General features: G+C 35.3%; 5 protein-coding genes and 1 non-coding gene across 12 annotated transcripts; 5 read left to right on the top strand and 1 right to left on the bottom strand.

Annotated features, from left to right (window-relative positions):
• Positions 1-1,073: 1,073 nt before the first annotated feature.
• On the top strand, positions 1,074-1,413 carry LOC136043584 (neurotrophin 1-like; the record flags this gene model as incomplete). The annotated part of the gene is made up of 1 exon (XM_065728494.1): positions 1,074-1,413. A coding segment is annotated over one exon (340 nt), but the record flags the coding sequence as incomplete, so codon positions are not given.
• Positions 1,414-3,477: 2,064 nt separating this feature from the next.
• Trnad-guc (transfer RNA aspartic acid (anticodon GUC)) lies at positions 3,478-3,549 on the top strand. The gene has a single exon. It is a non-coding gene; the product is annotated as a tRNA-Asp (tRNA).
• An 8,869-nt stretch (positions 3,550-12,418) lies between these two features.
• On the top strand, positions 12,419-19,513 carry LOC136043581 (neurotrophin 1-like). Its single transcript, XM_065728489.1, has 3 exons — positions 12,419-12,517; positions 15,814-16,064; positions 18,926-19,513. The coding sequence occupies exons 1-3, from the start codon at positions 12,500-12,502 to the stop codon at positions 19,263-19,265; spliced, it is 609 nt and encodes a 202-aa protein (XP_065584561.1). The 5' UTR covers positions 12,419-12,499; the 3' UTR covers positions 19,266-19,513.
• A 33,739-nt stretch (positions 19,514-53,252) lies between these two features.
• On the top strand, positions 53,253-59,298 carry LOC136043587 (neurotrophin 1-like). Its single transcript, XM_065728501.1, has 3 exons — positions 53,253-53,376; positions 55,960-56,334; positions 58,615-59,298. Exons 1-3 carry the CDS (start codon positions 53,362-53,364, stop codon positions 59,077-59,079), a joined length of 855 nt encoding a protein of 284 aa, XP_065584573.1. The 5' UTR covers positions 53,253-53,361; the 3' UTR covers positions 59,080-59,298.
• An 8,134-nt stretch (positions 59,299-67,432) lies between these two features.
• LOC136043582 (cell division cycle and apoptosis regulator protein 1-like) lies at positions 67,433-135,045 on the bottom strand. 2 transcript variants are annotated; one of them, XM_065728490.1, is made up of 18 exons: positions 134,936-135,045; positions 129,197-129,279; positions 127,468-127,556; positions 124,076-124,265; positions 118,659-118,831; positions 116,951-117,176; positions 109,928-110,199; positions 97,339-97,570; positions 96,783-96,920; positions 93,736-93,993; positions 89,608-89,787; positions 85,983-86,105; positions 82,907-83,062; positions 77,490-77,792; positions 75,423-75,552; positions 73,264-73,433; positions 70,167-70,298; positions 67,433-67,622 (listed from the first exon to the last, which is right to left on the bottom strand). In XM_065728490.1, the coding sequence occupies exons 1-18, from the start codon at positions 134,958-134,960 to the stop codon at positions 67,521-67,523; spliced, it is 2,982 nt and encodes a 993-aa protein (XP_065584562.1). In that variant the 5' UTR covers positions 134,961-135,045; the 3' UTR covers positions 67,433-67,520. The 2 variants fall into 2 exon arrangements, with proteins under 2 accessions (XP_065584562.1, XP_065584563.1); XM_065728491.1 differs by lacking the exons at positions 124,076-124,265; positions 127,468-127,556.
• A 7,051-nt stretch (positions 135,046-142,096) lies between these two features.
• On the top strand, positions 142,097-206,537 carry LOC136043586 (acylphosphatase-1-like). 6 transcript variants are annotated; one of them, XM_065728500.1, is made up of 4 exons: positions 142,097-142,303; positions 162,509-162,525; positions 168,635-168,744; positions 201,911-206,537. In XM_065728500.1, exons 1-4 carry the CDS (start codon positions 142,252-142,254, stop codon positions 202,008-202,010), a joined length of 279 nt encoding a protein of 92 aa, XP_065584572.1. In that variant the 5' UTR covers positions 142,097-142,251; the 3' UTR covers positions 202,011-206,537. The 6 variants fall into 6 exon arrangements, with proteins under 6 accessions (XP_065584572.1, XP_065584571.1, XP_065584569.1 ...); XM_065728499.1 differs by lacking the exon at positions 201,911-206,537 and adding an exon at positions 177,653-178,978 and having other exon boundaries at positions 142,100-142,303; XM_065728495.1 differs by lacking the exons at positions 142,097-142,303; positions 201,911-206,537 and adding exons at positions 142,324-142,403; positions 177,653-178,978.
• The last annotated feature ends 14,829 nt before the right edge of the window (positions 206,538-221,366 follow it).

Raw genomic sequence — 221,366 nt, 5'->3', positions numbered from 1 at the left:
TACTGAGATGCTCAATCTGTGAAAGATTAGAAAAGAAGTCAACTCCAAGTAGGCATAGCGTATCAACTCGTGCTGTAAGGAACAGATCTTTCTTTAATCTCCCCAGAACATGTAGAGATTTTAAAAAATGTAGTAGAATTGGTGTTTCATCCTTTTTGCATTGTATAGCTGGTTCAAAGTAAAATTAACGTTAAAAAGAACCTTAGCATCTTCATGTGGAGCAAATGTGGAGTAAATGAAAAATAATGGTTAAAATTGCTCCTCTGGCTTTTCTCTTTTTTCTTAACGTCGTGTAAATTTAATAAAAGTGAAAAGTGACTTATCTCACCCTTGTCAGTACTAATGCCTCTTCTTTTCTGCCAAAACCCGGAGAAAAATATTGCATAAAAAAGCTTTCTTTACCTCTCATGTCATATGATTTGCAATAAAACAACTAGAAAGTGTGCTCAATGTCCCCTTAATCTAGCCCAAAGTATCATAGTCTACACATATATTATAAAATTATCCAGCTGTTTATACTAGTCTCGAGTAACGTGACCTCTTTTAATTGAACTGAACTTATCCATACGTAAAAAGAAGTACATGGGAAACGAGTTTCGCTCGGTGAAACGAAGGATATTTTTTCTAACCTCTTTTTCAAAAATAACTTTTGTTTTTATATTTTATTCGGCAAAACTTTTTGTATAATAATGTTGACAAATTATTCTATATTTTCAACAATGAAATTATATTGTAATGTGCTTTTCAAAATATTTAGGACAAACACTCGTCTTTAGCAAAATTCATCATAACTACTTCAAGTATTTCTGTCATTCACATAAAAAATCTTATTCACAAAATTAAGACCTTAAATGAATTTACGTCGTGACCTATTTAAATTTTTTTTTCTCACCTGAACATGGTAGTATGCCAATTTCAAGAAAATTCACAGATAAATTAGAGTACAAGGAAGTGCATAAAATGAAGCCTGGCTTACTTAGAATCAACGAATCTATTACTTCTATGCACAATAACAGACTATTTAAATAAATGTCTCCAATTATTCAGTTTTAGTAAAAAGAAATTTCTTATAGATTGAAGAGCGTTGAAGAAGAGACCTACCTCTGTCCCTCTGCCACCGCTTACGTCCTACCTCTTCGTGCCATTAACACCGAAGGCAAATGGAGAGTCATTGTCAACAAAGTTGAAGCTCGCTATTACAAGTTTGACCAGAATGTCCGTGTTGAAGAATGCACTGCTGAGGGTGAAAACTGCCCCCTAGTGCCACCCTGCTATGGCTCAAGGTGCCTTCAGAAGAATATCTACCACCGTTTTCTCGTCTACGATCCATATGATCAATACTTCCCATTTGCTATTGAGTCTTTCAAGCTTCCTGCTTCTTGCTCTTGCCTGCTCGAAGCTTTCCTGCATTAAACTCAGACATAGCCCCTAATTCTACGTATACTTTATTTTTTTATTAAAATCGTGTAAATTATGATCTCTGTGATAGACTAAATTCTCAATGGGATATCATTTCTCTGCTATCCCCTTGGGATTTTGGTTAATTGGCGGTATTTCAAGAAAGCAGTGCTTAAAGTGTATATTTTTATATGTCTAATTTTTGTGAACCTCAATCAATCTCGCAGTCGATTAAAAATAGTGAATATCAATTTCTTATATAGCGTTTAGTTTTGAATTCATTTAGGTCTCACCAAGTACTTCTAATCTTTGATAGCTGTTTTTTTTTCTTTTTATGGCACTTGCCCGTCGGCCAAGTGCCATATAGCAATCGCAATTTCTGTCCGTCCGTCGGTCGGTCGGTCTGTCGGTCCCGGTATTGCTAGTTCGACTAATTCCAGATAAGCTAGGACGATGAAAGTTGGCAGGCATATCGGGGATTAGACCGGATTAAAGTAGAAATAGTTTCTTCCCCTATTCGACCATCTAGGGTGGAGGGATGGTTAATTAAAAAATTAGAAAAAATTTGGGATTTTTAACTTACGAACGGGTGATTGGATCGTATTGAAATTTGATATTTAGAAGGACCTCGTGTCTAAGAACTTTTATTTGAAATCCCAATCAGATCTAGCAACATTGGTGGGAGATGGAGGGGGAAACAGGAAATCTCGGAAAATGTTTATAGTGGAGATATCGGAATGAAACTTGGTGGGAAGAAAAAGAACAAGTCCTAGATACGTTTTTCAGATAACCTGACCGGATCCACTCTCTTTGGGGGAGTTGGGGGATTTCCAGTGTTTTGGCGAGTTCGGTGCTTCTGGACGTGCTAGGACCATGAAAATTGGTAGGTGTGTCAGGGATCCGCACAAATTGAATTGATAACAGTCTTTTTCCAGGTTTAACCATCTGGGGGGGCTGGAGGGAAGGAAAATTTAAAAAATGAGGTATATTTATCTTACGAATAGGAGATCGGATTTTTATGAAACTTGATATATAGAAAGATCTCTTGTCTCAGATGCTTCATTTTCAATTTGGATCTGATTAGGGAACATTGGAGGGCGGAGTGGGGAAACAGAAATCTTGAAAACTCGGAAATCTTGAGAGCAGGTAATTTACGCCTCCTCCATATTTTAGAAATAATCTCTTCTTTTGGGCATTTTTGTTAAAAAAAAGCCCCAACTCTAGGCTTCGAGAAAATATATTTATTTTTGTATCTTCATTAAAGAAAGAATCGAAAAATTTCGATTCCCTTCTATATATATATTTTTTTTTTGTAAAATTCTAATTAATTGACTTCTTGCTATCTCAGAAAGGGTTTAGGTTTGAAAGGGTTAGGAAACTTTTAATGTATGTCCCGGGAAGGTATTTTGAGGCAACTACCTCTAACTCTTCTCCCTCTAGAGGGCCCTGACCTTTGATGACCTTTTAAAACTTGTGTGTTATAAAAGTGGAGCCTTGCAAAATAGATCTTCTGCTTAATTGAAGTACAACAAAATTGTTTTCAGCTTCATAACAATTGCTCAATTCCATTTTATAAGATTTTAAAGATATGCAAATACATTTTCTAAATTTTGAAAAAAAAACAACATTGATATGGCTCAAAATTCTATTCAAATAACAGGAATTGCATCTTCAGAAAAAGGCAGAGAAAAATCAACTAGTAACTGAAATTTCAGGTGAAATGTGGCTTTGTCAAAATTTCGATAGGTAAAAGATCTGTCATGTAGGCAAATTTTAGGGCCCTCAAGAGGGATAAGGATTGGAGGTGGGTAATTTAAAACACCTTCCCAGGACATACTTTAGCCTGTAGACCCATCCCTTAAAGTTTCATTTTCCTAACTTAAACCCTTTCCAAGATAGTAAGAAGTCAATTAACTAGAATTTTACCATTTTTTCTTCTTTTTTTTGTATATCCTTGAGTGCTGCCACTGAATGTTGTATACGGATAAGAAATTTTCGTCAGTCTTGTCGCTTGAGTTCACTTAAAATACCTATAGATAAGAATTCGTTATTAATTATAATATGCGTTTCACAATCATGTCCTCGGTAGTATAGTGGTCAGTATCCCCGCCTGTCACGCGGGAGACCGGGGTTCGATTCCCCGCCGGGGAGGACTTTTTGAGTTAAATTTAAATGAAGAATTCCGTTTTATACAGTTATTGGGATAAGATCTTGGAAACGGTAGTGAGGGATGCTCTTTGGACATTTTAAAATCCAAAATTAAATAAGAAGAAACAAGATTTTTTAACTGAAAATAAGGAGTGACATTAAAACTTAAAACGAACATAAATTATTCTGTATATGGAAGTTTGATACGCTAAAGTTTGACTTTGTCACAACTCTACTTTTTAAAACAATAAAACTTTAACGTAAAGGGCGAAATGTTAAGGAGGGGAAAGCCCTTTTCATATACGGAATGATTTCTGTTCGGTTAAGTTTTAATGTCGCTCCTTACTTTCAGTTAAAAAGGACTGTTTTTTCAATCTAATTTCTGAAAGTTTTTCATCACTTTTCCAAATGTGCTAAAAAAGATAAAACATCAAAGAGAAAAATTCGACAAGAATACAACAATGAAACAATAAAAAAAGAATAGACTACAGGAACACTGTATTTGCAAGTTTATCTTTTTAATAATTGCCAATAAACAAAGAACAGCAAAATCGATAACTCTAGTACCGAGTCTAATTTTAGGTTCCAACCCCGTCACAAGTGCCATATGAGCTCTTGCCTCTTCCGACTTCGTTAAAAGTGCCATAATAGCTCCTAGCTCTTGGCTCTTCCGACCTCGTCACAAGTACCATATCAGCTCTTGGCTTTTGTCTTTTAATAGCTATAACCTGAGTGAAATGTATCTGGTAGATGAAAAGGTCGAGTCTGGTGGGCTCTGGCTTATGAAGGATTTTATTAGAAAATAATCTAAAAAAGATAAAATCTAAAGCTGGACAAAAAACCTTATCTTTTGAACAAAATTTGATAAGCATACAAATACGCATGGCTTCCAAGGAGGGGTGGTGAACTACTTTGAAAAAAGGAGAAAGGAAAATGGATGAACTGAGTGAAAATCAGTGAACTTCCATGTGAAAATTATTGAGAAATTGATAAAACCAAAGAATTTGGAAATATCCCTCTTGACGTGCTAGGTTCTCGACGTGCTGGTACGATCAAATCGATAACTCTTGTACTGAGTCTAATCTTAGGCTCCGACCTCGTCACAAGTGCCACGTGAGCTCCTGGCTCTTTCTTTAAGCTTGCATACAGAAAAAGTATTGTAATAGCATTTAAACTTATATAGTTAAGTTCGAATATAAAGGAAAGAGCATTTAAAGAATTCTTTGAATTCTTTTTTCCTAAGATATTTGTAGAAACTACTTAAAACTTTTTCGAGCATTAAATTTAGTTTCAGTTAATGGAAATCCCGTCTACAAAAACAAGCAAAAGGACCGGGCATAAAAAAGAGATAAAAGAAAGCAAAAACAATTTCACTTTTAGCAGCTACAGCAACACTAATAAATTAATATTGAACAAGAAAAAAAAGTTAACAAATTATAGATAAAATAACTAAGGGTTCTAAACCATGGGGGTCTTGGCATTTTTCTTTTTACGGTCATTTGCTGCATATTACAAATTATGCAACTCAAAAAGGTATTTAAACTTTTAAAATGAGGTTCTCTGATAGTTTTTTAGTTAGGGAGGGATGAAGATACCTCAAACAATGCATTGTAATGCCAAAATATCCCAGCTCTCATTGAACCATCGGATAAATCCAAAATTTGTTCTAAGGGAGAGACGAGGGGAGGGTGAAGGTAGAAATTGATGTACAATTCCCAGGGCCGTAACCAGGATTTTTTTGGGGGGGAGACTTTACAAAAGAAACTTTAAAATACTTTAAAAATTATATCTACTTCCTGATTATTTCTGGGAATTACAGCATACGTTGTTATTATGAAAGTAAAGAGTAACCTTAAACCCCAAAATGAGCAGAATTTATTTCCTATAGGATGGAAACTGCCCCTTACTCATCCACGCTTACAGTTCATGGTCACATAAACTTCTGAGGATGCTCATCAGATCGAAAATTGAGATTTCTAATCCTTTTTATTAGTCAGAAGTGACTGGAGGCCAGCCTGCTGCAGTGCGGGGGTATTTTCTGAGGGAAGGGGATGTCCAAATACGAATCTTCCAGGGGGACTTTTTCCGGGGTATTTTCCAGGGGGGGGAGTATTGTCCAGGATGGTATTTTCTTTGGGGGGATTTTCCGTGGGGTAAACGCCTAGAATCAAAAAATGTGAAGCAGATATTTGGCAAAACGGAAGAAGAAGGAACGGATTATCTTCCAGAAAGGTCCAACAAACAAAAAGATGGGGCAGCGTGACAATGTTACCAAGACTGGCGACGTAAAAACGGTAGAAATGAAGTTTATTTGGAAAAATCAAAGATAAGGAGGCAAATTTTCGTATAGAAAAATGAGGGATCAGAAGACTGTGAGTGTGGCGAATAGAGGTGCCAATCCGAGTATGAGATACGGTTTAAGGGTCTTAATGACCAAAGTAGCAAGGGAAACAGGATGTGATGAGTAATCACCATAACAATTAAAAAAAAAAAAAACCTTCTTAGTTTTCTATGACTTGAATTCTAGGCCAAGATTGTAGTGTACATCAAATAAATGGAAAATGATTCTAGAGATCAGCTCAACCGAGTTGAGAATATCATTAGCATATAAGACAAACAATATGTGGATTCGGTGAAAATTACATGAAGAAAGGCGTTTCCCCTGTCCGTCCAAAATTAATAAACAGAGTAGGAGAAGTGACAGGCCCTGCCTGGCTCTTTTATGAACATAACTGTGTCTCTTATAGGTAACAGAGGTACTATAACAGGTATAAGGAGTCTTGATACGAGTATTAAGGTTCAAGTGCATATCTTTTCCTTGTCTTTATTCTTTATTGGTGCAATTTACCACCTTAGATGTTAAAAATCTAGGCCCCCTGCATTTGAAAAATATCTTGTTTTAGTATTTTCATTGAAAAAAAAATCATAAACACCAACATTGCCATACACACTTGCCCAAGATACTGAAAAATATATTCGCTTCTCCCCTATATTTTCAAAAATACATTTTGCCCCAACCCCAATCTGACTTGTTTTGGAAAATTGCCGCCACTGATTGGTTGGCTAAATACAACAGTGCACAATGCTACACTTTTAGTTTTTTAAACCTAAATGAAACTTGTAGTGGAATTAAAAACGTTTGAAATCAGCTTCTAAAATAAGCTTTAATGCTAGAATAGTTCGAGTGTTACAAAATATTCGGTAATACTAAGAGCAATTACGTAATTAGTAATCAGTAGCTACATAATTACTAATTTTTTCCCGAAAGGGAACTTCCTTAGGGAGATTATCAAAATGCTTCAACTGCTACAATTGGTTTGTTTTTACTAAGAAATTATTTATCTAAATCTTACTTCTAGATCAAAACTTTTCTATAGAAAAAGAAAATTTTATGGTATATGAGACTATCATTATAAGTAAAGTAAAGCGCAAATTAAAGTCAACAAGTGTGGACTGTTTTCTATGAAAAGCTTATTAATATGTTTTTAAAATTAATTCATTCCTTATTCCGAAACTATATTTTGTTGCTGGTATGCTAACTTTCCCCTATTGTACATAAACATATATAACGTAAAATTCCGAATAGAGCTCAAGTCGACCTGACATTGCCTGCGTAACCGACAAACTTCGGTCCGTATGATTTCATAACCTAACGCAATCTTAAGTTATACTAGTGTAAAAGGTTCTATGAGCCAGAGCCAAAGGTTCTAGTGGGAATTCTGGCTCTGTAGTAGCCTACAGCAGAGTCAGATATTAGGCTAAAAAAAGTGTTGACTTTTCAAAAAATTTCTAAGAAGCCAATAGACACCAGCAGTGTCAGTACATAAAGAGGCATTGAGGGATGGAGGCAAAAATGCATTTTTAATTTAGGGGGGTCTTTTTAAATTTTCTTCATCTATTCAATGAAAATACCAAAACAAACTTTTCAACAAAGATACCAAAAAGTAGCTCTCAAAATCTGGGGGAGGGGAAAACATCTTGGAGGGAGAATGACCCCCCCCCCCCCCCAATTAATGCTACAAACAGAACAGTTGGTTTTAACTGATATGGTTGCTGTCAAGCGACTAACTCTACGGACAACACAGATTGACAACACAGTCTCTAATTTCAAAAAAAACCTCATTGCGTTCAACGCGTATTTTGGTCTCTAGGCTTTTGAAGCAAAATAATATGTTTCTTCTGAAAAAGCTCTAAAGCATACGAAACAAGGTGATAGGCCCGACATATTTGATCAATCACCCAAAAATGTGAAACATGTCTTAGGCGGATATTAAACGACAGGGGAAATTATTCCGCTTGAGGCAGGCTCCGATTTATCAAGATTCGGCCTTAACATGAAATTGACAAATAGCCTTAATCACCAAGATTTCAATTTTATGCAGTGAATTTATATGTAAATATCTCAATGGATCATTAAATAAAATAAAATATATCCCCAACTTAAATTTTTTACTAAAATTTTTAACTCTGATCCGATAGATTTAGGAATCGAATATTTTCCAGACATTAAGGGCTCTATGATTTTCATTTGGTGATATAAAATTTGACTGTCGGACTGAAATTAAACTCCCCTCAGAATTTGCCTTTGAAAACCTCATTGTTACTCAGTTAAACAATAATGAAAAAAAAAAAATCATGTTCTCTTATTAGGGTCAAAGGTACGTAGTTAAAATCATAGTTTGTTTTCCAACTACTAACTTGCCTACAAAAAAGAAAGCCCTTAAAAAGACTTTCCTCGCAGAATAGCAATTATTTGGCAGAACCAGCTAGTTAAGGCACCCTTTCATACCTGAGTCTAACAGTTCGTGGTAACGAACTGTAGTAAGGAGCGACCCGGCTCAATAGTAACCAAAACTCTAAAAAATTGAATTTTGATACCAATAGCTACATCAAAAGAATCACATTTTAATGCTAATTTTAAATATATATAAGTTTCATCAAGTTTAGTCTTACCCATCAAAAGTTACGAGCCTGAGAAAATTTGCCTTATTTAAGAAAATAGGGAGAAACACCCCCTAAAAGTCATAGAATCTTAACGAAAATGACAACATCAGATTCAGCGTATCAGACAACCCTACTGTAGAAGTTTCAAGCTCCTATCTACAAAAATGTGGAATTTTGTGTTTTTTGCCAGAAGACAAATCACGGGTGAGTGTTTGTTTGTTTGTTTTTTGTTTTTTTTTCCCAGGGGTCATCGTATCGACCAAGTGGTCCTAGAATGTCGCAAGAGGGCTCATTCTAACGGAAATGAGAAGTTCTAGTGCCCTTTTTAAGTGACCAGAAAAATTGGAGGGCATCTAGGCCCCCTCCCACGCTCATTTTTTCCCAAAGTCAACAAATCAAAATTTTGAGATAGCCATTTTATTGAGCATAGTCGAAAACCATAATAACTATGTCTTTGGGGATGACTTACTCCCCCACAATCCCTGGGGGAGGGGCTGCAAGTTACAAACTTTGACCAGTGTTTACACATAGTAATGGTTATTGGGAAGTGTACAGACATTTTCAGGAGGATTTTATTTTGCTTGGGGGTGGGGCTGAGGGGAGGGAGCTACGTTGGAGGATCTTTCCTTGGAGGAATCTGTCATGGGGAAAGAAAAATTCAATGAAAAGGGCGCAGGATTTTCTAGCATTACTATAAGAAAACAATGAAAAATAAACATGAAAACGTTTTTTCAAATGAAAGGAAGGAGTAGCATTGAAACTTAAAACGAACAGAGATTATTACGCATATGAGGGGTTCTAAAAATACTTTAGCATAAAGAGTGAGGTATTTAGGAGGAGAACGATTAGTGTAACGATTTAGTGTAAAGAGCGAGGTATTAACGAGGGTACAAACCCCCTTGTATACATAATAAAAATATAAGATTATGAAAGTTTGTTACGTAAGTTAATTCTTAAGTTACGTATATTTTTTACTAATAAAAACGTTCGTTAAAAATTAAAAGTTCCCGTTGCCTTTTTAAGTAACCGGAAAATTGGAGGGCAACTAGGCCTCCTTCTCCACCCCTTATTTCTCAAAATCGTCTGATCAAAACTAAGAGAAAGCCATTTAGCCAAAAAAAGAATTAATATACAAATTTCATTTTAATAATTTATGTGCTGAGAGCCAAACCAAACATGCATTAATTCAAAAACGTTCAGAAATTAAATAAAAAAAACTATTTTTTTTAGCTGAAAGTAAGGAGCGACATTAAAACTTAAAACGAACAGAAATTACTCCGTATATGAAATGGGTTGTCCCCTCCGCAATCCCTCGCTCTTTACGCTAAAGTTTGACTCTTTGCCACACTTCTACTTTTTAAAACAATTAAAAGCTTTAGCGTAAAGAGCGAGGGATTGCGGAGGGAACAACCCATTTCATATACGGAGTAATTTCTGTTCGTTTTAAGTTTTAATATCGCTCCTTACTTTCAGCTAAAAAAAATAGTTTTTTTTATTTAATTATAAAATGGAGCTGATAAAAATCATAAAATAATTAAAACAAATTTTATATAATTAAAATAAGATAAAACCACGAAGGAAAAAAATTATTTGACTTCAGGAATGAAATAGCACTGTTGGGCCGTGAGGAACCGGTTCCGTATAGCACACGTTCCGAACCGTATACGGCAGTAAAGCTCAATCCTTTTCCATGCCAACTTATGAAGTTTTGAGATGTAAAGAAATACCGCGATGTCAAATTTTGTGCATTTCACCGTTTTTAACTTTAATCCCCCTCATAGTAAAATGCTATGTCAAATGTACAAACATAAATGTTCCATATGTCAAATGTGTTAAATGTGCTTAGTTTCTGTTTAAACCTCTACACATGCAAAGTCCTAAACATATTGGAGAAAGTTGGCTTTCGTCCGTCCCACAAACCTTTACGCTAAACTGAGTTCCAATGGCTCTTCTACTGAAGGGTCGGAGAGGGAAAAGAAGGTACTTGAGGAGGGACAACCCCTTTCATATACGAAATAATTTCTGTTGGTTTCAAGTTTTAATGTCGCTTCTTACTTGCAGTTAAAAAAAACTTGTTTTTTGATTTAATACTATATAAGACAGTGAAAACAACATAGGATGCCCACGCACGAATGCAATTGAATTATGTTTGCAGTAACAGGTACATCCTGTTGTACAAACATATACAGAACATACAGATACAGAACAATACAAATGCAGAACATACCTCGGTCATAAGAGGTCATTTTAAACCTAATGCTCAAATTTACTTTTTTTTTGTAATTTCACGGGACAACGCTGTCATAAAATACCATATGGCACCAAAATGGGATTTTAGTATCAGAGTGAAAATGGCTCGAAACCAAAAACAGTCTACCACTGACAACTTCTTGATCGAAAACCCTTGTTTGGCCTTTACAATTTCCATCTTGTATATTCCACCTTCAAGCCGCTTTGCAAGTGGAAAAAAGAAGCTTTAGAAAAACTGCCAAGTGAATCATTAATGATACATTCTATTTATTTTCATCTTAACAGTAAAATTAATTATGAAGCTGAATTTTAGCAATTTCGACAAAGAGATTGAAACCCAGATTTGTCTTCTTTTTCTTTTGTTTCCAGCACTAGCTGGTCACTGGATCTCAGAATTACAAGGAAATTATCCAAGGTTCTCAGAACTATCCAAGGTTCTCAGAATTAGGGTTTTGTTCGCCCCACCAAAAAAGATGTCCATTAACTGGTCCTTCAGTTGGTCCTAATTAAATGAGATTTTGACAAATTTTCCGTCATAACTTTACCAAAATACCTTAGAAGGCTTGATTCGCTTAAAGCCTAAATCCTGTAAAATTATTCAAGCATTGGGCCCGTTTTTATGTTTAAGGCATCGCAGAATGTTTTTTTTTCTTTTTAATTTATTTGTAATTTTCTTATTAGTTTTGTTATGTTTATGTTCTATTTTGTTTGTTTGTTTTATTTTTCCTATGGCCTGATGGCTTTTTTTGAAAATATATACCTACATGCATAAATAGGTTGGAAACAGCAAGCGAAGTGAGAAGCAAATTTGGAGCTTCTACTTGGCGCTGCTCAGGCCAGTTTGAATAAGTGATGAAATAAACAGGGGTTGAATAAAAATGGGGGCTGAATTGCATTGGGCTTGAGTTAAAAGGGCTGAGTAAAATGATGGGTGTGTTACTTGGCAGTCTAACTAAATGGGTTTGAGTTTAGTGGGCATTCATTTCTGCCGGGGTTTCAGCTGAATTGGGTTGAGGTGACTGATGGTTGAATTATAAGGGGTTTGAATTATACAGGATTGAGTTAGATCTGAATTGAATTGAGTGATGGTTGGTTTGAACGGGTTTTGAGTCGAACGAAGGTTGAGTTAAATGGGCTGAATAGAACAAAACTGAGTTAACGGTGGTTTGAGTCACACGCACAGACACCATCATTTCTCTAAAAACTATATGGGAGATGATAATCCTGTGGTAGCACAGTGGATTTAAGCTCTCCTTGGCAATGTAGATGCGGGAAAAATCCAAACTTGAGAAGTATATTTATCCTCTTCAACTAACTTTATCCTCTTCAAACATACGTCATTTTTAATGAGGAGTGTGATTAGCTGTTTTTTGAGTTTTGGAAGGGTTGAAAATGAAAATTACACTTCTTGCCAACTCCCCAGTCATTCATCTTAATTTCTACGAATTTCCAATTAAAATAGTTATTGTTGATAAAGATTTTAGTCCATCAGTGGAATAAGCCCCGTCGGAGTTTCACGAAGTGCCACTGATAAAACATTCTCTTTTTTTAGTATCTGCTGAACTCCAGGCCAAGGTCAGCCACCCTGACCAGCTCAACATGAATGTTCATTGTGCCCAAATACATAACCCATATATTTTTAATAAAGTGTTCCTTAGATCTGTAATGGGTGTAACTATTTTCATGGTCAACTAAGAATAGAAATGTATATATAAATTTTGACCTGCACCACAGAATCATTCTCTGGGCTTGGAGTAACATGGCTTTCAAATTTCTTGTAAGTCAAAATTTATTTTAATGCACAATCAGACTTTAACGATTTTCTCTATAAAAAAGGCTATAAAAGAGCCCCCCAATAGACCATATGTTTTCTTGGTCAACTAAGAATGCAAATACATATATCATATACCATGTATTTTGATCTGCGCTACAAATTCATCCTCCTTGATTGGAGTAACCTGGCATTCATATTTCATGTAAACCATTTTTTTTTAACGCATCATCATAGTTTAATCGCGTTTTACTATCCAATTTGAATCGTTTTTTACCAAGGACAGTGAAAATAGGATCTGATTATTTGAATTAGTTAAGAGCAAATACAACTGCATATCCCGAAAAACTAGGGAAAAATCGGAAATTCTAATTCTAATGAAAAGACCTCAATATTCTATGTAGTTTCTGGTATTAGAGGGTACCAAATTGAAAAATGGAACTTGGATGAAAATCAGCAAAGAGTAGCTAAAAATATATGACACCAAGCAGCTTACAAGAGTACTGCTTTCCAGAGATGGTGTAGTTGTCTACGGGAAGCAGTATATTCCTGTTGATTGAATCTTTATAGACAAAACCGTTTCCATACTTAACTTATCAGTTTTTTTTATTTGTTTTCGTAATTCAAAGTGGCAACACAGACAAATATTTAGTACTAGCTGTTGGTGTGTTGGTGTACCAACAACTAGTTGGTAGGGGCGCTTCGTGTTTTTCCAAGCCCCCCCACGCGCTAAGTCATTACGCGCCGTATTAGTTACGCACCATTGTAGTTGTGTAATAGATTGTCAGGTTAACCGACTCTTGAACATACAACATATAATTTTCCATGGGAAAAACAATCCGCATTCAGATCCATACAGCATTTTTCTAATGATTGCCCTAGAGCTTTGTTGATGGCGATTGTTGATCGACTATTCCCTGTGTCCCCGTCGTCATTTATATATCCCCCCTGTGCTCTTCCGACGTCCCCGTTGTAGTTGTGTCCCTGTGTCCCGGTCGTCATTTATATTTCCTCTGTCCCGGTCGTCATTTGTGTCCAGGTGTCCCTGTCTGTAATTTCTCTTTGAGTGTCCCGGTCGTCATTTATATTCCCTGTGTCCCGGTCTGTAACGTCATCTTATAATGAGGTCATATACAAAGCCTTATATACTTATAATGACGTCATATGCAAACCCTCTTTTTACAAAGAAAAAAAAAACATGCATACAACTTATTTTTACATATATAGTTTGCCGTTTAAATTTATAATTTGAAACATAAAAATAAGATTTTCAGGAAATCCTGTTTTCAACCGTAAGTAGACCAAAGAAGCATCAGAGGGCAAAAATGTTTTTGTTTTGAAGTCCTTGGTACTTTCAAAAAGAAACTGAATTTCAGAGAAATGACATTTTTTTTTCAAAGCAAAGAGAACTAAACCAACAAATATATTTTAACTACATTATCGTCTGTTTCAGCTGCTCGGCTGGGACAAAGCATCAAATTTAAGTATTTTGTTGTTACTAGATATAACAATAACAATCTTAACATTTTGTTCCCGAAAGGAGACTGAATTGATTCGAGCAGTAGATGCGCATTTGCGCTCTAGCAGAAATTTGCAGGTAAAATTGTCTACGTAAAACTGCCAACAGAAAAAACTGGAAATTTTTAGTAAATTTTAGGTGCCATGTTTAAAAAAAGGAAGTAAGGGGTGAAAAACTAATATATTTCCTGACTTTAAATCAAGGATGGCTTTCCCATTCCTCCTTCATTGTCTTTGGTGTTTTAAGTCTTACTTTATTTATAGCCTCCCATAAGAAGTACTGAGGAAATGGACAATACAGTGTGGAGTAGTTGAAAACTGAAAACCAAAGAACAAAGATAGAGAGACATAAGGAAATAACAAACCAACAACAACAAAACAAATTAACCATTTTCAAAGCAGAAATACGAAAACGTAGGCTAACTAGAATTTGCTGCTTGAAATTTGTAATGGTAACCCAGGTGTTCCATTTGTCAAATAACACCTTTTCATGTATTTCAACCGGGAAATTTGTAGTCAACAGTGTTTCCACATACAAGCATAAAATGATAATAGCCTAAAATCACTAGCGATCAATCATAGTAGAAAAGGCTTTTTAAAAAATTAAATGAAAAATTTTAGAACATATAGAATAGACGACAAGGTTCTTGAATGTTTCAGTCCACTTTCCAGGGAAAAGCTCCTTCTCTGGGCTTTAATTTTACTCACTAATAACCAAAAAGGTGTCGGTCAGTCTTATTTTACCAAGTTCATTAAATAGCTACTGCAAGGTATGTGCGTATAAATTGTATACTATTATACCGTAAATGTAAGTTCTGACGGAAGACGGTAAATCCCACCTAGCGAAATGTCGGTATCATGCGTGGTTCGGCCAGTATATTTGATTGAAAGTGAAGTTCTCAGAATCGAAAGTTAGAATTTTAGTAGCCCGATATTCAATTGATAGGCATGTTCCTTAAGCTAATAAAAAAACAGGTCAGTAACCTTATTCCAGTGACATAGAAGGCAATATCAGATGATCTTTGTCACTCCTTAGGATTTAAAAAAAGGTACATCTTTTACTACAGCATTTTGCTGTTTAAAATATGTAAAGCAATTTCTAAAAATTTCAAAAGAACTAAATATTAAATTTTAATATCTAGCATAAATAAAGCCTTTGAGGAGTACAGGTAACAAAAATAGAAAAAAAAATTAACGTACAATTAGTATAAGAATCAAGATCACAAAATTGTGTCATTTTCAATCTTAAGAACTCATGTAACAAAATAAATTTTAGGCGATAAAAACCTAAATAACCCAGGGTTTTCGAATTTGTATTTTTTCTAATATCCTATATACCAATTCAAAGTAATTAGTGCGTTTCGCATTAATAAACTTGAAGAGTAAATTTTGATATTTAACATAAATAAAGCCTTTGAGGAATAAGTGAAACCAAGTAAAAAAGAAAAAATACAAAAAGGTATAAAATTAAAAAGCACAAAATTGTGTCATTTTCAATCTTCAGAACTCATGAAACAAATAATCTAAGGTACCAAATAACACAAATTACAAAAGGTTCTTGAATTTATAATTTGTTCTAATATCATCTATATCATTTCAAAGTAAATAATACGTAATAATACGTCAAAGTAATAATAAGTAGATATTTGGGGCATTTCGCTTAGAAAGAAACCAATTCATAGTAAAAGGTGCTAAGCCCAACAATTATTGATCAGCCTTTTTAGAAGCCTTCATTTCATAGGCGTCTTCATATTTTAGCACCATTACATCATACATTTTTTCAGGCAATCTTCTGTGTGGCAGCTGCCGCTTTGGCAGAACCAGAGCCAAACCGTCCTTATGGCTACCACCCTCAACCATACGAAAAAAAATATGACGATATTCCAGCATGCTCAAAGAACACAACAAAACCTTGGTGCCTTGAAGATTCTGAATATCCAACTTACGATTTGGAGTATGCACTTGATTACCACTATGACGCAGTTTTGGCCCTGTACAAGGATCAAGCAGTCAATACTGAGAACTCAGTTGAAACGTAAGTAATTCCTATAAAATTTGAGTTAATTTTGAGTTTGTGATAATTTTTTCCCCAATGCCCTTAGGCAATTTCATTGGAAATGCATATTTAGTGTATTTAAAATTTTCAAACATGTCCAAAATTTTAACTGCTCATGGTTGTTAACGTTTATGTCAAGCAGGACGTGCGTGGACGTAGTTCTCCTCTGAATTCTATAGTTCATACAACTGCACTAATATACTACAAACAAAATCCACAAACTACAAACTGCTAACTAAATCCACTAAATCTACAAACTAAATCCATACTGCAAACTAAATCCACACTACACTAAATCCTACAGTTCATACAACTACACTAACATACTACACTAACATACAAGTGTACCAATTATTACAGCCTCTTAGTGATGTGTAATATTGCCACCAGTTCACAAAAATATAGGGGGGTTAGGGATTTCTTAGTATTGCTTGATGTATTTTGTCTTTTTTGGCTTTGTTTTAACTTAAAATGTCAAAAGAAAGTCTCTTTTAAAATTCAGAAGGCAAGCGATTCATTCTCAGTCCCCTCCTCTTACGATCCCTGATTTTAATATTTCTGTAACAGCCTACCATTCATTTAAAATTTTGTAATTCTTAGCATTTAAGTTAAAAAATTCAGTTCCTTAAAAAAAAAATAAAAAATTTGCAAAATTGTCTTGCATAAAAAATTATAAAATGTCTTAAGCCACTAATTTTAGGACAAAATCGGAATATGGTTGTTGAAATTGTCAAATTTTCATAATTATTAATTTTTTGTCACATACCCCAAGCTACCTTACCACGTACTTCCGGCAAATAAGTACCAAAAACTTGTGACCGTAATATATAATCTCAAGAAATGTCTTTAAAGAATTTATTTGCAGCAGCTTTCTGCAGCAACTTTGAATTTTTAAGTGTATTATAAATTTTAAGTATATTGAATAAAGTTATTATTAAGTTATAATAAAAATAAAATGATAATAATAATAATAATAAAAATAATAATAATAATAATAATAATAATAATTCACTTTATGAAAGTAGTGGTCTCTGAGGAAAAGAAAAGTCTACCCCATAACTTAACTAGTAACCATTGCTGCAACAAAAAACACTTGCAATTTGGTAACGATGGCAGCCTCAACAGTAGCATGGTTGAGCAAAGAAGGAGCGGGTTGAAGAGAATTGCTACCATTAGGGTCCCAACTGGGATGACCTGTTCCAAATTTAATAAAAAAAAGAGGTACTAATAAAAAAAATAAGTAAAGGGTTAGATATTTGGAACCTTTTTAGTATGTGATAGTTGCTTCAGGGATACCATGGCCTTGTTTTTTCTTTTCAAGATGGAGATGACGCTTAACTCTCACTTGGTAGTCTCCTAGTGATGACGTAAAGAAAATTGGAAGAGACCACGCTTCTCCCTCCTTTGAAACCAAATATTGCTATACCAACCAATATTGATATTGATATTGCCAATATATATATATATATATATATATATACTACTACTACTACTACTACTAATAACTCACTGCAGCACCAAGCCGCCTGAGGCCAACACAGCTACGCACGCTCCTCCTCCAACCTAATCTATTTAAAGCCTCCCTCTTTACACCCTCCCAGGAAGTTCCCATTTCCTTTAAATCCTTATTTATGACATCCTCCCAACCCAGACAAGGACGACCTGCTTTCCGTGTAGCCCCAGACGGTTGGCCAAAAAGGACAATCTTCGGTAATCTGTCATCCTTCATCCGTAGAACGTGGCCTAGCCATCTCAACCTTTCTTTCATTATAGCCCCAGAAAGCGGGATTGAACCACACTTTTCGTACAACCTACTGTTTGAAATACGGTCAGTCAGCCGGGTACCCAGAACAATCCGTAGGCAATTTCTCTGGAAAACATCTAGTAAATTTTCATCTGCTTTTCGGAGTGTCCATGCTTCAGAGCCATATTTGACCACTGTCATCACTGTAGCTTCCAATATTCTAATCTTGGTTTGTAGGCTTATCTTTCTATTCTTCCAAACTTTTTTATATATATATATATATATATATATATATATATATATATATATATATATATATATATATATATATATATATATATATATATATATATTATATATATACAACCCATATAGATATGATATACCAACCAATACAGATACTGGAATACCAATGAAGGTATTACTTTAGTACTAAGATGAATGACAAAAATAAGCCGTGTTCTACTATAGCATAGTTAAGGCTATTATTTTTATTCCTGTTTCCCCTCCAAAGTAAACAGTTATTTTACCCGCATTTTCAAATTAAAACAAACTCTCCAGCTCACAAGCCGCCTCGCGGATTTAAACGGAGCCTTACAGTAAGTCATTTTCTTAGCAAGAACATAGTAAGAATAAACAACTTTGTCGATATTGCATAGGCACTAAAAAAATATACGCTTTATGTCAGAAATCGTATCTTGTTTTAGTGCTATCTCTTTGCTAATAAAATTCATGTGACAAATAGGTTGTAAACACCTTTCGAACATTTCGAAAACACTTAAAATACAAAAAACAAGAAGGAAATAAATCAAATAAAACGCAATTATAAGTTTGGTCTTTGGACTAAAAATACGAGACACAATTTAGCTTTAAAAAAAAAGATAGACTACAAACAGAAATCTCAAAATTTACAAAACAATCATTAAAGGATTTTAAGGCGAAAAAAGAGCAGGGAGGGACAGGGGCTTCACGTCTTTAACATCGCAAATATATACGGGACTAAATTTCTTTGAAATCTTTCAGTGAAATTTTATTGGTGTTAAAAGGGTATTTCTGTTGAAGCCAAATCTGATTTTTTTTTTAACCTTATTTCTAGGCTAAAAAAGATTGAAGAAGAAACCTACCTGTGTCCCTCTTCAACTGCTTATGTTCAGCCTCTAAGAGCCAAGAATACCGATGGAAAATGGAGAGTCGTCGTCAACAAAGTTGAAGCTCGCTATTACAAATTCGACCAGAATGTCCGCGTTGAAGAGTGCACCGCTGAAGGTGAAAACTGTCCTCTTGTCCCAGAGTGCTATGGCTCAAAATGCATCCAGAAAAATATCTACCACCGCTTCCTCGTCTACGACCCATATGACTATTACTTCCCATTTGCCATTGAATCTTTTAAGCTCCCCGCCTCCTGCTCATGCTTCCTCGATGCTTTCTTGCACTAAGATGTAGTCCAGGATGATGTAGTCCCAATGTAATCCCAAATTCTATGAATGCTTTATTTTTATATTATAATCGTTGATCTCTGTGATAAACTAAATTCTCAATGGGATATCGTTGCTCTGCTATCCCCTTGGGATTTTGGCTAATAGGCGGTATTTCAAGAAAGCAGTGCTTGAAGTGTATATTTTTACATGTCCAATTTCTGTAAACTCAATTAAGCTCGCAGTTGAATTAAACATATTGTAAATCAACTTCTGATATACAATTTAGTTTTAGATTAATTTAGGTGTTAACAGGTGTTTGTGACTGCCAAGAGATTTTCGCTTGTTTTTTTCGTTCCTTTCTTAGAGAAAGAGAATTTCCTTTGATAATGGTGTAAATTGTCTCTTCCTTCCAGATAGCTATGGCTCAAACTAAATCCAAGAAACAGTGCTGTATGTGTATCTAAATTCCAGCATTTAAACACGTATTGAAGCACTTTTTAAAGCATTTGAAAATGTCTTTGAATACTTTTTTCTTAGATATTTTTCATAAGTCATTTAAATACATTTCGAAATTTTTATGTATAGAAATAGAAAACTTGTCAAATAACCATTAAATTAAATTAAAAGCTTGTTGAGTCAAGTTGAACTTTTTTTGGCTCAGCACCATGGATTCTTCATCTCAAAATCAAGTCTTGTTCTGAAAAGTCAGAACTTCTTAAATAAGTTAGATTCGAAAGAAGAACTTTTCTCATGTTCCTATACGACAAAGTTGCCAATTGGACCCGTTTTATGCCCAAAAGGCATATTCTCAGGTGCCGGGAGACAATGACATAAAAAGGCTAAAAATAATCATATTTTAGAAGCTTGGGATACAAAAGGGCAAAATAGGACACATTTTGTAAGTTAATGTTAGAAAACGAAACATTTCCATGCTGGATATATGCTTTGGTAAAATAATGTCATTTATTACAAGATTTTTCTTCTTTTTTTTGTATTCGGATTTTTCGATTGATTTCGTAAGTAAACGATTTTCTCCAAAGTAAGGAATTTACATGTTTATATGAGTTTCGTCCTTTCGCACTCTAGTCACTTTATATGAATGGTTTATGTGGATTTTTTTTCGTTTTTCATTATGTTTGATGTTACCGGCCGCTATGAAAGGGGGTTTACAAAGGGTGTTTCGGTCAATAATGCAACTGGCAAAAAAAATCTCTAGTTTTTGACACATTAAATGACAAAAAAAACACATTTTCGGATACTCAGGGGACACATTCATGAACCAAGAAGTCGACAACCCTGCTTTTTAATGGAATTAGTATTGTGGATGCTAATGATGCTTAGGCATCTCTGTGTTACGTAGAAAAATTGCTAGCAATATATAAAAAAAAGAATAAATGAATAAGAGCAAAACAGTACAGACTACAGTAAAAACAAAATATAATTGACTAATATTGAAACTCTTATTTTCTTCCTTTACTTATAGGCGACATTGTTGAGTTTTATGTCTGAATAGGAAATAGTTAATTAGTTTAAATTATATACAACATGAAACACAAATCTGCATAAAGATTTTTAGCCCCCAAAACGCCCACAAAATTCAGTCCCAAGTATACAACCTTGGGATCACAGTTGTCCCCTTTATCCCTTTTATCCCTAAAACTGATTGTATATTTTTAATATAGCATTTTGTATAGGCAGCCACCCAAAAATTTGGATCTGCCACCACAATAGGCTTGCGCAGATTGTAAAAGAGTTTATCAAACAGTTCGTGGTAACGAACTGTTAGTCTTACCCATCAAAAGTTACGAGCCTGAGAAAATTTTAGAAAATAGGAGAAAACACCCCTTAAAAGTCATAGAATCTTAACGACAATTACACCATCAGATTCAGCGTATCAGAGAACCCTAGTGTAGAAGTTTCAAGCTCCTATCTACAAAAATGTGGAATTTTGTATTTTTTCCCAGAAGGCTTAGTTTGTTGTTTTTTTTCCCAGGGGTGATCGTATCGACCTAGTTGTCGTAGAATGTTGCGATAGGGCTCATTCTAACAGAAATGAAAAGTTCTAGTGCCCTTTTCAAGTGACCAAAAAAATTGGAGGGCACCTAGGCCCCCTCCCACGCCAATTATTTTCCCAAAGTCAACGGATCAAAATTCTGAGATATCTATTTATTCAGCATAATCTAGTGCTAAATCTAGTGCTCATTTTACGAGACCAAAAAATTGGAGGGCACCTAGGCCCCCTCCCCGCTCATTATTTTCGCAAAGTCATCGGATCAAAATTTTGTGATAGCCATTTTATTCAGCGTAGTCGAAAAACCTTATAACTATGTCTTTGGGGACGACTTACTTCCCCACAGTCCCTGTGGGAGGGGCTACAAGTTACAAACTTTGACCAGTGCTTACATATAGTAATGGTTATTTGGAATTGTTCAGGCGTTTTCAGGAGGATTTTTTGGTTGGAGGGAGGGGTTGAGAAGAAGGGGATATGCTGGGGGAGCTTTCCATCGAGGAATTTGTCATGGGGGAAGAAAATTTCCATGAAGGGAGCACAAGATTTACTGGCATTACTTAAAAAAAAACAATGAAAAAGTATATATGAAAAAGTTTTTTTTCAGCTGGAAGTAAGGAGCAGCATTAAAAATTAAAACGAACAGAAATTATTACTCATATGAGGGGCTCACCTCCTCCTAATACCTCGATCTTTACGCTAAAGTATTTTTTGTAATGTCAACTATTTATTCTACGGCTTTTGCGATTCAGGGGTCAATCTTAATGAATTGGGACAAAATTATATCTTTTACTAATAAAAAGATTCGTAAAAAATTAAAAGTTCTATTTGCCTTTTTAATTAACCAAAAAATTGGAGGGCAACTAGGGTTCCTCTCCTGCTCTTTTTTTATCAAAATCATTCGATCAAAATTACGAGAAAGCCATTTAGCCAAATAAAAAATAAAAAAAATATGCAAATTTCTTTTAATTATTCCTCTGCGGAGAGCCAAAATCAAAACATGCATTGATTCAAAAACGTTCAGAAATTAAATAAAAAAACAAGTTTTTTCAATGGAAAGTAAGGAGCGACATTAAAACTTAAAACGAACAGAAATTACTTCGTATATGAAAGGGGCTGCTTCCTCATCAACGCCCCGCTCTTTACGCTGAAGTTTGTTACTGTTTTAAAAAGAAGAGTTGAGAGAAAGAGTCAAACTTTAGCGTAAAGAGTAAAGAGTAAAGCGTAAGTTTAGCGTAAAGAGTAGCGTAAAGATAATCCTATTTTAGCGAAAAATCCCCCCGAAAATTTTTTGCTGGCGATTCTGGCTGGAATTTGTTCTTAGCACACTTTAATTTGAAAATTGACTTTAGTTTCTTATAGTTTTTATAATCTTTCTAGAAATCCCCCTCCTTGGAAAATTCCTCCCGAAAATATCCCCCCCCCCCGTAGAAAGTTGATCCCACAGAAAGCTCCCTCTAGAGAATTTATCCCGTAGAAAACTTTCTTATCGAGAATGTCTCCGGTGGAACCCCCCTTCCTACGGAAAGATACTCTAGACAATTAAAACCGGTAAAATTTCTTCCCCCTGGACATTTCCCTTTAACATCTCCAAATGTCAAATTGAGTTGGCAAAGAGAAATCAAGATAAATAAAGAGAATTTCGTAAAGGAATTTTGTCAAATTCCCCCAGTGTAAAAGTTTTCCTATATAATTCCCCCCCCCCAAAAAAAAACAAATTGTATGCTTAGCAATAACAAGCGCACAACCTAGAGACCTTTCCCCAGGGCCTTGGGGGGTCATGCTACCTCCAAAAGGTCTAGTTACTGGGCTTTTCAACTATGTTGAACAATATAGCTATCTCAACACTTTGATCAGACAATTTTAAGGAAAAAGAGGGAAGAGGAATCTTGTTGCCCTCCAATCTTTTTGGTAACTTAACAAGGTCCCTAGAACTTTTAATTCCTGTTCGAATGGGTCCTTTCCCAATATTCTAGGACTATCGGTTCGATGCAATCACCCCTGGGGAAAACAAATAGGCAAACAAAAAATAGAAAAATAAAATAAAGACGTCCATTGCCTTCCTTCTGGCAAAATATACAAAAACTCACATTTTTGCATATTTGAAATTGAAACTTTTGCAATAGGGTTCTCGGAAACACTGAATTTGATGTTGTGATTTTCATTCTAATGCCTTGACTTTTAAGGGACTTTTTCTACCCTTTTTCGAAAATCAGGCAAATTTTCTCAGGCGCGTAGCTTTTGACGGGTAAACAGTTCGTGAACACGAACTGTTTGATGGAGGACAAAGGGAAGGGGTTGTGATAGATAGAAAGAGAGTTAGGGGAAAATGTAGAGGTGTAACAACGGACAAGTTGAGGGACTAGAATTTTGAAAAAGAATAAGTCAACAAACTTACAACTTTTTTAGATAGAATTAGAAGATAAATTCAAATTAATATTGGGAAATACTAAATTCCAGAGTGAAATAGCAAACATTGGGACTGACCTTTAAGCCATAGTAACGAGAGTAACGACATAGTAATAGTAATAATATAGTAATAGTAATAACCATAGTAACGACACGCTGAAAAAGTGGAAACGATAGATTATCGTTATGAAACAAAGGTTAATTAAAACTGAATAAAAGAAAAAAATACTGTTACACAATTTGTTCCTAAAAATACATGCAACGAACTATTATCTGTCTAAAGTATCAAAGAAGTGTTTTTGCCCCATGTTTCGAACTTTCTTGTAGCTCCTTACTCTCAGTTAAAGAAACTTGTTTTTTTTTGTTTTTTTTTTATGTAAAGAGTTGGGTTTAAGAAGGCTGTAGTTCTTTTTATATTTTGAGAAACCTTCGATATGAAATTCAAACCAACAGATACAAAATTAGTAAAACTTGTTTATTCAAATGAAAGTATAAGAGCAATATTAAAACTTAATCTGAAGAGAAACTACATATGAGAGTCTGCTTCTCCTCAATCCCCTTCCTTATACTAAAGTTAGACTTTTTGCACACAGCGATTTAAGAACATCTGCTGAAATACAAGGGCAATTAGTAATTGGAAATTTGGCAATTGGCAATTGGCAATTCGAGAGTTCTGGAAGATTTTGCACAAATTCGACAAGCAAACCCATCGATGAGCACATTTTTTTGAAGCAGTGTATTCTGAAAAGGCTTTTGCCAAATTTGCCTCTCACTCAGACTATCTGCCTTGGCTTTTTCTTCAATTAGCCCTGGCTCTTAACTTCTTCATCATAGTTCATCAACACTTGTTTTTGATTTAAAATCAACGAAAAAATTTATACTTTTAAGCAAAGAGTGGAGACCGAGAGGGCAGTGGCCCTCTCAATGTTTAGGGTTACCCTCGATATGGTGTCAAAACAATCTTAAGTTAAAAAAAAAGCATTTTCAAATGAAAGTAAAGAGCTTATAAAAAATGTTTACTTTTCCGATTTCTACCACCTTGTAGAAAAGTTGTAAGCTTGCTACCACCTGGTGTGCATTTCACAACGCTACGGGCTCCACAAAGTCCCGCCACGCTTGGCCCTGTTTCCGTCAAGCTTGACACAGTTTCCAAAACGCTTGGCACGCGCCACATGGTAAACAAGATTCCTGAAATTGGACACCCCCGTCGGATGCATAATTTCCAATATATTAACTTGTTACTTTCAGCAACGGGCACCATGTATGAAACACAAATCAAGCTAAGTGGCTTTGTCATTAGAACCGAAATATGAGTCAGTAATATTCTTTTATTGGCATTTGTAGATTATAATTAATATCTTATTCTCGTAGTTGATGCTAATGATAGTTCAGAACAAAAAAGTAATTATTTTTCGCTGTTTAGGCTAGATATGACTGAAGGGCAAAGCATGTCTATGGAGGAAGATATAGGTTGAAGGACATTATGAACCTTAGATAAGGAGACACACCCTAACCCCGACCCTTGTGCTGGAATGTTCTTTCGTCGACTGCTTAATATGGTATACTTACGTTTTCTTTAATTTTAGAACACTTATCTGGATACACACCAGACAAACACACAAAGAGAGTCTTGCCCTAGTATTCCCCGGAAAGAAATCTTTTTTTTTAGTGCACCATATTTCTAATCTGATTCACACGTCTTTTTCTAGTTTAATGACCTGATATCCGTCCCCCCTTGCCCTCCTATGAGACACAATCTTGAGTTGGTATGTGAATCGTACAGTTCAAATCTATAGAACACCAGACCAGTTCTTGGGGAGAGGCAGCTTCGATGGTTTTAATACAAAAATACGTCTTAGGTCCACAAAACTTGTATTTGTGGTTTTTCAAACAGTTCGTGGTAACGAACTGTAGTAAGGAGCGACCCAACTCAATAGTAACGGAAACTCTAAAAACCTGAATTTTTATAACAATAAATACATCAAAAGAATTTCATTTTAATGGTGATTTTAAATATATAAGATTCATTAAGTTTAGAATTACCTATCAAAAGTTACAAGCCTGAGAAAATTTGCCTTATTTAAGAAAATAGGGGAAAACACTCCTTAAAAGTCATAAAATTTTAACAAAAATCAAAACATCAGATTTAGTGTATCAGAGAACCCTACAGTAGAAGTTTCAAGCTCCTATCTACAAAATTGTGGAATTTGGTACTTTTTCCACAATACAGATTACGGGTGCATATTTATTTGTTTATTTGTTTTTTCCCTGGGGTGATCGTATGGACCCCCTCCTCAACGCCTCGCTCTTTACGCTAAAGTATTTTACTGTTTTAAAATGTAGAGTTGAGAGAGAGAGTCGAACTTTAGCGTAAAGAGTGGGGCGTTGAGGAGGGAACAGCCCCTTTCATAGACGGAATAATTTCTGTTCGTTTCAAGTTTCAATGTCGCCCCTTCTCTATACATTTATCTCTATATACTCTATACCCCTCCCTCCATACCCTAAAATTCTCTATACCCACCCATTGCTCCAGTTTTTCATTTTAATTTAAAAGAACTGGTCTTTTGCCAGAGTTCTGAACTTACAAGAAGAAAGCCACTGACAGACATGCTGTGAATTTTGATTAAGATCAAAAAGATTTCTTTTTTTTGCTCTCAGGAGAGCTCAGCCTTAGAACAATAAGGATACAATTCTTGTTCTAAGTTTTGTGCTAAAAAGTTTGACTGAATCTAGATGTACATAAAACTATACCCGGAAAAACGTTCCCCTCTATTAGGAATCGAATGATTTTTCGCACTGTCCAATCCCTATGCATTGCATCTTATTTTCTTGTTGGTCATTTACCCTGTTGCTTTTATCTTGGGAAGGGGTTATGATCCGGTACACAATGGGCTACTATCTGTTCTAAAAAATTAAACGCTCAGACACGAAAGTACCTTTCATTTGGTGATCAATTGATTTCGGTCATACGTACGTACAAGTGTACTCACTAAAACAACAAAAACTTAGAAAAATAAGTTACTTTGTCTTTAATAATGTAAGTCATAATCAGACAAAAACTGAATTTAATTTTTATAGGATTCATCAGGTAAACAGCTGTTTAATAAAGTGAGGGAGGGGCCTGACACTTTACCTATTCTTTTTAGGTATTTGATTCTTAGATGTCGATTAATAAGGAATTAAGTCACATTATTTTCAAAACTAATTGTTTTTGAAATACTACTACTACTAACAACTCACTGCGGCACCAAGCAGCCTGAGGCTAGCACAGCTACACACGATTTTCTTCCATCCCAATCTATTCAAAGCCTCTTTCTTTACACCCTCCCAGGAAGCACAATTACCCTTAATCTTTTCTTACGACATCCTCCTACCCCTACCGAGGAAAAACTGCTTTCCGTTTAGCCCTAGACGGTTGGCCGAAAAGGTTTGGTAATAGCCATCCCTCAACTGCAGAATAGGCACTAGCCATCTCAACCTGTTTCTCATTATAGCCCAAGAAAGCGGGATTGAACCAAACTTTTCGTACAGCCAATTGTTTGAAATACGGTCAGTCAGTCAGGTAACCAAAGCAATCCGTTGGCAATTTGTCTGGGAAATATCATAGCAAATCTTCCTGGTTTCTTTGGAGCGCACATCCTTCAGAACCATACTTGACCACTATCGTAACTGAAGATTCCAATATTCTAAGCCTGGTTCGCAGGCTTATCTTCCTATTCTTCTAAACCGTTTTCAACTGTAAAAAATACCCTTTGCCTTGGCTATTCTACTTTTAACATCCTTACTGCACCCACCGTCCTTACCAATAATACTACCAGGGTATGTGAAGCTGTCCACTTGATCGATCTTTTCGTTATCCAATGTCAACTTTTCATCTTCACTTATTCCTAGCCTTACCGACTTACTCTTCTTAATATTAATTTTCAAACCTATTCTCAGGCCCTGAACTCGCAAAACCTATATTTTTGAAATACAAACGAAATCCAAAAGGTTTCCCTTGGGATGGATATTGTTAAACAAAAATCAAATGATTATTAAGAGTAATTTCAAAAATAAAGATAACCAAAATTAGAGAGTTTCAAACAGTTCGTGGTAACAGACTGTAGTAAGGAGCAACCCGGCTCAATAGTTACCAAAACTCTAAAAAACAGAATTTTGATACCAATATATACATCAAAAGAATCGCATTTTTATTTTTATTTTAAATATATAAGTTGCATCAAGTTTAGTCTTACCCATCAAAAGTTACGAGCCTGAGAAAATTTGCCTTATTATCAAAAAAAGGAGGAAACACCCCTTGAAAAGTCATAGAATCTTAATGAACATTACACCATCAGATTCAGTGTATCAGAGAACCCTACTGTAGAGGTTTCAAGCTCCTATCTGCTTAAAAAGTGTAATTTTGCATTGTTCGACAGAAGAAAGATCACGGATGCGTGTTATTTTTTCCCCGTTGTCCTAGAATGTCTCGAGAGGCTCATTCTAACGGAAATTAAAAGTTCTAGTGCCCTTTATCAGTGACCAAAAGTTGGAGGGCAACTAGGCCCCCTCTCACACTCATTTTTTCCAAAGTCATCGGATCAAAATTTCGAGATAGCCATTTTGTTAAGCATAGTTGAAAATCAAAGAAATATGTCTTTGAGGACGACTTAATCCCCCGCATTCCTTGGGGGAATCGTCCGATCAAAACTTTGAGAAACGTATTAAGCCAAAAAAAAGTAAAATTAATATACAAATTTCGTTTTAATTATTCATGCACGGTGAGCCAAAATCAAATCTTCAATAATTAAAAACGTTCTGAAATTAAATAAAAAAAAACAAGTTTTTTCAACTGAAAATAAGAAGCAACATTAGAAGCTAAAATAAACAGAGATTATTACGTATATGAGGAGGTTCGTCCCCTCCTCAATACCTCACTCTTTACGCTAAGGTATTTTTAGTAATTTCAAAAGAACTTTTTATTCTAATTAAACAGGCTTTGTGGTTCAGGGGTCATTCTAAAAGAATTGGAACAAAATTCAAAGTGTAGTGTAGACAGCGAGGTATTGACATGGGGATGAACCCCCCCCCCCATATACGTAATAAAAATATACAATATAGAGCTTCGTTACGTAATTTAATTTGTATGTTACGTATATTTATTACTAATAAAAACGTTCGTAAATAAACTTAAAAGTTCTAGTGGCCTCTTTAAGTAACCCAAGAAATTGGAGGGCAACTAGGCCCCCTCCCCCACCCCCTTTTCCACAAAATCATCCGATCAAAACTTTGAGAAAGCCATTTAGCCAAAAAAAGAAAGTTAATATCCGAATTTCGTTTTAATTATTCATGTACGGTGATCCTGCATTAATTCACGTTCAGAAAATAAAGAAAAAAACAAGTTTTTTTTTAAACAAGGGACGTTTTAAATAGTTGTAATTTATCTCTGTGTTCTTCTCTTCATCTACAAAGTATTTTGCCACCTTTAAAAGAAACCCTTTTCCAATTCAAAAAAGCTTAAATCTCTGAAACTTATCAAAAACTCGGTAAACTGCAAGGGCTGAAACCATACGAGCAGTAGCTACTTAGTTTGAAACAATAGTTTCAGTCATTAACGAAACAAAACAGATAAAGAACACCAATGTGAAGTCGAAGGCACAAGTTTAAATTGACCAAACTTCGCAATTAAATTGACCAAACTTCGCACTTGCATAGTCAAAAGACTGGAAAGCTAGTTTATCCAGAGGAATGCATTTCCTTGACAATGTTCCTATTATACTTTCTGCCATGCCCTGCCTGGTTTGTTATTAGCCTCACTGACTTCTAATAGTTTCTTTCTAGGTGTCCCTTCCTAGCTGGTATTGCGGATTACGCCCACAAGCTGACCAGAATGTGAAGAATCCGGTATCATATTCCATGATAAAATTCTGAATAAAAGACGTTGCCGAGGATCTTTTCCGTGACTTCTTTTGAAAGAAAGTCAATGAACTCGTTCTGATAGATTGTTGGTACATAGGAAAATTTGTATGGTCTATATAACGCACTAAGAACAGCCACATATCTCGCTAGAAATTGAACAGTTTGAACAAAGTTGTCGTTTGTTCTCTAGTTATCCTAGGGCCAACGCCCTGTCTCGTTAGGGTGCCTGCACTGTCTAAAAAACTTCACAATTTTTCTGTTTGTCTCTCCACGTTGAATAAAGTTGTTGTTTGTTCTTTAATTATCCTAAGGCCAACACCCTGTCTTGTTAGGGTCCCTGCAGCTTCTAAGAAACTGCAGTGTCTAAATTTTTGTTTGTCTCTCCACGTTATGCTTGCTGCAAAATCTTAGTTCGAGCGCTTTTATTAAGCAAGAAATCCCCATGACTGTTGCTATTGACGAAATGACCAAAACAGAACAAAGCTGCTTTTCGTGACTCGGAACAGAAATGACGTGCCAGTTTTCCTTTCTTCGCCTTTTCTTTGTTGTTTATTTTGTGCCATTGCCGCACCGGCTTCCACTCAAGTTTTTTTGAGCCAGATTATAATAAAATTAGCCAAGATTTATGCCAGCGAGTAAATTCAAGAATTTTCTGGCCAGTGTCCATCAAAACAAGAAGGTCTGGTGGGAAATAACCCCATATAGTAACACTGAGATGAGCGTCAATACTATAAAATCCCGTATTTAAATATTTAAGTTTAGAATCTCTCGCGACCCAGATTTTCGTTACACGACCCCCTTTGGGTCGCGACCCATAGTTAAACCATAGTTAACTCTTTGCATAACTCAAACACATAAGATGATGTGCTTTATATTTCCAAAAAGACATCTCTTGCATTCAACATAAAAGGTTCAAAGACAGCCTTAACAATTTCATTGGAACCAACAACTAATGATATTGTGTATTCGAACTCGTAAAACATGCAAACATACCTTTTTGGGTCTTTGATCGGAAACATTTTGCCCTACATCTAACTCCTTCTCGTAATCCACGTTGAGCTATCTATGGATAGCTATTATAAATCGAAACTTGAAGCAACAAAAGGAGATTCAGAAGGAACATGGAAGGTTTTGAGAGAAGTGTTGGGTAACGATAAACAGAAAAATACACCAACTTCACTAATTGTGGATGGAAAAGTCTACAAAGACAAACAGAGCATAGTGAATCACTGGATCAAACACTGATATGACCAACTGGAGACCGATTTCTCTTCTGTCGGTTTTCTCGAAGTTATACGGAAAAGTTATGCATAAAAGGCTTTATTCACAGTTAACAAAACATGGTTTTTTAAGTGATAGTCAGTTCGGAATCAGGAAAGGCCACTCTACTGTTCATGCTATGCAGCATTTTTTTGATTTTCTGAATGCATTTATGGAAAATAGTAAATGATTTTATCAGTTTTTTAAAAAAGCATTTGACATGGTTGATTTTGAAATTTTAATTGATAGGCTAAGGTTACTTGGAGTCAAAGGTAGTATTTTAAATTGGTTTGAATCTTATTTGATTGCGAGGTCGATACGTATATGTTTTGATGATGTTATATCTAATAAATTTTTTATAAATTGCGGTGTTCCGCAACATTCTGTTTTGGGTCTTTTGTTATGTCTTGTATATGTAGATACTATGCAGTTTTATGTTCTGGGTGCTGTTAATACTTCTTTTGCTGATGACACGATATTGTCAGTTGCAGCAAGACATGCTGATGATCTTGTGGAGAAAATTAATCAAGCTTTAAGTCGTCTTTTAATTTTTACAAGGATTAGCCGTTTATCAGTGAATGTTTTAAATACTTACTTTATATTATTTAGTAGGAAAGGAAGTCCAGGAGATTTAAGTGGAAAAATATTTCTTTGGATTTTATACAAATTTTAAACGTGTTCGGGTTTTACAAAACAAAGTTATTAGATTATTAGGAAATTATGTCCTTGGTGAAAATGATACATTTAATTATTGTAGGAAACTCATGATTCGTAATATTAGCCATCTTCATGATTATCAACTTGCTATTTTTGTATTTCAGAGTATTTATTTCTAATCCATTGAAATTTTTCGTCAAATGTTTACAAGGAATTCTTCATACCACAGTTATGAGATTAGAATTATGGATGATTTCGTATATGAGTGTCGCAGCTCTCAGAGGGTAAGTTTTAGTCCCAGGTTTGTTGGACTAGTAGTATGGAATTGTTTACCAACGAGTATGAGGTTATCTGCAAGTGTTATCCAGTTTAAGAGTAGACTGAGGAACCACCTTCTGGGAAGAGATTAAGTAAATAAATTAAGTGGGATGGCTTATTGCTTTGCTTTTTGAGTTAGTATTTTTTCTCTGTTTCTCTTACTCTCTCTTCTTCTTCTTCTTTATTTTCATTTTTTTGCCACTTTTTTGTTTCATTTCATTTCATTTTTGTTTTGTTAATGTTGTCGGTATTGTTGTTCATTGAATGCTTATCAGCCACTACTAACAAGTCTTTGACTTTCTAAAGTGGCTGATGTGGTTCTTTTGTATATTGATGATATGTATAATAAAAGAAAATTGTGTGTCTCTTATCAATCTATATATCTATGTATTTATTGAGCTATTTGTTTATAAGCTATTATCGCTTAAATGACAGTATAGCCATAGCAACCACAATCCATTGTGGTTATATTTCTCGAAATGAACGACAATTCGAGTTCCTGAATGACAATCGAATAAATGAATGACAATTCATTTGGTTATATTTCTCGAAACGAAATGACAATATAGCCATAGCAACCACAATCCATTGTGGTTATTTTTCTCGAAACGAAACATTTTTGACAGTTGCTTTAGTTCATACTTCAAAAAGCCTTATTTGTGTCACTTTTTCATTCATTTCAAATTCTATAACTCAAACATATAGAAAAAATAATTGGCTGAACACAATTATCAATTAAGCAATCTATTTAGTTTAGTGAAATAAAACTAGCACATTAGCTTTTTGGAAACTTTTAGGGAAGGCTACCCCCTTTTTTGATTTGTGGAATAGTGTCTCTTTTTCAGTTCAAACACCTATAATATCTCTTTATTTTGTACAAAAAGCATTTATGTTTGGAATCATTATTCCAACGCGGCATTGTGGCTTCTGGAACTGGACGCTAATGTAAATAGCTTTTCAATAGCTTTAAATAGATTGGCTATCTCAGGATTTTTCTTATTGTTTTGCCGTCCGATATATGGGAAACAAGCACTTTGATCTGGTGCAATCTCTTATTTTAATTTCCAAACTTTGTCGAAATGAGCCCTCTCCTGATTTGCACAATCACCGGTTCAACACGATCGCCCATGGCAAAAGAACAAACAAGAGAACACGCATCTATGATCATCCATCTCGGGAAGAACACAAAGTTTAATATTTCGATTGATAATATCTCGATCCTTCCACTGAAGGAATTTACAATATGTTGAGTTTGCTGGTGTAATGTCCATCAAGAACACACCTAATTTTGGGAGATACCCCCCTGGAAAATACACCCCTGAAAATACCCCCAAAAATATAACCCCCGCAGATAACACCCCCCCTGCGGAAAAAGTCCTCAAAAGTGCCTCCCACCGAAAATTCCGTCCGAAAAATTTCCCCTGATAATTCCACCTAATAGAAAATTCCCCCGCATGGAAAATTAAGCAGGCAAAAAGAAAGTACAAAATAGATAACTCTTTTGATTCGGTTTAATGCCCAACGCCTTTTTTAGTTAGACTTCATGTTCTTTAAATTATATTAACAAGAAAAAAAGCATGGCACTTAGTGTAGATAGTTCTTTCTTTTTCGTATAATACCCAATATTTTTTTTTTATTTATACTACATGTTCTTTAAATTACGTGATATAAAAGAAGCAAGTCCCTTAAAGTAGATAGTTTTTTTATTTGGGCATAATACCCTTTTTTATTTTTTAGTTACAATATATGTTCTTTAAACTTTTGGATCAAAACTTGCTGTCGCAGCTTAAAAAATAAATAAATATTATTATACTGAACAGCTATGGCTCTTTACTTTAGTAAATGCTGAAGGATTACTTCTGACTCTTTAACGTGTGAGCAGAACTTCCCGTTTCCATTCTAATGAACATCCTGAACTATCCAAGGGAATATGGGGGGATTTATCCGGGAGGAATTTCACGGCGGGAATTTGCCGGGGGAAGGGAGTAATTTCCATAGGTGTATTTTCGGGGGAGAGGTACATTTTATGTGGGGGTATTTTCCAGGGTGAGGGGGTAAACGCCAAGGCTTGGGAAAAAACAAACGAGTAGACACGCATCCATGATCATTCGTTCGAAAAGAATACAAAATTTAGTATTTCTATTGACCCTTCCGCTAAAAAAAAATACATTATGTTGACTTTGCTGGTTCCATCAGGAACACACCTCATTTTTGGGAAGCTTTTCTTTTTCTTTTTTTTATAGTTCAATTAATCTAACACTAATAAGTTTTAATGCGTTAATTCAAAATTAACAAATTCGAAATATATGGAATTGATAGTTTGAGATGGCTAGGGTATGTTTTGCGGAAGATAGATTGCCAAAGATCGTCCTTTTCGGCCATCTATCTATGGCCAAAAGAAAGCATGTATCTTCAAATGGGGTGGGAGGAGGTCGTAAGGAAGGATTTAAGAGAAAATGTAAGTTCTTGGGAGGGTGTAAAAATAGAGGCTTGGGTGGATTGGGATGGAGAAGGATCGTAAGGAGTTGTGTTGGCCTCGGCGGTTCGGTGCTGCACGGAGTAGTTGGCAGCAATAGCAGTTTCTTTTGAAACTGCAGTTCTTTTGTTGCAGTTAGCAGCAATTCTTTCGATGTGTAAGCTATATTATTTTCAAATTACATTTTTTTAGAGATTTGGCTTCTAGTGATAAGAGAGGAACGTCAGGTTTTCAGTTGACCAAAACCAATAATCTAGCCTATGCTCAAACCAAAACAGACCCTTGACGCTATTTTGGATAATACTATGTTAGTAGGTTGTTTAAAACCAAGGGATGTTTTAAGAAAAGGTAAACCTAAGGGTGATCATTGTGTTGTTCTGGGGGTGTGATAATACAGGTGGCCATTGCACCCGTGACTCATCTCTGCTCCTCCCCAATTGATCCCTCTGCTTAATGCACTCGATAGCTTACCAATCTTTTGACAGAAACAAGAGCTAAGAGATCATATGGTACGAGTTCTAACAAAATTCTATGAATCAATAGATTGATTTGGAAAGGAAAATAAGAGGCTTAATGCCGGTCAGGATTTAAAATAAGAGCTCCGAGTTACGATGTCCTTCTAAATATCAAATTCATCAAGATCCGATCACCCACTCGTAAGTTATAAATACCTAATTTTTTCTAATTTTTCCTCTCCCTTTAGCCCCCCAGATGGTCGAATCTGGGAAAACGACTTTATCAAGTCAAATTGTGCAGCTCCCTGACACGCCTACCAATTTTCATCGTCCTAGCACGTCCAGAAGCACCAAACTCGCCAAATCACTGAACCCCTCCCCCCAACTCCCCCAAAGAGAGCGAATCCAGTACGATTCTGTCAATCACGTATCAAGGACATTTGTTTATTCTATCCACCTAGCTTCATCCCGATTCCTCCACTCAAAGTATTTTCCAAGATTTCCCCCTCCAACTCCCCCCAATGTCAAAAGATCTGGTCGGGATTTGAAATAAGAGCTCTGAGACATGAATTCCTTCTAAAAATCAAATTTCATTAAGATCCGATCATCTATACGTAAGATAAAAATACCCCAATTTTCACGTTTTCCAAGAATTCCGGTTTCCCCCTCCAACTCCCCCCAATGTCACAGGATCTGGTCGGAATTTAAAATTAGAACTTTAAAGCACAAGATCCTTCTAAATATCAAATTTCATTAAGATCTGGTCAACCTTTCGTAAGTTACAAATACCTCAATTTTCAAAATTACCCCCCCCCCAATTCCACCAAAGAGAGCAGATCCGGTCCGGTTATGTCAGTCACGTATCTTAGACAGGTTTCTATTCTTCCCATCCAGTTTCATCCTGACCTCACCGCTTTAAGTATTTTCTAAGATTTCCGGTCCCCCCAAATGCCCCCCCACAATTACGCTTGATCCGGTTGAGATTTAAAATAAGAGATCTGAGTTACGAGGTCCTTCTAAATATGAAGTTTTATGAAGATCCGATCACTCCTTCGTAAGTTAAAAATACGTCATTTTTTCTTATTTTTCAGAATTAACCCCCCCCCCCCCAATAGAACGGATCCGTTCCAATTATGTAAATCACGTATGTAAGGCTTCTGCTTATTTTTCCCACCAAGTTTCATCCCGATCCCTCCAATCAAAGCGTTTTCCATGATTTTAGGTTCCCCCTCCAACTCCCCCCCCCAATGTCATCAGATCCGGTCGGGATTTAAAATAAGAGCTCGGAAACACAATATCATTCCAAACATCAAATTTCATTAAGATCCCATCACCCGCTCATAAGTTAAAAATACTTCATTTCTTCAATTTTTTCCGAATTAACCGGCCCCACACTCCCCCCAGATGGTCAAATCGGGAAAACGACTATTTCTAATTTAATCTGGTCCGGTCCTTGATACGCTTGCCAAATTTCATCGTCCTAGCTTACCTGGAAGTGCCTAAAGTAGCAAAATCGGAACCGACAGACAGACAGACCGACAGAATTTGCGATTTGTATATGTCGCTTGGTTAATACCAAGTGCCATAAAAAAACCATTAATTTGACTTTGGTAAACAGAAAAATAATAATGGAAACCCCTCGCTCCATAATTGTACCTTACTTAGGATACCCGATACCTTCCTTAAGTATGTCAGTTACTGGCCGATAATTCTATCATTACCTGCTTTTTTGAATATCTAATGACCATAGCACGTTCAAAACATTGCTTCATTCCATTTTTTTTTATACGGCCGAAAGTAAGCAAGTTATCTTAACAGGTTCCGGAAAACGCCCTTTGATTTGATTTTTTCTTTTTTTTGCAAAATCGTGATTAGGGTATTAGCACGGCAGAAGAGTTTATCAATCAATGGATCAATGAATCAATTATCAATCAATCAGAAAAATTATTTCGTTAATTTACTATAGCATGTGAGCAGGCACGTACGTGGCAAATATTTTTGGGACTAATAATTAAAAAACAACATGTAAACAGGCAAACTATATGAAAAATCAGAAGAAATATCTAAAAATTGTAAAACCCCGAGAATGCTGGATAGCTAATTCGCAAAGAATACCCCCACACCCCGTGAGCAAACAAGCCTGCTAGTATGACTTCAAGCCATCATGTTATGATTATATTATGATTTCGTCCTTCAATAAAAAAAATTAGGCCTATGTATTTACGCTTGGCTATTCTAAAGTTTTCCTTTACAATGCATACATATAAACTCTTTTTTTAATGCATATTGACACTATATGTCTAGGAGAGGTTGGTTTAAGGATCCCCAGTAGGAGCTCATCACCGCCACTATTAAGCAAATGTCCACTTAAATTCACTGATTCATTCCAATGTATTTAATCGGTAAGTACCAGGGGACAACGCTCGATGAAAAGAAAGGCAGTTTTTATTTTAAAAGCTTTAATTTTTTCTGCAACCCTTGTATTTTTATATGCTTTTTAGAATATTTAGTACATATATTCATCTTTAGAAAATTATTATATCTATTGCAAGCATTCGTGATACCATACGTATGAAAGATGTTGAAAAAATTAGACTCTGGGAAAAAACGACATTCCAGTGAAAAAAATTTGACTGCTGCAGGACACGAATCTATGATCTTCGATTTATAAATCCGATACACTCTTCCCCGCGTAAGCAGGCTTTTCAGTTCACTAAGGTGCTGCAAGGAAGTTCAATAAGATGTAAACCATACACTAATAAAGGAAATATAATGACAAAAACGTATATAAATGTGACATCATTATTATAAAAATGTTTTTTCCCCAAAATTAAGGCCCCAAACAAATCTTCCCAGAGTTAGAGTCCATCTAAATCGTTTATTCACACTGAAAAATAAACATTGTGAAGTTCCAATTGTCCTAAAAAAATGTCGTTGAAACAATCCAATGTTTGTATCATCTTGTACACAAACTCGCTGCATACATTTTATTAACCCTGTTCGGCAAGTTTAAGAATAATAATGACGTCATCGCTTTTGTGTGAACTGTCAATCTTCAAGTTGAAATTTGTTTCTAATTTCAGTCAGCAGATAATTTAATAAAAATATACTAAGGATGCTGTAACGGGAAAACGAATTTTCCCAAAGTCGCAATCTTTCTATATTGTTTTTCACACCGGAAAATGCTGGTACATCAATTTTTAGAGAAAATTAAGTGCTATTTTTCGAGACAAATATGTATTCATATACACAGTTATTGTTCGTTTAATAATATAGGTTTAACTTAAAACAATGCTCTTCACTAAAAACTCTATAATATTTTTATACAAAAACTAAATTTATGAATGACTGAACCATTGAGGTTTTAAAAATGATACGGGTTTCTTCATGATTTTAAAGTTATGATTTTCTATTTAAAGTTTCGCTGTTTCAGAAGCGAAAAGGTAAGCTGGCAAGATATTGGTCTGAAAAGCTTCTATCAATGCTAATTTGCTCCCAGCCTTGTCTACTTGTACTATGGAGAAATTACGGACGGAACAATTCATTGGCGCTGTAATCGTCTGTAATTTGATTCTATTGGTAAGTGAGACTCTAATGGGATCCAGACTCAAACTGCAAGGTCTAGGCACTTCAGGCAGTCATATTCCCCTTCCAAACTCAAGTTTGCCCCTTCCCAAGCTAAAATACAGTTTCTGCAAAAAATCTGGTCAAAACTAAGATAAGCCTGCATAATTCAAGTATCCAGAGAAACAGGTCAGTTTTCTTTTGTATATCTTTGCCTTTATGTTAATATATGGATCTTTTTCAGTTTTGCCTGTCGTTTAATCATGGGTTGGGAAAATTATCTCCAACTTCACCCCCCCCCCCATGATCTTGACAAAATTACGCCACTGCAGGCTGGCCTCAAGTCCCTCCCTCCAGTGCAAGTATCTGAAGCAATTTTAGGCATTGAAACAATTCTGAAGCAATTTCGCGAAGGTTTTGCACACATTTTGAATCAGAAAACTTTTCAAAAGAAAGTTTAAAAAGAAAAAGTTCTCCGGTCAAAAACCCTGGGATTTATTTTACTTAATGAGAATACTCGGGCTTTTATCCTATGGCCCTCCATTTGAATATGACCTTTCCTTAAAATACTTTAAACTAGGAGTTACGTATTAGACTGATGATTATCGGTTAACCTTCAGCCCTAAGGAAACAATATTTTGCTAATTGCTGGTTTTCGTATTTACATTTTTTCTAAAAATCTCGTTAAATCGATCAAATTGATCTGGCACTTTGATATACGTTCAAACAAATGGAGGTGAGGCACATACAAGGACAAACCTAAGAATTAGATCAGAGGAGGAAGGCTAGCACTAAAAATTTTACTCTGGTATGGGAGGCTGCCATGCATTGTTCAGAAGCTTGTCAAGCAAAATAAAAGTCACAATTCCGCCCTTTGAAGTAATAATGGCAATATCTTTCAACCCTCTTTACAGAAGATGGATACACTTAGAGGAATATCAGAAAGAAAAATGAAAGCACTAACAAAAAAAATCAAGAAAAATAATATCTCAACTACGTAGACAACACATCTAAACTAAAAAGTTTAAAAGGAAAGTTGAAAATACTTTCGCGACGCTTAGAGAGTCTGTACCCAAGCTGGTCCATTTTGAAGAGATTAAATTAAAAAAGAACATATTTTTCAACTGATAGTAAGCAACAAGATTAAAATCTAAGATAAACAGAAATTATTCCGTATATGATCTCGCCAAAAGCTTTGACTTATTGTCCCAATTCTTTAAGAACAATTCTTGAAGTACAAGGGTTATTGAATTGGAATAAAAAGCTTTCTTAAGTATTAAAAACTTTAGCGCAATGAGCGAGAAATTGAGAAGAGGACAGCCCCAACCACTACTGAATAACTCTCATTAATTTCAAGTTTTAATGTCGCTCCTTACTTTAATAAAATTCCCCACCCCCAGGATAAATTATTCCCGCAGGAAATATCCCCTTCCGAAGCACATATCCCTTTCCCATTGAGTTTGGAGACCTAATATCGCCCTCTGATGCATAACTATTCGGAACCAAATAGTGATCTCAAAATTTAGATAGGATGTCTTTGGGGGAAAAAGGACGTGAAAGGGGGCCTAGTTACCCTCCAATCTTTTTGGTAGGCTAAAGAGGGCACTAGCACGTGCAACTTTTTCCAAAAATCAATTGTGATCGTTTAAATTAGCCCTCTTCCGGTCTCCTAGGACTATTGGTTCGTTACGATTACCCATGTAAAAAAAAATAAACATGCATCCCTGATCTTTCGTCTTGCATAGAATACACAATTTCATGTTTTTACAGATAGGAACTTGAAACCTCTGCAGTAGGATTCTCTGATATGCTGAATCCGACGGACAGATTTTATTAAGGTTGCCTGACTTTTGAGGGGTTTCAGGCTCGTAACTTTTAATGGATAACACTAAACTAAATTCAGCATAAAAAGCAAATTCTTTTGATATATATTAGTTGTTAATTAAAATTCATTTTTCTAGAGTTTGGGTTACTATTGAGCTAAGTTGCTCCTTACTTGCAGTTAGTTAACACGAACTGTTTGATATCTATGTACATTTTTGCGCTTCGACTGCAAAAAGACATAATAGAATATTTGACTAATCACTAGTCAGTAATCATCTATGATAAAGATTGTAGGTAGGAATAAAATAAGAAGGGTCAAAGGCAAAATGATCTTCAAAATCTCTGTTCAAATTCGGTGGATGGAAGGAATTTTAAAAGAGGAGGGTAAGCCTGGAATATCGTGATTTTTTTTTAATGATCTTATCGTATTATCAGAGAATTTTCCGGGAGAGGTCTTCTACTTATCAATGTTAGAAAGGGGCCTACCGATTTTCTTTCTTTTCAAGTCAGACTGCAGTAGGGATTAGGAAATGTTTCTCAGAGCGAAGGGGTTGTAGTTGGAAATCAATGCTACAAAAAAAATGAAGCTTTGGACCAACTTAAAGAAGAATATTTCTGTCTCACAATATATAGGCATGATTATAAACACTTTTGTGAGCAGTAATGGAAGTTTCCCTATTAAGAATATTTCTCACCAACGTATTACTTTATTTAGAATCTATTTTTGAGGCATATTTTTAGTTTGGGGTTTCAAGTAAACAATATATTCATTTGCATCACACGGAATTCACAATAATATAGCCCCCTCCAAAAACAAGGAGAAAATTTAATGATTAAATATTAAGTTATTTAGGTTAGATGGTCCACACAAGTCTGACCCTTGAGGGTAGGGGGAACATAATATCTTTCATTGTGGGGGAAGGCTGTGAAAATCCTATCAAAGTTAGGTAGAATAATTTTATCTATTTTTTGCAGGAGGGGGAAGGGAGTCTATCTCAAAGAAGAGGAGAACTCACATTTCTGTAACCTTTCTTCACAATCACTTTGCCATTTATACAAATCAGAGTTCAAGGTCGTTGTCAATTTGTTAAAGTGCAATAAAAGAACCGTGTTTCCTTGAAATATTTATGATGCTCATGATACTTATGATGCTCTACAATTGAAGCTTCTTCTGTAAAGCTGAAAGTTTATTGCCCTTCCTCTAACCACAGAGATCAACAGTTTTTACTAAAATGGTTAATAGTCTTAAAGCAATTCCAAAAATCAACAAAGCGAAGAAGTAATTGTAGGTTACGGATTGTTCTGGGTACCCGGCTGACTGACCGTATTTCAAACAGTAGGTTGTACGAAAAGTGTGGTTCAATCCCGCTTTCTGGGGCTATAATGAAAGAAAGGTTGGGATGGCTAGGCCACGTTCTACGGATGAAGGATGACAGATTACCGAAGATTGTCCTTTTTGGCCAACCGTCTGGGGCTACACGGAAAGCAGGTCGTCCTTGTCTGGGTTGGGAGGATGTCATAAATAAAGATTTAAAGGAAATGGGAACTTCCTGGGAGGGTGTAAAGAGGGAGGCTTTAAATAAATTAGGTTGGAGGAGGAGCGTGCGTAGCAGTGTTGGCCTCAGGCGGCTTGGTGCTGCAGTGAGTTATTAGTAGTAGTAGTAGTAGTAGTTATATTTGCATTAACATATGATAAAGAATATTTACAGGCGGTTGATATAAAGTGAAGCAGTGGTGAGATTTCATGAAAACGTAGGGGGGAGGGGTTTCTGATTTTTCAACGGATATACTAAAGAGGTATTGGTACTTGTGCATTGTTTGGTACAAACTCGAGAATTGAAGCTGGGTCAATTGTAACGAAATATGATGAAAACACAATACTTTAGTTACAGAATCATTAAAACTACAGCAAAAAATCATGGTTGGGGAGGCACATAGAACACACTATATTAAATACCAAACCTAATCTACCCTAACTCAATCAAAATACCATCTCTATATGTTAAATTAAATAAAAAAACAAGTTTTTTTAACTGCAAGTAAGGAGCGACATTAAGACTTAAGACGAACAGAAATTATTCCGTATATCAAAGGGGTTGTCCCCTCCTCAACACCCCGCTCTTTACGCAAAAGCTTTTCATTGTTTAAAAAGTAGAGTTGTGAGGAAGAGTAAAACTTTAGCTTAAAGAGTGGGGCGTTGAGGAGGGAGCAATCCCTTTCATATACGGAATAATTTCTGTTCGTCTTAAGTCTTAATGTCGCTCCTTACTTGCAGTTAAAACAACTTGTTTTTTATTTAATTTCTGAACGTTTTTGAATTGATGCATGTTTCGATTTTGGCTCATCGCACATGAATAATTAAAACGAAATTTGCATAATAATTTTGTTCGGCTAAGTGGCTTTCTCATAGTTTCGATCGGATGATTTTTGTAAAAAAGGGATGGGGGAGGAGGCCTAGTTGCCCTCCAGTTTTTTGTTACTTAAAAGGCAACTAGAACTTTTAATTTTTTTACGAACGTTTTTATTAGTAATAAATAAACGTAACTTCCGAATTAACTTACATAACAAACTTCTACATTTGTATATATTTATTACGTAAATGAGGGGGTTTGCCTCCTCGTCAATACCTCGCTCTTTACACTAAAGCTTAAATTTTGTCCCAATTCTTTAAGAATGACCCCTGAATCACAAAGATCGTAGAATAAATAGTTGAAATTACACTAAAAATACTTTAGCGTGAAGAGTGAGATATTGTGGAGGAGGCGAACCCCCTTATATAGGTAATAATTTCTGTTCGTTTTAGGTTGTAATGCTGCTACTTACTTCCAGCTGGAAAAAACTTTTTTTTTCTTTTTTTAAATAATGCAAGAAAATCCTGCAGACCGTTCATGGAAATCCTCTTCCCTCATGGTTAATTATGAAATATCCATGAAAATATCCTCCACCCTACCCTCACCCCCCCCCCCTAAACGCGAAAAAGTCCCCTGGAAACGTCTGTACACTTCCCAATAACCATTACTATACTTAAACAATGGTCAAGGTTTGTAACTTGAGCCCCTGCCCCGGAGATTGTGGGGGATTAAGTCGTCCCGAAAGACATAATTATTAGATTTTTTGGCTATGCTGAACAAAATGGCTATCTAAAAATTTTGATCCGGTGACTTTGGGAAGAAAGTGAGCGTGGGATGGGCTTAGGTGCCCTCCAATTTTTTGGTCACTTAAAAAAGGCGCTAGAACTTTTAATTTCCGTTAGAATGACCCCTCTCGTGATTATAGGACAACTGGGTCGATATAATCACCCCTGGGAAAAAAACAAATAAACACGTATCCGTGATCTGTCTTATGGCAATAATACATAATTTCACATTTTTGTAGATAGGAGCTTGAAACTTCTGTTGTAGGGTTCTCTGATACGCTGAATCTGATGGTGTGATTTTGTTAAGATTCTATGACTTTTAAGGGGAGTTTTTTCTTATTTTCTAAAACAAAGCAAATTTTCTCAGGCTCGTAACTTTTGATGGGTAACACTAAACTTGATGAAAATTATATATTTAAAATCAACATAAAAATGCGATTCTTTTGATGTAACTATTGGCATTAAAATTCCATTTTCTGGAGTTTTGGTTACTGTTGAGCCGGGTCGCTCTTTACTACAGCTCGTTACCACGACTTGTTTGATATTTAATAAAAATATACCTACAACGTAGATTTCAACTTAACCTAAGCTAATATTCTCTGGATACTGACAGGTAAAAACCGGTTATTGCCTTATCTGTAGATCCACAATCTCGAATATGTACCATATAGTGCACAAGTACCAAGGTATTTTTTTAAAATCTATGATTTTTTTTCTGATAAACAACTAACAAGTGTGTTTTTCAAGATTTAGCAGGGCATTTGCCACTCCCTCCTACCCGTCCCATAATTTACACCCCTAGAATAAATAAAAGATTTAATGCTAAACATACAACCAGCAGAAAAAAGTCGGAAAATAAGAAAAGAATAACTAAGAAACAGTTTTGGGCCCAAGGAATTTTAAAGAAGAAGAATATGCAATGAAGATTGTCTTCACGTAGCAACAATACTTCTTAGCGCAAGTGAAATTTTGTGTTAGCTGTGCCACGCCCAAGTATTTCTTAATTTGGCCAACATTTTCTGTTTGGTGATGCAATAATACATCTTAGAAAGTCAATGAATTAAACAATAATTTGTCTCTAATTTACCCTTTATTTCTTAATCAAACAGTTCTGGGTAACGAACTGGAAGTAAAAGCTATTCCCTTTCTTTTAAATTCGGCTCAATAGTATCCAAAACTCTATAAAACGGAATTTTAATACCAACAGGTATATAAAAAAATTGGCTTATTATGCTGATTCCAAATATATAACTTTCATTAGGTTTAGTGTCCCCCATCAAAGATTACAAGCCGGAGAAAGTGTGCCTTAATGGATCTTAATGAAAATCAAAGTACCAGATTAAGCGTACATATCCGTAAACACTACTGTAAAGGTTCCAAGCTCCTACGTGCTAAAATGTGGATTTTTGTATTTTTTTTACCAGCAGAAGGATCACGGATGCCGGCTTATTTGACATTTTTTTTTCAGGGATGATCCTATCAAACCAGTGGTCCTAGAATATTGTAAGGGGGATGATTCAAACGGAAATTAAAAGTTTTAGTGCCCTTTCTATCTAACCAAAAATTGGAGGGCAACTAGCTCCCCTCCCACGCCTTTTTTCCAAAAATTCGTCTGGTCAAAATTTTGAGATAGCCGTTTTGTTCAGTATAGCTGAAAGGTATAGTAATTATGTCTTTGGAAGTGACATGACCCTCCAGAACTACTGGAAGAAGGGCTACAAGTTATGAAATTTGCCCATTGCTTACACATGGTATTTGTTATAAGGAAGTATACCGACATTTTTCAAGATGGGGATTTTCTGAAGATGGATTTTCTACATGAAGAATTTCCCATTGGTATGGAACTTTCCGGGGGCGAACTTTCCAGGGGAAATTTTACACGGGGGATTTTTCCAGAATTCGTGTGAGAATTTGTTTTATTTGTTTTACTTTCTCGTTGGCGAAGGTATTTTACATGTGGGGATGCTTTAAGGGAATTGTCCTTTAGACATCTTAAGCGGGGTTGGAATTCTCTGGGGGGATTTTTTAGAGGGAGGATTTCTGCGAAGTATTTTCTCACATAACCACAGCCCATGCTAGGGGGGATTTCACCAAGACTTTAAAAAGGATTAGAAATTAAATAAAGGCAAGTCTTTCTTCAAATGAAAGTATGCTAAGGAGTGTTTTTCAGGCGAAATTCGCATAAGGAGGCGGATAAGGAGTTATATTTCTGAGGAGAATTCGCAGCGAGGATGGAATTGTCTGGGGGTACTTACCAGGTGGAAGGAATTTCTTATGCAGGAATTTACCGGGGGAGGATTTTCCGCAGAGGGGTGTGTATGTCCCTAAATTATTTGAAAAACGATAAATAATTACATTAAAAAACAAAGTTTTTCTACTGGTAGCAACATTAAGACTTAAAATGAACAGAAATTATTCCTTATATGAGGGGGCTGTTCCTTCCTCACTGTCCCACTCTTTACACTAAAGCTCAACGTTTTTGACTCAATCCCTTAAGAACGATTCCTGAAACGCAAAGACCTTGTAATTAGAATTGGAACCTTTTTAAAAAGTCCTTAAAAGACATTAACGTGAAGAGAGGGGTATTAAGGAGAGGGTAGCCCTCCTCACTAGCCCCTCCTTTTATACGGAATAATTTATGTTTGTTTTAAATTTTAGTTTTGCTCTTTACTCTCAGCGAAAAAACTTACTTTTTCAGTTAATTTAAAATTAAAATAGGGAGTTTATATGCCTGTGCTTCAAAATTTAGTTTACTAAACCATGCACCTTAGGAAGGTTTGAAAAATATTTTCGATTCAATTTTAAACATCAGCTTTAATAGCAAAAGTATTGCTCATTCTCGTATAAGGATGAAAAGGGTTTTTGGAGTCATGTCAATGAAAATGGGTCAACTTCCAGATGCGAATTTCTGCCACCCTCCGTCTTTGTCCAGCCACATCCATAAGCTGGATCTTAATTACATCAGGGAAGGGAGCGATAAAAGTTTTTCGCTATATGTGCTACTCCACTCCCCTGGAATAGCCTTTTTGAGCAGAAAATTCATGTAGAAGACCTCAAAACATTCATGGCATGGGCTCAAAAGGATTAGTTAAAATCTAAAAGGAGACTGAAATTCCATTAAAATGTTATGAGAACACAACACTAACCAAAAATCTCTCCAACCTCATCTCACTGGTAAGTTAGTGACAGTTAGTGTAGAGATGGTAAGAGTTGCCGTGGCATGAACAATAGTAGATGTCATGCTAAAAGTATTTTTGGAAAGAATATTCGTGTCAGGAGTAGTTTTGGCATGAGTAACTGTGGAATGATTGCTAGTAGTAGAACTGGTCATGGTAGCCACAGTCGTGTTGGGCGTAGTTGTAGTCGGAGCAATGATGATAGAAGTAGTCGCAACATGAATTGCCGTGGTAAATCCTGATAGAAGCAGCCATGGTAGTATAAGTAGTACTAGGTATAGTTGTGGTAAAATTTACAGCAAAAGTAAAAGCTGTCATAGAATCAGTAGTTTTAGGAGTTTCCGTGACATAAGTGGTCAAGGTGGGAATGGTTAGGCTGAGAGTAGTCAAGGTAGAAATTACCTTCGCAAAAACTGTGTCGGTAGGATTGGCCGTGGTGGTATATTCCTTTATAATCAAGAACCAACAGAAGTGTAAAATTTATTCGTTGTTGGGGGGAGGCTAAGACCAAATGTTATCAATTGGGTCCCTCCAATTCTACTGACTAAAAGTCCTTATATTATTTTATTTACAACAGAAAATAAATGCACCCCCCTCTACACACGAAATTGCTGAGCTATAAGGATACAAACCATTTGTTACTTATTTATGCTTTTCAATTCCGAGGGAAACAAGGGGGCTTGGACTTAAACCCCTAATTTGATTTCTTCAGTTACTCAGACCAAATATTATCCAGATTCGTTAATACAAACTAGCACAGACTATGGAATTTTTTTTGTTAAACGCGTAGCTTACATGAAATATTTTCTTTTTAAGACACTGGTATTGTAATATTAGCCTAATTGGTAGGTGAGAGGAAAATTAGACCCAAGGGCCCCCCCAGTTATGCAAGCTTAAAATTATACAGACGAAAGAATTCTACCTTACAAGCTCAATTAGAAGTTGAAAGTTGATTGTTAAAAAGATAGATTTAACGTTTTAATTAACAACGCCCATGTTGAAACTTTAGTTTAATACTTTTAACTAATGATATTATTCCCTATTGAGAATATTGCTCAGAGGTTGATAACGAACCCTGAGCAATCACAATTTTAAGGAGTTCCAATATGTCTATGGTTATGAAGTTCGGCAACAAAAGAGGGGAGGGGAAGGAATTGATCCGCAAGACCCTGTTTGGGCCACAATACAATGCAGATCAAAATGCTATGCATGATCAAATTTTGACAAGGTGTAAAATAACAATTGCTCTGCTAAAATTTGTTTACAAAACTTCTGTTTTAATATAGGCTATTTTAATGATTTGGAATCCTTCTCTGAGACACCAAAGACAATTATTGTTCTAAAATTACAACTTTAGTCGGATGTTTGTGATCAGTGACTCCAAAAATGATTAATTACTGACTTCGATCGAATTTAACCACCATTTATGAAATACGTATTTATAGTGGTTTGATTTAGAACTGTAATCAGGAAAGTTCTAACCCTGTAATCCAGGGGGTTTAGGCAGTTTGGCCCCTGTAATCCAGGGGATTTAGGGAGTTTGGCCCCCCACTGCAAAATTTCTGTCCAACTCGTAAGAACTTAACAAAAATGAACATAAACAAATTTTTGATACGTTTTTCGTTTTTGTACCCCCCCCCCCCGAAAAACATTCCTGGATGCGTTCTTAGTAGTCGGATTATACAAGACGACTCCTTGAATGATCCCCGAGCAATTATAGCTCGAGAAGGAGCAACAATAGGGAAGAATAAAAAGAAGAGGAAATCGGTCCCAGGATCGGGCAACTGTGCAGATTGGGATCTTTACGCGATCCAAAAGTTTCTGATACCTTGGATGTGAAGGAAGATTTCCTTTGTGAAGAGGAATTTGCGACAGTTGTAAAAGGATTAAAATATATGAGATTATGAATATGATTTTTGAAAAAGAGGAAGTGCCTAACGATTTCAGACAAACCTCAATTAAACCACTGTATGAGAAAAGGTGATAAGAGTGAGTGTCGTAATTTTCAAGGCATTAGCCTGTTCTCTGTAGGTAGGAAATTACTTAGTAAGATAATACATTTGAGACTGAGAGATGCTGTAGACAAAGTTTGAAGAGAAGAACAGTCCAATTTTAGAAAAGGTAAAGGATGTTCTGACCAAATTTTCACTCTAAGGTTAACAATTGAGAAGTACCTTAGCTGTCAAACACTTTCGGTCCTCAGCTTTATAGATTATGAGCAAGCCCTCTATTCTTTTGATAGAAATGTTTTAACAAAAAGGTCTTATCCTTATATGGTATACCAGACAAATACATTAAAGTGATTAGTGCAATGTACGAGAATAACACTGACGTGGTTAAGGTACGAAATGAGGTTAGCAACTGATTTCCTATTAAATCAGGAGTTAAGCAGGATTGTGTTCTATACCCCTTTATAAGGATCATTTTGATGGACTTTATCTTAAGGAGTACAGGCAAAGGCAATGGGAGACCACGGAATCAAATGGGGAGGAAAAACTCTCCTGGGCTTAGATTATGCTGATGGTTTGAGCATCCTAGATGAAAGTGTGAACAAAATGAATGAACTTTTAGAGGTTTGGTGAGTTCAGGGTGCTAGAATAGGTTTAAAACTTAATATTAAGAAGACTAAGTAACTAAGGCTAAGAATAAGTGAAGGTGAAAAGGTGACGTTGGGTAACGAAAAGATTGATCAGATGGACAGCTTCCCTTGTCTTGGTAGTATTATTGGTACAGACGGTGGGAGCAATGAAGATGTTAAAAGTAGAATGGCCAAGGCTCAGGGTGTGCTTTCACAGTTGAAAAAAGTTTGGAAGAATAGGAAGATAAGTCTGCAAACCAAGGTTAGAATATTAAAAGGTACAGTGATGACAATGGTCAAATCCTCATTCGCTCCGAAAAGCGGATGAAGATATACTAGATGTTTTCCAGTGAAATTGCCTACGGATTGTTCTGGGTGCCCGGCTGACTAACCGTATTTCAAACATTAGGCTGTACGAGGAATGTAAATTCAATCCTCTTTCAATGGCTATAATGAAAGAAAGGCTGAGATGGCTAGGGCATGTTCTGTGGCTGAAGGATGACAGATTGCTGAAAATTGTTCTTTTCGGCTAGCTGTCTAGGACTGAACAGAAAGCAGGTCGTCCTCATCTGAGGTGGGAGGATGTCATAAAAAAAGATTTAAAGGAAATGAGAACTTCCTAGGAGGATGTAAAGAGAGAGGCTTTGAATGGATTGGGATGGAGGAGGAGCGTGCGCAGCTTTAGTGGCCTCAGGCAGCTTGGTGCTGCGGTGATTTGTTAGTAGCAGTAGTAGATTTTAACAAAAGGTAAAGTGCCCACCCTTTTCTACAGTTTAGCTATGAAGTCTTCATTTCACAATAGGCTGTTAACAGAAATGTAAGCCCTCGACATAGAAGCTGAACCTGTCGTGTTAAATTCAGAGGCGTATTTTTGTACCTATTGACAGATCTGATTGAAATGAGTGTCTCAAAATCTTCCCTTGTTACCATATTGGGCATTAAGCCCCCATAAAAGTGACTATTCAGCATGAATATACTTCAAAAAGGGCACCAGTGGGGAAGAGTATTTGTCCTCCCCCCAATATTTAAATTACATTCTCTGTATTTTGATTAGAAATAAAAACAATATACCCTCCCACCTAGACACTGAAAATATCCTTTTTGTGTCTTTATTTTTCAAAATCAAAATAATTCCTCAACCCGACCCCCTCCACATTTTTGTGAATTGGTGCCACTGCCTCTCAATAGATTTTTTTTAACATGTACCTTTCTGATAACCAGGAAGCTTCTAGCAATTCCAATTGGGAGGAGTGTTGAAAAAATAATGCAGATTTTGGCACTTGTGTGTAATTAAAAAACTGAATTAAAAGTCGGCATTGGTTTCTTGACAAACATTCGCCTTGCAAAGTCTTTTTCTGGATTTGGCAAAGAAATTGTGCTTTCATCAATTAATGAAAAAAGGGAAAGAAAAAAACAGATTTCATCCAATATATAAAATAAGTAGCCAAGTTCTATTAGATCATGCAAAAACGTTTTTTGAAATGTGAAAAAAAAAAACGTTTTTGCTGCGCGTATATCAGATTTTTCTGACAAATCATAAGAATCAAACAGTTCGTGGTAACGAACTGTAGTAAGGAGCGACCCGGCTCAATAGTAAACGAAACTCTAAAAAACTGAATTTGATGCTAAAAGATACATCAAAAGAATAGGATTTTCATGCTGATATATAAGTTTCATCAAATTTATTCTTTGTCATCAAAAGTTACGAGCCTGAAAAAATTCGCCTTATTTTGGAATATAGGGGAAAAAACCCCTTAAAAGTCACAGAATCTTAGTCATAAGACTCTAAGTCGCGAAAATCACACCATCGCATTCAGCGTGTCAGAGAACCCTATAGCAAAAATTTCAAGCTCCTATCTACAAAAATGTGGAATTTCGTATTTTTTGCCAGAAGACAGATCACGAGTGCGTGTTTATTTGTTTTTTTTTGTTTTTTTTTCCAGGGGTCATTGTATTGACCAAGTGGTCCTAGAATGTCGCAAGAGGGCTCATTCTAACGAAAATGAAAAGTTCTAGTGCCCTTTTTAAGTGACAAAAAAATTGGAGGGCACCTAGGCCCCCTCCCATGCTCATTTTTTCCCCAAATTCAACGGATCAAAATTTGAGATATCCATTTTGTTCCGCATAGTCGAAAACCATAATAACTATGTCTTTGGGGATGACTTACTCCCCCACGGTCCCTGGGGGAGAGGCTGCAAGTTACAAACTTTGACCAGTGTTTACATACAGTAATTGTTATTGGGAAGTGTACAGACGTTTTCAGGGGGATTTTTTGGTTTGGGGTGGGGTTGAGGGGAGAGGGCTATGTGGGAAAATCTTTCCTTGGAGGAATATGTCATGGGGGAATAGAATTTCAATGAAAAGGGCGCGGGATTTTCTAGCATTACCATAAAAAAACAATGAAAAAATAAACATGAAAAAGTTTCTTCAATTGAAAGTAATGAGCAGCATTAAAACTAAACAAACAGAGATTATTACGCATATGAGGGGTTCTAAAAATACTTTGGCATAAGGAGCTAGGTATTTAGGAGGAGATAAATACCTCGCTCTTTATGCTAAAGTATTTTTAGCAATTTCAACTATTTATTCTACGGCCTTTCTGATTCAGGGGTCATTCTTAAAGAATTGGGACAAAACTTAAGATTTAGTGTAAAAAGCGAGGTATTAAGAAGAGGACAAACCCCCTCATATACATAATAAAGATATAAGAATATAAAAGTTTGTTACGTAAGTTAATTCTTAAGCTACGTATATTTTTTACTAATAAAAATGTTCATTAAAATTAAAAGTTCTATTTGCCTTTTTAAGTAACCGAAAAATTGGAGGGCAACTAGGCCTCCTTCCCCACACCTTATTTCCCAAAATCGTCTGATAAAACTAAGAGAAAGCCATTTAGCCAAAAAAAGAATTAATACGAAAATTTCATTTTAATAATTAATGTGCGGAGAGCCAAAATCAAACATGCATTAATTCAAAAATGTTTAGAAATTAAATAAAAAAAAACTAGTTTTTTTAACCAAAAGTAAAGCAACATTGAAACTTAAAACGAGCAGAAATTACTCCGTATATGAAATGGGTTGTTCCCTCCGCAATCCCTCGGTCTTTACGCTAAAGTTTGACTCCTTGCCACAATTCTACTTTTTAAAACAATTAAAAACTTTAGCGCAAAGAGCGAGGCGTTGAGGAGGGGACAACCCATTTCATATACAGAGTAATTTCTGTTCGTTTTAAGCTTTAATGTCACTACTTGCTTTCAGTTAAAAAAACTAGTTTTTTTTTATTTAATAAACAAGTAGAGTTTGGCTCTGCATTGGTATAGCGAATGAAAGTGTTTTTTACATATTTTTACTTATTGAATTACGCAGTCACCAAAAACCCTAGAACTGACAAATGAAAAAAAAAACTAGCAAATAGGAAGTCATGTTATCAATAGAGAATCTTAACCCTTTTGTTATTTCTCAAATATGAGCGTAATGCTCCCAGCCAATCAATCTCAAAAATATCCCTGTTGCTTTATCCTTCAACCAATAAGAGGAGTATAGTGATGTTCTTGTCAAACTTGTTCATTTTTGTCATCATTATTTCATTACATATTTTCGTTATAATTTTTGTTACATATTTCGTTATCGTTATCATTTTCGCTATCGTACTTCATTATGTTATCAATAGAAAATTTTAAACCTTTTCTTTTTTCACGAAACTGATAAAACCTTTGAGCAACGCTCTGTTTGAGCAGTAAAACTTGATCCTATGTTAGGCTCAGTCCTTTTTTACGTAAATAATATGACATTTTTATATAATATTTTTTGTTTTATATATAATATCTTTTATATTTTTTGTATTTTTTTTAAATCTTAGCTCTTCACTCCTTAGCTATGAAGGAGGATAACTATCCATGCCAATAATTTACTAACTCCAAAAATTAGCTCTTAAGAAAAGACGTAACATTTTTTTTTTTTTTTTACTATTCACAAGGTTAAAAGTACATTTAATAACTTTTTCAGAAACGTCAATCCAATATCTCTTTACATAATATAGCAATTATCAGCTTCCTTATTCTTGTTTTAATTCGTCATGCGAAATTTGCAGATAATTGCAGAAAATAATAGCATAAAACAAGTGTGTTAACTGACATGTATGTAGACCATCAATCAAACAAATTGTTAGGTTGAAATTTAGAGCAAGCGCACATTACTACAAGACCTTGACAGTTTCTCTGCCGTAACACCCCACCCATATTACCAGCCAATGAGAGAACGACGAATGGGTACTTGCCCATCTCTTCAGTATGGTATATATAGTTTATCAACAAGATACTGGCTAAGAACTATCAGTTTCTCGCAGCAGTGTGTATCATGGCCTTTTTTCTGGTAAGCTTCCTAGCTTTTATTTCTCTTCTTTATTTTTAATATCATGTTATTCAGCTCTTTAAAAGAAATAAAACCTTATATTTTACAAATTTTCGACTCAGTGGCATCAATTGGGGACAATCGCCCCCCCCCTTTATATTTTCAAAAATACGTTTTTGACAATTTTCATTTAATTTTTAGAACGAAAAAAAATGCCCCGCCCTAGATCGTGGAGACACTTTTTCGTATCTTTAAAAAAAGAATGTCGAAAAGAAAATTCTTACCCTGCATCTACGTAGTGAGGGATATTTTAATGGCAAAGAGGGGAGGGGCATAAATTTACCGTCTTCTTGGAGAACTAAGCATTACAGTCGCATCTCATTATTTTTTTGAGGGGGTACTACCTGCTTCTTATGCCCATGTCAACAAATTTCCAAAAAATATTTCAGTCTTAGTTCCAGCTTTGGGGATGTCTTGGACACAAGGTTAGAGAGAAAGGGGTGGGAAAAACAAAAATTCTGGGATCTAAGGTGCAAAGGGAATGGGCACAAATCAATTAGTTTCATCTTTTTTCAGTTTCTTGTATGCTAAATTTAAACGTGCTATCAAATGCGATTTCTTGTTTAGAAAAATGAATCTCTGTCCTCTTTGTGACAAACTAGCAATTTAAGACATTAGTTTAATGATTCAAAAAAATACTGGTAACATAAAAATCAGCACAATGAGCATAAATAAAATTGAAAATTATTAAGGAATCCATTTTGCCCACTATTTTTTAATTCCCATGAATCGAAACCACTGTTGACAGACAAAACTATTGAGTATTTATCCCTGGACTCATGCTTGGTTCTCACCAGCCCTTCTCCACCAATCCCTATAGGTAATTTCTTCAAAAAGTGTTTTTATATTTTGGGTTACTATGGGCCATGGTTCATTCTTTACTAGGTTGCAGCTATCACTGCACCCATGATGGTGGATCTAAATGAAGAAGAACATTAAATCTAGAAGAAGAACATTAAATAAAGAAGAACATTAAATGAAGAAGAACATTTAGATTAAATCTAAATGAAGAAGACATTTCCAGTAATGGGAAACCCAAGGACTGGGGATCACCCTTATCTATATTCCCCTTTACCCCATGTGCATAGGTAAGGGCAGGGTTGCCAACCATGGTATTAATGTGTATTTTGTGGAATTTCCATTGGACCGTTAAGTCTTTTTTTTTAATGCATCCTGGTAGGCTACTCTTTGACCAAAATGCAGTACTTCTGAGCTTGTGGTACTAGCTACCATCAATCTAGAAATTTAATTTTACATGAGTATAGACGTTTCTAGATCCACCCCCATCCCCCCAATTATCTTCTTGTGTCATACATACCAATAATACCAAAAGAGCTTGATAGGTCTTTTCATATTAAATGAATAGATTTTGAGGTTAGTCCCCTCTCAACCTATCTTGAAATTTTATATGACCATAGGTCATTATTTTTAATTAAATTTGAAAATTTTAGCTCCTAATTGTAGACGGCGGGGATTATGACAATTTCATTAGTCTTAATAATTGCAGTCTAAATATTGTAACCACTGTTGATTCTATGTTGGAGACAGGAACACGTATCTTGCTCAAGTCAAGTTTGACGAAGATTCAAGTTCCAGTTCACTACGTATAATTTTTCATGTAAACCTAACGCATTTTATCTGTTCTGGTAGGAGCAAATTATTCCACCAAAAAAAGTAATATATTTTGTATATCATATATACATTTTGTATATTATAACAGATATCTGTATATTTAGCAACATTTTGTAATTTTTATATGATACATTATATGCATGCATAGTGTATATTATCATACATATTTGTATATTACTTTATAAATATCCAAAGCCAAACAGGCCTGCCATGACAAAACCAAAGAAAAAAATCTTGAAAAATAAGAAGAAAAACAACGAGCAAAAACACCAGTTGCTTCTGTGTCATCAGGGTTCCCATCTGAAAAAAGAAATCATTAGATTTTACTGATTTTTGGTTAGTTTAGTGATTTTCTTCAATAATCTAGTGATTTGTGTACTGACTTAGCGACTTTTGTCTTTGGGCAATATTAAAATTACTAGAAATAGTGATAAATCACTAGAGGCTGGGAATCCTGTGTGTTATTGAAGTGCCTTATTAAATTTCAATAAATTCTACTTCCAAAGTTTGTTCTTCGGATAGCAATTGTATGCTCAGTTTGATCTTTATTTTTTATCTCTTCCATTTTTTAAAGTTATTATGTATCCTTTATTTTTCGATGCTGGCGAAGCCTTGTCGCATACAGGCGAATTATCCGTATGGTTACTCCTCTTTTTACTGCCTACTGATCATAGACCTGTCGTTTTTACAAGACTTTCTTCTTTGGTTTTATAGTATGCTATAATGTGTACATTTTGTATATTCTTTTATTAGCTCACATATCTACTATACAGGTAGTAACTATAACAAATAGATTCCTATTGATTTAATTCAATGTATATAGAAGTAAAATCTATAAGATTTCACACTGTAAGGTTCACTATTATGTTTTTTGGTGCACCTACAATAAGTGATTCATCTATCTCTTTCCAGTCGCTTGTCGTTCTGTCGGTAGCCTCTTCAGGCTTGGTCTCAGCAGAGGCTGAAGCTCAGTACCAAAAACATGGCTATGGCAAGCCATCTTACCATGCCCAACACAGCCCTAGCTACAAGCAAGACTACCATGCACCAGCCTATAAGCAGGAGTACCCACAGCCAAGTTACAAGCACGACTACCCAGCACCCTCTCATGGTTATGAACACAAACCATCCTATGGTTATGAACACAAACCTTCTTATGGCTACGAAAAGCCATCTTATGGACATGACTACCACTATTGCGACCCAAAGGCTGCCCCAAAATGCGCTCAGAACTCAACTTTGAATTTCTGCTTAGATGATGCTGAATATCCTGAATATGAAATCAAGGTAAAACATTGAACGTTAAAGTTGATCTCAGACTGGTACATATAATATCACACAAGGAAGAAGCTAAAATGCCCTTAGAATAAAAAAAAAGAAAAAAAGAAATCCATTTAGTCAACATTATAGCCTGTTGTACAAAGCAAACTGTTCAAAAGGTATAATATAAAAGAAGATAAGAATAGTAGTACTAAAATCTATTTGCGCAGACGATACTGATAACTTTTCAATAGTTCTGATGAATGCGAAACATTGGTGAGGGAGTTACAACGGTACTGTCACCTTTTTTTTTACTAAACCAAAATAAATTTTAGATACAAAATGAACAGTTTTAGCCGTCATAAATGCGAATAAGAAGGATTAATGATCGTTTTATGATTTCAACTCGTCAAAACGAGCTTGGAGGGCAATAAAATATTGATAAGAAATACATGTGGTTCCATCCCACTTTCTATGGCTTTAAGGAAAGACGGGTTAAGATAGCAAGGCCACCAACGGATGAAGGATTACAGATTGCTAAAAATTGTCCTTCTTGGCCATCCATCTAGGGCCAGACGAAGTGGGTCGCTTCCAAACAGGGTGGGGAGAGGTCACAAGAACGGATTTAACAGAAATTAGAACTTCATGGGAGGAGGTAAAGAGTGAAGCTTTGAATATATTGGGGTGGAGGAAAAGCGTTGGTTCTTTAGTGATGCAGTGAATTGTTAGTGGTGGTAGTAGCGGGGATATATTCAAAGCAAAACTTCAGTATTTATCAGGCGAAAACTACTTTGATAAATGCATACACTAAAAAAAATATACAAAACACATACTAACTTTAACATATTAATTCATACTAATCAATTTCAGTCTATATCGAGGGAAAGTTTGCAATACTTCACTTTATAGGATTCACTATTATCTTACCGGGGTAAATTTTAGACTGAATTCTCCAAGTTTCGTAAAACGACTTTCCGACATCAGTACCTAATTAAGTACATATTATTACAGTAAAAGTAAAAATTTTAATATTATAGTATAAAGTATCTATTAAGTAAAAATCTATAATACATTACACATAACCTCAAAAAGCTCAAATTTGTGAAAGAGCTAAAGCGATAAAATTTTTCCGTGTGACAAGGGTACCAATGAGCAAAATCTTAGGGGGGGGGGGGGCAATGCGAAAAAGGTGCCAATATTTGACCAAATTGACAAATATATTCTAAATAAAGACTGAAAAAAAGAAAAAACAGGGAAAGAGGGCACCACAAAACATCTTGGGGGTCTTACGCCCTCCCCCTGGATCCGCCAGTGCTAGGATAAAAGATCCAATACTCTGTTTTAAACCAATTGTTTTAAATAAAACAAACGAAACATTATTTTATACTTCTAATGTAAAATTATATACAATTTTCAATATCTTATAGAAACAGCACTTTGTGTTGAACCCTTCAAGTGCTAATTAAAGAATGAAAATTTGAGAAATTTGGGATTTTAGCCTCAGCAACTTATTTTTTATGCTCACAGGGGAATAAAATGAGGGCGAATACCCCCACCCCCCGGACCACAAAAAAAACATATAATCCAGACTGAGATTTTGGAAATTACTACTACTACTACTAACCTCTCACTGCAGCACCAAGCCGTATGAGGCCACAACAGCAACGCACACTCCTCCATCACAATATATTCAAAGCCTCACTTTTTACACCCTCTAAGGAAATTCCCGTTTCGCTTAAATCTTTTCTTGCTACATACTCCCACCCAGCCGGGGCTACAATAAGTAAATAGCCTATTTAGAAACCAGTAAGATTGGGTCCATCCTAAAATGCGTTACAAAAAATCTCCATACGTACGTATAGGTAAACGATAAAAAACAGCAACAATTAGATGAATTTTCAGAACAATTGTGCGTTGTAATCAAACCCAGCCATAACACTTTGCTATTAGCTTTTGCTGTGCTTTCAGTAAATATTGATTTAGTAACTGAGCCAATCGTTCAGACCTAATTCAGTCTTATTTGGGCCTACAGATAGACTGTAATACATGAAGTGTATGTAAATTATTTAAAGAAATCTTTTTAGAATAAGTAGATTATTTCAAAGTACATGTTTTCAATAAGAAACTGACCTGAGTCTGTAATTGTGTGTGTACATAAATCCAGAGGAGAGACAGAGAAAAAGAGAAAGAAATAGACAACGCTGTGTCCTTCTGAAGATGTACGCATCTTTTGGGACTGGTAACATGACATGACATATATGTACATATACACTTGAAAAAGTATTTAAGTTTATTTTTCTCTTTCAGAATGCCATCTATGCTGATTATCACGCAGCGAAGAAATACAGCGACATTGCTGACCAATCTGCCGATGATCTTGTTGACGGTTTGACCAAGGCTGAAGAAAGCGCATTTGATTACTCTTTCTATACTGGCGCATTCACCTTCGACAAAACCCACTGGATTGGACCAGCTGGATACATCTGTCCATCCAACGTCCAATACGCACGCCCTCGTCGTGCCCAGAACACCAAAGGAGAATGGAGAGTCATCGTTCAAGATGTAGCTTACTACACCCAAACTCAGCGCATGGAAACTTGTCTTTTTGCTGGTGCTGCTTGCCGTACATTGGCCCCATGCTACAAAAGCCAATGTCTGCAGAAATATGTTTACCACCGTATGTTGTCTTTCGACCCATGTGACCCATACAAAGGTCTCTTTATTGACATCTACAAGCTTCCATCTGCTTGCTCTTGTCACATCCCTGCTTAAATGCTTTGCTGACAGACGAATATTTTTATAGTATAGGCACAACCGTTGGAGAATGCCCAAAATAACCAAGTACTGCTTTCTTGAAATACCGCCTTCGTCACAGAGATTATTTTTGGTATTTTCCAGATTTGTGTATTTTACTTTCAAAATTTTATTTTATTTTTACATCACCGACTGCGAGCTGCTGAGAGTTCTTGAAATATATTTTTCCGTAGAGAATCATTTGAGTTTATCACACTATATAGGCGATAGATAAACCAATTTATGTCAACATTATTAACCTGACATGAATTATTTAAAGAGAATCAGACTACGAAAAACCAATACGGTATACAAATAATAAGCAAAGTTCATAGCTTGCAGACCTTCCTCTGGGGGCTGTGGGGAGTCAATCATCCTCAAAGAATAGTTATTTACATCTATGTCGAACAAAATGGCTATCTCAAAATTTTTATCGGACAAATTTGGGAAAAAAGGGACGTGGGAGGGGAGCTAGATGTCCTCCAATATTTTTGGTCACTTAAAAAGGGCGCTAGAATTATTGATTTCCGATCACTGTTTTAGAGTTTCGGTTACTATTGAGCCGCGTCGCTCCTTACTTGCAGTTCGTTATCACGAACTGTTTGATAAGCGATAGATAAACTACTTTATGTCAACTTTAATAACCTAACATGAATTATATAATAGTCAGAGCGCCAGATTCTGTATCGTGCACCCACCCATGCCGGAAGGTACAAAAATACTGAGGACGGATCCTAGGATAGTCGACCATGCCGAAAACGAATATCGTAGGGCGCATGTTCGCCGTTGGGGCGTTTCTGAGATATAGGCCAAAAACGCCAAATTTAGCCTATAACTAAGTGTGACGATTCAGGTTTTTTTTTGCGACTTATTGGGATGAGGAATCTGGCGTAATGTTATATCAATCAAAAGAACAGATCTAGATCTACAAGAATATGATTTTTAAATTGAAAAAAAAACACTATTTTTTTCTCTATTTACTGCAGTTTCAAAATAAGTGCTGTAAAATTCAACAAATATCTCAAAGAAAAGCTAAAAACTCGAAATTTCTTCAAGGTAACAAATTTTTTTTGCATATTCGAAAAAAAAGTGCATTCAATTCCGTACAATTTGAGCTAAAAACATATAAACTAATTGTATTTTTAAAAGGTCTGCGATTTTTTTTTGTAGTCTCACTGAAATGATCACTAGCCGTATTGTGAAAAGCGACATAGGCTAATATTTTTTTTTCTTCAAAGGGTAGGAATACTTCAAACTTCCTAACTGTTTAAAGTTTTTAACTTTTACTTAAAAATAAAAAAAAAGGTTTGAAAAAATGTTGACTAAATTTTTTTTTTTTTTTTTTTTTTTTTTTTTTTTTTTTTTTAGAATGGACGAAAATGTTTTCTGGTGTACTAAGACGTCTGCAATTATCTTTTTGGGACCTGATTTGCCAGTAATACGACTGAGCTATTTACTACATAAAAGAATTCTGCTTCACAGATGGATTCAGTCGGCGCATTGGAGTTGTCTTACTCGGCCTGCCCGTAAAATTGGGTAATAGTAACTGACTGAATTTTCACAAATATTCCTCATTTTCTTCTTCCGAGAATTCAGATGGGGCAAGGTCACACTCCCTGCATGCCCTCCTCGTTCCGCAGCAGGAGCATAAGCTGCAGCATCTTTTCATTTTTGAGCAGCTACGGTCTTTCTTGCATCTTCCACTTTTGCATCTGCAGTAAGATTCCAGGCTTGATGCTTCTTTACAGTTTGAGACGACCGCATCTACTCCCTTTTCAGCCATCTTCCATCCAAGGAGAAGTGGATCTGGAATGCTCGGCCGAGCCTGTACTGACGACAAGATTATCCATGTAGCGAATATGGCTCTTCGTATGCATGGCTCGAAGGTGTTGTCAAAAGGTGGAAGTCTTTTTACATCTTGTTTCTGGCACCGAATGTAAGCCCTTACACTGGCCAGTGAATTGAATCCGGCCTGTTTACCGTATTGTTTACGACCAGGAATTTTGATTGGTCATAAAATCCTCTAAACGCGTCGACTGAAAGCTTCCCTTCTGCATCCTTGATCTGCTCCGTCACAGACAACATTTTTGAGGCAAAAGTTGGGGACACCGCGGTGTTTAAGAAAGAAGCTTTCTCGGCGCCGAAGAAAAAATTCGTTGTGTCACAACCTGGCAGACAGTGCACGAACGGTAACATAATCTGCTCCTCTTTGGACAAGTGGACTCCATCCGCTGGCTCGTGTACTGGGATAATGTAAGACGGGAACTTCAAGAAAAGTTCGCTCAGTCCTTCATCTTGAAGCTCTTCAAAAAAAATGAACACAGGCTAATGCCACGTCTGTGTAGTTGGCGTGCACAACGATGCTACGATGCTACAAGCGTAACGGCTAGCGTACTTGACATGTGTCATAAGGTGTTGGTCAGCCTCTTCGTTGCTGGAGGTCAAGCATTCCTCGTAGTAACAGTGTTCTGGTAAAGTTGGACAGCAGCCACGCTTGACCAGAGACACTTTGAATCTCTCCTTGAACCCACCTGAAAGAAAAATGTTGAGTGCGTTCGGAAGCTGATCACTCATTTGCTCCCAGGTTTCATACAAAATTTTGAGGAGCCGGCTTTTAGACGCTGAGCTTGCAAGTACGGCATCCCATTCTTCAATTGTGCTAAGAGCGGAAATCTGGAGGTATTTCCCTTTCCCTCGTCGGAGTCAGCATGCTGATTTCAAGGAGATCAACTCTCCGGTGTCCGCGAGCTTCCCAAACAGCCCGTCGTACCGATGTGCGACAATGTGGACTTCAGGAATACCCACTAGAAGATAATTCAGCAATGATAGAAGCAATTTTTCAGCGAAGGATTTGACTGTTTCATACCTAGCAGGCCGATATGACCTTATCTTGGACATTAGGTCAATGATGTGTACTGTAGCTGATGTTGTTTCTTTGGATTTCACAGTGGCCGGCCAAGATGAAAGTCCTCCTTTTTTTTCTTAGCCAGTTCAACAGCACAGCTTTGTTCCCCACCCTCATTTTTCAGCCAGAGGATGTCTTGGTTGATTGTTGCGGAAGATGTTCAAAAATGGATGGAGGGAAAAGAACAATTTCTTTTGTGAGGATCTTTGCAACGGCTTTCTCCTTTTCTTTGCCGTAGCTCAACTGAGCAGTAATGATTCTGTTCAAGGCTGTTACTTCAGAGCTCAGAAGATCGGTTTTAGGGACACCATTCACTTTCTGAGTTTTTTTCTCTGAAGGGAAAGTTCGGAGTACAGGAGTTAAGTTCGGAGTACGGAGTTCACATCGTCTTTCCTGTTGCACAGAAAGTCCTCAACCACCTCTTTTCCTTTTGTGGCTACGCAAGTAATATCAGAAACAATCTTCTAATCGTCCACAACTTCTGAGGTCACAATATCCTCTAGGTCGAAGTCCACTCTGCTGAACAGATTGCCACATGGAGTGAAAATGTCTCGAACTCTATCTAGTGAAAGTTGTAATCGCGTCGTCGTCGACTGATTGTCTTCGTGATATTTCAATGTCTCTGTGGATACGTCGACTACTTGCAGGAAACCATTGCTGATGGCAGCGGAAATCGGTAAGGTAAGAATCCAAGCTTCAGTCTGTCTCTCATCCATTTGTTCTCCTATTATTCCGGCCGTCGTCTTTGCATCCTTGTTCACTGTACATTCCAGTATCTGATCGGAACAGGTGGCCGTAAACCTGGTGTGCGTTCTCTTCACTGCAGAGTATCCTTTCATGAGCCTTCTGTGTACATCGGGAAAGGTTTGTGGTAAACTTCGCATGTCATATAGGTACTGTATGAGACATCTTGTATACTGAGGATGGTCAGCCACCACCAAGTATGGCAACATCCAAGCAGTTGCTGTCAAATGAGACTCCCAGTCACAGACTCGTCCAGCATGAATGAATTGCATCGCTATTTCAAGTATTCCTAATAACTACCACCAGAAAGCAAACGTGGGTGACTCATTTCGAACGGTTTCGAAGGCATTCATTATGCGAGCCAAAGTGATTAAGGTATCGTTTGCATTCTGAAGTGCAATTCGCGCGTTGGCACCGTTTGCCAATGACGTCCTGAATAACTCAATGGCACTACCCAGCTGGTCAAGACGGGATAAGTCTTCTTGTGCTTTGGAGTAATACTCTTCCAAGGACTCCCAGTAGAGGGCTAGCAAGACCTCGTACAGTATGCAGTAGGCATTGATATCTTGGTTGTAGCCTTTCCCTTGAAATACCTTTTCGCATGTACAAGGTAGCAGCGGCTTTGCCTGCACTATAATCTCTTTGAGTCCGGAGCTGTCCATTATCTTACCAACTGCCTTGAGTTAGTTGAGCAGGAGGTGGAAGCCTCCCATCCGTAGGATTACGTTTTTGAAGTCATCCGGGTATTTACTTTTCACTCCCTGTGCTAGCTGATAAATGAAGAGATCTTGCGTGACCACCGTATCGTCAAATCCGACAGCTTTACTTATCGCCGTGAACGTTCGCAGAGATTTTTCGACTGTTGCATGGTTGTTTGGTGCTTCATGAAGGAAAAGCAAGATATTAGATTAAATATTGGCAAATCAATTTCAAATCACAGATGTTCCATTTGACAAGCGTTTTCACTAGAACTTGAAGTTCCAATACTAAATCTGATTGATCAATGTAACATGCCTTTTTATCAGTCCTTATAAATCTAAATTAGTCAGTATCACCTAGTTTCTTGTGATATTTAATTTTGTAAATTATTTTCATTAAGTCTCTTACTTCTGCAAAAAAAATTACACTCATTTTTCCAGCCAACTTTACAACACCAAAAGTTCTTTTAAAAATTCCATTTCTTTAAAAATTGTTTTTTTATCTTCCAAATTTGTGTCATATTCTTCATTATCATCCATCAGCAAATCAGTATTTGCGTCAGAATCACATGTTGAATCAACCTGAAGTAACTGTTTTTTTTTATCTAGGCCTACCTGACTCACTTTTCTTTTTCATCATCTGCTTACCAATTTCTTCTGCTTAGCTTATCAATCAACTCCCCGCTAGGTAGCAGGTTACTAAACAAAATTCATATTATTGGGTACACTCGCTAAAAAAGTTGCAGACCCCCCAGATATATTAATTTAAACTTTTGTTCTTAGCTGAATGTGTTCGAAGTTAAACGGGCTTTCTTTTTTAATATAAAAAAATACTTTATCTTAACAAAATTTCGGGTTTTTAGCTTTTCTGTTACAAATTTGTTGACAAAAATCTCACTTTTTTTAAAACTGCAGTAATTAAAAAGTGTACTATTGTCTATTTCTTTTCACAAACAAAAGTCATATTCGTGTAGCCCCAAGTCACTTCTTTCTATTGATGTAAGGGTACACTGGATTCGACCAATCTTATCTGTAAAAAAAAAAAAAATGAATCATCGAACCCCATTATAGGCCAAATTTGGTGTTTTTGGCCTATATCTCAGAAACGCCCCAACGGCGAACATGTGCCCTACGATATTCGTTTTCAGCATGGTCGACTACCATGGGATCCACCCTTAATATTTTTGTACCTTCCGGCATGGGTACTATTCGAAATAAGCGAGATACAGAATCTGGCGCTCTGACTATAAAGAAGAATCGGTCCTTACTACGGAAAACTAGTCATGTTGGTTTTCAAAATAGACGATTTATGCAAATAAATGGTTTAAGTCTTAAAAGAAGATTGGACTAACATTCGGAAAAATTCCGAAGAGGGTATGATTTTTTCAATACATCTGGCACATCAATCAAATGTGCCGAAATATGACATTTTTTTCTAGAATTACAAAACGATTCTAAAAGTGGCACAATTTGAAAACCTGGTCTCGTGCCACTTAAGACATTTTACCTCTTTATCTTTTTGGATCTTGTATACGCCAATACACTAATACTGTCCATTAACTGCCTACCCTCCTACAACCACAAATTCATGTATCTCCCCTAAACATGGCTTTGGAATTCTTTCAAATCATTGTATCCTTTTTGTCAAGGCTACATCATAGAAGGATTGTTACCATAGAACTGAAAGAAAAGTAATTACTTCTTTTCGTTAGAAATGAATTGTCTTCAACAGCCCAGTTTTCCAAAGCATAAAACACTTTATTCTTTCAGTAAAGCTAAATACTTCCTGAACAAAGATCAGACGTGAACGAAAGTTAAAACACTGATACTTTGAGGGGGCCCAACAGCAACAACAACAAAATCTAGTTTACTCTTATGTGCCACGTTTTTCTAACCTATACCAAGGACGCGGGACATCCTACAGCCAAACTACATTTAAATTGGATTATACATTTAAATTTAAATAAATAAAAAAAAAAATTATCCCCAGAAAAACTTCCAACAAAATTAAACAGGATACTGTATCTAAAATCTATCAAAACTGTGGGTCCTACAGTCTAAGTATGTTCTAAGTTTTTGTATGCCAAAAAAAAAAAAAAAAAAAAAAAAAAAAAAAAAAAAAAAAAAAAAAAAAAAAAAAAAAAAAAAAAAAAAAATTACTATTCCCAAAAACAGAGCAACTTCGACTCCATTTTGGGGTTTCAAGTTGACGAATCAGATAAGCAATATTTCTGCCTCTTTGCTCTTTCAGGCCCAATCAAGAACGATAACAGAAATAACAGTTAGATTACTCCCACCATATACTTTTTCATGATGTTTTGACGACTTATCCCCCTGCCCCTGAAAAAATTCCAGTATAGGATAAATACAGTAAACGTTGGAAGGTAGTTGCAAGAAAAAGTGAACATTTACTTGCAAATCGATTTTTCATTAATAAGTAAACTGACATATATATATATATATATATATATATATATATATATATATATATATATATATATATATATATATATATATATATATATATATATATATATATATATATATATATATATATATATAAAGTCCCGAAACCCTATAGGCAAGTGTATTCTCCTGATGAGCCCTTGTGTTGGGTTGTTGCCTCTGAATTATTTGTATTTACTGTCTTTATTGTTTGGTAAATGACGACTTATACTTATTGACAACATGACTGCCTGTCCATGGATTATTCTTTATGGTTCATTGTGTATCGCTATGCTGTTTGACCTATGTGATTGTATGGATGAGTAGAATTAAGGCCTCATTCAAGTGCTGGTCTATATTAATCACTAATTTAGGAAAATAGTCCTCCTTTTCTCCTTCTGTCTCTTTTTTTTTTTAATGTGTTTGTGCTGTTGCATATGTGATTTCTCTTTTCGTTATATATATATATATATATATATATATATATATATATATATATATATATATATATATTTATTTGTTCTTGCAACTTTCTTCGAACGCTTACACATTCTTATATATATATATATATATATATATATATATATATATATATATATATATATATATATATATATATATATATATATATATATATATATATATATATATATATATATATATATATATATATATTTTTCATTAGTAAGAAAACTGACATAATCCTCTTTTTAAGGAATGTCCAGTTCTTAAATCTAGACAATCCTACCAAATTTCATAGTTGTAAACCACTTTGACATCTTCTCAGGTATTAAGCAGCATTCACACTGCGTACGTAATTTTCTATGCTAAGTCTGTAGCAACTTGTCATGAGAAATCACGTACGTAGTGTGAAAGTTGCTGTTACGTTTACGTTGCGTGAATTGAATCACAACCTTTCTCAGTTACACGAGTCCTTTTATGCTAGGCTATTTTAGAAACCCACAAACCATCAGAATCATCATCTAAAATCATCCCAATCATCATAAGTATACTAAGAAAATTATAAACAGAGATTAGGATTCAAGCCCTGATCATGCTTTCACGCTATGAAGCTTGCTAGAAAATGTATATTAACTTATTAACTGCACATCCAGACACTCTATTTTGTTGCTGATACGCTGAATTCTTCATAGCGTAACATAAACTTACACAACATAAAATTCCAAGAAGAAATCGAGTCTCCTTAGACTTGCCTAAGTTACGGAAAGAAATTGCTTCGTAACACAACGTTACGTAAAGTCTAAACTAATGCGAATGATTCTACAACACAGTGTGAAAGAACCATTAGTCTCCCTGTGTAACCTCAAGTTCTCTCCTGTCCCTAAACCCATTCTCTTCCTATTAATTTACACTTATTGCAAGATTAGTGACTATTAAACAAATATTAATGTAACAAAGGGACTAGGGGTAGCAATTCATTGGGACTAGGGGGAGCAATTCATTGGGTACTGTCTTCTAGAGATAAGGGAGAGGTTGACAACCACCACTAGACCATAATAACAACTGAATTTGCTGCAAATCCAAGAAAGAAAAGAATTACTTGTAATAGAATGGACCATTATAAAAAAGGAAAGAATGTATAAGCCAACTTCCTTCACGAAAAATTATTATATCCCCTCCTCTACTGTTCCACTCTTCTTTTCTTCAACAAAAGGAGCTGCATGATGATAAATAAGTTTGAGTGCGGATTCAAACTTCTCGCATGTAATCTGAAAAAATAATAGGAATACAATTAGTTTCCTATTTTCTACGTTAAACCTTCAATTAGGTATTTCAATTATGACGAACAAATAAATATTAAAACGGGGATAAGTCCGATTATTAGACATTGAAAACAGACACAAATTTCTGGATATTTCGACCAAATACACAGCAGTCGTCACCAGCAGAAACACTAAAGTATTAAAACTAAAAATAACATATTTATAAAAAACAAAATAATAGCTTCTGGTTCATTAACTAGATTTGTCTGAGAGTTCAAAAACTGGGTTTATCCAAAGTCTTGAGTTGTAAACTTTTTCTTTGACTTTGCCTAAATGTAAGCTTAATTTTTAATGAAGGGAGCAAAATCTTCTTCTTCTAATTGCAAAATGAATGTTTTTGCCCTTATAGTTATATACTTGATTGGTCACATCTCCCCATATATTTTCAACGCAATACCTTATATATATATATATATATATATATATATATATATATATATATATATATATATATATATAAAGCCATATATTACCATATATTTTCAACGTAATACCAACGTAAACGTAATACGGATTTTCAACGTAATACCTTCATTTAGTGAATGAACCGGAAGTTATTACTTCGTTCTGTATAACTGTGTTTTAATTTTAATACTTTAGTGTTTTGGCTGATGACAACCGCTTTATATGTGGTCGAAATATCCGAAAAATGACACTTCTGAATATGCCTGGTTATTTCTTTTTAACAACTCAATCAGGCTCTGATAGGGGAGGAAAGTCTTGCTCTTTATGTATAAGATAACTTTATATGTTCTCTTTGCAGAGATTTATTGGTTCCATTTGGGTTTGCTCCATTTTCTAAAAAGAAACCAACAACATCTAAACCCCTTGTGCACCTGTTAATTTATAATTAATGTTACAATAATGTATACAATAAGTAATATACAATAATGTGTCTTCGTAGAAAAAAAAATAAAAAAAAAATAACAAACTCCGATGTAATTGTTAATTTATCATTTTATACTTTGACGGATTAAAATTAATTGATCGAATACACATTGTCTGTGTAAGTCAAAGATAAAAAAAAAATTCGTTCATTTGAAATCCAACTACTAGGCTTAGTACCTAAAAAAAGAGGTGAAAAGGGCATATCCAAATAAAATATTCCTCCCTTCAACAATTTGACCAGGAGTGGTCAATAAAGAAAGTCTCATCCCGAAGGGGGAGGTTGACTTTTGTGTAGTTCAAACGACATTTCATGTGCAACTTTCAAAAGCGACATCACTTACAACATGTCTCTTTTAAAGCACAACAAAGTATGAAGTCAACACGTTTTACCTCCCTTAAAAATGCCAAAACCCGAGTTTTTTACGTACCAAGGACAGTGAAAACCAAATCTGACTGCTCTAAAAAAAAAAATCTTTTGGATGGTTACATCATTATCATCGTTAGTATGTATCACGAATGGTACGTTGACGCATTGTACCACGAAAAATCAAGTTATTCAGTAGTTTACAATAAAACTAGCGTGTTTGTACACACTTTTAGCAAAGATTTGAGGATAGTTTTTGTCGGTCAGGAATGGAAGTATAAGAAAAAAAAAAAAAAAAAAAAACACTCAAGTTTAAGCTGGTTCAGAGTTCTGAACAAACATAAATGCCCAGATGGAATAACAGGGGTATTAATCCCCGGAGGTTGGTTCTAAAACCTCCTTAAAATAGACTATTTTGCGTTTTGGTCCCAAAAAGACATATTTTTCTGTTGCCTCCTTGATTTTTTTTTTTTTTTTTTGCTCTCAAAAATCCCCAAAATAAATTTTCAAGGAGATAATACCAACAACCTTAGGTACCGATCTGGTACCATTTTAGCTACCAGATACTTCTATTTTTCATTGCAACTGGAAACCACGCTAGCAGAAACTGTGTCAGATACTTTTTGAAGTCATTTTTGTAAAAATTTCCTATACAATTATCCTTTTAATGAAATTAAAAATTGTTCTTCCGATGAAATTTTGATACTAAATTCAAAAAACGAAATTTGGTTTATTCTAGAGCTTAATTTTCGCGCAATAAATCTTTTTTCATTTGAAATGCAAAAAAGCACACAAATACTTTCGATTTCGTTCTTGAATTTAGACTAAAAATAATCTGTATAGCAGGAGATTCCTCAAATAGCAAAGCACTTTTTTATTATTATTAAACCACAAGTGCGGATGTAGGTGATGAACACGGAAAAGAAAATAAATGAAAATATAAAATGTAACTAAATCACTGTGGAAAAGCGTATTCATCCTATAATTAAATCTAAAAAGTTGACACAAGAAATAGTTTTACTGCACTATGGCCACTTACTTCTAATGACAAATATAGCTATGCTTACCAAACTGTCTAGCGTAGACTTTCCAATTGTCGCTTTGGAAAAATATGAGGTTTAAAAGTGTTAAATAAGTCATGGGAAAAATGTTTCTATAGCCGAAAGTGAACTCTTTGACAGCTCCTAGGGGCTGAATTTAGAAAAAAAGTGAATATATCAACCAAAATAAAGCCATACCTTAGTGTCCTTTAGCTTGCCTTCTACACCAGTCATCTTTCCTTTCAAGGATTTAATTTCATCTTCAGCTTTTTTAAGCTTCTCATTGGTTGATTCATATTTTGAGCGAACAATTGAAAGTTCATCTTGGTTCTAAAAATAAATTTTACAAGGTGAGTTTTAACATCAGACACACATGTTACGTTTATGGTTCTTTTGTTTCGATGCCATACGACACTAGTTTAATCCAAAAAACATACCCTTAACTGAAATTAAAATACCATTCTAATATCGTTAGTACTTGAAACCAAGACAAAGGGGGTAATAGAGAACTTTAAGGTCCCTCCTAGTCCTTGTCTAATTAATATATCTATACTATATATATACTATACTATTTTAAATACTATATCTACTAATTAATGTACTAATCTAATTAAGACATACTTTCATAATGTTGCTCATTGTTTTAATTTCAATTGAGCATTCGACACCATTCAACAACACATTCAAGGCAGACAGGAGGCCCTTGTAGTCTTTGGACGCTTATTCCCCTTGCAATTTCAGTCAACTTGTTGTTCAACTAACATTAAATTAACTTTTTTATTACTGCAAATGTCTAAGTTTATAAATCGAATCAATTGCCTTGCCTGACCCTCATTGCAGAATGGCCCAATGTTGACTTTAGACGCTTGTCTGCCTGTCATTCCACCCAAATTAACGGTCCTGTGTCAATTCTAAATTCTTAGTTCAACCTGCCTAAGACCATAGGTAGGCGTCCCTTGTTTGCCTCTCATTCCAGCCATTCTAATGGTCCTATGTCGATTTTAAATTCTTGGTCAACCTGCCTGAGACTTGGCGTGACTTGCTAAAAGATAGCAAACTAATATTGGTCCAATAAGATAGGCACACTTACTCCCGCCGTTTACCCATGACATTTAACCAAACACTTGGAAAACTATAGTTCTATCACTATCTTAGCTCTATGACTATATACCTTGTTTCTACTGCCCTAGAAATGACGCATGGAATGCTAATAGATAGACATATCTATTAATAAATGACCTAATATCATTTTTATACAATCCTAATAAGGGGAAGGGGGAGGGGGGCGATTAATGCCAGAATCATCTCTCACTCAATTGGACTATCTGTCTTGGCTTTTTCTACAATTATCCATGACTTGATGCCCACAACTATTGCATTATAATTAAAAAATCAACGGCTCGTCATGTATTTCCTAAAATTGTTTAGTCATTCAGTCAGTCATTTAGTCATTTTTAATGAGTCATTGTTATTAGGGAGTCATTAGTCATTGTTTAGTCATTCGGTCCTATCTGTCATTCAGTCAGTTCACTAATACGTAAAGTAATTCTACGATTCTGCACGATTGGTTTTCATCTGCATTAGGGTTGCGTTATTTAAAATACGGATACAATTTACCAAACAAAGTATGTACTCTCCCAAGAGACAGAAACTTTGATACTACTACTATTAACGAGTCACTTCAGCACCAAGCACCAAAAAACTTTGGTAATCAGACAAATAATCTAATAGAATGCTGTGACGTGCCTGAAAATTTTGTTGGAGATGCTTCACATTCTTACGCCAGAAATCTGACATTTGATTGTTCTTCTCACCTTCAATTGAGCAATATCTGCCACTACCATATGCCTGTCGGTGTAATCTTATTTAACATACTAATTTAATCCTGATCATTAATCAGATACTAATCCACATTAGATTATTCATTTTTTCATGTTTTGACCCAACCCCAGGAAAAAACTCTCTAGTATCTGTCCACGCCTCTCAAAGGTTTCGTGCCTCTCAAAGTGTGTGTGTGTGGCACGTTCCCGGATCGGATAATTTTTTTTTTATTATTTCGGAATCAAAAGTAAAAAAAAGAATAAGTAAAAGCAAAAGGAATAGGGCAATAACTTAAAAAGAAGGTAAAACAATTTAGCATCAGAACATAAAACGGTTCAAATAAAAAGCAAACAATGAAAATAAAAAAAGAAGTAAAATGAAAACAAAAAACAAAACAAGGAAGAAAGAAGAACAGCAACAGCAAAAGGTCAATAAATTAAAAAGGCAAAACAATTCGGTATCACAAATATAAAATGCTTAAAATAAAAATACAACAGGATAAAACTAGCTAAAGACGACATTAACATCTAACAACGCCGAGCGAGTCGTTTGTTAAATAAATTAGGTCGAGGCGTCATGTCATAAAAAGAAGAAAAGAAAGCAGAAACATTTAAAAAACATTAAAAACCAATAAACCAAGAGATGAAAATAGTCAATAAAAATATAAAAACGGACGAAAATGAAGGAATTGGTTCAAATAATAAGTTTTATACTTTGAAAAGATATGCTTCTGGAATTTTAGTTTTAACTGAAAGAAAATAAATAAAAAGGTAAACAAAAAAATATCTTTCTTAGTTCAGGGTAAAAAAAAAGGATATCTTTCTCTTTTCTTCCTCCAAAGGGGGAAATATCCGTTTGGAAGCTAATTTCTATTTGTTCGGTGTAATGAAGATTTTCTTTCTTTTTGTTTAGAGGCCATTTTGGCCCTCTGATAATCTCTGCTTTTAGCCATCAGTGTTTGTACTTTAAAACAATACAATTCTTGAACTTCAGTTTTAAGTGACAGAAACAAACTAAAGAAACTAAAAATAAAAATACCTTTTTTAGTTCAGGGTCAACAAGGAGGATATTCTTCTTTTTTCTTCCTCCGAAGGAGAAAAGCTCCTTTTGGAAGCTAATCTCTATTTGTTCGGTGTTATGAAGATTTTCTTTCTTTCTTTTTTTTTAGAAGCCATTATTTGGTCCTCTGATAACATCTGCTTTTAGTCCTCAGTGTTTATACTTTAAAACGATATAGTTCTTGAACTTCTGTTTTAACAGAAAAAAAAACCTTTAAACGACAGATCTTTAAAACGATATAGTTCTTGAATTTCTGTTTTAACAGAGAGAAACAAACTAAAGAAACTAAAAAAAATAAATAATAAAAATAACTTTCTTAGTTCAGAAACAACAAGGAAGCGATACAGTCCTTAAACTTCAATTTTAAGTGACAGAAACAAAACAAAGAAACTAAAAATAAAAAAAATAAAAATACCTTTCTTAGTTCAGAATCAACAAGGAGGATATCCTTCTCTTTCTTTTCGGCTTGTTGCAATAGCTGTTCTAAATTAAATGTGCGTCCGTCATAAGTGACTATTGCCGCGTCAGTTGTCTCCTGAGCCTTTGCAGTAACCGTTGTCTCTTCCGGAATTAAATGAAGATTACCTATAAAATGACTTCGTTAAGGTTTATGTTCCTCGTGCAAGTTTTTTGGTATAATGCCTGTGGTTTTAATTTGTAAACGTGAGAAAAATAGTTTGCAATCATTTTATAGCAGAGATTCGACTTAATCAACCTGCCGAACTACATGTCTGAAATTTGTTTTACATCTTTTTAAATTGAAAATTATGTCGAAAATTGGTTGAAAATATTTGAAAAATAAAGTAAATAAAAATATTTGAAGAAGACTTTCATATAATTCTGGGTTTCCAAGTTTGAGCTAAATCTCAGCTACAAAACGATAGCGATGTTACCGTCTTTCGTTGACCAATCAAAATCGTGGGAGACTAGAAAAATAGCGTAATAAACATTTGAACCGGAGTTAAAATTTAACACAACGTTGAACTGTTAAGGTTTATGTTCATCGTGCAAGTTTTTGGTATGTTACCTGTCGTTTTAATTTGTCCACGTGAGAAAAATGATTTGCAATTCTTCAATAGCCGAAATTCGGCTTTGTCAATCTGACGGATTACATTTTTGAAATTTGTTTTACACCTTTTTATATTGAAAACCACGTAGAAAATCGGTGAAAAAGGTAACATTTTCCAATTTTTAAACAAATTTACATCGCTTCCAAGCAAAAAATCCACAATTCTGGCTCGGTGATTGAACAGATCTGAAGCTAAGAATCTCGACGATGTAAGCATCTTGTCATTTCTGTTGAAGAAACAGCTACGGCTCGCAACGTAATCGTACGTTTCAGAGAACCTACCTTAAAAATGAAATTACAGCGTTAGAATGAACCTTTCCACAAAATCTTACTTGAAACTGATAATTACCTCCAAGAGGAAGCAGAAAATTATGAATAATTAATTTGATAAATATAAACTTCACATTTCATAAAACTTTAATAAAAAAAAAATACCAAAAATTTTTGTAATTGTTAAAATTTCACTAGAACATTTGATTCCAAGTCCAACAATATTGTCAACTTAAAAACGGTTATTAAAATTTCCTTGCTCGTTACTTGCCGTGTGAACGGCTATTAAATTAATTCATCAGATAAGAATTTATTATCACTTCTTCCTTTAATTCCCATGTTTCCTCACTTTAGTAAAATTTATAACATACAAATAGTCCTTTCCACAGATTTTACTTTAAATTGACAGTCAATTTCAAGAAGAAGCAGAGCATGATTAATAATTGTGCTAAAAAGAATCTTTTATAAAAAAAAGATTCTTTTCATAAAAAGAATTTATATTAAATCTAGATTTAATATAAATTTTAAAATATTTTGGAAAACTTTAACAAAAAAAATGATCTTATGAGAGAGAAAGTCAACTTTGTAATTGATAAACTTCACAAGAGTATTTGATCTTAAGTCCAACATTAATGCTTCCCGACAACGATGGTCAAAAATGCCTTGCCCGTTATATGCCGTTTGAACAGGCATATTTTTGTGTCATAACATGCTCATATTAGCTCCAACTATTGTAGTGAATAAAAAAAATTATATTACATAAAAAGTAAAATTAGTATGGGCGTAAATGACCTTGAACAAGGTACTGAGGAGAAGGGGGTTGAGCTACGGAAGTTTTCCAGGAAGTTTCAAAGACAGGTTTTTCTAGCAGTGCCCTTTAGAATGCATGAGTGAATGAAAGATTTATGACTACTAATCTATAGATCTAATTTATTCATAGTTAATTCATATTGCTTTCCTTATGCGGTGCAACTAATACTTGGCATGGATTTCAAATAAGGAGGATCAATTATGAAAAAAAACACGTAAAAAACGGGAAATCTTTTTTTTTTTTTAAAGCGGCAATCCGAAGTTCCACAAAAAACATTAAATCAATACCAACTAAAGACGTTAACGAGCGCGACCCCCTACCCCCTCAAAAAAAAAATTGGTCAAAAACGAAGGAATATTTCCAGAGTATTTATTTATGGAAAATGACGGCGACATACCAAATTTAGAAAATGAGGGCGACTTACCGAATTTGGGAAGGGTTTCTTCCTCAGTAACTGGAACTTCAGCTTGACCCTCTTCGAGAATAGGCTTATCAGTGAGTCTTCGGTAATATAGATTGTTCTTACCAATCATTTTCGAGAGCAACTTTCTGACCTGAAATCCCACTAGTATTAATACTGTGCTGAAACAAACATGGAGGAAGACAGGAAAAGAGAGACAGAGAACGACAAAGAGAAGGGGGAGGGGAGAGGAAGAGAGATAAAATGAGAAAGGGGGCACGGAGAAAGGGAAACTCACTGAAATTCTAACCTACTGTACGACTGAAGACGTCTCAGCCACTGATAACTGAATGGATCAAATATAGAAAGTGGACATGCCTCGGCCATGTAACCTGCTTGCCCAAAACTCGACTAATGGAGGTCGTCCTTCAGTGGCAGCTGAGTGGTAACAGAAGAAGAGGACACCCCAAAAACACCCCACGATACTGCTACCGGGCTGACATCACAAAACTCAATGCTTCAATTCAAACCAAATAGGCGGATGTCTGGGTGGCCGCAGCGATGACTGACGATTCTTCTTAAATACCCTAAGTGCCTCTAAAGGCATAGGATTATCTAGTGTCTAAGATAAGCAACTCTAAGCCACATATGGGTAACACAATATCACACACTTTTGTTCTGTTCCAATGTGTTCAAAGCTATACCCCGTGAGGCTTCAACTGCCTTTAAATCCAGTCTATCTCTCACCTCATCAGGGGGGGTAATCTGCATTATGAGTGGCAAAAAAGCACACACTTTTGGTGACCTCTCATCCTCCATCCGTGAAGCAAATCCTAGCCATCTTATGAGCTACATCTATCCCAGGGTTATTTTAAATACTACCATTCAAACGAGTGTCTAAAGTTCTCCTTAGACATATCCTTTGGAAACATTTAGCAAAAGATTTGCAAAATAACGCAATTCTAAATAACAACTCTACATAACAAACAACAAACTAAAAAATATGTCAATATCACACAATTTTCTAGTGACGCTATAAATAACCACCGGGAACTTTCACTAAGAGATTGTCATTTTACAGAAAGAGCAAAACTAAAAGTTGACTAACATTGTAGACTAAACGAAAAATTTGCTATGCATAACAAATTTGCTTATGCAAAACACTTATGCATAACAACATTTTACTTTATACTTTTACAAGATCTCTAAAACTATTAATAGTCGACAAGAACAGAATAGACTTCAGGAAATAGAACATGGTTGATTTGATCACTAATCAGCGTTCAGGGATACAAAAGAAAAAAAAAAAAAAAAAACGCATTCAAGCGTTTTCAAAAGCTACAAGAAGTCTTCAGAAAGAGAGCCCTGAGAGAGATGCAAGGGGTACCCAAAGGTACCTGCCACACTCAAGCTCTAAGTAAAGGGTTACTAGCCTTTTGCGCAACCAGCCAGAAACAGCTTCAACAGCACTGTAATTTCCTTTATAGCAACTTGAGAACATACTGCAGGCTGTTATTCAAATGCCCAAAAATACAGTTTTTTTTCCTGAGAAACCGTATTTTTTGCTTCAATCGTATTAATTTTGATTCTTGAAAAGGACATTAGAACCTACAATTCCAAATCGAATGAACCCTATTCTAATTTTCTACGACCACTCCTTGTATACAAAATGACTGGAGGAAAAAAAACCGTATAGAAGCCACGTCATACTTTACTAAGAGCCATAATTTTATCATACTGATATAATTATTAGAAATACACCAAAAATTCATCTGAAAAGCAGATAAAAATAAGAGATGATCTAAATTCATGAAATTAACCAGACAAATCGAAACAAATAAAGCTGCAACCAGAGGATTAAAAGCATACTTTTTGAAGTCAAATAAATTAATTTTTAAATTGTAAAATCTTCGTATCTTCTGTTATTCAAAAAGAACAGAAATAATTTTATGCTACTGGAAGAAGTATATTTATGACGTTAATAAATTTAGCAAAACCAAAGCATATTTTTCAGAAAAAATTGCAGAATCTAAAATATAAAGATTAGAAGAAAATAAATATTTACAAACTAGAGCAAATAGAAAGTCTCACCTGAGCCCTTGACAGTCTTAGCCCAAGATTCAAAAGAATTTCTTCCATATCCTTTTCAATAATATACCCACACTGTTCTTGATCAAAGTATATAAAGGAGAAAAGCAGATGCTTATCAGCGGTGTAATATTTCGTTCTTTTCTTGGCACTCTCAGTGGCTGAGCTTGATCTAGAGGACGGCCTTTCGCTCTCTTTGAATATCGCCACTTCCGTTTTCTTGGGAGTTTCAGTCTCTTTGTTTGTTGTTTCCTTTTTCTTATTCTCCTCATCGTCAAGAGAATCAACGACAACGAATTTGGACAGCTATAAAATTGGTATAAATAAAAACCAAAATAAAAACAGAACGTTTCAACGTTATTTTCTTCACCGTTGAGTGCATCAACAACGACAAATTTGGACAGATAAGAAATTAAACCAAATAAAGGGAAGGAATACAGAAAAAAGTTTGGACATAAATAAAAATATTTGGATATAAAAATTTATATAAAATAAAACGTTATTAAAATAAAAAGGTTATTAAGCTCCAGCATTATTTTTTCTGTTTTTAATTTTTCTGGGAATTTGAAAGCCCAGTTAATTTGTTTTCACATCACATTCTCCTTATCTGTTCTGTAATAAATAAAACCTAAAATAAAAACGGAAGGTTTCAACGCTTCCAGGTTATTTTCTCCACCGTCGAGTGGAGAAACAACAAAGAACTTGGACAACCAAGGACTTTGAACCAAGTAAAAGATTTCGACTCCTTAAAAGTACCTCAATACCCTCAAAAGGGTTTGAAAACGTTTCAAACCATTTAAAGTACCAAGGGCAGTAAAAATTAAATCTCATTCATTAAATTGGTAGAATGAAAACTTTTGCACTATTTATGCATTCAAAATTAGGAAAATTTGGGAGCTCAATTTTTAATGAAAAGACCTCCATATGTAGTTGCGTAGTTTTAACACGTAGCTGGCACCAAGTTTAAAAATAAGGAACATGTGTGACAGATCAGCAGAAAATGAGTGAAAAAATGTATCAGCATGAAGTTCCAGATTGTATTACTTTCCTGATTGGCTATAACTTTCCTGAAAGCGAAAGACAAACTTTGCCATTAATAGGGAGAAAACTAGAAAAAAATTGATTGAAAGAGTAAAATAATTTAAGAATATAACCTAACATCTAGTAACCAAATGTACGTTTCATTTGAATAGCTAGAAACCTAAGCTACGCATTTACATGATCGTTTATAAAATTACTTAAGAATAAAAACATCAAATTATTAGTCAATTAAATTACCAACAACACACATTTTTGTAAAGAAAAAATGTCCTATTTTGTCACGTTTATCCTTTTAGTAACTTTAGTCACTTAACAACAGAGTTCGTATTTCCTTCTGATTCCAAAAATATCCCTTTTATTAATTAAACGAATTTTATTAATTTCATTAATTAAATTAATTATTTATTAATTAAATTTTTATTAATTATCCCTTTTATTAATTTATTTAAAAATTATCCTATTTTGTCATGTTTATCCTTTTAGTGTTTTAACTTTAGTCACTTAACAACAGAGTTCGTATTTCCTTCTGATTGCAAAAATATCCCTTTTATTACTTAATTTTCATTATATAAAACATAAATATTGAATTCAAATTTTTGCTTCTGAGACCATGATGAAAATCTCCCAGGCTTGATGCATTTTCAGTGTCATAAAAGCACATCGAAATATAAGTGCTACCCTTAGGGATATTTGCCCGGTTTGGCTCCAGTCCCGGTTTCATGAAAACAGGAAATAACTTATGATAACACACTGGGCAATCAAGACTGTCGGTGTTTGAATTATCAAAACGAAAAACATTGTCTAACTTACCAAATTAGTTTAAGCTTTATGTTTATCACAGGTCAGCTTGGCAACTATGGTTAAACTCTACACAAGACTTGCGATCTTCATAATTTTGTAACAACCAAAGAAAAATCTTAGTAATATTGGTTTTTAGGTACGCATAAACTTAAAATGGAGCCAGGAGGCAAAAAATAATTTTCGTTTTGATGTCCTTGGTACTTTAACATTTTCCAATAATTATTAGCTACTCCTATCTCTTCTGCTTTCTACATTTCGTATTTAGTAATAACCAGCATTCCACTAAATATCCTACAAGAAATCTTCTAAACCCTTCCAGGTGGCAACCCTACTAATTACTCATTATTATAGAATTAAGGGCTCAGCATAGTATCACTTTTGGCAATTTATGAGTATCAATACTACCTCAACGACGGTGGCACTCAACATGTGTCATATGTCCGTAAAGCAAATCAACATTTATGGATAGGCAAGACTGGCCAGAGTTTACACAATACCTGCTGATGACAGTGAATTTGTGCTCAAAACTTTTCAACTACACACAAAGAAATAGTGATCATAACAATAAAACAGGAAGTAAAACATAAACTTAACTATAAAACATTAAATTTGAGTTTAATATTGAGAATTAATGACTTAAGTATTACTTTTTGGGAATGGGGTACCCCTTAGAATGAATATCATTGTTCTCTTTACTTAATAATTTGTTGTGCCAAAGATGTAACCTGCAGTTTGATTATCAGATTACATTATTGCAGTATATGTAATTTACTACCCCCATCAGACAAGTTTTGTACTTCTCAACGTGACTATTAAAAATTGACATTTTTTGTCATTATTTTGTCATTAGATGGCATTATTTGCCACAAATTTTGGGCCTATTGCCAAAATTCCGTTTTGTATTTTCTCATTGTCAATAAATATTATCTTTCTAATACAGATGGGAGCTTTATCTTTGAACAATTATTGTAAATTTCTGATTTTTGTCGATTTATTATAAGCTTTTGATATATTTGACTAAGGAATTTTCTTACCATGTCTATTGAGGTGGAATCCCCGATTTTATTTGCGTTTGATTTTCCGATGATCCTATAACGTCACTGCTTGGAAGTCCAACGCAACAAAACCGGCCGTTAAAATATAGCTACCGAGCAGGAAACAGTAGTAAAATAAAGTGATAATTGAGCAACCCTTTCACTTGTTTCTAACCTCTATATACGGTAGAAGGGAACATATTTATACGCCGCTTCCAGTCAGGATGTAGGAGGGCCAAATCCAACCAGTGGTAACCAGAAGAGAGACGTCACAGTATATCAGAACCGACACACGGCAATGACATGCATTACCTGAAGACTTCACTTCAACCGGAATAGCAAGATATCTACACAGCTTCTCACTTCACTCTAAATTGATGACGATTCATGACTAACCTAGTTGCCTCTGATGTAATAGGCGGGTCGAAGCTAAGGTAACCCCCCTTAAATAGATTTTAGGATTCATTAACTACGCTATAGCTTGTTTAAAGGGCCTTGTTTCTCAATGTCATATAACAAGACTGTTCACAATCAAAGTTCTGGTTAGGAGTAGAGGAGTAGGCGCACATGTGTTTGTGTCAAGTGGTTTGGTGAATGAACCGCTGTAGGGGGCTCATGATGCCATGAGATTCTGGTTACCATTATATTCAACAGGTTGTCATATTCAATAGGTTGCCATTAAGTGATGATTTTGGTGAATGAACCGCTCTAGGTTGCTCATTATGCACAAAAAATTTAGCCAAGTCAATTACTTGAATAGAGTACGACGAATCAGAATTGGGTGATGGCAAAAATAATCTTTTTATACTCATCCAAAATATGCAATTATCCTTTATACATATGGATTTCAACGTTTTCAAGACATTAATTTAAAAATCATAGAGCACGGAACATGTAATATACATATAATAAGGTTATTGTTCGTTTTATTTTGTTTTAGTAATCATCCAGAAACTTTTGAACAAACGCAATAATAAACCCATTTCAAGAAAAATAACAACATAAACTACACAAGACTATATGTCTTGTGTAGTTTTGGATGGCGTCATGAATATCAAAATGGTCACCATTAAAACATATTCAAAACGATCATCATTGAAGAAAAAAGAACTGTCCCACTGTCGTGTCCAATCCAGATAAAATTTTCGAGCAAAAAAATATAAGTAGGTCAATTGCCAAAATAATATGGATCAATTTTGCAATGACGAAAATACATTTAAATAACAAGTTCAAGAGGTTTGATAAAAAATTTTGTTAGAAGCAGGAATTGAACCCCACACGATCACTCACCCAGACGAAGTCACACCTATAGTTACCACCGCTCTGCCAACCTGACATGTATACATGTAATATTTAACTACACCACACGATCACTCACCCGAACGACGTCACACCTGTAGTTACCACCACTCTCCCAACCTGACATAGATATTTGTAATATTTAACAATGAATTTATGAGAAAGTGTTTTTCTTCTTTTGCTTTCAGTCAGTTTGTGTGTGAACAAGAACAGAATCGACAAAACAAAACTACTTTCATCTCCCGTGGATATTTATTGAGTTGACAGTGCTGCATTCAGCAGACTTTTCAAAATAAACAAACGTTATTATGAAATATTTATAATTGTCCTGTGGTGGCGCGCAGTGGATTTGACCTTAGCTTGGTAATACGGGACCCAGAGATCGAATCACGCTGCAGGAATGCACTTCAGGGCCGACACAGGGACCTTAGTAGTCAAGAAGCGTCGTTAATTCTTAAATAATAAATATTTATAAATTTCTTAGAAAAAAGGAAAAACACTGAAATAAGCGGAGGAAAGGTTTAGCTGCAGACAAAACGTGTTATCTATACTTATTTTCAATATTATGCAGCAATAATTGTTTTCTTAACACGTTTCCTTCTCTATAGGTCCTATTTAGGCATAAATCGTAGTTTTTTGTATTTACTTTAATTTTCTGACCGATATTTGTTATAGATCTTTAACCAAGCTTTATGTTCTTCTTGGATTTTTTGTTCATGACACGGATTTTGAATCAAAACTTACCTTGCATGTGTGACCAATTATCAAGAGAGAAATCCATCCTATTAAGGTAAGTAAGCGGGTTCTTTATTAAAGGGGGGCAGGCAATTACACTTTCTGACAGACTTAATAGCCTTTAATGTACTCATAAAATACTAGTGTATTCAAAATAGTACCAACAACAACAAAATATAAATTATTTGTCCCTAAACCCTTCTTTAGTCTATAAATACCTGAAAACCATTATTTTAAGTTTTTTTACTTATAAATTTTGATAATTTTTTGGGCAGTTTCACATTTTCATCAGTGTTGCCACGTTGAGCCATAAAAACAAATAAGCAAAATTCTTTTTTCTTTAATTTGACAAACCTTTTCGTCCATAGAAATTCAACTATTAACAAAGCGTTGATTCGTAAAAATAACCCCCCTCCTTTTTTATTTTGTGTAAAAACATGCTAATAAGTAAGCTAGTTTTCTTATAATTACTAAGAATTTTGAAAACATAATGAGACAGAGCTGACTTACCATATCTTCGTCCATGGCTTCTTCAACCGGTATTTCATCAAGGATTTTGATTTCTGCAATTTCAGGCTCAGCCTTTTCAGCGGCTGCAGCAGCAGCAGCTGCTGCTGCTTTTTCTGCTTCTTTCTTCTCCTCAGCCTCTTTTTCCATTTTTCTTTGCTAGAGAATAAAATACAAGTTCAACAAATTACTTAGAAGAAAGACTTTAATGAGATACAAACAAAATTCATATATTCGTCAGATAGCATTTAGAAGCTAAATAAGAAAAACCTAACTGTAAACTTAGTTTAAGTTTAAGCATAAAAACACGATAGCCTACACAGGTAATATGAACCTTAAAGGGATCCTTTTCTTAATTCTTTTGCTGGTAGAACTAAGACTATAATATACCATTCGATTCAAAATCCGATATCTCATAGTCATTTATTCCATATGTCTAGATTTATTATGATCAAAATCTGATCAGCTCAAAAATTTAGGAATCTTTTGGTTCAGCCATTTTTGATGTAAATATACCTTTGCAAATACTACCAGTGGATAAGGCCCGTTTTAGGACGGGCCTTGTCCCGTCCTAAATATAACGTTTATTATAACGTTATAAACGTTTATAATAATATATAACGTTTTGAAGTGTCATAGGGTGTCGCGAATTCTAGCAGTAAGAGTGACGATGTACAGCTTCCATTAGATGGGTAGATTCAACTTATTTATGTAAAAAAAAAAATCCAAGTTATATACTTATTGCCAAGTTTTTATTTATTGCCAAGCTATATGCTATATGCCAAGTTTTTTCTTAAATTGCCACTTTGAATTAGAAACATACATGTTGTGAAAAAATAGTCTCACGGAACCAGTTCAGCGGGTAAAAGATCGGCGTGATCGGTTTGCGGCGGGCTTGGATGCTAATTATACTTTAAACCTTGCTATGGTGTAATTTAGTTTGTGGTGCCTCATGTGTTGTGTATGTTGTTTATAATATTAGGTTATGTGGAAGATAAAAATTTGAAAAATAAATAATTCGAAGATGCATTCCACCGAAGTTTTTAGTTCACTGCTAAGCAATACGACCGAAAATACCAGTAAAGGAAAGCTCGTGCATAATACTACTACTGAAGACTGATAGGTTGAAGAAAAGAACAACTTACAATAATCTTCTTTATGAATCTGAAATATTTCTTCTCATATCAGGTACATTAGGCTATTCCTCAAGGACAATGAAAACCCTCTCTTTTAGCCCCAGGCAAGATTTATACGCAACTTCCTAAAATGAAATGCCATATTCCCAGCCTAAGCTTAGCACTTCCATTAGTTACATATAGGTTAGACCCTTAACAATCTCTTACCTTACCATTTAGACCCTTATCTCATCATAGGTAAAACATAGGTTAGACCCTTACCAATTTCTTTCCAATAAATGAAAAAGCCATATGGACACAACTGCTCCTCGTCTAACCCCCTCTACTATAGATACCCTCTCCAATGCCTCCATCAAGTTCTAACTTCCTTCCAAGTACCAAGGACAGTGAAAGTGAAATCCGAGGGTTGAATCGTTTAGCAAACATTAACACAACGAAATATACCTTGAAAATTTTTTAAAAATTCTACAATTTAGTTTTTAATGAGAAAGACCTCCACACGCACGTAAGCAGGGCCTAAGACAAGAAAAAGGAAAAATAATGACGGTATCAAGAACACTTACAACTAAAATGTTCCGGTGGACGACTACATGTCAAATAAATAAATAGTAAACACATAAATAGAATTATAAATCTTTACAAATCCTTTTTTTCTTTTCTTTTCTTTTTTACAAACTAGTTTTTATTAGAAGAAGGAGATAAAGATAGCAGTTAAAAAGAAAAAGTAAAAAAAAAAAAATAACTAAGACGGCACTAGACCCTTACGGTCCGAACCGGCGGTGCTGATCTCCGTTTCATGGCCCTTCAGCCAGGAAGTGCAATGGGGGGTTGGGGGCCAACCATCCTGTGCTTTCACACACCCTTCCTGCTTACCATCCCGAGATTTCTCCAGGTACCCATTTAGAGCTGGGTCGACTCTGGCTGAGCTTACAGAGTCACGCCACTGACCCCCGTCCAGACATATGACATAGCAGTTAGAATCCACACTACTAGAAGATCAGAGTGGGTTAGAGCAAGTGAGTTAGAGTTCAAACTGGGTGACAGCCGTTGGAATTAACAACAGCCAGAAAAGCCAAAAAACTTGTTCAGGATGGATTATTATGTTTGTTAAGTCAATGACGAGGAAATCTGTGAACAGTGAATAACAGAGTAGCAGCAGAACAGAGTCAGAAGCAGAAGAAGAAGATAAAGAAAGCAGTTAGAATCCACACTACTAGAAGATCAGAGTGGGTTAGAGCAAGTGAGTAAGAGTTCAAACTTTGTGACAACCGTTGGAATTAACAAAAGCCAGAAAAGCAAGAAAAGTTGTTCATGATGGATTTTAGTCGTTATGTTTGTTAAGTCAAGAGAAGATAACGAGGAAATCTGTGAACAGTGAATAACAAAGAAAATACAAGTGGTTATTTCGGCTACATATGCAACAGCCATTTTCAGCGGAATATGATACAAAGCAAATAAAAAGCAAAACAAACTTAGTCAAAAAATCTAATCGATAAAATAAATTTTAAAAATAAAACCATAAAATAAATTGTGAGAAAGACAAAATTGAAAATTTTTCTATTTTAGGTGTAAAATATATTTCATAGATGAGATATTTTGAGTAAATATGATTTCTTCTTGCCAGTTATATTTTTTATTTTGATGAATGATTGCTGTTGCATATATAGCTAAAATATCTCCTTGTATTTACTGCGTTATTCACTGTCTTCACATATTTCCTCGTTAAATTCTTTTGTTTTGTGTGATGGAAAGGCAATATGGCCTTTGCCAGTATTTGCTTTCTAAAATCCTCATTTCTGCATAGCTTCCTATCCTATCATGGCCAAAAAATAGTATGTTAGTAAATCTGATTTTTGGCGAAAAATAATACAGGCACCAGCGAAGTGCTCAGATCGAATTGGGATAACACTAATAAGAAAATCCAAGCATAAAGAATATATTACCTTTCTCTCTTCCTCAATCATATTTGGACACTTGCGAAGAGCCTGGTATATTTCAAAGCCACAGTCACGCATCATCATTTCTTCAAACACATGGGCGAACAGATACACTTCGAAGCTATGCTCCTATTAAAAACGACAAACATTATTACCCTTGACAAGAATGCTCAAGGTCTCAGGTCCTTCAGCGCCCGAGTATTTAACACCAAGTCTCTTAAAATATCATCATTTCCTTTTTTTTTGCGCGAGAGAATTAAACCCAAAATTTTTCCTTTTCTTATTACTAAAATTAGAACTCATATTTTTTTTTAAGTTCTAAATAAACCAGAAAAGAAAAATTTGAAAACTGGCACGAACTTCCTATCTATACCCGATCTGAAAATAAATCTGACTAAAGGCTAATTTGAGGAATATATATCGCTTCTATCTAACTCGTCTCGCCAGTTTTATGCGATTTCAGCGGTTACACTAGTTTAGTACCATGTATTTCTTTTTTGCAATTTTTTTTTATCCTGTGTGAGACAGGTAAAAAATCCTTCTGGCGCAAAACTGGCACAAACTTCCTATCTAAACCCGATCTGAAAATAAATCTGGCTAAAAACTAATTTCAGGAATATATATCGGTGCTATCTAACTCATCTCGCCAGTTTTATGCTATTTCAGCGGTTACACCAGTGACTTTTCACCAGTTTAGTACCATGTATTTCTTTTTTGCATTTTTTTTTTATCCTGGGTGAGACAAGTAAAAATTCTTCTGGCACAAAACTGGCACAAACTTCCTATCTAAACCCGATCTGAAAATAAATCTGGCTAAAAACTAATTTCAGGAATATATATCGGTGCTATCTAACTCATCTCGCCAGTTTTATGCTATTTCAGCGGTTACACCAGTGACTTTTCACCAGTTTAGTACCATGTATTTCTTTTTTGCATTTTTTTTTTATCCTGGGTGAGACAAGTAAAAATTCTTCTGGCACAAAACTGGCACAAACTTCCTATCTAAACCCAATCTGAAAATAAATCTGACTAAAAGTTAATTTGAGGAATATACATCGGTGCTATCTAACTCATCTCGCCAGTTATATGCTGTTTCAGCGGTTACATGAGTAATTTTTCACCAGTTTAGTACCATATATTTCTTTTTTGCATTTTTTTTATGCTGGGTGAGACAGGTAAAAAATTCTTCTTCGGTTATTCATTTCTCGTTTCCTTCTTTTAAATTTTCAAAATTTCTATAAATAGCTTTATAGATTTATAGATATAAAGGGCAAGATTTCTATAAAGGGCTTTGATTCAATACAAATTTCATTCAGACATAGGGTAAATGAAACACAAAAACAGAGCACACAATACATCTTCCAAAATTTGCCTTGATTGGCTTTGATCAACAGTTCGTGGCAACGAATTGTAAGTAAGGAGCGACTCAGCTCAATAGTAACCGAAACTCTAAAAAACGGAATTTTGATAGCAATCGATACATAAAAGGAAATAAATTTTTACGCTGATTTCCAAAAAAAAAGGTTTCATCAAGTTCAGTCTTACCCATCAAAAGTTACGAGCCTGGGAAAATTTGTCTGATTTTCAAAAAAGGGGGAAATGCCCCCTAAAGGTCACAGAATCTTAGTGAAAATCCTACCATCAGGTTCAGCGTATCAGAGGACCCTACTGTAGAGGTTTCAAATCTATAAAATTCTGGAATTCTGTATTTTTTTGCCAGAAGTTATGTTAGAGGATCTTTCAATGCAGGAAGGGGATTTTCCTTGAAGAGGGCACCGGATTTCCCAGCATTATTAAAAAACAATCAGAAATTAAACAAAAAAACGAGTTTTTCAAATAAAGTAAGGAGCAACATTAAAACTTTAAACGAACAGAAATTATTACGCATATGAGAGGGTTCGCCCCCTCGTCAATACCTCGCTCTTTACACCAATATTTTTTAGTAATTTCGAAATAGCTATTTATTAAACAGCCTTTGTGATTCAAGGGTCCTACTTAAAAAATTGGAACAAAATTCGAACTCTAGCATAAAGAGCGAAGGACTGACGAAGGAGGTGAATCCCCTCATATACGTAATAATTTTTGTTCGTTTCAAGTTTTAATGTTGCTCTTTGCTTTCAGTTGAAAAAACTTGTTTTCATTTTATCTCATTTCCATTAAAATCACTTAGCCTTTGTATCACACTAAACATCTTAACCCCCCCCCCCCTTCCCTCCAAAAAAGACAATGAGAGATAAGTTACATACTATATCTTGCTTATATGACAGACACAATATCCAAACTCTGTCCCCATTATTAAGCTAATTTTTTTTAGAAAACAAAAATTTTAGTCGCTTGTAGTCAATTTAATTTTTTACAATTTATTTGGTTTAGTTGGTCAATTTAGTTAGAAAATTAATCAATACTACTGAAATTAAATTATTCTATGTACTGACATTTTACATGCTATTTGTACAGTGAATTACCAAAATTACATGCTTGTTATTATTACTATCTGGAAAACAGTTTGTGATAGAAGACGGGGAGTCAGGAAATTTTCTTTTATCGTTTGTGTTTTTGTTTTCCATTTTCGTTGTATCTTTTCTTTTATTTTAGTATGTTTTCAGTTTATAGAGGCTTACGGAAGTGAAGCTGACATACTCGGACTTTTATCATAATTATTAATGAAAAACAGATGTTGTTTTTTCTATGAAATTTTATTTTATTTCAAAATTTTATTTTTTTTATTTGAAATATAAGACCCGTTCTTCGATATGTTCATTTCGTTTTATTTGTAGATGGATAGGCAGCCTACTCTAAGAAATTATTTCCTTACAGAAGACGGCAGCATTTTTTTTTTTTTTTTTTTTTTTTTTTTTTTTTTTTTTTTTTTTTTTTTTTTTTTTTTTTTTTTTTTTTACGGATAAATCAATCTTTTATAAAAACAAAAATGCTCTCTCTCATTAACATTATCTCTGAAAAAATAATAAAGCAACTATAGATCAAGATTGAAAAAAACTTTAAAAACACATCAAATAGATTTATAAGTCATGTAGCGAAGACTCAAGGGAACACCCATCTTTAACATATTTTCAGCTGAAGAACTCATGCTTGAATGTATAATTCTATCATTTCTCCGAGAGTTGAGGATTTTCAACAGATAAATCAATCATTTATAAAAACAAATGATAAAAATGCTCTATCCCATTAGCAATATCTCTATAAAAAATTGTAACAATAGATGAACATTAAAAAAAAAAAAAAACAAAAAAACAATGTTAATCAATTTTTGAGTAAACCAGTGTGCTCAGCACCCAAACAAATAAAAAAAAAAAGAATCTGAATATCCTACAATATTGGAAATATCTGAATTTTTCCAAATTTCCATAGCTAAATTACAGATAGTAAAACAAGGACATGATGTGGATAATGTACGGATAGTAATAGAGATGTATAGCGAACTAAATAACGAATACTGAAGGTGGCCCACTTGCTGTCTTGATATTGACAAAAATATTGGCGCTTCTACAACCATACAAGTGCCACTAACAATTATATTTTAAGACATTAAATTATCAAATTAAACCAGTGAATGTGAAATAAAACCAAAACTATGTATTTTTTTTACAACTTCATTTAAAGCGTAACTTACCTTGACTTCACCCTTATGGGGTTGTAACGTAAGAAGGGATCTTAGGGATAAAACAGCGCAGTCAAATTCTCCTTTCTTGGCAACTCGAGATGGATGAACAATAATTGCAGGATTCTCCTTTGAAATGGTGTAAATTCGCTCCAAGTGTTTTTTCTGCTTTTCATCAATAGCATTGGGGGTCTACAAAAATTAAAGGCATATTAATTGAAAATACAACAATAGAACTAGAAAATAAAAGTAAGATCTAAAGTAAACTAGGAACACCTAGATAGGTGTAGCAAAACGAAACAAAAGATTAAGTAAAAAAAAAAAAAGTGTAATCACCAGGTTTTAGACATAACAAAAAGATTTAGAGGTTGAACAAAATCGTATTTGTTTTTAATCGTATTTTAGCAACAGTTCGTGAGCGTTTTAAATTGAAGATGATTTAACTGTCTTACCACTACAACTAAACCCTCCGACTACTGAAAAGTTTGACTTGACGAGAATTTTTAATGATTTAAAAGCTGAATTAGGGAAGGTAAAACTGACGGTCAGCGAAACTAAGAGCTTTAATTCTTTTATGACTTTTTAAAGTCATATATGACTTAGACTTTAAGTCATATAAGTCATATATGACTAAGAGCTTTAAGTCTTATATGATTTTTTCCTTCCTAAAGGTTGACAGGCACTCTTCTATCTCCCTACAGCCGATAGAGAAAACTGCTAAAATACTTGGAGTACTTTAGGAAGAAGATTTAAAATGGAATTCGCACGTTGACTATCTGACTAAAAAAGGCACCTCACTTTTACAATCTTTTTCCAACTGAAGAGATTTGGTATGCCAACTGCGGTTTTGAAATCTGTATAGTGCAGCTATGTTAGACCTTCTCTTGAGTATGCGTGTCCAGCTTGGCATCCGGGTTTGGCGAAAGATCAATAAGATAGACTTGAGAAGATACAAAAAAGAGCTGTCTCTTTTTTAGAGATTACAAAAAAGAGATCATGGTATGAGCTCTTGCAAAATTCTAGGAATCAATAGATTGCTTTAAAAGGAAAATCAGAGGCTTAATGCCCGGGATTTAAAATAAGAGCTCTGAGCCAAGAGGTCCTTCTAAAGTTTAAAAAAAAAACTCAATTTTTCTAATTTTTCTTCTCCCTTCAGCCCTCCAGATGGTCGAATCGGGCAAAACGACTTTATCAAGTCAATTTGTGCAGCTCCCTGACACGCCTACCAATTTTCATCTTATTCTTCCCATCAAGTTTCATCCCAATTTCTCCACTCTAAACGTTTTTCAGGATTTCCGGTTTTCAAGATTTCTGTTCCCCCCCCCCTCCCAACCCTCTATGTCCCCGGATCCGATTCGAATTGAAAATGGAGCAACTGAGACACAAGATTCTTCTATACATCAAGTTTCATTAAACCCATTCGTAAGATACCTTGATTTTCACGTTGTCCAAGAATTCCAATTTCTCCCTCCAACTCTCCCCAATGTCACTGGATCTAGTCGAGATTTAAAGTAAGAGTTCTAAAGCACAAGATCCTTCTAATATCAAATTTCATTAAGATCTGATCACCCGTTCGTAAGTTACAAATACCTCATTTTTTCTAATTTTTCCGAAATACTCTCCCCCCCCCCAACTCCACCAAAGAGAGCGGATCCGATCCCGTTATATCATTCACGTATCTTGGACTAGTACTTATTCTTCCCACCAAGTTCCCTCCTGATCTCTCCGCTTAAGCGTTTTCCAAAATTTCCGGTTCCCAGCCTCCAATGACACTGAATCCGGTCGGGATTTAAAATAAGAGATCTGAGTTACGAAGTCCTTCTAAATACGAAATTTCATTAAGATCCAATTACTCCTTCGTAAGTTAAAAATACTTCGTTTTTTCTATTTTTTTAGAATTAACCACCACCACCCCAACTCCCCCAAAGAGAGCTCGTTCCGGTTATGGGAATAACGTATCTAGGACTTGTGCTTATTTTTTCAACCAAGTTTCATCCCGATCCCTCCACTCTAAGCGTTATCCAAGATTTTTGGTTCCCCCCCCCCCCCAACTCCCCCTAATGTCACCGGGTCCGGTCGGGATTTAAAATAAGAGCTCTGAGACACGATATCCTTCCAAACATGAAATTTCATTGAGATCCGATCACTCCTTCGTAAGTTAAAAATACCTCATTTTTTCAAATTTTTCAAAACTAACCCTCCCCCCAGCTCCCCCAAAGAGAGTGGATCTCTTCAGGTTATATCAATCACGTATCTAGGACTAATGATTATTTTTCCCACCAAGTTTCATCCCGAACCCTCCGTTCTAAGCGTTTTCCAAGACTTTAGGCCCCCCCTCAACTCCCCCAATGTCACCGGATCCGGTCGGGATTTCAAATAAGAGCTCTGAGACACGATATCCTTCCAAACATCAAATTTCATGAAGATCAGATCACCTTTTCGTAAGTTAAAAATACTTCATTTTTTCTAATGTTTCCGATTTAACCGTCCCCCTATTCCCCCCCCCCCCCTTCCCAGGTGGTCAAATCGGGAAAACGACAATTTTTAATTTAATCTGGTCTGGTGCCTGATACGCCTGCCAAATTTCACCGTCCTAGTTTACCTGAAAGTGTCTAAAGTAGCAAAACCGGGACAGACAGACAGTCGATATATTGACCGAATTTGCGATCGCTATATGTCACTTGGTAGATACCAGGTGATATAAAAAACGCATCTTTAAATACGATTAATGTACTCTGTCAATATAGGTGCATAAAGGTCTGAAAGGAAAGGGGGGCAGAGTACATTCCTAATCGCTGGGGAGAGTGTTGAAATAAGAAAAAAATTATATTTTCAGGTTCTTATTTAAAAAAATTTCCAGGTGAGCTTTTTGGCACCCGTCCGGAATGAGGGAGGACATTCTCTCCCTTGTTGTCGCATAGTTGAAGTCATGTATATATACTACTATTACTACTAATATCTATATACTCTAATATCTAATGTATTTTAGTATACATAGCATCTTTACATTTTATACATAATTCTACTTTCTCGTCATAATATTATATAAACTGTTTTTTAAATTTAGATTTTTGCTTCTTCACTTGGAAAAAATAGAAATCTATCTGCTCTAGAATGTATCTTTTAAGTTTTTATTTTTAAATCTAGAAAAGTTTGTGATTTCACTTAGCTTCTTTATTGAAAAGGATTTTTTTTTTTTTTACCCTAAACACTTTTTAAATCTATCCTCTTCCCTAAGATCTTTATCTGTTTTTTATTGTATCTGCTGTCTTTGTTTAAATGGAATCTATATTATTCATTTTTTCTTAGTCTTTTTCTTTTAAATATCTAAAAGATGTGGGTTTGTTTACCTCTTTATTGATTTTTTTAAAGAAAAGAATATATTTTGCTCATTACAATAGCTGGAGCAAACATGAGCACGTCATGACAAAAAAGAAAAACCAAACAAGGATCAAAAAAAGAAAAATTAATAAATAAATAGTAACACAAAAAATTAAGGCAGCAAGTGCTTCTTCAAGGTTGGTAAATTAAAATGTAATCCCTCAGTTGTTAATTTTAAGAATGAATGGTTGCTATTGACTGATAATTACCGAAAACAATTCAGGCCACAGACCGAAAATAGAGAAGAGGAAGAAAAAAAGAAGAAATAAAATTGCAGATAAAAAATATGACTTATCTTACCCCGTTTTGAGAACGAAAGATTTTTATTCTTATAAAATTGAAAGTAAAAACTGTAGTGGGAAACCATATTATATTTTCTTTATTTTGTTATTTTATTTTATATTATATTTTCTTTAATGAAATTTCGTATTTATTCCGGGAAACCATACCAATAATATAAGTAGAATCTATTGGTTGTCCTATGTGTGAATCTCAGGATGAAAGTTTGATACATTTTTTGCGTGAAAGTGTCAAATTGAATGAATGGAGGCGAGAGATGTATGGTAAAAAAAAAATTGAAAAGAGATATGGATGGTAGATAGAATGAAAGAGACAAATTTCCTGAGTATTAAAAGAATAGCAAGGTTTGTCACGATTGCAGTTGTCACGATTAATTCCATATTTATATTCGCTAAGATTATGTTTCAAATTAATTTTTTTACCATCTACCTTTTTTAGCATCTACGTTTAATCACTTACCTTTTCAGGCTCCTTCTGCTCTTCAACAGCTGGCTTCTCTTCGGTTTCATTCCCTTCTATACCATTCTCTTTCTTGACTCCTTCATCCGGTTTAGACTCCTCTACCTCCATTTTTTCTTCTTTTATTTCAGTCTCAGCAGGTTCAGCAACTGTTTCTGCCTCTTTGGAAATTGCTTCTACAAGGCGGTCAATCAGCTCAGCTTTTAAACCCTTAGCCTCCAATCCACGGAGCTCTAATTCTTTCTTCAGCTCAGTAACCTGTAACAACAGAAAACTACACAAGATGTTTAAGGGCTAGAAACACAATAGCTGGACACAGGTCTGACTCTTAGGAGTAGAGGAGTGGGGGAGAGTAGAGCAGTCCGTCACATGACATATCTTGCTGAAGTTCCAGAAGCATCAGCATTTCTTTAGAAAGGGGTTCAACAAGATGGTCATTAACCTCAACTTTTAAACGCTTAGCCTCCAATCCACGGAGCTCAAATTCTTTTTTCAGCTCAGTAACTTGTAACAACAGAAAATTACACAAGGACTTTAAGGTCTAGAAATACCATAGCTGGACATAGGTCTAACCCTTAGAAGTAGGGGAGTGGGGGGGGGGGTTAAAGCATTCTGTCGTATGACATATTTTGCTTAGGTTCCTGAAGCATCAGCATATCTTTAGAAAGCACTTCAAGAAGATGGTCATTCAGCTCAACTTTTGAAACCTTAGCCTCCAATCCAAGGAGCTCTAATTCTTTTTTCAGCTCAGTAACCTGTAACAACAGAAAATTACACAAGAACTTTAAGGGCTAGAAACACCGTAGCACGACTCGGGTCTGTTCCTTAGGAGTGGCGAAGTGGGAAAGGGTAGAGCATTCTGTCGTATTACATATTCTGCTTAGGTACCTGAAGCATCAGCAGATCTTTTTTAAGCGCTTCAACAAGATGGTCATTCAGCTCAACTTTTAAGCCCTTAGCTTCCAATCCACGGAGCACAATTCTTTTCCAGCTCAGTAGCCTGTGACAACAGAAAATTACACAAGGACTTTAAGGGCTAGAAATACCATAGCAGGACTCAAGTCTGACCCTTAGGAGTGGAGAAGTGGGGGAGGGTAGAGCATTCTGTCGTATGGCATATTTTGCTTAAGTTCCTGAAGCACCAAAATATCTTCAGGAAGCGTTTCAACAAGATGTTTATTCAGCTCAATTCTCAAGCTCATATACTGAAATCCATGTAGTGATCATGTATAAACAGTTTTCAGCAGCATACTCACAGAAAGGAAAAGAAAATAAGTTAAGAAATAGCAATTCATTACTTTCATATTCAACAAAAGAATAAAAGTAAAAAAAAGGACGCAGCACTAGACTTCTTCAAGTCCGAACCAGCGGTGCTGATCTCCGTCTCAAGGTCTTTCAGCCGTGAAGTACACTGGGGCGATGGGGGCCAGCCACCCTATTCTTTCGCTTTCCCCTTCTGTCTATTTCCCCCCTCCCCCGATTTCTCCAGGCGCCGATTTAGAGCTGGGTCGACTCTGGCTGAGCTTAGTCACGTGACTGACCCTCGTCCCCAACCAAATAACTGGCAACACCAGGAATTGAACCACTGCCTTTCGGTCAAGGAATCAAATCTAGCACGCCATCCACTTGGCTGGGACGACTCAGAGAGTTTGGAAACAACCATTGAAAAATTGTCAGTCATACCACTGACCCCGTGCCAAACAAAATTTTTGTCCTGATTTTATAGACTACGAGTAGGTATTTCATTTATTCTATAAAGGCTTCTTTGAAGGTTATATCGTTGGTGAAGGTTATATATTTACTGGACTCCTATAAAAATGCACAAAACTATTATTACGTAAAAGAATGATATCGATGCAGCTGAGGTAGGGAACGAGATAAGTTGTTGGTTCGAGGAAGGGAGGAGTCACGAATTAAGTAGTACAGTGTCTCAAACTCGCTTATACGGATTATTTTCATCGACTTTGTCTCAAGGAACATAGCAAAGACTAATGTAGAATCTGGTATCGAATGGGACGTTGAAGTTCCCTAGACTTGGATTATGCAGAGGATATGCGAGTTCTAGATAAATGGTAAGCAAAATTAATGGACATTTGAAGGTTTACGAATTCATTATGAAAGAATAGGCTTGGAATATTAGGTTGCTTAAACTAAGAATAAACAAGGATGAAGAAACAGAATCTACAAGCACGAAGAAATACAACAAATTATGCGTACCAAGCCATACGTATTTTAACACATGGATGTGTTTTCCAAGAAAGAGGATGTATTGTCACGCTATTAAAAGGACGTCAACCAAAACAAAAAAAATTTGTAACTTTAAAGTAAAGTGAAGTCAGCTCAGCTTTTTTGTTTTGAAAACTTGATAGGAAAGTTAAGAAAGAGGACAGCCCAGGTAGCAGAGTGTGATCGATAAGACTATGATTTAAAGTTTTGTGGATTTCAGTCCTATCGAAAGAGCATGGGTAGCTTACAAGAGTGGAAACTGGCACTAGTGTAAGCAAAACAAAAAAATAATAACAAAAAATTAAAAAATAACATCATCAAGTGTTTGGCGTCTCTTGGCATTTTTTCAAGCTTTGTAATCGTTTTTCTGTCAGAAACTGAGATCAGAAATTATTACTACACTAATTTTACAAACTACACAAACCAATTTATTTATTCTTATTATTATATTGAAAAAATGCAAAGAAATGCCAAACGGTGGATGGTGTTGAGTTTTTGTTGATACTAGCACCAGTTTCAAATCTTGTAAGTTACCCTCACTCTTTGTCCCTGTCCTTGACCTTTTATTTACCACGAGCAAAAAGCATAGGTATTGAGAATGTTTTCTTTTTGAACCGTGTGACCTGACTCTTGACATATAGTTGTGATATGTATTACTGACTCTTGTTAATTTTAAATATTCAAGAAAAAGTTAGAAAGGCATTTGGTTCAATCATGCTTTCAATATCATGCTTTGCAGCCGGTCTTCTATAATCCTAGGGATTATGCTTCTATAATCCTAGGAATTAAAGGGAATGTAGTGAGAGCAAGAAGAACCAAACCTTCATATTGGAGACCTCCTCTCGAACAAGTTGAGAATACACAGCCTGGTCTTCTTCTTTCTTTTCCGCCCCATTTCCTCCTTCTTCCTTGACAGTAACAGCTGGGACTGAAGTTTCCTCTGATGTTTCAGATGTTTCCTACAATTGGCAAATGATTATTACAGTTTCTTAAAATCTTCTGCCTCCAAGTAATGAGAATGGTAAAAATCTTATATTTTATATATTAATCAAATACTAATTTAAAAAAAAAATAAAACATAAACTAAACATTTCCTTGTAGAACAAGATTTTTACCGAGACACTAATAAAGAAGAAATAGAAAAGTAGTAGAGAGTTCTAGATAGATTTCAGCAAATGAAGAGAAAGCTTATTCCCACAGAAAGAAAAATTTAATTTAAAATAGAGAGCCTTTGAAACATCAACCACTCCATATATCATCTTTATGGATATTGAACTTGTTTAATCCACGTGTAATATCGCCATCTAGGATATTTATATCCCCCTGACATATAAAAAAAAGGAAAGCCCAGGCAAAAGATGAAAACCAGTTATGTGCCTTAGATTCCTTTGGTTCTTCCTCCTCCTTTGGTTCAGCTTGGCTTTCTGGTTCTCCATCTCCTAAGAGTTTCCTCTCGAGTAGGTTCTTGTATCCCTCCTTCATCTCACTCCACTCAAGTCTTGTCGGCATGCAGTTCCATATGTCAGGCAAGTAGATCACAGTTGTCTCCACAGCGGCGGGCTTGCTGGAGGTTGGAGGTCGCTCGTAATGTATCTCCATGAAACGACACCTGAGGGAGCACAAGAGTCACTGACATTTTTCAGTAGAGAAAAAAACTGACAGCACAAACAAAAGTAAGTTTAAGTATTTGATAGAAATTAAGCTAGTCTTACATCTATCCTATAAAGCACTTAGTTGTTTTTTTTTTGTTTTTTTTTTTGACGCATCCTAAACAAATGGACCAATTGGGATAAAAACTTGGCACGTGCAACCCTCTCTGGAAGGAAGGGTTCAGGCGACAGGTAAGGAGGGGGGGAGGAGGAGGGAGGATTTGGAGGAAGACAAATTTGTGAAATCCTACTTTTGAATCATAATTTACGTAAGACATGGATTTCATGTTGGTGATCAATCTTAACGCAGGCAATGGCACGAAACGACAGGAAGTGACAGAAGACGGTCAAGAGGGAGTGAGGGGGAGCTGCTTGGAGGAGGGTAAGTTGATAGTAAAATGACAGCGGTAAGCACAATAAAATCAAATGTTACATCAACATACACTAAACCATTATAAAGATTTCCAGGTAACACCACGCAGATTGGGCTGACAAGATATAATAGTTCAAGATACATGGATATTGTATTTAATTTTGGTTGAAGTAAGGGGTACGTAAATCGCTCAAAAATTAGGACTTAAATATATTTAGTAATTTTTGCACGTGCCGAGTTGAGGGGGAACCGTCTGTAGGATGCTTAATAACGGTCTCACCAAATGGGTGTTATTTTTCAAGCCCCTTGCTCAGTGGACAATGGAACAGGAATGATACGTAAAAAACTAGTTTGACACCGATTGGTGAACTGCAGCACCAAGGGCGGAGATGTTACAAGCATTTGCTGAATACCACCACCCCAAATTCAAAAGATTAAGCAGCTGACGCTCGGTAACCAGCCAAGTCATGGCCCCAGGAAAAGTGGAAATAAATAGCGTTGTGTTATACTACGAACTGTATTTAGACTAAGACGAAAGATTATGACGCAATAACTAATACAGAAAAGTACAACAAGAAAAGAGAAAAATTTTCAAAACATAAAAAGGAAAATGAATTCCTTTTAATGTAGAGACATAAAATATATTACTAGGTGTATTTCTAAAAACCTGACGAAACAAATCTATCTTAAAAAAATATATGTTATTTCAATTTTAAGGTAGTACTTAAAATAAAATCAAAACGATTTTATTTTAGGAAAGCTCATAATGAAGAAATAAAAAACAAAAAACAAATAAAAAGCTGATATAAAACTGAAAATCTCAATTGTTTTTTTTTTTTATACTTTACCTGTGGTTTCGGCAGAATCAGTGGGACCAAACGATATAAAAATTAAATTAATACACATGATTATTTACTATTCAACCAACACCAAAAGGAGATTTTATTCATTTTTAAAGGAAAAATTCAATCAAGTTTAACTTTTTAAATGTTCTTGACTCGAGCAAAGAATACTCTATCAATGGCAACGATTTAATGAAAAAAATACCATTTACCATATAACACATACTTAACTGTAAATTTTAGAATATACGAACATTTTTCCACACGAATAGTCAAAAGGATAACAATCTAGTAGTCTGTACTTCCCATAAATTTGAAATTAAGAAGTGGTTCATAAATCGTCCAAAAAATTTATTTCCCCAATTACTATAACTTCTACAATCATTTATGCGCGCACAATAACAGCAAAAAAAGAAAAAAAGAAACGAACAGAAACTGACACATTTCGAGTTTGAACCGCTATTTCTATTTGAACTTAATTAATCTAACCTAATTAATTTTAAACTATAAGCACACATAGAGAAGCAACATATTTTTAATATAACGTTCCATTCCATGGATTATCTTGTGATTATAAATACTAACTATGATTCTTAATTTCTGTACGAAAACTTCATAGCCTAAAAAACCTGCAAAAAATTAATTTTTAGTCTGTCAATTCGTTACAACCGCTAAAAAGGTAGGAGTGCCGATACAAGTAACCAAATATTATTTCATGTTTTTCTTATTTTTTTGCTAATACGAAACAAGAGCTATGAGCTCATACGGCACTTGTGACGAGGCCGGACGAGCAAAGAGCTCATATGGTATGAGCTCTAGCAAAATTCTAAGAATCAATAGATTGATTTAAAAGGAAAATCAGAGGCTTAATGCCGGTCGGGATTTAAAATAAGAACTCTGAGTCACGGGGTCCTTCTAAATATCAAAATTCATTAAGATCCGATCACCCACTCGTAAGTTATAAATACCTCATTTTCTCCTACTTTTTCCTCTCCCTTCAGCCCCCCAGATGGTCTAATCGGGGAAAACGACTTTATCAAGTCAATTTGTGCAGCTCCCGAACACGCCTACCAATTTCCGTCGTCCTATCACGTCCAGAAGCACCAAACTCGCCAAAGCACTGAACCCCACCCCCTAACTCCTCCAAAGAGAGTGGATCCAGTACGGTTACGTCAACCACGTATCTACGACATTTGCTTATTCTACTCACCAAGTTTCATCCCGATTTCTCTACTCTAAGCGTTTTCCAAGATTTCCGGTTTCCCCCTACAACTCCTCCCAATGTCAACAGATCTGGTCAGGATTTGAAATAAGTGCTCTGAGACATGAGTTCTTCTAAATATCAAATTTCATTAAGATCTGGTCACCCGTTGTTAAGTTAAAAATTCCTCAATTTTTTTAATTTTTCCAAATCAACACCCCCCAGCTCCTCCAAAGTGAACAGATCCGTTCCAATTATGTCAATCACGTATCTATAACTTGTGCTAATTCTTCCCATCAAGTTTCATCCTGATCTCTCCACTCTAAGCGTTTTCCAAGATTTCTCTTTCCCCCCTCCAACCCCCTATGTCCCCAGATCCAATTCGATTTGAAAATGGAGCATCTGAGACATAAGATTCTTCTATATATCAAGTTTTATTAAGATCCGATCTCCCATTCGTAAGATAAAGATACCTCAATTTTCACGTTTTCCAAGAATTCCGGTTCCCCCTTCCAACTCCCTCCAATGTCACCGGATCTGGTCGGGATTTAAAATAAGAGCTCTAAAACACAAGATCCTTCTAAATATTAAATTTCATTGAAATCTGATCATCCACAAGTTACAAATACCTCATTTTTTCTAATTTTTCCGATTTACTCATCCCCCCCCCCAACTCCAACAAAGAGGGATCCAGTCCAGTTATGTCAGTCACGTATCTTGGACATTTTTTCATTTCTCCTACCAAGTTTCATCCTAATCTCTCCGCTTTAAGTGTTTTCCAAGATCCCCCCCCCCAATGACGCTGGATCCGGTCGGGATTTAAAATGAGAGATCTGAGTTACGAGGTCGTTCTAAATATGAAATTTCATTAAGATACGATCACTCATTCGTAAGTTAAAAATACCTCATTTTTTCTAATTTTTCAGAATTAACCCTCCCCCCTCCACCTCCCCCAAATAGAGCGGATCCGTTCCGGTTATGTCAATCACGTATCTAGGATTTCTGCTTATTTTTCCCACCAAGTTTCATCCCGATCCCTCCAAAAAAGCGTTTTCCAAGATTTTAGGCTCCCCCCCCCCAACTCCCCCATATGTTACTGGATCTAGAGCAAATCCGTTCCATTTGTGTCAGTCAAGTATCTTGGACTTGTTTTTATTCTTCCCACCAAGTTTCATCCTGATCTCTCTGCTTTAAGTGTTTTCCAAGATTTCCGGTTTTCCCCCAGCTCCCCCCCTTAATTGCTCTGGATCCGGTCGGGATTTAAAGTAAGAGATCTGAGTTACAAGGTCCTTCTAAATATGAAATTTCATTAAGATCCGATGACTCCTTAGTAAGTTAAAAATACCTCATTTTTTTCTAATTTTTCAGAATTAACCCTCCCCCCAGCTCCCCTAAACAGAGCAGATCCGTTCCGGTTATGTCAATCACGTATCTAGGACTTCTGCTTATTTTTCACACCAAGTTTCATCCCGATCCCTCCACTCCAAGCGTTTTCCAAGATTTTAGTTTCCCCCCTCCAACTCCCCCCAATGTCAACGGACCTGGTCGGGATTTAAAATAAGAGCTCTGAGACACGATATCCTTCCAAACATAAAATTTCATTAAGATCCCATCACTTGTTCGTAAGTTAAAAATACTTCATTTTTTCTATTTTTTCTGAATTAACCGGCCCCCACTCCCCACCCCCCAGATGGTCGAATCAGGGAAATGACAATTTCTAATTTAATCTGGTTTGGTTCCTGATACACCTGCCAAATTTCATCGTCCTAGCTTACCTGGAAATGCCTAAAGTAGCAAAACCGGGACCGACAGACCAACAGAATTTACGATCGCTATATGTCACTTGGTTAATACCAAGTGCCATAAAAAACGGAAACTTCTGGTTAGATTTTGATGTCTAATAAATTAGTTAGTTTTTGGTTATAAAAAAAAACTGTTAATTTTTTGGCACACTACAAATTGAATTACAAAAATAGCCATAATTCTTATACCATAGATGCATCCTACACTGTTACTTAAATTTAGTCGTTGTAGAAGGCTCTCAACATTTCCAAAAATTAATAGCTCAATAAACCACTGTAGATAAAAACACTTTTTAAGGCTTCGTAAATGTCCAATCGTAGATCTCTTAATTTATAATATCCTACGCATATAATGTGTTTTGACAAGCTCATTTTGTTGTTTCTTCCCCATCAACAGCAAAGGCTATGTTTGTTCCAGTTTCCTTGGAGTTTGAAGACAAGAGTTGAAGACCGAAAACTATGTTTGGGTTCGATAACCTAAACGAAGTGCCTGCCACTATTGTTACCCTATTCCTGATAGACGTGGGTTTGAGGAACGTAATTGATGGCTTTGGTGGAACAACCTTCCATAAGGATTGTCTTTGTGCTGGTATCTCCTCTACTTACAGTGTCTGGTAACGAACTGTTATATTATGACCCAACTCCACCAGTTCAGCACTATTTGACACTTCTTTCCCTTGCCATTGTGCAGATATGAGTTTCAATGTATATTACTTATGCTATCTCCTCTACTTACAATTCGTATTGGCAAACTGTTTTATTTTGATCCGACAGCACCAATTCGTCACGATTTGACACTTCCCATTAGGAATCTGAACTTTAGAAATAGAACCACGTGGTTTACCAGTCTCACTTCAATCATTGGATATTAATCATAAGAAGAAGGCACCATAGTGCTCGTCGCAGCACTAACCAATAGTGTTATGTGAATAGATAGTTAAGAATAGTGTTATAGAATAGTGTTATGTGAATAGTACAAGAACAGAAAAATCGTTAACAGTTTTGGTGTGGTGGAACCGGTTCAGCCGGGGATGAACAGTTTCAGAAACTGAAGAGTTTCAGAAACTGAACAACCAATCCTCTTCTCACCCTTGGAAGGGCGCGATATTTTAGATTGAGTATTATTAGTAATTTGGGTACATCTTTATGGCATGTTCGTTTTGTTTTCTTTCTTTTAATGTACTCCATTGCTTTCTCTTTTTTTTTGTTTATAGATAGGTGATAAAGAACATTCATATATTCATTCATAGGATCTTCAAGCAGGATGGGTGGCGTGAGCTCCACCCCCTTTTTCTTCCATACAGCAAAGTGTTCCTGAGTTTCTTTCGAAGTGTCTGAAGCAGTCGAGCAGCAAGAAAAATGTCATCAAACACTGCGTTTAGGCCTGATTATCTGTTACAATTGATTACCACCATGCTTGTTAGATGAGTAGCAACCGTTTACCTGCTCCCGCATTGCAATATTTTTTCTACAGCATAGCCCAAGCAACAAAGAAATGATCCCAATTTGTACACCATTGGCTCTAAAAGCGAACACTTTGTGTGGATTGTAATGACAGGGTAGAACATCCTTTTTTGTTGAGCTATTATTAATAATTTTACTAGGTTGCAGCTACCGCTGCAACCACGATAAAACCAACAAAATTGCTTCAACCATACCAAACAGGGCCCAGAATACCTGGAGTGAAGCTAGCAGGGTCCAGTTTGCAGGGTAGCGAACGGTCCATGCATTGAAATGAAGCAAATCCCTCACTTCTTAGTAAAATGCACCAATCATCTGGTAAACACAAATGTCCATGATGTTTTTAGAGTGTGTTGCGTATGATACACAAGTCATACAAAACCAATATGTTTCTTTAAGTATTCAAATCAAGGCGATATTTTTATCTACAGTAGTCACTGAACCGTCTCTAATATTTTCAATCCTTATCAATCAACCAACATAGACGGTAAGGTAAACTATCATAGCTTACCAACTGGGTGTGCATATTGCTCATAGGCTGAAACAGGAACTCTTACTATATAACAATGGAATTAAAAAGAACAGCGATTTCTAATTGTTACATGATTTATTTTAATCTTGGCTTGAACTTATAAAGGATTGGTTGGAAATTGTAGCTAAAAAGGATAGCCATCTAAAAGATTTTAAGAAATAAACAATTTTGAATCTGTTTCGATAAATAAATACTTTAGCAACAGTTTTATTTGTCCCCCCCCCCCTAACTCATTGTCATAAATTATAATATCTGACATATATCCCAAAAGTGTTTATTTGATCATGTGCTGAAGCTTCTTTAAAGCTGAAAAAGAGACCTTTTTACCTGCAGACAATATTTCATTATCAAGAACTAACATTCTAGTTGAGAAAATCCAGTTGTGATAAAGCTTTTTTAAACATAATTCTGCCACAAAATATGACCTAAGGCATATATTAGATCTAGCTTGTGTTTTGAGAAAAACATATTTTAAGCGATAATTGCGATGTATGTACGGCAATGAACAAGATGGGCATATCCTTTTTTAACGTGCAATATATATATATATATATATATATATATATATATATATATATATATATATATATATATATATATATATATATATATATATATATATATATAAATATATATATATATATATATATATATATATATAAATATATATATATATATATATATATAAATATATATATATATATATATATATATATATATATATATATATATATATATATATATAAATATAAATATATATATATATATATATATAATATATATATATATATATATATATATATATATATATATATATATATATATATATATATATATATATATATATATATATATATATATATATATATCAGTGCTGTCACTTACTTGAAGTACTTTTACTTGAAGTACTACTTAAGTAAAAACTTTAGGGTGTACTTATTACTTGATACTTAAGTAATATTACGAAATATTTATTACTTAAGATACTTTTAATGTACTTGTTTTTCAAATACTTTACCTTTGACACGAAAATTTTGTGTATGTGTGTGCTTCGGCAATGTACAAGAAAACATCACGTTTAGATTTAGAGCACACTCAGATATAGCTTTTGTGTGTCTGTGCTTTGGCAATGTACAAGAAAACATCACCCTTTAGATTTAGAGTAAACTCACATATAGCTCCATGCCCTATTTTTGGATATGAAATAAGGTATTTATTTTTGACGAAAAAAAAAATTATAGTATGATTAACACTTGGTTTAATTTTTGTTTAAAAGTTATATAACAAAGAAAATTGAAATTATTTCACAGTTCACTGGTCGACAGTGAGCTAAAACCCCTTGTTTTGTGCTAAATGTTGCATACTGTAGTACATTTGGGCTTATATTTCTGGCATTAGTGTTTAAATTTTTTCATCTTGTCAACTGAGCCTAGATTTCTACCATTTCATCATCTTCAGGACCATATTATTGGTACAACTACTGAAGTTATGAATCTTTGCCCATCTAAATGTTGTCTGCAATAAACAAGTCTAGGGAATTCTAGCTGGATCCAATGCAGTGGTATTCTGTCAAATTTGTTCCAGCAAATTCAGGTATTCAGACGAATCTGACTTCAGATTTGTCACTCCGTTCATAAGTTATAGGCCCTAGTAAATTAAAGGAAAACTCAACTTTCTTAAGACTTGAAACCCTCTCCCCCTCGCCCAATTTGAGATAGGGTTTGTGATTGATATGAACCCTGATCTTAGGCATCTTTGGTCTAGTTTTCATTCGGATCCGTTACTCCATTTGCAAGTTATACTAAATTAAACAGAAAACTTAAATTTTTCAGGAATTAAAACCCACTCCCCCTTGTTAAATTTGAGCTAGGGTCTTTATCTCAAAACTTGATATGTGTCATGGTCTTAAGCCTCTTTGTTTCAATTTTCATTCAGATCCATCACTCCGGTCGCAAGTTACTCTGAATTAAACGAAAAACTGTTTTTAGGAGGTAAAGCCCTCTCCCCCCTGTTTTATTTGGGCTAGGGTCTTCATCTTTCAACTTGATGTGTCTCATGATCCTTGGCACCAAATCTGGCCATCAAAATGTTCATCTAAATCCAACCAGCGTTTCTCCCCCTATACGTGATTACACAGACGGACGGACAGACAGACAGACGGACGGACGAATTTTGCAACATCTTAGGTAGCCATGTTGGCTAATTGGATCCAAAAAAAGGAAAACAATGGCATATCATCATCCAGGTATCATCATCTATTTGGATAGTGGAAAATATCCATCAAGGTAGGTTTTTGAGATCTGTCTGTCTGTCCGCACGTCTGTGCAATCGAGTATAGAGGGAGAACCGCCAGTCAGATTGGTATTGAAATTGAGCTTATTTAGGGTTATGGGGCTTTAAGTGTTAAAAAAATTTGAGTTTCTCATTTAATTCACTGTAACTTGCATATGGAGATGAATTTCGATGAAAATTGAATAAAGATGCCTAAGAGTATGATATACATTGAGTTCTGGAATGGAGACCCAAGCTTAATTAAAAGTTGAGTTTTTCATTTAATTCAGTGTAGCTTGCGAGAGATTGATGGATCTCAATGAAGATTGAATCAAAGGTGCCTAAGACCGTGACAGGCATCAAGTTTTGAGATGAAAACCCTAGCTCAAATAGAACGAGGGGAGTGGGTTTTAAGTGCTGAAAAAAAGTCAAGCTTTTGGTTTAATTTAGTATAACTTGCGAATGGAGCAACGGATCCAAATGAAAGCTAGACCAAAGATGAATAGGATCAGGGCTCATATCGAGCTCTGATTCCACAAGCCCTATCTAAAATAGGGCGAGGGGGAGGGAATTTCAAGTTTTAAGAAAGTCAATTTTTCCTTCAGTTTAATAGAGCCTATAACTACTTCCACCCATGGCTTGCCCAAAGCCTGGAAATAACCCTTTTCCAAAATAAGTCATACTGGAGCCAACCTTCAACTAAATATTCCGTCCCCAGAGAAACTTTGTATGGCACTTGGTATTTACCAAGTGACATACAGTGATCACAAATTCTGTAGGTCTGTCGGTCTGTCAGTCCCAGTCTTGCTAGTTTAGGCACTTCCAGATAAGCTAGGACGATGAAATTTAGCAGGCGTATCAGGGACCAGACCAGATTAAATTTGAAATAGTTGTTTCCACGATTCGACCATCTGGGGGGGGGGGAGTGGGAGCACGGTTAATTTGGAAAAATTAGATCGGATCTTAATTAAATTTGATATTTAGAAGGATATCATGTCTCAGAGCTCTTACTTTAACTTCCGACCGGATCAGGTGACATTGGACGGGGAAACCTACAATCTTGGGATATGCTTAGAGTGGAGGGATCGGGATGAAATTTAGTGGGAAAAATAAGCACAAATCCTAGATACGTGATTGACATAAAAAGAACGAATTCACTCTCTTTTGGGGAGTTGGGGGGAGGGTTAATTCTGAAAAATTAGAAAAAATGAGATATTTTTAACTTACGAAGGAGTGATCGGATCTTGAATTTCATCGGATGAAATTTCATATTAGAAGGACCTTGTAACTCAGATCTCATGTTTTAAATCCTGACCGGACCCAGTGTCATTGGGGGGATTTTGGGGGACCGGAAAATGGGAAACGCTTAGAGTGGAATGATCAGGATGAAACTTGGTGGGAAGAATAAGCACAAGTCCTAGATACGTGATTGACATAACCGAAATGGATTCGCTCTCTTTGGGGGAGTTGGAGGGGGTGTTAATTCGGAAAAATTACAAAAATTGAGGTATTTTTAACTTAAGAGCGGGTGACCGTTCGTGAGGTATTTTTGAATTTGATATTAAGAAGAAACTCATGTCTCAGATCTCTTATTTTAACCCCGAACGGTTCTGGTGACATTGGGGGAGAGTTAGAGGGGGAAATCGGAAATCTCGGAAAACGCTTAGAGTTGAGAGATCGGGATGAAACTTGGTGGGTAGAATAAGCAGATGTCGTAGATACGTGATTGACGAAACCGGACTGGATCCACTCTCTTTGGGGTAGTTAGGGGGGTCCAGTGCTTTGGCGAGTTCGGTACTTCTGGACGTGCTAGGACAATGAAAATTGACTTGATAAAGTTGATTTCCTGGATTCAACCATCTGGAAGGACTGAAGAGAGAGGAAAAATTGGAAAGATGAGGTATTTTTAAAATTGGAATAATGAGGTATTATAAATTATTATATATATATATATAATATCTGCTTAGTTTCGTTATTCACTGGCAGAGCATATCAGACAACACTGGATATTATTCATTCACTTTTTGTTTTCGCACAGGTCACTTCCAAAGCTTCATTATTCTTTTAATATATGTATATAGGCACTGAAGACAGCTAAAGGGAGGTCATTGCCTACATATCTGCTACCAGGCCACAAAAGAAACTATCAGACCATAAGGAAATTGATAACGGAAAGTATGGCCTTATCGGACTTTAAAGGAAGCTATCAGGCCATATAGAAAACTGATAAAACAAACAATCGGGAGTTTCGTAGGATTTATAGGATCAAATTAATTAAAATTTGAATTCCAGTCAAAGAACTAAGTTTATTCAGATTTAAACTGAAATTTTCTGAAAGTAAGCAGATTCTTCAGGTTTTGAAACTGTTTTAATTAATTACGAAATAGTTACAGCTAATTCTTTATTCAAAACATAGGTTAGCCGAAAAATACTCAAAAATACCTATTGTGATGCTCTGGCAGAAGTATGTTTTATTTTGATCCGAATTCCTTTTAGCCTATACACAATACATGAAAACAAATTCCAGAGCTAAATTTTCGAAAAAAAAAAAAATGAATCAATAAATTCAAGGAGATGTGCTTTCCCTTTTCAGACCAAAATTGTAAATTTAGCAGTATATAAAATCTGAAAGTGGCACTTTGAGGATCACAACCCAAGGCGCTAGAACTAAGAAAATTTGGCTCAACTGAGCCCCCTTCCAATTTTTTATCACAACTGATTTGAGACAATCATGAATGAAAAAAAAAGATTGTATCTGCATCAGTGAGAATATGACTTACTGTTTCCCATAGCTGAATGAAACCTCTCTTACAGGGTTCACAGACATGCTGAATTTAGCGGCAACATTTAAATCAAGATTTTGCTTTCCAGGGGGAATGGGGGTCCTTCTTATAAAATATACATATTTTTTCAAATATCCTCCTAACATTTGGTAAGCAACTCGAACTGAATAAAATGCTTTATGCTTGCAGATGACAATTTTTATTTATTTATGAAGACAGAAGCATATTTTAAGAATACAAGTATTATGGTCATAAATCACATCCAATCAATATACATTTTGAGATATACATTTTGTACAACGTAATTGAAAGGTCCGAACATTACGTCTTTCACAATGACAACCCCCCACAGCCCTCAAAGTAAGGGCCACAGCCCCCCACCTCACATTTTCCCGAAATGCACCTAATAGAAATTTTGATATGGCCATTTGTTGTCGTAGAATTTCGAAAAAGGCACATGCGATTGGAAATTGAATGGACTAGTGCCAATTTATTAGTCAAAAGTGATTGAAGGGCCACAAGCTCTTCTTGGAGGGCTTTTTCCTAGGTGTTTCTTCTCAAATAATCAGTGCAAACGGCATGCCTTCATGTTTGTCTTGTTTCCCTGAAAAATCCTGGTTCATAGTCCGAGAACGGATATTACAGATTCTACTTCTGTTTCGGTTACCATATACAAAGGTTGCTCTTTACCAGTTCTTTATTACTAAGGACCGATTTACATTTGAATAACATATTGCATCCAAAATGCTTTCGCGTAACATATAAACTTACTTGAATCTTTTTGTTCCGTCTTTAATGCTACGTGCAATAGAACTTCAGATTATAGGCATTTTAAAATACAAGGAAAAAGGAGTTAATAAAAAGAAAAGAGTAAGAAGTCTTTTCTTGCCTAAAAATTTTGTTCTTTACGTGAATGAAATTTTCACAAATTAATCTACAGTCTACATGTAGACAGGTAAGACAGAGGTCAAACATATAAAAAATATCTACAGCGCTTCATTTACTTCACGAGTAGCCTATTGTTCACACTAATAAAAATCATAGTGACTCACCACTGGGTACAATTACTCAAATCAATGCCAGTGAGCATTTTGCAGGTTCGAATGGCTGTTTTTATGAGGACTGTAGGGTTGTTTGCCGGATCAACCCCATCTAGTGAGGGACTCCATGGACCACCAATCGGAATGTGTTCGTGTTTTCTTGTACCGACAAGAAATCGGATAAGGCTAGACGGATGTACACCATCTCTAGCAATAGTTTCCTCTGTCAAAACTAATGATTTTTTGTAAATCTCCTCTAGTCCAGCCAGAGAAAGCAACATAACCTAAAAACGAATTACAGACTTAGTATTTAATGCACTCTAGAACAAGGGTAATTTACGTAGTATTTACAAAATAAAGAAATTAATACATTACTTTTTTATCACTCCGACTTATTATCCACTACCTACCATAATATGAGGGACGAAGGAGTTTTGATACGACTTGTCTTGAATTTTACTGTGTCTAGTTTCAGCTTTGACCTTGGTACTAACCTGGGGTTAAGGTGTGACGGGGCTGAGGAAAGGCAACCGACATTTTCTAAGCGGTCAAGCCTATCTCGTAATTATTCAAGCCTCAGATTTTTCAGAGTTCGGACAAAAGATATGTCAATGTCCTATACTTCCATGTAAGTGTACTTCAAATCCATTGACTAATTTTTGTGACGAATTTTCGCAAGTCATCACATAGTTGATTATTTCTGAAGAGAAAATACCCCTCTTTTTTAAAATCGAGTTAGCTTAGTTTCAGGTTAACAGCACGACCAATACTTCCACGTTTTTTTTAACTGGCTAGCTCGTTTCTAAGAATAGCAATTTTTTTCAGAAAGTTTTCTAAAAATTGTAAAAACAATGAAATTTTTTAGCCATATTTTCCAGAAGTAAAATCTCAGTGGTGACGCAGCAAAAGAAATCCTCCTTTAAAAAGAGACTTGTATCCTTAAAATATTCCTCGATTCTAAAAGCTTTTAAATTCTATTAGAACATACCGTTTTTAGCGCCATTTGTTACCACAGACATTTCTCTACCCTGGGAAAGTAAGTAAAAAAGAAAAATAATCATGAAAGAGAAAAATAATAGCTACGACTACTAAGACCTCGCTCAGCACCAAGCCGCTTGAGGCCGAAACAGCTAAGCACGCTACTCCTCCATATCAATCTGTTCAAAGCTTCCCTCTTTACACCCTCTCAAGCATTCCCAATTTTCTTTAAATACTTTATTACGACCTCTTTCCACTCCATTCGGTGATGACCTACTTTTTGTTTGACCAAAAACGTCAATTTTTGGCAATCTGTCAAGTATCACCCACAGAACTTGACGTAGCCGCCTCAACCATTTTCTTATTATAGCCCTAGAAAGCGAGATAGACCTACATTTTTCATACATCTTACTGTCGGATATGCGGTCAGATGGGTACCCAAAACTATCCTTAGACAATTCTGAAAAACATCTAACAAATCTTCCTCCGCCTTTTGAAGAGCCCATATTTTTAGAGCCGTAATGGATAACTGTCATCAATGCAGTTTCCAAAATTGTAATCTGGGCTCGCGGACTTATCATCCAATTCTTCTTTCAGTTGTGAAATGACATTTTGGGCCTTGTCTATTTTATTTTTAACATTTTAACTTGTAAATGAAGCTATCCGCTTGATCGATCTTCTCGTTAGCAAAAATCATAACCTCATTTTAATTTACTCCTTGTCTAAGCGACTTCCGTCTTCTTAATATTAATTTTCAACCATATTCTTGAACCCTGAATTCTCCAAATATTCAAAAAATCCTTTATTTTGCTAACATTTTAACCTAGGAAACTTAAATCCTTAGCATAATCTAAGTCTAGGAGGGGAGATCGCCAATCTCTCCGTAATAACCTGGAAGATTTGGAGGTTTTACTCCATGGTGAAAACGCAGCACTTGCTGTTGTAACGGTAATCTGGAACCTTGACGATGCCTCAGGAAAAAAAGGATATAACTCGTTTCTCAGTAGGCGTAGCAGTAGAGATGACAACCAGCTCGGTGGCGGTGTTGGAAGCTATGTGCGGAAAGACATTTCTTGCAAACATATTTCTGAACATACTAACCCAAACCACGAGGTTATCTGGGCCACGCGCCATTTCCCTTGTCTATCTCGTCATTTTCGGGTCTGATATTCACATCGGTTTACTATCCAGAGAGGCGGGATCTTGTTTTTTATCTCAAACTTCAGCTCATTTAATCAGAAGCAGACAAAGTGCCCCTTGTTTGATCGTCACCGGGGATTTCAACCGGACAAAGAAAAACTGGATAGCAACCAGCCTCTCTTTAAAGCAGATTGTCAACATTCCAACCCACTCATCCGGAAGCATCCTGGACTTAGTCCTAACAAACACTGAAGACTTCTATCACACCTTCCTATTTCCTATTTCCCTTGGACCATTTAAGTTGCCGAATCACCACGCTCTAATACTCAAGACCAAAACTTCTGTGAAGAAACCTAAGCTCTCACGAGGCCCCTAAGCGCCTTCAACGAGGTACTTTACTCTAAGTATCTTGAAATATTCACAACAAAGACAGTGACCTTAAGCGAATACGACAAACCATGGATTACCCCTGCAATAAAAGCTAAAATTTGTGAACGAAGTTTTCTTTACACATGTGGTAAAGCACACCAAGGAGCAATTGTACAGATCCAAGTAGTGCGCATGGTACGCAACGCGAAAACTAAATATGGCCGTGAAAAAATTGTGCCACTTTTGAACAGTGAGCATGCCAAATGGCCCTATTCCGTCAAGAAATTAAATGGAAAGTCGTCAAAACCTACTATTACGATAACAGACAACAGGGGAAGATTACTGGGGTCTCGTGCTGTAAACACCTTCTTAACCTCTATATGCAGTATATTTCCTCTTTTGATTCCCCAGGAAAATGAGCACCTGCTTGAAAACTACCCCCATGAAGATTTAATTGAACTCAGTGAAATAGATATGTACAAGGAGCTGAGAAAAATAAAAACAGGAGTCTCCCCTTTTCCTGGCGAAATCCCTGCAAACTTATGGTCAGGACAGAAATATATAGTGACATATTAGCCTTTTCCCAATTACTCCGAGCAAACCATTTAGAGGCAGTTTTTTTTTAAACTGGAGATTTTAATTCTAGCTTAATTAGTGCTTTGCGTCCGGATTGCTTCCCTCGCTTTGAAAAAAAGCACACATACAGGTCATTCTGAAAGTAAACCCACCTAAGGGATGTGATGACTTGAAATCCCTCACTCCAACCACGTGCTTTGCCAAAGTGACGGAGTCTTTCATACTTCGCTGCCTGTTGGTTCAAGTGCGTTAGTCCATAGATGAAATATCAGTACAGAGGACTCGGCTAAATGTGGAATTTCTGTCTACCTAGTAAGAATGTTCGACCGCATTCTAAAGTCACTAGAGACCCCGGGTTGTTTTGTTGATCTAGCTGTGATCAATTTTCACAAAGCCTTTGACCTTTTTTCTCATCTCAGTGCGTACCTTAACTTGAAGCAAATGGGAGCCAAGCGTCAAACTCTAACAATTACTGGAATTTTTGGTTGGACAGCAGCAGAAGGTATTCGCTCTCCACAATGAAGACACCGACTCTGATTCGAGTGATATAACCTGCAGGGCCCCACAAGGTACCAAACTTGCAGTAATAACATTTCTCGCTATGATTAACCACATCACGAGCGAGCATGAAGACAGCTATACATTTGCGGATGACTTGTCTCTCCTGTAGACGTTTTTGCTAGTGACACTTTTGATGAGCTAAATTTCCACTGTAACTAATCCAATCAAAACACTAATTGTATGAAGTCAACAATACTTCGCCTGAACCCCCTAAAAGACTTTACCTCCCCCTAAAGTTCCATTTCCTGTTCTGTCTACAGTGAAAATACTGGGAGTCATTTTCTCTCCAAAGACTATTCCTTTGCCGCCCATGTTGACAATGTAATTAGGAAGGGTAACACTTTTGCCAACCTTTGCTATATCCATTCAGTTTTGGTGTATGCATGTCCTTTGTGGGGCCTACTGCTCACCTAACGCACGACCTAATCAGTGCAGAAAAGGGCAGTTAGGATTATCCAGGGATATACTGATATTCCTTGCCAAGAAGCACTCAATAAACTTGAAATCCAGTGCCTTAAGCAAAGACTGAGCAATCTCATCATGAGTTTTGGAAAACGTTGCTGTTAAATCCAACCCACCGTGACAGTCTCCCCACAGATGCCCCACCTAACAGAAAAACCAGACAAAAACTCAAATTAACACCTGTATGTGCACAAACATACCGATATTATAATTCATTTGTGCCATTTTTTAATGTCCATGTTTAACATGTAATCTTGTAATGTTTATGTTTATCTATGTATATGTTTAACATGTAATGTTGTGCCATTTTTTATGTCCAAGTCTAACATGTAATTTTGTAAGGTTTATGTTTATCTATGTCTATGTTTATCATGTTTAACAAGTAATGTTGTGCAATTTTTTACTGCCATGTTTAACATGTAATGTTTTTGCAACTGTAAATTAGCCAAGAGCTACGACAGTAGTGTAATAAACCATTCCTTCTCTCTCTTTTAACCCCCCCCAAAAAAAAAAAAATTATGCATGTAAGTGATTCATAAAAATATTATTCTAGAAATAAGAATTGACACCAAAAACGACAAAAATCATTACTGATAACTCGAAAAAAGTCAATACTAAAATGTGTTTCAGCATAATCTCTATATTTAATACAAAGGCCTTCCCTATTAATTAGATAGTTTAATTAGGTATTAATTAGGATATAATATAGATAAAACGATCAGGAAAAGATCTTTAAATTCTTGTTAAATGGACTTCCCTGTTTCAGCTTCTAAATGGCAGAGCTATTAATAAGGAAGGAATGGCATTGCGTATTTTGACCTTTTCTCTGAGCAAACTGTCTTCAGCATAACCTGAACACAATACAGACTCCCCTGATCAAAGACGTTATTTATAAATAAAACAAAGCAGAGAGAATTTGTTCTTTCAAGTTAACGAAAAAATTGAATAAACAGCTTTTAAAAAATAATTTAAAAAAAATGTGTTTAAAAAAAATTTGTATATCTAAAAAAGATAGTTTCCTATTTTGGTTAAACCACCTCTATAATATACGTTGGACAGGTGTTAATAATGACTTAACAAATAGAACTAAGGATCGTTACGTTCGATTCCTAGGCATCTTGCTTGACAATAATCTTTCGTTCAAGCATCATATTGACCTGATTAAAATGAAAGTCTCCAGGAGCCTCGGAATCCTTAGGAAGCTCAAGTACATATTTCCAGGGTCGATTCATAGAATCTTTTTCTGCAGCCTAGTTCAGTCTTATGTTTAATATTATTCTGTTATTTGGATATCAACTTTTCCCTTGTCTCTGAAGCCACTTTCAAAACTTTATGATAAAGCAAGGACTCTTATTCAGGAAACTAACCGATTTTCACTTGAACTATTGCTTGATTTGAAATCTCTCTATTTTTTCTTGTTCTTCTTTCATTTTTTTTATAGCTGCACTGCCATCTCCCTGCTGTCCTATGTAATGTCCTATGTCCAATGTCCTGCTGTCCTATGACACGTTTGCATGGAGCATAAATGGGAGACAGTAACAACGGCCATCAAAGGGGTAAAATTAACCTGGACAATCTGTCTTGGCTTTTTTCTACAATTGGCCATGACATATCTTTTGTTTCTGATCAATCGACTTATCATCTCCGCACTTCCAACAATTTACTGGTTCTTGACACTCCGTCAGTGACGTCTAACTTCAACCCTTCGACAGCTTGCAACAGGATCTGGAACACATTCCCAGAGTTCGTAGGAAGCTGTCACTCGTTTGGTAGGTTCAAAAATTATGTTAGAGATTTTCATGGTAGTAAATAATTTTTTTTTTTTTTTTTTTATTCCTGTTTCCCTTGGAGTTGATGTCTCTGGATTGAGTTGGGTATTTAATTGAGTTGGTGAAATCCTGTGCTACCCCCTACCTAGCTCGTCATTCTTGGGGATTATTAAGGTGGGCGACTCAATTTTGTTTTTTGATTATGTTTAGATTCTTTGTGTTGGTATTTTTTTTCCCAGTTCTTTCCCGGCCATGGAGCCTTATGGAGGAGATTGTCTTGAAGTAATATTTTTGTTTATGAATTTTATTGTTAAATAAAGAACTCAGAACTCAAATAAAGTGCTATACATGCATAGAAAAGTACGTAAATCCCTATTCACATTATGAATATTATTAACTTGGTCACTGACTTAAAACACACAAAACTCAATCTTAAAACTTAATTAAGCAGGATTGTTAGTTATATTTATCTAACCATTCCATTTTACGTTGTACTGGGTTTGTATACCTTCTTACAAGTAACTTTCATACAAAAGATAAAACCAAAATCCTCCGCCCTCTCTCATAAAAAGAATCACATAAAATGTACGACCAAGCATAGGAAAAAGTCTAAAGAAACACTATTGTACAAAATTTGATAGTAGAGGTGTAAACAGTTGCATGTGACCATAGTAGCTAAGTTTATGTCTTGGATAACACTTTTTTAGGATAGACAAGCTTACAGGAAAGGTACCTTACGACAAGGATGCAATAAAAGAAATAGGAGGAAACAAAAATCCTCTGCCCTCTCTCATAAACAGAATCAAATAAAACTTTTTATAAGTTTTATGTGAAGTCTATATTTTGGATAACACGTTTTAGGACAGACAAGCTTACAGGAAAGGTACCTTACGACAAGGATGCAATATAGGAAATAGGAGGAAACAAAAATCCTCTGCCCTCTCTCATAAACAGAATCAAATAAAACTTTTTATAAGTTTTATGTGAAGTCTATATTTTGGATAACACGTTTTAGGACAGACAAGCTTACAGGAAAGGTACCTTACGACAAGGATGCAATATAGGAAATAGAATGAACGAAAAAAAGTCAAAGACATGGAAAATAAAGGAAAATTATAGAAAAAGACATTGAATGCCTCAAAATGGGCGAGGGGAGAGTTGAAACTTTCTTTAGTCTTACCTTAGCTGAATATTTATAGTCGGCGTCCAGTGGATGTGTTTCAGTCGGGTCAAATCCAACTGGTTCAACTTCCTTGTTGAATATATGAAAGCTAGACAAATGATCCAAGCCGAGAGGCTTCTCAAATGAAAATGACTCTTGCCATCTAGACTTGGTGAAAAAGAAATCCGACGGAACGTAAAGGAAGGGATAACGATGTCGGAGATCCGTCACACTGGACAAAGAACTGGAAAAAAAATATTTACATACATTAAAACCGACAAGAATTTCCCAAGGTAAGATTATGGAAACTGGCTTTTACACAATATTCTAAATGTGATAAATAACTAATAAAAATAATTCTTGAAAGCACAAATATGCTGATTCATCAGCTTTTATACTATGACATTACCAATAATTATACCAATCATCCCATTTTCTTTGAATTTTTCTTCTCTTTTCAAGGAGTCACCAGACGCACACTGTTAGTGGCGTAGATAGTTTATCCAATCTCTTTAATTTCCAAACATTATAATCTTATAATTAACCTAATTCTTACAAATTAATCTTACAATTAATTCTTATTTACCATTCTCTGTGGATATAAACCAAAAAATTCACCAGCGACTAGCTTTTAAATAACAGTTTCAAAATCTGGCCATACTTAAAAACGGTTATAAACCAAAGGATTATAATACAAAAAAAAGAGAAACAACAAACTGAAAAAAAAGAAACAATAATACAAATCAAATAATTCAATGTTTCTGTTGAAAGCCTGACTCAGCAACAAAAAGAATACTGGAAAAGAAACTGGAAAGAATAAAAGAAAGCAGCAAAAGAAAAGAAAAAACAGCAAAAGAGTAATATCTTAAATCGATTCAAAGGGAAAATTTACGTGCTAATATAAGGTGACATAGATACAAATCTGATAGAAAAACAATATAAAGTAATAATCGAACAAACTAAATTATTTGGAACAAACTAGCAATAGTTTCAAGACCCCTGAGCCCAATTCAAAGTCCAAAATCCCATACCCTTACCGAAAATCCCAACCTTCGAAATATTGCACTATGGGCAACTTCCAAGGATCCCTAAAAAGACTTTTTAAAGGAAGAAAAAATTATCAAATCAATGAAACTAATAATAAATAAAGTGCAGTTACTTAGACTACAATAACAATATAAATGAACAATCAAAATTTAAAAATAATAGCCTACAGCTGGTGAGCTTATCACAAGCTGACCAGTTGGAAACTGACGTAAATTCCATGATTTTGATGTCATCAACTACAACACTACACCATCCCCCCTCGCCATTATAGTAGGTTTGGAATAAATAAAATATCAAAAGCAATATGTAAAAAAGGAAACGGATAGAAATACTATGAATTATTTTTAACGATTTTGAGTCTCATAAAAAAAAAAAAGTTTTCTTTTGTATGCCTCAGGGGCACCACAGGGGGAGTGAGGGGTTGATTGCTCCCCTAGATTTTGAAAAACACCTTTTTTGGCATTTTCGTTAAAAAAAAAGAAATTCAAAATTGCCCCCCCCCCGCCAATTTTGAAAAATATTTCTATATCTTTATCAATGGCCACAGACAAAAAAAACTATCTTTAATGAAAAATCAAATTTTTCTCTTGGGGGAGGAGTCAGAGGGGTGAGGGTGATAAAATTTCAGTCATCTAAACCTTTTCCCACTATGGGCTGAAATTAAAAAAAAAATACTTACAGATCAGAGCTGTATTTTGGCGTGACAACCATATACTTGGGAGCCCTAGGACGACGGCGGGGAGGTGAGGAGCTCGTACCTTTCCTTGGACTACGACTACGCTTCCTTTGAGCCGGTTCGACTGCCCCCTTCTCAACGCGCCTGTCTTCACGCTTTCTCGGCTCTCGACCCACCTGGAATAGTTTGAATGAAAATTTATAATTTAAATTTTAAATTCACCTGGTGGGTATGGTCTTCCCCGGAAAATTTCAAAATTGAAGTGTCAAATGACGCATTTTTAGGCCGTTTAGAACTTTTAATTTAACTCTAAAGATTTATAGAACAAAAACTATAGTTTGACTCGAGAATATTGATTATAAAATAAGAAGATTTTTGAGACATCAGAATGGTTTTCTTGCATTTAGATATTATATCTGAACCTTTGAGCATAATAATTTAAATGTTGAAAGCTGATTACCTTTCAATTTCAAGTCCGGAAAGATTTTTGCTTGTAAATTGGTTGACTGTGAAAATAATTAAACGACACAAATAGTTTATAAAATAAATAAACAACAACAGAAAACAACATAAAAATAAATAAACAACACAAATATACTCAAATAGTTTAATGCAATACGTAACTGTAGCTTTAGATAACGGTTTAGGAAATTGTTACTTGTGTTGCATTGCAACTGTAATTCTTTGGTCGAGATTGCTGCAACACCTAACGGGACATTGGCACCGATTCTTAGTTTTCTATCAATGCCCACTTTGGTATTTGCTTCATCTTCATTTTGTGGGACTATTGTGGATAGATATGTAAACACGCGCAACATTTTAGTAAAACAATTTTATAGCCATAAACAAAAATTTTTTTGTAAAAGGTTGCTCCTAAATTCTAATGGTAAAATTCTACACTCATTATGCTATGTAATATTCAACATGGATTTTCCATACATTGTTTTTTCCATACATGGATTTTCCATACATTGTTTCCATACATTATAAATTGGTTGACTGTGAAAATAAATAAACAACACAAATAGACTCAAATAGTTTAATCCAACATGTAGTTGTATCCTTAGAAAACGGTTCAACAACAAAAAGCGAATTCAGAGCCACTGTACATTTTTCAAAAGTAATCCTGACCAGTTGCCAAGAAAGTATACATGAAATCTCTCTATTTTAATATTATCTAAAACAGCAGCAGGTTTTATGTGGTGAGAACCCTCTTGATTAGATTAAAGATTTCAATATGAACAACTACTTTCATTCTTTTATTAAAACCGACAAAAACAAGGAGCCAAGGAATGCAGCAACAAAGACAAGAACGAAGAGAGGAGTGAATATGAGAACAAAGCAATTCAGGAAGGAAGGAGCAAAGCGATGATAACAGGAAAGAGCATCAACAAAGGAGGGAAGAAATACAGCAACAAAGAGAGGTATAAACACATGAGCAAATCTTAAAAACGACATGAGCCTTTCAGATTTTAAGTAGGTTAGTCGGAATACCAAGAAGCAATCTTATTATGATATATAACGGAAAATTAAATCAAAATGATTCATGGTCAACGACAAACATGGTAAAAAAAAAGTAAATGAACAAATGGCAGAAAAGTCGATTAAGTGTAAAAGTAAGTTAATTCAAATAAATACCTGAATTTTGACTTGTTAGAAACCAATTTTATTTATCCCAATTACATTTGTCCGATTTATCCTAGGTAAATAAGTCCTCACTACACGAACTGTGTCGTTTTTCGGGTTATTCGAGTTTTTCAGGGAGAAAAAGAGGCCTAACCACATTTAAAAGAGTAACATAGCATCTGGTCTAATCTGTCCATGTTATTTCAATTAATACAAGGTTAAGATACAACATCTGTGACCACAGAAGATTTTTTTTTTACCAAATTCAGTACTTATTTACATCTTTTGGTATCCAAGTTTTCAAGCAGATTCATTACCCCCTTGCATATTGTCCCCTATTTCCCTGTATTCACAAGGGCTGTACAAATGTCATTACTGTCAGCTATGTCTGGATGTTAAAGAAATATACATCTGATTTAGGCAGCTTTTATTAAATATAACATTTGGACTTGGTTCAGAAGATGATTATATTTACTTGACATAGACACTCAACTTTTAGGGATCTACAAACAAGAGAACTATAATCAAAATAACAATGTTGTCATGGTATTTTTCTGCTAAACAATCTTAAAGCTTTAATTCAATTATTCATCTATTTATAATCTTACTTATTAACATTGTGTTTCTTTTATTTCTTTATTTAATAGCAGCTGTTTATGTTAACATTTTTCATTTTATCCGTAGAGTCGGAGGACCAAGCTCCACTCTTTGAAATGAAAGAAAGACAGTTTTTTACAATCTTTTTGCAAAAATGATTTTAATTTAATAGGATATTTAAAAAAAAAGTGCGACACTAGATTATAGAAGTCCCTAGATTCTAGAAGTCCTTAGATTCTAGATCTCCTGGTGGTGCTGATCTCTGTTCCTTGGCCCAGACATCCCAGTCTTGCACACACTTCCTGCTTATCTTCCCCTGATTTCTCTAGTAACCCATTCCCAGCAGGGTCGACCCCGGCTAAGCTTATAGAGCCAAACCACTGACCCCCATCCCAAACCAAGTAGCCAGCAAGACTCGAACCACTATCCTTAAGTACATTAGACAAATGTTGATGATTTCAGTGAGTGTGCTTTTTCGACATACAAAGATAGTTAGTGAAAAAAGCAGCACAATTTCAAGATAAAAGATATGTATATTACTTAGAAAGGGGGTAAAATTAATCACAAAATTAACCAGCCAGCATTGAAAACTGATTAGCAATGACTCTTCAGCGCTGTAGATAAGATATTTACTTCGAGAAATTACTATCACAAGCCCCGGAGGGCTAAATTCGAATTCCGGAGTCATAAAAACCAACCGAGCAGCAATAAAAAATCAAGAAAACTCAAAACCTGACAAACAATGCCAAAATAACCATAACAGAAGAAAAAATAATTACTTAATCAAAATGATTAATATGGTAATATATAATTACCATGGCAGCCTGTACCATGGATTAACTAGTACTAAAAACTAGCGATATTGACAGAGCAGCATTACCCAATAGAAGTATAAAAATTCTAAACATGCCAATTTGTTTTAAACAAAATTTAATTTAGAGGGCTAGTTCAATTGGACCTTCTCCCAGTAATTAGCGATGACTGTTCAGTAAAATAACATGGGTTACCTGTGAACTAAAGACTAGTACCACAGAGCAGCAATACCCAGTAGAAGAATTAAAATTCTAAATATACCAATTCATTCTAAAAAAAATTAATTTAGAGGTCTAAGTTCAATTAGACCTACTCCCAGTAATTAGCGATGACTGTTCAGTAAAATAACATGGGTTACCTGTGAACTAAAGACTAGTACCACAGAGCAGCAATACCCAGTAGAAGAATTAAAATTCTAAATATACCAATTCATTCTAAAAAAAATTAATTTAGAGGTTCAATTAGAAGTTCAATTAGACCTATTCCAAGTAACTAGCGATGACTGTTCAGCACTGTAACATGGGTTACCTGGAAACTAAAAATTAGCGTCATTGACAGAGCAGCGTTACGTGGTAGAACTATAAAAACTCAATGTATGCTTAATTTTAATCTATTTTAAATAAGTTTTCAATGATTGATCTACGCTCATTGAAAAATTAAGCATGCTAGATCCAACTAGAAATTCTCTGAAAGTAGACCAATATTTCTGTTTTAAATTATTTTTCACTGACAACAACAACGTAGTCACATTTATCTAACAGTTTCACTTATTTGTTTTCACAATTCAACGTGGCAACAGTGACGATACAATGGGTTTTAGCTAACTCCATCATAAGATTCAGTCAAGTCCCAGATGCAAGAGTTGACACCCCAAGTTCAATTTATTTCAACTTCCACTACCCTCAAGTTTTCAGGGGATTCTCTGAATTTCCCCAAAAATAAATTAGGTTCTCCAATATCACAAAAAAAATGTCAACCCCCGGAAATAAACGTCTAATAAACGCCTCGAAAATAAAATAGTGTAGTAACGAACACTAGATACTTTAAGGCAGCGTGGAAGCTTAAAATCATTGTGCGAGCCTCAATGTCGGCTGACTGTCAAAAAGACGAAGGACCAATTAGGGAATCCTCCCAGGGAACTAGCCATCATTGAAAGCTACTGTAAAATTTCATTGAAAAAAAAACAGTGATGCTTTATGTTCCTTTTGAGAAAACGAAAAAAATCACAAAGAGAGAAACGAGGATAATAACAGCCAGTAAAACAAAGCAGAAGAAAACTATGCAAGCTATTTTTTCGGTCATGTGAATCAAAGCGGGTGGCACCACTGGGAACTCTCAAAGGGGCGAAATTACCGAAATGGTAACTTCTCAGATCTGTTTTTAAGCGTTTTCCTAGCAGGTGTGCTAAAACATTTACAGGGACTATCCTTTCCTGAAACTTAAAAATAAGATTCGACTTCATATTGTCAAATGAAAAAAATTCATCGGTTTAGATATTCCAAGGACGAGCTCGGGCAGCTAAACACGAGAAGTTAAATAGTTTTTCTAAGACTTTCGGGAAAGTGGGTGTCAGCTTTTAGTTTTATGTCATTTACTCGGATCTTTTATCCAAGTTCATCAAGTGATGCCAATTGAGAACAACTTAGCCTCCCAAACTAAAAAGAAAACATAATGGACAGGATATGGTTATCCTTTACAGTAGCCCATCCCCTTAAGGCAAAATATACACAAATATTCCTATGTGACCCTTTAGAATAAGTAGTTTTTTAGCAAGCATTTTGCATTTTAGTACTCATAAATTATACCTTGAACTTCATTTTTTTAGGCACTGGAAGATAGTCAACAAGTAAATTCTGGACAGAAAAAACAACAAAGCAACAACAACAATAAAAACAAAACAACATTATGTCTAGCATTAAGATAACAAAAACAAAAAACAAAACATTAGAAGGAAAATGTGGTATGCTTTTCCTTCTAATGTTTAAACGTCTGAAAACGTCAAGATAGAAAACATGAAACCCTCTCAATTGAATGAATGAATAATTTATTCAAACTTTTGAAGTCATATAAATAAAGCACTATAAGCGAAATACACAGTGGCATAGAAGAGGGATTAAATGCTGCTTGCAAGAAGTTCATTTTCCTGAGACACATCTTTCGCGCTTAGCTCGGCTGTAAAGTATTTTTGTTGATAATATGATATGATTTTCGGTTTCTTTTTATTTCATAAATGCTCTGCAAAAACTATCAGAAGTTTGTTTTGCTACCCTAAGGATACAATTTTAGGTACATATTCTAATCAGACAATGATTCAAGAGGAAGGGACCTGTATTAGGTCTTTTCCCCATTCTCGGTGTGCAGATATATCAAAAATAATCTCTTACTGTATCCTTAGCTGGTGCGTCCTTGGGTAAAGTTCTTCCGCCTCTTCGATCTTCTTCTCTAGAGCGGTTTCTCGCAGGAGCAGGTAATGATATGACCCGTCTCGCTTGCCAACTCGGCTGCATAGCCGGATTGAAACTTGCCTCCGCTTGCACACGCAGTCCCACACGTGGTCGAAAGCCAAAAACGGTACTAAGGGAAAACACAGACATAATGAAATCATACATGCCAGCCAATTAACACCGGAAATTACATTTAGTATGCTTGAAAAATAAATGATGTAGTAGCCACATGATCACTTTTTTTTGAAAGGGGGGTCATTTAGATTGATCTAGAGGGGGTATCCAAATCCCAAAAAATTTTGCAAAATTGGTAGTAACATAGTTTTTCTTCTGCTTGAATGCTTGGACCTTAGTTTGAGTCAGGCCCATAGGGGATGAAAGTACACAATTGCTAAAAAATCGGCCATATATCTACTCTGGTGGAGGGTGGGAAGGACTAGACTTCATATATTTTGTCGTATTTGCAACTTAGGCATTTTTTTCCAGATGGAGAGGTCTAAATAAAGTCCCTCCCTACTGTCATATGGCCTTGTGTCTTGGATCTTGTATGGGAAAATGTTTTAAAACATATGAATAATACACAGATCTTCAATATACAAAATGAAATTAAAAAAGGGTTTACTTTTAGCGAAAGAAAAAAGCAGCGTTGAAATTTTAAGCAAACAGATATTATCCTATGAAAGAGGAGCTACCACCCCATAAACCCTTGTGCTTTAAGCTTGAGTGCAACATATATTTTATCGAGTGTATATATTTATCAAGGGTATATATTTGGAAAATGTAATACAATATAAATCAATATATCTTTAATCACGTCACAGATCCAGCAAGAACTGTTATAAATATCCCCAAAATTGCAAACTTACCTGCTTCATGTCGAACCATTGCTTCTTGAAGGACATCTGGGGTTTGAATATATTTTATCAAGAGTATTTTATCGAGAGTATGATCAACATTATAATGTTGTGAAGCGTTACTGTAAAAAGTGGGGCCCCTATTTCAAGGGGAGATAAGCGGAAATTGGACAAATCCTGTTTTTAAAGCATGCCCCAGAGCCCTTCCATTTCTGTGCAGCTATGAAGCCATGTGAAGGATGTTTCTATAATATATGAGGGGATGTAGCATTAACTCAGGAGGGGGGACTTCGTATATTTTACCGAATCGCTACCCGAATTCTGCCAAATTTTCTACTGAAATTAGCAATTTTACAAAATGTCTGCTAATATTTTTCGTCATAAGTAACTTTGGATGTACCAAATTTACTTTTCTGTGTTAATGGATTACCATCCTAATCTATACTATTATAGGGTGAGCTTATTTTGCCAAACAAGCAAAAGACAAGTATTAAAACAGGCTCTTTGTGGCATATACTGTTGTCAAATTAAGTTGTCCTACTTGTCAGCTAACAAATCTCAAGCGTACCACAGACTATTGATAAGAAAATATTGGCCTAGCGAAAGTATTGACTGACAAGAATAAATCAGCATAAATAATATTAAAGCCAATTAGTTACAATTAGATATCAACAAAATAAAAATAATAAAAAATAAACGTAAATTATGGTGTCTGACTAATCCCCCCCCCTCCTGTTCGCAGACAAATACCACTCGGAAAATTTTCTACATATGGATAGAAGGGATTTTGGAGTATTGTGGCTATATTCAAAAATTCAGATAGAATATATTGTTTAGAATATCCTATAGGATTTATTTTTATTTCTTTCAATTCTTTTTTTCTGAGTTTTCGGTTGCTGGGAGTTGAGTTATCACAGCAGGGTAAAAAAAAGAGTTCAAGAAATTAATTTGGTTGCTCATTTGAAATAAGAAGTTATACCCTTCTTAAATTTGATTGGCTTTGTTTCTCAGCTTCTTTGTGCCCCAAATCCTCAAAAATAGGTAAAATAGAATTATTCAGCTCAAAACCTTCTCCTCTCCATTGTGCCCAAAGCAAAACAACAGCAGCAAAACCCTACCTTTTTGAGTGTAGTATGTTTCCACAAAAGAAAGCTTAACTTAATCTCTGTAATTTATTAAAGCCGATAAGCTATTTCTTCCCTACAAAAGCATAATGGGGCAAAATCTGTCCTAAGTGCTGAAGTTGAAATATTCAATTCGATATTTATATGCATATAGACAAAGTGTCAACCTAGCTAAGAAAAAAAAAAGTAATAAGTTTTTCCTACTGAAGTTGAAATATCCAACTTGATATTTAAATGTGTATAAAGAAGATGTTTACCTAGTGAAAAAGTCATAAGTCATTCCAACTGAAGTTAAAAAATTCAATTTCATATTTAAATATGTACAGGCAAAGTGTCTACAAAGTTAACAATAGCCAAGAGCTCATATGGCGCTTGTGACAAGGTCGGAATCTAAAATTAGACTCGGTACTCTGGTTTCCAAGATTTCCATTTCCCCCCTCCACCCCCCAAGGCTCCCGGATCCGATCCTAATTGAAAATAGAGCATGTGAGACATGATATATTTCTATATATGAAGTTTCATTAAGATCTGATTGACCATTCATGAGATAATCATACCTTATTTTCCATGATTCCCCTCCCTCCAGTCCCCCCTCCCCAGATGGTCAAATCGGGGAAAAAAAACTATTATTAAGTCAATTTGTGCAAGTCCATGATACGCCTACCAATTTTTACCATCCTAGCATGTTCAGAAGCACCAAACTCACCAAAACACTGGACCCCCCCTCCAACTCCCCAAAAAGAGCAGATTCGATCCGGCAATTTCAATCACGTATCTAGGACATGTGCTTATTCTTCCCATCAAGTTTCATCCCGATCTCTCCACTCTAAGCGTTTTCCAAGATTTCTGGTTTCCCCCTCTAACTCCCCCCATTGTCATCTTCTAAATATCAAATTTCATTAAGATTCGATCACCCATTCGTAAGTTAAAAATACCTCATTTTTTTTTATTTTTCCGAATTAATTGTTCTTCCACTCCTCCCAAGATAGTTGAATCAGGGAAGCAACTATTTCTAATTTAATCTGGTCTGGTCCCTGATACACCTGCCAACTTTTATTGTCCTAGCTTATCTGGAAGTTCCCGAACTAACAAAACTGGGACCAATAGACAGACAGAAATTGCGATTGCTATATGTCACTTGGTAAATATCAACTGCCATAAAAAGTCCTATGATATTCTAACCACCCACACTAAAAAAAAAAAAACAAGACAAAATAGTAAAAACCAAAAAGCCAGAAACAAAAACCGAAAAGCAATAAGAAGAAGGCAATTATTAATAGAACATTACAAAATATAGAATACAAAATCTTTATTCAATGTAATAAAACTCAAAGAATACAGGAAGTTTACTTACTCCATAGAAAAGTAGACCTCATCATCAATCATTCCATAATCAGGTTGAAGCTTTGTAATTACACCTTGTCTTGTGTACTGGCCAGTTAGCTAGTGATTAATAAATAACATAACTACATGGACAGGCATACAACATTAAAACAATTCAAGGTTCATAATGTGACCAAAGGCAGGTCCATTCACTTTAAATCACTGTCTGATTAGAATATATACCTAAAACTGATTACATTACAGTTCAGCACTACCGTACAGGCCCTTTTCCTCTTACTATAATTACTTATGGAACATTTAAACTAATTCATATGATGAAAAACACTATAAGTAACCTAATTGATCTGTTTTTATTTTTTTTTTTTTTTAATATTCTTTTTCTTCTCATTATTTGCTTGAAGTTGTAAAATTTTCAACCAAGAAGTTATTCTCACCTTTGATATTTCAGATGATATAAGAAGTCTTGACCAAGTAATCTGCCAATGATACAAAACTTGTTAAGGGTAAAGTACCACTTTTGACCTGCATACAAGGTTCATAGCTTACATGCTGTTTGCAAAGTTCTCCATAAACTTTGTGCTGCTATATTTGTGACCAGTTAGACAAAACTCAAAGAAATTTCTTGTAGCAAACAATTCAAATTTACAAATTCAATTTACTACATATTCAAATTTAGGAATCCATTTTTAACACTTTCTTTTTTTAAAATTTTTCCATTGGATTTATAATTCCTATGCCAAAAAGAAAAACAGGTGACCTTTTTATATCATTATTTTCAAGTCAAACACCCATGAGAAAACAAATCAATGTCAACAGAAAATCCAACATAGTGACAAAATTCCTTGTTCTGCCAACAGAGATACTAATCCAAACAAGACAATAATTGACTTAATTAAAAGATTTTGCATCACTCTGGGCAAACAATTACTAATGAAAACTTTATAAATAGTTACAAGCTTTTTACTGGCATCTTTTGAGAGGTCTATTAGAAAGCTTCCATGGGCCATTTATTACACATTACATTTTGCTAAATTTTAGAGGGCTGTCTTACATGTCTCACAAACTTTTTGGGGACAAAAATATTAATTAAGTCATTCCTCATTTGATTAACATAATATCAATTATTTACAAGCAAGGTGGTCTCTGGAAAATCCCAGAAGATAGATGAACAAGGATATGTTACAAGTCAAGCTTCAATTAAGCCTTGAGCTGAGCTTCTGAAGTCTTTTCATGGGCCAATTCAGTTCTTCTTCTTATTACTCCCCATTAGAAACTCTAATACATGTAAAAAGGCATTATTTTTGCAGTCAAGCTAACCAGGAAACCTTCAGACTGAATTTGCACTTCATTTGGCTATTTATTTAATTTTTTTTTAAAGCTAAAGTGGTAAGCAAAAGCCTTCTATAACAAATATATATAGAACACAAAATAACAATATAAAGAAAAAAACAGTTCATCTAACTTCACTTCTGTCATACAGACTAAGATTGTAACTTTAATGTTCTAGTTTTTATAAGGCTGGCAAAAGATGGTCCTCTGTTAAAGAAACAGAATTAGAAAAGTAATTATTAAGCAGTCATAGGATCAAAAATGTTAACCAAAAAAGACCCCTTACGAAAATAATCAAATAGGTTAAAACGTTGCTTTTCAAATTTACAAACCACCTCCCCTTGGTTTCAAACCTGTTGCTCATGCATAAGATAGATTAAGCAGCTAGGATACATAATGAAGTTTCTTACTGCTCTTTCTCTTCTTGGAGGTGAACGTCCTCTTCTTGTTGCTTGGTAGTTCTGTCCTGCCATATTATCATACCCAAAATTACCTTGAAGAAATTAAATTTAAAAATTAAACAAACTTTAGGTAGTTTCTGAACCAAAAATTGTCTTGAAAAGATCAAATTTACAAACTAAACCAGAGTTGTGGAGTGACAGAAATAATGTAACACCCTTTTGAATTGGAGTTATGTAAACACATAAAGGCTAAAGTCCACAGATGTCTGTAACATTGTCTGTTGGACATTCACATGTCTGTAGCCAAATTCACTTAAATTTTACTAAAGTGGCAATGATAAACAAAATTAATAATGTATGCTAATTATATTGAACAACAATTGATTGCACCATACTAATGAAGTACTAGTACAGTTCAGAGTTCTTACAGTTACAGTGTTGTCAGAGTTCTAACAAAGAACTGTTGTCAGAGTTCTTACTTCTATATAAAAATGCTAGGAGTGGGAACAGAAAAAAGAGCAAGTATTTTAAAGCTTCAGGAGCTTGAGACCATTTTGTTAATGCTCTTAAATGATTTCATAGATGTCTTAAACAAAAACAAAGTAAGTATTTATCATTCTGTTTATTGTGAGTAAAAACCAAAGGATACTTTGGCTGATATGAATTTTTACAACAAAAATAGCATTTTTGCCCAAACAGGATCTCCTCTTTTTATATTCATCAGCTTAGATCTTGCACCTATTTCGACTTATTTCCAGACTAAAATTGGATGGCACAAAACAAGGCTAGCACCTTCACATCATAAACACAGACATATTGCAACATCAGATCATTTAGGATATTTCAGAGAATGGTCTTAAATGATTAAACAATTGATTGAAACCAAAATATTTATAAGAGAATATTTTGATGTTGATGGAAGTTTTTTGTTAAAGTTAGTGTAAAAGGATTTTGAGCTCATTAATTATGAATATAGCCTCTAGTTGCAACATGAGATCTTGATACAAAAAAGTATATTCAAACATTGCTTCTAATTCTTATCATAGTTTACATCAAAGGATTCCTAGGCTTGTTCATTACAGATGAGAGGTACATATCAATATAAAGACATAGTTAAATCATAGCTTCTGTCATACCTGGGCAAATGAAGGCAATTAAGTTAATAAAGAGTGTTCCTTTTTTTACACTGTATACATAGTTGTATTAGATGCTATAAATTAACACTTTGCAATAGCACGAGGTCTTTTGTTGCTGAAATGGGAGGACAGAACCTTAATAGTTGTTTGACTAAGCTCTCTTCTGATATTTATACCCCTAATACCTAGTGAGAGAAAGAGGGCATAGCTTTCCATTGAAGAAAAATGAAAATCTTTATAAATATAACTGCTAATACTTTAATTTTCCCCACAGTAATGTTGTTTAGAAAGAACAGTGACCTATACAATGAAAAGTGTTTATTGGTTCTCAAATCTTAGGAAAACTTTTCAATAAAAAAAAAACAAAGTTTACAAATGAGATAGATATATATTTCAGATAATCTTAGTTAGATTTTATAGGATTCACTAATGGAGAGAGAAAACTCTTAAAGATTACCCTACCTAAAATAGAACAGTTATGAAAATTGTTATGATAGCCTAATTGTTCAGATGGTGGTTAGCTGTCTAACTACTGGGCATCTCCTTGACTAGGCCAGACAGCTCTTTATATTGTCAGGGTAACAACTGTGTATAAAACAATGAATATAAGCCTAAGGGCAGGGAAAGTAGTTTACATAAGAACTGTGAATTAGGCCTACCTATTAAATCATATTATGAAACAAGGATTGTTTCTTATCATGTTTTAATAAAATTTTAGTTTAGCTAAATTTTGCTTTCTTAGAAAGGGGTTAGGTTAGGAAAATGAAACTTTCAGAGATCAATCTACAAACTTTATGCCATGGGAAGGTGTTTTGAAGTAGCCTACCTACCTCCACTCTTTTTGCCTTCAGAGGTTACTGACCTTTAAAATATTTGCAAAATAAAAGTGAAACCTTGCAAAATAGATCCTGTGCTAAAATGAAGTACAAGACAATTGTTTTCAGCTTCACAACTTTGCTCAATCCCAATTTAAGAGGTTTCAAATATCAGTAAATACATCTCCTAAATTTGGAGAAAAAAACATTGTTATGGCTTAAAAATCTACTTAAATAACAGGAACTGCATTTTCAAGGCTAACATCAAAGAAAAGGAAACCAAAAACTAGATATCAAGGTAAAATAATATTTTGTCAAAATTCTGACAGGTAATGGACCTGCCAAGCAAGTAAATTTCTAAGGATTAGAAATCAGTAGAGGGTTAACATTGAAGCTCAACAATACCTTGAGTAGGCTATGTTTATAGCCCTGGATACACTACAGAATGTTTTGTTTTCCTAACCCCTTTCCAACATATCAAAAGTAGCAAAACTAGTAGGCCTATTGTAAACATGCTTTCTCATGTAAAACAGTCCTACCAAACTGATAGGATACTAAAATTTTTATAGACTAGCCTTATTTGTTTCAGTAAAGGCAGAGAGTAGTGGCTCTTCAAAAGGAGACATGCTTGAGCCCAGGAATATGTAATAAAAAATAAAATAACTATCATTGATGAAATGATATCTTTAATATCCCTTCCTAGCTCATTTGAGTTAATAATCACTGGAGATTTTAATTTTCCTACAATTGAGCAGGTTGAAGGACATTTTTCATCTAATAGTAGAGATTCACCTTTTTTTATCTTGCCTATCAAATAATTTTCTTCATCAGACTATTGATAAGCCTACAGGCTATAGAGCTGATCAGAATCCCTTGCTGTTAGACCTTGTCATATTGCATGATACTGATTCCCTCATCTGTAATGATTATTTACTGCCAATTGCTAGTAGTGACCACCTAGTTATTCTGCCTATGTTGTCCCTTAATAGTTGTCCTCAACCTAAATTTTGTCCTCAGACTTTCACCAATTATGAGGCAATACAGCAGGAACTTTCATCTGCAAACTGGTCAATGCTTATCACCAGTGACATCAATGAGTCACAGTTAAATTTCAAAAAAAAACTCTCCTTGGTCTTGAAAAGAAACATTCCAGGGTTATTTTTAGGAAACAGCCCAAAACACTTTTCTTCCTCACTAAGGAAGTTAAGAAGCTGATTAACCAGAAATCTATAGCTTGGAAACAGTAAATGAAGAAGAGGAATGAGGAGACCCATCAATTTATAAGGCAGTACAGAATTGTGTAACAGATTCTGTAAAAAAAAAACTGAAATCTGCTTACAAGGAAAAATTAGGTTCTGAGATCAAGTTAAACCTGAAATCTTTCTGGAGACATGTCTCTTCTAAAAACCCAAATAATCATACTATTCCTGACCTTGTTGACCACAGTGTACTACACTCATCTCCAATAGATAAGGCTGACATTCTAAATGCACAATTTGCTTCTGCCTTTGCCCAAAACTCAGGTACCTCCTCACCAGATCCTCCATTGTATGAAGTGCTTTTCCCTATGCCTGATCTGTCAGTAAGTGAAGCAATGGTAATAAGTCAAAGGGACCAGACAGACCACATCTTCTTAAGGAGTGTCAAAAAGCTCTCAATTACCCCCTGTGCATGCTGCTCCAGTTATCTCTTCAAAATGGGGAACTACTGCATGATTGGAAGACATCTTATATAACCCAAATCCATAAAAAGCAATGAAGAGACTCAGCAGAAAATTACCCTCCTATAAGCATCACCTCTGCAGTTGTTAAGGTGCTTGAAAGATTTATTAATAAAGCTCTAATTGAACATCTTGAGGTCAATAATATCCTTTCCACATCTCAACATAGATTCAGATCTGGTAGATCTGTGGACACAAATCTCATCCAAACATATGAATCAGTGACTACACTGCTTGATAAGGGTTTTCCTGTCAACATGATTCTTCTTGATCTGTCCAAACCATTTGACAAAGTTTGTCATGAATTCCTCATAATCAAATTGAGGGCTGTAGGTGTCAATGAAGGTGTTGTACAGTGGATTATGGGCTTCCTTTCTGAAAGATCACAGAGTGTCAGAGTGTTTTATTCACAAGAAACTCCTCATTTCTCTTCTCCCATAACTGTATTAAGTGGCATGCCCCAGGGCACTATTCTTGGACCACCACTTTTCAACTTCTGTGTTAATGAACTACCCACCCTTCTTTCAAATCTTATTACCCTTTATGCTGATGACTCAAAACTAGCCAGAAAAGCAGCTACTCCCTCTGACCAGCAATCAATTCACACAGGTCTTGACAGTCAAGGAAGATGGGCTAGCATGTGGCTTCTGACTTTCAATGTTGACAAATGCCATGTAATCCATTTTGGCAAACACAACAAGCATCATAAATATTTTGTTCACAACAAACTTCCTTTCTGCTGTTTCTGATGAAAGAGATCTTGGGGTTATTGTAGATCACCAATTAAAGTTTAGCAGCCACGCTATGTCTGTTTCATCTTCTGTAAATAAAACCTTTGGTATCATAAAAAGAACCATCTCCAGCCAACACCCTAGAGTTCTTATGAAGTTATATTAGGCACCTGCACATCCATGCCTAGAGGTTGAAATATCATTGGCAGCCCCTTTCTTCAAAAAAGATAAGAAGTTGCTTGAGGATGTCCAGTGTCTTGCCACTAAGATGGTTAGCAACATGAATAAATTTATATGCAAAGAAAGACTACATTATTTGAAGCTGCCAATGTTGACAGAAAAAGGGTGACATTATTTTAACCAAAAAAAGATCCTCTCTAAAAACACCCTTCCTAGTCTCTTAGCACAGCCCTTGTATTCTGGTACTAGAGGACATTCATTGAAGCTCTCTATGCAGCATTCCATGAGTAGACATAGAAGCCACTTCTTCAGCCAAAGAATCATCAATATGTGGAACCAGCTGATTGAAGAAACAGTTTTTGCTACTTCAGCTGACATGTTCAAGTCCCACCTTGATAGGGAATGGCTCTGCCTGGAGTTCCTTTACAACTGGGAAGCTGCAGAATCCTTCACAGTCTAATCTAACAGCCACAATCTACACCAAACAAATTCTTTTTTTCATGGAGCATCACAAGGATGGATAATCCTTATATTGCTCCAAGCTGTGGTTTATGGTAATTTAAGGTATCATAATAATTGACAACAACTGATTTAAAACAGAGAAATGGGAAAGACCAAAAGTGATTCATATTTTTTTAGTTTTCAAATAGTTTAGATCTATATTAGGCCCTTAGAAGGGGGTTGAGGATGATTTGTCAAAAACATAAACAAAACCATAAAAATGAACATAAAATTGGCAAACTAAAACAGCCTAGGCTATTTCTCTTATTGCTCTAGCATGTCTTGTTCTGAAGAGCCATTATTCTAGATATTTAACCTTTCTACTAACATGTTTCCTTTTAGGGAGGCAACCCCCTGAAGAACTTCTGACTTGTCCTAAGCCTATTGGCTAGACTTGTCAACAAGCCTAGGTAAATATCATAGCCTATCAATCTAACTAGTTTCACAAATTATAATTTACTGGAAATAAAAGGAAAATAGTGAAAAAAAAGGTTCCCCCCCCCTCCAAAATAGGCCTATGTTAACAGGATTATTCTGCATAGGCTATTATGAAATGAAAATTGTTTTATTAACATGTTTTCATATGAAATTGACTAACCCTGTAGTTACACGATAATTTATTTAACACATTTTAATAAATGTTGAGAAAGAATAGGCATCATTACCATGTATGTTTCCACCCTGATACATTTCGAATTGATTTTTAATTTCTTCTTTTCTTCTTTAGGTAGAAAAGGTGTGCAAGGCTGAGAATGAAGGAAAAATAAAATCGCTAACAGCTTGGGAAACAATCCCTAAGTAAGCGAGAAATCCCTAAATTTGAAATTTGACTGCTATACTCTCCAACATATTAAAAAAGGTGTATTTTTTTATTATATTAGTCTTTGAAACAACTTTGAGGCAAATTTTTTTTTGGATTTAGGATGTTTTCCACATAAGATAGAAAATTATGCCGTCGATGGTGATGCCGTCCTTTGCAAAAAATCCTTCGACTGGGGGACAAAGAGAGATACAGAAATCATCACCTCAGTAGGATGTGATATATGTCGATAATATTGCAGCTCTATGTAACACATGACTATTTAAAATCTTTCAGGGTGGGGCAAAACATTCTGCCTGCTTTACGGTCATTTTTACCGACTAGTTTTGTTCAGTCTGTAACTCACATAATGTTAAATTATGTCATATAATCTTCATACCTTATAACCTAGAATATGGTTTACTAACTGCTTATCGTAAAAATTATTTGCACAACTATTTAGTCACCTAGGAAGGGTTATTTATATAGTACTGGATAGTTGTTGACCCTTATGTACTGTGTAGAAAAACCTTTGATTTTGTCAAAAAAACCTTGAAGCTTAACGAATTGTGTTGTTTTTCTACATTCTTACAGAATATAGATTAAAGATAATATCTAGTCTTTGCAAGTATGAACAAGATGTCTAATTTCTGGAAGATTCAGACCTTTTTGCGTAAATAACTTTAATATTGAGGAAAAGTTTTCACAGCTATCACCTATTTTAAACAATACACTTTTTCCAATAGTATGATGACACCAGAAGAAAGGGATCATTTTGGATTTCATCATCCATACCATTTCCTAATATGATTCTGAGGACACTACAGAGTTAAACAACATAGATGAGTTTCAGTGATTTGCCTTTATATTATGGAATCATCCTTGAAAAAAATTGTTCTATTTTCCACGCAGCCATCTGATTCATCCTCTGATTATGGTAACACAGTTAATTTTTACCTACGCATCTTCTAATTTTGGGACCCAGAAAAAATAACTTAAATCTTTAAGCGTCACATAGAGCGGATAAGCACATGAACATGAAATTATTTCATTACAGAATCACTAGGTGTGTTTTGTTAAGCTAATCCTTTGTAATTGCTGAATTTTGTCTATATAATAGTAAACACTTTGTCATTATTGTCATATGTTTTAAACAATAGCGTCATACAATGTATCAAAATCGTCTTTTTCACTAATCTAGAAATTCACTTGGCAAAATTACTGTATTTGTAGACTGACAACAAGATGTTGGCAGTTTGAAATTTCAGTGGTTGTCATTTCAATGTTGTGTTCTTACCATTCATTGAATTTTAATAATGAACCAATAAAATGAAGGCTCTTTTCAAAATAATTTTATCATCCCACCACCTTTTGATCTATTATCCACACTGAGATCGTTTAGAACCGGTAGTTTAAATGAAGGTAGCTTGGTCAGAAACGGATAGTACTACATTGCAATGTGTCATCTCTGTGACCTGGTTAAATAATACTATTATGTGGGTCAAGTAAATGAACTAGGGTACATTAGTGAGCAAAACAACATTGTAGGCATTAAAGGAAAAGTCGCGTGAATGAAAGCAAAGGCAAATTGTACAATCAAAAAGTTACAATTTAAAAATACAATTTACAAATTAAAAATCATAACTTAAAAACTTACAATTTAAAAAGTACAAAGAAAACCTTTAATCAACAATCATTAAACATCTTAAGTTGCTTTCTGGCTCAACAGTTAAAAATGCACGAAAGTTGGTACTGCTGTTTGTACTGGAAAACCTAAAAAATTTATTGTCCTGCTAGTAAGGATGAAAGCGTTTGACTTAGTTGACCACAATATCGTAATCCATTTACAACAGGAAAACTTTGAAATCGACCCACTATTAGTAAACATTGTTACATCGTTCCTTTCAAACAGATCACAAGTTGTAAAATAAAAAAATACTTACGCTAACCCCTCCCTAGGTACTGTAGAATACCTCAAGGAACCTTATTGGGACCCCTCTTATTTATTGTCCAGATTAACGAAATTGGCAAGGAATTCCTCCAAAAATGAAAATATGTGGATGATTTGTCGATCCTTGAAGCTTGTCATAGGAATATTAAAAGTGACCCCGTTAAAATCCTAACCCAATGTTCGGATGAATCTAAGAATTTACATTTGACAGTAAATCCCACTAAATCACAGATAACGACGATCAACTTCTTGAAATCTACTCCTGCTTTTTTTTGCGACCCGATCCCACGCAAAATGCTAGTGAAACTTGCTAAGCTCCTTGGTGTTACAATTTCTAATGATCTTAAGTGGGACACATATGTTTCCAACATTGTTAAACAAGCAAATGTTTCACTATCCATGTTTAAGCTGATAAACCAATTTAAAAGTCCTAAGATACATTCCCTCCGTGTTTACTTATCGTTTATCAGGCAGTTATTGGAATATGCATGTCCGGTCTGGCATACACAATTTTCAAATGAACTTAGTGCAAAATCGAGTCGGTCCAAAAGCGTTTGCTCAGGATCATTTACAGAGAAGGCAAAATCCCATACTCCTTCCTCCTTAAAGCTGCACGCATTACCACCCTAAAAGACAGGAGGGAAAAAACTTGCCTGCTTTTCGCTAAATCAGTCATTTCCAATCCACATACTAAGGACCTACTCCTTGGTTTTCACAATCTCATTAGACTCCGACTTCCCCGGTCAGCCTCCTTTGCAATCCCAACTTACTTTCCGATTCATGCTGTTACAGAGAGGTTTCGTAAAAGTTTTATCCCCTTTATTCTGGAACACCTTAATAATAATAATTCGTGATTATGTACTTGCCAAATTCCCCTTTTCCTCTATTGCCGTTTTTATTGTTGATTTACTGTAATGTTTTTGTAACTTAATTGTCCAGTTTACTGATTTGCCCTTTATCTTTGATGATTTTACCTTTTAAATTTTTTTTTAATTTTAAGTGTTCAACTTAATGTACTGATTCGATTTTTTTCTTAACTTTTTCTGACATATAAAGCAAATTTGGCTCTATAGAGCTTGACATAGTCTTTTGAAAATAAATATTATCTTCTTATCTTATCTTTGTTATCGTCTGACATCAGATGTTTCTTCAGAAGCCATGTTTGTTTAGTACTCAAATTGAAATGAGAGATTTTGTCTCATACGATATCTTGCGCATCCGTAGAATCGGGAAGGAAACTCTCTTCGAGCGCAAAAGATTGGTGGTATGGCGCGGACAATGAAAATAATCAAATAATTTTACTATGACACATTCAATTTCACAATAAGTGCAATTTTCCAAGCTTTACCTGCTAGCTACTTTGTTATAACCATGGCCAACATACTTTGTCATGTGTAAGCCGGATTTGGTGACTTCCCTTAAAACTAGCTTGCTGAAGCTTTTAGCATCTAGCCTTCCTTTGAAAATATTGTCAAATGTTGTACGTAACCTTTTTCTGATTTGTATACATAACGCCAAACATCTACCATGACTTCCCTTGTCTGTATATTGTTGGATTTGTCAGCAAGGAGACGCCGAGCTCTCGCTGTGTTTGCTTTTTTGATTACTTAGAATTTTATAAGTTCTTGAATCCTCCCGATTAGTTCATTTTGGTTCTACTTACGAGTATATTTTGCGTTTTGAAGTGCAGTAGTTAAAAGTTCTTGAAGCAGCAAATCGCCCCCCTGACCCCGACACCAAATTAGGTGACGGAAATTTCCAGTATTTTGTCCTGCGACTAAATTACAGCATCGGCAATCGAGTTTACCATCGTCCCGGGGCTTATTAAGGGTCATTAAATAAAAAAAACAAGTTTTTAAACTGTAAGTAAGGAGCAATATGAAACTCAAAGCGAACAGAAATTACTCTGTTTATGAAAGGGGCAGTTCCCTCTTTAATGCGCCACTCTTTATCCTAAAGTTTGACCCTTGTCAATAATTTTACCTATATATTTGTTTCAGTTTATTATCTTTTTTAGTCGTTTTTGATTTTAAATTTCTTTTTATTTTGATTCAAATTTTTCTAAATAGTTAGTTTTAAAATGTTTTATACATCTTAGTTGGTTCATATTTTTTCACAAATTTTGAATTTCAAATATATTGGGTTTTAGTTTGACTTGGTTTATTTTATTTCAAAGTTTTGTATTTATTTAATATTTCTTGTTCATGTACGCATAAATTTGCATGACGATTGCTATGACTATAACTATTATTTATCTTTTGTGCTCTATATTTTGTGACAAGAACTGCCCCTCGTCGACAAGACCATGTAGGGTGTTTGATAATAAATCGATTGATTGATCGATCGTTTTCCTGCATTTGCAGTATTATCTGCTTGCTTGGTGTTTCAAAATATGCATAGTAATAAACTGTAAGTAAAGAGTGACCCGACTCAATAATAGCCGAAACTCTAGAAAACGGAATCTTGATACCAATATATACATCAAAGAATTGAATTTTCATTTTGATTATATAAGTTTTATCAAGTTTAGCCTAACCCATCAAAAGTTACGAGCCTGAGAAATGCTGCCTTATTTTGGAACAAAGAAGGAAACACCCCCCAAAAGCTGTAAAATCTTAACGAAAATCATACCATCAGATTCAGTGTATCAGAAAACCCTACTAAATAGGTTTCAAGCTCCTATCTGCTAAAATGCGGAATTTTGAAACTATTGCCAGAAGAAAGCTCACGGATGCGTGTTTATTGCTTTTTTTCTCCCAATTCTAATTTTTAAAACAATAAAAAAAATTAGTTCAGTAACTTCAAACAGGAAACCTGCAAAAATCAAACCTTTGTTCGCCAATTTTACGCATAGATACTGAACGGGCTGAAGACGGTTATTTTTGTTTCGTTTTAAGTTTTAACTTCGCTCTTAACTTTCATCAAAAAACTGTGTTGTGTTTTTTTAGTTAGTTGGGTGAATAAGCAACGATAAATTGACCAATTTAATTAACTACTACTACTACTACTAATAACTCACTGCAGCACCAAGCCTCCTGAGGCCAACACAGCTACGCACGCTCCTCCTCCAACCTAATCTATTTAAAGCCTCCCTCTTTACACCCTCCCAGGAAGTTCCCATTTCCTTTAAATCCTTATTTATGACATCCTCCCAACCCAGACAAGGACGACCTGCTTTCCGTGTAGCCCCAGACGGTTGGCCAAAAAGGACAATCTTCGGTAATCTGTCATCCTTCATCCGTAGAACGTGGCCTAGCCATCTCAACCTTTCTTTCATTATAGCCCCAGAAAGCGGGATTGAACCACACTTTTCGTACAACCTACTGTTTGAAATACGGTCAGTCAGCCGGGCACCCAGAACAATCCGTAGGCAATTTCTCTGGAAAACATCTAGTAAATTTGCATCTGCTTTTCGGAGTGTCCATGCTTCAGAGCCATATTTGACCACTGTCATCACTGTAGCTTCCAATATTCTAATCTTGGTTTGTAGGCATATCTTTCTATTCTTCCAAACTTTTTTTAACTGTGCAAAAACACCCTGAGCTTTAGCTATTCTACTTTTAACATCTTCACTGCTCCCACCATCTTTACTAATAATACTACCAAGGTAACTGAAGCTCCCAACCTGATCAATCTTTTCGTTACCTAAGGTCACCTGTTCATCTTCACTTATTCCTAACCTTAGTGACTTAGTCTTCTTAACATTAATTTTCAAGCCTATTTTAGCACCCTGAACTCGTAAAACCTCTAAAAATTCATTCATTTTGCTCACACTTTCATCTAATATGCTTAAATCATCAGCATAATCTAAGTCCAGGAGCGTTCTTCCTCCCCATTTGATTCCATGGTCTCCAATTGCCTTTCCTGTGCTCCTTAAGACGAAGTCCATCAAAATGATCCATATAAAGGGGGATAGAACACAACCCTGCTTAACTCCTGATTTAATATAAAACCAGTTGCTAACCTCATTTCCCACCTTAACCGCAGCAGTATTATTCTCGTACATAGCGCAAATCACTTTAATGTATTTTTCTGGTATACCATGTAACGATAAGACCTTTGTTAACGCTGTTCAATCAACAGAATCGAAAGCTTGCTCATAATCGATAAAACTAAGGACCAAAGGTGTTTGACAACGAAGGGACTTCTCAATTATTAACCTAAGAGTGAAAACATGGTCGACACATCCTCTACCTTTTCTAAAACCGCATTGTTCTTCCCTTAAAACTTTGTCTACAGCATGTCTCAGTCTAAAAAGTATCATATTACTCAGTAATTTGCTACCTACAGAGACCAGACTAATGCCTCGATAATTCCGACATTCACTCTTGTCACCTTTCTTATACAGTTGTTTAATTAAGGTTTTCCTAAAATCATTGGGTACTTCCCCTTTTTCAAAAATCATGTTCATAATCTTCAGTAGCTTATTCCTAACCTCAGAGCCACCATATTTAAGGAACTCATTAATCATACTATCAGCACCTGGGGCCTTATTATTTTTTAATCCTTCTAGTACTGTCGCTAATTCTTCCTCACTAAACAAATCTTCCTTCACATCCAAGGTATCACAAACTTTTTCATTTTCATCTATATCTTTTCCTGCAACTGTATCTCGGTTTAGCACATTCTCAAAATGTTCCACCCATCTTTCTTTAACTTTTTCCTTATCACTAATTGTGACCCCATTTCTATCTTTAACTGGGACTAGTCCGGATCGGCTACTCCCTTTCAATTTATTAACATGCCAGTATAATATTTTACTATTATGCCGTCTAGCCGCATCTTCCAGATCCTCAGCAACAAAAATATAAAAAACAAAAACGGAAGGATGGTGCCAGAAAATCTTGGGTGGGGGGGGGGGGCTAGCCCCTTGGATCCACCCTTGTCTACATTAGTAAACAAGGTAAAGTTAGTAGCAATAATTGTGACAGGGAGACCAAAATCCGAAAGGAATCTCTGAATTTATCTTTCACTCTATTGGATTTGAGAGATATCAATCTCCTTCCCAGATTTCCAAACAGTCAGATAGTCAGCGCAAAGACCAAACGTTGATACTTAGATTTCTGATACATCTATGTTGGAAAGAAGATGAATCAAAATAGCTCCCTGAAGAAGAACCCTGTCTCTTCTTCATAGAGAGTGGCCATTTAATAGGGTTGGTGTACACTTAACAAAATGAACTTCACTGCCATCTAAAAACAAGAAGTAATTAAATTACGAAAACAAAAGACATGGTTTCTGGATTTGTGAAATCGGAATTTGAGGTCTTTGGCCAAGTTCAAGGTAGGCAACCGCAGATTCTTAGCTATGTCCTGACAGAATATAAAAACGAAAGACATTTTTAAGAATAACGAGGGCATTTTTTATTAGGAATGATGGTGGGGTGAGTTTCTGATTAGAATTTTTGGTAATATTGTGTCAAGGCAAAATTTTGTAAACTAGCCTACAATAAAATAAAATCAGGAAACTGGTGCATTTATATCAGCAAAGGTTTCTAAATGATAGTTGCCTAAGTTTAAGGGACTACTTGAAGGTCTCTAAATTCTAAAGGCTATAGCCTAACACTTTAAAAAGAAGAAACAAATTCTGGGCCAGGGCCTTTTCAGAAGGAAATATCTCAATATAAGCCTGGAATTAGGTCTATTGAGGAGAAGGGGAGGGATGTTTTGGGGTAAAGTATGGCAGAATTGCAGTAAAACTATGAACTACAATTAGGTTATTCTATATAGGCTATTATGAAGCAGCCTAGGCCTAGACTAAGAATTTTTTTCTCAACAGCACCAGCTCTAAGCTTATGCCAAGATGTCTCCAATAAAACTCTACTTTAGCCACTTTTTGCTATATGGAAAAGGGGTTAGGGTTGTAAAAACAAAATTTTTAGGGATGGGTCTACAGACTAAAGTATGCTCTGGGATGGTAGGCTAGGCCTATTTTGAAGTACCTGCCTCCACTCCTTCTTTATATAGGGGGGTAGTGACCTTTGGTGACCTTTAAATCTTTGTTTTAAAAGTAAAACCTTACAAAATATATCTTTGCTTAAACACACTTGAATAGGCTTAAACACACTTCTAAACAAACCTGTTTTCAGCTTCACAGTTTTGCTCTATCCTAATTTACAAGGTTTTATAGATATGCAAGTTGGGTAAAATTCTAGTTTAGGGACTTCTTGCCATCTTGGAAAGCAGTTAGGTTAGGAAAATGAAATTTTCAGGGATGGGTCTACAACTAAATGCTAAAGTATGTCCTGGGAAGTACCTACATGCACTCCCTCTCCCTCTAGAGGGTCCTGATGCTTGATGACCTTTAAAAATATATGTGTGAAGTGTGAAAGTGATACCTTGCAAAATAGATCTTCTGCTCAAATGAAGTAGGCCTACAACAAAATTGTTTTCAGCTTCAAACTTTGCTTAACCTCAATTTACAAGGTTTTAAAGATATGCAAATACATTTCCTAAATTTTGAAAAAAACAACAACATTGATATGGCTCAGAATTCTACTCAAATTACAGGAATTGCATTTTCAGAACTAAAGGCAGAGAAAAAGCAACTGGTAACCGAAAATTAAGGTAAATATTGTTTTGTCAAAATTTCAATTGGTATAGACCTGTCATGTAGGCAAATTTCAGGGCCCTCTAGAGAGAGAAGGAGTAGAGGTGGGTACTTTAAAATACCTTCCTGGGATATACTTTAGTCTATAGATTCATCCTTGAAAATTTCATTTTCCTAACCTAACCCTTTTCCAAGATAGTAAGAAGTCACTAAACTAGAATTTTACTGCAAGTAGGCCTACATTTTACAAATTTAGACAAAGCCTATTGATACAGCTTAAAATCCTACTCAAATAACAGGGATTGCTTTTTCAGAAATAAAACTAGAAAAAAGAAAGTGATAACCAATAATTAAGACCATGGGCACTGGAAGGGGCAAAATTTGGGACTATAAGATAATTATATGGAAACCAAAGGAAAGAGGCCAGAATAGGGAAAAACTGTAGAAAAAATATATGTTGCCCTATTGTTGACTGCCTGCTAATAGATTTTGACCCTTAATAAGGATAATGTAAGCTCTAATTTGTAACTGAGTGACCCCTTTCCAGTTTTCCACAAATATTTTCTCTATATGATTTGGTTGAAGTAACACACACACACACACAAAAAAGATCAATTCTTCATAGTAATGAATGGTAAGTAAGTAATGATCCTTGTCAATAACAAAGTATAAGAGCCTAACTATTGATAACATTCAATCAAAGAATCAGCTTTTTATGGTGATTCCAAATATTCATTTGTGTATTAGAAATTATTGCAGTTATTAGTACAGAAGAGAGTTTGTATAATTATAGAAATTTTGGTAATTATAGAACTAAGGGGTAATTTTGGTAAAGATGCTCTATCAACTTTTGCTTACATTGTAAGAGTACCCATGAGCTGATATATGAAGCCACTATAGTCACAAATGTTTCTCCTGAACAGAATGCTGGGATTTTCTGTATTTTCCCCCTGAATGGATATGTTTTTTTGTGTTTTTTATTAAATTTTTTCAGGAGTGATTGCATTTATCTAGTTGTCACTTTGTAAAAGATTTAGTTTTTTACAATTATGAAGTATAAAGGTGTCAAATATATTGATTTGTAGCATTCAAAATTGAATTGAATATATTGAATTGAAAACTTTTATTTTATTTGCTTAATATTAGTTTTAATGTCTTATTTTGATCAAACTACTTTGATAGTATGGTACTTTTTATAGAAACTGGGTCTAAAGGCCAGTGCCTTCACCAACAGAAAAGTTACCATTGCCTTCAGAAAAAGTGTTTGTCTCTAAGCTTTCTCATATAAAATAACAAGTTTTTTCAATTGAAAGTAAGAAGCAACATTAAAACTTAAAACAAACTAAAATTATTGTGTATATTAAAAGGTTGTCCCCCTCCTCAACACCTTGCTCTTTACACTACAGTTTTTCAGCATTTAAAAAATTAATTATTGTTCTAATTAAATGACCCTTATGTAATTGTGTTTCAAGAGTCATTTTTAAAAAATTGGGACAAAATTTAAACTTGAGTGTTGACAGTGATGTATTGAGGAGGGGAACCCCCCTTGTATACACAATAATTCTGTTTATTTTAAGTTTTAATGTTGCTCCTTACTTGCAGTTGAAAAACTTTTTTTTAATTTAATTTCCAATTGTTTTTTTTTAAATAATGCCAGGACTCCTGGCTCCACCTCCATGGAAAAATCCCCTCCTTTAAAAAGTATCCTCTGGACAATTCAATCCTGGAAAAAATTCACCCCAGACAATACCCTTAACATCTCTATGTGTAAAATTGAATTGGTAAAAAGAAAGCAAGACATATAAAGAACATTTGTAGAGAAACTTGGGCAAATTTGCCAAGTGTAAAATTCCCCTGGAAACCTTCCTCTCCAGGGAGAATTCTCCTTATGTAAAATCCTCCCAGCAGAAAATTTGTCCTCCTCTCCCCACCCAAAAAATGTATGCATACTTCCCAATAACAAATAAAACAATAGGCCAATTTTTTTAACTCAAAAATCTTTTGCCAGGAGTTGTAGAGGGTCCTTTTATCCCCAAGGACATAGTTATTAGGCCTTTTAACTATGCTAAACACAAAAAAAATCTCAAAATTTTGATCAGACAATTTTGGGAAAAAAGTGGTATAGGAGGGGGCCTAGTTGCCCTCCAGTTTTTGGGTCACTTAAAAAGGGTACCTGTACTTTTCATTTCTGCCAGAATAAGTCCTCTCTCGACGTTCTAGGTTAACTGGGTTGATACAATCACCTTGGGAAAAAAACAACAAATAAACATACATCCATAATTTTTCTTCTTGCAAAAATTACAAAATTCCTCATTTTTGCAGATATAAGCTTGAAACCTCTAGTGTTGGATTCTTTGATATGCTGAATTTTATGGTCTGATTTTCATTAAAATTCTATGACTTCAAGGAGGTCTTTCCCCTTTTTTTTCTAAAATACGATGAGTTATCTCAGGCTTGTAGCTTTTGATTTATATCACTAAACTTAATATAACCTATGTATTAGGAATCACCATAATAAGGCAATTCATTTGATATATCTGTTGGCATCAAAATTCTGTTGTTTAGAGTTTTGGTTACTATTGAGCCAGTTTGCTCCTTACTTACATATTGTTACCACAAACTGTTTGATTACCCCTTAAGATCCAAACAGAGATCATTGAAATATTGATCATTTTTTCTGAATTACCAAAAGTATTTTATTCATAAAACTTTACAGTTTCATGAAATTTAATTAAACAAATAGAAAAGATTTTTCAACTAAAGTAAGGAGCAAGTTTAAAATTTCAAACAAATTTAAATTACACTGTATGTAATGGGCATTGCCCCCTCCTTAGCACCTTGCTCATTAAACAAAAGTTTTTTTGTGCTTTGAAAAATCTTTTTTTTTTCAATTGCAAATTTCTTTAAAAATTGGAAAAATGTTAAACTTCACAGGAAAGAGTAAGGAGCTAAGAAGGAGACAATCCTCTTCATACAAAGAATAATTTGTTCAGACAGATATCAAATCTGTTCCATATTTTCAGTTGAAAAGCTCTTTTTTTCTAGTTAATTTGATTGTTTTCCAAATCATATTCAAGTTTAACCAAATAATTTGAGGTACCAGTCACTTAACCATTTATTTGTTATTTATTGTAATTTAACCATTGATTAGTGCCATCCTAAGTTTAAATTTGCAATTTTAGTTTTGGATAAAATTTGAATAGGCCTATGCTTAAAAAATTTGCAATGAGTAGTAATTTCAGTAAAAGGTCCTTATTAATATTACTACTATAGAATTTTGGTTGGAGGAAAAGGAGTATTATTGTTTGTATGGATTGAAATTCTGTGAGACTTTTGATCTTCTACATAACTGAAGGCATCAAAACCTCTACATTAGAATTGTTTGTTTATAAATACATTACATACATTTAAAATACCTCATATAAATAGAAGAAGAAAAGTATTACCATATTTAATTGCTGAAAACTAAGTTCCTAGTACTATTTGCCACCCCAAAGAAATTTCCTGGTGGGGCTAATGATAACCTTCCTTGCCTTTTCCAGCTCTCTTCTGGTACATATGGGGATGTAACGTTTTAACAGTATTGAGTTACATTTTAATTAATTCCTACTCCCCCCCTACTTCTTTCAACATTTATCTAAAACCTCATGAAGAGTAAGCAGTTAATCCGTTATGATGATTTTCGAGGAGTCTACTCTACCCACCTAAACAATTACTCGCCCCTCTCATTGTAGCTGATAAACAATTACAGATCACCAAAAATAGCCTAATTTCATTACAAATAAAGTGAGTCAACTTGGTTGAATCCAACACTGGCTCCATGTTGTGTTACTTCTTTTGCTACTGGGTTGTCTAAATTTTAGTTATTGATACTTTTAGTATCAAGCTAAATAAATTAGCTTTTTAGAATTTTTAATTGATTGCAAATTCGTCCTCTTTGGGGCAAATTTACAGTTTTGTGCCCTAAAATGGCAGAAAACAATACTTTCTCCTGTCCCATTCTGTATGGTCACTTAAAAAAGATCTTTAAATTTATGTTAAATGAGCTCCCTCCCAGTTATCTAGAGCTTCAGTTTGATACAATCACCTGCAGGACAAAGCAAAACAAACATGCATCAATGATGTTTCTTCTGAAAAAAGAAAAATTCCACGTTTTAAAAATTCAAGCTTGAAACCTCTACAGTAGGGTTTTCTGATATGATGTATCTAAGAAAAGTATTTTCACTAAGATTGCTTACTTTTTTTTGGGGGGGGGGTGTTTCCCCTTTTTTCAAAAATCTGGCAAATTTTTTCAGGTTTTGGTTTTTGCTGGGTAACAATAAACTGAAAGAGTTTTATATATTTAGAATCAATCAGTTCGTGGTAACGAACTGTAGTAAGGAGCAACCCGGCTCAATAATAACCAAAACTCTAAAAAATGGAATTTTGATACCAATAGTTACATTAAAAGAATCATATTTTAATGCTGATTTTAAATATATAAGGTTCATCAAGATCAGTTATACCCATCAAAAGTTATGAGCCTGAGAAATTTGCCTCATTTTAGGAAATAGGGGAAAACACCCTCTAAAAGTCATACAATCTTAACGAAAATCACACCATCAGATTCAGCGTATCAGAGAACCTTTTTGTAGAAGTTTCAAGCCCCTATCTACAAGAATGTGGAATTTCGCATTTTTTGCCAGAAGACAGATCACAGATATGTCTTTATTTGTTTTTTTGTTTGTTTGTTTTTTTTTCCTAGGGGTGATCATATCGACCAAGTGGTCCTAGAATGTCGCGAGAGGGCTCATTCTAACGGAAATTAAAAGTTCTAGTGCCCTTTTTAAGCGACCAAAAAAGTGGAGGGCACGTAGGCCCCCTCCCACGCTCATTTTCCCCAAAAGTCACCTGATCAAAATTCTGAGATAGCCATTTTATTCACCATAGTCGAAAAACCTAATGTCTTTAGGGACAACTTACTCCCCCGCAGTCCCCGTTGGAGGGGCTGCAAGTTATAAACTTTCACCTGTGTTTACATTTAGTAATGGTTATTGGGAGGTGTACAGACGTTCTCAGGTTTTTTTTTGTTCAGGGGGGTACGTGGGAGGATATTTCCATGGAGAAACTTGTCTTGGGGGAAGATAATTCCAATGAAGGGGGTGCAGGATTTTCTAGCATTATTTGAAAAAACAATGAAAAAATAAATATGAAAAGTATTTTTCTACTGTAAATAAGGAGCAGCATTAAAACTTAAAACGAACAAAAATTATTACTTAGATGAGGGGCTTACCTCCTCGTTATACCTCACTCTTTACGCAAAAGTATTTTTAGTAATTTCAACTTTTTATTTTACGGCCTTTGTGATTTAGAGCTCATTCTTAAGGAATTGGGACAACATTTAAAATTTAGGGTAAAGAGCGAGGTCTCGACGAGGGTTGAACCTCCCCATACACGCAATAAAAACATACGAATATAGAAGTTCTTAACGTAAATCGATTAGTAAGTTACATATATTTTTTACCAATGAAAACGTTTGCAAAAAATTGGAGGGCAACTAGGCCTCCTCTCTTGCTTCTTTTTTCTCAAAATCTTCTGATTAATTGCAATTAATTAATATGTAAATTTCTTTTTAATTATTTATGTGCGGAGAGCCAAGATCAAAACATGCATTAATTCAAAAACGCCCAGAAATTATATAAAAAAAACAAGGTTTTTTAAATGAAAGTAAGGAGCAACATTAAAACTTAAAACGAACAGAAATTACTCTGTATATGAAAGGGACTTTTCTTCCTCAACGCCCCACTCTTTACGCTAAAGTTTGACTCTTTCTCTTTACTCTACTTTTTAAAACAGTAAGAAACTTTAGCGTACAGAGCGGGGCGTTGAGGAGGAAAAGCCCCTTTCATTTATGGAGTAATTTTTGTTTGTTTAATTTTTAATGTTTCTCCTTACTTTCATTTAAAAAAAAACTTTTTTATTTATTAAATCAACATTAAAAACCAATACTACTGGTGTATCAATTGTCAGGAGAATTCCATTTTTCGTTTTGGTGAATATTGGTCCAAGTCACTTTTTACTTCTTTTTTTTTATCACAAACTATTTGATAAGATTCTCTTGTGACAAATTTTATAGAATCTGTACATCTTATTTGGTCAAATAAAACAATAAAAAGAAAGAGGGTCAATTTGAAAGCTGAATATTACTTTTAATTTGTTTTTTTTGCTATTCTGTTTTTTTTTTAATGTCTGAACATATAAAGGATTTTTGTTCAGGGGGAGAATTATTTTGTTATGAAAATGATATATTCTACATGGCCGTTACAAAATCAAAACGTGGTATCTATCCAGGCAGTGATTACTACTTCTGTAAACTATTCTAAGGATTAGGAAATTGCATAAAGACAAGTTTACATCTGTTATAGTATACAGAAGCTATAAATCTTTTGGTAAATTTGGTTTGAGTTTCCTTTAAGATTAAATGCATAATAATTAAAGACATTACTGATTAAACAAATTTATCCCTTTATCAGAATCCTTGTTGTTTAAAATTTAATCCTAAAATATATTCCCTATCCCCTAGTTTGGAAGAGGAGCGTGCGTAGCTGTGTTGGCCTCAGGCGGCTTGGTGCTGCTGTGAGTTATTATTAGTAGTAGTAGCAGTATCACCTACCACCACTGCTATTTTGGTGTCTGGTCCCCTCCCCTTGGAAAATTTCCTGCTGGCACCCTTGAATGAGGTAAAATTAAAATTTTAATGGTTGTAAGCCTGCCAGGTAGGCAAATTTCTAAGACTTGAAGCAGTGGAGTGATTTTGTCGAAGTCTTTGGGGGGACAAAGTGGGAGCTAATTTTCCCAAATCAAGTGAAATCACTGTAAATACTGAAAAATGAGCTATTTTGTAATATTTACTACTACTACTACTACTACTACTACTACTACTACTACTACTACTAATAACTCACTGCAGCACCAAGCCGCCTGAGGCCAACACAGCTACGCACGCTCCTCCTCCAACCTAATCTATTTAAAGCCTCCCTCTTTACACCCTCCCAGGAAGTTCCCATTTCCTTTAAATCCTTATTTATGACATCCTCCCAACCCAGACAAGGACGACCTGCTTTCCGTGTAGCCCCAGACGGTTGGCCAAAAAGGACAATCTTCGGTAATCTGTCATCCTTCATCCGTAAGAACGTGGCCTAGCCATCTCAACCTTTCTTTCATTATAGCCCCAGAAAGCGGGATTGAACCACACTTTTCGTACAACCTACTGTTTGAAATACGGTCAGTCAGCCGGGTACCCAGAACAATCCGTAGGCAATTTCTCTGGAAAACATCTAGTAAATTTTCATCTGCTTTTCGGAGTGTCCATGCTTCAGAGCCAAATATTTTACTATTATACCGTCTAGCCGCATCTTCCAGATCCTCAGCAATTTTATCCATCGCCTCCATTTCACATCTCCTTAGTTCATATTTTAATGCTTTCTCCACTTTCTTTACATTCCTTTTGTTTTCATACGACCTATCGCTCAGATAATTCTTATACAAACCCCTTCTACTCTCTATTAAACCTAAAGCTTTTTCACTAATATTCCTAGTTGCTGTCTTAGCACTCTTCCCTAGGACACCATCAGCAACTTCACAAATTGTTTTTCTGAAATTATTCCATCCATCTTCCACATTGTCAAATTTTAAACCCTCAAGTTTAGTACTCAACTGTTCCTGGAATTTTTTTCTCAAATTTTCATCCTGAAGTCTACCAACATCATAACTTTCCGGGAGGGAGTTATTCTTCCGAAATTTCAGCTTTAAATTAACCTTAGACACTACTAGATGGTGATCTTTACTTTTAACATCAATAACGGCACTCCTATACACCCTAGTATCTTGTATTGATCCTGCTAGTCTTCTGTTTACAATAACATAATCAATAAGGTTTGCTGTCTTACCATCACGTGAATACCATGTCAACTTATGGGCCATTTTGTGACCAAACACCGTATTGGTTATAACTAGGTTGTTATACCTACAAAATTGCAAAAGCCTATAGCCATTACTGTTTTCTTTTCCTACACCAAAATTACCTAGGATAGGATACCATCTATCCCTATTTCTAGCAACCTGGGCATTAAAATCTCCTAGCAAAAACACCATATTTCTACCTGGTACCCTGTCTATTTGCTCCTGTAACTGTAAGTAAAATTCATCTGAGTCACTAGTATCTTCATCAGTTGGTTCAATGGGGGCATATACTACTATAACTGATACCCTACACTTTTTAGTCATAAGATGAACAATTAGTATTCTATTATTAATACCTTTCCAGCCTAAACAAGACTTAGCAGCTTCCTTATTCATCACGAGCCCTACTCCCTGTCTATGTACCCCATCCTTCCTTCCTGAGTAAACAAATTCTATGTCACCTAATTTCATGCTTCCTACCCCTGGGATATGAGTTTCTGAAACTCCTAATAAATCCAGTTCAAACCGTCTGAATTCGTCAGTCAAAATGTCGATGCGATAGTCATTTTTTAACGTCGTAACATTCCAAGTTCCAATTTCCATGTTCTTTAAATCTTTGAAATTATTTTGGCCTCAAGAAAAGCAGTGATCCCGGATACCAGTGCAGGATGGGGACCAACATATCTTCTCAAGTCTACACCGAAGCGCTTAAGCCGGCTTAGAACCGGACAGCAAGAAGTCCCTGGGACCTCCAGTAAGTTGGAGGCTTTGTGCAATCCTGGGCCCATCTTGGTCACAACATGGTTTTCAGCACTTGGCGATGCTCTTCTATCAACAAGAGTCGAAATCCTGCACAGACAGTCCCAAGCCTATTACCTCCGACTCATTATATATTCATGCCTACAAATATTATGCTACTACGGGGAGGCAGCCCATAGTAGATAAATTAGCTAGGAAGAGGTTTTTCAGCCCGAAAACGCCCATCAAAACAAACCACGCCCAGAAAATTATCCAATAATCAGAATCCCGTACGAGTGCTGTGTTGTTTACTAGGCTATAATTTCCTCGAGGGGCGCCACTCCTCAAGTGGGAAAAATTGACCGCAAGTTTCCCAGTCTTGGAGGTACCCCGAAAGGGTCGAGGCAGCCCTTTACAGAGGCCGTTGTCCATAAATCTGGATCTTACGCCCTGCCGCAGTTGTCCTCCTATAGAGGATCCTCCCACGATGGTGTTCTGCTTCACCATGCAATTTAACCCATTACTGGGAGAAGGTTTGTAACTCATCTGACGCGTGAACACGGCAGTTGGCCCTGCTGAGTGTACATTTGAGGGGCCTTCTTCCTCCTCCACCTGAAATTATGACCCCCAGGGGAGGGTTTCCCAGTTTCTATTATGGGCCCCACTGGGACAAGGTCCTACTTGGCCTAAGCCTCTTATGGAGCTACTCTACCTATCTATAGGGCTTTCCCCTATCTGTTGTCCTCCACAAAAATCTAGCATGATTATCTAATAATTTTACTAACTAATGCAACTAATAAATAGTTGCAGTAAATTGCAACTTTACTTTAATTTAGACTATGCAACGTCTTCGAGAATTTCCATTGCACTGTTCTTAATATTTCTTCTATATATACATACATATACACACATACATACACACGTACACATGCATGATATATACATGTATGATACATACATGCATATCTGTACATAAACATAAAACAAATGAACATATATAATACTTTTGCCATTCTAGCAAAATATAATTTTGCTCACAAATCTTAGTTAGCCCCCCTAACCATTGAAAACGCTACTAGAGAAACTCACTCATAGATTTTTAATTGCGGGAAACTTTTGTTTTTAGTTTTGTACGCCAATATTATGCTTATTTATGCTTACTAGACCCGAATATTTTTATTTAAAGTTGGAAACGCTATTTGAAACCTAAGTTTATAGTTTGCTGTCCTATTCTTAAAATTTCCCCTCGACCAATGCAATAATATAGTACATAATATATTATATTTTTTATTAATATTATAATATATATAATTCATAGCATATAATATAATATTTATTTTATACTAAAGTTATATTATAATAATAAAATACAATTAATAGTATAACGTGATACAATTCGATGAATTGCTAGTAGCAAAGTTGTTTTTTGTGTTCTGTTTCCACACGCAAGCAAAAACTATAAATAAAACTTGGACGGCGGAAAAAGGCCTATATTCAGTAGGGTTCTGTAGCAGTTCGTAAGAACACAAATAAAACAATATCAAGATTGCCCATCGTTCACATCACTTTAAAGTCTGCGGTTTGCAAAACGAATTTTATCTTTCGGGCTAATTAGTACTAATAACTACATAATATTATTGCTTGGTTCCAAATTGAGTGGGGATGTGGGTAACCAGAGGTTTGAAATTACCAGCTTGAACGAGAATTAATAAGAGTTTCCACAACTGTTGTTGATTTTGGTCCTGCTTTTTATTTTACTGAAAATTTTATTTAAAGTTTAGTACACTGAATAGTACTACCGAACACAAAAGTCAAATGGATTCCCCCCTTTTCCACAGGGAGGGAATTATATACAAGGCAATTGAAAATTTTTTCCTCTCAGATTTTCAAAGCAAAATCGGATGTTTTTTTTTTTCATATTGAATAAGCATTGTCTCACGAGGTCGCCTATTATAACCAGTAGGTAGTAGCTAGTCGGGCCCTGGTGATCCTTGGAATGAAATATTTAGCATTAGACCCTTGACATATTCTTGACACTGGAAAAATAGCATTGCACCAAAGTTGTATTTCTTGCACTGATCTGAAGAACATAATCTCATTTGAAAGCCAATCTTATTTTATTTTCATATAGGAGCTAGCTGTAACTGGATCTTCCTTAAAATACACCCGCTGAAATAGGCACGTGACCATCGTCTTATACAAAATTATAGAAGAAATATCTGGTAATAGCAAAAAGAAGAAATAATTCCCTTTAAAAACACAAGCTAGTCCATTAGAATGGCGACCACCTATAAGTTCATAAGACTCGGGAACACAATATAATACTAACCTAGTTGTAGATTAACTATACTAAGGGGTATTACTAAGTAATACCCCCTCCCCCTCTGCCCCTCGACAGATTATGCCCCTGGTTAAAAATTCGAAGAAGGTTAACATAGAAGCTTAGCAATACCTCCCCAGGGTATGTTTTTGCCCTGGATTCATTACTGAAAGCTGCATTTTCCCGTAAAATAACCCCTTTCCAAGATAGCAAAAATTAGCTAAACTAGAATTTTACCATGCCTCCTTCTGAGAAGGCCCTTACCCATAATTTTTCTTAGTAAATCAGGATTAAGCCATGGCATAAGGCTCAAAACACTTCCTTATGTCTCATCTGTGCAGTAGCCTAGATCTTTTTCTTAAGTTTTTGCTTTTATAAACAAAGATTGTAAAAGGTCATCAAAGATTAGTGTTCTTTGAAAGCAGGAAGGAGTAGGAATACCATCCCCGGAGATCATTAAGGCTGTGTATCCATTCCTGACAGCTGTATTCACCTAACTCTACTATATTCCAAGATAGGCTATGCAAAATGCCCCGGGCCTAATCTAGAATTTTTCCATTTACTAGTCTTCAGATTTTTTTAGGGTTTCTTTCAAATGATCCTCTGGTTGTACCTATTTCTAATTTATCCAGTTTGTTTTTATATTCACTTCTTCCAGTAGTATTAACACCTCACGACAGCCCCAAGCTGCCCAAGGCCAGTACAGTTGTACATGCTCCTCCTATATCCCAGTCAATTAAAAGATTTTCTCTTTATCCCCTCCCAAAAAGTTTCAATTTCCTTTAAATCCTTCCTTGAAACCTCTTCTTACTCTATTTAGGTATAACATGCTTTTTGTTTGGTTGTTGGTGAATGGCCAACAAGCATGATATTTTGGCAATCTGTCATCCTTCATCTGCAAAATGTGTCCTAACCACCTCAATTTTTCTTTCATTACAGTCCATAAAAATGGGTTAGAATCACAGTTTTGTAGAGCTTCTTGTTTGAAATAGCCTGCTGTCAGTCAAATGGGTACCCAAAACTATATTGTCAATTCTTCTAGAAAGCATGTTACAAATTCTTCTCTGTCTTCCAAAGCACCCATGTCGCAGAACCATGCTTGACCACTGTTGTCACTGTAGCTTTCAGTATTCTAATCTTGGTTCATAGACTTATCTTCCTATATTTCAAAACTCTTTTCAACTATAAAAACAAAAACACTTTAGGCCTTCACATTCTAGTTTGTACATTTTCTCTGCATCTACCATCTCTACTGATAATTACTATTCAGGTAAGTTAGGCAATCCACTAGGTCAATCTTCTGATTACCCAACATCATCAATTCACCTTCATTTATTCCTGGTCTGAGTGACTTAGTCTTCTTAACACCAATTTTTCATACCTATTCTAGCACCCTTAACTCTCAAAATCTTTAAAAATATAATCATTTTGGTAAAATTTCCATGTAGAACACTCAAATCATGTGCATAATCTAAGTCTAGGAGAGTTTCACCTTCCTATTAGGCCCATGCTCTCCCATAGCCTTGGCCATATTCCTTAGAAGAAGATCCATCAAAATCTTTGTTTCACCACTCATCTCCTTTAAAGGTCATGGAGCCCTTGGAGGTCATAGATAGAACGCAACCCTGCTGAATTCCTCATTCAATACCAAACCAGCTACAACTAATGTTGTAATTTCATTTTTAATTGGCCCAAACTAAATTTATCATGTAACCATCTACCAGTCAATGCTTAAAAAAAATTCTGAACAAGGTTTATATTATAAGTAACTTTACATTAATCTAGTTTAAATTTTACATAATTGTGACACAAATACATTCTAAGACCACACTGGCTATATATGATGTATGAAACAAAGAAAAGAAAGGATATATAAATAAAAATAAATTCAAATAGGTGAGAAAAACAAGGCTTTTGTTGGTCAGTAGCAAAACATGAAGACAAAACACAAGCAAATATTTCAACAAGGACCTCCACCAAGTTGTCCTCAGTGCTCATAAAAAAATCTAACCTTTTAAAATGAACTCTACAAGAAGAGAAAAGATACTGAATAATAAAAAAAAAAAAAACAGCCAGAAATAAATGAAAGACAATTCACCAATTGAATTGGGTAAGTATTCATTGGTTTGCAATAGATTTTGCCTTTCTACAACCTCAGTTTTCATTAGATATGCAGACAGGTTGTCTTAAATTAGACTAGGTGAAAATATTGATGGATTTTTTTTTAAATTAAGTTATTATAAATTGATTTTAAGGAAATATTTTCTGTGTCTCTATTTATAGCCAAATTTCTATCTATATACATTTTTCTTTATCTCAATTGCCTCTATAAAAGATTGTGGTATGCCACTTACAGTAGATATTCAAGTTGTCTCTTAAAAAAGAACTAAATTATCAGGATTTTCAAAGATATGAAGGGCCAAAGCAGAATCAAAGTTGTCAATTTTATTTTCAAATCTCAGGGACTTATTTATTGAAATTTTGTGTTGATAAAGTTGTTCCCCCAGTTGTTGCTGGGTCCTAGGAATGTAAAATTATCCGGATGTACACGGGACTCTGCAAACACTGCTATCTTTGATTGAATGTATGTCACATAAATGAAAAGTCTTTAAATCTTCCTTGAAGCAAAACTACTTTGGAAAAACACTGGTTGCCCTTAAATTCTAACTAATATATAATACAAAATATAATATAAAGTACTAGAGTTCAGGTAGATTTTGAGAGTTCAGGATACTAGAATAGGTGTGAAAAATTGATGTTAAGAAGGCTTAAATTAATTAATGGATTGCCTAACTAAATAATATAAAATATGACTTGTTTCAAATTTAAAACACTTTTGAAAGTTCATGGGAAGTTTCGTTCACCTGGATAAACAGCTCCAAAGTCAAACATTTAAACATGCAGATCAATTCTCCTAACAACTGTGTCCCTGGACAAAATGCATGATGCTCTGGAAACTATCACCTAAAATCAGTGGTTTTTAGCTTGTGTAGTTTAAAATCTTGATTAACTTTGGTTTAGAAAAATCCCCGTATTTATTTTTCACATTTTAAAACGCATATATTCAAATATTTTATCCAGTGGTAAAGAAGTCAAACAGTTCGTGGTAACGAACTGTAGTAAGGAGCGACCCGGCTCAATAGTAACCAAAACTCTAAAAAATGGAATTTTGATACCAATAGCTATATCAAAAGAATCACATTTTAATGCTGGTTTTAAATATATAAGTTTCATCAAGTTTAGTCTTACCCATCAAAAGTTACGAGCCTGAGAAAATTTGCGTTATTTTAGAAAATAGGGGGAAACACCCCCTAAAAGTCATAGAATCTTAACGAAAATCACACCATCAGATTCAGCGTATCAGAGAACCCTATTGTAGAAGTTTCGAGCTCCTATCTACAAAAATGTGGAATTTTGCATTTTTTGCCAGAAGGCAGATCACGGATGCGTGTTTATTTGTTTTTTTGTTGTTTTTTTTTCCCAGGGGTGATCGTATCGACCGAGTTGTCCTAGAATGTTGCAAGAGGGCTCATTCTAACGGAAATGAAAAGTTCTAGTGCCCTTTTTAAGTGACCAAAAAAATTGGAGGGCACCTAGGCCCCCTCCCACGCTAATTATTTTCCCAAAGTCAACGGATCAAAATTCTGAGATAGCCATTTTATTCAGCGTAGTCGAAAAACCTTATAACTATGTCTTTGGGGACGACTTACTCCCCCACAGTCCCCGTGGGAGGGGCAACAAGTTACAAACTTTGACCTGTGCTTACATATAGTAATGGTTATTGGGAAGTATACAGGCGTTTTCAGGAGGATTTTTTGGTTGGGGGGAGGGGTTGAGAAGAGGGGGATATGCTGGGGGAACTTTCCATCGAGAATTTGTCATGGGAAAAGAAAACTTCCATGAAGGGAGAGCAGGATTTACTAGCATTATTTAAAAAAAAAATTAAAAAATAAATGTGAAAAAGCTTTTTCAGCTGGAAGTAAGGAACAGCAATAAAACTTAAAACAAACAGAAATTATTACCCATATAAGGGGCCCACCTCCTTATGATACCTAGCTCTTTACGCTAAAGTATTTTTAGTAATTTCAACTATTTATTCTACGGCTTTTGTGATTCAGGGGTCATTCTTAATGAATTGGGATAAAATTTAAGCTTTAGTGTAAAGAGCGAGGTACTGACGATGGGGCGAATCCCCTCATATATGTAATAAAAACATGAGAATACAAAAATTCTTTACGTAAGCTAATTTATAAGCTACGTAAATCTTTTACCAATAAAAAGATTCGTAAAAAATTAAAAGTTCTAGTTGCCTTTTTAATTAACCAAAAAATCGGAGGGCAACTAGGCTTCGCCCCCGCTCTTTTTTTCTCAAAATAATTCGATCAAAATTATGAGAAAGCCATTTAGCCCCCCCCCCCCCAAAAAAAATATGCAAATTTCGTTTTGATTATTCCTCTGCGGAGAGCCAAAATCAAAACAAGCATTGATTCAAAAACGTTCAGAAATTAAATAAAAAAAAAAACAAGTTTTTTCAACTGAAAGTAAGGAGTGACATCAAAACTTAAAACGTACAGAAATTACTTCGTATATGAAAGAGGCTGCTTCCTCATCAACGCCCCGCTCTTTACGCTAAAGTTTGACTCTTTCTCTCAATTCTTCTTTCTAAAACAGTAAAAAAAACTTTAGCGTAAAGAGCGGGGCGTTGATGAGGAAGCAGCCTCTTTCATATACGAAGTAATTTCTGTACGTTTTAAGTTTTGATGTCACTCCTTACTTTCAGTTGAAAAAACTTGTTTTTTTTATTTAATTCATTCAAAGGATAATTTTCTTTGACCTTTTCTAGGTTGTATGATTGACTGATTACGTATATCTGGAATTTAATTTGTAGTTTATATTTGACCTAATATGCATAATCAAAACTAATTTGGTGTACATAATGTGGCTTTAAAATGGTTTCGTTCGTATCTTATTAATAGAGCTCAAGTTGTAGAAAATGCAACTGCAACATCAGAGTACTATCTTTTACCATGTGAAGTGCCACAAGGTTCAATAATGGGACCACTGCTTTTTCTCATTCATACTGACTATTTAAAATATTATTTATCTGAAGCTAATACCATAATATTTGCAGATGACACACTTCTTTTTGTTGCATGTGAAAATCTACATTCTTTATTGGAAATTGCTCTGACTGAATTTGTATTGTGGGCTTATTCACAGTATTTAACACTAAATTATGGTAAAACAAATTATATTTTATTTTCTAGAATCGGATCAGCCCAAACAGACCTCAATTTAAATGTAAAAAATAATATTATAAATAGAGTAAAAACCAGTAGATATCTTGGATTTATTATTGATGAAAATATTTTGTTGAATGAACATCCTAAATTGATTGGTAACAAACTTTTAAGGTCCCTTGGGGTTATCCGCCGTCACAAATTCCGTTTCCCTAAAAAAATCCTGAAAATGATTTATTATTCTATTTTTCATCCCCAATTGTCTTAGGGATGCTCTATATGGGCAAGCAACTTCATCTCATATTATAAGAGAATCCAGATCATCCAAAATATGGCCATTGAAATTATATCACCTCTTCAGCATTCAGATAACATTAACCTCCGTTTTAAACTTACTAAAATATTTTATGTGTCAAAGACTAGGGATTTTCAGATTGCAACTTTTTGTTTTAAATATTTTAACAACCTCCTTCTATCATCATTGGAAAATTTATTCACTTTAAATCAAGATTTACATGCTTATGAAACGCTAAATTCATGTGACATTGTCCACGAGACACCAGCCATTTTTTTGCACCAGCTATTTGGAATTTAATCCCCTTGGAAACCCGGAACTCAAATAACCTTATTACCTTCAAGCGAGCAGTGAAGAGACATTACCGAAATACTTTTTATATTTGAATATCATGCGGTCCTCCTCTTTTCGGTCTTTTTCTTTTCTTCTCTTTTTTTCTTTTCTTTCTCTTCGTCACCCCCCTTTTTTTCTCTTTTTTTATAAATCCAGTCGATTCGTTGTTTCCGTTTGTTGATTGTTTAATTATTCTTTAGTTAAGTTTCTTCCCTAGTCAAGCACTTTTGTGCTTGACTAGGGCAGATTATGTACATGTAATTATGTGTTTTTGTTAAAATATATATGATTGAATTGAATTTCTGTCAAAATTAGGTTAATAATACATTTAGTGTCAAAGGGCTCATACCCCAAATTAGACTTACTAAAATAGGTACTTTCTGTTTTTATATTAGTTCCAGATCTGAAATAAGGTCTTTTATGGGAACAGAATTGTTGATCAACAATTCCAAAAATGAATTTTTTTTATTAGTATTAGTATATCAACATAACTTTTGTGAGAGAACACATTTTATTATTGTTGGAGATAATCAGCAATATTTTCAAAATCAATGGGGCTTCTGTTTACTTCTGTATTTTTCACTGTTTATATACCTTTTCAATGTATTGTTAAAGAGGGCATGGGCTGGGAGAGATTCTATTTTAAGGGAGGAACGGGGGTGTGAATTGCTGTTGAATTCATAATAAAAGCAATTTCAACACAACTATTACCCCCAAAAGCTAAAACTTTTGAAATAGGAAAGGAGCCTTTAATCACATTCTTTACCATTTGCAATCATAAAATAGTCTAATATCTTCATTTTTTCCACAGACGTATCTATTACCCCCGAAAACTTAAACTTTTGAAATAGAAAAAGAGCCTTTAATCACACTCTTTACCATGTGCAATCTTAAAATAGTCTAATATCTTCATTTTTTCCACGGACGTAGCTATTACCCCCGAAAACTAAAACTTTTGAAATAGGAAAAGAGCCTTTAATCACATAGTTTACCATTTGCAATCATAAAATAGTCTAATATCTTCATTTTTTTCACGGACATAGCTATTACCCCCGAAAACTAAAACTTTTGAAATGGGAAAAGAGCCTTCAATCACATTCTTTAACATGTGCAATCATAAAATAGTATAATATCTTCATTTTTTCCACGGATATCAACATAACTTTTGTGAGAGAACACATTTTATTTTTGTTGGAGATAATCAGCAATATTTTCAAAATCAATGGGGCTTCTGTTTACTTCTGTATTTTTCACTGTTTATATACCTTTTCACTGTATTGTTAAAGAGGGCATGGGCTGGGAGAGATTTTATTTTAAGGGAGGAACGGGGGTGTGAATTGCTGTTGAATTCATAATAAAAGCAATTTCAACACATTGTTAATCAAATTTATCACTAAGACTAGTTAGAACAGCATTAATGACACAAAATTAGAAGTTCTTGAAAATATAACTCTGGACTCAACTTATAGTTATGATTAGGCCTACATTAAAAAAAGAAGCTAAATTTCTTTTAAATTCAAAAACGTGCATATTTTAGCCAGAAATTCATACAAGACTTGTCCAACCAAGGGGAAGGGGCCTTATATAAAATTAGTTATGTTTACCAATTACCAATCAAATTTTACTATAATACACATTTTTTTTTATATAATTGTAGAAAACCATAGAAACGCGTGCAAAAAGGGGGAATATCTTCATGAAATTATATCCTATGTGAGAGGTTTAAGCTCATGTATATATTTAAAAATTTTTTGCATTTTCCACCTACTCCCCTATTTGTCAAACTTATATAATTCTACAATAATCTGTCTCCATTGATTTTGAAATTGCATTCAAAGTTTGGTGTAGACTCAGACTCTGTTTCCTGAACTTGAGACCTTGGCAAGGTCCTTGGGATTAGTGGGTATTCTATATCAAACTTTTCAATTTTTAGGCAATCTTTCTCTCTCTTTCTATAGTATTCTCTGATGCTTTTTATCTGTAATTTTTCTACCCTTGTTTAAACGTAATTTTTTGTTATAGGGTTGAAATGCGATTTTTTTCACTTGTTATTTTAAGTTTTTTTTTTTCAGGAGTGTTTTTCCGTAAGGTAAGTTGTGCTTTTAATTTAATTGCATAATATTTAGACTTGTTCCTATTCCTTGATGGATACCTTTTTAACTGAATATTTGAATGATCAAACAATGTTTGTGTAAATATTTCTATGTAATGCCTTAATCTTAAAATTTTGTAAATATTGAAGATCAAGATGATCCTTAGCTCAAAACTGAAATTGTTGAATTTAGGCTGTTTGACACATTCATTACATCTCATTCATTACAAGTTTTTTTTTTATAGTTTGTGTGGCCAAACTGAATGATTGTGGCCAATCAGAATTGATTTGAAGAACATGATTGACATTCTTGACAGAATTGTCATTTAGGAAACTAAAATACAATACCTAATTTCCCGAAACAAAATGAGAAATATTTAATTTCTCATGTTTTTTTGCCAGAGATAGAGGCATTCAGTGTTAATTAAACTTACAAGAAAGCGTAGATTTTGTTTTTTTGATTGAATGGAGCAGAATTTATGTTTAAGTTTAGGAAAGGGTAGTGCCTGAAAACATTCTTGTATACTTGCTTGGAAAATATTGAAAATCAACCCAAAAGAAGTTTCATTGAATACTTTGACAGCTGTGGAAGTTTCCTGTTTTGCTAACTGATTGAAATATTTGCACACACAGGATGCACAGTAATTGTGCTGTATGGACATTGATTAGACAGCGTTTTGCTTAATAATTAGCAAGAAATATTGGTTTCCTTTGTTTTAAACGCCCCTTGTTACCCATTCGAACTATTGACACATCTAAGATCCCTTGTCAATTTTTATCTTGCTTTGGAAGCTCCCTGCAATGATAGGAAAACTTGCTAATGGGCCCTTTGTCTTTGAGACTGTCAGCCGATTTTTAAAACTTGCAAAACAGCATTTTTGGCACCAAACATTCTTAAATGTGTATTTCTGTAAGTTTGTGTCTAATGACGTTTAATTTTTTGTAAGTTTATGACCAAAACATGCTTTTTCAGTATGGTAATGTTCTTCTAAAAAAGTTTACAAATACTTGAGGAATATCACTTCCTATGACAACTGCAGTTTGGGTTGGTTTTCCCCATACTGACTTTGCTGTCTCAGTTGTTACTGATAATCTCCTGTTAATGATAATTTCCTGTTAATGATAATTTCCTGGTAAAACTTGTTCAAAATAAGATTTAGAAAATGCTGGGTCGACTGATGGTAAAATTCATGCTATTGGCTAGTTGAGAAAGAAGGATTCTGTCAATGGAAGATTGGTAATTTTGCTCATGGTCGACCAGTCTGTCCTAAATTCCCGAAAAAGTCAAATAAGTTGAACTTAGATGCTTCCTCTAGTTTGCTCCTCTAAATTACTAAATTTTGTCGTAAATTAGTATGGTGTTTTTAAAATATCACTATGAATGGGGCTTTAACTTGTGAAAACAGAATTGTCAACTAAAGAAAATGTTGCTAACAGTTTGAAGAAGCATATCCATTGGCTAGTAAATTAGAAGAGCAATTTGGTGAATGGGGAAAATTTTATTGTAAATAGTGGTTTAGCTCTTGGAAGCAGAATTGTCAACGGAAGAAAATGTTCTTGTCGTTAATGTTGCCTTAGCTCGTGGAATCAGAATTGTCAACTAAAGGAAATGCTACTAATAATTTAAAGAAGTATATAAGCTTGAAAAGAAACTGAAAAATTTCACCCTCAGTTGAAAACACATGTCAGGGTATTTGAGTAAAATATTTCTGTACGATATAAGAAATTTTTTTTTAAGATTTAAAGTTACACTTGGCAACACATTGTTTTTGAATCTCTTTATTATTAAATAATTGAATTAAATCAAAAGTACTTCAACATAGTCTCCCCTATAAGAATCCATGACCAGGAATGAATAGGGGGGGGGGGAATAACACAATGAAAGAAATATATATGAATTAATAATAAAATCAAATCTCCACATCAAAAATCACCAAAATCAGAAGCAAGGCAGGGGAATAGTGCTTGATTTCAAACCGAACGACCAATAGAACTGAAATGATATGCATTATTAAAGTAATTTTTCTTTATTGTTGGAAATGGAAATTAAAATGAAGCAGCAAACTTACTAGTAATAATGCATCAGATAGCCCATTGATATATAGCAAAACTGTTGGAATTTTATTCTAGGGATTTTATTTATTTATGGTCTGAAGCTGGATATGTTCTCCTTAATTATGTGTTTTTTAAGGCGGGGTTTACATTCTCCATAAACTATCTTCAACCTGAAAGAATTATTCTGAATATTTTATTTGAATGACTGTCTGATTGGGTGCAAAAAAAAAAACAAGGAAATTTTTTGGCTGTTTTTATCACCAATTCTGCCCTCAAGCTGAATCAACCAACTTCATAGAAATTGCTAGTATAATGAATAGGCTGATCGAGACCTTGAATAGATTGTATTGACAACAATAACTGTTATTATTAATAACAATAACTGTTATTAACAATAACAATAACAATAACTGTTCTTCACAGCAGTTGAAAGACGTGAAACTACCTTCATTGTGGCTTACATACCTCTCTGGATGAGAAGAAGAAAAACATTAAAAACAATATTCAAACTCCAAAACAATTACAGAAATTCAAGACAAAACTATAAGATACAAAAGTCATCCACAGTTGACAGTTTTTTTTTACAACATTAGAAGCTATTAGAGGATTTCACTAACAAATGTTAGAATTTTTTTTTTAGTTTCAGAAGCACAAAAGCTAAAATAGTTACAAATAGCTCTAATTAGAATGATGGAAACAAGGCTTAAATTGCATATTAGTTTATCTCTGACCTATAAAGAGGAAGAACTCTCTTTGTGATTGAAGGCCTTTAGTTAAGCAAGTCATGTCTTAGCAACAAAAATACAAGAGCCAACTATTGCCAAGAGCCAACAAGTCACCAAGAGCCAAAAGAAAATGAAGTTGGTTTGTAAAACTGGCTTGTTAAATTTTTTGGCGGTATTTGTAGGCTGTAAAGCAAGGCCAGTGTAGCTGTCCACTATTTATTTTTAGTATTGACCTATGACCTATAAAGAGGAAGAACTCTCTTTGTGATTGAAGGCCTTTAGTTAAGCAAGTCATGTCTTAGCAACAAAAATACAAGAGCCAACTATTGCCAAGAGCCAACAAGTCACCAAGAGCCAAAAGAAAATGAAGTTGGTTTGTAAAACTGGCTTGTTAAATTTTTTGGCGGTATTTGTAGGCTGTAAAGCAAGGCCAGTGTAGCTGTCCACTATTTATTTTTAGTATTTGTGACCAATGGAAAGCTGCCAGACCATTTTTGTAAGAACACATGAGATTGTTAGACTTTGAAAGCAAATTGAGCTGCTGGTATAAAATGTTTTTGGCTAGGGGTTTCAGCACTAAATTCAAATTATTACACAGTGGGCTTTAATAAAACTTCCAATTTTGACTTGTTTTACTTTTTTGAATAGTATTTTTGAAAACCTTGAAAAATTATGACTGAAATCATTAGTAATGCTAGCTTATTGATAGATTGGTAAGAATGATGGAAGTGTGGTCAGTTTTTAGATAACCTGCCTCTTTAGTCGTTAAATAACAAACTACCTGGAATATTTTTAGACAGTCTAATAAGATAACTTTGCTTTCTTTATTCTATTTAGATGCTAGAACCTGACTTATTGATAGTCGCAAATAATGGCAATAAACAATGGAAAGCTACTTTATAGCTTTTTATAGTTGATAATTTTTTTAATTGTTGCTACATTAAACAATAAATAAAAAAAATCTTAGAAGTAAATTTATTATAAAAAAAAATTACCAAAACCTATTATTTGCCTTTGATGGTGAGATAATCTTATTTCATATTTTTTTGGGCGTTATTGTAGGCCCTATTGTGGATTTTCTATGAGCATCTCTTGCTCTAAGTTGTTCATTCTTTACTTTATTTTTGTCTTTCTTACTATTTTGTGCTAATTTTGCCATTGGAATATGATAAAACTATTTTATGATAGACAGCCTTTGTTTCAGGATTAGCTCTCTCTTTGCTGTGTTTTGGCTTTTTGATCTGTTATTTTTCTTTGTCTAATCTTATCTCTTAAGTGGTAATGAGTCTATTTTAATGTTAATTACAGTTTATTAGAGAGTTATATTTACAGTTTTTATAAAAAGCTTTTAAAGGGTTATTTGACCTTTGGATTAGGCAAAGGCTGTGAGTTTACTAGCTTACATTTACTTGTGACTACTTTCATATAAGTAAAATTCTAGTTCATTGACTTCTTGCTATCTCGGAAAGGGTTTAGGCTAGAAAAATGAAACTTTCAGGGATGGGTCTACAGGCTAAAGTATGGGTAAAAATCTAGTTAATTGACTTCTTGCTATCTTGGAAAGGGTTTAGGTTAGGATAATGAAACTTTCAGGGATGGATCTACAGACTAAAGTGTATCCCAGTAAGGTATTTTAAAGTACCCACCTCTACTCCTTCCCCCTCTAGAGGGCCCGAAAATTTTCCTATATGACAGGTCTATACCTATTGAAATTTGGACAAAACAACAATTAACCTTAAATTTCAGTGACTAGTTGCTTTTTCTCTGTCTTTAGTTCTGAAAATGCAATTCCTGTTTTTTTTAGTAGAATTTTGAGCCATATCAATTTTTTTTCCAAAATTTAGGAAATGTATTTGCATATCTTTAAAACCTTATAAAATGGAATTGAGCAAAGTTATGAAGCTGAAAACAATTTTGTTGTACTTCAATTAAGCAGAAGATCTATTTTGCAAGGTTTCACTTTTATAACACACATCTTTAAAGGTCATCAATGGTCAGTGCCCTCTAGAGGGAGAAGGAGTGGATGTAGTTGCTTCAAAAGACCTTCCCGGGACAAACTTTAGTCTGTGGATTCATCCCTGAAAGTTTCATTTTTCCTAACCTAAACCCTTTCTGAGATAGCAAAAAGTCAATTAACTAGAATTTTACCAAATTAAAACACTATGTGTATGCTGGTTGTCAAAAGGGCGTATCAGCGATATCTCAGGAATGGCTGAGGGCATTAATTTGAAATTTCAGGGACGAGTACTGTAAAGATTTTATGCTAAATCAAAAGAAACTATGTGCATCCAGGTTATCAACAGATTGCAACATCCAAGGAGAAACTTAGAATCAGAATATTCTATCAAAAGATACTATTTGCATCTCGGTTGCCAGAACGGCGTGTCTGAAATATCCCAGAAGCGACTAAGGACATTTACTTGAAAGTTTCTGGGAATGTCAAGGGGATTGTTGAAATAAATTAAAAGCCTAAGTAGAACTGTTAAATAAGAAGTAGAAATTTTAATTCTTACGCCAGAGACGTGAAAAACTTGAGAAATATCCATTATTTAACTCAAACCTTAGTTATCAAAAACGAACAGAAATTAATAAAAAAAAAAAAAAACGAAAAAGAAGTTTTTCTAAGAAAAGTAACAAGCCATATTAAACTTCAGGCCTTTAGAAGAAAATTCCTATAATAATCCAAACTCAAAACGGTCAGAAATTACTATTAAAGAATAAATGAAACCCAAAATGAACAGAAGTTAAAATAAACGATCGTAGAAAACATAACATGTCCTAATATAGATGAATAAATAAATATTAAAACGATTAAAAATCAAATTTAATGCAAGCCAAACTTAAAACGAACAAAAGTTACTACACAGTAATGCACAACAAGGGTTTCGCTACTGTCGTTTTACCTCTTCCCTGAATGGAAAAGTCTATAGCTTGTTGCATCATTTGCGTTTCACTGAAAGCAGGATATGTTGCAAATATTTTCTTTTATATTTACAACATCAAAAAATAAAATAGAAATTATATTGAAATAAAATTTGAATCCGTTTCAATGAGTACCTCCACGCATCAATAAATACTTCCTTATTAGTGCCCAAACACCCTTGTTTAGGCACTAAAGCTTCCTTATGCTATAGATTCCACGGGTGTGGTTTGTCCTAGTTAAACGTCAATATTTTTGGAAAGTGGCTCATTGACATAATTTTTTTTGTATATAAGGTTTATCTCTCTGAAGGGGAAATTAGATATTAAAAACTAAACTTGACACACAAAATTTGTAGTGAAACGATGACATTTGGCGTTTTATAATTATTTCTATTATTTTTTAGTATACTAAAGAAGAAGCAGAACGACTTGGTTTGAAAGGATGGTGTGCAAACACAAATGCAGGAACCGTAAAAGGACTTATTGAAGGTCCACAAGAAAAAATTAAGTTGATGTAAGTTTTCATTTGTACCACTTTTCTCTTGTGTACTTAATTTAAAATGTTTCCTCTACCGTTTGTTCTCTGTGTTTCCCAACCAGAACAACAAATTGTATTTAGTTATTTCACGTGGAAACGTGGTTCTGTGATTTTACAGTCAATTTTTGCCCGCAAGTACTTTAAATTTCTTCAAGTGAAAGAAGCATTTTTAAAGATTAAAAGAAATGCACATACTCTAAATTTCTTCAAGTAAAAGAAGCCTTTTTGGAGATTAAAAGAAATGCACATAATGAGGAAAAAAAACAACATATTTTGGGAAAAAAATAATGGGAAAAAATGTTTCTCTAACGTTTGTCATGTGTGTTTCCCTAACAGAAAAAAAACAAATTGTATTCAATTATTTCACGTGGAAAGAAGGTTCTGGGATTTTACGTTAAATTTTTGCCCGCAATTACTTTAAACTTCTTCAAGTAAAAGAAGCATTTTTGAAGATTAAAAGAAATGCACATAATGTGAAAAAAAACATATTTTGAAAAAAAAATGATGGGGAAAAAATGTTTCCTCTAACGTTTGTCCTGTGTGTTTCCCTAACAGAAAAAAACAAACAAATTGTATTCAGTTATTTCACTTGGAAACGTGGTTGTGTGATTTTACAGCCAATTTTTGCCCACAAGTACTCTAAATTTCTTCATGTAAAGGAAGCATTTTTGAAGATTAAAAGAAATGTACATAATGAAAAAAAAAACATATTTTGGGAAAAAAATAATGGAAGAAAACAGAAAAAAAAACAAGTTGTATCCAGTTTTTCACGTGCAAAAGTGGTTCTGTTAATTTATAGTCAATTTTTGCCCGCAAGTACTTTAAATTTCTTCAAGTAAAAGAAGAATTCTTGGAGATAAAAAGAAATGCACTTAATGAGAAAAGAATATATGTTCTTGTAAATTTAGTGTGCTTTGGGTGCAGATTTATTTTCAAAAACATAAAACATTATCCCACAAATCAATCAGTAGGTTGTACAAAACTAAAAAAAAGGAATTTCGATGGCAATCAAAACATCGAAAGAATTAGATTTATATGCTGATTCCAAATATACAAAAATTTTCAAGTTCAAACATGCGAAAATTTTTCAGATTTTTGAAAAAGGGGCGAATAGCCGAGGAATTTATATGAAACTCACATCATCAGATGCAGCATATTAGGGAACCTTACTGTAGAAATTTCATGCTCCTATCTCTAAAAATGAGGAATTTTCAATTGTTTTGGCACAAGAAAGATCATGGATGACTGTTCGTTTATTCAGAGGGAGCAAAACATTCAGTTCGTTTTTTAAGTGACCAAAAAGATCGGTCGGCAACTAGCCCTGCTTCCACGTATTTTTATTCCCAAATGTATAGGATTGAAATTTTGAGATAACCGTTTTGCTCATCAAAGTTGAAAGGTCCAATAATTATGTCTCTCGGGGTGACATAACCCCCAAAGCTCCTGGGTAAAAGGCTCTTAGTTGTGCAACTTGCCCAATATTTACATATAGTAATTGTTGTGGGAAATATATGGAAATTCATCAGTTGGGGGGGGGGGGGAGAAACCTTCATGAGAAGTAAAGTTTCTGGAGGGAATTTTACCCGAGGGGGATTTTCTGGTATGATTTGAAATACGGCCACAAAAAAATTTAACACAATTATTCTCACATAAATATTTCAAGGGACAGAAATTATTGCAAATATGTGTGGGAAGGGCTGTGCCCTTGCACGTACGCAGGAGGGCCTTTGGGCCCGGGCCCCTCCCGAAATTTTGTGAAATGTTTAATTTCCCCATGGTTTCTTGGGATTTCTGGCAAAACTAGGACATTCATTAAGAATCTAGATACATGTGTGAAGCCTTTTTAGGGGATTTTACAGCATGCAACTTTTTACCCTATTGAAGTAAGTAGCAATTGTAGTGTTAATTTTTTTTTTGTAAAGAGAGTTTGCTTTCCACAGCAAAATAGAATTATCCTTGATATTAGGGCGTTTATCCCCCCTTTTCAGGATAAAGTACAGCTTTTAATGGATAAATTTTGGAAATTATAATTTTTCGTAAAAATCTACATTTTTGCAATAGAAGAACTACCCCCACAGCACCCATATTGCACTGTTAACCGTAAAATTTCCCTTTCAGTGGGATATAATTGATTAATCACTGGTTCTAAATCGCTATGATTATGCCTAAAACGTACTTTTGAGGGTTCAGTCTTCTTCCCCCCTACCCGCTACAATACTAAAGATTAAAGTTAGTCTGTATTTTCTGATATACGTGCTTTTTGCATTACTAAATAAAACAAGAATTAAGAGCTCATATGACACTTGTGACGAGGTCGGAAGAGCCAAGAGCTCATATGGTATGACCTCTAGCAAAATTCTAAAAATCAATAGATTGCTTTAAAAGAAAAATCAGAAGCTTAATGCCGGTTGGGATTTAAAATAAGAGCTCTGAGTCACGAGGTCCTTCTAAATATCAAAATTCAATAAGATCTGATCACCCACTCGTAAGTTAAAAATGCCTCAATTTTGCTATTTTTTCCTCTCTTCAGCTCCTCAGATGGAAAACGACTTTATCAAGTCATTTTAGGCAGCTGCCTCACACGCCTACCAATTTTCATCGTCCCGGCACGTCCAGAAGCACCAAACTCGCCAAAGCACTGAACCCCACCCCCTAACTCCCCCAAAGAGAAGATCCAGTCCGATTTTGTCAGTCACATATCTACAACATTTATAAGCGTTTTCCAAGATTTCCGGTTTCCCCTCCAACTCCCCCTAATGTCAACAGATTTGTTCTGGATTTGAAATAAGAGCTCTGAGACATGAGTTCCTTCTAAATATCAAATTTCATTAAAATTCGGTCACCCGTTCTTAAGTTGAAAATACCTCAATCCTTCTAATTTTCCAAATTAATAACCCCCAGCTCCCCCAAAGAGAACGAATCCATTCAAATTATGTCAGTCTCGTATCTATAACTTGTGCTTATTCTTCCAATCAAGTTTCACCCCGATCTCTCCACTCTAAGCGTTTTCCAAGATTTATGGTTCCCCCCTCCGACCCTCCACGTCCCCGGATCTGATTCGAATTGAAAATGGAGCATCTGAGTCATGAGATTCTTCTATATATCAAGTTCCATTAAGATCCGATCACCCATTCGTAAGATACCTCGATTTTCCCGTTTTCCAAGAATTCTTGTTTCTCCCTCCAACTCCTCCCAATTTCACCGGATCTGGTCTGGATTTAAAATACAAGTTATTAAGCACAACATCTAAATATCAAATTTCATTAAGATCTGACTACCTGTTCGTAAGTTACAAATACATCATTTTTTCTACCCCTCCCCAACTCCACCAAAGAGAGCGGATCCGGTCCAGTTATGTCATTCATGTATTTTGGACTTGTGCTTATTCTTCTCACCAAGTTTCTTCCTGATCTCTCCGCTTTAAATGTTTTCAAAGATTCCCCCCCCCCCCCAATGACAATGGATCCGGTCGAGATTTAGAATAAGAGATATGAGTTACGAGGTCCTTCTAAATATGAAATTTCATTAAGATCCGATCACTCCTTCGTAAGTTAAAATAACTCATTTTTTTAATTTTTCAGAAATAATCCTCCCCCCAACTCCCCCAAAGAGAGCGGATCCGTTCCGGTTATGTCAATCACGTATCTAGAACTTGTGCTTATTTTTCCCACCAAATTTAATCCCGATCCCTCCACTCTAAGCGTTTTCCAAGATTTTAGGGCCCCCCAACTCCCCCCAATGTTGCCAGGTCAGATCAGGATTTAAAATAAGAGCTCTGAGATAAGATATCCTTCCAAACATCAAATTTCATTAAGATCTGATCACTCCTTCGTAAGTTCCCCCTCCCCCCAGCTTCCCCAAAGAGAGCGGATCCGTTCCAGTTATATCAATCACGTATCTAGGACTTGTGGCTATTTTTCCCACCAAGTTTGATCTCGATCCCTCCACTCTAAGCGTTTTCCAAGATTTTAGGTCCCCCTAACTCCCCCCAATGTCACCAGATCCGATTGGAATTTAAAATAAGAGCTCTGGGACACGATATCCTTCCAAACTTCAAATTTCATTAAGATCGGATCACCCTTTCGTAAGTTAAGAATATCTCATTTTTTTTTCGAATTAACCGTCCCCCAAGTCCCCTCCCAGATGGTCGAATTTGGGACGAAAATTTTTAATTTAATTTGGTCTGGTTCCTGATACTCCTGCCAAATTTCACTGCCCTAGCTTACCTGGAAGTGCCTAAAGTAGCAAACCCGGGACAGATAGACAGACCGACAGACCAACAGAATTTGCGATCGCTATGTGTCACTTGGTAGATACCAAGTGCCATAAAAAGTGCTACTTTACATCTGCTGTTTCGAAGGTTTTGCCCCCCCCCGAAAAAAATTCCTGCGTACGTGCCTGGTTGTGCCTTCCTTAATTCCTTGCTTTTTACGATATAGTTTGACTTTTTAACATAATCCTTTTAAGAACGACTCCTGAAACACAAGGGCTGCTGAATTTGAATACGAAATATTTAATGGGATCTAAAACTTTAGTGTAAAGAGCAAGAGATTTGGGAGGAAATATCCCCCTTGTATCAGGAATAATTTCTGTTCGTTTTATATTTTAGTTCTGCTCCTTGCTCTTTGTTGCAATAACTGGCTGAAATAACCTGATGCTTAAATAAAGTTTCAGCCAATAATTTTTGCACGTTTTAAGTTTTAATGTTGCTCCTTACTTTTAGTTGAAATAACTTTTTTTCTTTATTTAGAAATAAAGCATATACAAACACGCTTTCTTCATTTAGTAACTAATTCTATGTTATTGATTAATTGATTTTGATTATTATTGATACTATTGGTTAATAATTGATTTGTGTTTTGCACAATGATTAGGAAACGGGAATTCGTCTCTGATAGGAATTAAACAAAAAAAAACCAATTTTTTTAAATGAAACTAAGGAGCGACATTAAAACTTAAAACGAACAGAAATTACTCCGTATATGAAAGGGGCTTTTCCTACTCAACGCCCCGCTCTTTACGCTAAAGTTTGACTCTTTCTCTTAACTCTACCTTTTAAGACAGTAAAATACTTTAGCGTAAAGAGCGAGCGTTGAGGAGGAATGCCCCTTTCATATAAGGAGTAATTTCTGTTCGTTTTAAGTTTTAATGTCGCTCCATACTGTCATTTAAAAAAACTTGTTTTTTTTTGGTTTAATTTCTAAACGTTTTTGAATTAATGCATGTTTTGATCTTGGCTCTCCGCACATAAATAATTAAAACGAAATTTGTATATTAATTTTTTTGGGGGCTAAATGGCTTTTTCATAGTTTTAGTCGGAAGATTTTAAGAAAAAAGGAGCGAGGGAGGAGGCCTTGTTGCCCTCCAATTTTTTTATTACTTAAAAAGGCATTAACTTTAAATTTTTTACGAACATTTTCATAAGTAAAAAATATACGTAACTTACGAATTAACATACATAGCAAACTTCTGTATTCGTATGTTTTTTTTTTGCGTATATGAGGGGGATCGCCCCTCGTCAAATGCCTCGCTCTTTCCATTAAAGCTTAAATTTTGCCCCAATTCCTTAAGAATGACCCCTGAATCACAAAGGCCGTAGAATAAGTAGTTGTAATTACTAAAAATACTTTAGCGTAAAGAGCGAGGTATTACGAGGAGGTAAACCTCTTATATGCGTTATAATGTCTGTTAGTTTTCAGTTTTAATGCTGCTCCTCACTTTCAGTAGAAAAAACTTCATATTTATTTTTTCATTGTTTTTTTTTTCAAACAATACTAGAAAATCCTGCGCCCCCTCCATTGGGAGTGTCTTCTCCCATGTGAAGCTCCTCCATGAAAAGATCCTCCCACGTTAACCCCTCCCCTCAACTCTCCCCCAACCAAAAAATCCCCCTGAAATCGTCTGTACACTTCCCTGTAACCATTATTATATGTAAACACAGGTCAAAGTTTGTAACTTGCAGCCCCTCCCACGGGGACTGCGGGGAAGTAAGTCGTCCCAGAAGACATAGTTATTAGGGTTTTCGATTATGGTGAATAAAATGGCCATCTCAGAATTTTGACCGGTGACTTTGAGGAAAAATGAGCGTGGGAGGGGGCCTAGGTGCCCTCCAATTTTTTTGGTCACTTAAAAAGGGCGCTATAACTTTTAATTTCCGTTAGAATGAGCCCTTTCGCGACATTCTAGGACCACTGAGTCCATACGATCACCCCTGGGGAAAGAAACAAAAAACAAATCAACACACATCCGTGATTCATCTTCTGGCAAAACATGCGAAATTCCACATTTGTGTAGATAGGGGCTTGAAACTTCTACTTTACGGTTTTCTGATACGCTGAATCTGATGGTGTGATTTTCGTTAAGATCGTATGACTTTTAGGGGGTGTTTCCCCCTATTTTCTAAAATAAGGCACATTTTCTGAGGCTCGTAACTTTTGATGGGTAAGACTAAACTTGATGAAACTTATATATTTAAAATCAGCATCAAAATGCGATTCAGTTGATGTAACTATTGGCATCAAAATTCCGTTTTTTTTTTGAGTTACGGTTACTATTGAGCCGGGTCGCTCCTTACTACAGTTCGTTACCACGAACTGTTTGGAAAGTAGTTCCATCAACCGTCAAGTAGGAAATCATAGAATTAATTATGAAAACGAATAAAGAAATAACTATATTTTCTTAATAATTAATTTCGTGGGCTCTGAAGAGCTGTGCTTCTATCTACATTATTTTTATTTTTATTTAAGCCATGAAGGTAATTTCTAGTGTTTAGGATGCAATGAAAATCTTATAATTTTCTTTTACAATCTCTTTGAATCTGGTTTTCCTGACTTTTCAACCTAGGCTCGAATTAAAACTCGCAATTTATGTAACTATGTATTGGTAAGTGAGGGGGAGAGGGGTGTGAACACATATCCTTTTTATTGTATAGTCTTGATTTGATCCATTTTTGTCCAAGACATGGAGAACTCCAGGTGTAAACAAAACTCTAAAATTGATAAAATGTATTTCAAAGTCTTCCGTATTTGACAACTAAAGCGTGTTTCGGCTTGCCAAGATTATCCACTAAATAAGATTAACTACTTTTATAAACTATGAATATACATTTGCTTTGGCCAATAGAGAGTTAATGTGAAAGTCTCATCCTTGTAGGGTCCACCAGGTAAGTCCATTGAAGTGATTAGTATTATACATAAAAATCACATTGCTACGATTAACTTTAGAAGTGAGATTAGTAAATGGTTTGGCTTTGAATCGGGAGTTAAGCAGGGTCATATCTTTCTCTCGTTTATATGGATCATTTTGACGAAGACGAAGTCACTTAAACTAGGGATAAATGAAAGTGAAGAGGTTGTGTCCACTAACAAGAAGATCGACCAAGTGGATAGCTTCACATATCTGATTAGTGTTATTAGTGAAGATGGAGGATATAGTGAAGATATAAAATGTAGAATAACCATGGTTCAGGTTTTTTTCTCAGTTGAAAGAAGTTTGGAAGCATAGGAAGACAAGTCTGTGTACCAAAATAAGAATTTTAGAAGCTACAATGATGATAGTAGTCAAGTATGGCTCTGAAGCATGGGTTTTTGGAAAGACAGAAGAGGATTTCTTACAGAGGAATTGTCTGAGGATAGTTTTAGGTACTGTTTTGACTGACCGTATTTCAGACAACAGACCATACGAAAAATTTTACTCTATCCCTTTTCCTCTTGTTATAATGAAAGAAAGGTCGAGATGGGCTAGGCCGTGTTTTACGGACAAAGGATGACATATTGCCAAAGACCTTCTTTTTTTGGCAGATCATCTGAAAGCAAGCGAAAAGTTCTCGGTCGTCCTTGAATAGGATAGGAAGAGGTCATAAGGGAGTATTTAAGGGAAATTGAAACTTCTGGGGAGGGGGTGAATAATGAAGCTTTGGATAGATTGAGATAAAGGAGGAGCTTGCGCAGCTGTGTTGGCCTCAGGTGGCTATGTGCCACAGTAAGGAGCTAAAAATGGCATCAAATGTTAGGAGGATATCACCCTGAAACTTTATGGATAAGTAGTAGGATCAATAACACCCTCTTTAACCACAAAGATTAGGATAAGCAAGAATAAAAGACGTCACTCTGTTTTGATACGCTAGTCTGTTATTCTAATGTGTATATTAAAGTGTTCATATTAATGTTTATTCGTACTTACCCATATTGTTCCAGCTAACTCATGACTGCATCAGCATTTGTTGTAGTCTATTTTAGATTACCCCTTAGAAATTTGAGTTAACCCCAATCTAAACATTAACACGGTCTAATCATTTTACGCTCTACTTTGCACACAGGATGGCTGGTCCCCATCCCCACATTGTATTGCCTTGCTGAAGGGTCTTGAGACGGAAATATACATCACTGCTTTGGACCTTAAAAAGTTGAGTGCCGTATAGCCAACTTTGCACAATATAGCGATCTAAAATGTGCGCTCATATCTCTTTCTTTTTGTACAATTGATGAGAGTTTGCTTCAAAACAGCCAAGCTGTCCTAATTACAGGCAATAGTTTTTTTTTCTTTCTTTACGTACGACAGAAACGAAGACCAAAAAAAAAAAAAATTAAGGAAACGATAAAATTGAATGAGGCTGCTTTTCAGTGAATAAAGCGAAAAGGCAAAGCAAATATTTCGGCAAATACCTCTGCTTAGCCGTCCTTAGTGCTGAAAAAAGGAAGAGAAAAGATATAATATATACTATAAAAGGAAAAAATAACCATTTGAAGTAAACTGTACTATATCAAAACAGGTGAAAAGAACCAATAGGAAGGAAAGACCATACAAAATTTGATAGCACGTGAATGTATTATGTCATGTGTAGCCAATGGGTCTTCCAACATATTTACATCCTTTTTCTTTTCAGGAAAGAATGGTTACAGCACAAAGGAAGTCCACAATCTAAAATTGAGCGTACAGTGTTTTCTGACGAAGAACAAATTGAAAGTCTAACCCACAGGGATTTTAAGATAAAAAAATAGTTTTTTTTCTAATCATCAACAATTAACAATATTCTGTTTATTTATAAAAGTTTCAGTATAATTATATTACAATATGGTCAGGTCTAGTGATAATGATGAGTATAGCTATAGATCTAAAGACTCAAGTAAGCGCTACTCAGACACACGTAGTTTGTCGGACAGCTTTCTAGACTCGAGGAGGGTGAAAAGAGAAGAGTATGGCAGGAGCGGCTGTCCAGATATTTGGGGTGACTCGCCTACTTCCACAGATGGTTGGTTTTTAGATGTGGATATCTTAGATGCTAGTGGAATATATGAAAGCAACCAATCAGAGAAGGAGAAAGATTCATCGTTGAAAAAATCTAAGAAAGGTAGAAAAAAGAAAAAGAAAAGAGAATCAAGGGCTTCAAGTTCAAGTACTTCTTCAAGTGAAACTAGAAAACACAAAAAGAGTAAGAAAAAGAAGAAACACAAAAAGAAAAAAAACATTGATAGCTGTGACGCGGATGAATGGGTCGAAGCTCCACTGTCTGTTAAAATTGGTGGACAAACTGCAAAAGTACTTGACGAAGATGAGGGTATTGGCCCAACCCTGCGTCCTACTGTACGACTTGATGCTAAAGAAATGGGGAAGGCTTTACTTCCAGGTGAAGGCGCTGCTATGGCTGCATTTGTAGCAGAAGGAAAGCGAATTCCAAGAAGAGGTGAAATAGGACTTACCTCTGAAGAAATTGACTCCTATGAAAAAATTGGCTACGTTATGAGCGGTAGTAGACATCGACGTATGGAGGCCGTTCGTCTTCGAAAAGAAAATCAAATTTACTCTGCTGATGAAAAGCGAGCTCTAGCCATGTTCAGCAAGGAAGAAAGACAAAAGCGAGAGAACAAAATTCTATCTCAGTTCAGGGAGATGGTTACAAAGAAGACTCGGGAAAAATAATCTGTTTGTTTGAACGGGCACAGCTCCCCTGAGAAACGAGAAGGTATTTAAAAAGTGTATAGAAAAAAGAAAGTGGGAAATATTCACTTTTGAATCCTTGTAAAAAAAAACGAAGCTCCTGATAGCACTTCTTCCTCCCTCCCCCATGGGAAAATTCATGTTGGCACTCATGAACATTTACTCCTGAAGTCTAATGTGGTGTAGTTAGTATTTGTGCCAAGACTAACATTCAGTTCTGATTGTTTTTTATGTCATTTGTTTTTTCCTAGTTGAATAAAATATTGAGAACCAATCTTCTGGATGCGCTGCATTTCTATTTATCTTTGTTTTAGATGGTGTTCCTTATATTTTCTTTTTTTTTTCTAGTTTCAACTGTATAACATTAAAGAGAACTACTCTTAATTTTTTATGTCTCGTTGCTATAAATGCGGGAACTTTAAACGAAGAGAAAACAAGACAAGTAAACGAGAAAGTGAAACGAGAATAAACGAGAAATAATTCGAAAGGGGGAAAAAAAAAATCCGGCACTTGAGCCTTGACTATCTCTTTACTAATGCTCATTCTTTTTAAGATTGATGGATGAGATATAACGGTGATATGCTTATTCCATTTTAACCATGCTCCAACATATATTTCATCAAGAACAGGAAAAATTGAATTTTTCCTTGAGACAGCCTGGGGTCTGGGGAATAATTACGAGAAATTGCAGCGAGACAGGAAAATAGCTGACTGTGTTATAGTCTCGTTTGCTTTTGCTAATGTGTACTCTGCACGCTTCGTCCTTTTTATCTGATATTTTCTATGATATATCCAGGAAGAAGCTCATCCTAGTGTAGTGCCTATAATAGCCTAGTTGTTTAGTTGAGAACAGGACAGAAACTAGACTGCTACCCAGATAACTTTTTTCCGTCTAGATTTTCTAGTTTGTTTCCAATTTAAATGCATCCCAATCCCCCTACCCAGTGGAGTAATTTCATCAAAATACTAAGGGGAGGGGGGGTTAAAATTGGACCCAATTATCATACATCAAGTAAAAATGACAGTAAAAACTGAGAAATGAGGCATATAAAACCATAAAGATATCCTAAAGAAAACTGACCTGTTTCTGTGGATACTTGGATTATGTAGGGTTATCTTATTTTATTAGCTTATACAGTATTTTTGGAAAAAGTTTCAGGGGAGAGGGCAAATTGGGGTCTAGGGGGAGACTGACAGATGTCTGGCCCCTGCCCTATAGCAAATCACGTCCCTGTCTCTACCCTTGACCCTTTTTATCTGATGTTTTCTATTAATTATCCAAACAGAACCATCTTTGATCTCTTTTCTCTCACTTTTCTCTTGCTTTGGAGTAGATAATTTTTTAAACAAATTGTCTCTCCATTTGCAGTTAAAAGGAAATGAAAATTTTGAAGAACCGGTGATTTTATTATCAATAATCAAGACTATAGTGTTGCCTATAGTAAAGGCCATACGGCTCCAATGTTCTATTATTATCATTTTTTTCCCAGAGGCACTCCATATAGAAGGGCTCGTCGCATAAACTTCGGAAGTGGCTCCTTCGATTGAAAATTGGAAATTCTAGTGCTGTTTTTAAGAGTCAAAAGTGATCGGAGGGCAACTAAACTAGTTTCAAGATCCTGTAACGAAAACTCCTGGGGCGACACAACCCCTCAGGGCCTGGGGGCAGGTGTTGTAAGTTATGCTCTCGGGGCATGTATGGTTCTCATGAAAGGGATGCTCGTATAAACTTCAGAGGGGGATCATTTGATGAAGATTAAAAGTTCCAGTTTAGTTCTTAAGAGTCAAAAGCGATTGGAGGACAACTAGTCCTCCCCATGGCCCTTTTTTTACCAAATGCATCCAATTAAAGTTTTTAGATAGCCATTTGGATAAAAATTGTTCAAAGATCAGATAAAAGAAATTATGGGTTTTATGGAAAGGATGCTCGTATAAACTTTAGAGAGGGCTCATTTGATTGGAAATTGAAAATTCAAGTTCTCTTTTTAAGAGTCAAAAGAGATAATTTTTTCCCCAAACCCATTCGATAAAAATTTTGAGATAGCTATTTTGTAAAATATAGCTCAAAGGTCAGATAAGAAAAACTCCGGTTCGATACAAGCCTTAGGGCCTGGGGCGTTGTTAGCTGTGTACTGGGACCATATATGGTTCTTATGGAAGGGATGCTTGGATAAACTTCAGAGAGGGCTCATATGAATAGAAATAAATCGTTCTAGTTCACTTTCTGAGAGTCAAAAAAAGATCAGGGGGTAAATAGTCCCCTAATCGCCTTTTCCCAAACCCACCTCATGGAAATTTTGAGATAGCCATTTTTTTTAAAATAGTTCTAAGTTCAGATAACTAAAACTTCGGTGTCGACACAACCCCCCAGGGCCCGGGAGCAGGCGTTGTAAGTTATATCCATCGGGTATATATGTGTCTTATGAAAGGGATGCTCGTATAAACTTCAGAGAGGGTTCGCTTTGATTGCAAACTGAAAGCTCTAGTTCACTTTTTAAGAGTCAGAAGAGATCCAAGGGCAATTAGCCCCTCCATGCTCTTTTTTCTTAAAAATCATCTGATAATAATTTTGAGATAGCCATTTTGTTAAAAATAGTTAAAAGGTCAGATAAGAAAAATTCCAGTGTTGACGCAACCCCCGGGGCAGGTGTTGTAGGCTAAGGTATGGGGGCATATATGGTTCTTATGGACGGGATGCTCGTATAAACTTCGGAGAGGGGTCATTTGATTGAAAATTGAAAGTTTTTGTTCACTTTTTAAGAGTAGAAAAGAGATCTGAGGGTGACCAGCTCCCCTAGGCCTTTTTCCTCAAACCGATCCTATACAAATTTTGAGGTAGATGTTTTTAAAAATAGTTCAAAAACAGATAACAAAACTCTGGGTTTGACACAAAACCCTGGGGGATATAAGGTTTTTATGTAAGGTTTGGTCGCATAAACTTTGAAGGTGGCTCATTTAATTAGAGATTGAAAGTTCTAGTTCAATTTTGGAGAGTCAAAAAAGATCCAAGCGCAACTAGCCCCCCCCTCCTCCCTCGCCCTTTTCCCCCAAACCCGTCCGATAAAAATTTTGTGATAGCCCTTTTGGAAAATAGCTAAAACATCAGATAGCAAAAACTCAGGGGTCGACACATTCCCGGAAAGCCCGGAGGCAAGTGTTTGAAGTTGTGTCCCAGAAGCGTATAAGCTTTTTATGTAACAGGTATTCATGTAAACTTCAAAGCTGGCTCATCTGATTAGCAATTGAAAATTCTAGTTTCCTTTTATGAGTCAAAAGTTAACAGAGGGCATCTACGCCCCCCCCTGAAATAAACACCCTCTTTTCCCAAATGTATTAAATCAAATTTTTACATAGCCAGTTTGTTTGAAATAGTCCAACGATTAGATAGCAAAATCTTCATTTTCAACATACCCCCCCCCTCACTGAGCCAGGGGAATGGTTGTAACTTATGCTGCGAGGGCATATAAAATTTTATAGAAGAGATGGTCGTATAAACTTAGGAGGGGACTCAAATGATAAAAGATTGAAATTTCTAATTTCAAACAGTTCGTGGTAACGAACTGTAGTAAGGAGCGACCCGGCTCAATAGTAACCAAAACTCTAAAAAACGGAATATTGATACCAACTGTTACATGAAAAGAATCGCATTTTATTGCTGATTTTAAATACATATGTTTCATCAAGTTTAGACATACCTATCGAAAGTTACGAGCCTGGGAAAATTTATTTCCCAGGCCTTATTTTAGAAAATAGGGGGAAACAGCCCCTAAAAGCTATAGAATCTGAACGAAATCACACCATCAGATTCAGCGTATCAGAGAACCCTATTGTACAAGTTTCAAGCTCCTATCTACAAAAATGTGGAATTTTGTATTTTTTGCCAGAAGACAGATCACGGATGCGTGTTCATTTGTTTGTTTTTTTTTCCAGGGGCGATCGTATCGACCCAGTGGTCCTAGAGTTTTGCGAGAGGGCTCATTCGAACGAAAATGAAAAGTTCTAGTGCCCTTTTTAAGTGACCCAAAAATTGGAGGGAACCTGGGCCCCCTCCCACGCTCATTTGTATCCCAAAGTCATCGGATCAAAATTCTGAGCTAGCCATTTTATTCAGCATCGTCGAAAAATCTTATAACTATGTCTTTGGGGACGACTTACTCCTCTACAGTCCCCGTGGGAGGGGCTGCAAGTTACAAACTTTGACCAGTGTTGCATATAGTAATGGTTATTAGGAAGTGCACAGACGTCTTCAGGGGGATTTTTTTGTTGGGAGGAGGGGTTGAGAAGAGGGGTTTATGTGGGGGAAACTTTCCATGGAGGAATTTGTCATGGGGGAAGAAAATTTCTATGAAGGGGGCGCAGGATTTTCTAGCATTATTTAAAAAAACAATGATAAAATAAATATGAAAAAGTTTTTCAACGGAAAGTAAGGAGCAGCATTAAAACTTAAAACGAACAGAAAATATTACGTATATAAGGGGTTCACCTTCTCCTAATACCTCACTCTTTACGCTAAAATATTTTGAGTAATTTCAACTATTTATTCTACGGCCTTTGTGATTCAGGGTTTATTCTTAAGGAATTAGGACAAAATTTAAGCTTCAGTGTAAAGAGTGAGGTATTGACGAGTGGGCGAACCCCCTCATATACGTAATAAAAACATACGAATATAGAAGTTCGTTACGTAAGCTAATTCGTAAGTTACGTATATCTTTTACTAATGAAAACATTCGTAAAAAACAAAGTTCTAGTTGCCTTTTTAAGTAACCAAAAAATTGGAGGGCGACTGGGCCTCCTCCCCCACTCCTTTTTTCTCCAGATCGTTCGATCAAAACTATGAGAAAGCCATTTAGCCCAAAAAATAGATATCTAAATTTCGTTTGAATTATGTATCTGCGGAGAGCCAAATTCAAAACATGGATTAACTCAAAAACGTTCAGAAATTAAGTTAAAAAACAAGTTTTTTTTAACTGAAAGTAAGGAGCGACAGTAAAACTTAAAACGAACTGAAATTACCCCGTATATGAAAGGGGTTGTTCCCTCCTCAACGCCCTGCTCTTTACGCCAAAGTTTTTACTCTTTTAAAAAGTAGAGTCGAGTGAAAGAGTCAAACTTTAGCGCAAAGAGCAAGTCATTGAGGAGGGAACAGCGCCTTTCGTATACGGGGTAATTTCTGTTCGTTTTAAGCTTTAATGTCGCTCCTTACTTTCAGTTAAAAAAACCAGTTTTTTTATTTAATATCTTATAAGAGTCAAAAGTAATCCGATGGAAACTAGCCTCTCTCCTTTGAGTCTTCTTTGGTAAAGAATTGGTATATGGGTTCACAAAACGTGAATAACCTAGGTCTAGGAGAAAGACATGGAAAAATTGGTCTGAAATTAAAAAAAGGAAAGCTTTCCAATATTATAGAAGCAAGAAATTGATATTGGGGTGTCCAAAAATCTCAATAATCTAGGCCTATGAACACAATGTGGAAAAATAGGGTTAAATTGTTAAAATGAAGTCCTGTGAATAGTGTTGTGGTAAGAAAAGGGTAAGTGGGTCCATACGAATCTGAATAATCTAGTTTTAGGAGTACAACATGGTCTGAAATAAAAAAAAATAAGGCTTTTGAATACTATGAAGATGAGAAATTGATACATGGGTCTCCAAGAATCTGAACAATTTAGGCTTAAGAACGCAATCTGGAAAAGCAGGGATTAAAGTATTAAAATGAAGCCTCTGAATAGTATTGTAGTAAGAAATTGGTATGTACACAAACCCGAATAGTCTAGGTTAAGAAGTACGACATGGGAAAAATTCATATAAAATCAAAAAAATTAAGGCTTTTAAATACTATGGATTCTTTGGGGTTCCCAAAAATCTAAACAATCCGCATTGCTGTGGAACAGTCTTTTGGCTAAAATAAATGTATACGTTAATCACTATCTTTTAGGACCACACGCACCTTTAAAAACAAATGCTCTACCGTGCGACAGTAATGTTTATGAAGCTCAAAGCCCAATATGTGTATAGGTTTCGAAAATTCTAAATCAATTAACTATCTCAGAATGTTCACACAATAGCATTTAGCCTTCTTTTGGCTAGAATTGTTGTTTTTCACTACAAAATACACCCAGATTCAGCCACACAAACGCACAAAACCGGACACAGAGACAGAAAAATACAGACTCAAACACGGAGGCAGGGTGAGGGAGAGACAAAACACCAAATAGACGGAGTCAGACACACAAACACTCAAAGATAGACACAGAGACGTGCAAACTCACAGTCACGGAGAAACAGAGAGCTATAAAAACAAACACAGTGTCAGACACACAAAGATAGACAGACAGGCAAACACACAGGCAAGGTGAGAGAGAGAGAAAAAAACACGCATAAACACATAAAGATAGACAGAGAGACAGGCAAACACACAGGCACGGTGAGGGAGTGACAAAAAACACACACAAATACAGAGTCAAAAACACACAAGAACAGACGCAGAGACAGACACGCACACTCACACACACAGACACAGACAGAGAGAGACAAAACAGAAACAAAAACACACAGAGTCAAACACTCCAACATAGACACACAGACAGTCAAACTCACAGGGAAGCTTACGAACCAGAAAACACACACAAACACACAGAGGCAGAAACGCAAACGCACAACGATAGACACAGAGACAGGCAAACACACAGTTAAACACACAATCACGGGAGAGAGGGAGACAAAAAATACAGAGTCATACACGTAACCTACGATGATAGACACAGAGATATGCAAACACACAGCCAAACACACAGGCACTGTGAGAGAGAAATACGATAAATCCACACACAAAAGCACAGAGTCAAACATGAATTAGGTTTTACCAGAGTCTGAGAGGAATGATTCGGATTCCTTCTAGAGTTGGGGACATATGAATTGGGAATTTATCAAGATTCAGTCAAACACAAACGCTACTATCAACTTACAAGCGGTATACTAGAGTCTGAAATAGACGAATATGGTTTAGACCAAAGTCTTAGAGACATGAGTGAGATTCTTCTTAGAGTAAGAGATATGTGAAGTAGGAATTTAGTAGGATTCAGTCAAACAGAGACACTACTATCAACTGACAAGTGGTATACTAGAGTCTGAAACAGGTGAATTAGGTTTTTACCAAAGTCTAAGAGAGATGAAATCGAATTCTTATGAGAATTAGACGCATATGAAGTGGGAAGTTATCAGGATTCAGTTGAAAAAGAGAGACAACACTAACAACTAACAAGTGGTATACTAGTTTCTGAAATAGATCTATTAGGTTTTTAGCAAAGTCTGTTAGAAATGAATTGGATTCTTTTTACAGTTAGAGACATATGAAGTGGGAATTCAGCAAGATTCAGTCAAACAAAGACACTATTATCAGCTCCCAAGTGATATACCAGAGTCTGAATTAGGTTTTTACGAAAGAATAAGAGCGTTGAAATTACATTGTTTTTAGAGTTAGATACATATGAACTGGGATTTTATCAAGATTCTGTCAAATACAGACACTACTATCAACTCACAAGTAATATACTAGAGTCTGAAATAGGTGAATTAGGTTTTTACCAAAATCTAAGAGAGACGAAATCGAATTCTTATTAGAATTAGACACATATGAAGTGGGAAGTTATCAACATTCTGTCAAACTCAGACATTACTATCAACTAACAAGTGGTATGCTAGAGTCTGAAATATATCATTTAGGTTTTTAGCAAAATCTGTTAAAGATGATTTTGGATTGTTTTTAGAGTTAAAGAGACATTAGAAGTGGGAATTTAGCAAGATTCAGTCAAACACAGACACTATTATCAGCTCACAATTGGTATACTAGAGTCTGAATAAGGGGAATCAAGTTTTTATGACTGTCTGAGTGTTAAAATTGCATTGTTATTAGAGTTAGAGACATATAAAGTGGACATTTATCAAGATTTTGTGAAACACAGACACTTCTATCAGCTCACAAGTGATATACTACAGTCTGAAATAGATGAATTAGGGTTTTACCAAAGTCTGAGAGAGATGAATCCGATTCTGTTTTGAGTTACAGACATATGAATTGGAGTTTATCAAGATTCAGTCAAACACAGACACTACTATCAGATCTTAAGTAGCATACTAGAGTATGAAATAAATGAATTAGCTTTTTACCATCGTCTGAGAAAGATCAATCGCATTGTTTTCAGGGTTAGAGACATACAAAGCGGGAATTTATCAAGATTCAGTGAAGCACAGACACTATGATCAGCTCACAAGTGGTATGCTAGTTTCCGAAATAGACGAACTAGGTTTTTTGCCAAAGTCTGAGAGAGATTAGTATTAGTCTGAGAGAGTCTGAGAGATTAGTCTGAGAGAGGTAATATTATGCATAGATACTACCAGCAAATCACTGGTCTTATACTATGAAGTGCTATTGATGAATCGGATTCTTTTTAGAGCAGAGACATATGAAGTGGGAATTTATTAAGATTCAGTCATATAGAGACACTACTACCAGCTCACAAGTGTTATGCTAGAGTCTGAAATAGGTGAATTAGGTTTTTACCATAGTCTGAGAGAGATGAATCGGATTCTTCTTTGAGCTAGAGACATATGAAGCAGGAATTTATCAACATTGAGTCAAACTCAAATACTACTCTCAAATTGCAAGTGGTATACTAGAGTCTGAAATAGATGAATTAGGTTTTTAGCAAAGTCTCAGAGAAATGAATTGAACTCTTTAGAGTTAGAGGAATATGAAGTGGGAATTTATCAAGATTCAGTCAAACACAGACAATACTATCAGATCACGAGTGCTATGCTAGACTTAGAAATAGCGTTGTTGATGTTGCTGTATCGGGAGTTTTGTCTCTGAGGACTACTATGCAGCCTCAACATAATGATCGATTCCTTAATCGTGCGAATAATGTTAATCAATGTGAAACTACGAGGTAATTTGAGTACCTTGTCGAGTTTTGAATTAGCCCTTTTCCAGCCACCTCGTGCCCCAAGAACAATCGGGATTACATCCACAGCTTTGATTTCTCCTAACCCAGGAATGTCTCTTGGAGTAAGAACGCTCTACTTTCGTACTTTTTCTTCAGCAGCTCGTTTAAAGACTTCAGGGTGGTCATAGGCCACAGTCAAATCCACCATGTAGGCAACCCCTTCTTTATAAATTATTAAATCTGGCTTGAGCCGTTGAATTCCATTTGTCAAATAGAATTCCCGGAGGAATTTAAAGTTATCACGCTGCAGATACTCAGCCAAAGAATTAACCACTTTATACGCTTGATCCGCATACCTTGGACGAACGGGAATGATTGCAACACGTGTTGAACTGTTTCTTATGAGTGACACCCGTGATACAAGGATAACAATAGAGCCGATACTGACTTTACAACAAGAATTCTGCCTGGGAATGCATTAGATGACTTACTTAGACTTAGTTCCTCTCACGTCAAGGGGCGATTTGGGCATCTTAAGTAGTTCTTCATATCGGCCTGTCCTGCACTTTCGACCAAAGTTCCCTCATCGAATTCCTCACCAATTTCACCGCCTTCTCTAGCAACCCGAGGATTGTTTTGGTCTCTTTGATTTACAATGACGGAAGCTTTCTAATACAACATGTCGTGAGGCTTCCTTTTATCACCCATTTGTACAATATGCCCCTAATACATTCATTACCGCTTTACAATGACATCTATAATAGTGTTTTGACTATCATACAACATATTTTGTTGTTTCTCCCCAACTCTCTCTCTCTCTCTATCTCTCTATATGCAGTGTAAGTAGAATCCTTAAAAAAAGCAAACAATGTATATTTTTATCCCCTAGGATCAAAATAGCTATAGACTTTGGTAAAATCAATAATTAATATTGGAGCAATGATTTCAACTATCGAGATGAAACTTCCGGGGGATGACGGCAAATCAATTTTGAATTCAATCCATGAATTAGTTTGAATTGGAACCTTTAGAGGAAAGTATAAAGTAATATTTAAACATAAATGTAAGAAGTGCATAAACAAAGCTGAAGATGACAAGCTTATCCTGGTCGTGATTTTTTCTTTTAGAAAAACAAATTTTGCAGTGGCCTTTTTTAACTCATAAATTTTTTCAACTTTTTTTTCATGTATTTGAATAACCCCGTATATGCTTATAAAAAAATATTTTGCTACGATATTTGTTTGGAATATGAAATGAAAAAGGATTACATATACTGGTCGTATTTTTCATTTTAGCAAAACAACTTTTGCAGAGACATTTTTTTCTGGACAATTTTTTTTTTAACTTGGAAATTTTTCTACTTTTTGTATGTCTATAGGGCCCAAGTTATTCTTTGGAAATCAATGAACTCCGAGTGTTCATTGCACTCAATGAATACTAACGTGTCTACGCATTATTGCACATAGTTGGCATGCTGCACCGACTTAATCCAAACTTACCCCACTTAAAAGCAGTAAGCCTAACCTTGCTTAAAAAAAAGTCATTTTTCTTTTCCAAGGTAAATTAAAGGTTTGTTTCTACCTTAACAGTATTTACGTAATGTTTTTGCAATGAAAATTGACGTAAGTTGAAACATTAGTCACTTTTTTCAGTGCAATGGAATGGGTTTTTTTTAAATAAATTTGGTCTTACCATTTTCTCAATGAAAATTCATGTAAGACAAAACATATTAAATTTCTTGAAAGACGAATCATCAATGATTTCTTGAGAAAATTTAAAAGGTTTTTTTCTTCACAAATTCATGTTACGTTTTTTTAAACGAAAATTAACGTAAGACTAAACATCAATAATTTTTTTAAGGGAATGGAAAAGGTTTTTTCTTACAGTAGTCAGTTAGTATTGTTATGTAATGACAATTCATAGAAAACAAACACTAGTTAACAAAATTTTATGTTTTACTGCCAAAATTTTTTGACGCTCGGATTGCGAGGTACAAAAACATATCGACGAGATTATTCTTTGAGAATTTTCTTCCGTAAGACAGTATCGCCTAAGAAAATTAGTTGGTATGGATAAATGCTTACGGTTGTTTTGCTTTGGGGGCATTATTTCTGACCATGTTTTTGATAGCTTAGTGGAATTGGGTCTTCGCATACAAGAAGTCTTTGGATGCAGTGAGACTTGCGGGCCCCATTTGTAGGCTGAGTTCAATGCCGAAGAAGGTTGGCTGTTCAATTGCCATAAAAATCAAAAGGCTTCTATTCTGAAAACAGGTGAGCATGTATTAAGTGGAAAAAACATATTTCTGGATATCTTGGTGACGAAGAAACGACAAATAAAGTCATTGATAAGGACGGGTCATACCACACGGGATGCTTTATTAAAAGTATGAAGACTAGAGATTTCTATGATTAGGAAGACAAAATTGAAAATGAAATAAAAAAAGTCCTGCCATTTGTTCAATACATCTATATATGTATAAATAAGTTGTATGTGTTTTATGTCTGTTACTCTATGTCTGTTACGCCAGATTATATCTTCTATATATATAAAAGTAAGTTGTCTGTCTGTCTGTCTGTCTGTCGAGTGACGTCATTATAAGGATTGAGCTGTATATCGTCATGAAGTTATTTGTCGTCATGTTTGTTATGACGATGCTTATTATATGACGTCATTATAAATATTTAAGAGAATCGTTCAAAGACAAATTTTTAATTGTAAGATGTCGAGTGACGTCATTATAAGGATTGAGCTGTATGTCGTCATGAAGTTAGTTGTCGTCATGTTTCTTTTGATGATGTTTAGTATATGACGTCATTATAAGTATTTAAGAAAATCGTTCAAAGACAAATTTCTAATTGTAAGAAGATCGTGAAGAAAAATTTTTAATTGTAAAATGACTGAAGAACCTACACTGGCAACAGCCGAGGAAGCTGCTCAAAGAGTCTATGCCAAAAAACTTGCGGCTGATAGAGAAAGTAAGAAAAGAAAGCGGGCCGAGGAATCACAAGAACAGCAAGAAAACAGGCTTGCGGCTGATAGAGAAAGTAAGAAAAGGAAGCGTGTCGAGGAATCACAAGAACAGCAAGAAAACAGGCTTGCTGCTGATAGAGAAAGTAAGAAAAGAAAGTGTGCCGAGGAACCACAACAACAGTGTGAAAATAGGCTTGCGGCAGATAGAGAAAGTAAGAAAAGCAAGCGTGCCGAGGAATCACAAGAGCAACCTAAAAAATTATCGCCTGGCATTCAGGTACAGCCCAGTCGATGATCATAGCTTCAGTAGATGTGTTCAAAGCGGGACTATGTCTAAAATTTGTCCCTATTGCAAGGCCTTGAAATTCAATGGTGAAACAATGGGAATGTGTTGCGCCTCAGGAAAAGTTAAACTTCCGCTACTGGCTGCATCACCAGAGCCATTGAAGACTTTGCTTACTTGAACTACGTCAGAATCTAAGAGTTTTTTTTTATCACAGATCAGAAAATATAACTCATGTTTCCAAATGACGTCGTTTGGTGCCCAAATTGAAAATCCAGATCAATTTATGCCTACTTTCAAAGTAAAAGGGCAAATTTATCATAGAGCAGGGTCCCTTCTACCATTCTCAGGCGAGAATCATAAATTTTTACAACTGTACTTCATCAGTGAAAGAAATTCCGAATTGAATGCACGCTGCAAAATTTCTCCCGACGTTGAAAGGACAATCGTTTCTCAATTGCAACACTTTTTCCACGAAAATAATAATTTAGTGCGTCTGTTCAAAACGGCCATCGATTTGATGCCTACTGATACACATAGAATTGTTATTTCCGCTGACAAAACGCCTCCTGGCCATCATGTGCGTAGATACAATGCTCCAACTATCGACGAAGTGGCAATCGTTATGGTCGGTGATCAGTTTTTACCTCGAGATATTATTCTTCATTAGCGAAACGCTCAGTTGGTAAGAATTGCTGAAACTCATCGATGCTACGATGCCCTACAATATCCTATCATTTTTTTTGGATGGAGCCGACGGCTATCACTTTAATATTAAATTGATAAATCCAGCCACTAACAAAGAAATGAATAAGAAATGCAGCGCAATGCATTATTATTCCTATAGACTAATGATTTGGCAGGATGAAGACAATTATATTTTAAAATGCCGTCAATTGTTTCACCAATACATCGTTGATATGTATGCAAAATTTGAATCAGAACGTTTGCTATTTATCCGTCTGAATCAGACCAAGCTCTGCTCTGAACAATACATTCATTTGCCAGATGCAGTTGTAAATGACGGTAATACCACAAACGTTGGAAGATTAACGATTTTACCCTCGTCATATGCTGGCAGTCCCCGTCATATGCATGAATATGCTCAAGATGCTATTGTGTATGTTCGTCTCTACGGTCGTCCAGATTTAATTTATTACACTTACATGTAATCAATCTTGGGACGAGATACAGCAGCTTTTACTTCAAGGACAATCGGCGGTTCATAGACATGACATTACGGTCAATGTCTTCCGGCAAAGGTTCAAATCACTGATAAACTACATAGTAAAACTTGAAGTGTTTGGGTCAGTGCGATGCTGGATGTACTCAGTGGAATGGCAAAAACGAGGATTGCCACACGCACATATACTAATCTGGCTACATTACAAAATTACTTCTAATGAAACTGATGATGTGATTTCCGCTGAAATACCTGATGAAATTGTCGATAAGGGCTTATATGGTATTGTGGAAAAAAAATATGATACAGGGACCTTGCGGTGCACTGAACGAAAAATCACCATGCATGGCCAAAGGAAGGTGCACAAAGCAATAGCCTCGACTTTTAGTACCCAACACAATTACTGGCAATGATGGTTACCCACAATATTGAAGAAGATCTACGGAAGATGTCGGTAAAACAGCAATAATAAAGAAGCGTAATGGTACCACCATCGACGTAGATAACCAGTGGATTGTTCCATATTCCCTTTTATTATTAAAAACATTTAATGCACACCTAAACGTTGAATACTGTATCTCGTAAAGGCAATCAAATACATATATACGTCAACAAAGGCAGTGACATGGCAGTTATTGGCTTGCAGTCCGAAATCAGTGATATCGACGAAATCGTATAATATCAGGCTGAAAGATACATAAGCAGTAATGAAGCTGTTTCGCGAATTCTTTCATTTCCGATACATGAACGTAGTCCAGCTGTTGTTCACTTAGCGGTACATTTACAGAATTGTCAACGTGTTCATTTTTCGAAATCCAAAGTGCAACAAAGAGCCCTGAATCCACCGGATACAACGTTAACTGCTTTCTTTTCGCTACGCAAAAATGATTCTTTTGCAAAAAAACTGCTGTAGACTGAAGTGCCTTCGTATTACACATGGAATACTAAAAATAAAGTATTTGAACGTTGAAAACAAGGTAAGTCAGTCGACGGCCAACCTACCATATTCAAAGATACCACGATAGGTAGACTCTACACCGTTCACCCCAATAAACATGAATGCTTCTTTCTACGCCTGCCTTCGGTGAATGTACCCGGTCCGACGTCCTTTGAGTATTTGAGAACTGTAAACGGTACTATACATGACACTTACCGTAGTGCATGCCAAGCTCTGAATTTATTGGAGAATGACCAACACTGGGATAACTGCATCAATGACGCGTGCGAAACGTCAACTCCAAGTCAAATTTGTGCATTGTTTGGAATCATACTAACAACTTGCTCTCCTATAGCTCCTACAGAGTTATGGGAAAAATATAAATCGAAAATTTCCGAAGATATACTCCATCGAAAACGGTTAGAGACGTCAGATATGACTTTTGATTTTATATCAGAAATTTATAACTACACTTTAGTTATTATAGAAGATTTGTGCGTAAATATGGCAAACAAACGTCTTCAGGATTTGGGAATACCTTTACCTAATCGTACTGCTTCTGGTTCGACATGTGTAGAATTGGATTCTGCACAAAGTTACAGCACGAGTGATCTATTGTCGTATGTACAAAATAACATTTCCAAGTTAACGTCGGAACAAAAAGACATTTATGATACGATAATGCGTTGTGTCGATAACAACGTTGGAGAAATTTTCTTTTTGGATGCGCCTGGAGGTACTGGTAAAACGTTTGTGATAAAACTGATTCTGGCATCAATTCGATCAAAATATCATATAGCGTTGGCAATTGCTTCGTCCGGAATAGCCGCAACGTTCAAAAAAAATCGCTCAAGGCTCTGGATTAATGTTTGAAAGATTTGCGAGGGAATTTGAAACCCTTTGGCAGCACATTAATATTGCTTGCGGGAGATTTCAGGCAAACATTACTTATAATACCTAGATCAACCCCTGCAGACGAAATAAATGCTTGCCTGAAAAATTCTAATTTATAGGCACACGTAAAGACATTAAAATTAACTAAAAAAAATATGCGTGTCCGATTGCAAAACGATGACTGGTCAAACATTTTCAGATCAATTGCTGGCAATTGGAAACGGAAAGCTCCCAGTAGACTCAATTTCAGGACGTATACAACTACCTGCTGAATTCTGTAATTTAGTGACGTCCAAAAATAAATTGATTGAAAAAGTATTTCCGAATATTCTAAACAATTATAAAAATAATAAATGGCTAAGTGAAAGAGCGATTCTTGCACCCAAAAATATAGACGTCCACGAAATCAACAATATTGTTTTGACCAAGATTCGAGACCAGGCAGTCCTTTACAAGTCAGTCGACACAGTTTTGGAACCAAATGAGGCGGTTAATTATCCATCTGAATTTTTAAATTCCCTGGATATTCCAGGGTTTCCACCACACGTGCTACAACTAAAAATAGGCGTACCAATAATATTGTTACGTAACATAAACCCTCCAAAGCTTCACAATGGCACGCGACTTGACGTAAAAAAACAACGGAAAACATAATAGAGGCAACAATCTTGACAGGACCTTTTGAGGGTGAGGCTGTTCTTATTCCTTGCATTCCCATGATTCCAACGGATCGGCCTTTTCAATTTAAAAGATTGCAATTCCCAATTCGATTAGCATTTGCAATCACCATCAACAAAGCTCTAGGTCAATCTTTGGAAAAATGTGGTATAGATCTTAATACTGATTGTTTTTCTCATGGACAATTGTACGTTGCATGTTCGAGGGTAGGTAAACCTGACAATCTATTTATATGCAGCGACAATTGGACAGCGAAGAATGTTGTATATTCGCAAGTTTTACGCAGTTACTTTGTATTGTATCTATGAATCTATCTATCTATATAAAAATGAGTTGTGTGTATGCATGTTTGTTTGTTTGTAAAAAGAGCGTTTGCATATGACGTCATTATAAGTACATAAGGCTTTGTATATGCACAGACAATGGGAAAGCCAAGAATGTTGTATATTCGCAAGTTTTACGTAGTTAAAAACACATGTATATATCTATCTATATTCATAGGTGGTACACAGGGACACAAATACAATGGCGCGTAATTAATATGGCGCGTAACGACTTACGCGCGCTGGACGGCTTGGGGGGGCGCGAAGCGCCCCCACCTACTAGGTGTTGGGGTGGCGCGAAGCGCTACCCCTACAGCTAGTACATATTTATAATTACGAACAAGAACAATTTATTGACATAATTTTATACTTCAAAACCTTAAAAGAGGATACTCAACGCAATTTCCACCAAGGCTTCTGGAACTTAATTAATAGCTCTTTTTCGATTGAAGAAGTAGCATCAGTAATGAAAACGTATTCTTCATTTTTTGAACAAGAAAATATACAATCCAAAATGAAAATAAGACTTACACCAACAGCAAAACATTGGTCCGAAACTCACGCTTCAGTTAAAGTTTATGAAGTTTCATATGTTCAAAAGCTTTGGAATACGGAAGTCACAAGCGAAGTTAAGAAAATAATCATAGACCTATTGCGTCCAATAGATAAAAATCTCAATATCAATATCCGGAATGATCCTCTTGCGACATGTGGTATTGAACCTACGAACCTTCACTTAGAAAGGTGAGGCCTTGTCCAGTACGCCATCGCAAGGTAACTATGATATTTATGTTATATCTGCTATGTTATTAACAGGGACAAGTAGCAAGCTTGTCACCCAACGTTGCTCCCTTGCGGGATTGAACCGGGATATCTTCAATTAAGAACCACAGATATTTCCACTATGATAACTCTAGCCCATGGCGACTGAAATATTTAAATGAATCGGTCATTAGCATACATCATCATACTAAAGCCTTATGACTACTGTTGCAGTGATAGCCACAACATAGTAAATAATTAGAGAATGATATTATGTTTAATTGAGGAAAAGCAATAGGTATCTAGTATGTGTATCATATTCACTGCATCTACTAAAGAATGAATTCTAGCCAACAGTAACCAAAAATTCAAAGCAAGTTTAAAAAAAATAAAAAAGATCAAGTTGGGGAAAGTCGCTATTGAGGCTGATTGAAAAATGGAAGCCATCTCTCGATTAATCTAAAGTTTAAATATTTTCTACTATCAGAAATAATATCAAAAAAGAAATCACTTGGTTAAGTTATAATTTTAAACATGATAGTGCATTGTTAATGGACAACTACTACCGTAAAGAGGCTTTATGAGTCTTCTCTGGGGGAATGTCAAATTGAAATCACTCTGTAATAGGGATGATACTTATCTATAAATCTCAGATAAAGTTCTTTAAATTCTGGTATAATGGAAAGTTTTTTTAATGGGGAGGGTAATAGAAATAGAGCGGTATATCGGAAATAGGCGTTTGATCGACTTCAAACATTCAGGCATCTTTCTTTGGTTCAAAACCTTCAAATATATATTTTTAAACGAAGAGAATAATCCCTACCATCATTTTACCATCAGTCCCTTAAAAAAATGTCATTAGTGATAAACGATTGTGACGTCATTCATCGCATTGTATACGAAGATATTTTTTTGTCAAAAAGTTTATTTTATATGTTGTATTTTGGAAATTATATGAGGCAATATATGAAGCAATTTCTTTTATTATGAGTCAGTTAACAGCTTTCTATGATGTGCTCTGCAAGCTGTGGGAGAAAAATCACAAGGACATTGACGATAAAGACTAATGATCCCATTGAAGAAAGTGATTTCTCTTGTTTTTCAAGCCAAGGGATATTCCTTGTATTTATAGCCAAAATTCGCTAAATTATGTATAAATTGTACGAAGGGGCTCTATTTTGCGTATCAACTTCTACTACTACTAACAACCCACCGCAACACCAATCCACCTGAGGGCAATAAAGTAGTATGGATGGTTAATCAGATAAATTACGTCCAAAAAAGGATTATGAATTGTGATACCTCTATGGAACAGGTTATAGAAGTGTTCACACTATGCTTAGTGAACACGGAGGAAGGGATGCAGCTTTTCCCATAGTTTTGTTTTATAAAGAAAATCACGAATTATTTAGTTATAACAATAAATTGTTATAGACTGATATGTCTACATAACATTTCATAGCAAAAAAAAAAAAATATTCGCTCCGTTACCTTCCACTACATTGAACGACACGCTTTATCTCCCCTAATTTCTGGGAATTGACATTTTTGTTTCATAATGGGCTATAATCCCTGTTTCATTTCCTTTCTCGTTTATCATTACATAAAATTAAACTAGCGTAAGAAGGTCAACTTCGCATATTTGAAAGGAAATTCATATTGTTGTATGTTTAGTGAATATGAAGGGAGGGGAGGTAGTTTTTCTAACACGTTTGTTTTATCAAAAGACAATTAAAATTGTTTAGTTATTATGATGAATTATCATACACTAAAGTCTACATAGTCTGTTGTCGGAACTATGCACTTTACATCCCCCCTAAATACTGTGAATTGATATTTTTTACCTTTTTTTTGGTATTAGTGTATCTATAGTACGGCCGGCCGGTGCTCTATCTCTTCGAATCCTGGTGCCAGCACTTTTTTTAGACTTATTTTACAGAATTTCTTCAAGACGAAGGCGATTGTTACATAATACTGAATGTTTTTTCTTCGAGAATTCTATGGTTGCAACGTCATAGAATTACTTATGTAAATAAATAAAAACCCACAGGGCCATGTAGGAAAAACCCTCAGGGCCTGCAATTCAACCAGGTCACCGATTGTCACCTTAGAGATAGGAGCGGTAACAAAATTAAATATTTAAAGAGAAAAAAAAATTTCTGATTTGGAAACATTTTATTTTAAAAAATTGAACAGTAACAATCTCATTTTTTCACATGAACATATTTTTCTTCAAGAAATCATTTAAGAAATTCTACAAGACGTTTCAAGACATTTCAAGGTATTTTAAGACAGTTATGTTGAAGAAGTTTTTTTTCAAGACGGTCTTCAAGATGTTTTGCGACAAAGTCCAATGTATAAAAAAGTCTAATTTTTACCTCTGAAAATTCAAACAACCTTATTAATAATATTGAATTAAAATCAAATAATTGTGGGCATCAAGCCATGGCTAATTGTAGAAAAACCAAGACAGATAGTCCAAGTGAGTGAGAGGCAGATCTGGCATAAGCCCATATTAAAATTGTACTCGAACCCCAAATGGGTTCTCACCGGCGACATCAACCCTTACTTATTATCTAATTCAGAACGATCTAAAATCTCTCTCGATTCACTGCCCGGAGGATTCCATCTTGCTGATAAAGATCTTCTTTTTACTTATATTTACAATCGAGGTGGTCTTACTCCCAACCCTGATCATGTAATTGTGTCAGATTCAACTCTACTTTCATCAATAGTTCATGTGGACGACTCTAAAATCGACGACGATCATTTACCAATCACGTGCCAACTATCTTGCTCCATGGTGAGATCTGTGCAACGTAACTCTCCCAAGTGGTTCTCAAAGTTAAATCGGGAAAACACCAATGTTCCACTTTATGTATTGACATTGTCCCAGTCATTATCATCTATTAAAGTGCCTTTTCATTTATTGCAAACATCTGTATATGCTACTTCAACTTGGATGGATATCAACTCGTATTATGAATAAATAGTGTTCTGTCTCGAGTCTGCTGCTAAAAAAAAGCTATCCCCTCTGAGCGCATGCGAACGGGTACTCGCAATCCCTTTTGGAAAGTTGATCCTAAAGTAAAGATGGCTAAACAAAAAGCTAGGGTATGTGGATAGCCTGTGATCGTCCTCCTTCTGGTTCAGTACATCAAATAAAACAGAAAACCAAACGAGAGTACAAATATTAGGGAAAGTTGCCATTAAAGCTAATTAAGGAATGAAAGCTATGTTTTGATTAACCCAAAGTTTAAATGTTTTTTACTATCAGATATAATATAAAAAATAAAGCCTTTTGTCAAATTGTAATTTCAAACATGATAACGCAGTTTTAATTCACAGATACTGCAGTATACAGACTATATGAGAATATTCTCTTGAGGAGGATAGCCTCCTCAATGGCACTTGGTAGATACCAAGTGCCATAAAAAGTGCTACTTTATATCTGCTGTTTCGAAGGTATCCCCCCCCCCCGAAAAAAATTACTGCGTACGTGCCTGGCTGTGCCTTCCTCAATCCCTTGCTTTTACGATAAAGTTTGACTTTTTAACATAATCCTATAAGAACGACTCCTGAAACACAAGGGCCGCTGAATTTGAATACGAAATATTTAATGGAATCTAAAACTTTAGTGTAAAGAGCAAGGGATTTGGGAGGGAATAGCCCCCTTGTATCAGGAATAATTTCTGTTCGTTTTATATTTTAGTTTTGCTCCTTGCTCTTTGTTGCAATAACTTGGTTGAAATAACCTGATGCTTAAATAAAATTTCAGCCAATAATTTCTTCACGTTTTAAGTTTCAATGTTGCTCCTTACTTTTAGTTGAAATAACTTTTTTTTTCTTTATTTAGTGCATTTAGAAATAAAGCATATACAAACACACTTTCTTCATTTAGTAACTAATTTATGTTATTGATTAATTGATTTTGATTATTATTGATACTATTGGTTAATAATTGATTTGTGTTTTGCACAATGATTAGGAAACGGGAATTCGTCTCTGATAGGAAAAAGTAGTTCCATCTAGCTTCAAGTAGGAAATCATAGAATTAATTATGAAAACGAATAAAGAAATAACTATATTTTCTTAATAGTTAATTTCGTGGGCTCTGAAGAGCTGTGCTTCTATCTAAGTTATTTTGTTTTTATTTAAGCCATCAAGGTAATTTCTAGTTTTTAGGATCCAATGAAAATCTTATAATTTTCTTTTACAATCTCTTTGAATCTGGCTTTGCCGACTTTTCAACCAAGGCTCGAATTAAAACTAGCAATTTATATAACTACTTATTGGTAAGTGAGGGGGGGATGTGAACACATATATCCTTTTCATTATATAGTCCTGATTTGGTCCATTGTTTGTCCAAGACATGGAGAACTCTAGGTGCAAATAAAACTCTAAAATTGATAAAATGTATTTCAAAGTCTTCCGTATTTGACAACTAAAGCGTGTTTCGGCTTGCCAAGATTATCCACTAAATAAGATTAACTACTTTTATAAACTATGAATATACATTTGCTTTGGCCAATAGAGAGTTAATGTGAAATTCTCATCCTTGTAGGGTCCACCAGGTAAGTACATTGAAGTGATTAGTGTTATACATAAAAGTCACATTGCTACGATTAACTTTAGAAGTGAGATTAGTAAATGGTTTGGCTTTGAATCAGGAGTTAAGCAGGGTTATATCATTCTCTCGTTTATATGGATCATTTTGACGACGACGAAGTCACTTAGACTAGGGATAAGTGAAAGTGAAGAGGTCGTGTCGACTAACAAGAAGATCGACCAAGTGAATAGCTTCACATACCTGATTAGTGTTATTAGTGAAGATGGAGGATATAGTGAAGATATAAAATGTAGAATAACCATGGCTCAGGTTTTTTTTTCACAGTTGAAAGAAGTTTGGAAGCATAGGAAGACAAGTCTGTGCACCAAAATAAGAATTTTTGAAGCTACAATGATGATAGTAGTCAAGTATGGTTCTGAAGCATGGGTTTTCGAGAAGACAGAAGAGGATTTGTTACAGAGGAATTGTCTGAGGATAGTTTTAGGTACTGTTTTGACTGACCGTATTTCAGACAACAAACCATACGAAAAATGTTACTCTATCCCTTTTCCTCTTGTTGTAATGAAAGAAAGGTCGAGATGGGCTAGGTCATATTTTACGGACAAAGGATGACATATTGCCAAAGATCTTCTTTTTTGGCAATTCATCTGAAAGCAAGCGAAAAGTCCTTGGTCGTCCTTGAATAGGATAGGAAGAGGTCATAAAAGAGTATTTAAGGGAAATAGGAACTTCTGGGAAGCGGGTGAAGAATGAAACTTTGGATAGGTTGAGATAGAGGAGGAGCTTGCACCGCTGTGGTGGCCTCGGATGGCTTGGTGCTGCAGTAACGAGCTAAAAATAGCATCAAATGTTAGGAGGATATCACCCTGAAACTTTATGGATAAGTAGTAGGATCAATCACACTCTCTTTTACCACAAAGATTAGGAAAAGCAAGGATAAAAGACGTCACTCGGTTTTGATGGGCTAGGCTGATAGTGTATATTAAAGTGTTCACAGGAATGTTTCTTTGTACTTACCCGTATTGTTTCAGCTAACTCATGGCTGCATCAGCATTTGCTGTTAGCTATTTTAGATTACTCTTTAGAAATTTGAGTTACCCTCAATCTAAACATTAACACAGTCTAATCATTTTACGCTCTACTTTGCACACAGGATGGCTGGTCCCCATCTCCACATTGTATTGCTTTGTTGAAGGGTCTTGAAACGGAGATATACACCACTGCTTTGGACATTAAAAAGTTCGCTCATATCTCTTTCTTTTTGTATAACTGATGCGAGTTTGCTTCAAAACAGCCAAGCTGTCCTAATTACAGGCAATAGTGTTTTCTTTCTTTACGTACGACGGAAACGAAGGAAAAAAACAATTAAGAAAAAGATAAAACTGAACGAGGCTGCTTTTCAGTAAATGAAGCGAAAATACAATGCAGATGTTTTGGCAAATACCTCTGCTAATCCGTCCTTAGTGCTGAAAAAAGGAAGAAAAAATATATAAATATATACTATAAAAGGAAAAAATAACCATTTGAAGTAAACTGTACTATATCAAAAAAGGTGAAAAGAACCAATAGAAAGGAAAGACCATTCAAAATTTGATAGAACGTTAATGTATTATATCATGTGTATCCAATGGGTCTTATAACATATTTACATCCTTTTTTTTCAGGAAAGAATGGTTACAGCACAAAGGAAGTCCGCAATCGAAGATTGAGCGTACAGTATTTTCTGACGAAGAACAAATTGAAAGTCGACGTTTTGCCACCTAAAGGTCGTAACTGACAATATTATAATTTTACAGGAGACGGAAATTTTAACCTTCAAAGTTGCAAGCTTGCTTGATATTATTAATATTTTCATAGATTCAATGAAAATAGCAAACTTATACAGCACCATTGTAAAAAAATCTCTATCCCCCTCGCTTTATAGGCTACTTCTATTTACGACCTTTAGGTGGGATAAGAATATGTGCCTATAGTCACTTAAGACCCTCAATCGGATATCTAATTTTAATCAAAATACGATGTAATGTGCACAAATTAGTACTCTGCTTCATCCTCAACAACCTGTTGATCCACGTCTTCAACATCAGGCTCTTCTAGAGCATCTCTCACCACTTTGGAATATGGCAGATTTTTATAGAGGTCATGATGGATTCGAGGAATAACTAATGACTTGCAAAGATCCTGCAAATCCTTGTACTTGGCAGCAGCAAGAGGCAGACGCTTTGGATAAGCTTTCTTGAGCTGCAGTTAAGACTCAGAGGCGTTTCCACTTCCCATTCTAATATCAAACGACTTAAAGTTCGATTCAAAATCATACTTGAAATAAACCAAGCTGGGAGCGTCTTTGCAGACACGAATGTACTTGATCTTGTTCCAAAGAACATACGGTCGGTTGACTTTTTCTTGTTCTTTATCAGATCTTCTCCAAGCTGGTGAAAGTCCGACCAGTACTTATGATCGTCAATAACATTCACAATGTACGGAAAAGGGTTGATCCGTGCTAGAAGGCAGATGGTCCGCCAACCCTCGATGGTAAAAACTGGCACGTTCTTGACAGCCCGTTCAATGCAAGCGTGCATTGTATCTCCCTCTTCCTCCGTATGCCCAGATTCTAGAAAAATATGGTTTATTTCCTGGACATTTGGCAGGGTCATTATCGAAAACACATAAATAGCGACCATGAACTGGTTCCTAAACTGTCCCCCACAACAATCGGTCACAAAATAGAATTTTCTCACGTCACCATTTGTTTTCATTAGGTTGAACAGAACTGTATAAGTTTCATTTGAACCCCTCTTGCCATAGGTCTGGTCCCACAAATTGCAAATACCTTCCCTTGAGTTGAGGTCGTACACAGTTAGATTGTAGATGGCCAGTTTGCGCTTATAGAAAATTAGTCCAGCCTCCGACTTCGGTGTCTCAAGCACTTTCTGCAAGTCAACATTGTAAAGCTTTGCTGACTCAAAGCCTTCTTCACACTGATTTATTTTTTCCTTTACTTCATTTTTCAATTCTCTTGCCCTTTTAGCCCTAAGAAGATGTGCATCATAATTTGCTTTTTCCCCTTCTTTTTCTGCAGGCAGCAAAAAGTTCCACCTAGTGCAAACTGGACACTGATCTTTCTTGGGAACATGAAAAGATCTGTTCGTTGTTTTGAACACTTTAATGTACACTTTTCTTGATGCTGGTCTTCTTCTTTCTTCGATACACTTTTCGAGATACAGTCTGTACAGCTTAGACAAGTTAAGTTGCGCATCCAAATACAGCCTGGTTGAATTTGCTCGACAGTAATGGGAATCGACTGCAGGGAAACTTTCAATGTGCTTTCTGATAAAATCAATTTGTTGGTGAGTTACCCCTTTTTTTTTGAAGTTCTGGGGGCTTGTCTCAGCCCTCTTATCTGAAGAAGCAGTGCCTGCCCCAGAGGTATTCATAACACAGTTTCTGACAAACTTTTCTCCGAGCCCTAGGGCACCAAGAAAAAAGGCTTTGCACACCCTTTTCTTTTCACCTGTGACTGTTAGAAAATAATCGAATGTACTTGTTCGCCTATTTGTCTCTCCCGTCTTTCTCTTAGTTGAGCGTTTCACAACATGCTGCAGTATGAACTGTTTTTGTGTATGAATATTCCCATGTAGTCTTCCAAGCTCCCAATAATCGCTGAAAAATTTCTGAATTTCTTCCTCGCTTATGCTTCTACATAAAAAAAACCTGCATTTGCAGGTAATTTTCTTCCACTGACGTTTTTCCACAGTTTTGTTAGTTTTCTGTGACGAGTATTCTTCCCCTGCAGCCCCCTTCCTCTTCCTTGTAAGGTTAGTTTCTTTTGAAGTGGAAGAGACCACCACGACCTCAATCACTTGTTCTTCAGCGTCAAAAACTAAGGGACAGCTACCATGGCTTGAAGATGCATTTTCTGTTACAAGTACTGCAGGGGGTATACGTATACTTTCCGCGATAGTCTCTGCTTCTGTCTGATTTCCCACTGATCCAGAAGGAGCATCCGGGTCTCTAGCAGATATTTCTATAGCTTCTTCTTGACTAGAATCATTGCTTTCAGGCTCAGGCTCGAGCTCAGGACGCCAATCATCATCACCATCACTGCCACCTGACAAGTCTTCATCTGATATGTCATCGAGATGGTCCAAATGTCTTTGGTTGATAACACTCGGCGAGTCATGGAAAATCCCTGGAATGGCAAATTAAGGTCAATTTGAAAAGAAACGCTGGAAATTTAATACTTCGTTTCCATTCACTTAATATAAATTAAGGGAGAGTCTCAATGTTTCGAAAACTGGGCTGGCTTTTGTTCATAATGAAGTGAGTGGGGGACAGGCACTTCTTCCTTTGTTACTTGATGTGAGTACACACATAAGCCAGCCCAGTTTTCTGAATACTGACTCAGACTACTGGCAGGAGCTCTCCCTTACTGTAGGTAGTAGACCTTGTTAAGCAAGAGATAAGGTTCCAGTTTAGCAAGGGTAAAATCGAAGGTATTTTTGCTCACAGCCTATAGAGATTTTGCCAGGCTACCTAACACGCATTCGAAAACATTTGTAGGTACTCCTGATCTTGCATTTGCACATATTTTCTGGATAAAATGCAAAATAATTGGACAAAACAGAGGTTACCAGTCAGGCATTATCTGGTGTTACCCAACCTTTTCTTGTAGAAAACTGAGTTTGCATAGTTAGGTTATTCAAGATAAAATAAATACTATAGCACCTCTTACCTCGGATTTCTTTCTGCTAGCCCAGAATTTATTGAAAAAACTCCTTTTCAAGCATAACTGTGGACAGTAAAGGAAAGGTCGCAACTTACTAATAGACGTAACTGACACGATCCGACAAAAACTGATCCACCTAAAGGTCGTAACTACCACTTCCGACCTTTAGGTGGGACAAGGTTTTCACATACGTCTTTTCAACGTTCTTAGTTGGGACCTTTCACTTTCATATTTACGTACTCTGGGCACAGAATATGAAAAAGAAAAAAAAACAGATAGGAAGCTGCTGCCATCTCGTTTTTGAAAAAAATGTCAGTTACGACCTTTAGGTGGCACAAAGTCGAAGTCTAACCCACAGGGATTTTAAGATAAAAAAAATAGTTTTTTTTTCTAATCATCAACAATTACAAATTTTTCGTTTATTTGTAAAAGTGTCGGTATAATTACATTACAATATGCTCAGATCTAGTGATAATGATGAGTATAGCTATAGATCTAAAGACTCAAGTAAGCGCTACTCAGACAAACGTAGTTTCTCCGACAGCTTTCTAGACTCGAGGAGGGTGAAAAGAGAAGAGTATGGCAGGAGCGGCTGTCCAGATATTAGGAGTGACTCGCCTACTTCCACAGATGGTTGGTTTTTAGATGTGGATATCTTAGATGATAGTGGAGTATATGAAAGCAACCAATCAGAGAAGGAGAAAGATTCATCGTTGAAAAAATCTAAGAAAGATAGAAAAAGGAAAAACAAAAGAGAATCAAGATCTTCAAGTTCAAGTACTTCTTCAAATGAAACTAGAAAACACAAAAAGAGTAAGAAAAAGAAGAAACACAAAAAGAAAAAAAAGCATTGATAGCTGTGACGCGGATGAATGGGTTGAAGCTCCACTGTCTGTAAAAATTGGTGGACAAACTGCAGAAGTACTTGACGAAGATGAGGGTATTGGTCCAACCCTGCGTCCTACTGTACGACTTGATGCTAAAGAAATGGGAAAGGCTTTACTTCCAGGTGAAGGCGCTGCTATGGCTGCATTTGTAGCGGAAGGAAAGCGAATTCCAAGAAGAGGTGAAATAGGACTTACCTCTGAAGAAATTGACTCCTATGAAAAATATGTACTAGCCTACAGCTAGTACATATTTATAATTACGAACAAGAGCAATTTATTGACATAATTTTATACTTCAAAACCTTAAAAGAGGATACTCAACGCAATTTCCACCAAGGCTTCCGGAACTTAATTAATAGCTCTTTTCCGATAGAAGAAGTAGCTTCAGTAAAGAAAATGTATTCTTCATTTTTTGAACAAGAAAATATACAATCCAAAATGAAAATAAGACTTACACCAACAGCAAAACATTGGTCCGAAACTCACGCTTTAGTTAAAGTTTATGAAGTTTCAGATGTTCAAAAGCTTTGGAATCCGGAAGTCACAAGCGAAGTTAAGAAAATAATCCTAGACCTATTGCGTCCAATAGATACAAATCTCAATATCAATATCCGGAATGTTAGAATTGAGCCTCTTGCGACATGTGGGATTGAACCTACGAACCTTCACTTAGAAAGGTGAGGCCTTGTCCAGTACACCATCGCAAGGTAACTATGATATTTATGTTATATCTGCTATGTTATTAACAGGGACAAGTAGCAAGCTTGTCACCCAACGTTGCTCCCTTGCGGGATTGAACCGGGATACCTTCAATTAAGAACCACAGATATTTCCACTATGTTAACTCTAGCCCATGGCGACTGAAATATTTAAATGAATCGGTCATTAGCATACATCATCATACTAAAGCCTTATGACTACTGTTGCAGTGATAGCCACAACATAGTAAATAATTAGAGAATGATATTATGTTTAATTGAGGAAAAGCAATAGGTATCTAGTATGTGTATCATATTCACTGCATCTACTAAAGAATGAATTCTAGCCAACAGTAACCAAAAATTCAAAGCAAGTTTAAAAAAAATAAAAAAGATCAAGTTGGGGAAAGTCGCTATTGAGGCTGATTGAAAAAAGGAAGCCATCTCTCGATTAATCTAAAGTTTAAATATTTTCTACTATCAGAAATAATATCAAAAAAGAAATCACTTGGTTGAGTTATAATTTTAAACATGATAGTGCATTGTTAATTGACAACTACTACCGTAAAGAGGCTTTATGAGTCTTCTCTGGGGGAATTTCAAATTGAAATCACTCTGTAATAGTGATGATACTTATCTATAAATCTCAGATAAAGTTCTTTAAATTCCGGTATAATGGAAAGTTTTTTTAATGGGGTGGGTAATAGAAATAGAGCGGTATATCGGAAATAGGCGTTTGATCGACTTCAAACATTCAGGCATCTTTTTTTGGTTCAAAACCTTCAAATATATATTTTTAAACGAAGAGAATAATCCCTACCATCATTTTACCATCAGTCCCTTAAAAAAATGTCATTAGTGATATGTCATTAGTGTCTACATAACATTTCATAGCAAAAAAAAAAAAAAATATCCGCTCCGTTACCTTCCACTACATTGAACGACACGCTTTATCTCCCCTAATTTCTGGGAATTGACATTTTTGTTTCATAATGGGCTATAATCCCTGTTTCATTTCCTTTCTCGTTTATCATTACATAAAATTAAACTAGCGTAAGAAGGTCAACTTCGCATATTTGAAAGGAAATTCATATTGTTCTATGATTAGTGAATATGAAGGGAGGGGAGGTAGCTTTTCCTAACACGTTTGTTTTATCAAAAGACAATTAAAATTCTTTAGTTATTATGATGAATTATCATACACTAAAGTCTACATAGTCTGTTGTCGGAACTATGCACTTTACATCCCCCCTAAATACTGTGAATTGATATTTTTTACCTTTTTTTTGGTATTAGTGTATCTATAGTACGGCCAGCCGGTGCTCTATCTCTTCGAATCCTGGTGCCAGCACTTTTTTTAGACTTATTTTACAGAATTTCTTCAAGACGAAGGCGATTGTTACATAATACTGAATGTTTTTTCTTCGAGAATTCTATGGTTGCAACGTCATAGAATTACTTATGTAAATAAATAAAAACCCACAGGGCCATGTAGGAAAAACACTCAGGGCCTGCCATTCAACCAGGTCACCGATTGTCACCTTAGAGATAGGAGCGGTAACAAAATTAAATATTTAAAGAGAAAAAAAATTTCTGATTTGGAAACATTTTATTTTAAAAAATTGAACAGTAACAATCTCATTTTTTCTCATGAACATATTTTTCTTCAAGAAATCATTTAAGAAATTCTACAAGACGTTTCAAGACATTTCAAAGCATTTTAAGACAGTTATGTTGAAGAAGTTTTTTTTCAAGACGGTCTTCAAGATGTTTTGCGACAAAGTCCAATATATAAAAAAGTCTAATTTTTACCTCTGAAAATTCAAACAACCTTATTAATAATATTGAATTAAAATCAAATAATTGTGGGCATCAAGCCATGGCTAATTGTAGAAAAACCAAGACAGATAGTCCAAGTGAGTGAGAGGCAGATCTGGCATAAGCCCATATTAAAATTGTACTCAAACCCCAAATGGGTTCTCACCGGTGACATCAATACTTACTTATTATCTAATTCAGACCGATCTAAAATCTCTCTCGATTCACTGCCCGGAGGATTCCATCTTGCTGATAAAGATCTTCTTTTTACTTATATTTACAATCGAGGTGGTCTTACTTCCAACCTTGATCATGTATTTGTGTAAGATTCAACTCTACTTTCATCAATAGTTCATGTGGACGACTCTAAAATCGACGACGATCATTTACCAATCACGTGCCAACTATCTTGCTCCATGGCGACCTCTGTGCAACGTAACTCTCCCAAGTGGTTCTCAAAGTTAAATCGGGAAAACACCAATGTTCCACTTTATGTATTGACATTGTCCCAGTCATTATCATCTATTAAAGTGCCTTTCCATTTATTGCAAACATCTGTATATGCTACTTCAACTTGGATGGATATCAACTCGTATTATGAACAAATAGTGTTCTGTCTCGAGTCTGCTGCTAAAAAAAAGCTGTCCCCTCTGAGCGCATGCGAACGGGTACTCGCAATCCCTTTTGGAAAGTTGATCCTAAAGTAAAGATGGCTAAACAAAAAGCTAAGGTATGTGGATAGCCTGTGATCGTCCTCCTTCTGGTTCAGTACATCAAATAAAACAGAAAACCAAACGAGAGTACAAATATTAGGGAAAGTTGCCATTAAAGCTAATTAAGGAATGAAAGCTATATTTTGATTAACCCAAAGTTTAAATGTTTTTTACTATCAGATATAATATAAAAAATAAAGCATTTTGTCAAATTGTAATTTCAAACATGATAACGCAGTTTTAATTCACAGATACTGCAGTATAGAGACAATATGAGAATATTCTCTTGAGGAGGATAGCCTCCTCAATGGCACTTGGTAGATACCAAGTGCCATAAAAAAGTGCTACTTTATATCTGCTGTTTCGAAGGTTTTGTCCCCCCCCCCGAAAAAAATTACTGCGTACGTGCCTGGCTGTGCCTTCCTCAATCCCTTGCTTTTACGATAAAGTTTGACTTTTTAACATAATCCTATAAGAACGACTCCTGAAACACAAGGGCCGCTGAATTTGAATACGAAATGTTTAATGGAATCTAAAACAATAGTGGAAAGAGCAAGGGATTTGGGAGGGAATAGGCCCCTTGTATCAGGAATAATTTCTGTTCGTTTTATATTTTAGTTCTGCTCCTTGCTCTTTGTTGCAATAACTTGGTTGAAATAACCTGATGCTTAAATAAAATTTCAGCCAATAATTTCTTCACGTTTTAAGTTTCAATGTTGCTCCTTACTTTTAATTGAAATAACTTTTTTTTTCTTTATTTAGTGCATTTAGAAATAAAGCATATACAAACACACTTTCTTCATTTAGTAACTAATTTATGTTATTGATTAATTGATTTTGATTATTATTGATACTATTGGTTAATAATTGATTTGTGTTTTGCACAATGATTAGGAAACGGGAATTCGTCTCTGATAGGAAAAAGTAGTTCCATCTAGCTTCAAGTAGGAAATCATATTCAAATTCTAAAAAAAAAACTCAAAAAAATGGATTTTTGATACCAATAGCTACATCAAAAGAATCGTATTTTAATGCTGACTGTAAATATATAAGTTTTATCAAGTTTAATTTTACCCATCAAAAGTTACGAGCCTGAGAATATTCACCTATTTTAGAAAATTGGGGGGAAATCCCCCCCTAAAAGTCAAAGAATCTTAATGAAGATCACAAAGTCACATTCAGCGTATCAGAGAAACCTACAGTAGAAGTTTCAAGCTCCTATCTACAAAAATGTGGAATTTCGCATTTTTTTTGCCAGAAGACAGATCCCGGATGCGTGTTTATTTGTTACTTTTTTCCCAGGGGTCATCGTACCGACAGTGGTCCTAGAATGTTGCGAGAGGGCTCGTTCTAACGGGAATTAAAAGTTATAGTGCCCTTTTTAAGTGACCAAAAAATTGGAGGGCACCTAGACCCCCTCCCACGCTCATTTTCCCCAAAGTCATCGGATCAAAATTCTGAGATAGTCATTTTATTCACCCTAGTCGAAAAAACTAACAACTATGTCTTTGGGGACGACTTACTCCCCCCAGTTCCCGTGGGAGGGGCTGCAAGTTACAAACTTTCTGTTCGTTTTAAGTTTTAATGTCGCTCCTAAATTTCATTTTAAAAAATTGTTTTTTTATTTAATAAGTATGAGCAATGTATTTTTAAGAGATGAAGAAAAAATTGAAAATTTTGTTAATTCACTTCAGATACGCTAAAGTTAATATGTAAACTGTAAAAATATTTAGCGTGCATAATAATAATTTTCAGTTTTAATTCAAACTAGAAGAATACTGGAAAATAAAAAAAAAATAATTTGTTTTTTTGTTAAATAAGATCTGCTCGCAACATGATTATTACAGATTTGAACGCAACCAGCTATATAATGTCAGTAGGAAGGCCCCAAAAACGGAAATTTGCAATTATTACAACTGGTGATTCGAAATTTTGATAAGGGATTACAACAATTCAAAAACCCTAAAACGATAACCAAAATAATCAAAGCTTCAATAATCAAATATTATTGGAAACTCAACAGTTTAAAAAGACATTAAATTGCGTAAAGAGTAAAAAATTGGTAATTGCAAAAATATTTGTATATATTTTAACTAGGAATTACAACAATTCAATAACCTTAAATAAGAAAACCTTTTGAACAGAACAACTTATGTAGTGTTAGTGGGAAGACCCAAACAATGAAAACTTGCGTGTATTCCAAATTATGATTCCAACAATTCAAAAACCTTGAAAAAAGAAAACTAAAAATTTGAAGCTTAGTACACACCGTTGTTAGAAATCATAAGTGAGCAATAATTGTGTATGCATGTATAAATGTATTTTATTTTCAAAAACGACTCTATAATATATAATAATTAATAATTTATTCCAGAAAAAGCCCGTGGGCCATAGGAAAATTACATAACAACAAACAAACAACAAATTAACTACATTAAGTTAATACTATTTAAAGAAAACGCTCCCGATGTGCCGCTGCAATCCTTACAAATCTTGCTATCCTTTTGACACTCAGGAAATTTGTCTCTTTCATTCTATCTAGGATCCATATCTCATTCAATTTGTCTTTACCATACGTCTCTCGCCTCCAATCATTCAATTCGACACATTCACACAAAAAATGTATTAAACTTTCATCCTGAGATCCACACATAGGACAAGCAATAGATTCTACCTTCTCCCCTGTTCTCCCTTGATACTTTCTTTTCTCCCCAATCAAAAATCCATTTCCCCTCCAATCCAAATAAGCCTTCAAATCCTCTCTACTTAACCCAACCCTCCAAAATACCTCCTCCCCCCAACTACCCTTTATCTGTCTATACAATTTTAACGACCCTGAACGATCCAGACTTGCCCACCATATCTGTATTTCTTAGTTCTTCAACCTCTCTTGTACCTCCCTTATTACTATTTCCTCCATACCCATAATCCCCTTTCCTTCATTCCACCATTCCCCTAATCCACACTTATCTAAGATATCCTTAATCTCCGCCGGCCACCCTGTTTTACTATTCTGTATCAACGCCTCTAAGTATGCTGCCTTTTCTACCGTAAATCTCTGCATACCCAGTATCCTAACCCAATATCTCACCATGGTCACTAGCCTCATAGATCGCAGCGATACTAGCCCTAAATTCCCCTGGATTACCAAATTACTAAACGAATCCTGTAGTTCTAACATCCTCTTATAATATCTCATTATAACCAACTCAAGTTTTGGACTTTTTCGATAGCCCCAGATCTCTGCTCCATAATGCATCGCCGGTACTATCTTACTTGTCCAAATCCTCTTATGTACTCTAATATCTCTCACCCGTCTAAGACTACTCCTCGCTATTTCACCGCTAATATACCTCCCCCTTACATTCGCTAGATCCAGATGCCCACTGAATTTCCCATTACTAGTAAACTTTACCCCAAGATAAACAAATTCATTATTCACTGGTATAGTTTCACCTTTAAAGAAAAAATTCACATCTTCACTTTCCATGGCTTTACGACCAAATACCATCACCACTGACTTCGATGTGTTCAGAATTAACTTCTTCTCTTCCAAATAAACCTCCGTAATCTCTAATAATTGCTGCAGTTTCTCCTTTGTTTCAGCCAGTAATACGATGTCGTCAGCAAATAGTAGTAAGGACAGTTTAAGCAAATCTATCGATAACATTGGTGCATTATTCTTAACAAAAAATTCATTGGCATCATTTAAATAAAGGCTAAACAATTTCGGTGACAGCACACATCCCTGCTTTAGTCCCAATAAAGATTGCACCGGAGTTGAGCACTTTCCCGCCACTTTCACTACTAACTTCACGTACTTATACATTTCGCACAGCAACAATACGAAATAGTGAGGCAGTCCTAAAGATAACAGGTTTAACATTAACAGGTTCCTATCCACATTATCATATGCTCCTTTCAGGTCTAAAAAAGCTGCAAATAACCTCCCCCCTTTTCCTTTCCTATACTTCTCTACCATAATTCTCAAAGTAAAAATATGATCTACTGCACTATGATTTTTTCTAAACCCTACCTGAAAAGGGGATAACAGTTCCTTTACCACCAACCACTTCCCTAATCTTGAGTCTATAACCTTGCAGAAAATCTTACTCATCACATTTCCTAAACTAATTATTCTATAATTACTATGGTTACTATAATTACTATGATGATTAAGTAATTATAATTACTATAATTACTATGATATATTATTTTGAAAATTTTCATCCTGGGATATTCTGGCCTAAAAAAAAAACGATCTAGATTGGTTAAAAATTCGAGAAAGCTAGTTAAGAACCTTAATTTTAGAAAAAACACATGTTAGTGACGTCATTTTTATATACATCAGTATTGCAATGATGTTGTGATACTTGTCACGCTTATTTGAAAAAATTTAAGATCTTCATGCATGGAGAAGCATATAAAAAAATTGGTAAAAGAGCAAAAAACTGTTACTTGCAAATATCTTTTAACAAGGGATTACAACAATTCAAAAACATTAAAAAGAAAACCAATAATTTGATGCTTAAGATATTTGACTAAATAATAATAATTGACTAAAGGATATTTTATATCATAGTAGATATCGTTGTTATATATCGAACTTACTTTAATAATCAAACATCTTTGAAAAGATCTAGAATGAAAAGAAAGCAAAATGTCTGCGGTTAGAAGACACGCGACAATGAGAATCCATGTTATAGAAGCCTGTCACGAGCCGAGTGCTAGGGGCCGATGGCTTCCAGAACTAGGAAGCAATATATATATATATATATATACTAGCTGTTGGGGTGGCGCTTCGCGCCACCCCAACACCTAGTTGGTGGGGACGCTTCGCGCCCCCCCCAAGCCCCCCCGCGCGCGTAAGTCGTTACGCGCCATAATAGTTACGCGCCATTGTAGTTGTGTCCCTATGTCCCACCTGTGAATATAGATATATATATATATATATATGGTTTTAACTACGTAAAACTTGCGAATATACAACATTCTTTGCTGTCCCATTGTCTTTGCATATAAATAGATTGTCAGGTTATCCCCCTGTTTCCCCCGGTGTCCCCGTTGTAGTTGTGTCCCTGTGTCCCGGTCGTCATTTATATTCCCTGTGTCCCGCGTCCCGGTCATCATTTGTATCCCGGTGTCCCGGTCTGTATATACATTCGTTTTTTAGTTTTGTTTTTCTCCTTTATTTTTTTCCTTTTTTTTTCTTTTTTAGCTTATTTAGATTTTTAGATTTTTTAGTTTTTTTTATTAGTTTTTAGTTTTTATTTCTTTTTAGTTTTTTTGTCCCGGTCGTCATTTATATCCCCCTGTTTCCCCCGGTGTCCCCGTTGTAGTTGTGTCCCTGTGTCCCGGTCGTTATTTATATTCCCTGTGTCCCGGTCGTCATTTGTATCCCGGTGTACCGGTCTGTATATACATTCGTTTTTTAGTTTTGTTTTTCTCCTTTATTTTTTTCCTTTTTTTTTCTTTTTTAGTTTATTTAGATTTTTAGATTTTTTAGTTTTTTTATTAGTTTTTAGTTTTTTTTTCTTTTTAGTTTTTTTGTAGTTTTTACCTTCTTTTTAGTTTTGTTAATTTTTTTTTTTTACTTGTGTCCTGGTCGTCATTTATACTCCCTGTGTCCCGGTGCTTTGTTGATTGCTAATCGAACATTCCTTTTGTCCTGGTCGCTTTCTCTTTGAGTGTCGTCATTTATTTTTTTCTTTTTTAGTTCTTTTAGTTTTTACCTTTTTTAGTTTTTTTTTAGTTTTTAGTTTTTTTAGTTTTTTACCTTTTTTTAGTTTTTTTAGTTTTTTAGCTTTTTTATTTTTTTTTATTAGTTTTTAGTTTTTTTGTAGTTTTTGCCTTTTTTTTTAGTTTTTTGTCCTGGTCGCTTTCTCTTTGAGTGTCGTCATTTATTAGTTTTTTCCTTTTTTTTTTTAGTTTTTTATTGGTTTTTACCTTTATTTTAGCTTATTTTTCAGTTTTTTCCTTTTTTTTAGTTTTTTTTTATTTTTTATTTTTTTTAGTTTTTTACCTTTTTTTAGTTTTTTTAGTTTTTTTAGTTTTTTAGCTTTTTTACTTTTTTTATTAGTTTTTAGTTTTTTTTTGTAGTTTTTTGCCTTTTTTTAGTTTTTTCAGTTTTTTTTTTAGTTTTTTATTGGTTTTTACCTTTATAGTTTTTTTAGTTTTTTAGCTTTTTTATTTTTTTATTAGTTTTTAGTTTTTTTTTGTAGTTTTTGCCTTTTTTTAGTTTTTTCAGTTTTGACGTCACCTAATCCAGTTTTTTCAGGTGACGTCACCTGACACATCCATCCACACATCCATCCACACATCCACAGACAGACAACTTATTTTTATATATATAGATATAAGATATATATATATATATATATATATATATATATATATATATATATATATATATATATATATATATATATAATATATATATAAAAATAAGTTGTCTGTCTGTCTGTGTGTCAGGTGACGTCATGTTTCTGTGTCGACTGACGTCATGAAATTAGTAATGACGACCGAGACAGAGGGAATATAAGTGACGACCGGGAACCTCAAAGAGAAATTACAGACTGGGACACCCGGACACAAATCACGACCGGGACACAGGGAATATAAATGACGACCGGGACACAGGGACACAACTACAACGGGGACGCCGGGGGCACAGGCGGGATATATAAATGACGACCGGGACACAGGGATTGTTCGAATAGAAATTACAGACCGGGACACCGGGGCACAAATGACGACCGGGACACCGGGACACAGGGAATATAAATGACGACCGGGACACTCAAAGAGAAAGTACAAACTGGGACACCGGGACACAAATGACGACCGGGACACAGGGAATATAAATGACGACCGGGACACAGGGACACATCATTAGAATAATGAGGTATAGATCTGAATACGGATTGTTTTTCCCATGGACAATTATATGTTGCATGTTCAAGAGTCAGTAAACCTGACAATCTATTTATATGCACAGACAATGGGACAGCGAAGAATGTTGTATATTCGCATGTTTTACGTAGTTAAAAACATATATTTATATCTATCTCTATTCACAGGTGGGACACAGGGACACAACTACAATGGCGCGTAACGACTTACGCGCGCGGGGCGCGAAGCGCCCCACCAACTAGGTGTTGGGGTGGCGCGAAGCGCCACCCCAACAGCTAGTATATATATATATATATATATATATATATATATATATATATATATATATATATATATATATATATATATATATATATATATATATATAATTATATATATATATATATATATATATATATATATATATATATATATATATATATATATATATATATATATATATATATATATATATATGTATATATATATACTAGCTGTTGGGTTGGCGCTTCGCACCACCCAAACACCTAGTTGGTGGGGCGCTTCGCGCCCCCCCCAAGCTCCCCCGCGCACGTTTGTCGTTACGCGCCATATTAGTTACGCGTTATTGTAGTTGTGTCCCTGTGTCCCATCTGTGAATATAGATAGATTTATATATGTGTTTCAAACTACGTAAAAATTGCGAATATACAACATTCTTGGCTTTCCCATTGTCTGTGCGTATACAAAGCCGTATGTACTAATAATGACGTCATATGCAAAAGATCTTTTTACAAACAAACAAACATGCATACACACAACTCGTTTTTATATAGATAGATAGATAGATAGATACAATACAAATTAACTGCGTAAAACTTACGAATATACAACATTCTTCGCTGTCCAATTGTCGCTGCATATAAATAGATTGTCAGGTTTACCGACCCTCGAACATGCAACGTACAATTGTCCATGGGAAAAACAATCCGTATTAAGATCTATACCACATTTTTCTAATGATTGACCTTGAGCTTTGCTAATGGTGATTGCAAATGCTAATCGAATTGGGAATTGCAATCTTTTAAATTGAAAAGGCAAATCCGTTGGAATCATGGGAATGCGAGGAATAAGAACAGCCTCACCCTCAAAAGGCCCTGTCAAGATTGTGGCCTCTATTAGATTTTCCATTGTTTTTTTTTTACGGCAAGTCGCGTGCCATTGCAAAGCTTTGGTGGGTTGATATTTCTTAAAAGTATTATTGGTACGCCTATGTTTAGTTGTAGCACGTGTGGTGGAAACCCTGAAAGATCCACGGAATTTAAAAATTCAGATGGATAATTAACCGCTTCATTTGGTACCAAAACTGTGTCGACTGACATGTAAAGGACTGCCTGGTCTCGAATCTTGGTCAAAACGGTCAAAACAATATTTTTGATTTCGTGGACGTCTATATTTTTGGGTGCGAGAAGCGCTCTTTCACTTAGCCATTTATTATTTTTATAATTTTTTAGAATATTCGGAAATACTTTTTCAATCAATTCATTTTTGGACGTCACTAAATTACAGAAATCAGCAGGTAGTTGTATACGTCCTGAAATTGAGTCTACTGGGAGCTTTCCTTTTCCAATTGCCAGCAATTGATCTGAAAATGTTTGACCAGAGTCATCGTTTTGCAATCGGACACGCATATTTGTAGTTAACTTTAATGTTTTTACGTGTGCCCATAAATTAGAATTTTTCAGGCAAGCATTCATTTCGTCTGCAGGAGTTGATCTAGGTATTATAGGTAATATTTGCCTGAAATCTCCCGTAAGCAATATTAATGTGCTGCCAAAGGGTTTCGACTTCCCTCGCAAATCTTTCAAGCTTTGATCCAGAGCCTCGAGCGATTTTTTGTGTGCCATTGTGCACTCATCCCAAATAATAAGTTTGCATTGCTGCAATACTTTACCCATCCCAGATGATTTGGAAATATTGCACGTGGGAGTTTCTGTAGAATGCAAATTCAGAGGCAATTTCAAAACGGAATGAGCAGTTCTTCCACCAGGCAGCAATGTTGCGGCTATTCCGGACGACGCAATTGCCAACGCTATATCATTTTTTGATCGAATTGATGCCAGAATCAGTTTTATCACAAACGTTTTACCAGTACCTCCTGGTGCATCCAAAAAGAAAATTTCTCCAACGTTGTTATCGACACAATGCATTATCGTATCATAAATGTCTTTTTGTTCCGACGTTAACTTGGAAATGTTATTTTATACATACGACAATAGATCACTCGTACTGTAACTTTGTTCACGATCCAATTCTACACATGTCGAAACAGCAGCGATACGGTTAGGTGAAGGCATTCCCAAATCCTGAAGAGGTTTGTTTGCCATACGTACGCACAAATCTTCTATAATAACTAAAGTGTAGTTATAAATTTCTGATGTAAAATCAAAAGTCATATCTGACGTCTCTAAATGTTTTCGATGGAGTATATCTTCGGACATTTTTGACTTATATTTTTCCCATAACTCTGTAGGAGCTGATGGAGAGGAAATTGTTAAAATGATGCCAAACAATGCACGAATTTGACTTGGGGTTGACGTTTCGCACGCGTCATTGATGCAGTTATCCCAGTGTTGGTCATTCTCCAATAAATTCGGAGCTTGGCATGCACTACGGTAAGTGTCATGTATAGTACAGTTCTCAAATTACTCAAGGATGTCGGACCGGGTACATTCACCAAAAGCAGGCGTAGAAAGAAGCATTCATGTTGATTGGGGTGAACGGTGTAGAGTCTTCCTATCGTGGTATCTTTGAAGATGGTAGGTTGGCCTTCGACTGACTTACCCTGTTTTCGACGTTCAAATACTTTATTTTTAGTATTCCACGTGTAATACGAAGGCACTTCAGTATACAGCAGTTTTTTTGCAAAAGAATCATTTTTGCAAAGCGAAAAGAAAGCGGTTAACTTTGTATCCGGTGGATTCAGGGCTCTTTGTTGCACGTTGGTTTCGGAGAAATAAACACGTTGACCATTCTGTAAATGTATCGCTAAGTGAACAACAGCTGGACTACGTTCATGTATCGGAAATGAAAGAATTCGCCAAACAGCTTCATTACTGCTTATGTATATTCCAGCCTGATATTGTACGATTTCGTCGATATCTTTGATTTGGGGCTGCAAGCCAAAAACTGCCATGTCACTGCCTTTGTTGACGTATTTACATATGTATTTGATTGCCTTTACGGAGTTACATTATTCAACGTTTATGTGTGCATTAAATGTTTTGATAATAATGGGGAATATGGAACAACCCACTGGTTATCTACTTCGATGGTGGTACCGTTACGCTTCTTTATTATTGCTGTTTTACCGCCATCTTCAGTAGATCTTCTTCTATATTGTGGGTAACCATCATTGCCAGTAATTGTGTTGGATACTAAAAGTCGAGGATATTGCTTTGTGCACCTTCCTTTGGCCATGCATGGTGAATTTTCGTTCAGTGCACCGCAAGGTCCATGTATCATATTTTTTTACAATAATATCATGTAACCCCTTATCGACATTTTCATCAGGTGTTTCAGCGGAAATCACATCATCAATTTCGTTCGAAGTAATTTTTTTATGTAGCCAGATTAGTATATGTGTGTGTGGCAAACCTCGTTTTTGCCATTCCACTGAGTACATCCAGCATCGCACTGACCCAAACACTTCAAGTTTTACTATGTAGTTTATCAGTGATTTCAACTTTTGCCGAAAGACACGGGCCGTAATGTCATGTCTATGAACCGCCGATTGTCCAGGAAGTAAAAGCTGCAGTGTCTCGTCCCAAGATTGATTACATGTAAATGTAATAAATAAATCTGGACGACCATAGAGACGAACATACGCAATAGCATCTTGAGCATATTCATGCATATGACGGGGACTGCCAGCATATGACGAAGGTAAAATTGTTAATCTTCCAACGTTTGTGGTATTACCGTCATTTATAACTGTATCTCGCAAATGAATGTATTGTTCAGAGCGGAGCTTGGTCTGATTCAGGCGGATATATAGCAAACGTTCTGATTCAATTTTAGCATACATATCAACGACGAATTGATGAAACAATTCACGGCATTTTAAAATATAATTTTCTTCATCCTGCCGAATCATTAGTCTATAGTAATAATAATGCATTGCACTGCATTTCTTATTCATTTCTTTGTTAGTGGCTGGATTCATCAATTTAATATTAAAGTGATAGCTGTCGGCTCCATCCCAAAAAATGATAGGATATTGTAGGGTATCGTAGCATCGATGAGTTTCAGCAATTCTTAACAACTGAGCGTTTCGCTTATGTAGAATAATATCTCGAGGTAAAAACTGATCACCGACCATAACGATTGCCACTTCGTCGATAGTTGGAGCATTGTATCTACGCACATGTTGGCCAGGAGGTTTTGTCAGTGGAAATAACAATTTTATGCGTATCAGTAGGCATCAAATCGATGGCTGTTTTGAACAGACGCACTAAATTATTATTTTCGTGGAAAAGATGTTCCAATTGGGAAACGATTGTCCTTTCAACGTCGGGAGAAATTTCGCAACGTGCATTCAATTGAGAATTTCTATCACTGATGAAGTAAAATATTAAAAATTTATGATTCTCGCCTGAGAATGGTAGAAGGGACCCTGCTCTATGATAAATTTGCCCTTTTACTTTGAAAGTAGACATAAATTGATCTGGATTTTGAGCGTCTTCCTCGGCTGCTGCCAATGTAAGTTCATCAGTCATTTTAAAGTTAAACATTAATAGATTTCTACGTGAACGCATGTCTTAAATGTCTTTAATGACGTCACCGTCATAACAAAATAGACGACAACTAACTTCATGACGTCAGTCAACACACAAACATGACGTCACCTGACAGACACATCCACAGACAACTTATTTTTATATATATATATATATATATATATATATATATATATATATATATATATATATATATAAATAAGTTGTCAGTGTGGACTGACGAAATTACAGACCGGGACACTCAAAAAGAAAGCGACAAGGACACAAGGAATGCTCGATTAGCAATCACCATCAATAAAGCACCGGGACACAAATGACGACCGGGACACAGGGACACAGGAAATATAAATGACGACCGCAGCACTCAAAGAGAAATTACAGACTGGGACACCGGGGCACAAATGACGACCGGGACACAGGGAAACAACAACAAAGGGGACGCCGGGGGGCACAGGGGGATATATAAATGACGACGGGGACACAGGGAATGTTCGATTAGCAATCACCATCAACAAAGCTCAAGGGCTATCATTAGAATAATGAGGTATAGACCTGAATAGAGATTGTTTTTCCCATGGACAATTATATGTTGCATCTTCAAGAGTCGGT

This window comes from Artemia franciscana, unplaced genomic scaffold (assembly GCF_032884065.1).
Source record: "Artemia franciscana unplaced genomic scaffold, ASM3288406v1 Scaffold_740, whole genome shotgun sequence".
NCBI lineage: Eukaryota > Metazoa > Arthropoda > Branchiopoda > Anostraca > Artemiidae > Artemia > Artemia franciscana.
Note: the sequence above shows the minus strand (reverse complement) of the source record. Positions and strands in the feature narration are given on the sequence as shown.

Bases quoted from the DNA above. Each gene is read 5' to 3' on its own strand.
- LOC136043582 (XM_065728490.1), bottom strand. From the start codon at position 134,960: ATGTATCAGGGTGGAAACATACATG. The intron at 96,921-97,338 runs GCACATAACTGG...TGCCAATTGTAG, and splicing joins AAGAACCAAAGGAATCTAAG to GAAACATCTGAAACATCAGA. The intron at 89,788-93,735 runs GTAAGTGATTAA...TAATTTTTGTAG, and splicing joins AGCAGAAGGAGCCTGAAAAG to ACCCCCAATGCTATTGATGA.
- LOC136043581 (XM_065728489.1), top strand. The intron at 16,065-18,925 runs GTAAGTAATTCC...CCTTATTTCTAG, and splicing joins ACTGAGAACTCAGTTGAAAC to GCTAAAAAAGATTGAAGAAG.
- LOC136043587 (XM_065728501.1), top strand. The intron at 56,335-58,614 runs GTAAAACATTGA...TTTCTCTTTCAG, and splicing joins ATCCTGAATATGAAATCAAG to AATGCCATCTATGCTGATTA.
- LOC136043586 (XM_065728497.1), top strand. From the start codon at position 177,841: ATGGTCAGGTCTAGTGATAATGATGAGTATAGCTATAGATCTAAAGAC.